Source organism: Gymnogyps californianus, chromosome 12, assembly GCF_018139145.2.
Source record: "Gymnogyps californianus isolate 813 chromosome 12, ASM1813914v2, whole genome shotgun sequence".
NCBI lineage: Eukaryota > Metazoa > Chordata > Aves > Accipitriformes > Cathartidae > Gymnogyps > Gymnogyps californianus.
In genome coordinates, this window is record NC_059482.1 from 1,957,149 (window position 1) to 2,239,539 (window position 282,391).

At 53.8% G+C, this 282,391-nt stretch overlaps 8 protein-coding genes across 13 annotated transcripts; 4 read left to right on the forward strand and 4 right to left on the reverse strand.

Annotated features, from left to right (window-relative positions):
• The first annotated feature begins 1,312 nt into the window (after positions 1–1,312).
• Positions 1,313–3,038, forward strand: SNAI3 (snail family transcriptional repressor 3). Its single transcript, XM_050904257.1, has 3 exons — positions 1,313–1,391; positions 2,100–2,477; positions 2,857–3,038. Exons 1-3 carry the CDS (start codon positions 1,313–1,315, stop codon positions 3,036–3,038), a joined length of 639 nt encoding a protein of 212 aa, XP_050760214.1.
• A 2,438-nt stretch (positions 3,039–5,476) lies between these two features.
• MVD (mevalonate diphosphate decarboxylase) lies at positions 5,477–8,629 on the forward strand. Its single transcript, XM_050904302.1, has 10 exons — positions 5,477–5,546; positions 6,066–6,136; positions 6,244–6,358; positions 6,446–6,592; positions 6,687–6,886; positions 7,066–7,140; positions 7,368–7,586; positions 7,688–7,803; positions 7,888–7,996; positions 8,360–8,629. The coding sequence occupies exons 1-10, from the start codon at positions 5,477–5,479 to the stop codon at positions 8,438–8,440; spliced, it is 1,203 nt and encodes a 400-aa protein (XP_050760259.1). The 3' UTR covers positions 8,441–8,629.
• A 720-nt stretch (positions 8,630–9,349) lies between these two features.
• Positions 9,350–12,044, forward strand: LOC127021322 (cytochrome b-245 light chain). The gene is made up of 6 exons (XM_050904309.1): positions 9,350–9,461; positions 10,352–10,421; positions 10,657–10,731; positions 10,998–11,081; positions 11,167–11,248; positions 11,343–12,044. The coding sequence occupies exons 1-6, from the start codon at positions 9,404–9,406 to the stop codon at positions 11,496–11,498; spliced, it is 525 nt and encodes a 174-aa protein (XP_050760266.1). The 5' UTR covers positions 9,350–9,403; the 3' UTR covers positions 11,499–12,044.
• Positions 12,045–13,511: 1,467 nt separating this feature from the next.
• IL17C (interleukin 17C) lies at positions 13,512–15,942 on the reverse strand. The gene is made up of 3 exons (XM_050904258.1): positions 15,895–15,942; positions 13,967–14,298; positions 13,512–13,761 (listed from the first exon to the last, which is right to left on the reverse strand). Exons 1-3 carry the CDS (start codon positions 15,940–15,942, stop codon positions 13,512–13,514), a joined length of 630 nt encoding a protein of 209 aa, XP_050760215.1.
• A 1,469-nt stretch (positions 15,943–17,411) lies between these two features.
• On the reverse strand, positions 17,412–67,582 carry ZC3H18 (zinc finger CCCH-type containing 18). Of its 6 annotated transcripts, none has more exons than XM_050904290.1 (20): positions 67,525–67,582; positions 66,743–66,826; positions 57,746–58,350; positions 54,293–54,377; positions 51,290–51,438; positions 50,861–50,953; positions 50,107–50,264; positions 48,443–48,475; positions 46,727–46,844; positions 45,242–45,540; positions 33,688–33,888; positions 32,504–32,629; positions 30,846–30,947; positions 28,944–29,087; positions 27,013–27,165; positions 24,765–24,919; positions 23,950–24,146; positions 22,677–22,773; positions 20,461–20,557; positions 17,412–18,299 (listed from the first exon to the last, which is right to left on the reverse strand). In XM_050904290.1, the coding sequence occupies exons 3-20, from the start codon at positions 58,334–58,336 to the stop codon at positions 18,101–18,103; spliced, it is 2,997 nt and encodes a 998-aa protein (XP_050760247.1). In that variant the 5' UTR covers positions 58,337–58,350; positions 66,743–66,826; positions 67,525–67,582; the 3' UTR covers positions 17,412–18,100. The 6 variants fall into 6 exon arrangements, with proteins under 6 accessions (XP_050760247.1, XP_050760246.1, XP_050760249.1 ...); XM_050904289.1 differs by having other exon boundaries at positions 24,759–24,919; XM_050904292.1 differs by having other exon boundaries at positions 24,759–24,883; positions 46,718–46,844.
• Positions 67,583–69,775: 2,193 nt separating this feature from the next.
• On the forward strand, positions 69,776–72,147 carry CIDEC (cell death inducing DFFA like effector c). The gene is made up of 6 exons (XM_050904306.1): positions 69,776–69,783; positions 70,628–70,700; positions 70,874–71,015; positions 71,134–71,283; positions 71,454–71,638; positions 71,766–72,147. The coding sequence occupies exons 2-6, from the start codon at positions 70,651–70,653 to the stop codon at positions 71,950–71,952; spliced, it is 714 nt and encodes a 237-aa protein (XP_050760263.1). The 5' UTR covers positions 69,776–69,783; positions 70,628–70,650; the 3' UTR covers positions 71,953–72,147.
• Positions 72,148–73,390: 1,243 nt separating this feature from the next.
• Positions 73,391–108,281, reverse strand: ZFPM1 (zinc finger protein, FOG family member 1). The gene is given in 13 exon segments (XM_050904017.1): positions 73,391–74,106; positions 74,109–74,204; positions 74,207–75,046; positions 75,049–76,194; positions 76,367–76,516; positions 76,665–76,760; positions 77,086–77,310; positions 77,442–77,654; positions 78,655–78,757; positions 81,152–81,285; positions 91,091–91,180; positions 93,123–93,254; positions 108,172–108,281. Coding segments are annotated over 13 exon segments (3,414 nt in total). The 5' UTR covers positions 108,212–108,281; the 3' UTR covers positions 73,391–73,957.
• Positions 108,282–115,506: 7,225 nt separating this feature from the next.
• ZNF469 (zinc finger protein 469) lies at positions 115,507–129,058 on the reverse strand. The gene is given in 3 exon segments (XM_050904248.1): positions 115,507–120,143; positions 120,146–128,629; positions 128,632–129,058. Coding segments are annotated over 3 exon segments (12,786 nt in total). The 3' UTR covers positions 115,507–116,268.
• Positions 129,059–282,391: the final 153,333 nt, after the last annotated feature.

Here is a 282,391-nt window from a genome sequence, read left to right on the forward strand (position 1 = left end):
GTATTTGTAGCAAACCATTTTTCTCAATAAAGGCAGTTTCATCCATGGGTGGCCTTCCTGTGCGGTCTCTGCCGTGGCTCTGGGGTGTGGGACGTGGCTGGGGGTGGGTGCCCCCCACCCTGGCTTATCTGGGCTGTTCCTTCCCCAAACACAGGCTTCATCTTTACAGCTTTGTCCCTGACTCGTCAACTCCTCCCGTTAACGGCAGTGGTGCCGCCGCGGGGTTTGGCAATGCCATTTCATCACCCCGGCCCTCCTCCCTGCCCTGGGCTCCCCCAGCCCTTATCATCTCCCCCAGCCCAAGCACTTCACAACCTGCTGTCCCAGTGCCGGGTGTTGCCAAACCTGCTGGGGGGGCTGGTGTGCTGCTGGGGGGATCCCCTGGCACCCCCTTCCAGCTGCGTGTGCCGCTGCCGGCAGCCGTGCCCCCTCCCTGGCAGCCGGGTCCTGGCACTCGGAGGGAGGACGCGGGGAGGACGCTTGGCACCACGTGCCGTCCCCAAAGCCCCGCTGGCCTTCTGCGGGTGTCCCTGGGCGGTGTCCTGGCTCCGAGCCCCCACAGGGCTGTCAGGGTTCCCCAGGGACACGGGTTGGCTCTGCGTGGCCGATCTCCAGCCTGGGTACGGGCTGCACCCGTGTCCCCCTCCTTGGGGGACCGATCCTGGGAGCAGCTGCCGGTGTCCCCTCAGAGGGGTACGGGGGTTCACCCTTGTCCCGGCGCTGGCCAGAGCATGGCTCCTGTCCCAGGGGCAGTAAAAGTCTTGGGATACAATGACCAGGGCTGATCACATTGGGGAACTGCCTTATCTGCTCCCCAGCCCTCCCCAAACAGCCCCTGCAAGGCTTTCCAGGGCCGGGAGGGCACCACAGCGGAGAGGACGGGCGTATGGCTGTGCAGCCCCACCGGTGGCTGCCTGTCCTCGTGGGGAGAAGGGGTTTTGGGGGTCCCCGTGAGCCGAGGTGCCTGCTCTGTCCTACCCTAGGTGGGTGTCAGGCTGGGTGATGCCGGGTGCGAGCCAGCCCGGCTGGGCAGGGGGATGCTACGGGCAGTGGGACCCCCATCTGCAGGGCGTGTGGGGTGGCGGTGCCGGGGGACAGGGCTGTCCCCAACGCTGTCCCTTGCACCTGCAGTGAGGCGTGCTGGCTGCCAAGGCCAGCCCTCAGGCGGCGGTTGGCCCCGGGGCTCCCCGGGGGCTGCCCATGCTAATGAGCCCCGGGGCCTTATCTGCTGGCACCCGCGGGGACACGGCACGGGGACACGGCACAGGGACACGGCCCTGCCTGGCCTGCCTGTCACCCTGCCTGTCCGGCCATGCCCCGCTCCTTCCTGGTGAAGAAGCCCTCCAGCACCCGCATCCCCAACTACGGCCAGCTCGACACCCGCGCTCGCGGTAAGGCTGCGCGGCTCTGCCTGCACCGGGGACCTCGGCACCCCTCCGGGACCCTCAGCTCCTGCTGCCACCCCATGCCCGGCGGTGGACAGGAGCTCCCTGGCTGGGCTTGGGGTGATGCCCTGTGCCACGATGCCGGGGGACTCGCTGGCTCCGTGCCCCCAGCTCTCAGCCCCCATCCCAGCTAGCTTGGCCAGCTGGGCAGAGATGCTGGTGATAGTGCCGGAGACGGGGGGAGAATTGGAGTCACCCGGGGGCTTCCCAGGGCTAGGCGTGCGGGACCCTCCCCTCCAAGTAACCCCATCCTCCTCACCCATATGGGGGTTCCTGTGCTGCCGGCGAGCAGGGGGAGAGGAGCAGGTCAGGGGGTGCTCGCCAGCATGGTGCCTGCCCCCCCCGGCCATGCTGCCCCAGGGGATGCCCAGATTTTGGGGTGCGTCCAGCCCCGAGGCGAGCCAGCACCCGGGCACAAGCTGGGCTGCAGCAGGCACTGGAGGTGTCTGTGACTCCCCTTTGGGGGGGGGCAAAGACTGGTTTTGCTCTGTTTTGCGGTGGGTGCATCGGTTCTGCCATGCGCAGGGGTGGGAGCAGAGGGGGGACCTGGTGCAGATGAGCCCTCACTGAGTATGTGACCCCCGGGGGGGGTTCCAGGGTGGGCAGCCCGGCTGCCATCCCTCCTCCCTTAACCCCCCCTCCCCGCTCCCGCAGAGCTTGACGGCTTGTGTGACTGCGGGGGGCTGCTCGCCCCCGGCCACCGCCAGCCCCCCGCGCCCCCCGCTCCTCCCCGCCTGCAGGACCACGGCCGCCTCCTCGCCCGCTTCTCCCTCCCGCTGCCCCCCGACACCAAGGCTCCCCCCGTCCCGACGAGCACCCGCAACCCGGGCACCCCACTGAAGGACACCCAGACCCTCAACCTGCCTCCGCGGCGGCGGAGCTTCAGCTGCCGGCACTGCGCCCGGGCGTACGCCAGCCTGGGTGCCCTGAAGATGCACATCCGCACCCACACCCTGCCCTGCCTCTGCTGCCTCTGCGGCAAAGCCTTCTCCCGGCCCTGGCTGCTTCAGGGCCACATCCGCACCCACACAGGTAAGGATGGGACCCCCGGCTGCTGCCGGTCCTGCTGACACCTCTGCTTTTTGGGGATGATGGGTGCAAAATCACCGTCCGTCCGGGCTCGGCATCGCTTGCTCTCTGGGAGGGACCTGCCTGGGGTGGGCACAGCCGGGGATCCCGGTGCTGGGGCTGGCTGGGGTGCCGGCACGCACGGTGAGTCCCGTGGGAGAGCCCACGGCAGGTCCCACTGTCATATCGCCCACCGGGAAGGCACCGACAAGTTTCGGTGACTCCTGGGAAGCACTCATGGGAGGCATGGGGAAAGGTGATGAGAGCGATGCAGGAGGGGACGGGGCATGGGGGGATCGGGGGGACCTTGGGGACGGGGGTGCCCTGACCGCAAGTCCCGTAGGGGAGAAGCCCTACGCTTGCCCCCACTGCAGCCGGGCCTTCGCCGACCGCTCCAACCTCCGCGCCCACCTCCAGACCCACTCGGACGTCAAGAAGTACCGGTGCCACGCCTGTGCCAGGACCTTCTCCCGCATGTCGCTGCTGGCCCGGCACGAGGAGGGGGGATGCTGCGGGGCGTCCTGAGCCCCCCACCATGCGCAGTCACCCTGGAGAGGGGCGTGAGCGAGCCCCACGCTGTGCCGTGCTGCACTGTGCCATGCCATGCCATGCCATGCCATGCTGCGCCGTGCCATGCTGCGCCATGCCATGCTGCACCGTGCCGTGCTGCACCGTGCCGTGCTGCACCGTGCTGTGCTGCACTGTGCTGTGCTGCATCATACTGTGCCATGCCATGCTGTGCTGCACCGTGCTGTGCCATACCGTGCCGTGCTGCACAGTGCCGTACTGCACCGTGCCATGCTGCCCAGTGCCATGCAATGTCATGCTGCACCATGCTGTGCCATGCCGGTGCAACACCCCAAGAAGGAACACGACAGCGTCAGACAGGACTACCTGGACTTTGCCAGCGCGTCACCGAAGCCTTGTGGCTGCTCACCGGTGGCTCTGGGGCCGGGGGACACGGTGCCTAGCCCGTTCCCCCACCGCTCTTGGGCACCGGGGAGGATTCTTACCCCTTACATCGCAGGAGCCATTAAAAGCGGAGCCGAGCACCGTGGGCGTGAGCAGAGCGAGTGTCCCTTATTGCTGCCGGGGCTGTCCCTGCTCAAGGGGCATCGTGTCCCACCAGCCCCGGGGCAGGATCTGGCCGGAGTCTGCTGCCAGCCGCGCCGTGTGTTGTGTAGAGCATCCTCCTCCCTCTCCTGCATCCCCGCAGCTCCCTGCCCGGAGAACGGGAGGGATGGAGCAGGGTCCCTGGCTGGCCTCATGCCCCAAAAAAGGGACCCGGTGGCCTTTTGGGCTCAGGGCTGCACGGCCCCGGTGCCGTGCTGGGGTCTGGTCTGGTCAAGTGGGACTGGGACGGCAGAGACGGTGGGGACAAGGACACCCCACAAGTGGCCCTGAGCATCCCTGCGGCACGGCGAGACTCAGGGTGATGACGGCGGGACCATCCCCGCCGCGGGGGTCCCGGCACCCTCCCCACGGCCCCGCGGTGACGGGGGACAGCCCTGTCTCCGCTGCTGTCACCCCAGGCGCTGGGGCAGGGTGGGGGGGGGGGGGGGACGACACGGTTTGGGTGGGTGCCGGAGGAAGCCGCCGCGTGCACCCCGTGCTATTTGCGGCTCTGCCCGGCTAAATCGGGCCCCGCACCTGTGCCGGCGGTGGGGGGAAAGAATCCCACACCCCAAAATAGCCGCGTGCCGGCCCCTCCCCTCCCGCCCATGGAAAATGCTTATAAATACCCGGGGGGGCACGGCCAGGGAGCCCCAGCCCCGCCACCAAGGGGGTCCCCAAAGCTCCCTGCTATGGGAGGGGGGGGAGGGATGCTGCTGCTCCCCTCATCCCCCTGGGTGTTTATTCAGGGTGGGATGGGACCCGTGCCCCCCCCCCGCCACCGCCACCACCGCCGGCAGTGACCCCGTGGGAGCGGGGCTGTGCCCACCGGCACCACGGTGTCACCCACGTGCCCGGCGTGTGCCCCCCGCCACCCCCGGGCACCTGGATTTGTGGGATATTTTCCACTGCAAGTGAGCGACCGGAGGATAAAAATACCCTGGGGGAGGACAGACGCGGCGGGGCCCGGCTGGGGGTGCCCGTGGGGGTGGGATGGGGCCACCCGGGGGTGGTGGGTGGTGGTGGGGGTGGCTCCCAGCCCCTGGCGTGCTGGGGGCACTGGGAGCACTGGGTGGGGGCACCGGGAGCACTGGAGGCTACTGGGGTCACTGCAAGCACTGTGAGGGGACTGGGAGCACTGAAGGGACGCCGAGGGCACTGGGAGCACTGGAGGGGCACTGGGATGTTGGGGGACTGGGCATACTGGGAGCACTGGGGGCTGGGAAGGCACTGGGAGCACTGGAGGCACTGGGATACTGGGGGCCCTGAAGGCTCTGGGAACACTGGGGGAGTACTGGGGTATTGGGAGCACGGGGGTGTGGGGGGTACAGGGGTTTTGGGAGCACTGGGGACACTGGGAGCACCGGAGGCGTACTGGGGACACTGGGGCAGTGCTGGGGGAACTGGGAGAACTGGTGCATTGGAGGTACTGGGCATATTGAGGGCACGGGGAGCACTGGGGTAACACTGGAGCACTGAGGTGTTGGGAGTAGAGGGGTGTTGGGGAGCACTGGGAGCACTGGCGGGGCACTGGGGGTACCGAGACCACCGGCTCGGCCCCGCCCCCGCCGGTCCGCAGCGGCGCATGCGCAGCTCCTTCCCGACTCGAAGATGGCGCCCCCGCATGCCCGTCCCAGCGCCGGCAGGGGGCGGGGAGGGGCGGGGCCTCTCCGTGGTCCGATCGCTGCCATTGGGTACCGAGTGCCGGGCGCTGCGGCGCCGACCAATGGCAGAGCGGGGACTCGCCACAGGCGACGGCCACGTGAGTGATGGGAGGGCGGGGCTTGAGGCCGCCCGCACCTTGCTGGGAGCGCCCCGGGAGCGGCGGCGGCGGCGGTAGCGGCAGCGCGATGGCGGAGGAGCGGGCGCTCGCCATGGTCACCTGCACGGCCCCCGTCAACATCGCCGTCATCAAGTACTGTGAGTACCGGCGCCCCGCGGGCGGGTGGCGGCTGTCCCTGGGGCCGGGACCCCTCCTCGGTCCTGGGGAGTCCCGGGGCGCGACGGGCCAGGCGGGGCGGAGACCCCCGGTGCGGGGCGGGCCGGTGGCGGGGACGCGTTTGGCACCTGCCTGGGGGTGGGAGCGAGCAAAGATGCTGTGCCGGGCCGTGCCGGGCCGTGCCGACCGTGCCAAGCTGTGCCAAGCCATGCCAAGCCATGCCATGCCATGCCATGCTACGTTGTGCCATGCCATGCTGTAGTGTGCCAAGCCAACCCATGACAAGCTGTGACATGCTGTGCTGTGCCACTCTGTGCCATGCCATGCCAGGTGATACTGTACCATGCCAAGCAGTGCCGTGCCGCGCCATGCTGTGCCGTGGCCGGGCTGTGCCATGCTGTGCTGTGCCAAGCCGACCTATGACAAGCTATGCTGAGCCATGCCGTGCCATGCGGTGCTGTGCCATGCCAAGCCGTGCTGTGCCGTGCCATCTCTTGCAGGGGGCAAGCGGGACAATGACCTGATTCTGCCCATCAACTCCTCCCTGAGCGTGACGCTGCACCAGGACCAGGTTGGTATGGGGTCAGGGTCAGGGTCAGGCCCCTCTACCCCCCCTCTGTCCCCCAGCCCGTGCACCGGGGGTGCTGAGCTCCACCCGCTCCTCCCTCTCCCCGGCAGCTGAAGACCACCACCACGGCTGCCGCCAGCCGGGACTTCACGGAGGACCGGCTATGGCTAAACGGGGAGGAGGCCGACGTGGGGCACCCCCGGCTGCAGGCCTGCCTGCGGGAAGGTGAGTGTCCCCCCACCCCGGCACCCCCAGGGGCCGGTCGGGGTGTCCCCCGTACCGACCCCCTGCCTGGCTCCTGTCCCCTCGCAGTACGGCGCCTGGCCCGTAAACGCCGGGGCGGCAGCGCCGAGGACGCGGCCCCGCTCAGCCTCTCCTACAAAATCCACATCGCCACCGAGAACAACTTCCCCACCGCCGCCGGCTTGGCGTCCTCCGCCGCCGGCTACGCCTGCCTGGGTGGGTGAGCGGGGATGTGGGGGGTGGCAGGGGGTGGTGGTGGTGGTGGTGGTATGTCCCCCCCCTCCTCCCCAACGCCGTCCCCTCCCCGCAGTGTCGGCGCTGGCGCGGCTGTACGGCGTGGAGGGCGAGCTGTCGGAGGTGGCGCGGCGTGGCTCGGGCAGCGCCTGCCGCAGCATGTTGGGGGGCTTCGTGCAGTGGCAGCGGGGCGAGCGGCCGGACGGCAGGGACAGCCTCGCTCACCAAGTGGCCCCCGAGACCCACTGGCCGGAGCTCAGGGTCCTCGTCCTGGTGGTGAGGGACTGGGGGGGACGGGGGGGGCATGGCTGTACCCACAACCCCCCCGGCTGGGTGGGATTTGCGGGGAGGGTGCTGAGAGCACCCCCAACTTCCCCAGGGCTCTGGGGATCCCCCTCGGTGGGTCTGGGGGCTCGGGGGGGGGTGTCACATCCCCACCATCTGTGCCCCCCCAGGTCAGTGGGGAGAAGAAGCAGGTGGGCAGCACGGCGGGGATGCAGACCAGCGTGGACACCAGCCCCTTGCTGAAGGTAGGGGGCAATGGGCCTGATCCTGCCCAGGGCAGCTGCCTGCCTCCTGCCTGCAGGCAGGGTTTGGGGTCCCGTTTCCCTCGGAGAGGGGCATTTCTCCATGCTGGAGGGCATGGAGGGAGGGTGGGGGGGGTTGCTCCTGTGGTGCCACCTGAGTGAAGCCCAAAGGGTGGCAGTGCCGTGGGTGTCGCTGAATTGGGGTGACCGTGATCCGCCTGCCGCGGCAGCACCGGGCAGAGGCGGTGGTGCCGGAACGCCTGGCCCTGATGATGCGGCACATCCGTGAGCGGGACTTCGAGGGCTTCGGGCAGCTCACCATGCGGGACAGCAACCAGTTCCACGCCACCTGCCTCGACACCTTCCCCCCCATCTTCTACCTCAACGACCTCTCCCGGCACATCATCGCCCTGGCACACCGCTTCAACGCCCACCACGGACGCACCAAGGTACCGGCTGGCCACGCCAGCCCTGGGGGGGCTCCCAGTTTGCTGTGGTGCCATGGTCCCTCACCAGGTCCCCGTGTCCCCCCCTCTCCATCCCACCACAGGTAGCCTACACCTTCGACGCCGGCCCCAATGCCGTCATCTTCACGCTGGCTGACACCGTGGCCGAGTTCGTGGAGGTGGTGAGGCGCAGCTTCCCCCCTGCCGCCAACGGGGACCAGTAAGGGCAATCCCATCTCTTACTGGGAGGGGGAGCGGGATGGCGGGGCGGGGGCTCGGGACTGAGCACTCGGCCGTGCCGCAGGTTCGTGCGGGGGCTGCCCGTCGGCTCGGCTTCGCTGCCGGAGGAGCTGCTCGCGGCCGTGGTGATGGAGCCGGTGCCGGGTGCTGTCCGGTACATCCTGCACACCAAGGTAGGGGGGCTATGGGGGGGCAGGGGGACCCATCTGCCTGGCCTCTGCGGCAAGGCTCTGGCCCCATCCCCGTCCCCACGGGGGTATGTGGGACCCCATCCCTGTCCCCATCCCCTGGGGGGGGATGTGGGACCCCATCCCCAGGGGTGTGCATGAGACCCCATCCCTGTCCCCAGGGGCGTGCAGGACCCCGTCCCTAGACATGTTCCCACTGGTGTGACCAAGGGGGTGGCTTTTTGGGGTCCATGGGGCCCAGAGCTGCCCTGAAGGGGGGGGGGGGGGGGTGGTGTCCCTGCAGAGAGTGGGGCTCCCTGGTGCCAGGATCTGACCCCCTCTGCCCCTAACCCATCTCCTGCCCCACAGCCCGGCCCCGGCCCCCAGCTCGTGGATGACCCCAGCCAGCACCTCCTGGGAGCGGATGGGCTGCCCCACCGCTGCGCCTGAGCCCCGGTGACACCGCCAGGGACAGCCGTGACATGGCGAGGGGGGGAAAACTCTGCCGGTGCCACCTGGGGGGGCTCGGTGTGCTGAGTCCAGCCCGGTGCAAAGCCGTCCCCAGCCCTGGGGCAGGATGTGACCCCCCCGGGGCTGGTTTTTACTCTTTTGTAAGGAAATAGAGGGTTTCTGGCTGCAGCGCTGTTTTGGGGTGTATGGGCTCCACGCGTGGTGCTGGGGTGGGGGGCATCGCCGGCTGCAAAGTGGGGGGCAGGAGACGGGGCCGGTCCCTCCTAACGGCTGTGCCTGGCCCTGCTGGGACTGATCCTGTCCCCCTGCACAGTCCCTGTCCCCCCACATGGCCCCTGTCCCCCTGTGTCCCTTGTGGGGCTGATCCTGTCCCCCCACATCACCCCCGTCACCCCACAAGGCCCCTATCCCTTGCACATCTCCTGTCCCCGCCACGTCCCTTGCAGGACTGATCCTGTCCCCCGTCCCTCAGATGTCCCTGCTGGGGCTGATCCTGTCCCCCTGCAACACCCTTGTCACCCCATATGGCCCCTGTCCCCCCCCTCATGTCCCTTGTGAGGCTGATCCTGTGTCCCCCCAACCATCCTCGTCACCCCAACATGTCCCCTTGTCCCCCTGTGTCCCTTGTGGGGCTGGTCCTGTCCCCACATGGCCCCTGTGCCCCGGTATGGCCCCGGGGGTTCCCCAGCCTGGTCCGGGGCCGGTGCTGTGTCCCCTTGGGGGGGCTTGAGCGGGTCCCCACGGGGGCGTGGCGTGTGGAATCAGGGCGTGGTCTAGGAGGAGGGGGCGTGACCTCGGGCGAAGGGGGCGGGGCGGGCGCTTGGTTACATTGTAGCGCCTCATCCGCCTTCCGGGTCGGGCCGAGCTGAACCGAACCGAACCGAATCGGGCCGAGCCGAGCCGAACCGAATCGGGCCGAGCCGAACCGAATCGGGCCGAGCCATGGGGCAGATCGAGTGGGCCATGTGGGCTAACGAGCAGGCGCTGGCGGCCGGGCTCAGTGAGTGCGAGGGGGTGGTGGGGGTGGTGGGGGGCGGCGGAGAGAGGGGGGGAGAGGGTCCGTGGGGTGCAGGGTCTGGGGCGCAGGCACGGGGGGTGCAGGGAATGTGGGTGCAAGAGGGCTGGGGGTGCAGGAGTAGGGGGTGCAGAGGAGGGGTGGGGGTGCAGTGGTTGGGGGAGTGATGGGGAACTGGGTGCTGCAGAGGGTCCCGAGCGCCCCCGCCCCGTGCAGGGACCCCCGGTCCGTTCCCCCGTCCCCCACCCCGGCTGTGGGTGTCCCCGCACCGGCCCGGTGCAGCCCGCGTCCCCCGGGCGCAGCCCGCGGCTGGAGGAAGTGAGCGCCCGGCGGCGGGCAGCCCCCTGGCCCGGATCCGGGGGGGGGGGGGGAGAGGGAACTTGGGGGGGGCTGAGCCCCGGGGGGGGCCCCGCAGAGGGACGGCAGCCCCGGGGGGCCCGGCCCCGCCGACCGGGGGGCGCTGGGGGCTTCCGGGGTGGTGCAAGCGGGAGGCGCCGGGGACGGCCGGGAAGTCCCGGTCCCGCTGGGGATGTGCAGGGCTAGAGCCTCCTCTCCCCCCTCGTCCCCCTCTCCCCAGGTTTCCTGCCCACGCAGGGCAGCCAGAGGGGAGCAAAGCTCGTGGGTGGAGGTGGCGTGTGGCCACGGGGCCAAAAAAATCCCCCCCCCAAGCCTGGAGCACCCCACTTCCCTTCCCTGAATCCAGGGGGTCCCGCACACAGCATCTCCCCGGCGCTCCACGTATCGGGATCCCCGGGGTCATAATCCCGAGTTTGGGGGGGCTGTACCCCGGGTTGGGGGTTTGTATCTCGGGTTGGGGGGGGGGGGGGGCTGTATCCCCAGGCAGGGACCCCGCCAGCCCCGCTCTGTCCCCACAGTCATGCTGACCGGCGGGATCGTGGCCGTGGCGGGGCAGTTCAAAGGCTGGTACTTCGCGGCGTACGCCATGTATCCTTGCGGAGAGGATGCCCGGGGCTGGTCTGCGGGGAAAACCTTGTCCCAATTCGGGTGGGAGGCATGGATAAGGGCGGGGGGGGGGACACACAGGAGACATCATCCTCCTCCCCAATCTGGGTCCAAATCACGCTTTCCCTGCCCCAAAGAGCCCTTTTTTTTGGGTGAGGGTTGTGTCTAGGGACTAATCCTGGCCCCGAGGACCCCTTTCCTTGACCCCCCCCTGCAGCGTGGCAGGCGTCTTGGTCTGCCTGCTCGAGTACCCCAGGAGCAAGCGGAAAAAGGGCTCCACCATGGAGAGGTGGTAAGTGGGGTGGGTGTGTGTCGGTGTCCCCCCCTCACCCCTGGGATTGGGGGTCCTGGTACCCCCGCCCCACACAGACACAGGGACATGGCACTGGGGTCGGGAGGGGTGGAGCGGGAGCAGGGCTGGATCCCATGGATGGGTTCCCTGGGGTGCCCCATGCAGGGACAGCGCAGAGATGGGGTTCCCTCGGGGCTGGGTGTCCCCCCCCTCCCGGGGAGGGAGGGGGGGGCAACCCTTCTGACCCCCCCAGCATTGCTCTGCAGTGGCCAGAAGTACCTGACGGCAGTGGTGAAGGTGTTTGGGCCCCTCACGAGGAATTACTACATCCGAGCCGTCCTGCATGCTGCGTAAGTGGGGTACGGGGTCGGAGTTGGGGTGCAGCCCCCCCGTCCCCCCCCCAGCTCCCCCCTGAACCCCCAGTCTCTCGCACAGCCTGGCCGTCCCCGCTGGTTTCCTCCTCTCCACCATCCTGGGCACCGTCTGCCTGGGCATCGCGAGCGGCATCTACCTGCTGGTGAGTGCAGAGCGGCTTTGGGGGGTTTTTTGGGGGGGCTGGGGCTCTGCCGGAGGAAGGGCCCCCCCCCCGACGACCCCCATGGCTTTTGCAGGCGGCGGTACGCGGGGAGGAGTGGAGACCCATCGAGCAGAAGCCCCGGGAGCGGCCGCACGTGGGGGACACCATCAAGCAGCCGCCCAGCAACCCCCCGCCCCGGCCCCCCGCCGATGCCCGCAAGAAGCAGCCGGCGGAGGTGGGGGGCAGGTGAACCCCATTCCCATCGAGGCTGAGTAACGAGGAGGGGGGGGCCCTCCTGCCGCTGCTGCACTGCTCGTGCTCCCGCTTCCCAGATGCACCCCGGCTCCTCAGGGGGAAACTGGGGTGCCTGGCTCCTGGGGATCCCCAAATCGCCAGGGATGCTCAGCTCCTCAGGGGGGTCCCCAGCTCCTGTGGACTCCCCAGCTCCTGGGGAGCCCCAAATCCCCAGCGATGCTTAGCTCCCTGAGGGGTCCCCAGCTCCCAGGGGCTCCTTAGCTCCTGTTGGATCCCCAAGGATGCTCAGCTCTCTGGGGGGTCCCCAGCTCCTGGGGATCCCCAAATCCCCTGAGGATGCTCAGCTCCCCGAAAGGTTCCCAGCTCCCCAAGGGATCCCCAGCTCCTGAGGATCCCCAAATCCCCAAGGATGCTCAGCTGCCTGAGGGGGACCCCAGCTCTCCAAGCAGTCCCCAGTTCCCTGGGAGATCCCCAAATCCCTGGGGGAGAACCCCAGCTCTCCAGGGGTTCCCCAACTCCCTGAGGGGTCCCCACGGGGATGGCGGGGGGGGGGGATCAGGCAGCTCTGCTCCCTGCACCGGCTCTCGCTGTTTTTCTGTCACTCCTGCGGTTGCTGTTGCAATAAAAGGTGGGAAAGGCGCCCGCTCCCCCTGCCTCCCGCTCCCCTGGGGGGGGCTGCGCCTGCTGGGGCTGGGTTTTGGGGGGGGTTTTAAGGACAAACAATCCGATTATGGGTAAACCCTGTGGTGCAGCTGAAGCTGGGGTTGGGGGCGTGCAGAGTGCGGCCGCTGCAGGGGCCGTGTCCCTGCTGCCGCGGGGGGGACAGGGAGATGTCCTCAGGGGGTGTGTGGTGGGGGGGTGGGTGGGAGGGGTGTGGGGGGCCCATGCTGCTGTGCTGTCCTCAAATCTTCTGTGGACCCCAACAGGGGGGTGATGCTGGGGGGACGGGCGCGGTGGCACATGGACCTGTACCGCAGCTGCACAGCCTGTCCCAGAGGAGCCCCCAAAGCCTGGGGTGACCCCCCACCACCACCCCTGGCAGGGAAGGGGGGGGGCATTTCTCTCCCCACTCCCACTCATGGGTGCTGGAGGGTGTCTGGGTGCTTGGGTGTGATGTGGGACCCCATGCACTGCTCAGTGGTGACAAATCCTTGTCCCTGCTGGGCATCAGCAGCTCCTCCGGGCCCCCCTCTGCCCCCCCCCGTGTAAACCCTGGTCCTGTGAGGGGTGCAGCCGCCCCAGGGCACCCATGGGTGCTGGCAGGGCATGTGGGGTGGCCCCAGCAGGTGGCGCTGGGCCCGTGGGATGTGGGTGCCCAGGGGCAGAGCCATGGGAAAGGTGTGGGTGGTGGGGTGCTGTGGGTGCCGGGGCTGGTCCCCCCCTGGGGCTGGAGGTGTAGGGCACCCCCCTGCCCTGCCACCCTCTCCATCACTTCCCAGTTTGTGCTGCCCTGCTGTACTGGGTGCCCTGGTGCTTTGCCCACTGTGCTGGGGCTGAGAGATGTCCCATGTCTGAGCATCGCCCCACGGGACATCCATGGATGTGCCCCATCCCCATCTGCCCCCCCTTTGCCCCCCGTGCCGACCTCCCCACCACCCTGGCCAGGAACAGAGCAAAGACCGTGCTGGGAGGGGGTGTCAGCCTTTATTTGCAGGCTGCACGGTGCCAGCATTAAATAGCACGTATAGAGGAGACAATAAATAGCTTTGCGGGGGAATAAATAACCAGCGAGCCCCCCCTCGACCCCCCGGGCAGTGTTTGCGGGGTCTGGCCGCAGGGCCTCGGGCACGGTGGGGTGATGCTGGACCCGGAGTCGCAGCCTTGGCAGGGGAGGGGGTGTGTGTCAGCAATAAATATGGGTTAAAAAAAGTCCCCCAGCAGCAAGGCTCATAAATAACTCATAAATAATAAGGGGGGGGCAAGTGGGTGCTCTAAAACAAGCACGGGTGGGGGTGGATGCGGTGACACGGTCACGTTACGGGGCTCCATGGGAGCTGGGGTGGGGGTCTCAGCGCCCGGTGCGGGGCAGGACGCAGGTGCAGCCCACCGGCACCCTGATGTAGTCCACCTCGAAGGTGACGAGGCCGGGGCCGGTGGGACGTGGGCATGGTTTGCGCCGCAGGACCATCATGGTCTGGTGGATGGCCACCGAGTTGAGCGACGTCGTCTCCCGACCCGTCTTGACGTCCACGCAGCCGCTGCAGAGGCACTCGGCGAAGGCCAGCTTGCGCGGGTAGCGGTTCTCATCCTCATCGATGCTGCCGGCGAGGGAAGGGGGGGGGCACAGTCAGTGAGCCCCTTCCCCTGTGCCCCCCCAAGTCACCCCATGTTGGGATCAACCCCTCCGGGCAGGCAACAGGGATGCCCCCGGGAAGCAGCAGGTGAGGGATGCTCAGGGAAACTGAGGCACGGCGCAGCAGCCAGCATGGCGTTGAGGGGGGGTCCTGGGTGGGGGACACTCACCGGTAGCGCCACGGGGAGATGGAGCGCTCGTTGGGCTCGCTGTGGAGGCCAGCGCGGAGCTGCAGCGCGGGGCAGGCACGCTCGCGGTGGCGGCGGTGGCGGCGGTGGCCAGCGGTGGCCTCCTGCAAGCGCTCCAGCTGCGGCACCAGCTGCACCGGCACGTAGTGGTCCCAGCGCAGGCTGCGGCCCAGGAGATGCGCGGGGGCTTCGCCGTCCCGCAGCTCGCCCGCGCTGTAGCAGTGGACGTGGGGGTGGTGCGGGGGGCTGCCGGGACGGCGCAGGCCGCGGCACAGGGCCAGGGCGCCCAGCAGCGCCAGGGCACCGAGCCAGCCCTGCACGAGAGCCCGGGTCAAAGGGAGAGACTTGCACCCAGCATGGCACCCTGCCCTGGCACCCATCCCCTGCCCTCCTGGGGATGCAGCCCGGTGCGGGGACCCGCAGCACCCCCCCTCCCAGGGGTCCCTTAGGGGTGAGCTCACAGCCCCCTCAACCCCAGGGGGCTTTGACAGGCAGAGCACCCAGCACACGTGTGCCTGCGCACCCCTCCTCAAAAGCATGAGCCTGCACCCACACATGCACCGGCACCCAGAGCATTAGCACACGTGTGTGCACACACACACAGAGTCCCAGCACACGTGTACGTACACCCCCACCCCTAAAGCAGTAGCACAAATATGTGCATGCATGTACACACACACACAGCACCAGCACACACATATACAGCTATACATACGCAGAGAATACCTGTACATATACACACGCACACATATGTACATCTATATACACCCACGCAGACACAGCGAATACCTGTATATGCACACAGACAGAGCGCCAGCACACATGCAGCTACGCACAAACACACACGCAGGATCAGCACAGGCGCCCGGAGTGCCAGCACATGTGCATGCACACGTAAAGATACCAGCACATGTGCGTAACACACACACACATGTACCAGTATGTATGTGTATGTGCGCACACACGTGCATATATACAAGCAGATCTATACACATACATGCCCCACACTACCCTCCCATGCACATACACACAGATGTGTGTGTGTGTCTGTACATGCACACACAAAGCGGTATCAGCCTGTGTGCAGCTACACACCCACACAGCGGTAACAGCACATATGCATACATGCACATGGACATATGCATATGTGCAAACACACACACATATTACCAGCACACATGCATACAACTGAACTACCCTTCCATGTGCACACAGACACACACGCCAGCCAGAAAGACACACGTCACCAGTGTATGTGCATCGAGCCGTGCACCTACAACACTGGCCAGCCCTTACACGTATAGAGCGCTATACTCCCCCACATACCAGCACACACGTATATACACATGTGCAAAACCAGCAGCACACACATGTCCACACGCACCGCCAGCCTGATGTGTACGGACACACGCATCACCAGCACGTGTGCATCTACACACGCACACAGAGCAGCACCCACCAGCCTTCACGTTTCCACCCCTCCAGCTGGGGAGCCCATATGCACACACACACGTGCACACGCACATATGTGTGCACCCACTCCCCCCACCCAATGCACATGGCACAACCCCCCCCAAAGCACCCCTTCCGCCCCGTGCACACACGCTCTCACCCCATCTTGGCTGCCAGCAGTCCCACCCCACGCCGCTCGCACCCCCCCCCATGCAGCTCACCCCCACCCACCCACCCACCCAGGCGCGGTGTTACCATCAGGTGGGCGTCAAAGGGTGCGGAAGCACGGTGAGGGTGGGTGGGTGGGTGGGGGGGGACACCCTTCCGAACTGCTACCCCGGGGATGCGGGCGGCCGAGTGGCAGCACCGCCGCCGCCGCCGCCTTTATATAGGGCTCGGGCAGGTGATGTATACACACACACACACACACACACACACACACATACATACACACACACCTGGAAACTCCAGCTCCGGCTGCCTTCCTCCTCCCCGCGGGCCGTCATACTTCCTTCTCAACCCAGCGTGTTCCAGCCCGGAAATCAACTCCTTGATATCCCCAAATTTGGGGGGTGGTGGTGGGGAAAACCGGGATGATGACGGATGGGGATGGACACGCATAAACTTCTAGGGAAGGTGGTGTCCATCAGTTTGGCTGCCCTGATGCGCTGGTGATGGGCGTAGACTGTGCGGTTCGAGTCGCGGGAGGGTTGGGGTGCTGGTGGACGGGCACCCAGGGCATCCTCTGGATGCCCTGGGTGCCCGTCCACCAGCACCCCAACCCTCCCGCGACCCACGGAGACAGGATCCCATAGCCCCGTTGCGTAAGCCCGACGGTGATCTCACCGTCACATTCCCCCCCCCGAGGGGTTGCCAGAAGAGAAATCCCCAATTAGGCAACCCTGGAAAAAGGGCTAAAGGCGCTGCGTCTATCCCATCTGATGCTTCCCGATCCAGCACCGACGACGGATGTCGGAGGCTTAAAGTCAGGATGATGGTGCTGAGCAGAGAAGGGAGGATGCGGTGGGACCGGAGGAGCTGGTTCGGGGATGAGGAGAGGGGTTTGTTGGGTTTATTTTTCCCCTTCTCTGTTCCATATCCCTGTTATCCTTCCAAAACCCCGTTATCCTTCAATGAGCCCCCTCCTATCCCATCCCGCTGGAAAACCGGGCTTGGGCTCACCGGGCTTGGGCTCACCGGCGCTCCCTGCTCAGCACCGAGGGGGCTCGCCTGGACCGCGGCACCCTGCCAGCACTGTACGTGCCACGCTGCACCACGGGCTCAGCACCTTTGGTGCGCAGGGAAAGGATTTAGGGTCAGGGCTCCAGCTGCCCAGTGGTCCCAGTATAGCAGGAAGCATGGTACTGGGGGGGAAAGCATGTGGGAAAGCAGCTGCACGACGAGGCACGGCCACGCTTTAGTCTTTTACCAGAAAGATGGGATTTGCACCGTTTTGGGGGTGACTTTATGGGGTGCCACGCACCCTGAGCAGGTAGGGACAAGGTACACAGAGCCTCCCCACAGCAGCGTGCAAGGGGGGAGCAGGGACCCCCAAAAGTCTGGATGAGCCCAGGGGCACCCCCAGATTACACCAGGTGAAGTCAGCTACGGCACAGGCTGCAGAGCCCCCCGCTAACACTTAATACCAGTGGGATACTGGTTTAATACTGGGTGCGAAGAGCAGGGTGGGGCTGCAGGCTTGGAGATCCGACGGCGCTGGGGGTTCACAGGGTGGGGGAAGCTCAGGGGCACCAGGCACCTGCAGCGAGGGATGCGGTGCTCCCCTGAGAGATGCAGCGGCTCTTCCAGCTCCACGGGGCCGCTTGTGCCAGCAGCGGAGTCAGTGCGGCCACAGGGTCATATATTATTCAAAATAAATAACACAGCTCAAAGCTTGGGGGTGGGGAGAGGACAGACCCCCCCAAGGCAAGGGAGAGGGAGGATAGGGGATGCAGAGAAGAGTAGAGAAAGGAAGAAGTGGTTATCAAAATACTTTATTTCAGGGAGATCCCTCAAAAAAAAAAAAAAAAAAGGGGAGGGGGGGAAGGAAAAAGGACCCTCCTTGTTAGACAGACATCCCCACAACACCTTCAGGGCTCCTTTTAAATCAACTAAAACAATCCGATGCTTAAAATAAAAGACAGGTCATTTTCCCAATCAGACTTTAGTCAAGAATATATATATATTTTTGTTCCTGGGGAGGGGAGGGCAGGGGGAGAAGGTGATGTTGCCAGCAGTTCACAGCAGTTTTCGGTTCTCTCGTTACACAGTATATAGAACTGCATTGCTGAAGACACTCAACACACAGCAGGGCTAACTAGGAGAATACAACTCAAGGCTAGCAAAGAGGAGAGGGCAGAGAGAAAGAGAGGAATAGTGAAGCATCCGACGGGGCTGGAGTCCTCTGTGCATAATTTACATGGAACCGGCGGCGGCAGAGCCAGGGGCTGGCCCCGCTCGCCCTTCGGGAGCCGGAGCGAGTCGTCACGGGCATCTCAGCTGACAAAACTTCAATATTTTTTTTTTTTGTGTGGTTTTTTTTTTTAAAAAGAATCGCAGCCAAAATAAGACAGAACTGCAAAATCCCAAAGTGGCCGCTTTTACACTATTTATAAAAACATGAACAGTCACTAAGGGGCAGAGCGGCGCTCCGCGCACGGCCCACTATACTTTCCCCGGGATTTTGGCCCGCTTGCGAGCGATGGCATCTTCCACCGCCTTGAGCTGCTTCAGGAGCTCCTCCCGTCGTGACAGGGTGCTGGATTTGCCCGCCTTGGCGCCCGTGGGGCCCGGCTCGGAGGCTTTGCCCGGTACGCTCGTGACTTTGCTGGAGCTCTTGGACTGAGGTGACAGCTGGCGTTTCCTGGCAGGGAGAGAGAGAGAGAGAGGAGAGGGTGGTGAGAGGGTGCTCGCCGGCAGCACCCCGTGCTGGAAACAAACCCCATCGGCATCTGCACCAGCAGAAAGCATCATTCTAAGCGCCGGTGGAAGAAAACAGGTTCAAGACGTGAGGCCTGGGGTTGGAAAACGGTCTGAAACAGTAAAAGATCAGCTGCTCCCGGGGGATCCTGAAATTTAAACTCGGTGCCACGGCCACCACGACAGCAACCCCCAAGGGCCGCGCTGGCTGTTCCGAGCAGCTTGCTGGGGGAAGAATACGTGCAAGGGAGCTCACGGTCATACAAGCAAAGAGGGGAGAGCATCACGGGTAAGTGCAGGACAGCCCTGGAGAACCCCCATGGTCTCAAATCCTGACAGCCCCTGCCCTGCGATGCCGCTGGGTCTCGCAGTGCGGGTCTGGCAGCTGCGGAGAGCTCGCAAACACCCAGCGCTGCACTCCGGTTCTGCTTTGCTGCAGTCCGAAGCCGTCGCTGCGAGAGCAAAGCAAAGCTGGGGGAATGCTCCCCTCCCCTGCACGTGGGGAGCCTGGCTGGCCCCGCATGAGGAGGACGGGGGCCACCCGGTCCCCATCGCTGGCAGCAGTGGCTTTTCCTGGATCGGGCTGTGACCGGGGCTGGAAGCAAGCGGCCTGTGGCTTTTCCCACCGCAGGCAACCGCTTCCCCTTACGGCGGGACAAGGATGACAGGACCGGGAAGCGGAGCGGCATCAATCACAAGCCTGCCGGGGTTTTGCAGTGCTGCTAGCTCGGTAACGAGCCGAAGGCGCAGTCCGAGCCTTGGCTAGCTCCTTCTAATGACTTGGACCATTTGGGAAAGCCTGCGCCACTGCTGCTGCCAGATGTCAGCAGTGGGAGTCACCATCCCCTCCGTTAACGCCGCTTGCAGCCTTCCGTACTACACTTAAGAGAAGCGGGGCTGTGCAAGTATGACCCAAACAACGCCAAGGAGTTCAAAAGAGGACACAGACTTATCGTTCGGCTGTCCTAGAGACACCCAGTGTGTCCTTAACTACCCTTGTGCCTGGGCATGGGGCACGTTGAACCCACCACGCGACACTGCCAACCCGAACAGCAGCAGGCAGAAGAGGGTCAAGAACCAAGGATGCGGTCAACACCACAAGCCTGGAAAGGCTGAGGTTCCTCTTCACTGCTAGGAAATAGGACCTCAGGGCCTGAAGGAGGACAGGGCTGTGGCATCAAGGGCTAGGTTTTGGTTTGGGAAGACTCTGACACACAGAAATTGAGGCTCGCTCGTGCCCCAGGCTGGGGAGAGGGGATGACATGAGTCCTGCCAGCCAAGGAACACAGGGGTGCGGGACAGGGCTCCGTCCGTTTGCTCACAGAGATCCTCGGAGAGATGACACTAGAGAAATGCAAAGCAGCGCCGGCTGGCTACGGGCAAGGAGGACCGAGGAAGCTTTAGGTGTGCTGCAGAAGGTGCTCCACAACCCTTTAGCCAAAGGGCCGTGAGCAGAGCACAGCCCAAGGCCCCTGGAGCCACACATCCAGTTCCGCAATGGGATATTCCCAGCAGAGCAGCGGGTGCAGACTGCCAAGAAATCGGACATGAGCTGGTCACCTGTCACCAGAGGGGACGGAAAGGCACAAAGCCCGGGCTAGTCACCTTTCACTCTTGTGCAGGGGCCACATTTTAACATCTCACAGCAGCAAAACGAGTAGCTGAGGGTATGCCAGGCTATGAAAGAAAGGGAATCGGGCACCCGAGCCAGGTGCCACAAGGAGCTCAGCAGCGGGCTGGAGGGGTTGTACTTTCTTTCTCATTAGCACTATGCAGCGCTAGCGAGAGGCAGAGGCACTGGCATGACTGAGCTTGCACCTAACCCAGTTGGCTCCTCTTGCTGGGACTGACCTCAAGAAAACCCCCAGGCTTCTGCTCGTTTCTGAGCTGGAACGGCTTAGCCGGTGGCTTCGGCGTGAACCCCTGAGCACCTCTGGCTCCTGCCCAGCGAGCTTCGCGTCCTTCCTCTCACTGTGCCTCCATGGCAACTGGAAACTACGGCCAGAGAGCCTCAGAGCTGCCCCGAGAGGAGGGACTGAACCGCTGGAGAACTGCGAGCCCCAGCCTGGCCCACAAGAGACCCATGAGAACAAGCGGGCACCGACCTGTCTGTCTGCGCAGGAGAAGGTTTCGGGTTCTGGCCCCTCTGTCGCTCTTGCTTGGGTGAAGAGAGTCTCCCGGTTGCCTTCCTGTCGCGAGAGCCTATCGGGAGAAGAAAAGGTGAGATGTTCTCGCTCATCGCCAAGGTACGGGTCGCTACCCTGCCTACCATACCATCTCAGCAGTGTACGGATGCTCTCTTGAGACCGACCAGATCACGCCAACCAAAGGCCAAGTCCAGCAGCAGCCAGAAAAAGGAACCTACGCTGTTGCGCACCCCGTCTTCACAGGGAGCAGAAAAGCTAGTCAAGGCTGTGCCCCATGGTCAGCTGTACAAAATATCACCCGCGGGGAGCCGCACCGGCCCTCTCCTCACCCTCCGGCTGCTGGAACAAGGCTCCTCCACTGCACTTTTAGGCCGTGCTTTGCTTGCAAACCTGCGGGGCAGGGCCAGCCCTTGAGGACTGAGTCAGTGCTCCATTATCCCCCGGCAGATCATCTGGTTTGTGCGCAATGGGTGTACAGCGGCACCCGAGCTGGCTCCGCGCTGGCCAGATAACAGGGTGTATTGGCTTAAAGAGTGCTGGGCGAGTGCAGCTCTGCTGCTTTCGGAGCCAGCTGGGGCCAATCCACGAGCAGCATCACCCCCGTGTTTGTTCAGCACGGACTGAACCGTCGTGCCCTGCCCGAACGGAGCTGCTGTGGGGACTTGTGGGTGGTAGGAAGCCCGCTGGGGTCCTGCAGCAGCATTGTCCAGTTTTGCTGCAGTGGGTTTCCCAACCGCTGCCATCCCAGCGTGCAGAGAGGCAACTATAGCTGCAGGTCTGATCACAGCAAGGTTACAGTCCAGGGAAGCGAGACTCAGGGCACAAACACCGACCAGCTTTGCGCCGGGACGCTGGAGCGCAAGCTGCACGTTGGAGAGTGCCTCTTGCTCCGTCCCAATTCGGTCAAGGGTACGCTCGCCACTGTGAGGTGAGGCTGAGTTGCCTTCAGGGCTTGTGACCCATTTGCTACTGCTTAAAAATGCTTTATAACGTATAGACAACAAATAAAGCATAGAATTACATCTACATCTGTGTATCTATAAAATCAGTACAGTTTGCTAGGGCGGCCCATTCATTTGTCTGCAGCTCAGCAGTAGTTGTGAACTAGATCCCAGTGAACTTCAACCTCACCCAGTCCCTTCCATGCTGCCTTTGCATGAGTCGAATGCAACCAGGCTATTAGCACAGAAATTTTTCCTGGCTGGCACCCAGAGTCAACAAGATACACCTACAGCCGAGACAACAGGGAAAACAACATCACGTGTCAGTGCTGGCTTGTACGTCAAAACCAGGCACCTCTGGCTGACGACTCCCCCCTGCTTTGTTTTTCAGCGGCGACAGCAGAAGCCGGAGCATGGCATTTAGGTCCCTCTCGATGCGGCTCACTAGCTCAGCTTTCCCGAGGTGCTCATACTGCTGCTGAGGATTCAGACACAGGAGAACACTTGGAAAGCCCATGTCTTTCTAAACATACCGGGCAGATCAGATTGTGTCACACAGAAGTGGGGAAATCATCTCATTTCGCAGGACGGGTGATCTAGCCAATTACTGCATCCATCCCGGAGCCTTGGCAGCCCGTGCTCCCTTTCTAAGCACTGCCACAAGCTTTTCTGTCAGGAGGACTAAGATCCATTGCGATGCGCTGAAATACAAGGCAGCGAAGACCCCGGGATACAGTAAGGAAAAACCCAATGGCTTCCACAGCCACGTCCAGTGACATTACTAGAGAAGAGGAGGCCGCTGTGGGATGGATGTGTACCTACAGCAGAGATGAGCACGCTGTGTCTTCAAAGCGAGGGCTTGCTTTTTTTTTTTTTGCAGTGGACTTAACACAGACATAGTGGAGCCAAGGTACTCGCAACGTGCGCCACAAGACAGCTAGGCAAGGCCGGGTTTGGCCTGCCCAGGGCTGACCTCACCTCGCTTACTTCACAAACCGGAGCGTCTCACCTCTACCGTGTTTTTGCAGCAGGACAGCCTAATACGCCCGCGTTATCTGGTGGCAATCGCACACTCTGAAGTTTTGGAAGGACACATGCCTGCAATTAACCTCTCCAGCAAGTGGACTCTTGCAGCAGAGACTTTCATGGGACATTTGTCGCTGAAGCACCGCCTCGAGCGGCAGAGCAGGAACCCAGCCAGGCCAGGAGTCCCTGGGATGGCTGATGCCTCACCTCTGTCAGGTGACAGGTTCGCCCGTTTGGCTGGAGGAGAGGTCGGCCTGTCTTTGTCTGCCGGCTCGTATCTCTTCCTGCTTCCTTTGTCAGCTCCCTGAAATAGAATTAAAACAGACAACAGAGCTGAGCAGCCACTTCCCTCTGGGGAGGGAAGCAGGCACAGATATTTCCTGTGACGGGTGCCCGTGATGTGCCGGCTGGCTCATGCGAGTGCGTCTCCTATTAAACTCTTTGTGCATACCAGTCCCAGCCATCACTGGCACCATGTAATTCCCCTACCACCGTAAGCAAACGGCAACCTCCTCCGGCACTGGGGCTAACGCTGTGCTATTTTCGTAATTGTCAGAAACGGGAAAACAGCAGCATTTTGTAGAGTTTTTTTTCAGCAGCACCAAGGATAGCAAATGTCAAGGAGGCATGTGGAGCCGTGCCTTCTTCCAGGATCCGACCATGCCAGCCGGTAGTTATGCGTAATTGCATACTCCTCCCCATGGAGCATGCTTCACAGACTTGATAAAGGCATCTCACGTCACAGCACAGGGAAGTAGAGAAAACTGCGGCCTCAGAGTGCAATGGGGAATTTGGACTGTCAGAAAAAAAAATTAACGCTTCAAAAACAGGAACCTACCCACGTGACTGGGGCCAACACCCTGCTCCGGCACAAAACCCCGCGAGGCCGAACTCTCCCACATGATCTGGATTGCAATCTCAGCCGAAGGCACCAAACTGGGGCATCGGGCTCAGTCGTAAAGGGGAAAGAGCCAGGCTCCCCGCGGGAAGCGTGGCTGGTGGCAGGCACCCCAGAAAGGCGAGGCAATTGCCACTTTTACCTCCTGACTCAGTTAATGACTCGTCAGCAGTTTGCTCCAGAGCGGGCAGTGGGAGGAGAGCTCGCTCGGAAGCGTGCGGGGAGCACGCTTTCAAGTGGGCAAGGTCCCAGCGCATGTGGCACTGCGCCGCGCACGCCTTCGCCTCCGTGCTCCGGCTGCAGCCTTCGAGAAAGCGGGGAAGAGCCCTTGAAGCTGCAGCAGGAATGTGCCCCAGGGGAGCCGCCAACACAGTCCCAAACTCAAGCCACCACAGGGTGTGTGCTGCCAGACTGGTTCTGTCTGCCGCCCTTCAATCCCAGCTGCAGACCTACCCGGCTGAGCTCATCCCGACAGCACGGAGCCTGGAGCTCCCCTTCCGCCAACCCCGAGCACCAGTATCCATCCCATCCGCTCCTCGGACCCCCTCCGTGCGGAGGGAATCGCATCCACCCACCTCTCACCTTATTCAAGAGCGTCAGTTTGATCTCTTTGTGAGCGCTGAAGCCCCCTTGCTGAGACTGGGGGGCTGAGGGCTGCTGGGTCTGGAGGAGCTGCTGCGATTTGCTCCCCTGGGTGGGCTTGGCTGATTTCAGGAGCTGAGCGGGCACATCCCGTTTCCGCTTCTCCTCTTTAGCGCTATCTTCTTTTTTTGACTTTCCTGTTGAAACCAGAGCGCAGATGCAGTGACTTGCGACCGATTCCTTTCGCCTGCCCTCCCTTTGGAGGGCAGGGCAAGAGGATGCTGCTCCAGGGACTGAAAAAGCCCACACCAGTTAGCACAGCACGTGGCCCCAAGGTTAAAAGATTCAGGAAACCAGAATTTCCGCAGAGAGGACGCTTAACATAAAAGACAAAGAACAAAAGGCTCTTGCTGCCAACTCTGCTACGGTCTAAAGAGAACAGAGGAAGAGCAACATGATACTGGAGTCGTCCACAAGAGTTAGCATCACCTCGCAAGGGTGAAAGAGAACAAGGTAAGAGAGGGGGCATCAGGCAGAACTCCCAAGCAGGAAAAGGCATCTTTACAGCCAGAGACACATGGATGGAAGGATGCGAATGTATATTTGCTCCACAGCCTCCCTTCTCCATGGTCTCACGCTCCTCAGGTGAAGCCTCTGGGCTCCCCTAGTCTACGCCAGCCACAAGCGTCGGCCTCTGCTGAACAATTTTCCTGGAGCCCATAGTACCACCAAGCAAGCTGTATGCAGATCTCCGCTCCCCCCTTCTTTTCCCAGGACCCCTTGGAGAAGAAAAATACCAAACCAGGTACCTCTACCTTTCTTCTGCTGCGCTGGGGTTGGGGATCGGGAGCTGGCTGAGGAAACAGGACTGGCCAAGTCCGCGTACATGTCTTCAGAGTCGGCGCTGCGTACAGAGCTGCTGCTAGAGGAGGCACTAGAGACAGAAGAAACGCTGCTCACGCTCAGGGACCTGGAAAGAGCCAACAGTCCGTTACAGTCACAAATGTAACGAGAACCAGGCAGCGATGAGACAGACACCTTTGTTTCAATTCCGCTGCATGGCTGGGATGTCAGAAAGCTGTTAAGGCAGGCAAGAACCAGGAAGAGACAAAGGCTGTGTCTCCTGGGGTGCAGATGACATGAAAAATCCCAAACGTGTTAGATGCAAGTCTAGAAAGTACTGTTTATTTATAAACAGGATTAAGGCAACATGTAAACAGGTCACTGTTTCCCCAGGTAAACAAAAAGTGAAAGCAGGGTGTGCGCTATCATGTACAGGTCAGTGTTATGGCTCACGTCAAGGATTCCCTGGCAATGTTTTTGTTGTTTGGCACACATTTATTTATTCATGGAGGCTTTAAAAGCCCTGAAATCCTACAGCCCACAGCTCCTGCCCAGCTCCCCAGGGTACAGGAGAGCCCAGTTGCCTGTTTGGAGGATGCCCATGCTGTCACGACTGATAATGACAGGGAAGATGCCTATAAGATGGCTATCTTCTAATAATGCCTTAAGATGGCTATCTCCTAATGAATTCACAACATTAAAAATGTCAGACAATCATTATATTCATTTAAGGAAGACTTTCTACTTCGAAATGTATCAGACAAAAATACAGGGCTACGCACCAGACTTCCCTTCAGGGGCACGCCACCACCGCAGCTTCGCTACTGAAGCGGCTCCAAAAATCCCAGCTAGCTGGGAGCCGGCTGGCATCGCAGCCGCCGCCACGCGGGACCAGGCGTACGCTAACTACATGAATATTTAGGCAGCCTCTCCAGCAGGTTCTGCAGGCCACTCCGACTTCTGCGCTCCAGCAACTGCCCTGCCAGCAAGGTCCAAGCTCACTTGCTGGAAGCAAGCAAGACTGAATGGGCTGCGGCAGCTTCAGCACAGACCAGCCCTGGAACGAGCTGCAAAGTCTCTACCCGCTGGCATCCTGACAGAGACGAGTTTTGAGAGGTCGCATGGACTGTTGCAACGGCGACTGGATGAGCCAGAAACTCTTTCTCCAGGAAAGCTCCTGGCTACAAGGTAGTGACAGCAAATCTGGTTTGGGCACACGCTGTATTTCCTATGTTTCCCCCTTTCCCACACACCTGTAAAAGCAGCAAGCACAGCCCCAGTGCCACACACGCAACAGCCGCGTTAAGTTTTTTCCATCTTCTCCTCTCAAGCCCCGTATGGCAGGGCAGCGCAGAGCCAGCGTGCCCGAGCGCTCTCTGAACCTCTCTTGCATCACCCCTGCCTGATCTGATGAATGCGACAAGCATGTAGTAAACAAGTTTGTATTTCCGTAAAATAATGCGGATGTTGAACCCTGGAGTTTCACAGAGTTCAGATATGTGAATTACGCTGGTCAGAGCCAAGTCCTACTTAATCCACTAGTTTTACACTACTGGTCTGCTTTTAAATCTGTATCACAGTGAAGCGTCAAGGCTGCCTGCGAGGTTTCAGGGATTCCTGTGTGTGAACAGATGCAAAAAACCCGAATGAAAGACTTGAAAGGGGTTTATTTCATGACTCTTTACTGGAGGGAGTTAGCCGTTTACAAATCCCGCAGACTAACAGCCATATAACTATTCACTTGGGGCTAAGCACAAAGGGAACTGGCCATGCAACTTTGCCAGCACAGTAAAAATATCATTAGCTGGGCCTTTTAGGTATTTTCTGACCTACCCTCCTGACAGGCCAAGCATCTTCCCTAAGGACATTCAGTAACCAGAGGTAGTAGAGGTTTAGAAGAGCAAAGCTCCGTAGCCTGAAACTGTTAACTTGTAAATAAATTCAGATGTGGGATCAGTCTGGCCATAAGGAGATGTTTTGGTCATAATTTAGGTAAAAATGGGCAGTTCGGCACACATGACATTATTTCCTTGAATAAGCACACGGGCGCTACCAATGTTGTACCACACACAAAAACCCAATCTTGTTTCATGTCCCAGTTACCTATAGCTTCTGATACTTGAAGCTAGAGAGAGCTTTTGCTGCAAGAAACCGCAACAGTTAAGCATAGTTATAATCTCCTCCTACTTCAACAAAGGTTATGAAGGGTCGAGGCTGTACCTGGATTTCCTGGACCCAGATGGGGAGTGGGAGACTGAGGCAGACGATGATCTGGAATGAGATCTGGAGAGAGACCGAGACAAGGACCTAGATCGGGAACTGGAACCACTGTAGCTGCTGGCACTGCCACTGATGCTGCCGCTGACAGTCCGCCTGCAAGACAGCAAATGACATCCTCACCTCACTGCGCTCCACCGTGAAACGGGGTTAGAAGAAACCGTTTCGGGGCAGTTTGAGCATGATGCCGTTGTCCTGTGTTGTATATAAGACTGGTGCTTTGCAAATGTAATTGTTTCAGATGTTCTTCTCAACTTTGCGTTCCCAGTCCCGAGGAAGCATCTGTTTTCTGAACAGTAGATGTTTTATGCAAGACTGAATAATGCTAATGAGAGCCAGGCAAAGAATGAGCTAAAGCACCTTAATCCTGTACTGATACCAGGAGCAAATGCTTCCTACAAAGAAAAATTGCTAACTGCATAACACAGTGGGACTACCTTGTATTTCAGGCTATACAAATAATCATACACATTTTTTGTGACTAACACACCAGTACTAACATAAATAGAGCTGTTTTGTCATTTGCACAGCAGGGAGAGCGTAGGACAGTGGGGTTTCTGTGGGTATAAGCATGAAAAAAAACGCAAGGCTGGAATAAAGAATAAGGGGAGGTGACTAAAGAAATCCAAGATTATTATTAACTAGTTAAAATGAAATGGAAACCAGAACTGATGGAGTTTCTAGGGAAAAGAAACTGTCGTGATCAGTTTCCACCTATGGAGACATAACTGCCCAGCCCAGGCCTTTTCTTTAGTTACTGGGAAGAATCAGGAGATGTAATCCCGTGCAAAATTAAGAATTGACTCGGCATGCTCCTGAAAACCTGCACGGAAAACAGACTTACAGCCATCTTCAAAACACGCTAATAAAAGCATCATCCAGTGATCCAAGAAGACCGTATATGCCTTACTGCAGGGATAAAACATTCTCAGTGCTCATAAGACAGACCTTTATATTAAATACATTTCTTACACATCAAGCTACTGCTTCCATAGACTAGGCACACAGGTATCATACTGCTATTTCAAAAAGTCTAATGTAAGAAGGATGCACGATGAATTTCAGCTGTGCTTAGCTGACTTGGTGTCCCTCCAAGAACAGGCGATGCTACCTGCATTTATCCTGTAACATTTTTTAAATACAATACAATGGATTAAGCCTGATAAACATATTTAAATACAGATAAACGCTCCTTGTTTGAAAACCATCAGAAGCCTCTCTCATTTCAAATGCAAAGGGAGGAGAAAAAGACAACAAGAACAATTAGAGGACAGACAGAAAACACTTGAAACATTCAGACTAGTCACACAGGACGAAGCCAGGAAGAGAAAGTAGAGCAGGGGAGCCAGCAAGCTGTGTACTGGGGAGTTTTTCCTCCTCTCCTCCAGCAGTACTGCTGGATGCTGATGAACCAGCTCCTGGGACCACACAGAAGAAATACTCCCTGCCTACTGGCACATCTTTAGAGTAAACAGGGCCCAAACCCATCACCACAAATCTTGACCCTCCAACACATCAGATCTGCTCTCCGGATGAAAACCTCCTTTGCTTCCTTGCTGTGCAGCCTCCACAACCAGCGGCTCCCAAACATGCCTTTTTTTTTTGCACTGCAGACCCCGCCTTTTGGCACATTTCATGGATTCCATGTACTTCATCCCCCAACCAGCCTTCAGAGGCAGGAGCCACTTGCTGTGGCAAGTCACGAGCATTCACCCCCAACTCCTTCCCTCTCTTCCCATTTCCTTCCTGCCCCAGGAAACAGATTTCTCCTTTTAACACCGAAGAGCCCTTGTAGTTGGTACTCCTGAGAGAAACCCAGGATTTGCTCGATCTTCCAGGATATCAAGCCTCACTCCACCCCACAGCTTTCTTACCTCCTGGGTGGAGTCCTTGTCTGACGTTCCTTCCTTCTTGCCTCTCGATTATCCCCTGGTTTGGCTGGCTCCGGTGCAGCTGTTGTAATTTTAGTGAGTGGCTGAGGGACTGGAAGGGCAGCTAGTTTCTTCACAGATTTTTCACTACAAAAATTAAAATGTTCACGTGCTTGATCAAATTCGGTAGATACAGACATTCTCAAAAGCAATGAAATGCATTCATGTTTGTTGTTGACTAAATATTACATAGATAAGATTACTGTAGCTACAGACACATGGCTATTTCACCAAAACACTCTCAAACAATACGGATTCCCCTAAAGTGATCTGTTTCCCATGTTCTAAATCAGGTCACCTTTTCCGAGACAAGTCACTATACAACAGCCAATTTTGGAGACATTCCACTTGTAAATTAACTAATGCAGTAGACTGTGTGGAATCGCTGTTTCTTATCCATTTGATTCTGTGCATTTCTATCCAAAACACATACACCTACTTAAAATCTGCCGGTCAGGCTTCAGAATCAAATGCACACAGTTTATGCAAAAATACTCTTTTTCAGTCCATCACACAGATCAGTGGGATGCAAAAGAGCCCGTGGGTGCAAACGTCCCTTGGACTCGTCCCTTGGCTCGCGTTACCCTGGAGAACATTTAACGGGTGACACCATCGCAGAGGACCGCTACGCAAGGTTTTTGTCACTTTATCTAGCACCCACTACGCGAGATGGGAATCGCTTTGGCTCTTCAGTGCTGCTCGCTTCTGGGCTCAGGGCACTCCAACCTCTGCTCAAATAGCTGGTTACTGCTCAACATCCCCAGCGCTGATGTCATGCCTACTATTAACTGGGGAGGAGGTGGCTCTCTGCATACAAAAATAGAGACTGTTAATTCCTCCTCTCGTGCTTAAGAATATCTGCCTTCATCCCCTGCAGAACACAGGATTACGTGCGTGCAATGTTACGCAGCGAAAACGATCCCCATGCTAGTGCAGGCTGTTGGCTGGTGTCGTGTGTTACCAAACCAGCACTGCATTGTGCGCTAGAAGGGTTGTAAAGACATCGCTGCAGGTGGAGAGTGTGTCCTTAAAGGGTTGAACCCTCTGAGTTGAGAAGAAAAAAAAAAAAAAAACAACCCGCAGGTCAATAAGGTACAAGAAGTGTGGCAAATGGGATTGTCCCATATTCGGGAGACTTCAGGGGGATTCCCATAGTGTAATTTATTTGCAGGTCACCTTCAAAGAGGTGATATCACTACAGTGTTGTGTCACCCTCCAACGTATCCACAATTTACTATGTATTACAGGAGTTTGTGAAATAGCAACTCCAACTATTTAAAAGAGCAGGAGCGCTGGCATAACCTGCCAAAAACAGTTTCACAGCTATAACACTGTTTTAATTTGTCTCCAATGTTAGAAGTAGATGGGGCTGAACCGTTTCTTTATTCTAAGGCTGTGCATTAACTAAAGCTACAGTAGAGGAATGAATGAAACTTTCTTATAGCTCCTGTGTAAACATATCTGCACATACAGAATGTTTAAATTGTAAATCATGCATGTGTTTAAACACTCATGTATACATGACGGGGGGCCTCGATGTGGTGGACTTGGTAGTGTTAGGTTAACTGTTGGACTCGATCTTAATGGTCTTTTCCAACCTAAATGATTCTGTGACTCTATATAATACTTAAGGATACCTGTGCAGTTTTACTTGGATTTAATAAGTGAAAGTGTCATCATTTAATTAAATATGCAAAGCCAAGCATTATTCTATGTGGGTCATATTTTGCATCTTCCATTTCTTCCTTAAACTGTCAACCAGGTCAGAAGGGTCTGACTCAGGGATTAGGCTACTGTTTGGAGCCTCTTCTGCGCTGCATTATCAAAATGGAGATGAAGCCTTACCCTTTACCAGGAGGTGGTAATAACTCCCCTTTAGCCTTCGCAAGCGGCTTGTGCGGTGACGGTGTTGGAGAAGGAGAAGGTGAAGATGAGAAGGACCGTGATCTAGAAAGGAAGGACACATCACTCAGCTCAGCCTCTGGGACCGCAGAAGGCTTCCCTGGCTTTCGGTGCATTTAGCCACCACTCCCTCCTTTGGCTAGCGACTGCATCCCAGGAACTAGTCCCCGTGGGTCTGAGCTTATCCTAGTTTTATATTTGGACTCTGTTCAATAAAACTAACTTCTGTCACCAGACCAGTGGTAAAAGTAGAAAACAAAAGGAAAAAATAGGGTCGGCTGCAAGAGGGGCACTCTGAGGTATTCCACACCAACACTTGAGGCTTTCTGCATACTCTCTGTATTCTCCTTAGGGAGAATAAGTTTACAGGAAAGTAAGTGGGATTTTGACTTGCAAGTTCAGCATGATTTGTTTCAATCTGCTTTATGTTCCTGTAACTCTTAGTGCAGTTTATCCTTTAAACAGCAGCAAAAAAAAAAAATCTTGGGAGAAAGACACAAAAAATACATCTAACTGGATATCTGTAATTTCTGGAACACAAGGAGAAAAATCAAGTGGAGTATATCAAAGTCAACAGATCAAAGGGCAAGAGCTGTTTCCTAAGATCAGGACTGACCAAAGAAGCAAGCCACTTACACAGCACACCAGATGCTGGCGTTCAAGTGATTCACCCCGCTGCCAAGACTGGAAGTACCCTTGTTGCAGCCTCGTTCTTCAGAAAGCCAGTCACCGAGGTGTCTGGCTTTCTGAAGAACAGTTAGGCACTTGGGTGTTCCTCACCCTCCTACCTTCAGAGAGAGGCATGCTAAAGGAACTGTGTCACCTATGCCTGGCATTGTCCTGCAAGGAACAGAGCCTGAAATGGGGTGGATGGCGGAAGGTCAGCCTGCTCCCCAGAAACACGTATGTGCTTGCGTCGAGATCAACTCCCACCTGAGCCTTTCCTAGGAGAAACCACCTCTCCAGAAGTGACACTGTGCACTCCCATCAACTGCGTGATCCACTCCGGGTATCTGTGTGATTTCAGCTCTGAAGAGGTGCCTATCTAGGGAGCCAGTTCTCCTACTGTGCATATTCCAGACTTGGGAAACTGTCTGCAGGGGCAAGGAAGTGGCAGAGTAATAAACATGCCTCTGTTTAATCAGCATGGGACACTGAATTGCTACTTTGAAGTGTCAGGACTATCACAAGACACAACTGCATGGACTGCTTTAATAAAGAAATGTGATTTGCCTCTTTAAATAGAAATTCCAGTGCAACAGAAAAGAGATGCCAGTAACTTCTTCCAATCATGAAATGCAAATGATGGTAACATTAATCTCAGCCAGGCTCCTACAACCGCTCAGCTACCACAGGCATGGGAAACAGCCCAGCCACAACAGCACGGTACTCGTGGGTGGGGGTGGCTGACATATCTGCTTCATTCAGCAACCAAACCAGCAGGCTGCCTTGCAGTCTATCGTATTTCCCTCACTCAGGAAAGTGGTTTGAATGTTTTATTTCAAGAGTTGGCTATTTGCTTTTAAGTAGCAGCAAAAGTAGCTGCTAGCAAGTGTTTGGAAAACAGTATACCATTACTTTCAAATCCAAGAAGCCATTACCTGGACCTGCTGCCTGAGAAAGAGCTGTGTCTTGAAGAGCGACTAGAGTAAGAGCTGTAAGATGATGATCTGGAACGAGATCGCGAGGAACCTGAACCAGAATAGGTGGATGAACGAGAAGAGGACCTGAAAGAAAAGTATTAAAATTCAGCGCCTCTCGAGAAGTCCTCTGAGACCAAGGTCTTGTTTCCAGCACACTCTTCCCAAGTTCTCAAACACTGCTCCAAAAACTACCTGCCGTCTCCTTGGTGACCTGTCAGGCCTACAGCCTCTCCTTGCTCCCCCCCCTTTTCTTTTAGAGAGGATCCCATTGTTGCTACCCCCTTTGCGCCCTTGAATAGGCCTCCCCTCCTTTAGCTAATGACTTTCCATCCCTTTTTGAGAACTCCTTCCACACAATTTTACGCCTTTTCACCAGACAATCCCCTGATAGGTTGGGTCACACAGGTATGAGAAAACAGAAAAATCTCAGGTGCAGTGATCCCAGCAAGAAAAGCTATCTACTTCAGGAGGGCTTTGGTTTTTAGATCCATATCTTCAATTCAGTGTGTTCCTCATTCCTCGCTGATACTTTTTCCCCCCCTTTCCAGGAGCTTCAAGTTCAAGCGTTTAAAGAAAATGGATCCAGCTTATGCCTCAACTCCCCTGGATTCAGGGGAGCTTCTTTCTGAAAAGTGTTTTTTATCTTGCACCCATTGGTTTCCGAGCACCACTGCAGCCCTCTAAGGCTCTGTCAAGCCTCCACAACCCCAGTTCTTCCCCAGTAGCATCAGCATGTTCTTCCTGGAGCGGGCTCACCTCATCCCCCCAGCACTCCTGGAGTGAAAAAGCTCCAATTTTTACAGCTTCCAGCTCCTTCTGCTCCTGTTAAGGTCAGTTTTCATCTAGGTGAGGTACTAATCATCTGGACTGCCTCCAAGTCTAATTTCCCTGAAGAGTGATTTTTCCAAGGACCTGTCTTTTCTTATTCTTCAACAGATCACATCACAGCATCCACAGTTATGTGCCCCCTTTGGCTTCCATCTTGCTACTTATATGCTGGTGTCCATAGCTGTTACCGAGCAGCAAGCCTCGAACTGCTTTCCCAAACATCTCAACATCTTCCACCGACAAGAAAGAGTCGTGTCACATTCCCTGAGACACTAACAAGGCTCGGATGCGACACGCTCTTCGCCTTCACTCACCTTGAAGAGCCAGAAGCAGACGCTGAAGAAGCAGAGGTTTTTCGGCGCCTACGCGCACGGCTGGGAGAGACGGAGACGCCGAGTTTCTTTTTGGGGGACTTGGATCGGCGCCAGGGATCCTTCCATTCATCTGCTCTCTTCGACTGAGTGGTGGTAATTGTGGTTGCCTCCTTCTCCTTCTTTGGTGGCTCAGGCTGACGGCTGGAAAACAGAGGAGTTAAGTAGCTGGGACTTTTTTATATAGTAAGGCTAACAGAAACACAGGGCCAGGAAAAGATCTCAGAAATTCATCCTTCATACCAGTACTAGCTCTTAGCCTCCACTGCAGGATATTCCGCATCATTTTGGGGTGACGAAGGGTTAGAACAGCTATCATTTTGTAAATCAGTGGCTGCAAGCCCTTCAAAACAGCAGTACCTGCAAGTTTTGTGAACTACTTTGTCGCACTGACCAAGCAGTGACCTGCCAGCTGATTTCAGCTTTGGCTTTTGGCCTCCAAGGAGCGGATGCAAGCACAGGGAGGGGAACGGGAAACCTGGTTCCTCCTATGCCTATGCCAAGTAGCTAGAGCAACCCAAACCTGGTAGGCAGCCCTCAGTGCAATGAAAATACTAAACAGAGCTAGACTAAGGACAGACTTGGAGCGTGCATCTGAAACGCCATCTCAATACAGAAAACTGCTGGAAACAACCAGCAGGCACTAAGAGAAGAGATTCAGCCTGAATTACTCTCCTACAGTTCCGTTGTCAGAACATCACGTGGGACTGTGTCACAAGCCTTTCCTCAGCCGAGACACATTGATCTGGTTTTACCCTTACGAAGGGGATGGTTACCTCATCAGCTGAGCATAAAGCAATTCATAATGGCTGTTTTATCACCGTATTCTCCTCTAGGTGCTTATAAACACTACCGAACATGTGCTCTCCTGTTGTTGATAACCATGAAGATGTGACGAGTCAGGCTAGATACCCTCCATCTCCTCGCTTCCCTTTTAAGGGCTCTACTTGCGTTTCCCCTTTTGCTTTGGTTCTCCGGGCTTCCGTTCCCCCCTACAACCCTCTGAAAATAATTCAGGGCTAACTTTTCAGCGTCTGCACCAGATAGTTCCTTAAGTACTCCAGAATGAGTTTCTTCAGGCCTAGACTTTATTACCTCTCTTATCTATGGCTGATTTAACTCAGGATTTCCCCTCGCCCTTACTCTAACCCGCACACAACTGTTCAATTACCTGCTTACAACCTTCTCCCTCGAGTTTAAGGCAAAGTTTGTGCTTGCTTCAAGGTTTACGAAGTCTGTTGCACTCATCAAATTACCAGTACAACGAGGCGTGTATTCCTTTTCTCAAAATAATGAACCCTCTCACTCTGAGAATTTGGGGGAGGAAAGGCACCTTCCATTGCTGGGTTCAGCCAGTACCACCCCATTAGTCACACGACTGAAGCAACCACTCCCCAGACAACTTCCTCTACCTTTTGAGATAAAAAAGCAACCTCCAAGTTTTCTAATAATTCTACGGACTGCGTTTCTTGCCACAACACTTTTTCAACAGACAAAAGGATAATTAAAGCTCTTCGTTAGCAGCCTGTTCTGCCCTTTGAAGGCTTCACTAGTCACTAAGTCTCATCTTCTCCTTGCTTGGCAGTATTAAAACACAGTCTCAACACAGTTAAAACTCCTACGGCCTCTCACCTCTTCCCTGACTCCAGAACTTGTATACGCTGACTTTAAAGTCCAGTGCAGCGTCCTACTCTTTCCCTATCTTTCCTGATATAACTACAGCAATTTTACAATTTGTCCCACATCTATCTTGGTATATACAGGATTTTATGGGAGGAGAAACTCTTCTTTCACGTTCACCTCTCCCACAAATCTCATCCCAGCTTCAGAAGAGGAGGCTTACGTATTAGCACACAAAATTGCTGACTGCCTAGTAAGAGAGTCCCAAGCAGAGTTATGGCTCAGCATTATTCACCAGCATCTTCATTTAGCATCATCACCCTTTCCAGGGCTGCTCTAACATACGCTATTTAACACAGCACATGTTATTTGCGGTGGGTTGGTGTAGTTTTCCATGTTATAGCCACAACTATATCTGAGTATCTAATCATAGAGGAAGACCATGACTCTGAATATGGGGTTGAGATAGACTGGATCTATTATTTATACTCTGATAACACTAAATAGTCGTAGCCGGGGTCAAGCTCTCATTCCAGCAGATGTAGTACAAACTCATTTTGAAGCCATCTTGACCTCTGGAGTATCTTCAAAGCAGCTAAATGCAAAGCAGGAAGAAAAAGAAGGCTGGGAACAGCCTACACACCTTGCATCAAGCAGCAGGCTAAACAGCAGCAGAAAGGAGGAGAACACCATGCGAGGGTGCTCGTGAATAACGCTAGACTACGTCCTGTTCTGATGTCCCTTCCCGAGGGACCGCAGTCTGCATGCTTTGGGAGATACAGGGGGAATATTCTGCTGGCACAGGCGGGCAGAGAGGCAGTATCCATCTCAAGACCTGGATAAAGCCTGCTGAGCAGCTTTTCATTGCGGTGTCCAAGGTGACAAATGTGAAAGCCAACAACTAATGAATGACCTTGCCCCCCCCCAGGCTCAACTCTCTCCTGCAACGGTTTTCAGAAAGAAAAGTCTCCTACAGAGTTTATTCTCTGTGTGTGTCTCAAAAAAAAAAAAAAAACCAACCCAACTGGCCCACATTTACGTCCAACAGCACCACATCCTGGGAACTGGACCTCAGCTCCAACCCCACGTGGGAACAACTTACGCTGAACTCCACAACTTGGGCGCGAGCTTGGAGCAAAGATGACTATGAAAGCAAATCTCATTACTTGCACCTATTACCTGGTTAGATGCAATTCTCTCTCAATGAAGTCACTTTCTGGAGGAAAGGTTTTTTCCCCAGGAAAACCACAACAGAAAGCCTCATTTCTGGATATGCTTTGGCTTTTTGACTCAGCAGTAAATATGTTACCATACTATAGCCAAGAAAGAAAGATGATGCTCGTGTCAGGACATTTTCAAAGGCTTTCCTCAAGAGCTACCTGCGTGCCCAACATGTAGCATCACCAAATAAACTTGTTCAACTTAATACGAGGGACTGGTATCTGATGCCACTTGGCTCATCTCCTTCAGTGGAATTCAGGAGTCAGAATTGAAAGTAAGCCGGAGCAACTGCCAAGATCCTCACGATCCGCCTTAGACTAACATCTCAATTACAGCCTGTACGAGTTTCACTGAAGAGACTATTAAAGGCTAGCAGCCCACAAAACAGTCGGTGTTTCAATCAAATTCACTCCTGCATACTGATACCGTGCAGTTGCTGCGATGAAAGCAGAGGAAGCCGTAAAGCTCGCAGCGGAAAGCCTGATGAGAAGAGGCAGCAGGCAACCGGCCTGTGGCTGCCAGCCCAGCCCAGCCCAGGCAGGAAGGGTGCCCAGAGCTACGCCGAACACGATAGCTGCTCCTGGTGCTGCTTTGCTGGGTGGGTTGAGCGATGTATTTGATCCTGAGAAGGGGGAGGCTTTCTCCTCACTTTCACTCTTACAACTGGGTAATTTTTCCCTTCCCGTCTTGTGCTAGATCTGGCACTTGTTGGAGCTCTATGTGCCAAAGCAACTCCTTCATTCAACAGGGAGAGGGGAAAAAAAAAAAAAAAAAAATAGAAGTAGTTTGCTGCTGGGTCAGCAAGTCCACCCAGCCCATGGCAGGGTCTCAACAACTGCAGGAGCTGACCCACAGCAAACAGAGGAGGGAAGGAGAGAAGAAGCCTGGCTGCTTTGGGGTGGTGAGCCATGAAATCAGGTCATGGCACTTTATATGTGTTCATCCTCAGCCCAGCACAGTTACCCAGGCTGGTGCAGTCCACGCTGCAGGCAAACCTAACGCTTTTCGGCACAGAGAGTGGCTGGCAAAAAAGTCATGCACTACCAAAGCACACACGTGAATCCCGGTCTCCTTTTTCACCAAATTCCAGTTTTTAAGAAACATTTCAAATATTTGAGAATTAACTCCCTAATTAGGTAAGCCCATGCCACAAGGTTTAAAAAAAAATTACAGAGGGAGTAAAAGCGACTGACAAGACAGACTGATCAAAAGCAGCTTAATTTCCTTCCAGAACCCCGAGGAGCAGCATCCTGCGTCACCAGGGCACGAGCAAGGTCTGCAGAGCTTAGCTATTTCCGAAGCCCATTTTAACCTTAAAATAACTAAATGCTTTATTTTCCAGAACGAACACGTTAATGCGTATTTGGCTGGAATTTAATTACAGCAATCAAGCGGAGAACTGAAGCTGAACGTGGCTTTGGCAATGAGAGGAGGAACAAAGGCAGCTCCAGCTGGCAATGCAAACCACAGCGTAGGTCAGCCAGCTCCCAACCGCACGCGCTCCGGCTCCCAAATAAACCCCGTCTGAAGCATGTCACTGAATTCGACAAGAATTTGGAGGGGGAAAAGCAGAGCCGCACGGCTCAAGTTTTCCTCCTCATGTATTATGCAAATGACACCAAAGCATTTCTAACCTTAAGAGGGGGAAATAAGCTTGCCGGGGAAAGCGCTTCCTTCCTTCCCCCTCCCCATGGGACACGGCTCCCACAGGTAACGCAAACCTTATCACCCACGGTCACCGGTGACGTCAGCCTCGCTCCAGGGCTACTGTTTTGGCCGGCAGTTACAGCTCAATTTTCTGAAAGAGGAAAGTCCACCGATGATTTAAAAGCTTTTTCGTTTCTTGCAGGAAAGCAAGCATTGCGTCAGCAGCACCGGCGCGAGTTTTCCTTTGGTGTCAGTGGAATTTTCCAGAGGAAGCGGACTCGAGGAACGACTGGAGCCATGTGCCAAGGCAGTTGTGAAGGGACCTGCAATTGCTGCAAAATAAACTCCAGCAGTGTGCACGCACACCGGAAGATTTTTTCCCCTCTCGGCAGAGTAAAGTCACTTGCGTGGCTGGGGAGGGACAACAGCTCCCGAAAGCCACCTACGTGCAGCTACGACGGGAAATGCTGAACCTTGGAGCCAGTGCTAACTGATCTTGGTGAAACATTAGCAAAGGATATGCTTTTCTCAAGACATTTTGATCTAAAGCAGAGTTATCAGTCGCTTTAAAAAAAAAAAAAAAAAGAACAGATTGCTTCAAAGCCTAATGGGGAGAGGCTTTGAAATTAAATAGTGGAGATACAATCTGAACCTACACTATGAAATCATCCCAGCAGGTAGATAAACATATCTGAGATGTGATCTACCCTAAGGGCTGAGCATTTGACGCCTTGAGAGCCTCCTCTAAATGAGAGGTACCCGCGTGCAGCGATTCTGCCCCAGTCTTTGCAATGTTTTAATAAAATCCAGTGTGGGAGATCTCTGCAGTAACTCCATCTCTGAAATGCCAAAGAAAAACACATTCCTTGAGATCCGCATCTGAGTCACTCAATGCCCTTCATCTTGATTTACAGTTACGAAACCCTTCGCCTTTTACTGTGGAAGCGGAGGCAGAACCTCAAGAACCATGAAGACTAACGAAAACTCCAGTCAACAGAAATGCTTTGTGGAGAACTTTGAAAAGTTTTGCTGATTTGGTTGGCGGAGGGATTTTATTATCGCTAACTTCCCAAATGAACTGGGAGCATAAATGAAAGCGAAGCTGTCTAACCAGGTTCCATTGCTCCGGCTGGAAGCTGCACCACAAAAAATGGGGATGCAAATAAGTTATTATAACGTTTATATCCGCAGTGTTACCATACAGGGCACTCGACTGAGTCCGAAGAACCGCAAAGCAGCACAGGGCATGTTCGGTATGCGGGAAGAAGGGAACTCCTCTCCCGAGCAGTGCTGCACGGTGTAGCACTGAAGGCAGCATGGCAGACCTGGTGTGTGCAGGAGGAAGAGGCCCAGCTCCAGCTGGAGCCGATAAACCTTGTTTCAGCCTGGGAAACCCAACGGCCTGGGGCCATTTGCTTCTCTTAACTCACTGCACTCCAAGAAGCCGCCCAGGGAAGGTGCAGACACCTGGAGAGTAAATCTATGCTTCCTGACAGAGGCTGCTTTTCCTCCCGTCAGTAACTTCTCATGGATGTAAGACTAATTCAGAGCGCTCCAGGGTCTTACCGATGCCTGGCTCGAAACCAGGAAGAGCACACAGTTGTCTATCCTGCCTGCTCTTCCTCCTGTGGCAGGACAAACAGGAACAAATGAAGGACTTCTTTTAAGACATTAAGCCGACGTTTCCACAGGGAAAACTAAGAGAAGACAAAATCCACCAGCCTACCACACCATCTTTATACAACAGGATGAGATGCTATTACTAAGCCCACCAAAACACCCAGCTCTATTTGAGCAACAGCTGCTTTTGTACAGAGCCCCTGCACTCAAAAACCAGGGAGCAGATCCAGCTGGCAGCATGGGGAGACCATCAGAAGCTGTCGGAAAAGATGACGACAACCCAGAACACTTAGAATTACAGATTCTTCCGAAAAACGAGTTCAGTCGGTTTGTGATCACACACATACACACAATCATGAATCACTCCATTTGCATTCCCTTACTTTTGCCACTCCTTTATCTAATCAACCTCATCCCAACACTTTCTAACTTGCAAGCCCTGGGTTAACCTGCACTCATTGATTTTAGACTCCAGGTTATCCTGCTCATTAATGTGCTCACCCCAGAGATTAACAACGATCTATTACAAAGTCAACTTGAACTAGCTTGAAAAAATAATGCAAGGGTGAGCTCTGCCGAGGGAACATATAACCTTTTGTCCCAGGGTCTGCAGCATTATACAGCATCTCACAATGGAGGGCTAGTGCCACCTCAACAGGAGCTGGAAAGAAGCACAATGCTCCTTGCTGGAAGGGTTTTACAATGGATTTATGATTTGCTACAGAATAGCTGCCCTTTCTGACATTGCTTTAAATTTTACAGTGTCCCTACTTGCAGGTGTTATTTTTATTTTTTAATGGCTGCATAAGTGCACTCCGTCGATAGTCTTTAGCCCAGCTAAAGAAAAATTCCTTCCAAAAAACCGTTGCGTGTGCAATAATCACAGGACGGTTCACCAGGACGCTGCTCCTTCCTGGCAGCTTCGGAGCCGCTGTCACCTCCTGTCCGGACTCTCAGACATCTCCAAGGACAACAGCCACCTCCTCCTCACCCCACTTGGCACCAGTGTCCCACAGATTTTGGGGTCCATATCATAGGCCCTGACCAAACTTGTCTGCATGGAAATAGCTTTTAGGTCAGACTGCAGGACAAGCTTCCTTGAGCACTGGAGATGGCAAGTTTCTCATCCAAAGGTTCATTTTGCCATGCTGCTTCTCACCTGGGCCCACAGCATCCCCCGCAGAGGAAACCCAAGTGGGAAAGGAAGCAATGCCCACCTCACAGACCCGCAGCACGGGATCGCTGCTTCTTCTTCCTCCTCGCTTGGCTGACAACCACCTAGTGCTACCCCAGCCAACGGGGCAGCGATACTGAGCCTGCTGCCCTTGCCAGCGGGTCCAACTCCTAAATGTCCCTCAGTGCTTTGGAAATAAAACCGCTAACAGGTCTCACGACACTATCCGCATTGCTTAATGTGCTCCTGAAACAATCAGATTCGCTTGGATGATGGCAGGATAAAGACCTGTGCAACAATAGAAGGATTAAAGCAAATTACTCTTTCTGTGTGTAGAGCCTTTGCTCACAGCTAAAGGCCAGCAGCCTGGGTAAGAACATCTTGCACTGCTCTAAGTCTCTGCAAATAAAATATTTCATGCCACTTTTTTATCCCTGAAACGCTTTGCACAAGAGTGAGCTACACTGGCAAGACAAAGATATAAAGCAGAAATTTTGCACTCAGCAAAATCAGTCACAGCCTAGGGCATCAGAACTCGTTCTGGAGACGGGGAGCACGAGGACAGAGAGCCAAGTTATCCCTGTAATTGATTATAAAGTGTCCTGGCTTGTTTAAGTGTTCGATGCCTGAGGAGAGAGGAGGAGGAGGAACAATTTTACTAGCATTGCAATCTCAGATTATAAACTTCTTGGAGTGCTTATCTTAAGCTTGGGAAAAAAAAAACCCAAAGCATAAAGCAGTAATTGCACACTCCTTCAAAAAAAGTCCAATCCACGTGTGACAATCCTACTTGAAGCCCAAGCACTGCAGCCTCTTCTTTTAAAAGGTTCAAGGAGAAACATTTGCCACTGAGTCCATTAGGGTTTACAATCTTTGTTTGTTGTTAAATTCTAATCCTCCTCATCTGTAGCAACCAGTGATGCCAGGAAGTCCTCTGGCTTCTCTGTGTTATTAGCCTTAACTGCTCCGCTGTTGTTTAGAGATCAGATTAAACCTTCCTGCTTTCAATATAATGGAAAGGGAATTTGTCTTCGTGTTCCTGGCTATTTGCTTTTTGAGTTTTCTTTCATCCCTTTCAACTCCACATTCTGTATGTCATACTTCCTTCCTCCAGCCTCTACTTGAGGGACCTTGTATGCTGATGGACAGACCGGCATCTACCTGTAATTACAGACATCCTCAGCTCTGCCTTTGGCAAAGCTCGTTGCCGGTTGCACAGCCTCTGTGGAGCAGTTTTCCAACCTCCCCAACTCATTATTAAGGGAAGAGCAGGGCCGCGTGGGCTCTGGCTGGAAGCGGCGCTGCCTTTGGTGCAGGAATGTTAACGGGCAGCTGCCTGCAGCCCGGCACGAGCCAGCCCCCATCGCCGCATGACGCCTGGGAAGGCCGGACTTGCCAAAAGCTGGGATCTAGCAATTAGGGAAAGCCCGGAGTCTATAAATAGGCCCGCAGGTGAGCGCTACGCCACTATCGTGCATGCTGCTGCCCAGGAAGCGCGAAGCAATCACAAGTATTTTACACGTCAGACTCGGGAGCTGTTTAATCCCAAGGTGCCAAACCTGACCCTCTGCAGCACGGCACAAAGGTATTTGGAGAAAAGGTGAGACGGCTCGAACCGCCACACTGCCATGAGGAAGTTTGGAGCCTGTCAAAAAGGTTATCTGGGACAAAACGGCACTGCCCAGAGCCAAGTCACACCGTAAGTGTGACGGAGGCTTCTGGGGAATGCAACGTAGGGAAACACAAACTGCTGCATGAGGGATGTCTTCTCCAAGGGAAGAGAAGTCGAATTATGCTTTCACTTTGTTAAAAAGCCTTTTCAAAACTTATTTCTGCAGTTTTATTTTCTCTGCAAACATCCATACACCTGTAAATGCTGTAGTAAGAGTGTTCACGTTGACACAGGTTTCAACAGTGGGAACTGAAGTCCTATTAAGACTACTTGTAGAGCTACCTTCAACAACATAGGGCTTTTGGGTTTTCTGGTAAGTACTCCCATTAATTCCACTCTCCTCTAAGAGGAGATACTGTGTGTAGGTGCTGACCTAAGATTTTTTGGGGAGATTTTAAAGCTGTCCGCTCAGTACTAGCTCCCCGTTCAACACAAAAATTACAAATGCTTCTTGCCACCAGCTTTTAAAGCCCCGCACAAATGAAGCCAAAAGCAAGCCCTGCTTGCTGTCCCTCTCTCCCAGCGCTCTGCCTGGCCCTACAGTCATCAGCGCTTGTGTTACAGGACAAGGCTGAGGACACTTCCAACAGTAGATTCTCTACGATCTGCTTCTAGAAAGAATAGCAGACTTAAAACAAAAAAAGTAAAGAGGCGTTATCAAGGACTATTTTTAATTTACCAAGACTTAAGAAGCCTGTTTTGGAGATCCAAGAGCCATCCACAGCTCCCTTAAGTGGTGCATATGTCAGAGAGGGGGCACGGGGGGGAAGCAGGGAACCTGTATCCACAAAGCATATAACATCACGAACGCTGTGAATCCCATCTCTCAGCTCACACAGATGGTTACACGGGGCGAGATGGATCTAAGATTGGCGAACACGGCCACCGTTCCTTCCCAGCAAACCCTGGGCAGCGCTAATAGCGAAAGCTCTCCCACAAAGCCCTCCTCCATGACCCAGCACGAGTGTCAAGGGAAGGCGCAACCAGCAGCCTCAGCCTTGCATGCAATGATCCTGGTCACGGTGACTGTTAATGACTAACAACCTGAGCTGCCAATCAGCTGATGTCACTTTCATCATCATTGTCATCATCTTCATCACATGGTTCTGGACAGCAAGATCTCTTCCATCATTAACCCAATGAGAGCACAAACCAACAGCAAATGTGGTAATTAAGGTGCACAAATTATGGCTGTAAGTGAAGATTATAATTAAATGTATTCCTATAACCACTCTGACACTGCTACTGCACCTAAGCGCTCACAAGACACCTTCAAACTGTTCTGAAACTGTGACTTCCTCTTGGAAAAAAGGGTCATCATCAAAAATCAGCTTTCCTTCTAGTAATGCAAATAAAAATTCCGGGTCAGATTCAAGACTAAACCCCGCTCCCACCTGAAACCACACAATTCCACGTGGCACCTCATTCCAGGCCTTCTTAGCCCTGATCTTCATTAAAATACACTCTTCCTCATGCTCACGATGTTTCACACCTTCCTCTAGCACTCGAGAAACACCACAGACATCAGGCAGAAGGAGAAGCTCCAACACGTCTTGGGAAACGCAGCTTCCCTGCACCCCTCTTTGCCCCAACATGCGCACACACACGCTTGTGTGTCCACATGTTCCTCGATGCGCCATCGGAAGACTCCATCTGCCACTAGTTTCCAAGACACTGACGCTGCTAATCAGCTTTCCTGGAGATGTCCTTCAGCAGGAAATTTGATACTTTTCTCTGATTCTGAACCAAAAGACGTGACATTAGAACTTCCCATAAGACAAGTTCTATATTCAGCTGTGATATTTATACACTGCTTTACAAATACGCCTAATACACAGTACGCCGGTAAGCCACGGTACTTAAATAATTGACAGAGAAACAAAATAGGATTCACTTTTGAAATTCTTAGACTTTTAGTCTGTCTGGTTCAATTTTCTCTTTCACACAGGTCAGAACCAGGACTTTCAGAAAAACTGGGTGGAGGCAAGAAACCTGACTCCACACTGAAATTCCATCGAAACATCTAGCAAAGACTCATTTCAAGGCATACAATCCCTTTGCCTTTTCTAGCCTCTTCTAGCAGTTTTACTTAATAAATCTCCAGATACTTTTGCTATCCACGAACTCCCAAACCAGCCCTGATTCTTGTCAAAGGACATTTGTCAAGGCCGCAAAGGGAGTCGCCACCATCCGCAGGACTCTCTCAGCACTGGGGAGTCAGTCAGTCTCCCAAGACGTACTCTAGCCTCAAGGGAACAGGGACAAGCTGAACATCTCCATACCTACAGGCCACAGGACAGAGGCTCTCCTCCTTTCAGAGTCAGGTTATGCACACTCGGTTCTTTCTTACTGATGTTTTAGCTCCACTTAGTGGTCAGCAAGGCTCATTTAAAGCTTTGCCTTCCTCTTGAAACTACCGCTTTACTCAAGAGTTGCGGACAATAGGGATCTTCTCCACTCTGATCAGCGTGAGCCTGGTTCGTGATCCACAGCTAAAACAACGTCAACTAAAACGTCAAGTCGGAATTCCAGCAAACGCTTACCTTGGTAGCAGCGGGGACCGGGGCTTTGGTTTTTCTTTCTCCTTTTCACGTTCCCTGTCCCTGTCCCGGTCTCGGTCCCTGTCCCGGTCCCTGTGCTGCCTATCTTTTTCATCTCTCTTCACTCGTTCTCTCTCGCGTTCCCACTCTTCTTTCCGCCGCTGGCGCTCCTTGTCGCGCTCCCGTTCCCTTTCTCGTTCTCGCTCCCGCTGGCGCCGCTCTCGCTCCCGTTCTCGCTCCCTCTCGCGTTCCCTTTCTCGTTGTCTGTTCTCTCTTTCCCTTTCCCGTTCTCGCTCTCTTTCCTTTAAAAAGAAAAGGGAAATCATCGTGACGCTGTGGTAACATCTCCTAACAAAGCAGGCAGCAAGGTTGCAAAGTCTTGGACCACAAGCAACTACATACACCCTCCCACGTTAGAGCAAAGTATTGAGATAAATAATCTGGAGCTTGCTGGCCATCACTGCTTGCTGAGCAGGCAGAAAGTGGAGAGGAACAAAACACTGCATCATATTCATCACCACTGTAATTTTAAAAAGGCAACAGTCAAAGATTAATTTGGCTTATTATGCTTATTAAATAAATGTATTGATATTTCTAAGTATTTACTCTCATTGCTAATCATGTTTATAACAAGCTAATTAACTTTACAAACAAGCACCATGAAAATAATTGATGGTGCATCATGTGCAACAATAGCGAGGACAGGCTCCTCTCTGTGCACTGCTTCTGTAGAACAGCACGGTCTTAGAGCAAAAGGAAAGCCACTTTTTAAAGGATGTGACGAATACCACTGAAAAGCTCCCCACTGAACAGGATTTATTATTTTTGCCACTACTCTCCAGGCACAAGAGTTTGCATGAGGGCAAAAGGAAGCAGAGGGAAAGGGTTCATAGCCATATTTTCATTGAGCTCTAGACCTTACAGTGGCGCAACACCAGCCAACTGCATCTGGGATTTAAGCAACTGGCTGGGTGCTTCCCTCGTCTGACTCGATCAACTAACGTGCAACTCCACCAGTGGTGGACAGTCATGCCGGAGCCTCCGTCTGTACACAAAGCGTGCCTGTCCAAATCTAATCCTTTCCGTCTGTCCCAATAACTAAAAAGCAAACTGTTCCTCAGTCCGGTTATTTCCTGGAAACTCCCTCCCTCTCCAACATTTCCAAGAATGGCTGCAGATGCGGCTGTAAGCGCTGCACAACTGCCTGCTACGCAGAGGAGCAGCCAGTGCACATGAAGAGGAATCATCTTCCCATCTCAGACGTGCCTCTGCCTTCATCATGCTGAAACAGAACATCCTCCCATCTCTGCACCTAGAGTGTGTTCTGTGCAGTAATTAAGTCAAGACTTAACTATCTGTAAGATGAAGCATCTTGAACATACATGAAAAGTCCCCTTTCAACCACTACACTGGAAACATGACACGCACCAGAAGTACCTGGAAGAAAGCTGAAAGGAAAAGTGCAGAAAGGGGTATTACCTTACTTACTCTGTAGTTACGGTATGGATCTGGGTCTGTATACTGAACCCTGAAATTCTCATACTGCCCACCACGCCAGAACCGTTCTATTTCATAGTCATAATAGGGATCTGTATAGGGATCAAGCCTACAATGAAAAACAGGGAAGGTTAGAAAGGGAAGTATCACCTTGTCGCCATACAGAAACACTACGTATTCTAGGTCAGGTCTTAGTCACAGCGCACTGGCAAGAAAAAACATGTTCAACGGCGTATGACCGTACAAAGTGGTTTATTCTCTACATATCCCAAACAGACAGTCTTTTTTAAGTGAAGCTTATCAGAGAAAAGCACAAACCTTTCTTGATAAACACAAAAAAAGAACGCTACGAACCAAATTCAGCCTTCAAATCAATGCGGTAAAAATGCAGAAACACTAATTGCTTTTTATAGCCACTTCAGACATATGCAAATGTAACGGAACATGTTTTGCCTCATCGATTTAGAGCTGCATTTTCTGTCCACGCACACAGAGCTAATCTCAAGCACCCCCACATCAGAAGTGGAACGGATGGTGATCTCCTAGTCCCCTGCCACCGGAGGTGATGGGTGCATCCCAGTGCCGCCAGCACAAGGCACGAGCTGTTGCTGAGCTTTCCACTGGGAGAAGCTAAGCTTCGGAGGCAGGCCAGCAACGCTCTGCCCCTATGCCTGGAATTACTCCATGCAATGAAGGTAACCGCATCTGCGGCTGATATTCTCCAGTGGAAAACAGGTACTGGCCCCCCCAGCAAACAAATGAACTGGCAAGCACGTGGCACACCCTGCTCAACTGCAAAACTGTAATTACTTTTGGGGAGGAAAAGGATTTATAACCCACCCTCCTTAAATCTGCAATGTTTCCTCCATTTGATGATTTCTAGTAACATTATTTCATGTTTTTAAGTCACATACTCAACAATATCCAATCCCTGCCAGCCACCTGGAGTGAAAATATCAGATCCGTTGTAAAGATGGGGAGGTGGGTACAGGAAACAAGAAACTTCCAGGGCCACAGAGGAGTCAGTGGCAGAACTAAGATTATAAACTAAGGGCTCCCAACTTCCAGATTATCCGTAATGAGACTCTGACTTGTGAGTAAGAGGAATAAAGGGCCCACTTTTGTGTTTTAAAAAGTGCCAAATAATCTAAAACAGGCTAAGACGTAAGTGCTGCCCTGCAAGTCAAGCAGCTACCTGTATTTCTTTCAGTGCTTTTAAATGGTTTAAGATTTCTATTTTTGCCTGAAACAATAAGCCAAGGGAAAGATTACCAGGGAATCCTGAATACGGATGCTTAATTCAGCAACAAACTCCTGATGCCAACCAGACAACAGTCTGGATTCAGTGACATCAGGTGTTCTAAGAGACACAAAAAATCTCAAGCTACACCTAAAAAGGAAACACTTTACTTTTTCACCCAGCCTCAAGTCCAAATCTCCCCATTCCCTTCCTGTAACTTTTGTGGACTTTTTATTCATTTAAACAAGCATCACTGCTCTGCATTTGGATAATTCAGTGCTTAAATCCTTAGGTGAATAATTGGTATCACCCAAAAAATCAAATACATCCATTCAGTTAATAAACCGCCCACCACACCTGATGGGACAGCGGTCTGTGGCCTAGGAAGTTTTTAGAAGTGCAATGGAGAAAGGAAAGGGAATATTTTCTTACAGTTGCAACAGTACTGGAATCAAAGACCTGCTTACCCATAGTTAATGTTTTCTTTGATGTCCACCTCCCTATAGTTTTTCAAAAAAGAAAAAGGGATTCATGAACTATTTAGACATCTTCATATGTCACAAGACAGTCCTGAAAGCATTTATTAACATCCCAGCTGCACCACCAGTGGTTAGTTTGCTGCAAGGTGTCAATCTGTGCAATAAGTGTGTGTGTGTGTGAGAAAAATCACCGTTTTCTAGAGTTTACAGCAGCAGCAGCTTCATAACTTTTGCCTTTACACACAATGAAGATATTTGAATGCCACAGTCTGGTAATACATAAAGGTGCTTGAATTTTCAGGAATTCCATTTGTTTGATTACTTCTATTTAACACTGGCTACACGCAATACATTTTTTCCTTGACTATATGAAAAAACAGAAAGTCCTGTACCTAACACAACAATTCTTACATCAGTGAGGCAGTGGCATAAAACAACTAGAACGCTGATGCTAGTTTTCATATACAATCATAAAATAAAGGTACTACACGGTCAACCCACAGAGCACTGGTGATAATGTCCCAGGGGCAACTGAAAGCCTTCTCAGAGGAAGAGAAGGCCAAGATACAGACCGATTTCTACACAGGAAAAAAATAATATAGGGCAACTGTTTTGTTACAGTCTGCAGGACTGAGTACATAGCTTCTTTTTTAAAATGGGGAAAGGAATTGCACTCCAGAGCAAATCAAAGACTATTGAACAAAAGCTTAACCTACTCCTTTTCAGAGTTTTTTTGCAATTCATTCATCCCAAAATAGACAGAACCAAGCCTTGCCAACATTTTCTCTGTGAGCGACTAGAAATAATCCATAATCTGTACATGTAGGAAGAAGAGAGGACGTACGAGCAAGAGAGAAACAGAGATTCACCTGTATTCCTGTAGAATACAAGCCCCTCTCTCAAAAATTCTTTTTCCATTCCATTTCTTAGCTCAAGAACTACTAAGCAAGTTTCCCAGAGCTGACTGATTCATCCTTGCACCTTCTTCTGCCTGCTCTCAGTCATGACAGGAGTGTGTCTGAGGTCTGTTTTACCTCCTTAAAAAAACCAATCACCTAAACACTTAAGTTTAGGGTGTTTGCTTTGGCCCAGGCTACGCCCTGGCAGCTAAGAGGTTTGCTTTCTGACCAGCGTCTTACTGCACAGTTTATCTGGGACTGGTCAAGATGTTTGTTAAGACCAACCGCTGTGCCAATGCCCTTGCAAATAAACACCCAGCTGGTCGAGACAGTACAGCTCCTCCCCTGAAGCTCTTGGACATGAAGCACACTCCAACTTTACAGCCCTAGCTCTAGCATTTTAAAACTCTCATGGGTTGGAATAAGAAAAACAAGAGGGAAAAAAGTCGGAAGAATGCACTGGCGTGAGGTAGACAACGCACAACTAGATAGTGTCCTTGAGGGACCAGTATGCCAACAACATTGAGGGCAGAAAGGTTTAAAGACGACTGTAAAGAAAGGTAGTGTTGAACTAGAGTGAGCAGAGGCAGCTTAAGTTTTTAATCGGTGTATATACTGCTTAATGGAAGTTGTTTCCATTTTCTGAGGTGAGCATTCCTCCAGCTTGGAGGAACAAGTTAACTGAAGACTGCCATGCCTCACTACATTTCCCACCCATCTATTCCATGTAGCAAAAACAAGACTGCATCTTACGCTGGATCTCTGACATCTCTGGTGATGCGGTAATTCCAGTCACGGAAAAACTCGTTTTCTTTGTCAAATTCACGCTCGTCTTCTCCAATAGTCACAGTGAACCTCTTCTCCTCAAAGTCAGGCTCCTGTTCTTTTCTCATAGTTGCCTTTTTTAATACCTGGCATAACATAAAAACATTGTAAAGAGAACATTTCTGAGGCACAGAGAAATTGCAGTATTAAAAATCCTTCACTTGGGAGAAACCTGCCCTTCAACTAAAGCACCCTTCTTCTGCCCAAGTCTCATGAACGTGCAGGACACTGGACTTTTCTAGACGTAGAAAGTGTAATTCACTATTCCATCAGCTCAGAACAGCAGCAGACAGGCAATAAGTTTCACACGCGCTGACCCCATTTTCTGCAATGATCAGACACATGGATCCTATACATGCTAGAGAAACAGATTTACTGAAGTAAGGGAAATTGGATCAGCTTAAAAAGTTTTGCTTTGTGGAGGGCTTGACTTCAGGGCCACAACTCCCCCTAGCTCATGTTAACAGAAATAACCAAACCTGGATGTCAGCTCCTCTTGACTGTCTAACAACTGTGATACACAACAAGACACAGTTAATAGGTTAAAAGGCAAAAGGCAGGCTCCTTAGAAAGAGCAAGACGCTACATGCTCCAAAATGAGCTTTTCTAGCATCCTGCTCCCGACGAAACAGGCCAGCGGATTTTGGAGACAGTCAGCACACCTCCCAAGGGTGGCATTTACCTCTTTAGCATGCCGGAGTCCTCTCTCCCAGGCACTTTCTGTTGGAGGGTCTGGAGGGGGTGGAGGTAAGATTTCATCAACGACTGGCCCTCCCTGTTAGAAAGGTGAGAAGAAGAAGGAGAGAGACACTTGACATGAGTTTTAAGTAGCAAACTAATGTTTTGTAAACAGTTACCACAGGGTACCTCCAGACACTCTGGAGATGAATCAGCAGGACATAAGCTGGGACACACATGGAAAATTATTCCCCTCTACTAGCAACTTCAAGACTACCTTTTAAAAAAAAAAAAAAAAAATCACATATCCAATCGATGTATTAAATTTTACTAAAGTGCTAGCTCAAAAAAAAAAAAAAATCTTCACTTATCCTAGAGCAGGAGACAAAAGCTATGTGCAGAAGCCATAAATTCACAGAAAAGATGTCCGTACCCAAGGGTTGGCTGGCATCAGTGGGTGAGGGCCGATAGGAGGAGCGCCATTTGGGGAGAAGGGCTCAGGCTTGGAGATCAAGGAGTAGTTTCCTTTGTCATTCACGCCAGGGTGAATAAATCGACAGTTCATGCCCCAAGTACAGTGACCTGTGGAAATACAGTTCTGTTAGACCCCTGTATGCCTACAGCAAGCATTTGTTCAGCCCCACAACTATTTAAAAACCATCAAGGAATAATGCTGTTTGAGACATATGATTTTTCTTCTCTCCAACTTTGTCGAGATTTACCTGTTTTCATACACATGGAAAGACAGTCGCCACCCCCCACCTTCCCCAAGAGGACAAATAGATCCAGTCACAGATCGATGAACGTACAAGAACCTTATTACAGTGGGGAGAAGGGAGGGATGGATGCACACACACCATTAAGCAAATGCAGTAATAAGCCTGTGAGCTCTTCAAGTCTTATTAACGACAAACACCTCAAGTTAGGAGCTCTACCTTTTATAGAAAACAACAAATATAAACTGACAGCAATGAAAGCATCACAGTGCCTTCAAAACAAACAGCTCTCTGGTGAGGCATGAAGTATATCAAAGCTTTTCTCTCCAACTGACTCCGCAGGCTTGCCAGCACAAAGCAGGAAAGGAGACATCGCTACGGAGGGCAGCAGATGAATCTGAAGCTGCTCATTAGCTTCCAGTACCATCCCCAAAGAGATGGTAACACTCAGGGGTCTCTAACAGGATACAAAGCTAATTCCCAACTTTAATTTAGCTTGCCTGAGAAACAACCCCCCCCCCCCCTTTTTTTTTTTTTCTTCTGGCAATCCACTCAACATCAGGCAAGACATTTTGCAGATTTCCCAGCAGACACTTGCACAACAAAGTCATCGCTAATTCTGTGCTAGCTCGGGCATTAGCACGTTGACTTTAGAGGCAATGGAGCAGTTAACACTGCTACGGCCCAAGGAGGAATCCCTGATCTTGGCTGGCAGGGCAACATGTCAGAAATTCACACCACACCTGGGTCCCTAGAAATGCTCCTCATCAAATCCCAGATTAACCACGAGCTGGTGTTCTTGGTCAGAGGTAACACTGGATGCTTTTGTACCGTCAAACATAACAAGAGCACAAATCCCTTCGCACAGCGGCTCAGGGAGTGTTGCATCCTTCCTCCATGCCTGAGCACTGGGTGTAGGGGCTGCCAGACACCTATGCAAACACTTACTATTCCTACTGAGGTGTCAAGGGGAGCGATTACCCTGACAAGTAAGGGGCCCTGCCACACACGTCAAGGTGGCTACACATCAAGCTACTTCACTGGAAGGCTTTGCAAGCTAGTCATTCATGCCACTGGACAGACGCAGCCACATCAGTGCTCCTCAGACACAGCAAGGACAAAAATCTGGATGTCTTCAAGGTCCCAGGTGAGCCGTGCCTGATCTCCCTGGTGGCAATAAAGCCTTTAAGGGGCGAGCAAGAGCGAGTGTCAACGTTATCTGAATCGACGCCAAATCAAAGAAAAACAACTGCGGCAGGAGATCCTGCAGTCTGAACTTTGACTCAGGCAAATATTTCCACGCTGCACGCAGGCGTATGTCACGCTAAGGATTCAGGAACAAATACCTCTCCTTGCTGAGGGATTTCCCTGTTCCACCATCACGACCGACACGTTCGTGTCTCAGCACAGGCAGAAAGTTTGATACCGGAAGACATTCAGGAAGCCAAGTAAGTGATATCTGATGGTCACGTCTCCGGAAACCCCCTAAGCAGTTCCCTACGTTGCCTACGCCACTGACGCACCGAGTAAGAGACTCCACCCTGTTCTCCACCCTGCTTTTAATTTCAGATTTTCACAACTTGTTTCAAGGGCGATTGTAAATAAAACCAAGTAAATGAGCAAACATAAAAGTGAGATGAAGCTGAAGGAAGTGGAAGAGAGCTATAATCAGTTTAAACAGGAAAACTTTTATAAAACCTACTTTCTACGCTAAAAAAAATTGCAGGATAGTCTAAGATAGCTGTTGCGCAGTTGCACAAACTTTGGGGAATGTCCTATTAAGAAGAATTACAAAAAAATATGATTGGCTAGATTTAAAAGTTTCAAGTCTTAGGTCTCATTCGCAGTAAAAAATACGTTTTATGACTTCCTACCCCCAATTCCTTCCAACTGAGGCTGACAATCCCAATCATATTTCAGAAACGTGGTATCTGATGCAGTGTGGAGCAATCTTCCAGCTTCAGCAAAAAGCTTCTGTTTACGTGAAGATTATTTTTCATTCCAGCTGACCATTTCCTCAGCCCAGTGGAAGCACTGGCCACCAGTACACCTCACCCTGTCAGGTGCAACGTCATCCCTCAAGCATGCCGTCTCGCTGGGGTTTCTGGGTTGCTTGTGAAAACAGCTATATGTGAACTGCCAACACGTGACACGACTACGCAGGCAACGCAGGAACCTGGTCAACAGACGTGTTTGCAGGGGCTGCAGCGGCTCGGCGGATGTCAACACGACGTCCTATCAATATTTCTTACCAGCGAACAGTATTTCTAGCCCTATTTTCGATTTTAAATTTCATCAAATGTCTTTTAATAACTGGGGAAGCGAGATGGATATGGGATTGCAAGAAACAACTACGTTTTGGCCAGGCATGAGCTTGGTAAGAAATAACGACTATTTGCCATTTTTGTTTTCCACGGAATAACCTCTAAGCAATTGCTGTTTGTTAAATCAGCCCAAGCAGTTTTATTCTATGCTGTTGTAAAAACACTAGCAAGTTTTCCTTTATTTGCTTCTACCAGGCTCACCATACTTAGCACAAGGCAATTTTTGCATATTGGCTCCATGTAAATTCAGCATCTGGCCACCAAGGAACAGAAAGGTGATACTGAGGACGCCTGGGGCAGAGTTTGTCATGTAGACAGCAGCTTAACGGGTACAAAACCAAACAAGAAAAATTACAGCGTCTTTGGTTTTCTTCCACCATTACAGCATGTCATTACCTTTCATGAAGAATCGGCAGGTGGGACGTGGCCTCACTTTTCTGTCGCTGGGGTCTTTAACTTCTCCTTCTTCTAAGTCATCATCCTGGAACAGACAGACAAGCTGACATTTCACGTGGTGCATTTTCTGCAGCGACTTGACATTTCACAATATGGTCAAATATCAGTCACTGAAAACACACCCTGGAGCAAAACACAAGAGAAAAGCAATATAAAGTTACCATAAATACCCCTGAGCATCTTCACAATGTACTGCTACAAACAGGAAGATGCATCAACTTCAGCGTTTCAAAGGTGACTGCAAAACCCTTGAGGCGTTACGGACATCTTGGTGCCACACCACAGACCAAGGTTTCAAGCTGCATCATTTTACCCGATAATGCTTCAAGGCTCAAAATCAACACTACAGTGGATTAAGATCTTATACCTCAGCTGAACGAGGCTGGCTGGGCACTTTTAGCTGGCACTACGTGCACGGCAGTTAGAGGCAGCTTCGAGGCAAATGAGCTAAATCGCGTTACCTTTCCTTCCCGCAGGCTAACAGCATGCACACCGACAGCTACCACGGCTCCACTGGCGTGGGATAATACCACTGCCCTTCAGAGCCTTGAAACTGGACTGTCCCCTGCTCAGCACTCACGTCATCCCTGTTTAGCTCAAGCCAATTCCTTCTGTTCATTGATTTAAAATACATAGCGGTATTCCTACATTAATGCAATAACCCAATACAGACATCACACACCTATACATCAAGTTCTGAAGGATGACTGCTATTACAATAACTAATTATAAAATGCTTCCCCACAACGCTGAGTGACAATCTCGCATACAAGCTTTTCAGGAAAAAAGTCATACATATTTCTTCTGGTTCCCTCCGGCAACAAGTTGATACTTTCCCTTCTACTCCTCAGCTCCACACAGGAGTTGTGAATCTGCTCAAACAAAACTCTACATCATCCCCAGGCACAGCAGCCCCAGGAAGAAATTCTGGGAGATGGAGGTTGCTTCAAAGATTAAGAACCACAGGGGATGAGCGTGAAGTAACAGTCATGAAACACCTCCAGAAGAAAGTTGTTGAAACTTTAAAGTGCCAGCCTTTGCCATTGTTCTCCAGGAAAAAAAAAAAAACAAACAAACAACCTTCCCTGGCTTCATTAGGCTGCATCTGAAAAGTCAAAAGGAGCTAAAAAGAGGTGGCAATGCAGAAGGCAAAGGCATACATGACTAGAGAGTTGTCAGAGGTATCTGGCAAGGAAATCAGTTATTTATCCTAAAAGGCACCCTGGCCTTCCCTCGGTCTGCCTCCATTTCACCGCCACAGAAGTTTTCAGCATATGAAACACATCTGAAGAGGGAGCATCTGGTGGAGGCCTTCCCTTTGCGTGGCAATCGCAGCGACCCTGTGGCAGCGACAGCAGTTGTCTACATGGAAAAGATTAAGTTATGTACTTTGATCAATTTAGCAGCTGGAAAGGAGGAAAAACCATCACTCGGCTGCAGATAAACAAAGGATGTACAGAGAGACGGGTTAACAGCCTCTTCTGCTGCATTCCTCTGAGGGCAATATAAGGAGAGCTCTCCTGAACAAGAGCAGATTTTGAAGACTACACATATATTCAAATTAAAATTTGCATTAATATTCCCCCCCCCCCCCAAGACAGAACTCTGAAAGCAGAATAAAATGCAGAGATTTAACAGTTTCCCCCAAAGCTGGGGATGGCATTCAACGATGCGTGAATGGTATAACCAGCTCAACTCTGCTTCTTTCAAAAGAACTGTGTGAAGTCTTTGCAAATGCTGTACTTGAACAAAAGGGGAAGTATTTATTTCTGTGAGGTCTCCTTGGAATCAGGCAGCTGGGAACCCTGTTATGAGCTAATGTATGAAAACCAGAGTACAGATTCATCTTGTGCTTTGTAAGGAGAGTGCTCCCAAGAATGCCTGAGACTCTAAAGGAAAGCATTCATATTTTAATCAAGAAGCAGGCACGGAGTCAGGACTCCAGGAATTTTTTTTCCCCCCCCTGCCTGGACTCTCCCACAACACGCTGAAATTCCTTCTAACTGAATCAGAAATACACAAAACTTTTGGAAAATACGTAAGTGTTTAACAAAATCACCTGCTAGAATGGGCACGAAGAAGAAAAATAACATCACCTTTTTTTAAGCAACAGAACTTGTCAAAGCACCATTAGAGTAAAAAACCATTAGAGTAAAAAATACACGATATACCACTCTTCAATAAAAAGGGAGGAGGGTCTCTCCAGCCAGCAAGGCTCGACAAGCTTCCTGACCACGTGGCCAGGTCAGCTACACAGCAATGGGGCCTGGAAGGCAACACCATCTCCCAAGTCTGGACCCTCCCCTCCTTGGCCGAGAAGCCCCACCAGTGACCCCATCCACAGTCCACTGCTTCCTTGGCTGGTCACCGGGATATTCTCACAACGCTGCCCCAATCTAGTCTAGCTGTGCAGAAGCACTTTTGGCATGGACAGCGAGGAACAGAGCCAGCCAGGTGCTCTGGACCGGCGACTTCTCTTTGCAGTACTTGAATCCGAATAGTGGGAGTGCAAAGTAAGGTGTCCACCAGACCAGGAACCCACAGAAGGGTTTCTACTCTACTGCTAGAATCGCTTTGTCCTGTTTTCTTCTGCCTGCAAGAGGGAAACTGGTATTAAGCTGCATTAAATACAACTGCTGTACTGCAGTGCTTCCTACCTAAAGGCAAACATGGATAAAGAGTGCTACTTGCCCTAATCACTAATGCAATTAAAACCAGTTTTCGATTTTTCTGAATAGCTGTGTTTGTTCTCAGCTGTGAAACAGTAGCTACTGGGACTGCACATCCCTGAACACATCACCCAAACCACGTGCAGGGGCTGCCTGGTTAGACACTTTCCTGAAAGCCCAGCACCTTCTGTTCCTCTTCCACGCACCCAGATGCTGCTAGAGCCCAACAAACAGCTCAGGGCCACAGGCTTCCCACACACGCCTGATGCCTCAAGCACACGGCAGCCACTCTACAGCACCAGCCTCTCAACCTAAACTGATGAGACAGCTTACGAACGCCTAATCCACGGCTAAGTAATTTGCTGTCGGCATGATTCAAAAGTCCTCTGAGAGCTGAGGAAGAATAGTTTCTTAAAGCACTGGAGTCCTTCCATATTCAATGGGAACAAAGCTTATTTGTGATGGCTCTGACAATAAGCGGCACAAAGCTTTTCTACAGTACGTGGCACTAGACATCTTAGCCACTGAGTTTAGGACTTGGTACACAGTACGGTCTTACCTCCAAAGAAAAAGTGTGCTACTTGCACACTGGGGACACAGCTAACACAGATATTCACGTCAAAGAAGAAGGAAGGCATGGCAGTCTAAGAGCCAAACAGTTCTGAAACGTGAGGACAGGTCCCTCCTGCAGGACTCTGCCCACCTCAGACCAGCTCCTACTTACATCAATTTCTCCATCATCAATTTCTCCATCATCTTCTTCCTTCTTCTTCTCCTTGAGGGGATCCTGGCCATCCTTTTCATCGTCACTTTTGCTGCTGGATTTTTTCTCATCTTCATGGGCATCATCTCCTTTCTCCTCTTCCTCATCATCCTCACCAGCAGCTTTCTCACCATCCTCCTCTGCAGCAGTAGCACTTGGTTCCTCAGGAACTTCCTCATCATAGTCCAACTCATGCTCATCTAGTTCACGGGTGACAGAGGACGCTTCATCACCAAGGTCATTTGTCCTGTCTTCCTCCTCTCCTTTGCGAGGCGGAGGGCTCTTCAGCTCCCCGCTCTGCTCGTTGTTGTCAGACTCCTGAGACTTGGTTTCGCTTAAGCGGTCCTCTTCATCTGAGTGGTTTTCCTCTTCACCATGACTCAGTCCCCTGGCTGCATCCTCCTCCTCCTCTCCCAGGACGCTGCCTTGCCCACCCTCTCCATCAAGTTCCCGGTCTGAACCACTCTCCTTCAGGACTTCGTCATCGGAAAGCTGCTGGTCCTCTTCATCAGGAGAGCAGGGGTTTCGCTCAGGGCTGTCGGAAACATCCATCAGTACCCAGCAGTCTGCAGAGAACAGAAAACAACACTTGTTACAGGGAAACAAGCTGGGAAATCAAGAAAGGCTCACCTTGCAGAATTTGTACTTTTGTATTTTACCTCCTAAAGAAGAAAAGGTTGCTTGAATTCATAAACATAGTTTATGATAGTACCTTCAAAAAGAAAATACGGAGTTTAAACTGCATAAAGAACTGATTCCAATATTGTCCCAGACTAGATAAGAGTGTGCTACCCTTCATGTACAACGATGGAGCTCGAGGTTGGAATTTCATCTACAAGCTCTAACAGGTGAGGCTGCACAAGCACTCCCACCAAATCACCATTAGAAATCCCAAGGTAGCCTCCTCACCCCAGGCACAATCAGCAGAGGCATTTCTTCTGTGAACACGCAAGTGAGCTTCAGAACACAGGACCAGGTTTTCAGGTGTGTTTTGTAACTATAAGCACGTGGCACCACAAATTGCATGGATTCCCGAAGAGGCACAGGAGCACGACTTAGTGATTCTGGAAAAACAGCCTATATATTTACAGTACTTGCTACACTGCATCCAGAATAGATAGGAAAGCAAGGACAGTATGCATTCATGAAAACTCTTGGATTTTTAATCAGGTTTAATTTAGACAGTGCATGTATTGTCATCTAATCTCCACCCGCTTTATACAGTAAAGATTCAGAATTCCTTCAAAGCAGCAGATCAACTTCATAACTGTCTGCATCATGCACTCTTGCTAGAAGCTCAGGATGAACATGTGCTTGGTATGAATAAGTTAAAAATTAGATGTCTGCTTAGAATAGGCATAATAAATGCAACAGAAAGGGACAAGATGTAAAGCAGGAAAAAAATCCAACCCATACTTCTATTTATTTTACTCCAGAAAACAAAAAAACCACAAATTACAGAAGAACTGTCTGACCCAAGGAACTGGTCGAGCTGTCTCTTGCTAGGAAGATTACCGGTTCACATCCAGACAAAAGCTCTTGGTGATTAAAAACTCTTCCCCTTCAGCTATGGTCTCTTGCTGCAGCATGTCCCTAGCCCTATAAACAATGATGGCAACTCCTTCCTCGCCCCCCTCAGCAATAACCAACAGTGCTTGGCTGCCTCAGAAGAGCCCAAGCTGAGAAAGATGTCTCGGCAGGTCTTCCAGCACCAAGGCGGCCAACGCTCAGAGACATAAAAGCACCCACTGCAGTTCTCTGGTTGTACCAGTGGAACAGTTCAACAGAGGCATCGGCTCCTCTCAAGGTGGCACCTTTCCAGGGGACTAAACTCACCGTTTCGGTATATGCCACCTCCTCCTCCAAACCCAAAGGTCTGTACAGGAACAGGCTTGGGCAGCCATCAGACAGAAATGAAAAGCTACAGACAAACCCAATGCTTACAGAAGCACAGTCAGGGCTAAAGAAAAGCCACGGGGTCACAAATCAACAGGACTTCTTCATCCTAATATGTATCACGTTTTACTTCAGCTGCTCCTAGCTACAGCCTCCCTGCAAGCACATTTACTGCTGGTGCAACAAAAACATGGCATAAATTACCAGATTTTTACCTGCTATTTTTAAGACCTTTGGAGCAGAAATGCTACAAAACCAAGACACTGGTAGCTCCTTTAAACACATCCAGCAATCCTTCCTGAAATAAAAGTTATTAACACTAAGCAGCTCTGCACTACTTAACCTTTTCCTGACGCAACCCATCACTTTTCTCTGTTACGCTCCTCTGACTGGTTCTGCATAGTAAAGATTGTTATTTACCATCAAAGAGCAAGGACAGGCAGAAGGCACACCAAGTCACAGCATTCAAACACACTGCCACGCACTGTAAACACGACCAAAGCAAATTCAAGCCTTCACAGCATCTGAAACCCAAAACATTTTGGTAATGACCGAATTGGCGATCTCAGTGCTGAAATACGGCAGGACGGTAAGCGCGGGGAACACGCAGCATCTCTTTGTGTGTTAAGAGCCCATGCCTGGAAATCAGGAAGGCATGACAACTTTGTTACCCATGCTACTCGTCTGCTTCTTCGTAAACTTTCCAGGACCAGGGCTGTTGTATTTATGTCTTGTACACTGCCAGATGTACTGTCATCACTGAGATAACATCTCTTGCCTTCACCCTAGTGAAGACATTATTAGCTGGTATTTGCAACAAACTCTCAAGATGAAAGTCACACTCGAGAAAATGCTGCTCGTTATACTATGGGAGGTCTGCAGAGAAGGAGCTAAAAAAAAAAAAAAAAAAATGAAAAACACTCCCAGAAGCAGTACGAGTCTATATGTTAGTACCTAACAACCATGCTCTACTTCAAGTCTTCAAAGCCCTGCACAGATATTAGCTAACTGATAAACGCAAGGATGATCTAAACATTCGACGGGGCCCCGAGCAGCAGAAGAGTCACATTTTGAGCTTCCTACTGGCTACTCTTGTTTCTTCACACATTTGAAGAAGTTGGCTCTTGCTCACAACCAAAGTTTTGATTTTACCGAAAAGTTAAAAGCCAAATTAAAAGACAGCAATTGCCTCCTGGTGATAGCGGCTCTGGGCAGTTAAACAGGATGTAACTTGAAACAAATTATACTCTTACTGAGTATATAAAGGTTGATGCTGAGTTCATAAATGCTTGCACGGATTGTTACTGGCTTTAAGAGTAAGTTTATGGCAGCGATTTTAATTGCCTAAGTGCCTGAGAAGTTACACTTTGCGTGCACATAGACCAACATAGTGTATTACATCTGAAAGGTCAGCCTTAAGAGGCCAGTAGAAATATAAAAGCTGTCAAGGGCAGATGTATTCAGGAAATTTGTTTTCTGATTTCTTGCAATGAGCAGCACCAAAGAAAAAGCGTTTAAGTGAACTAGATGCCTTTCTGCATTCGACGTCGAGACCTTCAGCGGGACGGGGGAAAACAAATACGAACGCGTTCTCACCACCAGCTAAGGTGATAAGTATGAAACATTCACCTCACCAGCAGCTATCAAAGCTATTATAAAAATCCAGTGCATCCTCCAGTTACAATAATTTCCTATTAATTTGCATCGGCAGAAATGATAAGAAACACAATAAATGACAGCCCAATGGAAAAGGGTTCACAAAATCCAGGCGATCTGTTTTTGGTGCGTATTTCCCTGGATTCCAGTAACAGCAAGTTTCCCTTCAGCAACAGGCCTTACGTCCTCCCTGGTGCCTCTATCTGCGCAGGCAGCGATGCAATGCACAGAAAGCACTTATAGTTCCTACACCGCCTCTTATACCAAATGATTTCGGTGAGAGCCACAGTTCAGCCAGTCTCCAAGGGCTGTCGCTCCAAGTTCACCAGTGGGCAAGAAAAGATACCCCAAAACCAACGAACCAGATTTTTTGCTTCAATCTTATGTGCAACTGCATGGAAATGCCCCAAGGCAAACCCATGATATGCAAAGGTAAAATCAGAAGAGGGAAAAAAAAATAAGGAGATGGAAATTAAAAGAAAACTGTCAGACTAATGATGGAACAGGACTACGTAGCATTTCTGCTGCATCAAGATACTGCTCTAGCAGCCATCCAAAAGTTAGGCTAGCCTCTCACTAACTCACTGCCACAGCAACTCCTCCTGCAACGGGGGAGATCAAGACGAAAGTGTCCTCCAGCTGTTCCTCAGCTCTGTGCAGCCCCAAGGCTCTGAGCCCAGGAGGAGACGGAGGGAAGAAGGTGCAGCATGCCAACAACAAGCTTAACGTGGCAGAAAGTGTGATCCGAGATGGGAGAATGCCTTATCACTGAGCTAGTCATTACTACTTGTAGTCACTTGTTTGTAGAAAAAAGAAATAACTGAACATTATGAAAGGCACAAGGACCATAGTAAGAATTTTGTGAAGTGCTAGAGTACTCGCTCTAGCCACTCAAGCTTCCTTTCAAGCTCCAATGGATTTATTCTTTGCATGGTAGCAAGTTTAACTCCAGTTTAAACTGCATGTCCCAAGCGCTGTCTCAGAATAATCTGCAGATCACAGTTTATCCCAAATCTCTGGAATCCTGCAAGGTTTGACGTGGGGTTTTGGGGGGGGGTGTTGTTTGGGGTTTTTTTTGTTTAATTGGGGTTTTTTTTTTGCTTTCCACTCTCCTTTAGTTACACACACAGACAAATACCAGAAAAACCTAAGAAAAATGACTACATGGAAGTATTTCAAATTGAGCAACACTGACATAAGTGGTAGAGCAGAAATCCACAGGCTTCATCCCTCATCATAAGCTTGGAAATTTTGTGCCTTAAAACCCAGCCAGTTTCTTACTGTCTCCAAAACCAGTTATAAAAGCAAAAAACTAACTTCTAACCTACAGATAAGATTGCTTGACTTGTAGCTTAGGATGATGGGGCAAGAACCAGGTATATAATAATACTTCTCACTTAGTGTTTTATCTTCAGAGGTACCTTTAAAATTACAGGCAGTTCAGGCAAAGCCACCTTTGGTCAAAGCTGCACAACCCCTTCTATTACAAAACTGACTTCATTTTCTCAAAGCGTGTCAAATTTTCGTTTTCTGCATGTCTGAAGCAGACTAGTTCAGCCCAGGTCACTAAGCATTTCAGACAAGGCTTACAAAACCCTCGCTCTGCCAGGCTAAGGAAGCCGGTATAGCCTTTCCATCGAGAGGCTTCGGAGCAAATGCAATAGTAGGGTGCACTTTCAGCCAAAAGCGTGTCTTTTACTGTCTCTAGAATCACTTGTGCATGCCTCATCGAGTTGAAAGCCCCTTAAAAGCAGCTCACACGTTCTCAGTGAAGAAACTGAGGATTTGGCAGCTAAACTTTCCAGCCGTCCCACCTGCAATAAGCACATGCCGTCCTCCCGGGCGTGAGCCAGATGGCACTTGCTGTCCCCACAGATAACACTCAGGTCGAGTAAGACTTTCCCTCCAGCTGCTCCTTTTGGGTCCTCATGCCCCCAGCCAGTCCCTGTTGGCTTGCAGTGCCCCTGCCAGCGCTGTGAGCCAGCAGTATTAGACACAGTCTACCAAAGATACAAAGTGAAGAAATCCCCCAAATAAGAGGCCTAGGGCTTTATCATCTTGTTTTCAGTAGCAGCACCTCTGCATCATGCTCAGCAACCCAAGCAGAACCCCACTGCACTCAGCTACAACTGGGAACACTTGGCAGTTTTTGCAAACCTAAGTTTGGCCCTTTGGGCACCGGGTATCTAGAAATGACGGAAAGCACTCTGAAGAGACACGCCTAGCATCATCTAGGAGCAGAATGGAAAAGGCTGGTGTCCTACGGGACATTCGGCTGCAACGACCTGCAGCTTTCTTCGGCACAAACCTGCCTTCTCTCCCTGCAGCCCCTCGCCGCTCTCCCTGTACGCGCACAGGCTGCTGGAAGAGGCACAGACAGCACGCTCGCTCAGCACGCAGCCCTGACTTGCCTCCACGGCGGCCGGTTCGCACACAGAGTCAGGTCTGGCAGAAAAGAGAAGCTTTCAGTTACACAACAGATATGCAACAGGAGGCAGTGCTGAAGTTTCATAGACTGAGCTCTGGAATTTTTCAAATTAGGGAATGAAGCATTAACTACTCCTTAACTTTGTCAGTGTTTCATGGCCTGCGTACGGTGGAACAGAGATGTTCTTTCCAAGCTAGGCATTCATGCGGCTGTCCTCACCTGCAAGGACTGGGATGCAACAATGAAGGGGCCCACCTTGTTCTCACTTAAGTCTCATAGCCTTACTGCAAAACATTTAAAATTACACAGATTTCCCCCTCCACCCCTCTCACACAGGTAAAAAGGCACTGTAATTTGAGGAGGTGTTAGGGAAATTTAAATTCATCTGCTTCAGCCATGTTATAATACATTTTTTTCCAAAGCTAAATGATATCCAAGACTTTTTTTAACTTAAAATACAGCACTGAGATTAAGAAGCCTTGACACAGCACTAAAGGCAGTAAGAGAAAAGCCCTTTGCTACTTAAGTTGCTTTTTAAAACTCAACTTCAATATTGCCAGGTAAACCCAAGATACATTTTAAATAATATTTTTAAGCTTACACTTTTGTTAGGTGATTTGCCCAAGGCAAGAGGTAGATGAATCAGAGCGCTGGAATTCTTAGCAGCAGGTCTGTTTTCAAGATCAAGCCCAACTTCTACTCTCTGTTAAATGAACAGCATCAAAAGGTACAAAACTAGAAGGAAGAAACGCCAACCAGGTTTTAGGCTGTGGTCACACGCATACCTTGGACACTACTCTAAGGCGGCGCAGCATTTCACTGACGCGCATTCTGGATCCGTGGCTCTTGACAGTGCCTATTGCTGGCAGGAGGCTCAAATTTAATCAAGGTTTCTTATTGCTCCACGCTGTGATGTTTTCAATTAGAACACAGGAAAAGTTTGAGCAGCATCTTCAATTAAGCCAACAAAGTTAAGCTTTGTGTACAACTAACTGTCTTGCTGCTGCAGGCAGCGTCTTGGGAGCAGATGAACTGGAACTAGTATGGAAAGGATGGCAGCTTACTCTAACCCACTGCAGCACCTATAGGATAAAGCTGTGAGTTAAGACGGGATTTGAAACAGCCACCAAGGAAAAAATACTCCTGGCAAGCATTATTTCTATTCATTAAATTCCTCTCTCCAAGGCTGAGCCTTTATATGGTGCCACAAAAAGCTTTTTCCAAGTGAACAAGGAATACACCTTGGATATAGTACGGGAATCAGTGGCTCAGACGGTTCCAGCACCTCCGGTAGCAGGAAGGCACCAGTACCCCCCAGGAAACTGGAGCTTGACAGAGCCATCAGCTTCAGTATTGAAATCCTACAAATTGTCAGTCCGATGGCGAGAACCAAGCGCATACCCAACTTCCGTAACCCCCCCAGCAGAGACCTCACAGCTCCTGGGGTGGTCACGGGACAGACACGAAGGAAAGAAGCAAGGAACCTCTTTGCTTCAGGCAGAAATCTTTGCGATAGAAAGGAGGAAAAAACACTTTCTAACAGCCAAACAGCTTGATGCAAAAAAATCAAAAAGTTTCCATTAATCAGATACATGAAAACCAGGGGTTAACGCAGAACAGAAAAGTTCTGGAGCACCATCTAACTCCAGCCACGAGGATGGGTGAAGAACGATGAGGAAGCTGAGGAGAATGAATGGGAAATAGCGCTGACAGGACAGGTGAGAAGAGAAACACAGCACAAAAAGATCGAGGGAACAAAGAACTGGAAAACAGAAGCAAAACAGAAATGAAAGGCAGGAACAACAATGGGGAAATATGGAAGAGCAGCAACAACAGGAAGAAAAGGAAATAAAATGCCTCGTGATCCAGGAAAGGAGCATCATGCAAAACTGAAAATACGTGTAGAACAAAAGCAAAGCACCCAGTTCTTTGCTTTGAATGAAACTACAGTCGTTAACAAGGTTAAATGACCAAAATACACACTTATCTGCCATCCTTAGAGAAGCACTGACTCTGAAGATGCCTAGCAAACTTCAATTACCTAGCAGCTGTCAGGAAAGCTTTTAATGCAGAAAACTGAGCTGCCTTTCAGCCTTAATTTAAGAGAACTGCTTGGTGACAGCCATTTTCAGTGAGCTGATTTTTAAAGAAGAGCTCAGAGAGCTCCAATCCGGAACGTTAACCACTGCTTTCTGTCAGGCAGACTTTGGGACCAAAACCTGAAGAGAAACGGCGCTGTAGGCAGCTGGAGTTTGTTATCACAGTGTAACTGATTTTCCTATTGCTGGAGCACACACGGCTCTTCCTGCAGCTCTCCGCTAGCAAATGCTATTTTGAATTATCGGCACCTCAGTCCCATGACAGAAAACAAATACGATTGTTCCTGTATTCTGCAGGATTTGTGAACAATCACACTCAAGAGTCTAACTTTGCTCAGAACGTTGGATCAGAAGTCTTGCAAAGAGTTGTCTTGATTAGACTGCGACCCTTTTCCTTAATCTAGGCAAACCTTAGGAAGGCCAGGAGAAAGAATTCACACCTTGGAGGTGCTGCTCTTGCTACAGCCAAAGCAGCACCGTTAACAGTTGTTTCAGAAGGGCTGAGCTACCGATGGCAGCAAAAAAAAAAAAATTATTAGCGTGGATGCCAAAAGGACAGCTCTGAGAAGAGACAACCCTGCCGAGACGACTCATGGAGGGAATTTAAACCATGTGCAGCAGCTACATGTTGTAGCACTTGCAAAGACAACGGCTGCTCTGAGCAGTGAGCGCCTCACAGCTCCTGCTGCGCTGGGCAGACAACACAAACCAGTGTTACATGGGTGCTGTACCCACCCACCCGTCGCAGAACGGACCCCCACGGGTGCTGTACCCACCCACCCGTCGCAGAACGGACCCCCACGTGCAGCTGGTGCTGCTGTGTGTTCCCGGCCCTTCTCCTTGCTCCGGCCCCCAGGTCCCCCCCCGTGTCTCCCTTACCTCACAGGGCCTCCTGCCAGGCTGAGGTCCTTCTGCTGTGCCCCCCGGACCAAGGCTGCTGGAGCTCTCCCTGTTCCCACCTGCCTGGGGAGGGAGGACAGTCAGAGCTGCCTGCACCCCTGGGGTCCGACCACCCCCCATGTTACCCTCCACAAGACAAGCTTTCCCCCCAGCACCCCTAGATGAGACTACCCCCTTCCGTAACACCCATCCAAAACTAAGGCTCCCCCCCAAGCTGGTGCTGCCCCCTTCCCCAGCATCCCCCCATCTAGCTGGGGCTGTCCCCCCTCAACATCCCCCCCCCAAAGCAAGGCTGCACCCCCACCAAACTGGGCGGCCCTCTCCAAATCCCCCCGCAAACTAAGGACTCCCCACCCCAAGTACCACCCCCCTCCCCATCCCAACACCCCCCTGAGCCTGCCCTCCCCCCCCCGGCCCCGTTCCAAACTAGGGCTGCCGCCCTCCCATCGCCTCCAACTGCCGCTTCCCTCCCCAGATCCCCCTTCCCAAACCGGCCCCCCCTTCCCCCGCCAGGCCGGCCCGCCCCCCCGCCCATTCCCAGCGAGAGCCGCCCCTCCCTTCCCAGCACCCCTCCACCCCCCCCACCCTGGGGGTGCTCCCGCTCCTCAGCATCTCCCGCCGGGGCTACCCCACACCTGAGGCCGCTCCGCCTCCCCCCCCCCCCCCGGTTCCGCCGGCGCCCGGGCCCGCCCCCCCCTCCTCCCCGGCGCTAGGCCGCAGCCGGCGCCCGCCGAGCGCGGCCGTAGGGGCAGCCAGCTCACCTGGGCGGGCGGGCGCGGCGGGCCGGGCCGGGCCGGGGCGGCGGGTGGGTCGGGCCGGGGCGGGGGGGGGGAGGCGCGGGGAAGGGAGGGGGGCGGCGAAGCGGCGGCTGCGGCGCGGGACGGGACGGGGCCTTTACTCGCGGCGGCGCAGGGCGGCCATGGCGTGACGTCATCCGGGCGCGACGGCCCTCGCGCCAGGGGGAGGGGAGGGGCGGGGCGCTGAGGGGCGGGGTGGGCGCCCTCCCCTCGCCACTCCTCTTCCCGCGCGCGCGCGCGCGCGCGGGAGCCACCGCCCCGGCCGCGCCTTAAAGGGGACGTGCACGGCGGGGGGTGTGCACGCGTGCGTGCACACACAGGGAGGTGTGCGCACACCGGCGTGCACAGACGTGCGTGGGTACACACACATGCATGTGCACGCAGGGAGGGGTGCACACATGAGGAGTGGCACGGGCATGCATGCACACATATGGAGGTACATGTATGCGCGCACGTGGAGGGGTACACGTGCACATGGGGATGCACGTCTGCATGCACACACGTGGAGATGCACATACATGCACATGCCATGCATACATGCATGAACATGGGCATAGGCATGCAAGCATGATGAGCTGTATGTACATGCACGCATGTGTGCACGTGGAGGTGTGCGTGCATGCACACACCTGGAGGGAATGCACATGCATGCACGCACAGGGGTAGAGCGTGCATGTACATGGGGATAGGCATGCACAGGGAGGTGCACAAACATGAATGCATGCATGTGGAGGAATACATACATGCATATGTGCACGCAGAGGGGTACGTGCATGTATGTGTGACTGTGGGTACAGACACGCATACCCACACGTGGAGCTATGCCTACAGGCAGGCGCGCTCACGGAGCTGCACATGGGAAATGCAGAGCTAGCCATGCCTGCACGCAGACCCATGGAGATGCGCACACGTGCACGCGCTCACGTTAACACGTGCCTCCATGCATGTGCACGTGCAGAAATACACGAACACACATGCACACACAGGGATGCACACATGAATGTACGTACATAGATGCAGAGGTACAGATACATGCAAATACACTTCTGGATATGGACATGCATGGAGAAAGACATATACACGCACACGTGGCGATACGCCTGCCCACATGGAGGAATATATACGTGCACGCAGAAGTGTGCTGCACGCATGCACACTCACACATGCACACAAACATGCCGGAGGCGACGGCTCATGACCATGGGGTGCAGACTTCCCGGGCAGCCCCGTACCTGGCTTTCACATCCCCAACCCAGCCTGGATGGCACTGCGGGCGCTGCTCCAGCTCTCCCCGATGCCAACAGGAGCAAGCGCCAGCGGCCGGAGCGTGGTTGGGGGTCCCTGCCGGCCTGCTCAGTGCCTCGTCCCTCCCTATTAACCGAAGTGTTAACGAGCTCCCCTCGTTATTGCTCCCCGCTGCCAGGCTGCCTGGGCTTCTCCCTCCGCAGGGGGCTGGTGCCCGTGCTGGGTGCATGCCCGCGGGGCTTTAGCTGTGCCCGCTCTCCTGGTCCTCCACCTGATCTATCCCAGGGCTGCTGGTTTTGCACGATCCCGATGCCTGCAGCTCCTTGCCCAGCCCGGGATGTGGCCCCAAACCCGGGGCTGCTCAGCACCTTCGTGGCCTGGCTGCCCCAGCCCCTGGCTCAGCATCCTTTGCAGCAGCCCTGAGCCCCAATGTCCCAGGTCACTGGCCCCCCAGGGTGCCCCACAGCAGCCCCCTCTGCTGCAGCTCGCCTGGGAGCCACGGACACTCCTTCCCCTCTGGCCAGCTGGGCTCCAGCCACGCTTTCCAACCCCAAAGCACCAAACGCCATACTCCTTGCCCCGACTGTCGCAACAGCCCCCGTGGGCCCCTCGCCCTTCCCAGCTCTCCAACCTGGGGCCAAATTCAGCCTGGGGAGGCGCAGGGGAGATGTCCCAGAGATGCAAAATGCCCAGGAGGCTGCTTACTGGGGGCACTGGGAGCTCGCTCGCTGGGGGAACTGGGAGGGAGCTCGCTGGGGGCAGCCCCTGGGATGCTGGAGGATGCGGCTCCTTCATCGCCCCACTGCAGCTGGCCCCGCCCCTTGCACTGGCCACACCCCTTGTGCCAGCAAGCCAGGAGGGGATTGGCTGAGGCAAGGAGGGGGTGGGGCTGTGTGGGCGGAGCCTTTGGTGACAGGTATATAAGGTGAGGTGGCGGTGAGTGGGGATGGTCCAGTGGGGTGGTGGTGGGTGCTGGAGGTGAGTGGGGATGGGGATGGGGATGGGGATGGGATGGGGATGGGATGGGGATGGGGATGGGGATGGGGATGGGGATGGGGATGGGGATGGGATGGGGATGGGGATGGGGATGGGGATGGGGATGGGGATGGGGATGGGATGGGGATGGGGATGGGGATGGGGATGGGATGGGGATGGGGATGGGGATGGGGATGGGGATGGGATGGGGATGGGATGGGGATGGGGATGGGGATGGGGATGGGGATGGGGATGCTCATGCTCATGCTCATGCTCATGCTCATGCTCATGCTCATGCTCATGCTCATGCTCATGCTCATGCTCATGCTCATGCTCATGCTCATGCTCATGCTCATGCTCATGCTCATGCTCATGCTCATGCTCATGCTCATGCTCCACAGGTCCCCCTCACCTCACCCCAGTAGGCTCCTGGCTGGAGATGTTCCCTGGAGCAACAGGGTTGGGGTTGCCACCATGGGCACCCCTGACTCCCCAAAGCCTTTGTTGTGTTGTCGTGTGTGTCCTGTCCCCCCCACCAAGGGGTCAGGGCAAGGGTGCAGCCCCGTGCCTCTGTCTCACCTTTGCTCCAGCGCTGACTCAGGGCCTCACGCGCCGCTTTGCGCAAGAGCCGCGCTGGCAGGCAGACTCTGCTCCGGTGGCCGCTGCCAGCCTGGCCCCGGCCAAAGGGCAGGGCACAGCCTCTGCGTAAAGGCAGCCGTGCCGGGGCGCTGGCTCACCGCCGTGCCGGAGCTGAGCACAGGAGGTGCCGGTGGGAAGGGGTCTCCTGGAGTGGAGAGGAGCTGGAGAGACCACTCCTGCCCAGGGCTGAATCCTTCCTCCCCGGCAGGCTGGACTGTGCTCCTTGCAAAGATGGATTACGCCAAGTCCCTGAGCCTGCGCCTGGCTGCCCCTGTCTCCAAGTAAGTGCTGGGGAGCCACCGTCCCTGGCGTGGGGGACATCGGAGCCCGCTCTGCTTCGGCACCTCTCAGCTCGCTGAGTAGATGTGCTGCTCCCCACTGAGACTTGGGGGCTCGCACTGCCTGGGGCTGGCGGTGGGTCTCAGGACACCCCAATCCCTCCATCCCTTCCCAGATGTGTCTCGGCAAGTGCCTCCATGACCCAGCAGCTGCTGTCGAGCCCGGCCCCGCGGCCCCGACCCTACCGCGTCTGCAACTGGGACCGCAGCCTGCGCAAGGGCATCATGGCACAGAGCCTCGCCGAGCTGCTGCGCCAGGTGAGCCGGGGTGGGCGGGCTGTCTGTCTGTCTGTCTGCCTGGGGACTGTCTGTCCACCCAGGTGGGTGGTGGGCTGGCCACCCCCCCCAGCCCCACTCACCCCCAGCACCCTTGCAGGCTCAGAGTGCCCTGCTCGCCCCGGGTCCCGTCTCGCTGGTGCTGGATGAGGACGGCACCGCGGTGGAGACGGAGGCTTTCTTCCGGACGCTGGAGGAGGGCACGGTGCTGATGGCCCTGAGCAAGGGGCAGACCTGGGCTGCCTCCAAGGTGAGTGCACCCCTTGGGGAGCAGGAGCCTGGTTTGTCCCATCTGCATCCCCCACTGGGATCAGTGGGGAGATGATGTGATGCTCGCTGGGCGGTACCCAAGATGCTGGGTGAGGTGGGATAGGAAGGGTGGGGGTACCACTGGGTAACCCTGGTCCTGTTCTCCCCTAGACGCCCGGCTACCAGCTGAGCCTGTCTCGCAAGCCCCCTCGGAGGATCGATGTCGCCTGCGTCACCTTCGACCTCTACAAGACCAACCCGCGGGACCTGGGCTGCCTCAATGTCAAAGCCACGCTCTACGGCACCTACAGCATGTCCTACGACCTGCGCTGCTACGGGGCCAAGCGGCTGATGAAGTGAGTGCTGGGAGGGGGGCTGGAGATGGCTCCGGGAGTGGGGATGCTGCAGTGGGGGACCAGCCCTGCTGCCCATACCCTCTGTGGGGTCCAAGGAGGGATGCTCACCCCCTTCCTCCCTGCCCAGGGAAGCCCTGCGCTGGACGCTCTTCACCATGCAGGCCACCGGCCACGTCCTGCTCGGCACCTCCTGCTACATGCAGCAGCTCCTGGATGCCACGGAGGAGCCGAAGGAGCCAGAGAGTAACCCAGCGCTGCAGAGCCTCCTGCCCTGCAGCCTCCCACCCCTGCCCCGCAGGAAGACGCTGCAGTGAGGGTTGGGTGCCGTCCCCCCCCTCCTCTGTCACCCACCCTCAATCCCTGGGGGTCCCAGCACCCCACTAGGTCAATGCCTGGGGGGAGGCTGCCCGGCACAGCCTCTCCTTGCATCCCGCTGGCTGAGTGTGGCCCGCTCTTCTCTGTAATATCTGCTACTCTGTAAATATATTTATTTAAGTAAAGCTCTGCTGACTTCAGCTGCATCTCATCTCATCTTTGCTGGGTGGGGGGCTTGGGGGGGGGGGTCAGCCACTTGCCCTACTTGGCACCCTGGGGCTGTGCTGGGCAGTGGTGCAAGAGCGTGCAAGGAAGGGACCTGTCACAAGCGCTCCCCAAGGGAGCTGCTGCCTTTGTCCTCCTCCCTGCCACCCCAGTGCCCTGGCTGGCACACTGGGCCTGGCCCCCACCCCCTGGCACAGAGCGGAGACCCCCTCCCGGCACTGCAGGCAAGCCACGAGGCAGGGATAGTGCAGAGGGGCTCCTTCACCCCAAACCCACTTGCCCATGGCAGCTGGCACAAAGCCTGTTCTTGCTCTGTTTAAAGGGACAAAAGATGCCCTTGCCCTGTGCTGCCGGTGGTCCGGCTGCTCGGGACCCAAACTGTGCCACTGGCACGGAGCCTTGGGGTGGGTGTTTTAGCCCCTGGGGTCCCCGGCCCCCTTGGCAGCCCCGTGCAGGGGGAGCTGCTGCAGCCCCAGCCTTGCACAACCCCGCGGGCTGGTGCTGCCCGGGCCATGCCCCATGGGGACTGCAACCGCCCTGCAGCTCCAGGGATCCCAGACTGGGAAACTGGGGTGACATGGGGTTACATCAACCTGGCAACCGAGGGACTGTCCCTGAGTGGGAGATGGGCAGCGCAGACTGGGTTCCTGATGGGCAAGCCCTGCCAGTCAGGGTGGGCAAGCTGGGATGGAGGGGACCTACTGCCCACCTGCACTGTACTGGGAAGCACTGGGGTGAGCTGCGGGGAGGTGAGAGAAGCCATGCTCTGGGGGCATGTAGGGGCATCCCCCCTGCAATTCACTGTAGGGGACACAGGACCTGAGCCATGCTCACCTAGGGACCCCACCACAGGGGTCTGGGTCTCCAGCATGGGAACAGCCAACGTGGCAGAGACCAGAGCTGGGCTGTGGGGGCTTCATTAGCCAGACAATTAACGAGCCATCAGCCTGCAGCCTGGACTGGCAGCTGCATCGCCCCGTGGCACAGATGTGTGACACCCGGGGTGAAGCAGGTGCCACCGAGGGGTGCCAGGGACAACATGGGGATGCCGTGCTCTGCCCTGCTATTGCAGGCTGTCCCTGCCACCCTATGGCTATACATACCCGATGTCCCCAGCCCTATGCCCCTGAGCCCATGGGGTGACGGTGGCCCCGCCAGCCCCCACAGCCTCCCCCCACCCGCAGGCAGGCGGCAGCCCGGCTTTATTAGACATATTTATTTCTGTACACACTTATACACACGGTTCCCAGGGTAGTTTCATCCTCGCCTTCAGTGCTGTCTTCTTGCAGGGTCTGGTCTGCGGCAGGGGGGCACCCACACGCTTCCTAGGGTGCCTGGGGCCAAGCCCAGCCACGCCGTGCCCCCTCCCCATCCCTGTAGTGTCTACTTGGGGGCAGAGCCCCCCCACAGCCCCCCAGCTGGGGCAGGGACATGCGCCTTCCCCCTGCCTCAGTTTCCCTGCAGCATCGGCCCCGGCTGCGGCAGGGGAAGAGGTAAGGGTGCCACACGCACTGTGGGCTGGGGGGGGGGGGCCGGCCCCCTCACCAGCACCTTGCTTCCCACCCCCGCAGGGTCCTTGGCCAGGGACCCCCAACCTGGGGCAAAGTTTGGGGACACTGGAGGGACCTCCGCATGCTGAAGCCACCCTGGCAAGAGCCTCCTGGGGGTCCTCCATCACCCTGACCCCTGCAAAGGGGGGGGGTGCTGGGCATCAGTTCCTGGTCCCCCAGCCCCTGCAGCCCCCCCACAAGCGGTGGTGGGGGGCAGTGGGGGGGGGCTTTACTTGACGTGCTCGGCAGCATGAGAGGAGCAATAATACTTCTTGTGGGCGATGAAGGTGGAGAGGCTGCTGAACTTGATGTTGCAGAGGCGACAGTACCTGTGGTTGCCGTTGGGCACGGGGCCGGGCACAGCCTTGGCCGGGGGGTCTGCACCCCCTGTCTGTGTAGGTGGGGGCGTGGGGGCTTACGGGTGGCTTCCCGCAGTCCCTCGGGGGCTCCGGGTGAAGCAGGGGGCCGGGGTGAGGCGGGGGCCGGGGGCTGCCGCTGCCGTCCCGACCCTCCTTGCCATTGAAGCTGTCCCGGCGAAGGCGAGGGACGGGCGGGCGGGGAGGCGATGCCGCGGGCAGCGGGGGCTCGGGCGTCCTGCCGGCACCGGGCACCGGGGCGTCGGGGAGCCCCTGCCCGGCTGCCGCCGGCTTGGCCACGAAGAGCCCATGGGCGTTACGGAAGTGCTCGAGGAGGTCGCCCTTGATGGCCCCATTGAGGGGACAGTAGGGACAGGCGGAGAGGGCTCCCTTCGCCCCTGGGGGTGGCAGGGGACCCTTGGGGTGACGCTGCAGCGAGTCCGACCCGGATGCACCGGGGTAGGGGATGCCGGGGCTCCCTGCCGGAGCCGCCCTCACCCGCACGCCTTCGGGATCCCCCTCGCCAGGGCTGCCGGGGCTGCGCCGGCCCTTGAGGGGGGTGGGCATGGCCCCCTTCATCTTCTGGAGGTGCTCAAGGGTGCGGGGCTGCAGCGGGGTGGCCGGGCACTGGTACTTCTTGTGGGCCAGGTAGCTGTCGAGGCTGTTGAAGCTGATGCGGCAGGCGGTGCATTCGTGGTAGTCGGCCAAAGGTAGCAGCGGTGCCGGCGCCGGTTCACCCTGCCGCCGCGGCTTCTTGCTCAGGTCGATGGGACCGTCGGCATCTGGACTGGAGCGGGGAGAAGGGGCAGCCCCCGGTGGGTCGGGGGCTGGCGGTGGGTCGGGGGCCGGCGAGGGTTCGGCGGGGCGGTGAGCGGCCCCGTGGATCTCGTAGAGCTTGCGGCGTTTGCGGGTGCGGAGGGGCTGGGGCAGGAAGGGGACTTTGGGGGCGCTGGGGCGGCGGAGGGGGGGTCATGGCGGGAGGCGCAGTAGAAACGCTTGTGCACCACGTAGGTCTCGTGGCGGCTGAAGCGGATGTTGCACGCCTCGCACAGCGTCTTGCTGGGGTCCTCGTCCCCCTCGTCCCCCGCCGAGCTGCCGGGGCTCTGGCTGTCCTCACTGCACCGCCCCGACCCCCCCTCCGCCTCGGGGGACCCCGCTTTGCTGCCCCCCTCTTCTGCCTTCACCTCCGGCGCGGCGGCCGGCGGCGTGGCATCTCGGCCGGTGTCCCCGTCCCCCACTGGCGTCCCCTGCCCGTCACCCGGCGGGGGGGACAGCAGCGTCCCCTGGGTGGGGGGACCCTTGGGCGCCCCGGGGGGGGCTTTGAGCTTGCGTGCCCCGGGGGGGCTGTCCTCGGAGAGATGCCGGCTGGAGCAGTAGAGGCGCTTGTGCACGTAGTAGTTGTTGATGTTGTTGAAGGTGATCTCGCACTCAAAGCACGTGGCACCCTTGGGGACCGGCGTGCCGGCGTAGATGGTGGGCGGCACCGTGCCGCCGTGGCCCTGCTTCAGCCGGCTGTGCACCAGCTCCGACATCTTCGCCAGGATCTCCGACGCCTGCGGCACCACCGCGGCTTCGTGGCCAAACACATACTGGGGTAGGAAGACCGTGCCGCCGGCTGTGCCCGTCCCCGGCTCGCTGGGCACTGGGCTGGAGCCCGGCGTGGGGCTGGCGAGCTCCGACTTGACCTTTGCCGAAGGCAGGCTGCGGGGGGATGAGGTCCGGGAGCAGGCGTCGGGGCTGCCACCCCCCTCCCCAGGGCCGCCGCTTTTTGGCACCTCCGCCTCGCTCACCGGGCTGCCAGCGGGCTCCTCCTTGATGTGGACAGCCTCGCTGGAGGAGGAGGAGGATGAGGAGGAGGAGGAGGAAGAGGAGGAGGATGATGATGATGGCCCTTCCCCGTTCTGTGGCTGGGCTGGCGGCGAGAGCTTGCCAGCCCTGGCGTCGGGGGGTGAGGCGGGCTGTGCCGGGGAAGGGACGACGTCGGGGCCGGGCGGTGGGGCGGGCAGGGGGCCATGCAGCACCACATGCTGCGGCAGCGCCGGCAGCCCCTCGGGCAGGAACGCCGGCAGGCTGCACTTCCGCAGGGGCGCGTTGTTCGTCTGGCTCAGCCCTGCCGAGGGGAGAGAGGCACCGGCGTTACCCGACATCCCTGGCACAGGGATGCTCGCCCCGTCCCCCGCCTCCCTCCCCGTGGCCGGAGCCTTTTGGGGACGCAGCCCTCGCAGGCTCTGCGTGGGGTGCTGGCACGTGTCCCCCCGTGGCTGCAGCCCCGCGGTACCCACCAGGGGCAATGGGTTTGGTGGCGGGCAGGGCTGGCCCCGGCGAGTACACCTCTCCCTTGGAGCCCGGCTGGCAGATCATGTGGTTGGTGACCAAGTGGCTGTAGAGGATGTCCCTCGTGGTGGAGATGAAGCCGCAGCTGTGGCAGACGCCTGCGGGGAACACGGCACGGGGCTGAGCGGGCAGGATGGCACCCGGCGGGGCAGGGGGAGACCTATGGCGGGGTCCCCATCCCCAGGCTGTGCTGGAGGGGATGGGACAGGGCTGTCCCCGTGGGGACGCCGGGCAGCGCTCACTCACCGTTCAGGGTGTCCGTGTGCACCTTCAGGTGACGCTCGCAGTTGGCTTTCGTGGTGAAGGCAGACAGGCAGATCAGGCAGACGAACGGCCGCTCTCCTGCAGGATGGATGGACAGGCAGATGCCTCAGTGCTAAGGGAAGGGGGACGGGGACCGTGGGGACACCCCAGGGGGCCATGCCGGCCAGGAGGGTGCCGGCTGCGGGAAGCAGGATGCCCCCTCCATCTTTACAGGGCTGGGATGGGAGAAGACCTACAAATGAGGTGCCTCAAACCGGTAACCCAACTGGGGGAGAACCTCATCTAACTGGTCACCATGCTGCAGCCCTGCAGCCTCCTTGCCCCTCCACCCAGCTGGCTCCTGGGGTCCTTGCACGTGTCCCCAGGAGCGTGCTGTGCCGTGCCGTGCCGTGCCATGCCGTACCGCTGTGGCTCCGCATGTGGATCTCCAGGGAGCTGGCGCTGGGGCAGCTCTTCTTGCACTGGGGGAAGGGGCAGACGCGTTCGTTGGGGTAGGTCTCCTTGGGCTTCTCCTCCAGGGCGGGCGAGCCGGCGCTCTGCCGGCTGGCACAGTAGTACATCAGGTGGGCTTGCAGGTTGCGCTCGCTCCGGTACCAGATCCCACAGTCCTTGCATGGGAAGACGTCCTCTGCGGAGAGGAAGGGACAAGGAAGGGTCATACATCACTTGCATGACGGGCTGGGGACCCCCGGTATGGTCCTGGCCCTGAGGGCTGCACCATGTCCCCCCTCCCCATGCTCTCTGTCCCCGGGGACTCACTGTTAACCACGGCGGTGGCCAGGATGGCGGCCATGCCGGCTTGCTGCGGCAGCAGCTGGATGTCCGAGCGCAGCGCGGCCGGGTACGGCGACTCGCCGGGCTCCGCTTTCACCGCGTGGTGGTTGGGGATGGCCGGTGGCTCCGCCACCACGAAGGCGCACACGGCCTCATCCTCTTGCAGGGCGCGTGTTGTCCGGCACCACAGGGCTTCGTCTAGTGGGGGGCACAAGGCGGGGGGGGCAGCGGTCAGCCATGACCCCCCCCTGGACCCCCATCCTGCTGCTGGGCTGCTGCCAGCTCGGCTCTGGGCCCCCTCTGTCCCCCTCTGCCCTTGTCCCCGCTCCCCCGGCAGGACCCGGTGCTTGCTCCTGGCCATGGCTGAGCCCCGGCCTGCCTGGAGATGGCGGTGTCTGCCCGCTCCTGAGCGCTGCCTGGCACGGCCCTGCCTGCCAGGAGCCTCCCGCTCGGCCTTGCACCAATGCTTGCACCCATGCTTGCAGTAAAGCTTGCACGGAGTCTTGCACCAATAAATGCGGTAACGCTTGCACTGAGTCTTGCACCCATGCGCGCAGTAACGCCTGCACCAATGTTTGTGCTCAGTCTTGCAGCAATGCTTGCACGGAGTCTTGCAGCAATGCTTGTGCTGAGTTTTGCACCAACGCTTGCACCAATGCTTGCAGTAATGCTCACACTGTCTTACACCAGTGCGTGCAGTAATGCTTGCACCAGTGTTTGTGCTGAGTCTTGCACCAACACTTACACCAATGCATGCGGCAATGCTTGCACTGAGTCTCGCACCAAAGCTTGCACTGCATCTTGCCCAAATTGCATGCAAGTAATACTTGCACTAACACTTGCACCAACATTTGCACCACTCACTGCATGCTGGGACCCTTCTCACATCCCCGGGGCAGCCAGACAGCCGGGGAGGGCTGGGACAGGGGACAAGCCCCAGGGACAGCCGGCGGTGGGTCACAGAGGAGGCGGAGGAGCAGATGCTGCCCCAGAAGATGTGGGGGGCCACGGGTGCTGGCTGGGGTGGGGAGGCTCCGGCAGCAGACTGGGGGCACGGCCGGTGCTGGGATGGATGGGGGACAGGGACCCATTCCTCCATGGCAGCACCCCTTCCCTCACCCAAGTGCCAGGGCAGCCATGCCTGGCCCCCCCCCGGACCCCCCCTCCGGGCGCGGGGACGCGTGGCACCGGTACCAACCCTTCCTGTAGATCACGGCGTTGGCGTCGGGCTCTCCAGGCACGAGGGGCAGCCGGGACAGCCAGCAGCTCTCGTCCCCCAGCACCAGCGTCACGGGTGGGCTCTGCCGAGGGCAGGGAGAGGGGGTGAGCACCGCTCCCCGAAACGGGCTGGGGTCAGGGTGGGGGGCTGGCAGCGGGGGGGGGGGTCGTGGTGCTCCCCGCTCAGCCCGCGCCCAGCTCTGCCTTCCTGCATCTCTAATGAATATTAATGAGCAGAAAGGGGGAGGGGGGGGAAATTAATCTGCCTGATCCTCTGATGGCTGCCGCGGTAACGATATGAAATCTAATTATTCGTCCCAATATTTCTAAACCCTCCAACTCAGCCTGACAGTCGCAGCCGGTTGAGGCCTTATCACCGCCAGGAGCCGAGTGCCGGCAGCGTGATAAACCCCACGCGCACGCGCGTGCAGGCGCTCGCACACGCGCGTGCACGCCCCATGGGTGCACACGCAGCGCCCGCATGCTGCTGCTGCTGCTGCTGCTGCTGCTGTGGGAACCCGCCTGCCCTTGCGGAGAGCGGGTGGGAAATGGGGCTGGGGGCTTAGGGACCCCCCTGTACGGGGATGTGGGGACGGGTGCTGCTGGCGGCACATGGGCTGAGCTCCCTTGGGGACCGCGGCGGCCCCTCCATGTCCCGCACCGTGGCCAGGAGGGAGAGGAGGGTCTCTGCGGAGCTTTTGCAGATGTGCTCCATGCATGGGGGGACCTGTGGGTACCCCCTGACAGAGGGAGGCCCCTGCGGTGTCCGGGCACCCTGCAGCACCCCAGGGTGCTCCCCGCACCCCAGGGCGCCCGCCCCAGCTCCCCTCAGCGGCCCCAGCCCCTGTGGCAAGCCCTTCCTTGTTCTCCCTGGAACAAAGAGGTCAGTGTCTCCACTCTGCACCGGCCCGATAACCATCGGAAATCCTATCTGCTCCGCATCCGCCCAGACGGTGTTGTCGGGGGTGGCCCTGCGCCCTTGCTGTCCCCCTTGTGGGCATCGCCCCGGGGCCGGGAGGTTGGGGGGGGACGCGGGGCAGGGATGGAGTTGGGGGACAGCCAGGGGTGAGCCAGCATGGAGGGCTCCACTGTCCCTTGGCACGCCTGGGGCTGGCACTGCCAGCAGGTTTGCACGCCCTCCCGAGCAAGGCTGGTTTTGGGGGAGCCCCATGGGACCAGCTGGGGGGAGGCAGACAGGCATCTTCCTCCTCCTCCTTCTCCTCCTCCTCTTCCTCCTCCTCCATCAATGCAGCAATGGGCATGCACGATTCTCCATGCCACAGAGGCATTAAAGCCACCCAGTGTTCCCAGTTCCCACTAAAACCCCCGGATGGGATAATCTCCTGCATGGAGATGGAGATCAGAGCCAGGCAGGATTTGGGGGACACCCCCTGCACCCCCCCCCCCCCGCCGCCAGCAACAAAGACGAAGGGACCCGAGGGCGACAGCCCGTATCAGGGATGGGGCTGCGATTCCTTCCTCGCTTCCCCGAGCAGAGATAGGGAGGGAGGCGAGCAGTGGAGGAGAGCAGGGCTGGGAATCATCAGCTGGGCTCGATAAGGGAGCTGCTGAAATGGGAGCAAAAATATTTAGACAATAAATGAAGTATCAGAAAAAAGCCGCGCATATCTTTAAGAAATCAATCATCCTGTACCGGGTGTCTGGACACACGGCGCCAACCGGGAGATAGGGAGCCAAACTGGGCAGATAAGGGTTAATCAAGGATTTAATTCGGCAAAGATAAACGGGCCTGAGCTAAAAAAAAAAAAGAAAAAAAAAGAAAAAAGAGCAAGAGAGAGAGGAGGAGGAGGAGGAGGAGGAGGAGGAGGAGGTGGGGATGGAGCCCGGGCGAGATTATCCGGCCTCGAAGATCCTGGGCTGGAGCTGCCCGTGTGCGGCTCGGGGGGGATGAGGGGGGAAGGATGTGGCCAGGATGTGAGGATCCAGCGCCTACAACACCCCCACGTGCACACCCATGCACACTCACGCACACACACGCCCCGACGCTCACCCCGGCGCAGCGTGCGGCCGATGGCCTGCTGCTGCTGCCACCGACAGCCCCCAGCCCCCCCGGGTGCCCTGCGCTGCCTCCTCTCCCGCCCCTTCCCCACGGGGTGCAGAGCTTTCCAGGCACAACCGGAGTCCCCTGGGAGCAAATTTGGGGTGGGAAACCCAGATCTCGTCTCCTCTGCGAGGACACACGTACCACCGAGCAGCCTGCTTGCCCGCAGCCATGTGCAGGAGGGGACACAAGGGGACAGCCAGCATCCTGTCCCCCTGCGATGCTCTGATCTCGGGGCGGTGGGCAGCGTATGGCAGGGAAACCTCCTGGGCACCCAAACTGGGTGATTCCCAGCGGGTTGGGAGCTCAGGCAGGGAAAATCCCTCGCAAACCGGCTCCTCTCCCCAATCAACTTGTTTCCTCGGGACTTTCCCCACCACTGTCCCCGGCAGCCCGCGGCAGCATTGCTCCTTACCGTCTCGCCGTGCCCCGGCGATGCCGGCTCGCTGTGGATGCTGCCCTGGAAGGGTCCCCAGGAGAAGCCCTCGGGGAGGCTCCTGCGGGTTCGCACCCGCTTCTCCCCCTCCTGCACGGCCAGATCCAGCTCATCTGCGGGGAGACGGGCAGAGCATCAGCGTGATGACCCCCGGCCTGCAGCAGCCCCAGGTCCCTGGGGACGTAGGCACCCACTTGGAGCTGAGAGCTGCTGGTGGGTGCCCCGGGGCTGTGTGTCCACGGTGGGTGGGTGGGATCCAGCCGCTTGCCGGGGGGTCCAGGCACGGCACGGGGGGGGGGGGGGGTCCGGGCACTGCACGGCAGCGGAGCGGAAGGAGCATTTCCCATCCCCGCACCCAAAGTCACAGCAGCTTCAGGGCTTAATGGCTTTGATTATCTGATAAGCCTCTGGTTTAATGGGTTAGATAACATGTTAATACGCTATGAAGGCTGCTCTAAAATGTTTTAACTGTGCCTTTGTCTTTCGGAGCGCAGATAAGATGGCAGGTAACCAATACGCAGATGGATGTGCGCCGGCTGCCCCTTGCTGCGCGGCGAGAAGGGGCCAGACGCTGCACCCCGAAAAACAAGATGCTCCCGGAGGACAGCGAGCCAAACACCGGGCCACCAGCGAGGCAGGGTGCCCAGGGCACCCGTCTGCAGCCGGGAAGGCTCCTAGCACCCCAGGGTGCTCCAGGGCAGAAGTGGGGTCCCCCCACCACCACGCCAGGGAAAAAAGCCCCCCCTAAAGCCACATGCCCGGAGCCCTGTCCTTCGAGGGCACCGTAGCAGATGCAGCCGGCGCCCGGGTCCCGTGGGCGGGGAGGAGGCTGCGCTCGTTTGAAGGCAAAATTGCTTTCAGAGCTGGGAGCGCGGGGAGGATAAAGAGATCCCATGGCTGCGGAGATTGAAATCTGATGTGTTTATTAGCCGGGCTGACATCTGGATCCTCTCGGCGCTGGGGTAAGTTAAGGTGAGCGACTGGAAGCGCTGGGTGGTGAGCATGGGTTGGCGGCGCCTGCGATGGCCCGGGTCCCACTGTCACCCGCAGGTCCCCTCCGTCCGCCGAGGAAGCCCTGTGCCGCCGGGGATGCGGCTCCGAGCGCATCCTCAGGGGAGCAGCTGGTGCCCCTCGGCAAAACCCGCCGCCCACCGGGAGGTGGGCTGGAGACGAGGTCTGCGAAGGCATCGAAGGTCCCCGAGGTCTTTGGGGTCACCAGGCTGGTCCCCGTGCTTAGGCATGCGCCACTCTCCATCCCTGTGCTGCAGCCTCCAGCATGTGCCGGCGAACGGAGAGATGCGCTCTGCCCGCAGCTCCTCTGCCCTGCCGGTGTGCAGGCAGGGCTGCCTGCCTTCCCCTTCCCGTGGCACCTCCTGCCCGCAGCGCCTTGGTGTCTTCGACCTGGGAGCCCTTAGCGCTGGCTTGGAGCTGGCACGCTCAGAAAGCCGCCCTGGCCGCGGGGATCCTGGCTCTGTGTTTCTAGCTGGGATTTCATCCCCAGCAAAGTGGTTTCGGGAGTGAGCACGGCGCTGGCTCTGCCCACCCCACATCCCCGGCATCCCCCCACTCTGCATCCCTGGCATCCCCCTGCTCGTGCCCCCACTGGCTCCATCTTGTGATAGGGAAGAGGAGGAGGGCAGAGGGCTGGCGCCTTTGAGGAGCCGATGGGATTCATCCCCTGGCACAAACCAATGCCAAGGAAGGGCAGCAGCAGCCGCTTGCCCACCTGATCCCTCCTGTGAAGGACCCAGGGGACAGGCAGGGAGCAGAGCTGCTGGGCAGGATGCGGCCATCAGTGGGACCTCAGGGCTGAGCCGGGCAGTCGCACCCTTGCACGGTGCACGTTGCTCCGCATTTCCAATGCCCAGCTCCTGGCTGACTCCTGACATGCTGCCGGGCTCCCTCCAGCCCGGTCCCACCGTCCCCAGGCCACCGGTCCTCACCCCTCCGGCTCCACGGAGGGGACAGCAAGTCCCCAAATCCCCAGGAAAGCCCCAACGGTGGTGGCTCCCCTCTGGCTTTGCCACCCCGTATACCCTGGCTGCTTTTGGGGAACGGAGCCCAACCGCCACCTCCCCCCTCTCCATGCCCCCCCCTTTTTTGCCCCCCCCCCCCCTTCCCCCCGTCTCACTGGTAATCAGCGGCGTTTGGGTCAGGAGACCATGTCTCCGAGATAAGAGCGTTCGCCTGACACTTCCCATGTCAGAGCACTTCATCTTCTGTGTATCAATCCCCAGCAGAGAAAACACGCAGGCGCTGATAAAGAGAAAACCGTTCCAGACAGGGGGACAAAAATAGTGTTGCCGGAGCCGGCCCCGCTCCCCGCCAGCACCCGATGGCCGTGGCACCGGCCAGCGGCCCGATCGACCAGTGTCACCCCAAAAATGGGGCAGTGGCGAAGCCCTGCCAGCGGTACTGAGCAGTTCTCCGTCTGGATGGGTGTCCCTGTGCCCGGCTGGGAATATTGCTGGAGCCTCTGCGGCACCCGGCTGCACCCACATTGATACAGCCAGAAAAAAGAGAAGGAAAAAGGGTGCTTTCCAAATTAAATATGTGGCATCGCTGTGCTTCCTCCCTGGCACAGGGGAAACGATGCCGAGCCGGGACGGGGCAAACTGGGAGATGCTGCGTGTTCACATTGTCTGCGCTTTGGGAACAAAGCCCAAAGCCAGCGAGCAAGCCGTGTCCCCAGGCGAGGACAACCACGCAGCGGGGAGCGAGCCCCATCCCTGCGCTCTGACGGCGCTGGATTTGGCCACATCACTCTGCCTGCAACCTGGGGAGGTTGGGAAGAGCTGGTGCCAGCCCATGGGGTGCCCTGGGTGACCCCCCAGCAGCCTCCTCGGCGAGCGGTGAGGAGCAAAGTCCATGGGTGCGGGCCCCCTCCCCGCGGGATCCCCCCCCTCCCGGCAGGTGAACACCACCCCGGGTATCTCATCTGGCCATCGGTCCCCGGCCAGGCGGTGCCCCACCGGCCCTGCCGTTATCGTAGGAGGGTTTATCTCCCAGATCATTAACCAAATTGGGCAGGGACCCGGCTGTTTGCTTTGGGTCGCAAAGAAAAGCAGCAGAAAGGAAGGAAGGAAGGAGGGGAAAAAGCCCCCGGCGAGCTGGGTGCACCTGCTCGGCGCAGCACCGATCCCGGGGCTCTGCCCGCTGCCGAAACACGGGGTGCCGGGGCTGCTCCCTGCCCCCTGTGGCCGACAGCGCCTGCTCACCCAGCGCTGCGCCTCGGCTTATCTCCCCATCGAGAGATTTCAAAGAAATAGGCTGAGCTGTGCCGGAGAGCAAAGATTAATCCTGTCATCACACCGTGGCCACGCATCAGGCGATCAATGGCTGAGAAGGCACGGCTGGCACCCGAGTCCCCGGGGATCTGGGGGTCCCGGGTGGGCATATGGGCAAGGACGAAGCCTGCGGGGTCGCACGGTGCCGGTGAGGCATCACCGTGCAACACGGCTGCATCTTCCTCCGGCACGGGGTGAACGTAGGATCGGGGTGTGAGGAAGATGAACTTCTGCAAGAGCCCATCTGCAAGGCAACCCACAGCATCCTTATGGCCGGGGAAATAAATAGCGCCGCCGGGCGAGGATGCACTGCCGGGCAAGGATGCACTGCCGGGAGCGGCACAGAGCTGGACCAGCTCCTGTGGCCGCCTGCGTTTGCTCCTGGATGCTCCGGAGGCGCAGCCGCATCCATGCACCCACATCTGCTTTCCTTGCGGGAGCAAGCCGGAGGGAAGGACAGAGGGGGCCTGGCCGGCCCCGGGCAAACCTGCCCATCCCATATCCCAAGCGCCTCCTGCATCCCCTTGCCCCAACTGCATCCGTGTGACTTTAATCAAATCCGAATGAACTGGCTCTGCCCCTCGGCGGGGATCCGGGCTCGGAGGTCCCCGCAGTGTTTGCAGCTGCCTGGATACTATCTGGATAAATACTGCTATCGGGGTGTCACGGGACCGCGTCCCAGCATCAGCCGCGCCACGCGCGCCGCTCCTATTAATACAGCGCTTTGCGCCCGGCTCCGGGGGCTGCCAGCCCTGAGGGGCCACAACGCCGGGTACGGCCCCCGCATGAGCCCCGGTGATGCAGAGCCTGGGAGAATGGGGATGAACTGGTCGTCTCTGCTCCCATCCCAGCACGTGCGGGATGTCCCCATGGCACAGGAACCCCCAAGGGGGAGGGAGGATGGATCCATCCACCCATCCATCCACCCATCCATCCACCCATCCATCCATCCATCCATCCATCCATCGGTACCCAAGCTCCCGTGGCTCTCCCGCTCCTGCCCAGGGAAAGCTGAGCTGGAGAAGCCCCGACTCCCCCGGCAGCCCCGGCCCGGCCCCGCCGCGCGCCCCAGCTGCTGTTTTTAGAAGCGGCGAGTGCGCGGCGGAAGGAATAAATCCTGACAACTCAACTAGTGAAATGATGTGATGGCACCGCTCCGATAAGATGGAGGGAGCCGATTGGGAAGAGTCTTAAGCTGTGAACACGCAGCATCTCCACTCTTCACCTCCGCTCACAAAGGGAAATCTCTCCAAAGGGGCTAAGGAGATTATCCCGGCTTTGCCGTCCCGGGTGCTCGAGTAATCAGGGCAGCCTTGGGGATGACAAAGGAGCGAGGAGGGTTTAAATTTGAGCCTTGCTGGGCTGCGCCTGCTTGGGCTCAGCCTGGGGTTGCTCTGGCCGAGCTGCCGCGGACCGAGTGGGGACAGTAGTGGGAGAGCTGGGCTGCTGCTGGCTCTGCCTCCCTGGCTTTGGGGTGCAGGGGGGCACCCCGCTGCCCCGGTGGGGCGGGAGCTGAGGGGAGATTTCTGCCTTTATCGCTCCTGCCCATCGCTTGCAATTTATTGATTTTTTTTTTTTTTTTTTTTTGACAGAGTACAAAAGCAAATCTTTATCGGGCTGAACCCTGCCCCTGGTTAATGGAGGAGCTGTGACCTACCCCGGAGAGCAGAGCGGGCACCTCCCGGCACCCAGGGGGGGCTGGGGAGGGGGCGAGGAGAGGGGGCGATGGCACCCAGGAGGTGAGGTTGCACCCCAAAAGGGCCGGGCACCCCGCTCGCCAGCTGTGGTGCACAGCTGGCAGGCGCTGGCAGCGGGGCGGGCACCGGCCGTGCCACGCGTCGCCCAGGGATCGCCCTTCCCTTACGCCCCACGTAAGCCGGGGTGCCCTGCCCCAGCAGGATGCGTCCCGATAAGCCTTCCCAGGACGTTTGCGTTCAGGGTGTTGCTGCGCCCTGCTGGGATGTGGCCCCGAGCAGGGGTTCCTGTCCCCAGGGGGTCCCCATCCCAAGGGGGTCCCCATCCTGGGAAATAAACGGGATCTGTGCCCGCAGGGATGGGGACAGGAATAAACATCGGGGATAACATCAGAAAGCGCTCAGGGAGGATGGGAAGGAGGAAAACTTCCCGGCTCCCCCAGGGCTGCCGGGGGTGGCCGGACCCTTGTGCCAGGGACCCCCTGTCCCTCTTCTGTCCCCGCTTGTGGGGCTGCTGGGACCCCCCAGCTCTGCCCAGGCTGGTGCCAGGCAGCGGGTAGGGGTGCACTGGGGTGGGGGGGCAGGAAGCCGGAGGTGGGGGGGGGAAGGAAGGGGAGCGAAGGGGCCCCCGGAGCCGATGCAGAGGGTAGATATCCCCTCCGGAAAAGGGGAGGGGACCACATGGGGGGGTCGCGGCCGCAGAGCCGGGTAGGGCCTGGCTGCAAAGGGGGGGGAGGTCCCCTGGGGGGGCAAGCACCCAGATGGAGGAGGGGGTGGGAGCTAAGCTTTGTACCAAGCCCCAAAACCCACCGGTCCTCAGATCCAGCCCAGGGCAGAGTGACAAGGCAGCAGCGATTGACAGCTGTCAGTCACCGTGAGCCTGGCAGCATCGCCCTCAGGGCTCTCACCCCAAGTATGCAAGACATTTTTCTCCTTCCCAAGGGAAAATGGAGGGGAGGATGGGGACAGAGGGGGGGACGCTGCCTGAACGTCTCAACAGCCCCCGGCGCTGCCTGATGCAGGGGTGTCCCTGCCAGGCTGTGGGAAAGGCCGGTCCGGGTGTCCCCCCACCCCAGCAGTGTCCCCAAACCAGCCTGAGCATCCTTCCACCCCAGCAGTGTCCCTGAACTGGTCTGAGCATCCTTCCACTCAGCAATGTCCCCAAACCAGTCTGAGCATCCCTTCACCCCACCAGTGTCCCCAAACCAGTCTGAGCATCCCTTCACCCCATCAGTGTCCCCAAACTGTCCTGAGCATCCCTCCACCCTGCAGTGTCCCCGGACAGAGGCTGAACTGAGGGCAGGGGTACAGACCCCAGCAGGGACAGGGTCCCCTTTGACGTCCCCAATCCAGGACAGGTGCCACCGTCCCTGCTGGGACCATCCTCAGCCTGACGCCAAACATCCCGCTGCCTTCGGTGCCGGCACATGGCTTTGCCGGACGCAAGCCAGGCAGCGGGGTTTCAGAGCCCTGGGGGGACCCCTCAACTCGGGGGTGGGGGCTACTGCCCCGAACCCCAACTTCTCCCCATCCCCCAGCAATCTAACACAAACACAACTATCTGCTGCTCAGCTCGGCTCCCAGCGATAAAAAGAAATAGCTGGAATAATTTTTCCCACCCACACATACCAGGGCGGAGGGGAAGGGGGAGCGATGGGGCAGATGCGGCGCGGGGCCGGCCATCCGGACGAATCGTCCCTCCTCGTCGTGCCCTGCTCGCCCCGATAATAAACCTTGAGGTTTGCAGACAAACTCCGGGCAGCCGGAGATTATTCAGGCAGGAGTCGCGGCGCAGATAAACACAACCGAAGGCGAGCGGGAGGCGAAGGGGAAGGGGGAGGCGGGGGGGAAAGGGGGAAAAAAAAGAAGTTTGCAGTTTTAATTAGATGCACCAAAAAAATAAGAAGTTGCTCTGTCCCATCCAGATACCCCGCATGCAGGACTGGTGGCAAGGATGGATTTGGGGTTCACGGCCGGTCCTGGGAGAGGTGGACCTGTGCCATGCTCTGTAATTAACCCAGAGCCATCGTTACCGCCTGGGAGCAATTAAATAAACCCCGAACAGATGAACTGGCAGCAGGGGACTGGGGGCTCAGCGAGGTGGAAATCTTGGTGGGGACCCACATAGAGAAGCCGACGTAGGAAACGGGGTGAGGAACCCCCTGGGAGCGACCGCTGCTCTTTCGGGGAAGGTGGTGGGAGATGGCCAGGGGGGACAAGGCAAAAGCTACCCCGGGTTTGGCCCCGTCTGCTCCATCCCTTCCCTATCGGTGGCCCGGCGGTGTCCCCACAGGGACAAAACCAAAAAGCTTCATCCCACCTTGCAGAAAGGCAAGCGCCGGCCAGGCTTCCCAGGGGCTGCAGCCTCCCGGCAGCTCCCGCTGGGGATGCTCCAGTGTCCCATAACGCGGTTGAGCAGCCTGTCCCTCAGCGGGGCTCTGCTCTCCTCCATTCCCCCGTCCCAACACCACGTTCGTGAAATTTGTTGGGAGCTTTTCACCTTATCCCTCTGGGAAAACTGGCCGGACTTGGTGAGGTTGGCTGGGCAGCGATGGGGCGGGAGGGGACAGCCCCGGGAGGGGAGCTGGAGGCTGCGGGTGCTCCCGAAAGTCTCCACTACCGGCCCCGCTCCAGAGCAAAAAAAAAAGGAGCGGGAAAGATGGAAACCTGGGGCATGGCAGAGAGCCGCTGGCAGGGCTGCAGGGAAGGGCTTGGCGGAATTTGGGGTGGTTTGGGGGAATTGGGGAGGATGCACATCCCCTCTCCGGACCCACCAGAGGAGCAAGTGGCTGGCACAAGTGGGCACAAAGCATGACCATGCTCCATCCTGGGATCCCGTCGGGAAACAGAACCGACTTGGGGTGTCCCAGCACCCCGGCCAAAGGGGCGGCACATCTGTAAAGGCTCCCAAGTCGAGGATTACAGCCTCCAGCTCCCGGGGATTTGCACATCAGCCGGGCGAGCGGCAGCCCCCTCCAGTGAACAAGGTCATGTCAAAGATAAAACAAAATACTCCTTCTCCCTCGCCGGCACGCGGGGCCAAGGAGCCCCGTGGCGAGGTCCCAGCACGCCGCGTCCCCGTGCTGCCGAGCCTCCGGCACGGCGGTGCACCCGGCGGGCAGCAATTCTGGAGACCCAGAGGGCAAAGCCATAGAGGGGGGGTTAGCCTCGTAGCCCCCCAAAAAAGGCCAGGGGAAGGTGAGACCCCGCAGGGCACGAACAAAGCCGCCCGGAGGAGCCCGCTTGCCCCCCCCCCCCCCGCCGCCGCACCGCATCTTCGCGGCTGCCATTGCTGACATACGGCGGATCCTGCCAGATAAAAAAGAAAATTCAGGCTGCTCAGAGTTTCCCTTTTCGCCAGCTCCATCCCTGATAAGTGCAGAGCCTGCAGAGCGCCTGATAGACGGGCTATCGCGGCGGTTGGTGCGAAAGGAACACCCTATCGCTGCAGCATCGCCGGACCGCCATCAACTCCCAGCCACACAGAAATTAATACCACTCCAATTACCAGAATAGAGATGGGCTGGGAGAAGGCGATAATAAAATCTCTTTTACATAAAGAATGCAAATAACCCGCTCCGGCGAGGGAAGAGGGGGGGAAGGGGAGGCATGGCCAGAGCCGAGGCTTCGTGGTCCCTTTTGGGGAGCCCGCGGTTGACGGTGCTGCCGGGATATGGGGCTGCGCGGTGCCGTGATGCCCGGGGTACGGGGACACCCATGGGTTTGGCATCGCGGCCCCCTCCTGCCCTGCACCGGGATGCCAGCGCAGGAGCGGGGAGCCCGGCATTGCCGGGGGCAAAGGGCCGGGGAGCAGATAAGGAGGAGCCGGGGGTGGCCTCGCAGCTCCTTCCTGCCCGGCACGCAGGAAGGGCCGGGATATCAGCGGGGCCGGCGAGAGCTTCCCCTCGGATGGGGCGGGAAGGGAGAGCGGGGCCATGGCTCCCCGCTGGGCCGTGGGGATTTTGGCAGCTGCAAGAGCACGTGCGCTGGCAGCCGGCATTTCCCAGGGCTTCTCCATCGCCCAGCCCACGCGGGAGGCTGGTGGCCTTGGGGACGCACTGGGAACCCCCCCCCCGTTGCATCCATCACTGAAGGGCGATCGCCGTCCTGCATCAGGGTCACCCCTTCCCATCACGCGCTGCTCCACGGGGCTGCTCCAAAACCAGATCCACTGGCATCGCCCAGCCGGGAGGTCCCCTGGGAGGAGCGGGGTGCGGGCAGGGGCTGGCAGCACGAACGGGGCCCGAAATATGGCACATCCACCCTTGGGGGGGGGTCTCAGCTTCCCCCGGTCCCGTCCCCATCCGCTTGCCGGGTGCCATCCCCAGCGGACAGGCGCCTGCCAACCCAATCTGCACGGCGGAGCCCCGACGGTAAACCCCATCGGCGGGTCGGTTTGGAGATAGCGGGGCGATAGGGCGCGGGGTACCCACACGGCACGCCTGGCCTCGCCGGGCTGCCAGGGTGCTGGCAGCCCCGGCACGGAGATGCCAAGAGGGAGATAGAGGGCTGTATTCGCTCCTTGGGGTTTTGATAACCATCGCGAAACCGCTCGAGCGTCGCTCTTGTGGTTGCCAGGATGTTTGCAAAGTGCCCTCATGAGCGCGGGGAGATGCAGGACGGGGTCTGAACCCTCCCTGCGCCGGGGACCGTGATGCCAGCCATGGTGCCGGCATCCTTGCCGCTCCTGGCTCGGTTTTTGCTGTCCCAACAGTGGCTTGGGGACGTGGAGGACCACAACCATCATCTCGTACCTCCTCTCCCAGCAGAAGTGCTGGTGTTTGCAGCCTGCTCAGCTCCCAGCGCTCCCAGTCCTCCTCATACTGGTTTTTGCAAGAGGAGGCGAATGCCTGGGGGCTGCTCTGGCTGCTCCAGCCCACGGTCCAGCCGGGAAGCTGGGATGGAGCAGGATGACTGGCCGCACACCGGGGACTCACCTGGCCCATTCCAGGCGTCTGGCTCCCGCGGGTTTTCTCCGGGACCCGGCTTCTCCGGCTCCTTCGGACTCTCTGGGGCGTCTCTGGACTCTGCAGCAGGAGAGGGAAGGCAGCAGGTCATGTGCGGGGAATTTCAGAGGCAGCATCCCACGGGGGTCGGGACCACCGGCCCGGCGACACCCCGGGGCCAGGATGCGCGCAGGGAAGGGGTTCACTCTCAAGGATGTGCATGGGGGGGTTCCCCTCAAAATCCCTGTGTCCAAAACCCCCCATTGCCCAGCCGTGGGGTCCCCTGCGCCCCACGGGATGACGCGTAAGGACAGCCAAGCCCACTCATGCATCCTCCCCAGGGATTTCCCGAGCCACCCCCGGGTGGGCACCCACCTCCCACCCCCAAAACCCAACCCCCGCATCTCTCCCATCCCACCGCGGGCCCCACGTCACCCGGTTCAGCCCCACTCCCATCATGGCTCTATTTGTGGCGTATTCATAGCAACTTGATAACAATTATTTTCTCCATTAACTGCTGCTGGAGATGCAGCTGATAAAGCCTATCTGCATATGACAGTGTGGAAGATTAGTGCCCAAAGTACATGTTTGCCTTGGCGTCCCGGGTGGATAACCAGCGCGGAGCCCAATCGATCGGCGCCAGAGCGAACACCCAGGGGTGACGTCACCGGCATTGGAGATTATTAATACAGGTGATAAGCGGAATGATTAACATCAAATAAATCAATCACCGGGTATAAAAGTCCTATTATTTTTGGCTATAAATCAAAGTGCCTGGCATATCGATTTTTATCCATCGCGCTGAAAGCTTTAGTGGCCGTTATTGCTGCACGGCGTTATCTCTGCTATCACCTTTTTATCGAGGCAGGCTAGTGCCAGGTGCAGCTCCGCGCCCGGGCTCCCGGCTCCCTCGCCCCCAGCCCGGCTCCCCCATCAGATAAGAGCCGCTCGCTTCTCCCTGCTGCCGAGCAAAGTTTGCCGGCGAACCCTCCCTGCCCCGGCTATCGGGGTGCCGGCGTGGATCCTCCCCCTTCCCTGGTGCATCACGGGTTGGCTCCCGTGGTTTTGGGGGACGCTTTGCTCCCTGGTTGCCGGTGGATGAAGGCAGCGGGCGCTTGCCGGGCACCGGCCGGCTCCATTAGCCGGCGCAGCCTTGCCCCACCACGGTTATCTTGAAGGGCACTGCAAACATTAACTGATTAGGATTTGCCCCCACCTCCACAGGAAGGAACTTAAAGGATATCTGGGGACTGTTTCAGCCCAGCCCTGAAACGCAGCCACCTCTGGGGTGGGGCACGGCATGGCGCGGCAGCAGGCAGGCGGTGGCGCGGGCAGGAAGCAGGCAGCAACGGCCCCGTCCCCCCCATCCCCATCCCTGGCGCTGCCGGTGCCAGCGCTTGCGGCCTCGGTGGCTGCTTTGTACCCTGGGGAGTCACTTTGCACCCCAGGGGGTCACTTTACATCCCTGGGGGGGGGGGTTACTTTGCACCCCCACATCCTCCGCTGCCACCGGCAGGGCTCAGCGCCGGGGCCGGTGAAAGGCGCTGAAACGGATACAGGGTGACGGTGCTCATTAGCAGCCATCTCGGCGAGCAACCCACCTCCAGTTTCCAGCAGCCCGGCTTGCGGGGCCCCCCCCCAGCACGACGCTGCCCCCGGCTAAGCCGAGATTGCTCCTGCCTGCGTTGGCCGCGGGGAGTCCCTCTGTGCCGGGGAGCATCCTCGCTCCTGGCCGGTTGCTCGCCATCATCCCCAGGGCCAGGCTGCCCTCACTATGTCCCGCCGCCGGCCGGAGGGTGCCCGGAGGGATGGAGCACCCAGGGAGACTGGGGGTCTCGCTTAACCAACAGCCCAACCCTCGACGGGTGAGCGGGATGCTTCGTTTGCTAATTAACACCATGCGCCAACAGCAGAGATGATGCCCAGGATGCCGGCGTGCCCAGCAGGTTGCTCCGGTGGCAGAGCCCGTCCCCATGGTGGGGGGACACCCCGGGCAGCCCCCTGCCATCGCGGCGAGGCTCACCTTCGCTGCCGGGGGGGCTGGAGGCGTCGCGCTCGGCAGAGCCCTCGCGGTCCGAGGCGGCCCCCTCCCTCTCCGAGGGGCTCTTCTCCCCCGCCGGGCCGTCCTCACCTTCCTCCATCGCTGCCAGGGAACCTGCCGAAACACAGAGGGGGTGGTTAGTGGGGGGAGAACCGGAGGGAAAAAACCCCAGTGGGTTTTTCCAGTTGGGAAATGCAGGATGCAAAGGGCCTTTTCCCTGACCCACCGCGGGCATGGGGCCCAGAGGAGATGCCCTGCAGCTCTGCACGCCACGGGAAGGGAAACCCCCTCCCCGGCCAGCCCTGCGGTCCAGCATCTCCTTGGGGTCCCTTGTCCCCTTGCAGAGGGGGGTTTATAGAGCCACCCGCCTTGTTCCGGGGTGTCCCCCGAGGGATGCCCAGTTCCCCCCCCCCTCCCCCCCCAGACATCGTGGGGAATGAGCCCCACACCTGCCCGGGAAGCGAGTTGGGTCCCCACGTACCACGGGCATACGTCTGCGGCACGGCGAGGTGCCCAGCCTGCTGCACCGCTCACCCGCGCTTCCCACCCAAAACTCCCCCCGGCACCTGCCCCGAATGGGGTGAGGGACCCCAGAGACTGTCCCCCACGGTCCCCAGCACCCCTTGTCTGACGGGGGACCCATGACACAGCCCCCCCCCCCCCATGCCCACAGCCCCGGACAAAGGGGGACGCTGCAGTGGGGACACAGGTGCAAACGGGGGTGCAAGCAGGATGCATGGAGGGTGCAAACGGGGTGTATGTGGGGGATACCCCAGCAGCCCCCCCCCAAACAGCCCTGCCGGCCCATGCTGCTGTTTCCATGACAACGCAGCATCCCCCCCCTGCCCCCATCTGCGCCAAAATCAAGACAGAAAGAAACAGCGGTGCACGCGGCTCCTGCCGCACGAAGCCGCGCCGGGGGCTGCCCGGTGCCCCATCCGGCACCGCCTCACCGAGCCCGGCACGCGGGCAGGGGGAACGGCGCGGTGACAAACCGTCTGCAGACCTCAGCTGCTCTCTGTGACTCCAGGCATGTATATTTACAGCAGGAGAACAAAGAGCCCATAATCTATACAAAGCAGACAACAATGAGCGTGAATAAAGAGGCTGCGGGAGAAGGGAAGGCAATTTATTCTAATTCTGCTAATTTCAGTTCCAGCACAATTAAAAAGGCTCTGATAATATTCAGAAACAATTGCCAGCTAACAAATCGTTTCTCTCGCTGTAAATGAAACATTGTTAGGCTAATTTCTTCTTTCACGCCTTCACGGCTCTTGGGCTTCTGATAAAGTTAACCCGACTCTCGCCTGCTCCATGGCTTGGCACCTCCAGCCTGGCTGGGGAGGGATGGACAGAACCAGGGCGGGATGGACGGGGCTGGGAAGGGATGGACGGGGCTGGGACAGCATGTGGCACCCACCCAGGGGTGCCCAGACCACCCGCATCCTACCCCGAAACACCAAGCCCCGGCTAGGAGGGAGACAGGGATGCCCCGTAAAATGCAATGGTATAAAACCTGGGGTTTGGGTACCGCAGCGTCACCGAGTGCCTAGGGGGATGATGGGTGGCCGGCAGCATCCCGGCACCATGTCACCGTGGTCCCCTGATGCATCCCCGCACCCAGCCTGTCCCATCGCAGCATCCTGCTCCCAGCGCGCCCGCCCATCCCCAGGGGATGCTCTGGCCCCGGCGCTCCCGGCTGCGTGGGTTAAATGAACTACTGGATAGCTTAAACAAAAATAAAAAAAAGAAAAAAAAAAAGGGAAAAAAAGGAAAAAAAAAAAAAGGGAGGGAGGGGGAGCACGGAGCAGGGAGCGGAGCGTCACTTCTGCGGGATTGCTGGAAGCCCTGCACAGTTATCACCGCACACAGCCTCCCTCGGCTTGCCTGATCTGTCTATTCTTCATTAAGCAAATACGCTGAAATGGAAATGAAAACATAATAGCTATTTGATTTTCGGTGAGATATTTTGCATATTGGTTCAGTGCTGATAGTGGAATTTCATCAACTCCCTTTTTTCATGCTTTAAAACTGAATTACTGAGGCTGGCTTTACAGAGAGGGGAAGAGCCAAAAAATGCTCCCTTCCAAGATACTCCGCTTCGACGATTAACTCTGCTCCCTCCCTCCTTCTCCCTCCTTTTTTTTTTTTGATAACAACGAAGGATTTCTTTTTCCCCCCCCCCCCTCTTCTTTTTTTTTAAAAAATTACAGCGATTGTAAAAACTTGCAGGAAGCGGAGGCGATGTGCCCATGTCACCCGTGCGCAGGCTGGGGATGCGGGGCCGGGAGGGCGCGAGGGTCGGTATTCCTGGGGTTTTTCCAGCATTAGGAAAACCCATCGTTACCCAGGTAATGATTTGATCATTTCACTCAAATTAAGGTTCTCCTGGCGCAGGAACAATAAACCTTGTCTTGATTCTTTGCGCTTAGCCGGAAAATGAAATAAAAGGAAAAATAATATAGAAAATAAAAAAGGAGGGGAGGCTTCTCCAGGCTGCCAAGAGCGAGACCCTGGACGCTCCGAAAGCCGGCACACAGACAAGAGCAAAGCGATAAGAGGCCTTGATAACAGATAGAAAATAGCAACAGCCCCAGACTTTCCCACCGGCTCTGGAGTGGGGAGGAGGAGGAGGAGGAGGAGGAGGAGGAGGAGGAGGAGGAGGAGGAGGAGGAGGAGTCCCCGTGGCAGAAAGCAGGTCCTGGACCGAAAACATGTGCAGGCTGGGGGCAACCTGCCTTCGCCGTCTGGCGTTCATCGGCACGCATCCAACTCCAAAAACTTACTATTTTTAAAAATAAAAAGGCCGGACAGGTGGTGAGCCCAAGGGAAGGCTCTGGGAGCCGGGGAGCGAGGGCGAGAGCCTGGATCCCGGCAGCCTCACACCCCAAATCTCATCTACAGGCACCTCAAAGCTCGTCGTGCAGCGAGTCCCCAGGGTGCTGGGCTCTGGGGTGTCACCCCCCCGGCGCCAGTGGGACCCAGGGGACGTCCCCAGCTCCACCAGGCTCGGCAGGACCACACGGGCAGCACGATGGAGGCTCTCTTCTTCATCCTTCCAGCTCCTCCTTATCCCCATGCTGGCCCGGAATCCATCTTCCAATTAAAAATAAACCAAAAAAAAAACCCCCCGAAAACCCCAAACAATAAACCCCAAAGCAGCTGGGTGAGGCTCCCCACCAGCACCGCCACGATGCTCATCCATCACGGCACGATCGAGACGCAGGGAATCCAGTTCAGGCATCGCCTCCTTGGGGCGGTGCCGCTGCCCCTAAACCTCCTTATTTTCCCCCAATTTTTGCAGCCGCGAGCAAAGGGCTGCAGAAGCGGGCACAGGGGCTGGTATTCCCTGGGGAAAGCCGCCCTCGGGGAGGGTCGCAGCCGCTCCTGATCCTTCCTTGCACCGGTGATTCGGTGGGGTTCGGCACAGCCCGGGGATTCCCCAGGGTCTCGTAGCAAGGTTGTGCCGTGTCCGCCCCGCAGCAAGCAACACCCAGAGAGCAACCTGGGCTGCAAATCCAAAAACCACCGGTATCTGATGGGACACCAGCCCGCCTCTTCTCACCCAATTTTTTCCCCGGTACATATTAATGTTTGCTTTTACCGACGACCTCAGGTGCCCCTGAGCCCGTTCCCCGGGGATTGGGGATGCCAAGCGCGGCGGCCGAGGGCAAACGAGGTTTCAGTGGCTGGGAAATGAAGCCGGTCCTCAAAGGTCATGTTATCCAGCGGGTTATTATTTTCCCTCCCCTTGGTTGATGCTGCGGGGATCCAGCATTAAATTACAATGCTCTCCAAAAACAGGGGTCCCGGTGGGTGAGACACACACCCCCCTTGCCCGGGACCCCCATTTTGGAGGAAAACGGACCTTTTTGAGCACAAATCAACCCTCTCCCCTATCAGCCCGCCTGCAGCATCCCAGGGCCGGGCTCCCCCCATGGATATCGGCACATTAAATATCAGCCCCGTGCACGGAGCCGATAGCGGTTGGGGCCAGCCCCCCCAGCCCCAGCGGTACCTATCTCTAATTCGGGGCCCTTCTCCATCGCCCCCAGATAAAACTCGCCCCGACCCTTCCCGCGGTGCCCTGTGTTAAAAGGGCAAGGAAAAAAAAATATATATGTTTGGGGAGCTGGTAGGTGGAGGGGGGATGTAGAATGTATTTATAATAATTTATTATTAAATTATGCCTAATTTACCCAGGAGGGGAATGACGGTGGCGGGGGATGCTACGATTGCTGGTGGGACGCTGCAATTGCTGGCAGGAGGAGATGCTGCGATTGTTTGGGGGGGGGGGATTTATAATAGTTTATAATTAAATTTATAAAGTATTTAGGTCGAATTTATCCAGGAGGGGAATGAAGGATAGTGGGGGATGGTGCGATCGCTTATGGGGCCTATTTATAATAATTTATTATTAAATTTATAAAGTATTTAGGCCTAATTTGGCCAGGAGGGGAATAAAGGTTAGTGGGGGAATAGAGGTGGTGGGGGATGCTGCGATTGCTCATGGGGGGTGTGGGTGCTGCAAATGCTCATGGTGGCTATTTATAATAATTTATTATTAAATTTATAATATGTTTAGGCCTAATTTATCTAGGAGGGGAATGAAGGATATTGGGGAATGAAGGTGGCGGGGAGTGCTGTGGTTTCTCATGGGGGTGGAGGATGCTGCAAGTGCTCACAGGGGGATGCTCCAGTTACTGATGGGGGGGGGGATGCTGATGTCCGCACCCCGCAGCATCCCGACCACCGCAAAAACGTATCCGGGCTGGCATCCCCATCCCGGTGATGCAAAACACCCCATCGATCCACCCGTGGGGTGCAACACCCCGAGCATCTCTCCCCGATCCGGGGCAGCGCTGCCCTGGATCGGGGAGCCCCCGGCCGCAACCGTCGGGGAAAAAAAGAGCCGTGGAGGGGGGGAAGAAGCATAGCCTGAGAAAAAGCAGCCCTGCTGATAGGGGAGAGATTGGTTTCAGCCGGAGCTGCTCCCCCTGCCAAGTCCATATCCTATCTGCGCGGGGTGCAGTTACTTAACATTCATCACCGCCTGAACTCTGTAACTTTATCAGCGGCCGAGCATGGCGCCATCGCCGAGCCCAGCCATTCCCGGCGCTCAGATAGGGCCGATAAACCGCTGATAGATTACAGGAGATTGTTTCACTTCAGGGGCCGCGATTACTAATACTAATAGCGAGAGAGCCCGCATCATATCAAACAGCAGCGGGGCGGGGGGTGGGTGGGTGGTGGGGGGGGTGGATGTGGAACGGGCCGCGGGGGGCACGGGAAAATAATGAGAAAGAAAATACAGGGACAATGACAATGAAGTGACTTTACGTTTCAGATGGGGTCGATAACGCCCTGATAGATTTTAAGAGAGGAGAGAGTCTAATAGAGCCGTCCCCGGCCCTGGCACATCAGATGGATGGGAGCAGATTGCTCCCTGAGAAGGGGATGCGATGCTTAAGGCGGTCCTGCCTTCCCGGCTGGCGGGGGAGCCGGGGCGAGGAGATGATGTTGAAAGCACAGGAGGGAAACTGAGGCAGCTGGTGGGGCCCCGCTGCAGCCAGTGGAGAGGGGCTGGTCCTTAGCAGGGGGACCTGGGGATTTCCTCCATCCCAATCCCTATCCAAGAGCAGTTTGAGATGTTTAACCCCTGCCAATTGGGGCAGGATTTGGGCAGCCCGGTGTGATCCTGCAGTTAGGGAGCAGCTGGATACCCCGATAATACGGAAGGAAACTCCATCCATGAAGATCAGGCTCCAAACGTCCATGACCGTGCAAGGCAGCACGGGCGTGCAAGGCTCATCGCCACCGCTGCTCCTGCACCAGGTGCCTTCACTGCTGCTGGCCAAAGGGAGCGTTTCTGGGTGAAAAAACCTCAATTCTGGTACTTTTTCTCCCACCTGGAATAAAGCCGTTCCAGTCGGGAATGGCTAGGGGCAGGGAGGGGATGCTCGCCTGGCGGCACGGCCCTCCGGAGCCCATCAATACCAGGTGACGGCGAGGCCAGAGGTCAAGCTCTTTGCTAATCTAGCGACAAATTACCCCGGAGATGCCACACCGGAGCCGTCCCCCTCCCCGTGGGAAGCGGTTTCAGGTCCCGCCGGGTCCATCCCGCTGCCAAAAGCTGCTGGGAAGGGAACGGGGACAAATTTCAGCCTCCACCCCGAGACTATCAGTCCATGATGGCACCAGGCGAGGACAAGGATGGAGGGATGGGGACGAGGATGACGGTGGATCATCCCGACCCATCACCAAAGATGCTCTGGTTGGGCTGTCCATGTGGCTCACAGCCCCCCAGTGTGCCCAGTGCCAGCTCCCAGTGCTGTCCTGGACCACTTCGGGGTCTCCAGCCAATGCTGCAGCAACAAGCAGGGGCTGGGGGGGCTCCAGGAGCAGAAAAGGACCCTAAGAGGGTACAACACGGAAGAAGCAGGGTGGGCTGCCGGCACCGAGCCTGGCAGATGAAGGTCACCAGGTGCCGCTGGGACAGCGCTGTCCCCAAAAACCCTACTGCTACAGCCCCCCTCCTCGCAGCCTTCGCCGGACCAGCACAAGCATCCACCGCAGCACAGCCCCTCCATCACCAGCACCTTCACCCGGCACCCCCAACCCTCCTCTTCCTCCAACTCCAAGCAGTGTGGCCGTTCATGCCCGGCTCCGCGGATGCCGAGTTTGCCTCCGTGCAAACGTGCGTGCCTGCGCTGCCTATTTTTTTTTTTTTTTAATTTTTTTTTTTTTTTTCCTGTTCTTGGCATTTTGGTGGAGCGAGATAAGAGTAAAAAACAACAGAGCTGCTCGGAGAGTGAAAAAGGGAGATAGATAACGCAGATACCGACTCCTACACAAAACAGTCCTGGCTTTATCACTGCTTTTTATCACAGTTCCTCTAAAAAAAATAAAGAGAGCAGCCCAACTGGAATGGGGCAGCACATTAAAAAATGAACTTTATACTGTTTGCTCTTTAGTTTTATATTTAGATGAAACAAACTTAGATTCTTGTGGTCGATACCTTTTCCAGTGCAAGGAAAGTCTGGAAGCCCCAGTTGCTCCAGTGGGGACGAGTGAGGAAACTCAAGTATAATCTTTAAGCCTGGATGCGCCAGCGGGATGAGGCCGGTCCCAAGGCATCCCACTGGACTGGGCAGCATCCCACTGGACCGGGCAGCATCCCGCAGCAGAACCAGTGAGGCTCAGGCTGGAGATGGGTGTAAAAAAGGCAGACGCTTCCTGAGCATCCCCGGGCCCCGCCAGCCGGCTGCCGGTCCCTGGGGACAGCCGGAGCCCACCCGAGATGCCGCAGCCGGCACTGGGACCCTGGCCACATGCCGCAGCCGACGAAGCCAAACATCCCCGCGATGCGAGCGAGTCCCCGGCCTCCGAGGACGGCATCTCCATCCCAGTGCGGGGACGCATCCGCACGTGCAATACGCCCCGTCCAGGTGGCTCCCAAAAATTCTTTGCCCACCGCGACCTCCCGTCCCCGAGGGCACCGCACAGGGCTCTGCCAACCCCCGGCACAGGCTGGGGAGGGCGTTTTGGAGCAGAAAAACCCCAACCCACAGGGCACGGCCAGAAAGAGGGAAGGGGGGAAAAAAAAAAAAAATAATAAAAATGGACTGGAGGTTTTTCCCTCCCCTCGCACTCCCTTCCCTACCTTCTTTTTGAAAAACATAATTTATCTGTGTATTATCAAGAAATCCAGACACTTTAATCAGTGAGCTATGAAGTCAGTATTTCCATTCTTATCTAGCGGAGGAGTGGAAATGGAGAGCAGATAGGCAGCTCCGAGCTGGTCCGTGGTGGGGAATGTTAATGGGAGGAGCGGCAGAGCCATTGGCTACCGAGCTGCCGCTATCGCTGCCATTATCGGGGCGTTATCAAGGCAACCATCGCAGCGCAGTAATGGGGCCAGTTCAACTTTCCGCATTATCATAGGAGCTGGAAGTAGCATGAGAGGCCTCGGCTGGGAGACAGAGAAGCGAGCGAGCGGCCAAACTTCCCGGCGAAGCAGGCGAGGAGGGGGGGGGGGAGCGAAAAGCAGCTTTTCCTCCCTGTAGTCCCCCGAGCTGGCGATGCACGAGGTGATGCTCTCCTGCTCGGACATCCTCCTGCGCGTTCCGGGTACCGACCCCGAGGCGCATCCCCCAAGCCCCGCGTACCCCGGGTACCAACCCCGCTGAGCATCCCCAAAGCCCCACGTACCGACCCTGCCGAGCATCCCCAAAGCCCCGGGCACCGACCCCGCCGCACGTCCCCAAAGCACGGGGCCACAACCCCCCGGCTCGCCAAGGACGAGAGAAAACAATGCATCTATATTTCATCAGATGAACAAATTAGAGGAGCACATTTCCTCCACGCGCTATCGAATGGGAGATGTCAAGAAAATATGTTGATGTGAGAAAGAGGAGATAAAGAATTATTTTGGAGGAAAAAAGCCGTGGAAGGCTCTTATCTGGAGTGACTCATAGGCACACACTCCTTAACCCCACTGCAGCCCAAGGTCAGCAGTTACATTCCTTTCGGCATTTCATCCCTTCCAAAAAAACATGTTGCTGCAGGAACAATGCGGAGCCTTTGCCGAGCAGCCGTCGGAAGAGGGAACTGTATTACCCCCGAAACACTTGAACTTTCCTGATAAAATAAGCAGCGGGACAGCAGCCTGGCCAAGCTGGAGCGTCCAAAAGCCCTGAGTCAGGCAACAAAAACAGTCATGGGACATGTCGCAGAAAAAAAAAAAAAAAAAGATATATTGGCCTCCTGCTCCCATTCCTGCTCTTCTCCAATAAGAAGATTTCCAAGAGCTCCAAGAGCTGACGACTTCTCCCTCCAGGAAGAAGAATCCATGCCCTCAGCGCAGCCATAGGACACACAGAGCCAGAGCGCGACGTGGGGCTGGCAGAGAGGCGTTTTCCACTTTTTCTTCTTAAATAAAGAAATCTCAAAAGCACAAGGTTTCTCTGCTCCTGCCGTCCCTCCCAGTTGCTCCGACCGGTGCTCGGGGCCGCTCACATCCCTCTTGCCGGGCAGCCTTGGGTCTCAGCGCTGGGCTGCGCTGCCGTGGAAGGTCTGGGTTGGTTTTCTCTCCGCAGCATCACCCCAGCCAGCGTTTTCCAAGGCAAATCGTAGGTATTTTGCAGTAGGATGGACAGCATGCATGGAAAACATCCTCTTCCCTTTGCCCAGAATGGGCATATTTGACCCCAAATCCACCAACGCCAAGCAGGGCACAGTGGCTCCGTCTCCGGGCTGTGCCAGCCCTGCTGCTCCCAGTTTGGGCAGCGTTGTCCCTTCCTTTCCCAGGGATGCGGGTGGCATCGACCCCACGGCCGGCACGGGGCCGGGAGCATCGCACAGCACAGGGTGCCCCACGGATGCTGCGGACGGTGGATGAGGACACGGTGATGCCGGAGGACTTGGTTCCCCGGTGACTTGATGCCACGTTGTCTTTGGGATGCTGCCATCGCTGGGTCCCCAGGGAGGGACGGGGCTGCCCCTTGCCAGGAACCGCGGATCACCTGCGCCGTGGCACTATCCCCTTGCGCAATCTGCTGCAACACCCGTGGGGAAAGGATTGCTTTTTTCCCAAGCCCCGATTGCCGAGCTGGCCGGCTCGCAACTTGGCGAAAGGGGAACCTGCAGCTTGCTAGGTGGCCTCGTGATTCACGAGGGAAAATAAGACCTTGCCCAACCGTGCATGTTCAGATCCAGAGCCGTAAATCCCAGCCGGAGGTGGTTTTCCCGCTCCGGCGTGGGATGTTGGGGACGGTCCCTGCAGCGTGGGCATCGCCGCAGCTCCGCGCCTGCTCGGGGTGCCCGGGGAAGGGGTGGCGCGGGGGTGTCCCCCCGGGGGTGCGGGAGGCGGAAGAGCGGCAGCAGACACAAACCAACCCAACCCCAGCGCCCACGGGCCCTGGAAGCAGCCGCCTGCCAAAGCCGCCGCAGACTCCCTCGCCGGCACGGCTGCCAGCACCGCCTTCCCGCCCCGCGGCCGCCGGCAGGGACGTGTGCCGGGGCTCTCGGCAGAACAGGTTTTGCCACGCTGCTGGGTGCCCCACGCATGGCTGTGGCCAGCCTGGATCCGGCACTTGGCCTCTGAGCATCCCACACGCATCCTCCCTGCCCGTTGCGGAGATGGGGATGGCCGGGAAGGGCTATCCTGGGGATACACCCCGAGCAGGGTCCCAAAAGGGGCTCGCAGGGTGCCCTGGCATCAAGGGAAGCGCTTGCATGGGACAGCCATGACGTGTCCCAGGGCTGGCAGAGCATGGGGCTGGTGGCACGAGGTGGCCCGGAGCCCCATAAATGGATATATTGCTCCGGAGAGAGGCCGAGGCGAGCTGTCCCCTTGGCCACCAGCCGCCAAGCACGGTGCCGATGCCTCTCCCAGATGCGGGGCCCACAGGGATGCTCACGCCTGGACCACTGGCCATGGAAGAAGAGAGAAACTTCTTCCAGCATCACCCACGGCTGGTCCAAACCCCGCACTAAGCAGGAGCGCGGCTTCCCTGCGGTGCTGCCGAATGACTGTCAGGAAACGGCCGGCGATGGCTGGGAGAGCTCACCACGGAGGGCTGCGGGCTCTGCCAGATGCGTCCCACCAGCACCACGGCATCGCCAGCCCAGCCTGGGTCACCCCCCCCCCACCCCATCCCACCTGCGGGGACCACGATGGGTCCTCACCTCTGGGAACCCCGGATGCCACCTACGGCGCATCCCAAGAGACCAGCAGCAGCTGGGATGGGCAGAGCCGCTGTGGGGGCAGATGTGCCATAAGGCTTTGCTGCCTGCACCCCTGCCAGCACCCAGGAGCCGTCACTTCGGGATGCCACTGAGTCAGGGCTGGCAAATGCCTCGGGGTGGGGGGCGGTTTGCACAAGAGGGGAGGCGTTGGCAGGCAGGCAGGCAAGCAGGCAGCGCCCGTGGGTGTAGCAGACATGTGGGACGTGGGGATGCCACCCTTGGGATGCCGGGAGCGGGGCACGGGGGCTGCAGTGCTGAGGCAGCCCCTGGGGAGGGGCAGAAAATACCGGTTTTGGGAGCGGAGCTGGGAGGCCCTGCCTGCACCCAGCTCATCCCTGGGGAGCAGGCAGCAAACCCTCCCCACCTCGCAGAGCAGCCCGGGGTAACGTGCCTCCCCAGAGGCCCCACCGCCCACCCCGGCCCGGAGCATCCCTTCCCCGGCAGGCGTGGATGGGGAAACTGAGGCACAGAGAGGCTGGCTGTGATGGAAAAGTGCAGCAGCATCAGAGCGACTGGGGGGGTGTGGGGTGTGCGGAAAGCAAGCGGAGGCAGTTAGTCACCTGCACGGACCGAAAGGAAAGGAGCGACTCAGCGAGCAAAGGGAGCGGGAGAGGAGCGGGCAGGAGGCGTGTCAGGAGCATCCCACGCCACCAGCTCACCACGCCGCCGCTAAAAATAGATGCTGGGTTGGCCACTGTCATCTTTACAAGAAATGCAATTTTCCAAGCACTCAGGACGGATGGCTCCCATGGTCCGGCCGGCACCACGACCCCCTGCCCGGCACCACAACCCCCTGCCCGGCACCACAACCCCCTGCCCGGCACCACCGCAGAGCCCACGCGGGACCGGGGAGCAGTCAAGCTTGCAAAAGAGGAAAGGGAAAAAAAAAAAAAAAACCAAAACAAAAAACCAACACCAACAAAACAAAAATCAACCCAACCCACCCCATCAAGAGGCGGCAGGTTTAACAGCGCAGATCACACTCGCTATCTATCTAACACCATCTAATAGCAATTAAAGAAAATCCACATGCAAAAATATGACAGTGCTTTCGCCACCGCCCCCCCCCCCAGCCCATGCGTTTGCTCCGCGGAGCAGAATGGGAGATAACGATCGAAAAAGAAAGTCAAAGCTCTCATCAAACTAATGCAACATCTGCAGCTGATAACAGGCGCTGGGGAGAGCTCGGCTTCTCAACCCAGCTTGTTTCGCAGAGCAGACGGGGTGGGGGAAACAAAACACCTTGAGAAATAAAAACACATATGCAGCTGCCCCCCCCCCCCCCCATCAGATAATTAAAGCGCTTGCGTTAATCACATTTGCAATGGAACAAACTGTTGGAGCCCTTTTGCCCCTCTTTGCTGTGTTTGTTGTTGTAGCGAATCCTGCTCCGGTCTGGTGGGGAGAGATAAGTGGTCCTTATCTCCCCTGGCAATCTCTATCAGGATGGAGATCGGGCCTCAGTGCTTATCGGGAGCTCAGATCTACTGTAGCTGAAAGCAGAATAGAAAGGGAAAAGGAAAAAAAAAAAAAGAAAGAAAAAACCCACAAACAGGCCCCTGCAACTAGTACAAAAATGTTCACTTCCAGTTAATTTCGGAGGAAAAAAAAAAATATCTATAGATATTAGAACAACAACAGAGGGAGAGGCACATCAGTAAGACGAGATCAATCTCCTGCTTATCAGCTTCCCCCATCGGAAGACCCGGCGCTGCAAGTGCACGCACAGGCAGCTGCCAGCAGCCTCGCTCATCAGCTGCGTGCCCGCGCTCCCATGTTTGAAGTTAATAAATATAACCGGCTATCTGGGTTGGAGATCAGCTCCTGCTCTCTATCAGCCCCTCACATCTATCTACCAGCAGAACAAAAGACAGAAGAGAAAAAAAAAAAAAAAAGAAAAAATAAAGAGGGAAAAAAACCCTCAACCCTATAGAGCGGCAGCAGCTGCAGGGAGGTTGCTGGTTTTACAGCCATGGATGGAGTGGGGGCGAAAAGCAACTGTCCCCCCCTGCCCCCTGGGGCAGGTACCCGCAAGATTAAATAAATAAATGCTCCGGGTGTTTTCTGCGCGATCGGAAGCCACCATCTAGATGCAATCGGCTTTCAAAGCCTCACCGCCGCACGCCACCGGGCAGAGCGGGTGCTCCCAGGGGGGGTCGGAGGGACCCCCCATTGCTGGTACCCCTGTCCCCCTCCATCGCTGCACCGCTCCAGCCCAAAATGCAAAGAAGAAGAAGAAGGTTAAAGCAGCTGGTTAAATATAGTCCGGTGTCTGATATTTGTCTTATCGCTCTTGGCGATCGCCCGCTCTCCCAGCGATCTCCCCTGCGAGCCTATCTGCGCATCGCATCGAGCTTTAAAAAAAAAAAAAAAAAAAAAAAAACAAAAAAACCAACAAAACCCAAAACCCAGAAGAGATGAAGCCAGGGTGAGAACATAGCGTCACCCAGGAAAATAAAATCAGCAGATACCAATCTGGAGGAGGTTTTTAATTCTCCAGCCGAGATGATAAAAAGGATAGACTTTGTGGAAACAGGTCCGGTCTGTACATGAGAGGAGTCTGGTTACCGGAGCCCTGATTCATGCATACCTTCCCTCGGCGCGGAGAGCCGTCGGAGGCAGCGGCAAGACGCTCTCGCCGCGCTCGCCGCCTCTAATGACTGTTTTCATGTTGACACATACAGGAAGGGTTCCAAGCTTTCAGCTTTTAATCAGTTTTGGCCATCGCCGGCGGCCTGAGATCAGCCTCCCACTTTATCATTTCTTCACATCTCTGCAGAAAAGCAGCAGAGGAAGGAGATACGAGCCGCCTTCGCCGGGCCAAGCTGCCACGGCCTCATCCAGCCCCATTTTTTTTCCCCCCACCGAGGTCCACGCCGGTGGGTGCTGGGACCAGGCGGGCATCCTGCCGTCGGCGCGTTCCCCCACGCACGCAGCTATCGCCCGCATCGGCGTCGTTATTTCGGCGGCTCCGACGCTACCGCTCGCTTCGCTCTTAACGCTCCCGGTTTAATGAGCTGGAGTTAGCCGGGGAAGGATCGCCAGGCAGCCGGGCTTTTTGCCGGAATAAAGCCGCAGAAGTTGGATAAAGCTAAAGGAGAAAACTATCACCAAAAAAAAAAAAAAAAAAAAAAAAAATAGGAGGCAGCTGGGACTATTTTTAACTGTACCCGGGTAAAAGTCTAGCTGAGCTTTATCACCAGAGCAATCACCCCAGGTAGGGAAACAGGTAGGTGCAACTCAGCCTTGCAATTATTTCAAGAGAAAGATAAAGCTAGATTATCACAGGGTGGCCAGCCTTCCCTATCCTCCCATCTCCCTCTTATCGCCAGCTTCCATCGACTCGAGGGGCAAAGAAAAAAAACCACGCACACACACACACACACACCAGAGAGGAACGGAGAAAAGCCAAGCTAAGCCCGTCACCAAAAAACTTCCAGCACTTTGCAGAATTTCTCAGCGCAGCCGGTACATCCCCGCCGGACCAAAACCAGATCCCGACCGATGGGTTGGATCATGGGGAGCACGACCCTCCGGAGACGGGAGACACGGATGGTGGCCAAAGTCCCGTGGGACCCCCACGGTGGTCCTTCCCACTCGCAGCCCGAGGTGTTATCACCCCATCCCTGCCCGGGCTGGGGTGCGAAGCGGGAGCGGGGGGGGGGCCACTGGGCAGGGCGAAGGATTGAGGCCAGCGCGGTCAGCAGGGACGATGGCACGCTGCGGCCGGTGGCACCGATGGCGAATGGGGCGTCCCCGTGCAGAAAAGGGGAGCCCCTGGCAGGGTGAGGGTGCTGCACTCGGGGTGAGGAGCTGCTGGCAGGGCTGGGGTGCCCCGGGGGCGGGGGGGGGGGGGGATTGGGGAGCCCCCCGCCCCGGCTCACGGCGCTGGATGGGAGGCAGGCGGAGGAGATAAGATCACAATTTCAGGCCGTCCCGACAGAGCGATGTTATCAGGACGAGACTTGCAGAACGGAATATTTTAAAACCTTATCGGGGCCCCCATCGGGAGCCGGTACCGGAGCCACCGCGCTGGCGAGGGGAGGAGAGGCGGCGGGGACGGAGACCAAAGCGGGCGGCCGGTAGCGGGAACGGGCACCCACTGCGGCCGTCCCGGGTGGGTACCGGGGGGGTGAGGGAGTACCGGGGGGGGGGAGGCCGCGCTCCGGCGGGGGTGCTGCCGCCGAGGAGGTGGTGCAAAAAAAATAAAGGGGGTGGAGGGTGGCAGTACAGAAGCGGGGAAGCTGGGCGGCAGCGGGGAGCGCCGGTACCGGTGACTCACGTTTGATCTGCCGGGGGTTGCTCTGTTTCCTCCTGGACATCGCTCGGCGGGGGGCGAGCCCGGCGCCCCGGTTAGCGGCTGGGGGGAGGGCGGCAGGTGGGGGGGGGTGGCGGCGGGCGGGCCCCCGGCTGCTCGCATGCCCGCCCGCCCGCCCGCGCTGCCGGGCCGGGGCCGGGGCCGGGGCCGGGCCGTACACGGCGGAGCGGAGCCGCCGCCGCCGCCGCCGCGGGATTTTCTCAATGGGGCGCCGCGGCGGATCAAACCCGCGGAACGTTCCACGGGGGCGGGGCCTGCCCCCGCCGCGCACCGCCGCGGCCGCCCATAGGCCGCCGCCCCCTCTCCCCCCCCCCCTCCCGCCCCGCCCACCGGATGGCGTAGCCGGCTGCCGCCGCGGCGCGGGGCGGGGCGGGGAGGGGAGGGGCGGGGCGCGGCGGCCGTGGGGAGGGCGGGGCGGGGGGCGGGGAAAGGGGCGGTGCTCCCTCGGGGAGGGGGGGGCGATCCGTCTCTCGGGGATCGGTGGCCGTCCTCGCTGGGGTCCCCAAAACCTCCCGCGTGTCCCCAGCCCCACTTTGGGGTCCCCACGCCCCCCGTGAGGCCCCCAGCCCCCTGCCTTAGGACTCTGACCCCCACCCCTTTGGGGTCCTACACCCCCCCCCCTTGAGGTCCCCAACCCCTCCTGCATGTCCCCAGCCCCCCCTTTGGGGTCCCAAGCCCCTCCTTTGTGGTCCCCAACCCACTCCTTTGGGACTCCAGCCCCCCCTTGGGGTCCCCAAGCCCCTCCTTTGGGACCCCACCCCTCCTTTAGGGTTCCTAAGTCCCTCCTGTGGGACCCCAACCCCTCCTTTGGTGTCCCCAAGCCCCCCTTTGGGGTCCCAATCGCCCTTTGCACCCTCACACCCTCTCTGGAAGGTCCTAAACTCCCACGGGGCCACCAATTCCCCCTTCTGGGACCTCAGTTCCCTCCATTGGGGTCCTAACCCACCCTTTGGAGGTGCTCAAAGCCTCCTGTGGGACCCTCAAACCCTCCTGTGGGGCCCCTCAAACCTTTCTGTGGGGTCCCCAGGGCTTCTCTTTGGGATCCCAATCCGCTCTTAAAATCCCACTCATTTGTAGATGGATGGTCCGAAAAGTCCCACTTGCGACTTCCAGGGTCACCGTGACCTCGGCTTGGGGTAGGGGGGACACCCCAGGGCGCACTGGGGACGACGGAGAGGTGCTGGGGTCCCCCTCGGCATCGTCCCAGCCACGCGAGCCTGTCCTCATTGCGAGCATGCAGCCAGGCAGCGATTTTGGGGCTAATTGTGGGGTAAACGGGAGCCGTTATATTTTGGGTCCGTGACGGGAAGATTCCTGCTGTGAAAAATAACCATTTCTGCCAAACTGGGTGCTTGGCTGCGGCCGACATCATCTCGGGAGGGGGTTTGCCGGCAGTGACGGCCGCTGCTCCCCAATTAGTGAAGCAATTTTTGGATCAGTGGGCGAGCAGGGGGCTGGTGAGCTGCGGGACATGGCACGGCACGGCACGGCACGGCACAGCGGCTTGGCCGTGTCCCCTCTCCATCTATCCCTGGACATGGGGTGTGCTTTTTTTTTTCTCCCCCCTCTCTTTTTCTTTTTTTGAAGGGTTTTTAATTAACTTCCTGTTCCAATGGTGGGATAATGAGTTTTAAGCAGCACATGATTCCAGTAAAGAGGTCAAGCCGGCAATGAGGATGTCAAAAGAAATTAAGTTAGGAATTAAGAAGAGTTCCAGGGGAGAAAAAAAAAAACACAAAACCCATCGAGGGAGGGAGATGCTGCTGAGGACAAGGCTTTGCTCTGCCCCCACTTGGCCGGCTGCCCCCCAGAATGATCCTGACGGTGTTTTTCACCTCGTTTGGCCCCGAATCGCAGCCTTCCTGGAGACCATCGCACCCCAGGGCAGGCAGCTCTGCTTCCAGAGCCTTCCCTTCCCCGCCGCGACTCACGTACGTGATGAAATCAAGCGCCCGCCCGCGACGGCTTTGCAGGGTCCGGCCCAAGGAGACTTGAGTGGCCTCTGCTTTGCATCACCCGTGATGGGTGCTGACTCCATCAGGGCCTGGGTGATGGGGAGCCGAGGCTCTGCTCTGCTGCTTTTTGGGGGGGTCTCCATCTTCCCCCCGGTATGGCCACGGGTGTTTTGGGGTTGGGGGCCAGCGCAGCACTGCAGACCCAGCCGGTTCCGCCGGCACATCCATGGCATCACCCGCTGACACCGCTCACAGCACCCATGTTATTTACCTGGCACGTTCGCTCACGCCGAGACAATTAGACAAACCGTTTAATTAAATGCAACACCATTAATTGTATGGACCTGCGGGGCTGGGGGTGAGCGGACACAAATAGGGCGTCCAAATTTCCTCTCCCCAGAATGGAGCAGGGGGATGTTGGCTATTCCCGGCTCTTTGTGCTAGAAGAAGCAGCGACAGCATCCCTCGAGGGGCCGAGGGGACAGACCCCGGTTGCTGTCACACCCTCGGGGGGCTGCATCTCACCCCTGCTGTAAGAAGCCAAAAAAGCCTCCACCGAGCCGGCGGGTGCCCAGCACCGGCGTGCAGCCCTGCCCCGGGGAGGGGAGCCCAGCTACGGGGAGGAAACAGGTTGCAGTCCTTCCCCTTGCACATTCCTTGCCAGTGTCCTTTTAATTAGCTTTTTGGCATCAGCCCAAAGCCTCTCAGATCCCCCCAGGCCTGAGAATTTGCAGTCGCATCAAACAACGCCGGGCCAAGGGCCGCATCCCCAGTGTGAGGATGTCCCTGAGCCCCGCATCTCCCTGCCCCATCACCCCGCACATCCCACCCTGCCGTGTGAGGGACCCATGGGTGCCCCTGCATGGGGACAACCGGCACAGTGCTGGTGACAGCGGCATGGCAGGGTGTTTATTTCTGCCCCCCCCCCCCATCCCGATCCCGTTGTGTTTGCAGAGAGATTGTTATAGGGTAACAGAATAAATAGCATGTTTTCCCGAGGAGTGAATTACACGCCTGCAGAGCAGAGATAATGCGCGAGCAGCCGTTTCCCCCATTGTGAGCGAGGTGACATCTTTTTATGGAGCTGTGTACATTTGTATTAGTGCCAATTAATCTGGGGTGATATTATTAGAGACGCAGGGAGAGGAGGTGTCGGCAGAGGAATGTAAATAGGAAAAGCTAAGGCGCTGCCTCGGCCATATTTCACGGGCGAGGGGCGGCTGGTGGCGATGCTGGGTGCTGCGCTGAGCACCCCGAGGGGGTCTGGGTGCCCATGGGATCATCGGCTGCCCCAGCCGGTGGCACCGTCCACTGGCACGGCTCTGCTGGGGCTGCAGAAACAGCTCTTTCCGGCTGCAAAAAGTCATGTTTTAGGGGTTTTGGTTTTTTTTTCTTTTGTCCCAAGAGGGAGGAATGGCATCTTGGTGCCCCTGCCTGCGGGCAGGCCAGGACCCGCGGGGCTGGGTGCTGGGTGCGCTGTGGGGGGGCCCTGCCACCTACCGGCAGGAGAACCTGGCCCTGGGTGCCACTTGTCACCTGCCTGCAGCTCAGCCCCAGGCAGCTGCCAGCAGCCCGAGGTCCTCTGCTGCTTGGGCACGGCTTGGGAATGGCTTGGGAATGGCTTGGGCACGGCTTGGGCACGGCTTGGGCACGGCTTGGGCACGTCCCTCCGCTGCTTGGGCACGGCTTGGGCATGTCCTGTGCAGAGATGCTGCTGCGGGGTTTCGGGGGTGGCAGCGCGAAGGTTTTTGGGTTAAAACAAATGATGCAAAATGATGCTGGATGCTACTGAAGCCTGGTGGGAATGCACGGATGAGCAGCCCCCACGCCCCAAATTCAAGGCTGGGATTTCTCAGTGCTTATTTTCCCCCCCCCCCCCATTGATTTCTTGCTATAGGGACGATGCTCTAACTCACAAAAGGACCGATCCCCCCAGCCCCGGGGGTCAGGCAGCGAAACTGGGCCGCAGCTCGAGGGGCATCGCTGCTGGCAGGACGGCAGCCCCCAGGCGGGTGCATCGCTCCTGCATTATGGCCCCGGCTCCCCCAGATCTGCCGTCCCCACACCCTGCAGCCGCCCGGGCTCGGGGTTTCCCCCGCCTGAAGGCAATTCAGCATCAGGGATGCAGGAACCCGCGGGCATGTGTGGTCCCTGTCATGCACGTACGGCCAGGGCGACGTGGGAGCCGGGGTTTAAATTCCTGCTGTGCAAGGAACAGCCAGATTTGACTCAAGAGCAAGGGGAAAAAAAAAAAAAAATCTTTAGCCCCTGTTAGCAGCGTGACAACCATGGTGGATCCCGTTATCCTCCAGGCTTTACGAGAGGCTTAAAGCACCTCCAGCTCAGAAACTTGGGTGTGCGGCTGAGAAGAAAGGCCGGCTGGATTTGGGGGGCTCTTGCAGAGCAAACAGCAACTTGAGGAAAATGTAGGGTGGTGGCAAGAAGCCAAGAAATCCCCTAAGGGGCTCCGTGCAACGCCAGGCACCCTCCGTTCAGACCCAGCCACCCTGCAACCCCCCCGGGGCTGGCTGCGGGGTCGTCCCCATCCGTGAAGGGTGTGGACGGGGCCGAGGATGGTGCAGACCAGCCGTGCATCCCGGTGCGGTGCAGCCCTGGGACCCCCGGCTGTGCCGGGTCCCATGGGTGCCCGCCCGCCCCGTGCCGCTGGCACCCGCCGAGCAGCGAGTTAATCTGCAGCTGGGAGAAGCTGCCCGGCTTTGCCTTCCTCGCTGGAATTACGTTGACGGGGGCCTGCAATCTTCCAAGTGACAAGCGCTGCCGGATAATGCAGGACTCAGCAAACCCGAGGGCTTTAGGGAGCTGATGGATGGGGGGGGGTCGCCCACTCAGCAGGCGCTGAGACCACGGGAGGGGGATGCAGGTGAGAGCAGGCAGAAGAGGGTGGGGGGGGAAAAAAACCCCCACTCTCTTAGAAGGGAAAGGGAAGGATTAAATATTTCAGCCTTCAGAGCTGCAGGGACGATGCTAGCATCTCCCCGGGGAGCAGCGTTCGGGAGGGAGCGGTACCGGAGGCGAGCATCGCTCGTGGTCTCTGCTGCAATAAGGTGGGTGCTGCTTTAGGATGGCGTCCCCACACCCTGCCCAGGGCCCCGGGGACGGGTCCCATCCCCTGCAGCAAACCCGTGGCTCCCAGGGGATTTCATTTCCAGGTGCCCATGTTATGAATCTGGAGGCGCAGGAGAGCTACAGTTAACAACCAGGCACGAAATACTCCCCTGCCCCGTAGGTTAGCTGCCCTGGTGAAATATAGTAGAGGGAAAACATAAAAGTCCCATTTCCAGCTCCATAATATTTCCTGCCAAAACAAAGTAAAATGTGCTGCCTTAAATTTTCTGCAAAATTCTTTTGAGGTTATTTTTTTCCCTAAATTAAGCCATACTAATTATTTTCAGCCACTTTATCTCCACTCTGCAACACACCAGGAGGGTGCAGGCGGCAAGCATTTTAAGCCTCCATAAACAAAAGAGTAGTTTGGAAAATAATTCTATCAATTAATCAAATTAATCCTGCAGTTTTAGTTACAAGCCCCAAGTGGCAAGGATTCTAGCCTGCGGTTAGGAGCTATCTCTCATTGACAGCGTTTAAATGTTATGATTGCAACAGTAATTAAAGAATATAATATGCCCGGCTTTGTGTCAGCCTCCTACCTTCAGACCTCAGCGCTGTGCCGGCAGAGGTCAGCTTGAGGACAAATTGGTGATGACCAAACTGGGCTGTCACCATCACCATGCCCATCACAAATTGGTGATGATCAAACTGGGCCATCACCATCACCATCACAAATTGGTGATGACCAAACTGGGCCATCACCATCACCATCACCAGCTGGTGATGACCAAAATGGGCCATCACCATCACCAACTGATGATGATCAAACTGGGCCATCACCATCACCATCACAAATTGGTGATGACCAGACTGGGCCATCACCATCACCATCACCAGCTGGTGATGACCAAACTGGGCCATCACCATCACCAATTGATGATGACGAGACTGGGCCATCACCATCACCAAGCTGGTGATGACCAAACTGGGCCATCACCATCACCAATTGATGATGACCAGACTGGGCCATCACCATCACCATCACCAATTGATGATGACCAAACTGGGCCATCACCATCATGCTGGGCTTTTTTTTCCCCTGGGGATAAGACACTCATGCCGTGAGCAGGGCCCGAGGAAGATTCAGTGGGGAAGAGGAGATGCACGAGCATCTTCACCATTGAGAAGCTCCACTGCTTTGCAAATGATTGCACGGTGATGGCAGTGGCACCAACGTCCTCCTGCAGCCGCTTTACAGAGGACACCACGAAGGCGTACAGAGCGTCCAACCGTCAATTAGAAATATCGTTGTTTGGTTAGAGATGTGCGCGGGAGGAGGGGACCATGGGGTACGGGACACAACCAGGGAGGAACAGCCCACAAACATCACGCAGACAGGGAATTTCTGTGAAAATATTGGAATATATTTGAAAAGATTAATCATGTATGATTTTACAGTACCACCCCATATTTTCATCTCATACTTTATTTAACAATATTAAAGAGGCACTTTAAAAGCACACATACAACATCATAAAACGGCGTTTCCTGCTCTCTCTCTGCTTCTCTGACAAAATATCAAAATAAAAACTTTTGACAGAACACATTGCACCCAAGGTAAATTACCTACAATATTTTTATACAATACAAAGAATTGTAAAGATACATATTAACAGAATAAAGCCTCTTTTTTTTCCTTTTAAATCTAAAACAAAACAAAAAATAATTGCAGGACAGACGCAAAGTACTCTGACTGTTCATATCACATCAGTGCATTACTTCACCTCCTTGACTTGGGAGTATTTCAATAGTATTTTTAATTATCTTCCATGTCCTCATTTGCACCTGAGATTTCTTTCCGGATTCAAAAGTTCGGTTGTATAACGTGCTCGTTTAACGTGACGTAACCTTTTCGACACTATGGAGTACCAGCATACAGGATTTTTTTTCCCTAAAGTTGGATTTTTTAAAATTTTTTTCCTGCTTCGTTTTCTTTTACAGGTAACGGCTACTTCCTAACGGTTCCCTTTTATTTTTCAATCAAGGAAGTCTGTATTCACATTACAAAAGAAGAATAGCACCAGTAACTGCATAGTAAAAAGCGGATACCTATATAGCCACTAACTCAATACAGTAAGATAGTTTAGAAGTGATACCGTTGAGGGCACTCGGACAGTACTGGTTCGGTGCGGTAAATTGGCACAGTTTTGTCGTTGCGCAACCCACCCCCCCCCCCAAACAAAAAGAAAACACACTCACGCGCACACACACACACACACAAAAAAAAACCCCTAAAAAATCAGAGTTTGTCACAAGTGTCAAGGTGCAGTTTGCTCGCGGTGGCGGCTCTCCTCCGGTTACATCGTCTACAGTGGTCAAAGAGCGGCAGCATCCTCTGAAGGGCTCCGACAGCCCCGGCAACCCCAGAGCTCGTTCGTTATTCTCTTGACGATGTAGAAACAAATTCGTAGGGATGGCTGTCAAAATATAGGACACTTGATTCTCTAATTTAATTTTTTTTTTTTTTAATTGTATCATCTCTTAGGCTAGCTCCCAATTAAATGAATTGTACGGGATTATTTGTGCAAAATCTTCAAAAAAAAAAATTTGCTTTCTACAGTGTACTGCACCTTATGAATAAGACGTCTACGGAATGAAGTTCATCTCTTCAAGTACTTTGTACAAAGATAACACAGACACAGACTCAAAAGGGTCTGAGATTTGCAAGTATCCTTATAACCTCAGCACTTCTGCAATAAAGCAATTGCTCTCGACGATTCAGTCTGCCCAAAGCGATTACAATTTCAGTTCATGAAAATCATCAGCAACATCAAAGTTCTAGCATTTGCATGATAAATCAGGTGAATTAAAGTAGATTAGTAGACACAAAGCAAACTATTTCACAGAGGCTGCAGTGCAAGTTCATTTAAGCTAGACAGAGAAATCATGCTACACAAACGAATTTAATGCTTTGATAATTTTTCCCTTGCAAACCCCATGAAAGCAGCTGAGGATCACCATAAGTCACTTCCATAAATTACTCTGAAGTATCTCTTCTTAAAGGAATTTTAAAGCTAGTTAATTTTTGCCCAAAGAGTTGGCTTAGCAGGTTGTTCTGGGACTCGGCGGTGCGGTAGCTGGCTGAACCAGCCGGCTTGGCACCCCGGGAAACGCGCGGGCTGTGCAAGGAGCCGCGCAGGGACGGCGCCGGCCCCTTGGCCAACACTTGGTGGAGGCTCTTCCCCAGAATGGCCTTCCTGCGTTTCACGTCCCCGTTGGCGTGACGGAGCTCCCCCTTCTTCTGGTTGTAAGTGTCCAGGACCATCTTCTTCAGCTGGGTGCCCGTTTTGGGCTTGGGTACCAGTTTGTTGCAGTGCGTCTCCCTCCTCCCGGGGGAGAGGGCAGAAGCTTCGGCGTTGCTCCAGCCGGCGCGTTTGAGCTCGCCGGTGCTCTCGCTCCTCCCCGGGCATGGAGTGCGGGCTTTTTTCTTTTTCCCATCTCCCTCCATGTTTTCCCGGGAGCCGGAGCTGCTCCGGTGGCTCAAGGACTTGTGCTCTTTCCTCCTCTTGGGGTGAAGCTTGCCGGCAGCTTTGCTTGGCTCCACGTGGCCGTGTCTCATGGTGTTGCTGGCCGCCTCGCCTCTGGGCTGGTGGCCAGTGGATTTGCTTGGGTTGCTGCCTTGGTCCTTGGTGTTAGCGCTACCGTCCTTAGCCTCAGGCACAGCTTTCTCCCTCCCTGAGATGAGTTGCTGACCCTCCTCGGCGCTGCCACCGGGGCTGCCCGTGCCGGGAGCAGCCTCACTGCCGGGCTGGCTCCCCGCGGTCTTCTTCTGCGGGACCGAATCTTTGGCAGCCCTATTCAGTGTGGGTGATGCCGTCTTGTCCTTCAGGGGCAGGGGGTGGTGGGCAGCTTCTGGAGACATGGCCTTAGATGCACCGTCCCAAGAAGAGGCGTCGCTGGCACTGGAGTTGCCCCACCTGTGGCTCTCCTTGGCTGGTAGAGCCTCTGCCTGCAGGGAAGGAAGCTCTGAGACCTTCTTGGCGAGTTGGAGAAATGGGATCCCATCCATGGCGTCGCTGGCTGCACTGGGATTTTCCAGGACACCTGCTATATATTCGTCTTTGTTGCCTACGCTTGTTCTTTTATGGGCATCGGCATAGCCACGTTTCTCGGTCAGGTGTGGAGGAGAGAGTTTTTGGTCTGTGGTCTGGTTGCAAGCCAACCCAGCAAGGTCAATGGTAAACTCGGGTGAGTCCAAGAAAGGAAGTGGTTTCCCATCAAACTCTCCTTTCTCCAGCTCCTCGATAGACAGGGCAGCGATATGGCCGAGCTCCGGGCTGCTCGCCGCCGCCCGCGGCAAAGACGGGGAGAGGCAGGGTGGCGGAGGCAGGGTGTCAAACTGGGATTTCTCCATCTCCGCCAGGAGGTCGGAGAAGTCGCCCACCAGGTCTTCAGTTTTCACGGAGGGTTGGGGTGCTCCCGGGTCACCAGGTGCTGTAGGGAAGGCGTCAGTGGGAGCTTGTTGGCTGGGGCTTGCAGCTTCTACCAGCTGAAGGTCACTAGTGTGGTCCAGGTGGACTGGCGAGCTGCGCGGGAGTGAGCTGCCATGGTGAGCAACCTTCCTCTTCTTGCTTGGCGGCATGCCCTCCCGGAGAGAGCCGTCCTCTTTCACCTTCTCCCTGCCCTCCCTGCAGGCAACGCCAGGCCTCATGACCCCTCTGAATTTGAAAGTCTTGTTGCTTCCCGCCAGGTGCTTCTCCATGTGCCGGTCGTACTGCTCTTTCTTGGAGAAGGTGTAGTTGCACATGCTGCAGATGAAGGACTTCTTGATAACGTGCATGACGTCTGCGCAGAGCTCGCAGGCGTACAGGGTGGTGTGCTTGATCTCCTGCTCCTCCACTATGCCATGCTCCTGGCTGAGGTGGTTTCGAAGCTCTTTGGTCTCCTGGTAGAACATTGGACACTTGTGGCACAAGTAAATCTTCTGTAAACTGTGCACGACTAAGTGCCGCTGGAGCTTGAAGGGTTTGGGAAACTGTTTGCCACAGTGATGACAGTCCCTGGAAGGATCCTTGCAGTCTGGGTGCATGGGGACAGATTTTGGGGTGCCTTCGCTTTTTGCCACGTGCTCTGGAGATGGACTGGCAGATGCTTTAGAGGAGCTGGGTGCAGGTGGCTTCACCTTGACGTTGCTTTCCAAGGGGTCTTTCATCGCCTTGGCCTCCTGCTCGAGGGGCAGCTCCTTGGGGCTCTTGCTCTCTCTGCTAACCGCATGCTTGCTGCTGGGGTCGGCGTGCCGGGAAGACCTGCCGGGCTTCCGATACATGATGGTGTTGAGGAAGTGGGTGACAGCGGCATTGTCCTCGCTGAAGCAGGCTGGCAGGCCCATCACGGACTTCTGCGCTTGCCCCTTGCGAGCGAACTGGGTGGCGTGCTCCCGGAGATGCTCGTTGTACATCCAGACGTCGGAGATCTCCTTCAGGCACATCCCGCAAGCCCACAGACCGGCTTTATTTTTGGCATGCTTCTCCTTCAGATGGTCCCTCAGCTGCTCCCGGGAGCTGAATTTGCGCTGGACACACATGTAGCAGGTAGGCGGAGGGGAAGGGTTATGGGAGAGCTTGTGGAAGTCCAGCTCCCCTAACGTCAGGAACCACTGGAAGCAGACTTTGCATTTGTACTGCTTGTCTTTGGTCTTGATGGTTATCTCACTGCGGTTTTTCCCCAGTTTCCCATCTTCTAGTTTACTTCTGTGCTTGCTGTGCTGGCCCGGCTTCAGCTTGAAACTCACAGCATTGTCCTCCCCATGGCCAGGAAGATCTTCACAAGTGCCGAAGAAGCACACGTCTCTCATTTTCAGCTTTGCGTTCAGCATCTCGATGTCGATGGTATGAAAGTCGTGAGAGTCTGAATCTTCGTTAGCCTTGCCATCGTAGGGCTCCTCCGCCAGGTCGGGGGGCTCGGAGCTCACTTCTCTGAGCGAGTGCTCATCCTCAAGGTCCATCAGAGGCTCAAACATGTCCTTGGCAGAGAGGCTTTCTCCCTCCTTCTCCAGACTCCCCCAGATGTTCAAGCTGGGGACGTTGTCCACTTGGCTGTTTTGGCACAAGAAGGTTAACATGTTGTCTTCCAGGTCAATGTCCTCCTTCCCTTGGTCGGTCTTCTCACGGTCCGACCTCGGCGCGATGCTTTTAGATCCGCTGGGAGCAGCATCTCCGCTCTTCGCCTTGCTGCTGTGACACATGTTTAGCATTAAGGCATCGTCAACAGAGATGGTTTCGTATTCGCAAGGGTCCTCCCTGGTGACACAGAAAGAGCTGGTTTCGCTGAGGTCAGAAGATAATCGGATCGTGAAGAGGTCGATGGCGCCTGCTGGCTGGAGGTTCACCTCGGTGACGGGCTTGGGTTTCTTGCTGCGCTTCCCATACACCCGTGTGCACTTTCTCCGGACAAACTGGTCGTCCCGGGGAAACAGCTGGGAGAATGTGGAGTCATCGTCAAACAAGCTCTGGAGGTCCGAGACGGCCACGCTCTCCACGCAATGCTCTCTGCCCGGTGGCGCGTCTGTCTTCGCCCATCGCTTCGGCTCTGCAGAAGGAGGGCTGGTCCCCGGCGTGGTCTGCAGAGCACCCTGCCCAGGAACCTTTTGGGTGGTTTCCGAATCACATGTCTCCAGTGGCAGACCCCCTTCGGCAGGAGCCGTGGCACCCTGTGGGGCACCGCTCCGGTTCCCAGCGCCGCTGCCTGCCACAGGACTGTCTCCTGTCTCAGCATCCATCTCCTCTGTGCCATCAGCACCACGATGCTGCTCTTTGCCTACCTTGCCCAATCCCTTCTCCACTTGCTTCGCAAACCCACTAACCCATTTTTTGCAAGCCTGAGTGTCTTCCGCTCCATTTGGATCTTCCACCTCCCGGGACAGGCTACCATGCCCGTTACTGACTCCTTGCTGACCATGTCCTTTGAAGACACCATCCTGTCGCCCAGGTCCTCTGCAAGCTGAGCTGCACAAGGGGACTGTTTAGCTTTTGGAGAGTCCTGGGTTGAGTTGGACCAATTTTGCTCCTCTGTGGAGATGCAACCACCCGGCTCACGCAAGCCCTCCATCATCCTGGGCAGACTGGAGCTGAGGACAGCGAGGGGAGGACCTGCATTCTCCAGCTCACACGGACCATCAGGCTCATTTCTGCTGGGAAATACCCTTGCTTTCCTTCGTCTCACTTTCCTGTTTAGCTTCTTTACAGAATTGCCGTTCACCTCTCCAGGATCTTTGCTTTGGCTCCTTCTGCCCTTTTCTCCTTTCCTGGCTTGCCGTCCCGAGTCCAGCTTCCCAGCCGCTGCCTCGCCTGCTCCCCTCGTCTCCGAGCGCGGTCCCTTTGCCTTCGTCTCCCTCTGCAGAACACGTGTGCAGTGCAGCTCCTGGGACATCTTGAAGGAGATCACGCTGAGGTCGCTGAGTACTCTGCTGACCACCTCTTGCATCTGGGCGCTGGGTTCTTTCTCCAGGTCTGGGCATATTTTCTTGGGGACGTGTTCAACGTTGGTGGTCGGCATCTGTGAGCTGCAGGTTTTGTCTTTGACCGAAGTCTTCAGGCTCCTCCTGGGCGCCTTTTGGGCTGCTTTCGATGTCTTGTCTGCAGGAATCAAAGTGGACCTGGGAGTCTTGCTGGGCTGTGGTATGCCACCGTTCTTCACCTGGTGCTTGACAGCTTTGTGCCTGGTCAGGCCAGGCTTGGACCGGAAAGTGGCTGAACAAATGTCGCAGGTCACCGGGAGCCCATTTGGCTTCTTTTCTTTGTGAAGTTCATTTTGGGAAGGGTTTGGAGTACTGTCAGGCGTGTTGCCCTCTCCTTGGCCCTTACTGTTTAACACACAACTCCCAGCTTCTCCAGCCCCATGGCTTTTGGGTTTCTCCCCTTTTAAACTCTTTCCTCCGCTCTCTGTGGTTTTGGAAAGACCAAGTCTCACCTCTGCTGCCTCTGAAAACTCATGGCCATTTAATTCAGCAGGACCAAGATCTCCAACCCTTGTAAGACCTCTGCTGACAGCAGCTGGCACCTGCTGAACAACAAAACCATTGGACAAAGCCTCTGGTTCACCTGGATGCTTATTTCCATCGTCAGAGCAGCTTTCAAGCTTGTTCTCTTGATTCAGGTCTACCTCTCTTTCTCTGATCGGCAGAAGATCCGTTGTGGGCTGGGTTGGGTAATCTTGGGTTTCTGGAGGAATGGAGTTAACGACCGTATCTGTGATGGTGCACGCTTGGTTTTCTTTAAAATGAGAACTTGACAGCACAGCACCGGCGCTTTCGGGTACCTCTTTCCCAACACCCTTTTGGTTGAAAGGCGGCGAGCAGGGAAGAGAGCACTCCTTCCCGTGCGCTTTCTGGGGACCGTCCATCTCCAAGGCAGACCCCACCAGACCATCAGCGTGCAGCAGAGTGCAGGGTCTCACCATCCCTTCTCTTTCAGGCGGTCTGTAGCTACCCAGAACGCCGTCGGGGAGGTGACGGTGATCGTCCTCAACTGCTTCCATCAGCACAGCCCCGCAGTGATGCAGTGAGAGAGGAAAGGTGGGTGCCCTTTTCCACGTCCCTTGCTCTACCGGGCTGACAGTGGGGTGATGGATGCGATGGCTGTTGGCGTCAGGAGGACACCTCTTCATGATGAATGAACTCGATGCGTTAAGCAGGGACGTGCCGTATTTCTTCTCATCCGAGAGCTGAGTGCCGAAGCTGGGGACCTCTCCTCCCTCGGCCCCACCGCTTTGCAAGCGTTTGGAGTGAGAAAAATTGGTCGGCAAGGGCAGGCTGGCCGGAGATTCGCCCATGTAATGACAGCCATTGAGGGACTTCTTCTTGCCATTTCCTTCTCTGGGAACCTTTGTGCTGACTGCGCCAGCTTTTGTCTCTGGCACCAAGCGGTGATCCTGGTGGAGACCCTCCTCGGAGGGACCAGGGGGGCTGGTGGGGCTCGTGGAAGCGCTGCACAGGGGCTGTGCCCCCTGCCCCGCTTGATTCCTTTCCAGCCTCTCTGCTGCTGCACTGCCCAGCGTTTCTTTCTCAAGCAAACTATGGCTTAAATGGGATTGCTCATGTTTTTTAAATGCCAAGGTCGCTTTGTTTTTATCTTGCTCCTGCTCTTCCATGAGCTGATCAGCTTTCTTTCCTTGCCCTGGCAGTGGGGTCACCGCTGTGTTTTTGAGTGGCGAGAGGTCATTACGCTCTTGGGAAACACCATCTGCACGGATATTAATGTCATTAGGCTCCGCATGTTCATTTGCTAAGTGCTGCAGCTCCGTTACATTATTTTGCACCTCCGGCTTCGCAAACGTGGATTGTTTTGCATGGTAAGAGTCCATTGCACCGAATGACTCCAGCTGCTCGCATCCGCTGGAGAAAAGCGCAGCCTCTTTCGCTGGGGCAGCAATATTTTCCGCGTTGCCTCCAATGGGGATGTTCCTCTCCCCTTGGGCAGGGCAGTATGTCCGATTTTCCCCTTCCAAGGCGCCGCTGCTCTCCTCTTTCTGCTCCGGCTGGACGCGGGCGGTGGCAGAGGGGTGGCTGGGAGCAAGCAGCATGGGGAAGCATGGCATCAACAACTCCTCCTCGTTGCTCTTCACTGTTCGGGCAACGAAGAGCTGAAGCTGCTGCAGAGGGTTGGCAGCCGTCTCCTGGGATGCCAACGTCTGTCGGGAGCTGCAGTCGCTCTCCTTGGGCAGACTCAGCATATCGAACAGCAGCACTTTTTGCTTGCTGGCTTTGTCACCGGGTCCGGGGGCTGGATAGGTGGTGGGGCTCTTCCTCTCCTCCGTTTCTTCCATCAACACCGACCCACCACCATCCCCTTTGAAGTCCATGGCGCTTTTCGCCATTTTGGGTGACTCGGGCTTGCTTAAGGGTCTTTCTTCTGTGTCTGGGACCTCTTTGATGTGAGGCGAAAAGGCGAGATCCAAGGCTGGGGTGGGACCTTGCTGAAAGCCAAATTCAAGTTTACGGTTCGGAAGATGTGCATCAAACTTCTCCAGCTCTGCAGCATCAGCGAAGCTTTCATCTGCTTTCCCCGGCACAGGGAAGCTCTCGGCACTGTGCTGGCATGGCAGGGATGGCAGAGGATCTTTGGTCGCTTCTACTGCCTCCAGGGTCTTGGGGAACACAGAGTCGGTGACAATAGGAGGGCTTTTTGTTACGGGGTCTGCGTAGATGGGAGTCTCTGTTTGGTCTGGCATACGTGAGCCAGGTAGACTTTTGGAGGAAGACCCATTTTCCATCTTTCCAGGGTCACTTTCCTCAGCAGCTGCAGCTCCCCGGAGCTGCTCGCTGCTGTCTTTGGAGCAGAAACGGTCCACGGCGAGCGGGGCTGGTGTGCACATCCCTGCCTCCAGCGTGCCCAGCTCCACCGGGCAGGGCCAGGGCTCCCTGGGTCTCTCGTAATCCCCACAGGCGCTCGTGATAGCCGGCTTCTCGCCTCCCAGCCTCTCCCTGACGCAGAGGCTTGAACTGCCCAGCTCGTCTGCCAAAAACAGTCCTTTCTCATGGCCCGTCTCTTCCTCGACCGGCAGCGGTGGGAACTGCTCGGCTGCCTGTCCTCGCAGATGGGCAGCAACGTGTTGCTCGGGTTTCTGAAGGGCGACGGATGCCTCGTTATCCAGCTTGCTGGTTTGCAGTTGACTTTCCAGCTCTGTGACTAGTCGCTTGATCTCCAGCTCATCGTCTGATACGTTGTTCATAAAAGTCACGTTATAATCCGTTATCCGGTCTGGCAGCGGCAGGGAGAGTTGGCTGGTGGGGACAGGTCCTTCCTCGGAGAATTTCTTGGCTAGTGGCTTCTCCACTGAAAGGCTGTGGAACTGAGTCATGTCTTCTGGCAGCATCGGAGCCACCTCCTCCATGAGGGACCAGTCTTTCTCTGGCATGAACGGTGGATACGGTTGCTCGAACTGCAGCGGTTTGCTGGGGGGATTGCCAGGACAGGTGAACGTTGTCACATAACCATCCTTGCTCGCAGAAACGCTCTCGTACAGCGGCGGATCAAACTCGGTGACGGGAAGGTCTCCAAATATTGAAGAGGAATCAAAGCTGAGAGGGGAGGAGACCTTGCCCTGCGGTGTGTCTGCAGTGTAAGGGGAGATGCTGGCGTGCTTCTGCTCGAAGGAGCTGGCATTGATGTCTTCCCGGCATAAGTACATGTCATCCATGTGCAAGGAGCCCAAGGCTGGAGACTTTGAGAAGAGGTTGTCACTGTAGTGACCAGGAAGGCCTTTGGGATCGAAAAATGCGTTGTCGCTGCTGACGTACGGATCAGGCGCCTTGGCAGTGAGCATCATCCCCACTGCATCCCCCTCGTACGGGGCAACCGGCGTGGGATAGTCCTTCCGACCGTCACAGAGCCCGTGTGCCTTCAAGTATTTGATGCCCGCTTCCGAGTAGGCAGCACTCACATTGCCAGGACTAGCTTCGTTACCGCCGTGGGATGAGGCAATTAGCTCTTCTGCATGGTACTTCAGCCCATCACTCGTGAAAGGGGCAAACTGATGCCTCTGGTTGACCATGGTCAGCTCGGGTGAGTCCTGAGCCTTCAGGGTGGGTTCTCCAGCCTCACCTGTGTGCTTTGCTGCTCCTTTGGGCTCTTCTGCACCCTCCTGAGAGGAAAGCCCGATGGGGCTCCTGCCCGAGGCGGCCGTGCTGGGCAGCTGCCTTTCCTGGGGCTCCTCCTTTGCACAGTCCATCGCAGCAACATCTGGTTTGGTACTCGGACATGTCCTGGAGCCTGCTAGCAAAGGTTTGGCTGAGCCAAACCGCCTGCTCCCCCTGGGAAAGTCCTCTTTGCTCTTCTGGCTCTTCTTTCGGCTCCTGTCCTCGGGAAGGCTGAGCGGAGTCCTTGGGGCGCGTGCCGGGCTGCCCGAGCGCCTCCTCCTCTGCATGCCTCCCTTCTCCCTGCCCGAGCCTGCCCCATCAGCGTGGGGTGGGCTGGTGCCCATCTCACTGGGCACGCTACCGCTGTGGTTGCTGCTGGTGGACGACTGGCTGCTCCGCCTTCGGACTCTGGCGGCACAACCCTCTTTCTCGGCATCCTCCTGGCTCGGGACCCCACCGTGCTCCTGTGCCTCCCTTTTCTGACCGTCTCTTTTCTGGCTGTAGCTCCAGGCTGGGTCTTTCTCTTTGACTCTCTCACTTCTTCCTGGGCGTTTCTTGCTAAAGCTGTATTTGGTCCTCCCGATGAATCCTGTGCCACGCTTCTTCCTCCCCCGGAGCTTGCTGCACTCTGCCCCATCATCATCTGAGTCAGAGACGTAGTCATACTCCCGAAACCTGCCCTCCTTGGTGGCTGGCATCAGCCTCTCGCTGACCTGGGGGAACTGTGCCTGCTTGCTGCTCTTCACCTGCAGTTTGTGGAGCTTGTTCTTCTGCTGCACGATCTTGTGAATGAGCTCTTTGCTCCACGTCCCACTGCGGGGCTTCCGCTTCTTCATGTCCTTCATGGAGAACCGGGGTGGCTTGGAGCTCTTGGTGGCAATGCCTGGCCCCACCTCACTCTTCATCGGAGGCTCCTGGCTGAGCTTCCTGGGATGCTTCTGGCTGGAAGTGGACTTGGAGGAGGTGGTGGCTGGTGGGATGCTGTTCTTCCTGCCTGCCCGCAGCCTGGCCGTCCTCTGCGCTCCCGCTGCCCCGGGATCCGGCTCCTGGGCTGCCAACCTCCGCGCCGCCCTCCCCTTGTCAAGGTGCTGCTTTCCTGCCCCTCTCTTCGCCTGCTCCCCACCTGCGTGGCCATCTTCATAAAAACAGCCAGCCTTGGGCTGGCCCGCTGTCTTCTCCTCCTCTGCTGCCTGCTTTGATTTGCTCTCCGAGGCCAGGGCTTCCTTCACTTTGTGGGACATCCCACCGCCGGCCGCCTTCATGCCCGTCAGCTCCTCGTCGGCAAACACGTCTATGAAGCTGCTGTCGATCTCCGGGTTATCTGACTGGTACCCCAGGCCGTTGAGGGCTTCGGTGATCAGGCTGTCCAACTTGGCGTCGTCGATGTCCAGGTCCGAGGCGGTGAGCGGCAGCGAGCTAGCGGCGAGGCCGTTGAAGAGGCCGCCCTTCAGAGCATCTTCCTTGCCCTCGCTTTTGCTTTCTCCATCCAGCAAGAAGTCATCGCTCTTGTTTAACGCCAACAAATGCGCCTGGGGGTCTGGAGAGAGCCCGAGGCTGGGGGGCTTGGGGGGCTCCGGGGGGAGCGCCTTCCGCCCCTCAGCTGTCCGGGGAGCATCCTTGCCCTCTCCTTGGGGAGCGGGATGGGAGGTGCAGAACTGGCGGTGCTGCAGGAAGGAGGAGAGGTTGCTGTAGTTCTGGTCGCACTGCTTGCAGGTCAGGAGCACGTCCAGCTGGTCCAGGCTGGCGCTGCTGAGCGAGCTGGCCAGCAAGTGATGGGAGGAGTACGGCGGCGGAGGCTGCTCCCCGTCCAGCCCATCTGAGCATCCTTTGGCCACCTCCACGCCGGGTTTGTGGAACGGGCTCGCCGGGGCGCATTTCAGGAGGTTGTCGTCTTTCAGGGCATCAGGAGGGAAGTGGAAGGACTTGACAGAGTCCGGGGGGTGGTAATGAAGCGAGCTGGAGCTCAGGACGTCGGAGGGGTGGAAGGTTTTGTTGCCGTCCTTGGGATGACAGGGGTGCTGGAAGAAGGGAGAGGGGGTCAGTGCTCCAGACATCTGGCTGTCCTCGAAGCCGGGGTTGAGCGGGCTGCTGGACATGGGGGAGAGTGACGAGCAGGTGCTGCTGCAGGTGGGGTTGGGGACAGGGGACGGCAGCGGGGACTCACAAGGGGAGGCAGCCACCAAGGCTGATGGCGGCAGGACCAGCGCTGAGCCCGATGAGCTCCTTGAGGGAGGAGGAGGAGGACCTGCTTGACCCATGCTGTAGAAGAGGGCTTTGCTTCTTGAGTCGCAGGCAGAAGACCCTAGCTCCTTCCCACTTTCGAAAGAGAAAGCGCCCGTCGAGTTGGGGTCTCCCCTCTGGACCCCGAGGCTCTCTCCTGACAAGAGCTTTTTGCCCTGATACCCCGGAGAGTTACTTACGGGGGGCCCTTTCTGGGCTTTCCCGCTCCCCTGCCACTCCGACGTGCCCAGGGGGAAGGGGAGCTTCTGGCTGGTGATCTGTCTCGACAGCTCTAGCCTGTTTTGACCGGGCATTGCAGAAGTGAGGTGTATTTGCTGCCAAGGCATCCTGGCATTTTTCTGCCTGTGCTGCCTCTGCTCGGGGCCAGACTGGCACTCGAATGAGAACTGGTTTCCAACAGGGTTTGAATAAGGTGCTGAATTCTGGTCCATGGGAGAAAACGCCTTAGTGGCACCTTCCCAAGCTTGCACAAGCCTGTGGTGGGTAGGTGCCGTAGTGGGAATGCTTGTCTCGAAAGGCACGGATCCTGCACTGGCGCTGCCCGCGGGGGAACTGCAATAGGCTTTGCTCTGAAAGTGCACTTGGGAGAGAGAGTTTGGTGGCATGTTCCTTCTCAGAGGGCTGCTCTGGACCAGCAGCCGCGGGCTGGGGACACTGTCTTTCGCTGAGGCTTGCCTCTTACCGACTGGCTTTGGCATACTAGGCGAGTGTAAACTAGACGGAAAAACAGCTTGGTTTTCTTGGAAAGTGCTTGGGTTTTGGTCGATAGCACCAGACGACGAGAGAGCACCATTGGCGTCGGCGGGATGCTCGCTCCTGCCCTTGCAGCACGGCAGCGGGCCGTGGTGCGGGGTCGGTGGCGGCGGCGGCGGGTGCAGGAACGGCGGCGGCGGCGGCGGCGGTGCGGGCAAGCCGTACAGCCTGCCCTCGGGGGACACGCTCTCGTAGGAGCCGCCACTCAGCGCCTCCTCTTGCCACTCTCTGGGGGATGAGTGGAAGGCGAAGGCGCCGTGAGCCAGCTGGCCGGCGGCGAGCCCCACTTCCAGGTACTCCTGGCTCCCCGCATCGCTGCGGTACGGCTCCTTCCCCGAGTCGTGCAGCAGCTGGAAGGGGTACTGGCACGGCAAAGCCCCCAGACCGTGGGTGCCGGCTTTGCCGCCCTCGGGGAAAGAGCTGGGCTTCTGCACCGAGATCCCGTAGCTAGCACCGGCAAAGCTCTTCTCCGGGGAAGGCCAGGAGTCGGTCCTGTTCGCCTGAAACTCTAAATAATGTAGCTGCCCATTGGTGCCGGGGCTCTTGAGGGGGATGCCGGCGGCGAGGGGCTGCCCTTTGGGGCCGTGGGGGGGAGCGGGCTGTGAGGTATAGTTGGCGGAGGTACGGCCGGTGGCGGCATCGGGGAAGCAGCGGCCGAAGCCGAGGTCTTCTTGCCGGAGCTCAGCCTCGCGCTGGGGGATGCTGGGCACGTGGAAGCGGTAGCTGCCGGCCACGGGGCCGCGATTCGCCTCTGGCTTCTTCGGGGGGTCACTTTCTGCTGGGGGTAGGCGATGCCGATGGTGGGGTTCGGCCGGGCGCCGGCGATGCTGAGCCGGTAGAGCTGATGGTGGCCCCGCTCGCCCTTCCCCGAACGCCGGCTGCGCTCGCGGGCTCGACCCTTCCCCGGGGGGGACTGGGGGCTGCCCTTAACCTCTCCCCAGGCGCCGTCGTTGCCAAACTTGGGTTTGCGGTGGAGGGATTTGAAGTCGATCTTCCCCGCTTGCTGTGGCCGGATCACGGCTTCCCGCTGGCTGTGGGGCTCCTTGTCCTTGGGGCCGGGGAAGGGGGACGTCCCCTCCCCGCCGAGCGCCCTCCCATCCTTCTCCCCGCAGCCTTCAAAGCCAAAGTCCTTGTCGGGGTCTTTGGGGCCGGCCTCAGTATCGCCGATGGTGTAAACATGCTGGGTCTCGCCAGTCATGATACCGAGGGGTGGGGAAAGGCTAGAAAGCCCCGTTTTCCCGTCCCGCTGCGAGCTGCCGTCCCTCCGTCACGGGCATGGTCCTCCGCTGATGGGCACCGGGGCGGCGAGAGGGGCAGCGGCTCCCCGGGGCCGGGGCGGCGCGGGGTCCCGAGCGCCGGCGGGGCTCTGCCGCATCGTTTCAGACCTGAAGAAGAGAAAAGAGAGAAAGGGCGGCCATCAGCCGGGGAGGGGGCCAGGGGAGATATTTTGGCCCCTTTTCTTGGCGCTGCGGTGGGGAGGGAGATGGAGGAAGGGGCAGCGCAACCCTCCCGAGCAGCCCCGGGGCGAAGCCCTCCAGCTTTTGGCTCTTCAAAGGATGCTCGGAGCATTTCACCTTTGGCAAAAGCTGCTGAGGGAGGCACTTTTTTCCTCCCGGGGAAGCTATTTCTGGGTTACTTCTTAGCAACATAAGCAGAAAAAGATGACAGAAGAGCTCCACCTACGGATTAGCGGGAAGGGCTGTCGGGCCAGGCTGGGAGAGGCGTCCTGGGAAGGGCTTTCTGTCCCTGTGTCCCTGTGTCCCTGTGTCCCCGTGTCCCCGTGTCCTCCTGTCCCCGTGTCCCAGCTCCCGCGGCCGGAGGGATGATGAGGTCGGGGTGTGCAGCAAAAGGCTTTTGCTCCACCACGATTCCTCCCGCAACGCATCCCTTCGACCTCGCTGCCCCTCCACCAAACCATTGCTCTGAAATCCCCGGAGAAAGGACTTGAGCTTCTGCTGCCTCTGCCTTAACTTTAACACCACCCGCAAATCGCCCTCGCAATTTTAGACACTGGTAAGTAGGGGAAAGCATAAAAACTAAGTCCCGAATCTACCAGCTGATTTTATGATATAAGACCTCAGGGCATTAGACATGAAGCACAAGTCAAGCGCAGCCCTTTAAAAGGTACCACCAGGATTTTAGCCCCAGACACAGGTTATATTAAAAAGAAGAGAAAACCCCTGTTTTAAAGAGTCTCTTTTAAAAAGTCTGTTGGAAACAGAAAGGGTTTCTTTCTCCTCGCTCACTAGAAATGCCTCTTTACTGTCTGCTGCAGGGGGCAAAGGCATGATACTGCTGGGAGCTGGGGAGGGAGCGACCTGGCTGCAAAGAAGCGTGAAATTCAGCTTATGAGTCTTCTCCTGGCTGTAATTGTTACAGCCCCCAGCCCCATTTGGGGTCCACCCCACGCTGCACAGCCTTGCCGACCCTGCCCAGCAGCGATCTGAGCGGAAAATGAGAATTTCTGCAAGAAAAGGGGAGCGACTTGCATCTATTCGGGGTCTCGGCAGCATGCACGGGTCGTCTCTCAGTTCACATTTGATGCTTTGCATGCACACAGCAGCCGGGGTGAGCACCCAGCGCTCCGCGATGCTGCTACAGCACATATGCATTAATAATATTATAGTGTATAGATAGAGATAGCAGAGGCACCGCTGCATCCCCACCGCTCCTTCTGCAAAGACGCTGCAAGACCTTGCAGGGAGGGGAAGGCAATGCAGCGGGGAGAGCCCAGGGGGGCTCCCCGGGAAGGCAATGCAGTGGGGACAGCCCGGGGGGGTCCCCGGGGTCCCCTCTCTGATTCAAGCTGCCAGGCTCGAATTCCTCCACAATTTCACACCCTGCTAAGTGAAACGAATCCCGGGCTGATACGGCCGGACCCTATCGTGCTCGCCCCCCCTGTGCCGGCCAAAGCTCACACGCGGCCCTTTGGCACGCAAGGGTTTTGCTTGCAAAACAATGCGCCACTTATGCCGCTTCCAGCCACAACTGCGAGGCCTGTTTGCTGCTGTTTAAATTTGCAAAGGCTCCTTGCCAAGATAAAATACCCAAGGCCAGCGCTCGCTACGTTATCACAGTCGTGCTCTTTCAGCCACATAAAGGAGCCCTTTTTATTTTTTTGAAGGAAAGGCTCATTTATGTATCCGTAAAGCTGCAGGATTTGCATGGCAAGGGCTGGGGTTTGCTGGTGCATTAGTGCTGAGCGCCAGGAGAAACAAACCCCGTGCTCCTGGCGCTGGCAGAGCGATGGAGATGGGGAGAGCAGAACCGGTGGCACGCAGGACTGTCCCGCTGATGAAGGGGATTCATGTGCCGTGCCGGGATGCCCGGTGGTGGTGGCGGAGCCTGGGCAGGAGATGGGCACGAATTTATCCCATCCAAATGATAGACGGCGCATGGGGATAAGGGCAAGGTATAAATTAGGGCTTCGTTCCCCCAACACCCCGATGCTTGTCCCTGCGCTGGGGCTGGGGGTTCCCCCGTCCCTACGGGGGGGTCCCTCCGGCTGGCTGCGGTGACGGTGCATCGCCGTCTACGAGCCCAGCGGCGGGGCGCGATGGCACGGCAGCCCCGGGAGCAGCAAAGCTGGGGCCTCTCGGTGAGGCTCAGCCAGCGCTGCTCCCGATGGGGCGTTCGATAAGGAGGGCTGGGCGTGTTGATTTAAAGCGATATTCCCCAGGCAGCTGCCTGCATCCATCACCGGAGGGTTTACGGATCCAGCCCAAACATAGTTCAGCCCTTGCGGGATGGGAAACCCAGAATAAAATGAAAATAGGGACCATTTCATCTTTTTTTTTTTTTTTTTTACAGGCTCTCAGCCTGCTCCTTAGCCTGCCCCCGGGACCAGGCTCCTCTTTGGGTTACCGCTGGCATCGCTTCTTGGGTTTTTATGTTTTAGCTCCTGGAAGAGGAGGTGGAAAGGGATGGGATGGGGGCAAAGGAAGGTTATGCTTTAAAAAAAGCGTGTGATATTTATTACCAGGCTGCCTGGCCGTAGGGAGAGCGATCCCCACCTGCAATTGCGTGCCTTGCCGGGTGCTCAGCCCTTTCGCCCATCCCTGGAGCATCCTCCCACGCTGGGGCCGACATGGGGCCACCCACAGCCTCCTGCACCCCCGCTGCGGCTCGGGGACGCAGGGACAAGCTGAGCAGCGATGGCAGGAGCCTGACTGGCAAGGCAGAGCCCAGCCTGCCGTTCCGTGGGGCAGGTCCCATCCTGCCAGGAGCCTCGACATGCCAGACGGGTTGTGATTCACCACCCTGGCTCTCCGGCACCCGGAGCCAAGCGGCTCGACTCCTCACACCCTGAGAGCCAGCGGTGCTCGAGGGGCAGAGCCGAGGGTCCCCTGGGGCTGCCCGTGCTTCCCGAGCACCTCAGCGCTTCCCAATCCCCTTAGCACTTATTCCTGCAGGGCTGGCCCAGCACGGACATCCCGGGGGGACTGTGTCACCCCCAGCCCTGATAACATCTCCTTCCCAAGAGAGAAGAGCTGTGAATCCCACCAGCAGGATGCTGAAGCTTTGCATCTCAGCCAAGACACCGTACAGGGACCACACCACGAAGACTGAGGTGACCACCACGTCCCCACCGCGGGCAGGGCAGCAGCCGGTGAAGCATCTCCCTGGGGCTCAGCCCCGCTCCGGCAGAAACAAAATGGTTGTTGAACAGCAAGAAACCCCCAACCCAACACCCAACAAGAAAACCCCACCAGCTGCTGAAGCAAAGGAGGAAAAGAGGGCTGAAACAGCGGCGTTGCCTGCGGAGAGGTAGGTTCAGCCTCGCTGCCCAGCCCCTGCCCGGGCTCAGCTGAGCATCGCTCTGGTTGGAAGGGAAAATTCCTTCCCCGTGGCAGGGAGCGGAGGGATGGCCTCGCCGGGGGACTCGGGAGAGCTGGGTTCAGCGCTTGGCTCGGCCTCTCCCTTGCATGACCTTGGGTAAGTCGGTTAATCACGGTGACTCAGCCCTCCATCTGTAAATCAGGCCCGATAATGCTTCCCCTCGCCTATCTGCTCTTTGTATCGTCTATTGAGATTAGCAAGGCAGGGACTGTTCTTGCTATTTGTATGTACAGTGCCCGGTCCAGCGAAGCCCTGATGGGGCTGGGAGACGTGCAGGGCTGGGTGTAAGGGACTCCGGTCAGGGTGGGGGTCCCGGGGCCGTGGCTGCGGTTGGGGTTTGGCACGGGCGAGCTTGCAGGCTGCTCCTGCAAGGTGAATAAACAACCATCCCGGGATGGGGCTGCTGTTATCTGGGTGGGTATCGCGGCTGGAGGCACTGCGGTTTCGGCAACGGCGGCTCAGGGACGGGCGTGGGAGTGGGTGGAAGGAAAAAAAAAATCAAGATGCCGGCTGGGTGGCATCACCCAGGCAAATGCCCTTTGCTGCAGCTGGCGGGAGGGATATGGGTGGGGGGCATGTGGGGGTCCCACAAAGAAACCCCCTGGCTCTACGGGCTTTCACCGGCTCCACGAAATGCAGGGGTGACTCTGAACACGCTTTGGATTTTTGTCCCCAAAAAGGGGCATTTAACCACTGCCTAAAGGATTTAAATCTTACCCAGGCGGGTCGATCTGACCCAGCACGACTTTGGCTGGGGCTGTGAAAAATCCCTTCCCCTTGTGCACTGGCCCCTTCTCAAAGCCCAGCGCCTCTTTAAACTTTCTGCCTCTCACGGCTGGGCTGCTGCGGGGCCAGAAAAGCAGCCGGGGAGGTCCCCGAGCATCCCTGCAGCCGCGATTTGGGGGGGCCAGGGGCATCCCTCAAGCCTGTCCAGGATGAGGAGGAGAGCGTCTGGCTCCCAAAAATAGTATCCGACCCTGCGCCGTCAGCTGGCCCGTACCTTGGCACCCTCCGCCGCTCAGCTACTGCCGGGACTCACTTTCACCTCCCATGAAATATGAATTTCTTGGCTGCAAAGGAAAGAGAAAAATATGTCAGGAATCTGTGTTTGGCTTGGCTGCCGGCACCGCGGCGCGCAGGGAGCGCTCGGCCGCCAAAAGGAGGGGTTTCCACCCCAAAATGCCCCGTCACGGCCACCCCCAACCAGGTCCTCGCAGGCGGGTGACTTTAGCTGGGTGTGCAGTCATAGGGTGCCGTGGGAGAGAGGAAACTGAGGCATGGATGGAGATGGGGTCCTGCCTCCCCCTCCCCTGCCTCCCAGCTCCATCCCCTGCATCCCAGCTCCATCCCCTGCATCCCAGCCAGCGCTTCCACCCGTTGGGGTCCTGCAGACCCAACGCCTTGCAGGGGCTCATTGTAACCGTGGTCAGGATATGGCCCCGGGAGGCAGGAAACAGCCTCGCCGGTGTGAGGAGGAGGAGGAGGAGGAGGAGGAAGGGGAGACTGAGGACGGCCAAAGCCCAAACCACAGCCCCGGGCGCGCTGAGGGCACCGGCCAGCCTCCGGCAGGTGCTGAGAGCAGCCACGGGGCAGCTGCCAACCTGGCCTGATCCTGCACCCTGCACCCAGCGACGAGCCCAGGTCCCCCCCCCCACGCCATCCCCGACCCTCAGTGCCCCCCAGCTGGGTGCTGGCGTGCCGGTCCCCACGATGCCCAGCCCCGAGCGGGCAGGCGGTGGAGGAGAAGCCCAGCTCCTGCCCGTCTCCATCCCGTACGGCGCCGGATCAGGCCACGCTCCTGAAACAGCACTCGCCTACATTACACCTTGGGAGTGAGTTGGGAAAAAGGCGCTTTTTCCCAAGTTTGGGAAAAGGCGGGGATTTTAAGGGATCGCTGTTACCTCCCTGCCAGCCCCAGGTCCAGCCTGGAATTAAACCACGTTTGTTGCTCCCCAAGAGCGCATGGGTCATATCCAGACACATCGAACCCTGTTCTGACATTAACCCATTTCCTGGTCAAATAAAGCGAAAAGCAGGATGAGGGCTCTGGTTCCTGCCCGGGCACGATGCAGCGGGTGGGAGCATCTCACCAGGAGGGATGTGACACTTCCCGTGCCAGCTCTGGTCCCTGCTTGTCCCCGAGGAGGGAGGCTGGGACTGGGATTCAGGGCTGGTCCCATGCCCGGGATCTGCCCAGGACCAAAGGGGCAGGTTTGGGGATGGACAGAGGCTTTTTCTGAGAAAGGCTGGGAGGAGGCTGGAGCATCCCTTGGGCAGAAACCGCAGCGGGAAGGAGCTGAGCCCTGGTGCCGACAGCTTGAAAAGGACTTTGTAAGAGGGGCTGGGAAAGATGCTGGGGGTGCGCGTGCGCGCACACACACACACACACACACACATACACACACACACACGGTCCTGGATGGTCTGGCCTGGCTGTGGCGGGGCAAGAGGTTGTTTCCAGCAGATTTTTCTGGCCCGAGGAGAAGTTGGAAGGTTGTTCAGAAAGTTTGTTCCTTGCTCACGATGGTCCAAAATTGATTTTCTGGATCCGAACAGCTTTGAATTTCCAAGCTGGTGAGAATCCAACTTTCGCTCGGGATCCAGATTTTGCAAACAGTCCTAACCCTTCCTCGGCTTACAATGCAGAACAGTGGTGGAGGAGGGCAGATCCCTGGGCGGGCACAGCCGAGCCTGGCAGCTCCCCGGGGCACCCCGCGAGATGTGGGGGTGTTGCAAGCCGGCATCTTGGCGTTGTGCCCCAGGGTCCCTCCCGAATCTTCGTGCTGCCCGACCCGGAGGTGCTGCGAGAGGAGGCTGCATGTCTGGCAGAGGGGATGATGCCCCACGGGACACGGCACAGAGGAGGTGGCTGGGACAGCGGGGAGAGGAGAAGACATGAGGTACGGCTCAGCGCCGGCTGGAGGTCACCCCAATCCGATGTCTGCGTGAAAAGGGACGGATGGATCAGGGCGACCTGGCAAAGCAAATCCCGTAATTCCCTGGCTGGGCGGTCACGGGAGCTGGGTGTCAATCAGCTACGGCCGCTCGCTCCGGTCCCATTCCCAGCCATGGCCAACAGCATCTGAGTCTTTTCCAAAGGAAATAAGATGGCTGGTGATAGAGAGCGGCGAGGCTCTCCCGAAGTTTAGCTCAGCTTCTTCTTGCCCATCGCAGAGCGGGAAAGGCAGCCGGGATGTGTCGAGCGGGGCCGGGAGCTGCCAGGTTGGAGCTACCCCAGGGAAATCTGGGCTGGGGCCACTCATCCTCGAAGGGGGAGCGATGGCAGAGCCAGGACCTGCAGTGCCGGGGCTGCGGGCAAGGTCAGGGTCAGCTCCCAAACTCCCCGCCAAAGCAAGGGGCTGGCCTGGTTCTGGTGTGCGTTGGCATGGGCGAGCAGAGCCCTTCAAAGCATCTGCTTCCCTAAAAAACCAGAGGCATCAGACATCTGAGACCTCCTCCCCTCCTGCTCGCCGAGCCCCGAGACTGCGGCGGGTTTAATCTCCCCCAGGAATCAGCAGAGGGGCTTGGCCTGACAGCAACATCTTTGTAGGGTTGAAATAAAGAATGACTTATTTTGACATTTATTTAAGAAATATTAATCTTTCATTTTCCTTCTAAATGCTCCTGTTTGCTAAGGAACTATCTGTTACCTAAGTGCTCCGATAAATCTTCTAAGGTAAAATTACATGTTAGATGCTGCCAGAAGGGTACATTTAAGAATACTTCCTAAATTATCAACTGCATTAATCTTAATTACTTCGGTAAAAGTAGAGTCTGGCATTAGGGTGAACTAAATTGAACGGGTGTTTGTTTGTCTTTATCATATCACATATTTGAGATCATTTAACAGAACGCAGATAAAAGGCGTGCGAGGTACAGAGCAGCTGCCTAATGAAAATGATGGCTCCGGATGACAAAGAGCAGGCGGGAGGGGACCGCAGGAACCCCTGGGGTCCCCGCCGCGGCAGGACCTGCCAGGGGCAGGGTGGTACACGGGCAGAGGAGCACGGCAAAAAACAATAACATAAAATAAAATAAAAAAAAAATCAAAATTAACTCCTTAGACACCATTTTTGAGTGATAAAAGCAGAAGACTGGAAGGATCGGTGTCCCACCGGGTGCCAGGAGAGGCGAAGGGCTCTGGGTACCAGCACATCCCACATCACCCCGTGGGTGCTCTGGCAACCGGCCCGCATCCTGCTGGGGTGCAAACAGACAGAGTGGGATGCACCACAGCCCATCCTCAAGTTTTTGCTGAAATTTGGCTGTTGTTCTGCTTATTTGGAGAACGGCGGCGTGCCTGAGTGGGCCCGGGCCCTCGCTTCGAGATGAGCGCATCGCTCAGTATTTTAAGGCACAGAAATGAAATTAAGCGTGGGATTAAGTGCTCCCTTTCACTGGGGCCTTGGAGAGGTATTAAATATTGCTGCGATGAAATCTCACCATCTCCCCTGGTCTGCGTGACCCAGGCAGATTCGTTATCAAAGCGGAGTGAATTTGCATAAGCCAAAAGGGAGGATTTTCCTCTCTCTTGCTTGCTTTTGTTTTAAATGTAACAAAAATTTGTCCATCGACACCCCCGTGCACGGGATGCTGAAGGGAAGCTGGTGGAGGAAGGGGAGAAATGATTCTGCACGCTGACGGAGATGCAGATAAAGGATGGATTTGGGGGAAGGGGAGCCCAGCGGCAACACCTTGACCATCTCCAGCCCTGGCTGACCCCCTCGGGCATCACCAGGGCAGGGCACGCCGGTGTCCCGCATCACCGTATCCCCCTCACCCCACTTTCCCGGGATAGGGCCCCCGCTCCGCATTTCCCTCCTAGCCTTCCATGACCTCAAAAAAAGGAAGAAAAAAGCAAAGGCAATGACACCATTCCCAGGCCAATATCACGTTTCCTTCCTCCCGGCGGAGCCTGGGTCTGCTCCAAGCTGCTTTCCCCTCCGCTCCCGGCCCTGGTCAAATGGGGACAGGAAACCCGAGAGCAATGAGCACATCACCGGTATTTTCACCCAAGCCTCATTTAGCTCGTCGTCCTTTTGGCATCCTTTTCCTCCCCTTTGCTCGGTGACACGGCTGCCGGAGCGGCTGCTGGGGGATGGAGAAGGGGAGGGGGGTCACGGCAGATCAGAATCTGCCCCACGTTCATTTGGCCAGTTCTGCCTTTGGGCAGACACACGCACGCAGGCACGCACATATCGCCGAGTGAAATTAATTGGCTCATTGCAATTAACGCAGTCACAGGCTTCAATTGGGGTCGGCTGGATGCACGTCGGCGAGCGCACGAATCCAGCCCTCACCCATCAGGGTGCTGTGAGCCCCCCCATCGAGGGGCGAGTGACCGAGGAAGGCCGCTTTCCCGCAGGTCTCACCCTGCTGATGACAGTGATCCCCAGTGACACCAGTCTGGCCGAGCCCCAGCAGACAGACTGACGGACCGCCACCTTCCCGGCGGAGGCTGGTCTCTGCGAGAGCAGCGAAATCCCATTATTCCTCCCCAAGCTGCTCCGGCTTAAAGGGTGCAACGGCCCCAGAGACCCACGCAGAGCCGGGTTTCAGGCAGACGGAGAGAGCGGCATTGCACGCCGGGGCTTAGACGGACCACGGGCAGCACGAGGACCACGGGCGGCACGAGGAGCAGCACGGCACCGGCCAGCAGCCCCAGCACGGATGCTCTGAGCGCACCCACCAAACTGGTTCAGGTGATCTTGTCACCCCTCGCCCCCAGCTTCTCCCAGAGCTCAGGCAGGAGGGATGACCCGCAGTGGGAGTCCTCCCAAGCCCATCCCTGGTGACACAGACCCCTCAGCCCTTGCAACCCACTTGGCAGCATCCCGGGGAGTCCCACCCATCCCCGGTGGTACCCGACGGCTGCGGTGGCCACCCGGGCGCGGAGAGCAGAGATGCTCCCGTCCAGCCTGAACTAGTTACTGCAGGATCTGATAGGAGGAGACTGCTGCTAGATTTGGGGGCTTTTAAGCTGTCAACTTTCCTATAATGATTAGCAATGTTTTAAATAAGCTCTCTTCTGAAATTTGCTTCTGAGAGACAAGATTAATGAGCATTTCCTTTGGGGATTTATTGCACTGTTAATTATTCTCTTCCAGAAATTTGGTTCAGAATATTATCAGCTTTTTTTTTTTTCAATTAAAAGTGATTATAATTTGCTCTGTATAAAAGAAAAGTGGATTTAAAAAAAAAAAAATTATAATATCCCCCCTTCCTGATTAAGTATAATAGTCAAGTGATGGAGATAAAAGTAGCCAGTGGCTCTGGCAGGCCACGCCGTGCAGACACGAACTTGGCGTCCCCCCCCGCAGCAGCTCCATCCCTGGTGGGGTCCAGCTCTCGGGATAACGGGATGCATAGAGGCCGACATGCAATTTATGGAGATTTCCTGCAGAGGGAAGCAAAGGTGTCTGCAAGCAGCCGCCCGGCGCGGTGCCAGCTTTGGACAGGGGGTTCAGGGAGGAGAAGGTTGGGGATGGTGACACCCAGCGATGCTGCTCCAGCAGCCACCTTCTCCCAAAGAATGTTTGGCTGCAATTTCAGGGCTTGCGGTAGAGGCCAAGGGATGCTCCGCGGGAGACCGATCCCTGTCGGATCGTACGGCGGGAAGGCGTTAGTAGCAATGGTGGTTTCTCTTTTCACTGAAAAAAATGCCTTTTTGCACCAGGAAAGCTGCGGGGTTTGAAGCGGGATCTGAGCAGGGACAGCCCTGGAGAAGGGGCTCAGGTCCCCGAAACGCAGCCCGGGCCAGGCACCAGCGCCTCGCCGGTTCACAGGCTGTTTGCCCTCCCCAGCAGACATTCCTCGTGTGTCTCCCAAATGCAAAACATTCAGAAAATGCTCCGAATACAAATGCTTGCTTGGTGGGGGACGGATCCGATTACACCCAGGGCACAGGGGGGAGCAGCCCCACGCACGGCTTTTCTGGAAAACACCCTGTGGACTGCACAAGACCCCGAGACCACGTCCACTGCAAGGTTGGCTTTAACCCCAGACTGTCCTTGCAAAAGCCCTGCTGCTTGGCTTGGCTAGTAGAAAGCAAACGAGATGTTGCACTAAATGCAAAGGCTGGTTGGGAGATGCCCTGTACCGGCACGTCTCTCGCCGGCACAGGCAGATTTGGCGGGTCCTCGGTGGAGTTGTGGCCGGGGTGACCTGTGGGTGCTGTCCCATCCGTGTCCCCTGGCACACAGACCTCCGGCGGTGATGGGATGCTCCGGGCTATGTGGACGTGGTTTGGGTGCCACCTGCCTCGAGGAGCCAAGGCGCTTGTGTTGATGTCTCGGAAGGGCTTCACGCGGCAAGCTGGGATCACGTACCCATGCCCAGACGCCCGGGTGAGGGGCATATCACAGATCGAGTGGGATCACAGGGGCGTGCAGCCCGGCCTCTGCAAGCATGGTGTGCATTGCCCATCTCCCAGCGCACCTTCCCTCTGCCAACCCAAACACGCCGGCCTAGGGTGCTGGGACCTCTGACTGCAACGCCGTGGGTATCCTCCCGCATCCTGCCCCTATGAGCTGGCACCACTGGCTTGCATCATCCCTGATCTCACGCACGCACCGGTGACGTCCCTGTAAAACCCCTGCCACTTTCAGGAGCGATGCCGGCTCCGTCCCCTCCCGCGGGAGCCCCGGCGCTTGCAGCCGGCATCGTGCAGCCATCCTCGGCTGCCTGCGACTTGCAGCTACGGCGCAGACACTGCTGCAAAACTCCCATGGCTGCATCCCTCCCTGACGATGCTGGAGAGCGGGGACCCCACCAGCCCCCGCAGCAAGAGAGGATTTTAATGCCATTCCCTTAATTTACTGCCTATTTACTCCTTTCCGTAAGTGACGTCCTCTGCTTGGCCACAGAAAAACCAACCGGGAGCAGGTCCTTGCTGCCCAGCCCTCGGTTTATGTCTGCTCCAGGGCATTTCCCCATTGCTCGGCCAGCAGCATGCGTCAGCGTCTTGCCATCCTCCCCATGCCGAAGGGGAAGCAGATGGCTCATGGGCCAGGGGGAAGGGAATCGCATCCTAGAGAGCAGGGAAGGCAGCTCGGGAATTTTGGGGTTTCCCCTCCTTTAGGCTCCCTCTCCCACTCATGGGGCTGGGATGCACCCGTGGGTACCGCATCACCACAGGGAGCTGCACCCACGTGAGGCAGGAGCGGGGCTGTTGCGATTTTGACGGAGAACGACCCGGTTTGCCTTTCTCCGGCTGGGGCTGCTGTCTGAAGCCAAGCTTGCCATCGCCTCCAGCATCTTGCATGGCATTTCCCTGGGATTCACGGCCCTTGGGAGGCAGGAGGGATGTGCCATATGGGAAATCGCAGCGCGGGGTCGGCGGTTTAGGAAAGGGCTCGGTGCTCAGACTCCAGCATCACCGGAGCTCCTCGCCAGGACGGTCCCTGAGCTCTGTCATGTCTGAGCTACAAAACGCACCGGCTGCCCCAGTGTCAGGGCATAGGCACGGTGAGAAAATTGCATTTCGGGCAGCGGAACCCCGAAAAATGAGCTGCCCTGGTGCAGCCCCCTCCCACCCCGGCTGGCTGCGGACGCCGGCGCTGAGAGATGCTCTCTGTTCTCAACGGGAGCAGAAACGCTCGGGGCCAAGAAAAACGCGTGGAGCTATAAAAAGGCTGGTGAACAGAGGGACATTCATGGTGAACTTCAATCGGCCGCTTCGTAAAGATGCTGGTCGCAGTCAGGCGGGTTACACGGCCCCGGCAGCTCCAGCCGGGGAGCAGCGGACGGCTGCCAGCCACGGGCAGCACCCGGGGCGGCGAGCAGCTCGGTCCTCCTCTGCCTGCCAACGTGATGGGGACGTGTCAAAGCATCAGTGATACAAAAGTGGGACGGATTTGCACGCCCCGCTAGTGCATCCCTGGTTTGTGGGGTGAGGAGGAGCTGGACCAAAATCCAGCCGCCTTTTCCGTCATCTCTCCCGGGTGCCTGGTCCCCTCCAGCCCCTCTCCGGGAGGGTGATGGCAGCCCGTGGTCACGGAGACCTTCCCGCGCCATGAAATATCAAAGCTGGGCGGCCGCTCGGGTCAGGTTTGTTTGCAGGTGCTGAACATGAGTCCGGCACATGCCTGAAACTTCAAAGGGCAAGTAATGAAAAGCATTTTGCCGATGGGTTTCCAGACACACGCAGCCCTTCCCGCTGGTCCGGCTGCTGGGTGGCAGATGTGGGGACACATCCCTGTGCCCCAGCCACGGCAGGAGAGGGCACCAGCCAGGCGATACCAAGGTGGAGAAAATCCACCGAGAGGCTCCGTCCTATTTCTTCTGCTTTTTTTTTTTCTTCTTTTCTTTTTCACCAGGCACCATCCGTGAGCGAGCGCTGTTGAATAACGCCAATATTCATTGCCCAGACAAGCCCAGGCTCTGTTTGCTCGGGAGGCACGTTTTCTCCAGAGACACGCCGAGCGACAAAATCCCCTTCCTCACGCCGGTGTATTTTTCTTTCATCAGTCGAAAAAATTAGCAGAGGATATTTCAGAGGGCTGAAGAATTGCATCCTGCAAATATTTTCCTTTTGCTGGTGCCGCATGGGGTGGAAAAGCACGCGGGGTCCAAGCCCATCCCTGCTGTGCCGGACTGGGTACCGGTCCGGGACAACATCCCTGCTTGATGTGTGCTTGCAAGATGCAAAGCGAAGATTGGGAATTTCCCTTCTGCTTCGGGATATGGTTTTCAGGCAGAGCAGGGAGATTTTAAGACGTTGTCACAGGGAGACCAGGTCTGAGGAAAGGATGCTGCTGCCCTTCCCGCAGGGAAAACGCAGATGCAGCCGCTCCCGGGGCTGAATCCCAGCGGTGAGGTGATGCTGCAAGCAAAAAGTGGCTGGAAAGCACAGAAATGGGGTGGGGATCTGGCCGTTGCCCCCGGCTCGGGGTGGGCAGCATCGCCGGGGACCGGGCTCCACGCTTTCCCGTGCGTCTCATCCCTTTCCTCATCTTCGGCCACTGAAGGAGGAATGAAAAAGAACAACACCCCCCCCAACCACCGTGACCCTCTGGGAGTCTGCAAAAAAATGTGTATTTTTATATCCTGGCTGGACAACCGAATTCTTCCAAACAGTGACAATTTAAAAAAAAAAAATCTTGCTTCTGAAAAATGGGTGAAACCCACTCATTAGTGGTTTCTCATTAGTGGGACCCCAGTGGCGGGCAGATGGGGGTAGGAGAGGGCGGGGGGTCGGGGCATCACTCCCCGTCTGACGGGCCACGCTCATCCCGGGATTATTTTTCCTCCCCACAGAAAGCATCCCAGACGATACCTAATCCGATGGACACCGGAAACTATTTATTTCCCTCAGCTATTTAGCAACGACCGAACCAGTCCTAATGCAATATTACTAAACCCCGCATACTTTTACAGTGAATTCACAGACCGAGAGGTTTTCTTTTTTTTTTTTTCCTTCACCTGGAGATTTAATGCTGCCGGGAGCGGGCAGGAGATATTTGCAGGGGGAAGCCGGGTGGGATATTCATGCCGGCGTGGGGATGGGGCTGTGGAGCAAATAACTTCGTGCATCTCTCATCTGTCCCGCTCCTTTTCCTTGGTTTTCCAGCAAAACGTTGCAACTAATAATTTTCGCACATGGTGCAAGCGCTGCCGTAAAGTGGCTGCTTATTTCATTAACAGCCGCCGGCTGCTATCGGGTTTAGGGAAAGGGGGTGTTGGAGAAGGGCCGCCCGCACCCCGTGGGGTATCGCTTTACCCCGCCGCTTCCTGCCCAGGTGAACCCACACAAACCCGCCTGTGTGATGGAAAACATTCGGGACCCGAGACACGTTTCCAACCGAAAACACAGGCTGCGATTCAGCTTCCCTCCCCTGCCTTCCAAGCCATCCTCCTTTTAACACAGAAAGTGGCATTTATCTCGGGATTCCTCAAACCCACAGTATAAAACAAATATATATATATATAAAAAAAATTAAATATAGGTCTGGGAGTCTGCCTGCGCCCCGCTGGCCATCGCTGTGCCCACGCTGCCCATCTCCTCGGGGCAGGCGGCGCTGCCTGCAAGGCACCTGCCCCCCCCGGGGCAGTGGGTGCCCCTCGTGTGCGTGGGGATGCTGGGGGGATGCTCCCAAAACAAACCACCCCGCGCAAGCAACCCTACAATAACAAGCCGGCGCCGGGATCAGCCAGAGGGAAATGGGTTCACCGTCCTGGGTCCTCCCGAAAAAGAGCCGAGCTGGGGAGATGGAGACACGGCGAGAGGACAACTCCCTCGCGCCTGCGTCTGCTCCCAGTACGTCCCAGCATCCTGACACCCAGCCTGCCTTCCCCCAAGCCACCCTTTAATCTTCCTCGCCGCGTGTTTCTAAACTGAGAGTTACAATGATCGACCAAAGCAAGACTTTGGGTTGGTTTTTTTTTTTTTTTAAAACTCCTTTGCAAAAACACATTATAAAGAGGAAAATGTGCTGCCTGCCTCTGCCCCAGGACAGGGCCAGCAAGCACGGCGGGGGCTGCAGGGGAGGCGAGGACTTTGCCTGTCGTGCCTCACCAGGGCCAAGCCCCGGCACAGCTTGGGGGTTCCTGTTCCCTTTCATCGGATGCCAGGTTTCAGCCCAGGATTTATACGGTCAAATCCAAAATCCCTGGAAGGCAGGGCTTGGCGCGGTGGGAACACAGATGCTGCCTTTACCCTGCTGCTGTAATTATGCCACCAAACTTAGAAAGCAGCGGAAGAGCCGTATGTAGCGCTACAATTAGGAGGCTGTTTAATTGCAGTGCAACTGCGTATTGTTTTCCTCTCCCTGACTCCAGTCGCCAACAACCAGCTGAGCATCAGGAGCCACATTGCAAACCCAGGCACGCCGGCTCCCCGGCGCTCCCCGCTCATGCATCCTCTGAGCATCACTGTCGCGGTGATGCACGTGGCCGGACAGCTCTGGGGACAACAGGCTTGGCACCCCAAAGGTGACCCATCACACGCGTACGGCCCCCTTGGGTCAAGAGCAGCGGGTAGACCTGGCTGGAGCATCCAACCGGGGCAGGAGCCACCAAAATACCTATCTGCTTGATGAAAGATGTTTTCTTTGAGCAACAGACGTTGTTCTCCTCTCTCTGGGACTCCGCTTCTCCTGCCCAAGGCATGCTGGCTGGCCTTAGGAGCAGCCAGGAATGATTTCTCCCTGTCAGCCCAGAGATTAAAATGGATATATGCGTGGGAACCAGCAGCAGCAATGGAGACGACATGGGAGAGCAGCTGATTTATATCTCGTTGCCCCTGCAAACGCTGCGCATAAATCTGCTGCTTTTCAAGGCAAAGCGTGAATGAGAATAGCTCCGCTCGACTTCGCTTTATCTCCTGGCTGCGTGACTCATCCTCAGAGCGTCGAGTTGGGCTTCCTACGGAAAAGTGACGGATGTTCACGGCCAGCGGCCTGGCTTTACATCGAGGGTTTCACAGCGCCCGGCAGGAACGGTGCCACCGCCAACTCCATCGTTGTATATGAAGAAAATGAAGGTCCATGAGAAAAAACCCAGTTGTTCCCAGTCTGACACAGGCAGGTGCACATCGGTTTGGGCAGAGCCAATTCGGGTCCCCTGCTCTTGCCCACAGACGTTGCCACATCCCCGGGGTTTAAGCTGGAGCAAAGCCCCCCGAGATGCTCACCAGCCTCCGAGGCTGCGAGAAGCTTCCATGGATTTATCCAGGCACGGCACCAGGAGGAGGGATGCACGGGGAGACCCGGAGCACATCCCCGGTGTCGGCAGCCCGGCTGGGGCTAGGCGATCCCAACAGAGGTGGAAAACACGAGCAGGACCTGGCATCTTCTGCAGGACGGCTCTAGGTTGACGGCACTGCCGAAAGGAGGGATGATAATACTCAAATATTGGGTTTAAAGCATTCTGAAAGTGGGAGCAGATCTGGGGAGAAAGATGGGGGGAGTTTTGTGTTCCCACCAGGGCTGGGGTCTCCTCCAAGCCTCTCCTCAGCCATTCTCGGGCAAGGCCCTTTAAAATGAACAGGCACGACGACTTAACTCTCGCATTTCACCACTTGAATCCTAAAAGCATATATAATGTTTAGCAGCTGGCAAACAGGGCTGGGCATCCTCCCGTTGCAAAGGCAGAGACGCTCAACGCACCCAACGCTGTGAGTCCTCTGCTCCCCACGCCGCGGCGGAGGCACGGGCTTTGCCGGAGGAGCCGGACATATCTCCTGCACCGTGCAGGAAGGCAGCTCCTCTTGTTTTCACAGCTGATGTCAGGTCTGGAGAGGCTGCCGCGGAGCTACGCTGGGGAGGAAATGCGGCAGAGGGTCGGCCGGCAGCTGTGGCCGCCGCTGCCTGCTTGTCTCGGACCTGCGCCGATGGGGAGGCTCCTGGATCTGCAGCCCAGAGGGGTGCAGAGGAGGTTTTCCAGGGATGAGCTGCTGCTCCAAAGCCCTGCTGAGCTCTGCGTGCTCGGGAGCGCGGGAGGAACGGCAGCACGGCTGGGTGATGCTCTGGCATGGTATCAACATGGAAAGCCACTGATGTCTTGCAAAGCGCCTCGGAAGCTGCCTGCAGGATCGCTCGCTGGAAGGCACTGGGGGAGCGTAGAGGACCGGCCAGACCCTGGTCTCATCCCCGTGATGTCCTCAGTCCTCCTTCCCCTGGGCTGTGTTGCATGTGCAGCCTGCGAGGGAGGTTACTCGGAGGTGGGGATGGAGAGCACGCGGCGGGGAGCCTGGGTGCAGCCGGCAGCGTGGACACGGTGAGAGCTGCGTGGACAGCCATGAAGGGAGAGATGTCCCAGCAAAGCCCAGGGATGTGCAACCACCCTGGGCCCTGGTGGCAGCAAGGACGCTGCTCGGGGAAAAAAACCTGGCTCCAGAGAAAGGCCAGAGAGCCCCTTCCCTTCCTTCCTTTACTGATCTGCTCTCAATAAAGTAATCAGCAAAAGGAAATATATATATATATATATATATAAGCAGACTGTCTGGGAGTCCCTTCATTGCACCCTGCTGTTGAACGCTTCCCAGAAGGCTGCGGAGAGCTCGGCCGAGCCCAACACACGCCTGTCCCCAGCAGCCAGTGTCACGGTGCAACTGCCATCGGCTTGTCCCTCTCTGCAAAAACAACAGGCAAAGAAAGAGCACTTTTGTTTCTTCCTCCTCTATTGACACAGCTGGGAGGGCTGGAGCCGGGGGAGGTTCCTCCTCCGGAGGGCCAAGAGCCTCCGCACACTCGCTTTGCAGCTCAGGCGGCGCTGGAAGAGGCAAAGCTCCTTCGCCCACCTCACACGGGCGAAGCCAGAGCATCCCTTGGCCCATGCTGGGGCCCCGAGCGAGGTGGCAATGGGGAAAGACATCACCCCAGCTGCTCCTGGTGGGTCCCCTCGGAGCTGGCAGCCCCGGGAAGGATCATTCCTGGGATGACGGTGATGTGCAACCCCAAAGCTGCGGCTGCCGGCGCCGTGCTGTACAAACCGAGTCCAGCCGAGCCGCCGATCGCTCCTCCAGCACCCATCCGCATCCAAGCCAGGGATGCTCCTATAATCCCGGGGGATTTGCACCGGGGGCCGTGCCATGCCGAGCTCCCCGCATGCACAAGCCGCTGGCCTTTGCTTTCCCCTGCCCCGTGGCATCTTCCCGGCTCAGTTGGACATGGCACGATGCCGGCACAGACGGACCCAGCGGCCAAGCCGCCGTGTGCCCGCAGGCGAGCCCGGCTCCTTGGCCAGCCCTGTGCCGCTCTGCTTTTAACATGAAGGCACCAACCCCTCCTCCTCTCCCTTCCATTTCTGTTGAAGAATTTACTGTGCTGGCTTTCACAGATGTCCAGTGCAGCTATTTTATTGCCATTTATTCTAAGCTCCCCAATCAGCACCGTAACGACATGGGGAAGAGATTAATTAATAAACCGTGGAGAGGAGCGATATGTTTCCCCGTAAATAGACCCTTAGGTGTTGCTGTGTGCGTGTTCGCAAAGTGCTACAATTAGCTGGGATTTCGGGAGGAATCCGGTTCAATCTCTTAGGGCAGAACGTGCCCTCCAAGCCAAACTCGGGGCCTCATCCAGCCGACATTTAAGAGTATGAAGCATCCTGCTTCACCGCCCCCCGCCAGCATCACCTCCAAGCATCCCTCTCCCGGGATTTTGCCATTGACTTGCAGGGATTCAGGGCCGAATCCGGCTGCCCAGCCATTGCATGGTCGGTGGGTTTGCTCCTCTTTGCCTCTGGCCTCCAAGGCAAGAGACAAATGCAAAGCATTCCTTTATCTCCCTGCCTCTACCAAACGACAGGCAAAGCAATAAAATGCATTTTTTTATAGAGCTGTAAATTTAATTTCCTTTTAAACCATTTGCTTCCACTTATAAGTCAATGGAAATCCTGCGCTGCTGGCAAAGCTGCAGCATCCCTGTCCTGCCATCAATGTATAGAAGCAGAGGGCTGCAGTTTTTGGATGAGCTTAAAAGTTGATGGAAGGGAAGATGGGGTGGGGGAAGAGAGGAAAATTCTTAGGGCATTAAGGGCCTATTTTCCATTTTCCTCATGAACCTTCCTCAAGGGAAGAGCTTGAGCTGCTTTATGGGGGCACAATTAAAGCCGTCTCTCTCTGCAGGACAAAAGTTCAGCCCCAGACTTTGCTGCGAAGCCGAGGACACTGGTTGTGAGGGGGAGAAAAATAATGATTTTCCAGCCTGAAAAACCGCACGAGGCTTTAGATTTGGTGCTAAGAAGCAAGAAGAAGCGGCGTGGGCTCATGCACATGTCCAGCATCCTTACATCATCGGGAAACCAGAGGGAATTTTCCCCGGTGAGCGAGGCAGCTGCGCCGGGATCACCTGCCCTCGGCACGGGACATCGACCTCGGCACGAAGCGGTGGGCGGTGGGCGTTGGGTTGATCCTCCGGAGCGGACCCTTCCTTCGAGCAGGACCTCGATCGGGGCAGAGCCCCGCTCCTCCTGGGAGCTCCTCGTTAGTGTGGCCCTTGATGGGGCTGATGGGAAGCAAACGAACGGCTGCTATGGCGTGATGGCCCCCGGCGAGGGATGCACGGTGGCCCTGGAAGTCTGAGGCACCCGTCACTCGCTCGGCTGTGGGTCTACCACGCCAGGGACCCGGATCTAGACCACTTTTCTCCTCTGAACCCCCTGCAGCCTTTGCACAGGAGGCGTTTGCAGACTGCGCCCGCAGCAACTGCTGTCCTGGGAAGGAGCGGACCGACGGACAGTGCTTGGTGCTGTACAAAGGTGCCTGACCCACGCGCCTCACCTCAAGGCTGTGAGCATCCTCCACTAGTGCCTGGAGCTGGCACCAAGCCGTGGGCATGCTCTGAGCACCCATTTTGTGTCTCCTGTCCAAAGAGGGTGGCCGCGTCCCCATCACCTACCTGGCACCTGAGGACTCCTCTGTCCTACTTGGGCTTCTTATGAGCTCTGGACATGCAGAGCTCCCCGGTGTAGCAAATCCCAAAGGCTGGAGAGGCCATTCCCGATTGTCCTAGGCAGATCCTCCTGTGCTCGTGCTTGTCCTGTGCCACTCGAAGGCGGCAGGCTGCTTACCGGGTGCTGGATCTGCGGGAGAAGGGAGCAACCCGGCCCAGAGGGGAACAACTGCGTGGGGATGCTGGAGATGGGCTCCAAGCCACCGCTGCAGGGACATCATCCTGCCACCCCGGGGTATCCAGTCCAAAGTACGGAGCTCTTTGGGAGAAGCTCTGATGGAGAAGGTGTTCCAGAAAGCCAGCGCAGGGATTTTGGAAGAGCCCCCCGGCCCGGCTGGGAGGGGGATGCTGCGGTGGCGTTCGCAGGGGGCTCCCACCAAACCTCCATGGTTGCTGGCCCTGCCGCAGCCAGCACCCCTGAAGGGACAGCAAGGGGAAAGCAAGCACCCGCGCGTGCTGCCGTCCCTCCTGCCTGCAGCCTGCCCTCCTCGCCACCAGTGCTGCCAGGCCCTGCCGGGCTGGGGAGGGCTGGGTGCTCTGGCTGCCAAAACCGGAGAGGCGCCGCATGCCGAGGGATGCAGGCCACTTTCTCCCTGCCTTACAGCCTATTGATCTTTGAGCTGTATTTTTATCCTGCTTTTTTAATTGAGTGATGAGGATAAAAAGGCTCAAGAGAGATCCATGGGGACCACTGCTGTCTCTGCCCACTGCCTGTACCAGACTTCATGTCCAAGTCCTCCTCTCCAGCCCATCACATCCCCCAGGGATGCTCACCAGGCTGGCACGGGCTCTCTGGCTTCGGGGTACCTGCCCAAGACGCAGCGCCCTCCTCGCTCCACGCTGGGGGAAAAGCTGCTTGCAAACACCTTCAAATCCTTCCTCCCTGCCCTCCGAACCTGCATCATTTCAGCTAATATTCAGGTTGTTTTGGGGGACAGAGACCCCCCTCCTGCTCTGTGCCTGTGCAGCACCCCAGCACGACATGCCCTGGACCATCAAAAAATATAAGGGTATCAACAAGCAATAACAGTTACACTTTAAGCCCAGCTTAAGGCATTGCACAAATCAAGCTCAATTCATCCCCACATCCCTGGAAGTGGCTGCGTGACCCATGCCTCGTGGGTGCTGCTTGTTAGCGACGTGGGACTTGTTTGCAAACTGAACCCAGCCCGTCCACGTCTCCGTTAATCCGCTACAAGTGAGCAGAGCTCCCAGCGCCGGCTGCTCGAGGCCGCTCCCATCCCGGAGTCATTTGCTGCTGCTTTGGGAAAGCTTCGTGCTGTTGCTTCCCGCTGGATCCACGGCACCTCCGAAACAAGATATGAGGGTGCCTTTTCGGGATGAAATTTTGGGAAGGCAGCCACGGGAGCAAAGCAGAAAGGAGTTTTAAAACGACCCAGACGAGCGCAACCCTGAAAACATCATCCCATGCAGCTCCTCTGGAATCAGGACGTGACCCGTTTCCACCGCCCCAGGTCACAGCGGCGAGGCCAGATGTTCAAAACAGCAGCAGAGCACCCAAATCTTACCCAGGCCACAGTCCTGGGCTCCTTGAAACATTACATCTCCCCGAGCAGGCTGCGAGCTATGATCTCGTCTCTTCTGCAAGCTCCCAACCCGGGGTGCGAGTGGTCCCAGCTGAGCCCTTGGACATCCCTCAGTGGCCACGGTCCTCGGATCTGAAGTCGGGGTGATCCGTACCAAAGCTGCACCCGGTGCCGAAGGTTTAAAACCCCCAGAAGTTTAAAGCGCGACGTGAAGCCCACTTCAAAGAGCTGCAGCTTCCTACTTGATAACATCAGGAGTCTGGATCAAAGGCTCTGTCCTAAGAAGTCCAGCAAGGGAAGGGAAAATAAAATCGCTTCCTCTAGAGCATTCCTCGCTGCTGAAAATCAGCTGCTGGTTTAGGAAAATGAGACCATCGTGTTAAAATTATAGATGATGCCGGAGCGTGCTTCTCTAATGGCTTTACAGGGTTCAGAAGTGGTTTGCTAGCAGAGGGAAGGGGTGGCAGCGGGTCTCTGGTGCTGTTTGAACCCGGTCTTACACATCAGGGTACATCCAGCTCAGCCCCGTGCGGGGACGTGGCTCCCGGCTTCTCCCATCCCGAAGGGGACAGGAGCAAAGGGGAAGGCTGCAAGCACAGCCCGGGATGGAGCAGGCAGCTGGGGACAGAGGGGCACTCAGCCACACATGGGGACCCACGACCCAGCACGAGATGTCCCTGGTAGGTCTCGGGTTTGGGAGCATCCCATGCCCCTGGTGCCTCTCGGCAGCTGGAGGCAGATATTCCTCTTTTTAAGGCTGCTTCCGTGCCAGCTACAGGCACGGCCGTGGGCTTTGCAATCCTCCCTGCTTTTAAGTGTTCCCAGTTGGCCGGTCCCTGCTGGGTTTGATATCAGCGCTCTGGTATGCTGGCGCTGGGATCTGGACTTTGCTGGAAGCCACCCCGGAGAACAGCCTCATCTCGTCCTCCAGCTCCGATAATAAGGTGAGAGCGAGCAAACCTCACCCGGCTGGGAGTTCCTCGCACCACGCAAGGCTGGGCTCTCCGGGCTGGGGAATGCCCGAAAGCCACCGCCACGTGCGGATGGAGAACAAGCTGTCACCCCGGGATGTCCTCGTCCCTGCTCGCCCGGCGCCAGCCCTGCAGGACAACGCAGCGTGCAGGGAACCCTGCCCATGGCTCCTCCAAAAGCACTCGGTCCTGCGCGGCTGCTGAGGGAAAGGGGCATGGTGCTGCCTCCTCTGCGGCTCTCACGCGGCCAGCCTGGCATTTCCTAATGCATTTTGCAGGACAGTGACCGTCTCGGCCCGCTGGGAATCTCAGAGTCCCAAGAAACAGCAGCAAAATGGCCACATGCAATAAAAAGCCAAAGTCAACCAACACAAGAACAAGCCCCGGGCAGCGCTGGTGCCCTGAGCTGACTCCGGGCAGAGTTCTTCCTCCTGGCTTTGCAAATGCCATCGCTGAGAGTCAGGGTAAAAGCAGACCACCTGTTTCATAAAGCCGGCTCTGACCGCACCACCTTGAAACAAACCCATTTCACCCGCCAGCAAAACCCCAAAGACCCTGCAAAAGCCTGCGAACGCTCCGAGCCCTGTGCCGTGCCGGTGGGCTTTGCACCGGCCGGATAGAGCAGACCCCATGGCACCAGCAACCGTGCGCAACTCCGGAGGTGTTTGGGATGCTCAGACCCACCCTGTGCCACCCGATGCTGCCAAGAGCATGGAGAAAGGGCGCTGGGGAGAAATGGGGGGGCAGATGTACCACAAAAGCACGTGCCATGCCTACATACCATCAATCATTGCCGAAATCCCTCCGGCAAACCCATCCTTTCCTCTGCCCTAACGTTCTGGGATGCATTTGCCAGATCCCCATCCCGAGCGCAGGCAGGGGCTGCAGCAGAGCCCGGACCCCGGGTGGGCTACGGCTCCTCCTCACCCTCCTGCCCCTCATTTCGCATCCCACAGCACGCGGGGACAGCAGATCCTTTCTCTGCCCTCCACCTCCGCAATGATTAGTGCCTTTCAGGAACGGGGTTTTTTTTTGTTGGGTTTTTTTTTTTCTGGCTAGCCGGCCCCAGATGAATAGCTCTGGGCAGAAGCGAGGAGACAGCATCCCCTCTATTCCACCCTTCATATGAAAACCAGATGCCACAAGTACGGTTACAAATCAAAGCTGACAGGGGGACGAGAGGTTTACTTAGGAATTGAGAGAGGGCACGAAACCTTTCGAAGGGGGCTACCGTGCAGCCTCCTGATGCACAAACCCCGAACTGCGCCAACCCTGCCTCCGCCCCGCGCCAGGGAGCCTGAAAAATGCCGATAATCATCCCCTTTCGCGTTATTCATGCTTTCCATTGGCTTTTCTAGAAACGATAACTGGATAAGGAGTTGTTACCTGGGGAGCCTTTTCTGCTTGTTAGTTTTAACTCATCGCTGCTTGCATTTATACAGCGGGGTTGGGACGGCGCGGGGCACGGTCGAGCCTAGAAGAAAAGCCTTGCTCAGAGGGCGATGCAGTGGCAGCATCCTGACGGGTACCGCGCTCTAATGAACTGTCAGCTTGCGGAGGGAGAGCTGATGAAACAGCCGGGCTAATGTTTAGTGACAGCCACGATTTACTAATCCATCCGAGAAATAAATAGGAGCCACGTGGAATAAAAGCGGAGTTCAAGCCCAGCCCTCGTCGGGGCATTCGCAATGAAATAAAACGTCAGGTTTTATAAATGAACTTTTCATGTCAGTCCCTGGCGAGGCCCGGGAGGAAGCGGGGGGCAGCTGCCTGGGGAATCGCTTCGAAAGCTGCAAAGTCAGGAGGCTGGTGCTGGACGCGGCCGAGGCCGCGGTGGGGTGGGACCAGGGCTGGGAAGAGCAGCAGGGAGATGATCTCCAGCCTGCCCAGCCAAAGGACCGTACCGTCGGGATGTGCATCTCCCACGTCTGCAGCATGCATCGGGGCGTGCATCTCCCATGCCTGCAGCATGCATCGGGGTGTGCATCTCTCACGTCTGCAGCATGCATCGGGGCGTGCATCTCCCATGCCTGCAGCATGCATCGGGGTGTGCATCTCTCACGTCTGCAGCATGCATCGGGATGTGCATCTCTCACATCTGCAGCATGCATCGGGATGTGCATCTCCCACGTCTGCAGCATGCATCGGGATGTGCATCTCCCATGCCTGCAGCATGCATCGGGGTGTGCATCTCCCATGCCTGCAGCATGCATCGGGGTGTGCATCTCCCACGTCTGCAGCATGCATCGGGGTGTGCATCTCCCATGCCTGCAGCATGCATCGGGGTGTGCATCTCCCACGCCTGCAGCATGCATCGGGGTGTGCATCTCCCACACCTGCAGCATGCATCGGGGTGTGCATCTCCCACACCTGCAGCATGCATCGGGGTGTGCACCTCTCACATCTGTAGCATGCATTGGGATGTGCATCTCCCACACCTGCAGCATGCATCGGGACATGCATCTCCCATGCCTGCAGCATGCATTGGGATGTGCATCTCTCACGTCTGCAGCATGCATCGGGATGTGCATCTCCCATGCCTGCAGCATGCATCGGGGTGTGCATCTCCCACGTCTGCAGCATGCATCAGGATGTGCATCTCCCATGCCTGCAGCATGCATTGGGGTGTGCATCTCCCACGTCTGCAGCATGCATCGGGACGTGCATCTCTCACGCCTGCAGCATGCATCGCGATGTGCATCTCCCACATCTGCAGCATGCATCGGGGTGTGCAGCTCCCATTTAACCCCGGAGCTGCAGAGAGAAAGTCCCAGCTTAGACCTGTCATGGGTGAACAGTGCTAAGACCTCGATTTCCGACGCTGACTAATGCTCAGATGTGCTATTCCTGCCCTCAAGGGTTTATCCAGCCCCACCGAGAAGCCATCCTGGCCGGGATGCAGGGCTGCATTGAAATATTCTCTGCAAGCCAAGCCCTCACGTTGCTGGTGCCACCGTCTCGGGGCTGCTCGTGCAAAGCGTGGTGGCTTTTGACGCCGCAAAATTTCCCGGCTCACTCCTCCTGCGAGCCAGGGCTGCCGGCAGCAGCACCCTGACAGCCGTGGGAGGGATGTTATATTGCAAAATCCGTCGGGATGCAGACCGGATCCGCGCCGTGTGAGCCCTGTAACCGTCCCAAGGACCTTGCCGTGAACCCGGGGTTGTGACTCTCCCCGGCCGACATTCCCATCCGGGGAGCTCCGTCTGTCCGGCTTGTGCATTTCCCAGGAAGGATTTCTCTCTATTGGAAAAAGCGATTTTTTCAGAGCAACCTGCCTCTGCCTCCCGACAGCCCCCGCTGCCGTCACAGCCCAGGAAACATTTCAGCTCGGGTAGTTGAAAGGATTGCTGCAAACAGTTGGCAGCAAAGATCGCTCGGACTGTGCAAGTGCTTTGGGATGAAAAGTATGTGATAAATTAAGATTACTACTCTTCCCTCTGATCAGCCAGTCACTGGTTTCCAGCGCGGCGCTGGCCAGAAAAGTCTCACCGAGGGATTCTGGCCTCGCCCCGAGAGCTTGCGGTTGAATGAAAGCAGATATTTTACACCAGCGTCCAGAGTCTGCTTTGGGCTCTCGAAGTGACAGAGAATTCACCACAGCTTTCGTAATCTCTTCCAAAATTAATTATCCCCGCTTCTCAAAACCTTCCTGCTTGAATTGCTCAGCCTGCAGCTCCGGCGGCGGAGCCAGCGATGCCGCAGCGTGTGCGATGGGAGAGCCTCTGCCACCAGGTACCTTCCCTCTGGGTGGTATTTCGGGCTGTAATCAATCCCCTTTTAGCCTGCTCTTCAACAAGCTGAACAGATTGAACTGGATTCTCCTATTTTTTGCACTAAGTCTGGACTTAAAGCTCGTCCCTAAGCTCTCGGCAGCATCGCGCCCTGCTCCCGTGGCAGCACTGTGACAAGCCCCGGGCTCATTGCTCCGGCTCACGTGCTTCGCTGTTGGAGATTTGCTGCAGGTTACTGCTGCGCCAACCTGCATAGCACCTGCAGGCATCCGCAGCATCGCTTTACGCTGCTTCCAAATTAAAAAAAATAATCCTGAAGAGTGAAAAGCAGCGAGCTGAAGGAAAGGATCCCTCCAGGGTGCTCTGGGAAACACCCACCTTGCTCGCAATTCCTTGCTTGCAATTCCTTGCTTGCAATTCCTTGCTTGCAATTGCCTTGCTCGCAATTCCTTGCTCGCAATTCCTTGCTCGCGATTGCCTTGCTCGCGATTGCCTTGCTCGCAATTCCTTGCTTGCAATTCCTTGCTCGCAATTCCTTGCTCGCAATTGCCTTGCTTGCAATTCCTTGCTCGCAATTGCCTTGCTTGCAATTCCTTGCTCATTCCTTGCTTGCAATTGCTTGCTTGCAATTGCCTTCCTCGCAATTCCTCATCTGAGAGCACTCACAGCCCACCTGACACGGGACCCCTTGCGTTTATATAGTGCTCGAGAGCCTTATCAGACCAGCGTGCCAGGCTCAGCCGAACCTTCAACACCTCCCCACCAGCCGGACTTGCAAACTCCTCAAAAATTATATCAAAGTCAACTTGGCACAAAAAACCTGCTGATTTCTTGCAAAATTCAGAACAGCCGATAGCCAAAGGCAGGCAGAGGCTGGCAGGAAAGGGGCTTCGGACTTCCAGCGCGGCAGCGAGCAGGGACCTGGCACCGCTCCCCGGCACGAAGCATCGCTGCCGGAGCAGCCGGGGAACGCGAGGTCGGGATCACAGCTCACCTGCTCTCGCCCTGAGCAGGTTTCAAGGCGACGAAAAGCCAGGGCTTAACCCCAACGCTCACAGTGACAGCTAGCGAAGGTTTTCATCAAAACCTTTACCTCCTCGGGAGGAGATTCTCCAGCTGCGGTGTGTGCGGGCAAAACAGGGCTTGAATTAAATATAAATAATACGGCAGATGCAAAACGTGGTGATGAGCTCTGCAAGGCCATGACGGGTTGCTGCCTCTCATTATGCCTGGGCCCCCAGCGTGTGCTGAGCTGATGGAAAAGCAACACGGACGAGATCTGCCAGGCGCCGTACGTGCACCCACCGTGCTGCCCCGCCGCCGGCCGGGGCAGCCGGTCCCCCCCCTGCTGCGGCATGATAAATGGCAATGAAATGCTTCCCCGGCCCGGAGGGAGAAGAGGCCACCGAAACACGTTCAGAAGGACTTTATATGAAATAAAACACTGGTCTTAGTGGAATGCTATTGGGAAGCACACCACTTGCTGCATTGCTAAAGCTGGGGGGAGAATATTAGGGAAAAAGGATTTATTACCCCAAAATGCAGGTGGGAGCCGCCGGAGCTATTCAGTGATCAGTGTCAGCTGAGAAGATGGACAAAAAAAAAGCCCAAATTTTCCATTTCAAGAGCAACGCTCCACCACTAAATGTAGGGGTTTTTTTAAATTTCCAGGAGAATGCCAATGGGATGGATGAAACGGAGACGCTGCACACACAGATACTGGTGCTGGTTCCTCCGCCGGTAGCATCTCGTGCCGTGCCGGGCTGTGCTGCCCATCTCATCCCCCTCCCTGCACCCTTCGGAAAGAGCCAGCACCACAGGGTCGCACCACCGAGGATGGGCTCTGCGGCACGTCCCGGCGGCACAACGCCACAGCGTTGGGCGGTTTTGCCGGGGAGATGTGGGAATCCTCCCTGTCACCATCTCCCTCCCGCGCCTCTGAATGCCGGCCAAGGAAAACACCATTGTGTTGGGAGCAGACAAGGAGCTGGTGCCAGCGAGGTCCGAACAGCCGGCTCATTGTGTCCCTCCGGCTGCCGGCTTAGCTTGGGGTTAGGTCAGCCGAAGTGTGCAGCTTTTCACTTCGAGCCTTCATTAATGTATAGAGGAAATGAGAAACATTACACGGTAGGGCTGGTTCGCATGGAAGGCAAACGTGGAGAAGGAAAACAATCCTCCTTCCCCGACACGATGCTCCAGCAGCGAGCGATGGCCCATAAACGGGAGCAGGGCTGCTGCGAAACGTGGGGATCAGCAGGATGGGAGCGATGCCACGGCTGCCGGTCTCGCCTGCAGCCAGTCCAGCTCCTTCCAGCCCATCCCCTCCATCCCGCATCCCGTCCCCCAGGTCACCAGGATGCACAGGCAAGGTTTGGGGGTCCTCCCCGCCCAGTGTGCTCCTTCCCCTCCCCTTTATTAATCCATTTGCTGAAGAACAGGCGTCCCACACCGGGGCAACTAACCCAGCCCTTCTGGTGTGTCCCCCGGGGGCTTTTCCAGCTTCGGAGGGGTGGAAAGGGAGACCCGAGGTGCGGGCTGGGACACTGGGACCGAAGGCGGAGGGGACGATTGCAGATGGGCTCGCCTTTCAGCTTCATCTCGTGAATCACCTGAGATGAGGTTGTTTTTGTTCAGCTGCTCGGGGCTGTGTGAACTCCCCGAAACCTCCTCCAACAGCTTCGGAAGCTTTGCCAGCCCAAGCTGCCTCTTGGGTATTTCCTGCAGGTTTTACAAGGTCTTTTAGAGAGATAAGAGCGAGTGCATCCTTGGCATCCTCCATCCTCCATCTCTCTCCTGTCAGATTAGACACCAGGTTTTTAGTGAAACCCACGGTCGGGAGGTTTGAAGCACCCACCTCTCCCTGCTTCCACTCTCGGAGCAGCGTGGACTCTCTGGCGGCTGCTCCGAGGTGCCCGAATCCCTGCTCTGGGTGGGAGCAGCTTGTCCTTGCATCCAGCCAGCCTCGTCCAGGCAAACACCTCCCAGCCCTGCTCGCTCTGCTCTGTTCAGCATCCTTTTCCCATGCCCCCGGGCAGCCGTGACAGCCCCAGCCCCTCCGCACGGATGCCTGTGCCGGCTTCTCCCATTCCCCCCGTTCCCATTGCCCCGGCTGCGTTAGGTGTGGGCACAGGGAGCCCGGCGTTTTCACACACGTGTGAAGCACCGCACGTGCCACCGGCAGGCTGTCGATAAGCAGCGTCGCTCTCTCTGGTCCAAGAACTTCCCGGGCCCTTGTTTTGGTTTCAGCAAAGATAAAATGTCAACATTTTTAGGCACAGAGGGACGGCCGGATAGCCTGACCTGTCAACATCTAGAATGGAAAACATGCTCGTCAAGTACTTGGGATGAGGTTCTAATTACTCCCCACATACCAGCCTGCATAAATACAGCGGAGTGGTCCAAGAAAAGCACGCTTCCGACACGAAGAGCTTTTCCTGGAGTTACACGCAGTCTCCTTTGCCCTGGGAGCTGGGTTTCATCTCCAGTAGGTAGCAATTTGCTGCTGCTGGGTTTGCAGGGCTTTATGGAGAAGCCCCAGCTCAGGCGGCGTTTCTCCGCAGAGGAAAGGAGCAGCACCCTCCGTGGTGATGGGAATGGTGATGCTGAGGGACACAACCCGGGTGGGAGCATCTGAACGGTGCTGGTGTGGCCCTGCGGGCCTTGGGGACATCGGCCCCACCGATCGCAAAGCACTGGAGGATGCTGCGGGATGCTGACGTCTCACCAGATCTCATCCTCCCTGACTTTGCTTCTGGGAAAGCCGAAGGGGGAAAAGATCTGATGCCTTGTTTCATGGCACAGGTCAAACTCCCTCATCTTCATCAACAGCTTCCAGGCTCCCACGTGCCCATCAGGCATCGCAGGCAAAGAGATGCTACCCCAGGAAAATGCAACAAATTTGCTTGAAGCAAATCCTCAGCTCCCGGCCGCAGGTCCTGGCTCCTCAGAGACACGGTTTCTGCTTCCTCGCAGTAAGAAACCCCCTCTTTAAAACTTCCACCTTGACTTTGGACAACCTGCCCTCTCTGGGCTGCCTCCAGGCTCCGGGGAGGCACTCTCTGCCTAAATCCCTGGCAGCAGCGGTCCCATGGGAAGGGCCCTGCCTGCATCGCTGCCAAGGGAGGTCGGGGCAGGGACGAGGATGCTCCGAGCCAGGGCACGGCAGTGCTGCTGGGTGGATTTGTGTTTATCTCAGTTAATCACTGTGAGAACTGGGCTCTCTTTGCTACAGACCTCCTCTTTCCCACTCTGTATATTATGATTTCCTTGTCGCCGACGGGCGAGGGAGAAAATAAACTCAGGCGACACTTAGAAAAAAGTTCAAGGGAGCAAAACTCCTTGTTTTAGAGTAAAAAGACCCTAAACCACAGCTGGCCCAGCCATCAGCTCTGAGGAGACTTGACCACGAGCAGGACCAAGGTTGGGCTGAAGGGCCAGGAGACTCCTCGGAAGCCAGAAGAGTCCTAGCAGAGACTGGGATGGGGTGGGAGGACACCTGGATCTGAGCCAGCGCTGCTTCAGTTTCCCCTCCAGCCTTTTCCCTGCCATGGATATTCCAGTTATAACTTCCCAGATGATAAACCGCTGCCTCCCGAATGGCACGTAAGGCCACGAGGGTGTCAGCTCAGGTGGGCACCTCCACGCCGTTCCCAAACACCCTCCACAGGGCTTGGCCTGGCAGCTTCAGCCTTGCCGTCTCCCAGTTTGCCATGCCCATGAAGAAAAACCCAAGAGAAGGAAAGCAGAGCTGCAGCTTCACGCAACACACGGACCTTCTTCGGGAGGGTCTCGGGGGGAGCGGCAGCAGTCGCAGGCAGCAGTCGCAGGCAGCAGCCGAGCAGGCAGCGGCGCTGGCTGGGCTGTTTGAAGCCTCACGTGGGGGACCTGCCCTCTGCAATCCATTTAGCACTTGGCACCGCTCAGAGGGCTATTTTTAAAAGGTATGCAACTGTCCCAGAAACCCAACTTTGAAGTGTGGTTCAAGGCTTTGTTGTTGTGAAAAGAAAGGGCTTTTTTACGTTTGTAATTAAATGCAAACACAAGTGAGTTATTGGACCGGAGCCGGCCAAGGCAGGTCAGCTCTGCTCTATCCGTCGGGGTTGGATGATGTCCCGCTCCGGTTTCACAGCACTCCTGATAGACCGCCGGCCTTCTCTTCGCTCTGTAAAATGCTGTGGTTTGCTGTCAATTAGAAAAATTGTTTCCTGGCCGCTGATAAGTACCAGGAGAGCGCAGGGTTCCTTCCCATCCTCTGCAGCCCAGTGCTGGCGTATGAAGATCATTCGCCCAGGCTGGGTGGGACGGGCAGGGGACTCGGTTAAAGGCAGTGCCAGTGGTGATCCCCCGGCAGCGGTCGCCGCGGGCCCCGGGCAGGAGGGGAGGTTGCTCTGAACCCCCCTTGCATCCTCTCCATGTGCATCCTTGCTCCCAGCCTGCCTCCTCCTCTTCCTCTGAAGAGCCCAGGATTTTCAGGGTCCATGCTTTCGGCCAGCTTTCTGCATCTGCCGGGGGTAGGTGATGCCCAATCCAGGGAGACCCTAAAACTGCCGGGAGAGGCGATACCAGCCAGCCGGTGCCAAATGAACCCGGCAGCATTGCCCAAACACCTCCAGGCTGGCAGGAGATGTCTACGGGAGCGGTTTGCATCTCTTGCCTGCGCGGTTTCAGATGTGGCAGGCAGAACCAGGAGGCTGCTTGAGCTTATCAGCCCCCCACGGCTGTACGGGACCGGAGAGCAGCCTTTCCTCCTTGCAGGGCTACCGAGTGTCTCCAACTCTGAGTCTGCAGCCAGTCCTTCATCCAGGGAGTCCCGACTGCAACGGCACGGTCCAGCTAAGAAGAAACATTAACGCACGGTGCAACGCCGGGAGGAACGCGGGGGTCCCCTTACACCTCCCTCCCAGGGAGGTATTTTGGAGGTGTTGCTGAGCGGAAGCCCTGGGCCAGCACCCGGTGTTATTGCAGCCTGGTTTTAACCTGGGCTGGGGCGGGAGGGTGCTAATTAAACATGACAGCTTGACAGGAAGGGGCGTTAAATAATTCCTGCCACCTCGTTTGTCTGGGCAGCTCCGTGCGGCCACGGGGAGGGGGCAGGCGGTTCCCCTTAATTAAAAAGCAGCAGATCCAAACCAAAAATAGATCAGGCCCTTTTTTTAAGGGGACACTGATGGTCGCCTGCGGCTGCATTTTTCACATGCCTTCTGAAGGAGATCTCTATCGATGCGCGGGGAGGATGAGCTGGTTTGGGTCCTGCAGTTCGCCATGCATTGCACCTGGGGACACGACCGTGCCCAGCTCCTTCCCGTGGGCTCCAGCAGCCCGTCCCATGCACGGGGCACTGGGGCAGAGCTGGTGGGTAATCCAGGGATGGAAAAGACCTCGCCGGAGGGCAAAGCCAATAGAGGGGAAGGGAGTCAGTGCCAGGCGGATTTGAGAGCGCTGCCTGGAAGGCAGGTGGGCAGGCAGCAAGGGTTGGCACGGGGGAAGCCGGGCTTGCAAGGAGGCCAAAACGCAGTGCAAATACCTGCCTGCCGCCCTGCCAGCACCCGGCACTCGTGTGCCGTGCTCCCGACCCCTGTGTGCCGTGCTCCCGACCCCGCTCCCCGCCAGGTCAGGAATGGGTGACCATTAAACGTGTTTAAAACCAAAGATTAAAAAAATAGATTAAAACCCAAAAGAAAACAGAGGGGACAGCATGAGCACTGGTCCTTCCCTGCTGGATTTCGTTCCTACGTTTGCAGGACCCCGGAGGAACGAGGGATGTGCGTCCTCACAGAGCAAAATGCATGCTCCTGCATCCTGCTGCGCGGTGGAGAGGGCTGATGGCAGCGACCCTGCGAGCATGGGAACGGTGAGAAAGGGTCAGGCCTCAGGCCATTCTGTCCGTCCCCATGTCTCTGAGAGCGTCCCATAGCGAAGGATGGGGGGACAGCCCCAAGCGGGACCCTGCCCGTGGGAATGCTGGCTCTGGTCATCATTAACTACAGCCCTAAAGCTCCAGGTTGAATATTCCCTTCTGAACCGGAGTAGTGATAAATCTGGATGGTTTTCTTAGGTATAAATGCCCTGTCCTTTTCCGAGATACGTCAAGTTCTTGGTTTCAGCCTCTTCCACCAGTGGCTTTGTCCACAGGCTCTTTGCTCCAAGGTCTTTGAGGGCTATAAATAAGCAGAGACGCTGGATCCCAGTACCCACGGGTGATGCTCCAAAGGGAGACCCCGGCTCTCGCACGCCTGATGGGTGTTACCCTGGAAAACTCACGCCACACGTGCAGGCGGGTGGGAGTGCCCCGGCTGCCCGGGGTGCAGAGGGGCAGTCCGCATGAGACCCAGATCTTCCCTCCCAGCCGTCCCGCCATCCTGCACGGGCCGGCTTTCCCTGAATCCTGGCTCACGTTCACCAAACCTGGGGTTGGCCATTGCTTCTTCCAGCTCCTCTGGGATGCGGAGAGCCCGTGACAGGGGTGGCACAGGGATTCCTGGTGTCATGGGGGATGCTGCTAAATGGCTTGCGGACCATTGCCCTTCGCTGGGCTGCGGTGTGGGTGTTAAGGCTTCCAAACAAGCAGCACCTCGGCAATGATTGCCGTAGGGGCTCCGGCCAGCCGGCAGCTGGGATTCGTAGGGGACCAGGCAAACCCCAAACAACTCCGTGGTGTCTCCCGGGGCACACGGCTGCGATGCGGTTTCCTCCGCGCAGCGCACAGCGCATCAGTCTTCGCTTTGTTTGCAATAACAGAAAGGCGAAGGCAGGCTCAGGCTTCCCGGGAAGCCACATCCCCGCGAGTGGGTGTTAAACAACGAGGAATACCATCAGCTGTCCCTTCCGTGAGTCATCCAGCTTCCCTTCCCCAGCCCTCTGCCCTTCGGCAGGAAGGAGAGGAGAGTCCCTTACCATGCCGGAGCGGGAATTTAAACAGGGAAATCCTTTCACTTGATCCCAAGCGGATGATGGAGAGACCGAGGCTGGCACAAATATGTTGGCAAGCCAAGACCATACCCCCTGCAAGTTATTCCTTAGAAGCCCGACTCGGATTTCGCTTACGCGCGTGTAAATGAGACCTAACCCAACGGGGCCGATGCTGTTGCTCCCCGTACGTCGGCGGATCTGGGTTGAGGAATTAAAAGCTGGATTGCAGCCTGAGGTGAGCTTCTGCAAAATGAATGCCCAGCAGTCAGGCGCAGATACCTTCAGGGGTTGATTCCCAGCTACATTAAGGCCCCTTTATGCTCCTCTAGCCATGTAAAGAGGTCTCTAAGTGAGTGTAAATTAAATTTAAGTTACTTTTGCTTCCTTTTTAAGGCCCCTTTATGCTTCCAATGAGGGGTAAAGGAGCCTTAGTGTGACTGTGAGGCGGGCAGGCTTCCCTGCCAGGCGCAGGCAGGTGAGAGCCCCTCCTGTGCTGCCTGCACTCGCCCGTAAAGCAGGCTCAGCGGCTTTATGGGGTGCCGGCTCCAGCCACGTCGGCGCGGGGTGTGATGGGGGCCGACATCCCGGGGACAGCAGGTCTCTGGGCAAAGGCACGGCAGGTCAGCAGGAACCACATCAAGACATCCCACATCCACGCATGGCCAAGGGCCCTTTTCCAAGGACGGGAGCGACTGGGACGTGGATTTTAAATTCCCGGGCGATTTTTTCCCCATACAGGTGAAGGTATTTCCCCACGTACCCTGGCCAAGTTACAACACAGGTAACTCTATTCTGCGGAGAGCATTTTCCCTGCACCAGCCTGTTAGGATGTCTTTCCCCAAAGCTGTTGGCTGCTGGTGGTGTGCAGCCAGTTCTTGCATTTATCCCAAAATATGACTGTATTTTTATGGTGCCAAAAGCAATTCCACCATTACTGCTTGTACAACATTTGCTGACCGCAAGAGCGGTGCGGTAGGGTATGGGGTGGTACAGGAAAGGTGTGATGTGCTGCGATGCCGGCACCTCACCGCAAGCTAACCGCATCCTCAGCCTCTCCTCCCAGCCACGAGGACTGCTGATACAGCCTGACCTTCTGCACAACCCCAGAAGCTGCCCTTCCACCGCCGTCCCGTGAGTCACCCACTAACAACGATGACAAACGTGCTCAACTCGCCCCAAGCTCCGTCTGTCCCCAGGGCTTCTCTCCATCGGCGCACCTTGAGCAGGCGAACCCCCAGCCTGGCGAGGTCCCAGCTGGAGGAATCGCCTCTCCCAACCGCTCGGGTGCCAAAAACCTCCCTCCTTATGGGGTTGCCGGTTCGTTTTGCGCTGTCAGGCCCGGCTTCCCAAAGCCACTCGGCCCCGAAGGAGTTAACGGAGCAGAGCGCGACTCAGATTCCTCCACCTAACCCTCCAAAGTCCCCGTATAACCAGACTTGGCACTTTGAGAAAGCTCCACAAATCCAGAGGCTAAAACGCGCTGCCTTCCGTTCGTCAAGAGAAGGCAAGTCCCAGCTAATTGAGGAAACAGCCTTCCCCCAGCCCCCTTCCAGGCTGCTTATTTATTTAGGGGCTTTTTTTTTTCCTCCTCTTTTTCCTCCTCTCTTTTTTTTTTTTGGTTCTTCCCAGAGCAAACATCAGGAAAAGAAAGTGCAAATTAATTTGGCGGGGCACGGCTGCAATTTATGATGCTCCCCAGCTGGCGAGGGCTGTTAACCCCATCGGTGCTCGGCGTGGGTGGGTGCGGACACCCCGTTTACCCCCGGGGCGCAGCATCCTCCCGGTCCCCCCCGTGTCCCGCGGGGAAGCTTCCCCATCCGCCACTGCCCCGTTCCTCCGCTCCCCACGCAGGGAGAAGGGAACGGGAGCAGGAAGGCAAAGGGAAACGGTAGCAGATGACTTTTTTTTTCCCCTAAATCTCAGGGTTTTTCCCTTGTCTTCCTGCTGCTGAAGGTTTCGCGAGCGTACAGTAGTTTTTGGGGTATTTTTTTTTTTTTTTTTTTTTTAACTCCCTCTGACTACTGCACACAATTCAAAGGAAATCTGGGAAACCAAATTCTCAGCTCTCCAAAGCAGCAAATGGAAAGTCACTTAAAGGGACTTCTGCCTTAAAGCGGCAGCAGCGCTTTTCTTCGGCGGCGAAGAAAAGGGGTTAACCCCCCCCCCCAAAAAAAATAATAATTAAAACCCAAAGCAACACAACCGGGCTCAGCCCTCCGCACCGCCGTGCGGGGACGGGGCAGCGGGCTCGGGCCACCCCAGGTGACAGCTCGTTCGCGACCCCCGCTCCTCTGGTCCCCGGTCCCCGCCGAGGTGTCGTGTGTCCCCCCCCCCCCCCCCCGGGGCCGGCGGGAGCGCTCCCGGGGGGATACACATCCCGGGAGTGGGGTAGAGGGGGAAGCAAACGGGTGGGGAGATGCCAGCAGCCCACGGTGTCCCTGCGTGTCCGCGACCCTCTGCCACGCACACGATACTCGCGGGGGGGGGGGGAGCTACGTAAATCCACCCGGGAGGCAGCAAGCACCGGCAGAAGGGTTAAGGGGGGGGGGGGGGGAAGGAGGAGAAGGAGGAAAGGAAGGACCGACATCAAAGGCAACTTCTCTGCTCAGCAGATGAGCAGATCTATCCTCACTTCATATTTTTTGCAGCTGAAGTCGGGGTGGGGAGCTGAATTAACTCTTTATCTCCCGGGGGGTCACCCCGCCGGGGCAGAGGCGACACTTTGCCGGGAGAGGTGGGATCATCGCAGCCGATGACAGGAGAAAAGCGGAGCCCGGTTCTTCAGGGGTGTGTGTGTGTGTGTGAGTGTGTGTGTGTATGTGTGTGTTACCGGGAGCAGCCCCCAGCCCGGGGGGAGGTCCTGGCATCGCCAGCTACAAACCGGGGGCAGCTTTAGCCTTGGGGAGGGGGGGGAAAGGGACGGCACTGATTTTTTCTTTTAAAGTTCCGGGATGACACAAATAGCCCAAATACTTTGCAGCAAAGGAGCATCATTTTTTAACTCTGACAAACCTCGTTGAGTCATTGAATGAGCGAGGAAGGGGAAGGGGGGAGAAAAGTTGTGTTAAAGGGACTTTGCAGAGCAAAAAAGCAGGAGCCTTCAGCAAGGCGGATCACCGAGGCGAACAAACCCTAGGAAATCACTGGAGCGGAGGTATTAAACCCCCAACACTGACATGTGGCAAACAGCACATTCTCCTTTCCCCCCTCGCCCTTCGACCAAACAAAAATAATATTTACATGACATCAGGGAGCAAGCCTTAAATGACAAAAGGGTGTTTACTCACCTCATTATAAGTCGGCCGGAGGGGAAGGCTGCATTCTCCTTGGCGAGGGCTGAAAAATTAAAAAGTCGGGAAATTAAGAGCTGCCGTCTGGCCCTGTGCAGTTCCTCCGTAATCTGTGTATAAAAAGAGAAGTCTTCATTACTGACCACAGGCACGGAGCTGCGCTGCTCACGCCCCCTCCGCGCCGCACCAGCCAGTAGCACACAGAAGTTGGGCTACGGGAGAAGGAGACAAGCTGAGCGGAGACTATAATGATTTATCTGCACCTCTGGTAAGGCGGGGGGGGGGGGGGGGGGGGGGGGGAGGAAAAAGAAAAAGAAAAAAAAAAAGGGATAGAAAGGAAAAAAAAAAAAAAAAAAGACGCTTCGCTCCAAATATGACACGGGAGGAAAAGTGAGTCTTGTAGTTGTAGAAGGGTGACAGACACGAGGATGTGCCAAGTCCCTAAGGACAAAAAACCCACACACCTCTTTAATCAGCCCTTTAGCCAAAGCCTTAATTAAAAAAGCTGCTACAAAATATCAGATAATGGATTGCATTTTCAGGCCTCTCTGGAAAACCAGCTCATATGGCAATGTTTCTAAACTCCTGCCAGAGCAGGGAAAGCTGCCAGTTTTAGGTTACAATATCAAAGGCACGCATCCTCCGCACCAGCAGCCCGCTCCCAGTTACACCGGAGTAAATCCCGAGCCACCTCGCCGCCTTCGAGGCAGCTGGGGCTGATTTGCAGCAGAGCAGGATCAGGCCCTGCCCTGGCAAACTGCTGGGCTGCTCCTGCCTGCAGCACCGCCGGTGGAGGGAGAATTTGGCCTCTTTTTCCCCCAATCTGTGATCAGGTCTGCTCATGTCTTGTGGTAAAAAAACCCAAAAGAACAACAAAAAAAGCAACATTCTCCCAATTTGTAAGGATAAAAGGCCGAGAGGATTATCTGCTTTGCTCTCCTCTGACAGCAGCCGGTGTAATATTTGAAACCTCGCTCTGAGGTCAATACGACTTTCCATAGCACGAGACCGACTGACATTTTTCACGTTGCAATGATTATTCCTGGAGCTCCGTAAGCGTAGAGAATGAGCCGTCATCTAATCTCGGCAATCAAGTGGAATTGCAATAAAACCCCTGGACTGGATGCCATCCAAGCAGCTCCGAACGGAGCAGCCCCTGGAAGAGCACATCCTTATTTACAGCAACGTCTGCAAATTGCCTTTGAAACGTCAATCTGGCTTTTGTGGACTGCAATAGCGGGGCTACACCAACTTTTGACATTGTTTGCAATAAAGCCCGCGCGGTTTTGAATTACTCATATTTAACGTCTTTTCCTTTCTCTCTTTTTTGTTTGTTGGGTTTTTTTTTTTTCAGCCCCAGAAGCCAGCAAACATTTCTTGGCATCACTGGGTTACGACTGTGCCCTGCGCCGCTGTTTCGCGCGGCATGGACAACCTCCCATCCATGGTTTTGCTCTCATGACGTCCAATACCCTATGGAAACATGGTATATAATAATACCCGCCAGTTTGGATCAAAAGCTCTCCAAAGGCCTGTGCAATTTCAGCAAAGGCCTATTTTGATGAAAACCAGAACTAAGGGGCTGAAAAATGCTGCTTTTGCCCAGCTTGACTCCAGCCTGTCCCACCGAGCCTGAACCCAGCTCCACATGGGTGAACCAGTCCAGGCTGATGGTGCTGCCCAGTGCTGCCCGCTCGCACCCACCATCCTGGCTCCCCCCATCACCCTCCCAGCGCCGCCAAGGCTTCGGCACGGGCTCGGCTTTTGCTTTTTGAAGCTAAGCGTATGCATGGCTTTTTGCAGCAGATCTTTCCCTGGGGAAAACACCCCAAACTATCCTCTGAATAGCAGGTCACTTCCATGCATCCACAGTGTGCGGTATTCCAGCAAGAAGGGTACCCGGGCGCCAGCCTGTAGCATCCATTTGGCAAATATCACCGCGAAACATTACCTGCAGTCCCCAACAGAGCACGCACATCCAGGAGGAGGGATGAAGGAGGAAAAAGGCTCGTTTTAGCTAATGAGGTAAGTCCAGAGGAACTTCCCCGAAGCCAAGGGAGCTACTACGGACTGAACCCAGTCTAACAGCGAGCTGGCTCTGGATCCCCGTCAGGGACTTTTTTGGAAGACTCATTCACAGGGCAAAACAATGAATTTTAAAATACATGCTGTATTCATAGCTTTGTTTTGAACCCACTAACATGAAACCACTTATATAATTGTCACAGAGCAAACATCTCATTATGCACAATAAAAGAAAAATTTCGTTTCGTCGTGTGTCCCCCCCCTCCCGTTCTGTGCTTTTTGCCTTGGCCAAGACATTTCTCATGTAACACAAATCAAACCCAGGTGCATCTTTCTGCATGAAGCACTTCACTAATAAACGTTGCTTAAAATACATATATGACTGCATTAAAATAAAACCCAGCCCATCATTTGGAGGACTCAGAATTCCCTTTCAGACCCAGGAATAGTGCTTTTTCCCCCAGGTGGTGATGACCCCATCAGCATTTGACGCATTAGACGTCAGGATCGAAGTGCCCTGTTCTTCCTCACACTGGATTTCTTCTGAGATATCTAACTCACATCCAAATTTCCTAGAAATCAGGTGGCCTTGAAACTGTTCTCATCTTACACAAGAAAATGATGTTTTCAACCAAGTACAGCTGGCCGCATGCTTATTTTTAATGGCACCAGATTATAAGTATATATTAATTGTACGTTATTCATAGTGTTAGTTCATATAGAAGATTTTTCCCCTGCTTTCCTCCCTTTTAGCCAAAGGTTTTCAGCATCTTGCTGTTGCAGGCCAGGCAATTTGCAGGACCACTGCCGTGACCTGCTGCGACGAGCCGGGTCAGGATCCGGCTTCGTAGCTCCTCCGCTCCAAAAGGCCGTTCCTTACCACGCCAGCCTCCTTGCAAGCGCGTACCCTGCGTTCGCACGAACGACGAGGTGAAAACAGACTTTGGTCTGACTGTAGCACGCGTCAAGGATGTCTGATCCCGATCTGAATCCACAACTCCGATCTGCACAGCTTGGGTGCGCGCGGGCTGGCCGAGCGCTTGCATGAGGTGGTCCCAAGGAAGGTGCTGAGGACCCAACCTCAGAGACAAGCCAGATGCCGATTCACGGCTGGGAACGTTGCAGGCAGCATCGCTCATCTTTGCCGTCTGCTTGTTCTTTATTTCAGGCTCCTCGAAACCACAATCCAAGCGACTACAGGCTAGAAATCAGAGACCGAGGTAAGGGAGATTGTCCCGACGCCAACCCCATCGGGAGTGCCAATGCAAAACCACGCTGCAAACCCGGCTGCGAGGACTCACGGGACATTTTGGAACGGTGGCTCCAGACTGGGCAATCCAGCCAGGTAGCAGCGAAGCGCACGGGCTGCTCGATGGGAAGAGGAGGTTGAGCAGCCGAGCATGCTTTTGCTTTCGAGTCCAATGGGGTTTGCAAGGCAGATTTCAAACCCACAGCAGTTACCGTCGTCGTTAAAAGCGTGTTTGCGGGGACACGCTGTCTATGGGACAGAAGGAGCCAACGCCGTTCCCACCACATCTGGGTTTGCAGGAGACAAGCCAAGCCATGGGGAACATCTACGGGGTCCTGGGCACCAGAAGGAGTCACCACCACCGCTAGCGAAGAGACGGCACCTCTCCAACCCCCTTTTCTACCTGGGTGCTCATCACCTGGGGTCCCCACCACAACCCCTCAAACTTGCACCCTTCCACGGAGAGAGGACAACCGCCGGCATTAGATGAAGGGAAAGAGTGATGCAACGGCAGCAGCACCGTGAGACACGGGGACGGCACCCCCGAAGAGCCTGGCTGGCCTCAAAGGGCTTCCATCAAACACGGTGAATCACCCAGGACTCTGCGCTACTTGTGAAGCCTCCAAGAATGGCAATTAAATCAGTGAAACTTAAATTCACCGCAGATGAGTCCCCACTACTAAGAGAATAATTGCAAAAGGCCAAAAACCAAATAAGGTTCAACATCGCTGCGGACAAGAGATGGTCAACGCGAAGCTAACATTTTGCTATAAATTTCTGTTGAAAAGCCTGTCCCTTTCCCATCGAAAAACTCGTCGAAAGTTAATTTCCTTCACCAGCTCATCCACAAAAACGGCAGCTCAGTAAGAGAGCCGGGCCAGGGCCGCGGGCTGATCTCATCTGGAGGGTGGCAGAGGGGGCGGCGAAAGCCGCGGCTGCTCCCCGGTGCCTTGCTCTTCCTTCCCAAAGCAAATTCCCTCATCGTAACCCTTCTGTGACCCTCCGCGTCCCAGCACGGATTTCCTAGAAACTCATTTTCTCGCTCTCCTCTAATCTTGCTCTGGTAAAGGCTTGCTGAATAGCTTGACTCCCAAAAGAAAAGCTGACATCAACCAAAACTGCTCTCTGCCTAGGCAGACCCGCTCCCCTCCATCCCACCTCTGCGATGGGTTTCTTCTGTCCATCTCCCTTTTTATAAAAGATTTGAACTGGCTGTTAAGACTGGGGTCAACATCCCCTGCTCTTCGCACGCTCACACGGCACGGAGGGCAAGGCTAGTGCAAGGACAGCCAAGTCCATACGGCTTCAGCTAGGGTACTTAAGACGCACATATATATACTATGCTGCAGTCCTGATGTGCATCCCCGGAGCGCTGCCGTGGCTTGGATGCAGCCAAATAAGCACCAGAAGATCCCAAAGCATCTTCTGAGGAGTCCCCAGGGTGAGCAGGGCCTGTCCTGCCTGCACCTCCCCTGCCAGCTTGCAGAAAGTGCTGCAAACTCAGCGCTGTGATGGGTGGCAACGGGGTCTGCTCAGGGAAACTGAGGCACGGGGAAGTCGGGGCAGCGCTTAAGAGTGGCTTTTATAGTAGCACTTCAGAAAAAAAGCCCCAAACCCCAAAGATTTTGGGTTTCTGGCTCTGCAGACCTCACGGCAAACGGCAGGAGCGTGCGCGGGGCAGGTATTTGCACAGCCCTTATGCTAATAGGGCTGTAGCATCTCTTCCCAGCCCTTCGCAGCCATTCAATCTGGGAATCCTGCTAATGAAAGGAAAACAGAGAGGAGCTGCGGAGCAGAGGCCCAGGGTGTGGTAACTCTAGAAGGCAGCAGAGGAGGGATGAATGAAACCTTTCACTGTGGTCCAGAGGAGCCAGTGGCACACAGGCTTGAGGAATTCAAGAGTTCTGCACACCAAAGCGGGCGGCGAAGACGTTTCGTGGGACGTGGAGACACAACTTTCCTTTAATTAGCGGGCCGGGAGGACGATGGAGGAGCTGCAAGAGGGGGGACGCGCCGTGCTGGATGCAGACACCCCACGGGGGGAAAATAATATGCGTATCAGCAGTTAGAAAAGGGACGAAGGAGGCTGGCTTCCCAAACGCTGAAAAGCTGTCCTTATTTTTTCCTGTAATTATGTCTCTAAGGGATCACTAACATTTACATTTTTGTACGAGCTGTACAGTTTATTCACAGCCCTGCTCAGCAAAAGGCTCCGCTAATAAATAGGCTTATTGATGCTTGCACTTCTATACATTATGCTACATCCACGCTCAGACAACCGGCCTATTTTACCCTGCTCTATATTGTGAACAAATTATTCTCCTCTCCGGCGTGGTGCGCTCCCACCCAGCCACGCGCCCCGCGCGCCCCCAGCTGAGCCATGAATGGCCGCAGTGTACAGAGCCGCTTGCTCCCCTGCCTCTCAAAACACTTGCAGAGGGAGCTGGGGGGGGGGGGAAAAGCCAAAAAAGAAAAAGGACGGGGTATAAAGATTCCTTCACACACTCTGCCCGGGATTATTTCTCCTCCCCACCCTCCTCCAGCCCCTTTTCCCACTCCAAAAATAAATATATAAGGAAAAAAGCAGAGGAAATGATTCCTTAATGCTTCTGCACAAAAATCCTGCGGCCTCGCTCCCCGTTGTCTTCCTCCTGCGGCCAGAACAAACTCTTTTCTCCTGCCCCTCATCGGGGGAGATTACTACGGGGAAATGTTTTCCCTCCCACACTCTCAGCTGGCTTGAAATTATTTATATGAGACTTATCTGGAAGCTTCTCCCCAGCCCGAGCAGCGCTGGGTACGTCCAGGCCACGGGCGAAAGCCTGGGCGAGGTTGGCAGTAGCTGTAACCTGCTCTCAATACGCTCTGCGGCATGCATGAAATGAGTTGGGGAGGTCTCAGTCCTCTCCAGCGTGGCCCGTGTCCACGCCGTGAAACCACCCCATGCTCCGGAGGGTTTGGGGAGCGGGGCCATCCCTGGCTCATCCCTGCGCTGCACCCATCCCGCCAGCTGTGAATCCAGGAATTAGCCCAGTGCACTCCTTCATTTTTACGACTTTTTCTTAGAGCCAACATCTTTTTTTGACCTTTTTTTCCTCCTGCCCTGTGCATCCCTGCCCGCAGCCGCCGAGGCTGCCCGGGCACAGGGAAGCACCCCGGCACGAGCAGCACGCTGCACCGCAACAACCCACGCCCCAGCAAAGAGCTTTCCTTGCCCCAAATCCTTCTCCAAGGGGGAGAAAAGCATTTCTGGCAGACATCAGGATCAGGATCGCTCCCGGCATCCCTGCTCGCAGCCGAGGACCGCTTCGACGGCAAATAGTACCCCTCTGTGCCTCCGGCACGCAGCGCCACGGACACATAGATGGCATTATATTTAGCTGGCCCCAGATCTCGGGCATAATATTTTTTTTAGCAGTGGACTAAATATTTTTAACATATGCAAACATGCATGACTGAGGCAGCTACAGAGCTGGGGAGTTGGGATGCTGACGGCCTTCCAGGGCAGAACAATGTCACCTTTCTACTCCCCGGCACTGCCTGTCCCCGAGATGACGACCGTGCAGCTTGAAAGGGATGGGGAGAAGGGGGCAAAGAAAAATGTGGAAGCTTTTCAGGGTGAATTTTGCAACGGTATCGCAGCGAAAGGGTCCGAATTCCTCCGAGGCGGAGAGCCGGGGATGCACAGAGCAGCGGTCTGTCTCTCGGGCAAACATACCTGCGTGCGCGCCCGGCTTGGCTGAAAGGAAACGTTTCCAGCTTTAAGCAAACAGAAAGGTGCCGGGTCAAATAAGTGGAGCAGAAAGTTCTGCCGTAGGTAAATAGGTCACTGTCAGCCCTGGGTTGAGCAGCGCAGCCGGGAATGTGCCAGCCATCCTGGGTACGTACCCCAGCACTCCCACCCTTGCTTTACAGATGGGGAAACTGAGGCACGAGTCTCCCAGGAGCCATGTGTGTTTGGCTGCAGGAGGGAGAAGGGATGCTGCGCTGCTACCTAACCCAGTGCTGATGCCCTGGACCCACGGGCCAGCTCTGGATAAATGAATTTGGGTTAACGGCCTGTGTTTGTGCTGCAACTTTGCTCTGTCCATCTGTCCCCCTGCCACCCCTGTGCTCCCCACACGCCACCTGGAAGGTCAGTGAAGCCGCAGGCACCGGCGCAGGGGCTTGGTGATGGAGCGGCTGCAGGAACAGGGCGAGGAATCCTAAACCGAGCCTTCATCCTGCACCGCGAGCAGCACCTTCGCCAGCTCAGCCCAGCGCCGGGCTGCACGAGATGTGCAGAAATCCCCCAGTTTTGTCGCTTAACTCGGTTTTTTTTTTTTGCACCATCGCTGCGGCAGGTGATCGGGTGCCAGCAAAGCGGGGTGGGAGCAGGGAAACTGAGGCAGGGAGAGGAAAGGGGAGTGGGTCCATGGCCCGGCAAGGAGCTGGGGCTGGTGGCCAGTGTCCTGCCACACTGTGTGGCAAACTGCAGAGCCTCTCCTGTGCTTCCCTGCACGCTGTGACCATCAGGCCAGGTCCCCTCACTGGTACTGGCTTCAGGAGGCTTTGTGCAAGCCCACCCCTTGGGCTTCAGCAGCTTTTGAACGGCAAAGGAGGCTCACAAGGAACACGACGGGGTTTTTCCAGGGAGGAGAGGGGCTGTGGGGATGGGGCTTTGCCCCATGGCAGCCCTCCCGGCCCCACTGGGCACCCTCCCCACGCCGTCACTCCCTCACATGCATTTCTGGCTCCTTATCTCAAAGCATCTCAGCCATTTCTCCCTGCTAAACATCTGCAGCTCCCACATACAAGACGCTCATCTCAGCAGCGCATTATTGCTTCCAGGGGGCCAGACGTGGACAGGAGGCACGTGCCGTCCCCCTGCCGGGCTTCGCATCCGCTTCTTTCCCTGCAAACAGGCACATTTACACTGCAAAATAGTGGCGGGTTGTTGAAAGCCGGATCCAGAATACCTCTGTCGACCAACAACATCCATCAAAATCTCCCCTGCATCTGGGACGGGGCTGATATCACCCTGCCTGGGCGCAGGGTTGGGGTACACGAACCATCCCTGTTTCCGATGGCTGCGAGCATAAGCTCAGCCCAGCGCGTGGAAGCGCGCGATGAGGAAGCTATAGGGGAGTGTCGCTTCCAAAAGCAAGGGCCAGATTAAATAGGAGCGTATTCCTGCTGCTCCTTCCAAGTCACCGGACATTTGGAGCAGCTCGTGGTGACTGAAGGCACCAACCCAGGACAGTCCCAGGACCAGAACAACAGTTTTGTAGCCCAGACGGGTGATGTCCCCCCAAGAGCTGGTGAAGGCAAAGGGGGAACCCCAAGGTTAGATCAGCTTGAAGTGTCACAGGCTCAACGCAGAAGCATTACACGGGGTCTTGGCTCAGCGCACACATTGCTCTTTACCCTACAGAAACAACACAAGGTCAAACTGGGACCTTTATTTCTTATATTTCTGCTCACAAAAGTGTGTTTGCACCCAGAGCTGCCCCGCTGCCTTCGGCTGGGCGGGGGGAGATGCCCTTAGAGCAGCAGAAAACCCGGCACTGCCAAAGCCCCACCGGCATCGGCACGGGGCCGGGATTCGGCTGCTGGGTGGCACCGGCTCTCTGCAGCTGGGAGCAGATCGGCCAACGTGAGTATTTTGCTGCTTGGCCGTGCTGGCACGGCTGCGACGTGCGGACTAGGCTCGGGACGCGTAGGAACGTCTGCTTTAAAGCTTCCTTTTTAACTCTAATAAAAACAACCAAAGCTTGCCTTGCCTCTTCTCCTGCTGAGCCAAAAACCTGCAACCTTGTGCCCAGGGGGGAGAAACGGAGCAAAACCTGGCAATGGACAGGAGTGAAACGTCGCCCGGAGGAACTGGTGGCACTGGCTGAGTCGGCAGGGACCGCTGCGGGGTGGCACCAGGCTGGCACAGGTCCCGCAGCCCTGCCTTGCCCGCTGCCAGCTCTGCAGCTCTGCCCCAGGGCTGCCCCCCGTTCCCCCCAGCGCCGAGCCGCGGGCAGGCTCCTATTTGATTTGGAAAGACGTGCGATGCCTGCTAGAAGCGCGATGTTCCCTCTCCGATGCAATCCGGGAGGCAAGTGCCAGCACGGTGCCTGGGGAGCAGCTGAGGCGGCCGGTGCGTCCTCCCATTCCCGGCTCCCGGGCTGCCACCCCCTTCCCTGCATAAACACATGGCTTTTCCAGGGCTCCGGCACTGTTTTGACCTTGCAGATGTGAAACTCGAGGGCTCAATTTTCTGGCTATTTAGATAGAGAAAGATTGTGATTATGCCAAAATAGGCATCTTAGAGGCGGCTGCGTGTTGCTAAACCCTTTCCTGTACCTTTTGGGATGAACAGAGGCTGCAGAGCATCCAGCCAGGATGGAGCTCAGCCAGACCCAGGCTCCCCGCTCCCTTCTCCATCCCACCAGCATCAGCCCTCGCGCACATCACGAGCGGCTGCCGGGATGCAGGATCCTGGGCCAGAGGTAGGACGTGAGCTATCTGCCTCCAGCACCGCAGTAGGAGCACCGCTGCTGCCGGCGTGACCCCAGCAAAGAGCAGGGAGGCAGAGGGCTGCGCCTCCGGGCAAGGGGAGCGGTGCAGAAAGCAGAGCTATAAACCCTGCCCTTGGGTTGAAGGGGTGCGAGAGCCTGGGTGGCTGCAGGGGCGGCTGCGGGCATCGGCAGGAGGAGGATCCACGTTTCCTGCGGGTTTAGCATTGATGGCGGCCACGGCAGAGCTGTCCCTGCTGCGGCATTTCCATTTGTGCAATGGAATTCCTGAGGTGGACCTCTGTTTCAGGGCGTCCTCTGAAAAGAAGAGCTGGGAACGATCCAGGAGTCAGGCAGCACCCTCCACAGGGCACAGCCGCAGGGTGTCCCGGAGCCTGGCACCCAGCTCCTGCCACCACGGGTGGTCACCTGCCCAGAGGGTGTCACCACATCTGCTTCTCCCGGTTCTCCTTGCTCTTTCATGGACCGTGCTTGATACTGCAACAGGACTGAGTAATTTTCATTTTCCATTTGCAATCAACTGAGTTAGTCTTGGATTTTCCAGTTTCTTCATTTCAAAACGAAACTTCTGGGTGTTACCTGCAAAGGCAGGAGAACTGCTGAGCCCGTTCCTGCCTCCCAGCTGGCCACAAACCCGGCTGGAGTTTCATCCTTTTTCTTTTCTTTTTTTGCATTTTGAATTGAACAAGAATAACGGAGGAGGGAACACCACTACCTTCTTCTTCTACCCATCTTTGACCCGGACATCCCCCAGTCCTGCAGGCATCATCCCAGAGTTACCGCGCTGTGTCTGGATGAACACACGCCTGCTTGAGCCCTGCCATGGCCGGTGCAGAGCTGGCAGTGGTGATGCACTGCGGACCTGGGGACGTGGGACCGATCCTGGCATCGGGGCACCACGTCTTGTCCTGCTGCATCCTCCAACATCAATGCAGCCATAAGCTTTCCCAAATTTCTCCTAATGCCATTCGGGCTTTCCCCCTGCACGCCTCTCCATCCCGACGCCCTTTCACACCAAGCGGCGCAGACCCTCTTTAAAGTCTTATTATGGACGCAGCAGTTCAGCCTGAATTTTGCTCGAGCACCTGGATGAAAAGAAGCTTTTCACAGAGTTTCAAGCCGCATGTGCGTTAAAAAAAAAATAACAAAAAGACAAGGAGGAGGACAAGGTTGCTGCCCCAGTCTGCAGCCACCGCTCCCAGCGCCAGGTCCTCTCTCTGCTCGACACAGAGGGCTGCAGTCTCACCCCGAGGTGCGCTGGCAGCTCCCCTGCGTGTCGAGATGAAAGGACACCTCACAATCGCTGCTTAATGCCGGATAAGTGTTTTTCCTCAAAATTATGGGAGAGGAAATTCAATATTTTTTTAGGACTTGGCTTTGCATAATAACGACCGGCGCGGCGAGAACAATTCGGTATTCACGCTCAACACAAACAAGCACCTTCCAATAACCTCACACCTCCGACTCCAGCCCAGCCACGGGTCAGGCACTGACCTCTTCCCAACCGTCACCCACGGTGCCGCGCTGCCAGCACACGCTCCCGAGGCCACCCGTCTCCCGTGGAGGGCAGAAGGGTGACAGCGTTGTGTTGTGTCCACCTTCAGCCACAGATGCCCCTTGAGATGCTTCACAAGGCTGGGAGATGCAGGATGCAGAAATATATATATATATATATTTTAATGCAGCATGGGGTTTGGGGAAAGAAAGAAGATATCCTCAGGGAAGAGGAGAAAGGTCTTCGTGGTGGGAAGAGGAAAGGGCACGGCAGGAGTATGGTAGCTTTGCCCAGAAATGCCCAATTTCTGCTGGCACACAGACCCTGCAGAAATGTAGGGAGAGCCATCTGGAGCATGATTATGGCCAACGCTCCTGAGAGGTTTCAAAACCACAGAGAACAAACCTAAGTCGTGTCAAACGAACGATGACAAGGTTGCTTCAGCCACACAAAAACCACTCGGGAAGCTGAAGGTGGAGACTGGAGTCCTGCAGCCCCACATCGCACCAGACCCCACTTTTGGGCATCTCTCCCCAAACATGTCTCACCACGTCCATGCCCTTGCATAAGCCCAACCTCCTCATGTCCTCCACCATCGTGGCACCCAGCCTGGGTCATTCTGGACCAGCCCCAGAGGCTGAGATCCTTTTTACACGTGTTTCTGAAGAGGAGCAGGATAGTCCAGCATCTCCCCACCTCCCGGAGCAGAAGGGCCTCCATCACTCGGCAGCTGGACCCACGGCGACGTTAGCTCCCCGCTGAGGGCAGCCAAGGCACAGAGTGTTATTTACATTTTGATAAACACTGACACATCTTTTGGAGCAGAAAACAGCTTTTGAAATACACAGCAAAGGGGAAAACGAGCAGCGAGTTGACCAACCGAAACTTTCAGGGAGAAAATCTGCTCAACGGAGCGTAGGTAAGGGACTGGAGTCCACGTCCCTGATCTCATTTCTTCCTTCACCAAATCCTGGTTCTTCTTGTCACCATCTTTTGCCATTTATTCCCTCTGCTCCCCTGCAGCCCTTTCTGAGCAGCTGCCCTTTGCTAGTAAACAGCCCACAGCCCCAGGGTCAGCTTTCCCAGCACTAAAAGCCCACTTATTTCTGTTTGTCTTGACAAAACAGTAGCAGATTTGTGCTATAAATCCCCATTAATGGAACAATCTACGTTGGCTTGTTCCCATTAGCGCTTTCCAAACGAGAAGAGGTTTGTGTGCGTGCACACGCGTGTGAGTGTGTGCACACATCTCCCTCCTGCAAACAGCAGCTAGGGCTTTCGATTCAACATCTTCCCATTAAATGTCAATACTCATAAGCAGAATCTAAATATTTCAAATCCTGACAAATTTAAACATACAAATGTCTTGTTGAGTCATTTCCTAGAAGGCTTATTTCAAACAAAAGCCTGACACTTAATCCATGCGCACGCTATTCATGGAAACGGGGGGAGCACAGGAGCATTTGTCCAAAGCATATGAATAGCCCTTATGCGTTGTACAGGCACGAAATAGCTTTTAGCATCGAGGTGGAGGAGGATAAACCCAACATGATGAATCCTCAGTCTATTGCCAGATATCCTAAATATCCACCGAAAATCAATGAAATCCACCAAAACCAATGCAGCGAGATGCGTAAGCCCAGTGCCCTGACACTCAGCCCTAGCTCTTGCTCCAGCCGGCCCAAACCCTCAGCCTGCATCTTCAAGGCACCTTCCCGAATAGAGACTTTTCCAGCAGAAGCAACTGGTTTTGGGGAACAGACCCTGCATTTCAGAGCAGACTGACTCCAATGCGATGCAGTGTGCACCTTGGCTTAATTCAACTGCCTGCCCAGCCAGTCCCTGGGGGGTATTTTGGAAAGACGAAGCCCTCAAAGGCGTTATGCTCAAGGGAGAGCGAGAAGCAGGGTGAACCCCTCAACAGCAGCTCAGCCCCGCTTGCTCCAGCTCTCTGCATTTTCTAGCTGCCATCGCAGAGCGGATCTTCCAACAGCCTCCCAGGGGGATGCAGCAGCTACACCGCCTGCAAGGCAGTGCACGGATACGCTCAGCTCCCGACGGCTTGCAGGCCACCCCAAACACACGCAGCTCTGCGATGTCCTGGTCTCACTGACTTAGCCTTGCCCGTGTCAGGTTCCGGCGTCCTATTTAAACCTCTTGATGTGGATGAGGGGGGAAAAAAAAGCACATTAAGAGCCTGGCAGCGAAGGGCTCCAGGGAAAGCATGCACGGGTGCATGTAAAAGCAGGAGGTCCAACAGTCCGCAGCAGCAAAGGTGGTACGGGCACAGCAGCTCACTCTGCACTGCCCCACGGGCTGGGGAGCTCCTCTGCTCCAGCACAAAACCAGTACTTACTCCCCTCTCTCCATCCCCTCCCTGTCCTGGCTTCGGCTGTGCAGCCTGTGCGTGCTGCAGGCGGGACCACCGCTGCAGGGCTGCCCGATGGGGTCGCATCCTGATGGGATGTATCCTGATGGGATGTATCCTGATGGGGGGGCTGCCCGCTGGGGGTGCATCCTGATGGGTTGCATCTCGACGGGATGTATCCTGATGGGTTGCATCCCGATGGGGTGCATCCTGCTGGGGTGCACCCTGGTGGGATTTATCCTGCCGGGATTTATCCTGCTGTATGTTCGCCTGTGGCAAACAGGTGGCGATGTTGTACTCCAGGACTTCAGCTTCCAGCCCCAAAAAGCCGGCTGCTGTCAGAAATCCGTGCTCGGAGTCTCCCTGGCCCGTGTGCCCCCCAGGAGCCCTTAGAGAACCAACGAGAGAGGTGCCATGATGCACCCCAGCTTTCTCCTTCACTTTAAAATAAACACAAGCCAAAGCCTCTCTTTCCATTCTTTTTTAATCAAGGCAAGGGATAAAAAGTCCATCCTTTGCAAGCGCATTTTTTCCCTCGAGCTTTGGAGTGAAGAAGAAAATTGGGCTCGCAAGGGGAGCGGAGAGGATGCTTTGGGGAAGGTGCATCATCCCGTGGTTGCGGGCACAGGAGCTGCAGTTAGGAAGCACTGACCTGGGCCATCGCAAAGGTATGTCTCAAGCAGAGGGAAAAATTCCTGCAGCAAAGCAAGAGATCCGCCTTGCAAGATGACTTCCATCCACAGCAGGTACCTGCAACTGCCCGGGCTGGAGCATGAGGTCTGCAGGGACCTGTGTGCACCCAAGGCACCGGAGCAGCGGGGAAGATAACCGGGCTGTGGGGTTATCTTGCTTGTACCTGCTGCTCGCAGGCGCAGCCCCCCAGAGCCAGCGGCCTGGAGTCTTGCAGGAGACTGGCAAGACAGCACCTCGCCGGAGCAATTCCTCATCTCGGAGGGAACCAAGCGCCTGCGGTGTGCTGGATGCTGTACGCTCAGGGATTGCTTCGTGCGTGTCCCCAAGGGATGCAGCACAGGGACCGGGGGCACAGAGGGGACCAGGGCCATGGGAGTGGAGGTGGCAGATGCTGGTGCAGTAGCCCGTGGCCACAGCCTGCCCCATGCCCCCGGCCACGTGCCCTCCGGAGCACCTGGAGCGATGCCACCCAACACCACCACGAAAGCAGAAGCCGCCAAGGGCTTTGCATCGCTGCATCCTGCTTTTCCAGAGAAGGAAAATTGGAAGTGACTGGAGTCCTTCTCTGAACCGAGTCCCTGTCCCTGCGCTGGAGCCTGTCTCTCACACTCCTCATCCTTCGAAAGGAAAGGTGGAAGCTCAGGGAGAAGCTCCTTCGAGCCTTGCCCTTGCCATGCCGCTGGGCAGGAGATGCCCACGCTCTAGGACGTGTTGAGCGAGTCGCAGAGCAGTGCCACGTTCCCGCAGACTGATGCCATTTCTTAGCAAAGCCCTCGCGGCGCTCGGCACTGCAGCCAGCCGGGCTCGTGGGTCACCGGCGATGCCAAATGATGGAGAGCAAGGGGAGAAGGGTTCCAGATGGTACCAGGATGAAGGGCTCCATCCTCTTAACAAGTGCTGCCTGTGCAAAAAAAGGTGAGTGCGCTCTGGAGGTGACAGCCACAAATTCAGAGGGATTCTCAGCAGGTCTTGGGGCAGTGGAGGCTGGAAACGCGAGGGAGCATCCACAGGCACGGCGAAGAGCGGCAAGATGAAAAATGATGGTGATTTGCAGGTGAAGAAAGCAATTCCCAGGGCGAGGTGAGATGGGCTCTGTGCTGTAGGATGTGTTTAAAAGCAGGTTGGGAAAAGCAGCTGCATTTCTCTTCTTAGAGGGATTTCCCTGAGTTTCTGCCTGTCTTCAGTGCCTCTCTTGCAAGGATCTGTGTTTTGCTGGCTAACCCACAATACACAGCCCCAAAAGACCCATCTTGCAGAGGGGACAGGAGTCATCTAAGGTCACAGCCAAACCGCTGCAGATCTCAGGAGCCAGGTCCCCTCTACCAACCCCAAATCCCATCCTCACCTTTTCACAGTGACCAGCGTCGCTGAAAAGTCAGAGTCTGCAACACAGCCCATGGGACGGCAAAACAGCCCTAGCAATGACTGCCTGGCTCAAACACATGCACTTTTCCTCGCAGCAAGACTTACCATCCCCAAACCCTGACAGATTATGGGAGCACAACTTGCCAAGAGAGCCGGGGAACGCCTCTGCAGACGAGCTCGGACAGACAGACGTCTGCCCATGGAGACAGGCTGCCTATACAGTTATTTATACAGTGCCAGACAGCGACAGCTCAGAGCCGAAACAAATCTACCTGCACGTGTAAAATGCCTTTGCTGGAGCGATGGCTTCCAGCCCTTCCACCAGCAGCACGGCCATCCCGGGAAAGCTGCCTTGGAAACAGTGCACTGGATAAAACCACTGTTTATTTCAGAGGTTTGCAGAGTAAATGTTAGCTTTGTGCTCGCTTGGTATTCCCTTGAACCTCAGTGGCGGGACAGGCACCTCCAAAAGTGATTCCTGGTCTCCCACCTTTGGATGGAACCTGGGCATCTCCCCAGGACCACTCAGCCAGCCCCTGCGGGGGGATTTCCCTGAAATATTCCCTGCGCAATTCAGATCTTGAGGATCTGCATAAAAACCCAACATGAAACACCGCTGGGATAACACCCTCCCTTCATCAGCTGAATTTCCCTCTCTCTTAGCTGGCGCGTGGTCAAGGCTTGATGACCTGACCTGCAACGAGCTGCACCGGGGTGAAAGCTGCAGCCCAAAACGCACAGAGAAATAGCACACGACATCTGAAACATCCCGTAATTAAGCATCAAAAAAAACCACCCCAGCCTTAAGGACAGAAACCCGTAAATCCCAGCTTCTTGCTCAGGCTATCTAGCAGCCAGAGAAATACACTTTATTTGAAACAGTCATAAATATTCGGGGATGTCTAATCTCCAAGGGCCGGCAGATTTGATGTGTGGATGCTGTCATCTAGGAACGAGCGGGGAGCAGCAGACATGCACTACTGACTCACACAGCAGAGATGCTGGGAATCAGCTGCAGTTCCCCTGTTTTCATAATCTCACATATTTTATTTGCTTAAGGTTGTTGGTAACTGTTGCTTAGTAGTGGGCCACTGGCCCTTTAACACCTTTCTCCTCCAAGGACAGCCAGCCAAAGTGGACGGTGGAGGATCCAAGGGTGTTTAAAGCCCATGGGACCTGTGGGCAGCTCCTGCTAGCTGACTTTCGGGTCCCTGAGTGATACGGTCCCCAAAAATCAGCAGCAAAAATCAGAACAGCACAACTAGTTACTAGCACATTTGCACTGCGTGCACAACCAGCCGGTTACAGTGCAACTCGAGCTGAAACGGGGCTTGGGAGACTGACAAAATCCACGTCCTTGGTGGGGACGAGGTGCGTTCCAGGTTCAGAAGCATGCTCCCGTCTCCCTTTGAAGGCAGCTGGAGCCAGCCCGACGGCCAGGCTTTGCCACCCGCAGCTGGCATGGCTGCATCTGGACCTGGCGCTGAGCGTGGAGCTCAAATCCTACCCACAAAAAAAAAAAAAAAAAAAGAGGAATTGGCAATTTTAGCTTTTTTTCTTGGGCAGCTCGGTAGAGCCGCAAGCCCTGCCGGCAGCCGGCTGGGAGGGCGCACAAGGTGAATCTCCGTCTCATCTTTTTAAATGATTTGGGGTGTATTAAGGAAAGGTCACCCCGAGCGCTCGGAGCAGCAAGTCGGGCTGGGGAGGCTGCGCAGGAGCAGGTTGCAGTGCCCAGGAGACCTCGCCAAGGGTCACCTGGCCTTGTCCACCTCTACCCGCGCCCAAGGTCCTTCCATGGGTCCCCCGCTTGCACCCACCGCAGGCAGGACACAAGACACTGGGGATGGGGAGCCAGGCGAGGGAGTGAAGAAAGGAGACAATCCTCCCTGAATTTTCTGTTATTTAATTAAAGGCGCGCTTGCCACAGAAAAAAAGAAGCCGGTGCGACGTCCCAAGGTGCAGCAGGGATGCAGAGCTGGGCCCGTCGCGAGGAGCTCGCCGAGATGCCGCCCCGGTGTGCAATGCACGTGGATGAAGGTGCATTTCCCACGTGCAGAGAGCTCCTGCAAAGGGAAAAACCTCCCGGGAAGGCGATCCCGTGGGCACGGCGGGGGGGGCACTGCCCAGGGATGGGGCTTGGCAGGGGTCTGCTTCGGGCTGGGGTGCAGCTGAACAGAGAGATGTCGCTTTTAGAGTAACTCCCAGTAAGATTTTCTAGCTATAACGGGATACGAGGAAACTGGACGCTTCTGATGTAGGATTAAAACGGTAATCGTGTTGCCAATCTCGCTGGGAGTCCCTAGGCCCCAAAAATTCAGTTAATGTTGATATAATGTTAACCTCCATATGGATAAAATCAAGAGATTTTTTTTTTTTAAGGACGTATTATTTGCAATGAGGAGCAGGGTATTACAGGAGTTCACAGAAACCTAGAAGCTGGGTGTCTGTCTTCCTCGAAATACACTCTCAGTGTCACAAGCTTGGACGCTTCTGCAATAGGAAAATTAAAACTACCGTGAGGCAGAAAATGCAGAATTTGGGGACAGACCTGAAGACAGGCTGAGGGTCTGCACGAGCGCTAAGCTCGATGCAGTAGTTGAGTCGTCAGCTCATTTCTAACCACTGTAAAGCGATATACGCTCATCTTAGCCCAGGAACTCATCATCTTGAACGGGTTAATGACATCTGGTTAGGAGCAAAACCTCTTCTGCATATTTTTCTTTCATTTACGATAAACAAAAATGCATGTTTTCATGGTGTGACTTTTTGTAAATTAAACAGCACTGTCGAGTCATCAGCTCCAGCGTGGATTTGTCTGCATAAGAGTTACTGGGTTTAGCCTTAAGGCAATTGCTTAACTAAAACTTTACTCTGTCCTAAGTTTCTAAATTATTCCAAAAAAGCCATTTTTTACAGAAAAGGTAGGACCTGAGCCTGTGAGCCGCTGATGCTAACTTGCACAGGCTCTAAGAGCAAGGATGATAAAACCTTGACACAGTTTCTTTGCAAAGCCCCAGAAGAGGAGAACAATATTTTTTTAATGCTATTAAAACTCCCCACGTATTTTTCAAAGGGGGACTAGAGAGTAAGGACTAAAGGCAGCTGGGTTCTGCTTTACTCGCCGTTCCCGAGAGCAGCTTTCCTGCCCTGCTCTCCCGGGAGGTCCGTACCTGGGTGCAGGGGCCGGGCAGGGCTCGCCGGGGCATCACCATCCCCGGACACCACTCAGCAAACTTTCCGGCTGCAGAGCGAGCACGAAACACCGCCGTGTTTCCAGAAACGTCCCCTTTACCCCACCCCCAGCACTTCCACAACCCAACCACCGGCGATACAGAGAAACCCAAGGGATTTTCCAAGAGAATGCCCTCACCTTTCCCGCAGAGCCGGGAGCTGTCCTTTGCTGTCTTTCTAGTCTCTCACTGCACTACCTCCAGTCTTCCCGCAGCTCCCGCGGAGCTGGAAATATCATTAAGCTCCAGTGAAGCACAAAAAAAAAAAAAAAAAAAAAAAAAAAAAAAAATCCCAGGGAAAGCGTTGCAATATCCAAAGGGAGGGGAGTGAAGCCAGCAGGACGGCCGAGTCCCGGGTCCCTGCGAGCTCCGCTCCACCTGCACGCGCCTTGTTGGGATCCGGTGATACCCGTCCGGCGTGGAGCAGGCATGAATAGTTCTCTGGTGTCTGCTGATGACTTCACTTCATTAGCATGCTCCTGATAGTTCTCTCTGACTGTCTTTTTTACTGACTTTAAGGCTCTGCTAATCAAAATACTGTAGTGTTTAACTATTTCCTGACCCCAGGGCTTTGAAAGACGAAGCTCCGCGGGGCAACAAAACCTGAACGGGAGCAGAAACGCGAGCCACGGCGTGCACCGGCCCCAGCCTCCATCCGAGAGCAATTCGTGCTGTTGGAGTTTGCAGGTCACGGCTCCGCGCGCGCGTTCCGCTTTTATCTACTTAAGGGGGGCGAAATGCTCCTCTGCTGTGCCGGACCTTTTAGCGTGGGCAGATGCAAAGAGGAAAGCGCCTCTTCCACCTCCGGGGATGAGATTTCCCCCCCGCCCCCCTAATTGTTTTATTTAAAGACAGCTCAGGCAGAGGGTGAAGCAGTTCATGCACTTATTAACCTGTGACACCGCATCAAATGTCGCTTCAAGATGGGGTGGTGGGACCCAGCCGGGTCCCAGGCGATGTCACCCTCCAGAATTGCCACCGCTGCCTTCACCTTCTTGCTCCCGTGCTTCGGGGGCAGAGCTGACTTTCAGCGGGGAAGAAAAGCTGCATAACCCCTGGGTTAGAAAAGGGGAAAGCAAGGCACACAAAAATAAAGCAGCTCCGCTGAGAGCACGCTTGGAGCGTGTGGCAGGGACGAGGACTCTGCTCAGGGCTCCCAGGTGCCAGCCTCCTGCTTTCTCCTTCGGGTTTCTAGCTGCTTTGCAGTCCATGTCAGGTTTTACTTTAACAAAGAAAAAACAGGAGTGGATTTTGCAACAGTGGGATAGGGAAAAAAAAAAAAAATAAAAAAAAAAGAGAAACTGCATGAAGTGTATGTGCAGTTTTCCCTGGGTGTGTGCGCCGGTACCTGGTTGCACGTACCCAAGCATCGTACCCGTGATCACGGGCGACGGTGTTTCGGTGCACACGCACGCGTGCCCATCAGCGTTTGCACACAGACGCATGCCCGTGTTCGCCCCGTGCAGTGCTGGTGCAGGCGGGCGCTGTGTCCCGGCACGCGTAGATGCCACGGCGAAGCACGCCCGGCCGTGCTGGCGTGCGGTTGTGCACACGCGTGTGCACCCAGGCGGGGTGGGAACACCGGGTTTAACCATTTGGGTCCCTGCTCTGAGCACCAGCCCTATCCCCAGGAAAAAAGCCATGCCTGCACTCTTACCCAATTAACACCCTTTCGTTATAACTGAGAAAACTGGCCCCAAAAAGCTGTTAACAAAGGCCTGCTGTGGGGTTTGGGAACCACGTCCGAAGCTGCCGTAGCAGGAGCAGCTGTGGGGTCCGTCGGGCTGGAGGCCTGATTCATACCCAGCAAAATGAGGTCAGGAGCAGATGAGTCTCCGAACATTCATTTCTTCGCACAGGAGGTGACCCACATTTTTTACTCCTGATTCACAGCTCAGCTGCAGACACGGCTATCTTTAGCCCCAGAGAGAGACGCAGAGAGGCCGAGGGCCCCTCTGCAAAAGTCGTAAGGTCCAGGCTTCAGAGGGCTATGATTTTTTATGATTATATATATACCTTCCCCTGCTTTCTACGGCGTCTCTCGGAGGAGAGCGGGACAAGCTCCAAGCGCAGGTTTGATGCACTAACCAGAAGGAGAAGTCCTGCACAGGCTGCAGGAGGATGGGGGTTTCCCCAGGATGCACCCACTGGGTGCCCACCTAAGTGGAGCCCATTGCAACCCCATGTCGGGACCCACTAGAAATGGGGCCAGCTGCTGAGGGTCAGGACATTGGGAGAGGGGGGATTTCCAAAACAAGCTCGCTGATGGTGATACACGGGTTGATGGGACCAAGGAGCTGCCAGCACCCATCAATGGCCCCTGAGATGGGCGCCGGTCTTTGTCCGGTCATCGTGGCCCCCCCGCCAGAAGATGGGCGCTCTCTTTATGCTGATAAGGGCAGAAGATGCCAAACAAATCTGTTCTCTGCTCCAGCTGGTCCCAGCGAAACTCCCAGGCACTTTCCCGTGCCGTGGAAGAATCTCTTGCGGTCGCGGCCGTATCCAGCACCCAGAGCACAGTTGCACAAACGATAACATTTTAGCAATGTTTATCCTTCTCCTTCAGGGCGGGATTTTTTTTTTTTATCTGTTTTCAGAGCCCTAAAGCACATGTTTACTTTCACGATGAGTAAAGCCTCCAGCGCTGGTGCGGGGGAGCCTCCAGCGCTGGTGTGAGGTTAAGCATGTGCTTAAAGGGCTTGGACTTTTTTTTTTTTTTTTTAAAGCAAGGCCACAACGGAGCAAAAAACCCATCCCTGGGACTGTTACATGACAGCAACGTACATAAACAAGAGGGTTGCTCCCTGCAACCACCACCACCCTTCTTGGGCAGAGCCTTGGAGAGAGAAATGGACTTTATAGCTGGCCCTAAATGGCCCCGATTCAGACCTGCAACCTGTCGCCTGAAGACGTTATCGATATCCAGAGTCAGTACCCAGCTTTGTGCCTTTTTGGCCAGACGCTGGCACAAATTGCCTGTGTAAATACACCGACCTTCTCACAGACCAAGTAGTCTCCAGGAGAACCGAGTCAGGAACCTGAACAGGGTTTGCTGGACCCTCAAAATCACGTCAAGCTGTGCTCGGAAAAGATTAAGGAGCTAGGACAGATCTCCCGGCATCCCGAGATCCTCTTTTACTGCCAAGCAGCAAACGGCCACTGGTGACACCTTATTTCATCCTACCAGGGCGGATGGGAGGGTGTTTGCTCACCAGCTTTTGCTGCAGGTGGGAACATCCCATCAGGGACCATGCTGGCAGTCTCCCTTACAGCTTGCAAACCCACAAATATCCCTCTCTCGCAGCAGCGAGGGCTCTGCTGAAATCACTACATCAGATATATCTCCACCATAACCTCAATTTCTCTCTTGGGTTTGGGTGGCCTCCCTTTGAAAGCACGTAGCTCCCAACAATTCCTTTTCCTAAAGTCAAGAAACAGCGATTTAAAAGCCGTAAACCCCAAGCGACGTTGCTTAAACCAGCGGTGTCAGATCGTAACCAGGGGGAGAAAGCCCATGCACGCATCCAGCTCGCACCTGTAGTGTAACCACAAAAAAATTTTGCAGGTCTGGTGTTTGTTCGAGAGCTAACGTGGATTAGCAGAGAGAGTGAATTTAAAGCCCAGCAACTATTCCTGACTTGTTCCGTGCATTGACACCGATCACACAAAGCTGACGCCCCGCCAGGTCCCCAGATCAGGCAGGTTGGGATGGGTGGGTGCTCTCCGTCCATCCCTCCCTTCCCCTCCTGGCTATACCATGGAATACGACTCAACTATTTCATAACAAACACAAGTTGGGTAAAACCAAGGGGGGAAAAAAAAAAAGCAGCAGCAGCACATGCTTTCTTAAATAATAAACATATAAAAATGTTAATTAAATCATGCTTTTCAATGGAGAATGATGGGAAAATACTTTCACACAATGCTGAAATCAACACGGCTTGCTTTTTTTTTTATGCCTCCTTGCAGCCAAAGAGATGCAAAGACCAAGCGAGATGTGGGGTGCACACCACGCAAGCACTGCAAATCGAAGAGAGCCACTTTCTTCGGCAGGAAAGCATTTACTACGCTAACGGAGGATGCCAAATGACTTAACGTGCCGCGAACGTCGCTCTAAATGAGTCTGCGGTAAACAGAGATATGAGACCCAGATGTTTGATACTGGCCTCTAATTTTGTGCGTCCACAACCTCCCGGTTGTGCTTGCAAACGGCAGTGGGGAAGTGGAAAGCTTTGGGGCCCCCCACCTGGGAGCATCGCCCCTCCAGAGGGGGCACGGGTGAAAACTCAGCCTTGCAATTTGGGGCAAATAGCTCCACAAACCAGCAAGGAGACACCTGGGAGGGTGAAGGGCTTCTGCAGTGTCTGGTTGTTCCCTCGCAGATGCATGAGCTCAAGCAGTTCGGGGCAGCGGGGGGAAGTCTGCAGGGGCTGAAATCCTTTTCAGCAATAGCAGGGTCTTGGTGCACATCCGTCCCTTTCAGTAACAAACCTCATTTGTCCTTCCTCAGGGATGCTGCACTGCTTTAAGGACAACTGTCTTCCTGGGTCCCCGCACGAGGTGAGCCCACCTTGCAGAGGGGTCTGCTCGGTCTCGTCTCTGCTTCTGCATACCCCCGTCTGCCCCAGAGCTCTGCAACGGTGCCAGCACCAGCAATGAAAAGAGGGGCTTGTGCCACGTGAAAATTTACGGAATACATCCTGCCCGGCTGCAGGAGACATTGCACAGCTTGTTTTCCTTATGTCTCCTTTCAGATCCTGGAGACCACGGCTTCAAACCAGTTGGCTGCAGAGGAGCTATGAGCCCTCTGCTCGTCTTTGCCCAAAGCTGGGAACTGAAGGATCCTGGGTCCCTCCTGGACACAACATCTGCCCCAGCAAGACCAATGCCCTATTTCCGAAGCAAGCAGATGGAGAGGGGCAGGCACGGGAGGGCAGAAGCAAACAAATTCCTCTGCAGCCGCTTGCCACTTGTAATGACTTTATGGTCTAGTCATTCCTCCAGCTCTCCTTTCTGTGGCATTACTCATGCTGTTGCAAGCTTCTGTGGAGAGTTTGGTGTCAGGCTTCCCCGGTTGCCTTCCTTAGTGTCATGCATGACCAAAATATCCTACCTCCTCCTCTAGAAGAACCCACTAATAGTTGACGTGCTTCTCCTACAGCCTCCGCAAAGATCAAGTGTGGATGCTTGGTGACTATCAAGCCTCGCCCACCCCACCAGGTCTTTACCAGCTATAAAACGCTGTGTTTAAACACCTAAAACTATGTGTTTTATAGCTGGTAAAGACCTGGTGGGGTGGGGGAGGCTTGGTAGGCTTTGTGTGGCTCCTTGTTGGCTCTCCAGCAGCTCTGCCCTTCCTAAAGTGCTTCTGGTGGCAATACGCCAGGGACACCCACAGAGTGTGCAGCCACGGGGCGGGCTCGGTTATCGGTGGTAAGCTCCTCGCTAGCTGCTGGCTGGCACTGCATCGATTCAGGCTTTGCTATTTAAAGTCTTGAGCATTCGTGGAAAAAAACCCCAGAGCGAGTGAAATGGCGAGGGAGATGGAGGTACACAACAGCAAGAGGGGCAGAAACAGCATGTCTGGCATCGCTAATGGGCTCTAACACTTTCAACAGCCCCGTTGCGCTGATTTCTTGGGATTCTCTGAATGCCTCCTCGGTGCTTACCGAGAGAACAGCCCTCGCTGAGCCAGCCCAAAAAGCAACAGGCGACTCCTTTGAAACCTGCTTATGAAGTTGCCGAACAATAGACTAGCAAGATCCCATGGACGGGCTCCAGCCTGCACCAAAGGCAGAACGGTGATGAAAAGCCAAAGGAGAAGGGCTGGGGAAGCAACGGGCTTCCTAGAAACCCAACAGCCACTGTGCACATGGCTTCTGTAGTGAGGAGGAGGCATTTAGTGGCCTCTGTGTTGTGGGGAGATGCTTTGGGATGGTATTGAAGCGGCCTGAGTCAGACAAAAGCATTTTGACAATAACGTTCTGAGGCCAGAAATTAATTCTGAACAAAAAGTTGGAACTCGCCCAGCAGGGATAATACGGCATGTGTAAGAGCTCGCTGACTCCCAGCTGTTTGGAGAAAGCCATCCTTGCCACCATCCCCAGAGCTTTTCCTCCACCCTCTTGTAGAAAGTTCATCCCAGTTCTCATCCTCTCAACCCCACCAACCGATGCTGTCATTCCAGAGCAGAAAGAGTCTGGCTCTGCTGCCTCCACCCCTCGTCTGTTCTTCCTACGCTTTGAGTGAGGGCAAGATCCTCCTACACAATGCCATGGCGAGCTCTTGCAACGCAGAGCTGCCTTCAAGAGCATGGCTACAGCAATCCCAGTGATTTGTGGGGACGGAGCCAGAGCCTCGAACAAGGACAGGAAGCCCGTTACTCAGACGCTGAGCTTTGCTTCTGCAAGAAAACCCCCGCTGAAATGCACCAAGAGTTCAAACGCTCATCTGAGCAGAGACGTGCTCCTCCAGCCACGTGGTGTGGCTAGAGAAGAGTGGCTTGGAGCATCACACCGCGCGCTCCCACGTACCCCAGGACCTCCGTCCCAAAGACAGGAGCTCCAGAGGCCAGACCTGACCTCAGATGCACGGTCCTCCCGTCCAGCCTCCTCCTCCCCGTCTCTAGAGAGACCTTCTTGAGGAACATTTCTGGCAGCAACTCCCTTCTCACCATACGTGACAGAGCCCTGATAAGGGGGTGCAGCCCCAGTTGCTGACCCCAGCTTCAGACCAGCGTGATCCACCGAGCGGTGGGTCTCCCAGGCAGCCCCACTGTGCTTCCAAAACAAGCCTCCCTGTGAAACGCTTGATAGCCAGCATGTGTCTCCAGCTATAATGCGGGCACGAGCCAGAAAAACCGTCAACATCAAAGCCTAGATCCATACATCCAGTAACTCAGGACAGTAGGGGGGAAGAAACGGCCCCCAAAATCGGGCAGAAAACTGTCAAGCTGCATTCTTGGGAGCAGAGTTTTGTTGACACCATTTCTGCCAAGGGGAGAGGGACGAGTGAACGAGCAGAGGCCACCGAGACAGTACAGAGGGTCACCAGGAAAAATGCAGATGCCATAAACAGCAGCCGTGCAAGCAAAGGACACGATGGGAAACGCTTCCAAACTGCTTCAGAAGCGAAGAGGCAGAGCTTCGCTCCAGATGAAAGTAAACAAGCCCCACGAAGGGACGGATCCAGCCCCTTCTCATAATCCTGCCGCTGCCCCGAGCATCCCCAAATGCCTCACTGCGGGCCGAGAAAAGAAAGCAACTGAACCGAGAAGCAGCCAGAGCGAGTCACCTTTCCCAGCCCCCGCGATATGCGTGTATTTCAGCAGTCACAGAACAATTTTCTTCAGATATTCATCACCCTTTGGAAGCTGGAAAATCCTTTTTTCCCCCCTCCCATGTCAGGGTTTGTTTTCCCCCATCACCTAAGACAGCAGCTTGTTGCCATAGGGTTGCTGCTGAAGGTTGCCTGGAAGTTCACCAGTCTGTGATGGGGGAACGCTTAGAAAAGCTACGTATTTTGTTTTGCACAATATAGTTATATATTTGATTTTTGTTTTGGTTTTTTTTTTTTTAATTGGCTTGATGAGCTGAAAAGCTGTGGGAAAAACCTGTTTCAGGATGAGCACGGTACCTCATCCAGACCAAATCCATCTCAATTATTGTGGTGTTTTGGCCTTTTCAAAGGAAACCGAGGGTGCTCCCATTCCCAAAAGGGAATTTGAAATGTTTTTAAATGTTCCAGGTATTTTAGGATGCATTTCCCTTCAGTCCCCGAGGTCAGCAGGGCAGGGAAGCGGGGCAGAAGCCCGCTGCTCTGTCCCTTCCTTTCCCCTTTTACAAAAACTTTTGCCCAAAATTTCCCTTCCATTTGCACTGCTTTGTTAAGGGACAGGCTGGATTTCTCAGGACTCTCGTCTTTCCCTTTGTTTTCTTTCCCAGGGATTTCTCCATCGGCTACCTCCCCTCTCTTAGCTCCTGGTGTTCGGGCACAATAATATCCTCCAGGCAGCTGGAGAGACCTGATCTTAAAAAAATAACATAGGGAGCACCTCCATTTTCATCGCTGGCCTCTAGGATCCATTTTCTTTGAAGTAAAAGGGACCCCGAAGCCACCCAGACCCAGCTTTGCAAAGCACTTAAGCCCAGCCATAACACTAAATGGGTACAAATTGCCTCCCGGAGTCACCAGAGCCAGCGATGGGCTTAGAGCACCGTGGGCGCCGGAGCAAGGCTCCAGCATCAATCCTTTGGGAAAAGCCACCTCTTCTGGCTCCTACATCCCAGCGAAGACCTGCACAGCATCAACAACCGTTGCAACTCTTTATAAGCACGATGCCCTGGGAAATAAACTGTCCTCCCCGGCTGGAAAATGCCACCATGCAGGTAGGTGCTGCGGAGCTGGCTCTGGCCAAGGCATCATTCCCGCATCTCAGCGCATCGCTGATAGACCCTGGATGGGCTCAGGCCTTGGAGAAAAGCCACCTCTGAGCATTTTCAAAACCCAAGAGCTGTGCTAGCCTTCCCCGTCCTCTTTTTCTGGCAGCTTTTTAATGAATACTCCTGTTAAAAACAAAGGAAATTACATTAAAAAGGAGCGTGTTAAAATAGCTTTAAGGGCCTGACTTTAACTGACACCTACAGTTACAACACGTTTTGCCAGAGCGTGAATCATGCACAGATTATCGGCCAACATGGGTGATTTCCATTATGCAGCCTGGAGTAGTTCAAGTCTGCTGGGCTGTTTGTACAGAGCTTGGCACAATCCGCTTGGCTCTTCTCCCACTGGTGGTATAATTCCATTTAAAAGCCTTCGACTATTGTAGCCCTCCAAAGCAACAGAAACCAAGGGAGGGGGGAAAGGGGGAGGGGGAAAAAAAAAAAAAAAAGCATTTTTTGTGGCTGGCCTGAGCTGTAAAATAGAAATCTTCCAGCATAAAGTGGAGAAAATGCATCTTTCGAAGACATGTGTCTTCACTTGCCAACCGTAGCAGGGAGACGGGTTTATTTATTGGCTTATTAACCACTAAGACAAAAGGAATTTGATAATTTCTTAAGTGGCATCTTGGCCCATGGAGTTTAGGAGCCTTCAGATTCATTTGGACCCCCCGCAGAAGTCGCTTTTCCCTCCACAGATGATCCCAAAAAGCTGCTCTCCTCCAAGTATACCCAAACTTTCCAGGTCTTCTCCTTGCTCCGGCGCTCGCCCACATCCATACTTCTCAAGCAGATCCTCCCCGCCTTCCTGCCAGCTTGGACCGAGCTCGCGGGAGAAAGCCGGCCAAAAAAAGCCATTTCTGGGATATTTTTTAAAGGTTTGGTTTGGAATTTTTGCTCCTTTTTGACACATACAACAGCAACACTGCCAAGGGAAAACTCGCTGCTTGAGAACAGTGCTAGGTCAGAACATTTGATTTCTAATAAAAACGTAGTTATTTTCCAATTTTACAAAGGAAATGAAAATTTAAAGTTTGGTCAGATGAGGCGTTTTCACTTACAAATCCCACCTCACCTGGCCTCAAGGGAAAGCCCCGTCGGGTTTTGTGGGGTGGGAGATGGGGGTCCGTTCTCTCGCGTGAAAAGAGGACACCTCCCACCACGCAGGCCAAAGTTCCTATAAAAAAATGCCAGGTTTAGATGGGCTCTGGGTCCTCTCAGAAGCTGGGGCCAATTTTGCATCCTCTGCTGCCTGGTTATTTTATTCCTAATAAATATTCCTCCCCTCCCAAGCCCTCCTCCCTTGCAAGAAGCCACATGCCATGAGGACCTGGCTGGGCTCAGGGACCCACAGACCTAAAGTGACTCCTCAGGCTTACGAGGCAGCAGCCAAATCCCAGGGCACTGCCCCAATTTGCTTTATTTTTTCCAGATATAAAGATGATTTGAACCACGCAAAGACGAGACGTTCATCCCTCCCCAGCATCCGACCGCTGCCGGATTGTCATCTCGTTTGGGACGCTGCTGCTGTCGGCCACATCTCTGCGCGGGCATCGACCGCAGGCAGCTGGAAAATCCCACGCCCCGCTTCCCCAGGGGCAAAACAGTCCCAGTCACCACCAGAAATACCACCTGGGAAATATTTGGAAAAAAATATTTGTCTGCTAGGACACATGCCTGCCCCATCTGTGCACCAGGCAAGGGTTTCTGCGCTTCCTAGGATGAAGCGGAGAGGCAGAGCGTGCTCCGGGCACGCAGCCCGGAAAGCCAACGTCGGCTCTTCATCAGCACGCGGGTGAAAAACTGCAAAGGCTGAGCCGAAAGGGCAGGTACCTCCGCGGAGCTTGCGAGCGTCTGTCAGCGGTGGCTGGCTGCCAAACCCCTCCTTTTTAGTCTGCTACCGCTGAGTTTTGTAACAGCCCGCGGCTCCGCGGTTTCACGTGAGCATCTTCTGCCTCGACCATTGTTTCCAGTCCCACCTGCTCCAGCTTCCTCCCCTGCCCCGAAGGCTTCGGCAACGAGTCGCGGCATGTGGGATTTTTTTTTTTTTAGCAGCCTGACATACGCCAAACCTGAGAAAGGAGCTTGATAAACCCAAGGTCAGGAAGGAATTTTAACTCAGCTTAATTGCTAGGAGGCAGTTCAGATCCGTAACGTACCTAGACGGGCAATACAAAGAAGCGAGACAGATCGTGTGGGAGCAGATCGGTAAAAGCTACAGAAAATATAAAGGGATTAGCGTGATTTTTTTGTTCGGCTTTTTTTGGAAATCACATGTTCTGCCAGGCTTTCTTGGAGGCAAACATTTTTGTACTGCAGCCAGCCTTGCCAGCCTCAAGTATGTAAAAGTCCTGAGTCAGATTTCGAAAGGCAAAGTGATACTGACTTAAAAATAATTAGACTAAAAAAAAATTACTTGATTTTCTATTCTAACCTCTATCCTCGCTCTTACAACATTTTTTTTGGGTTTCCAGTTATATCATTTCTATTTTAAATGAACCCGCGAACCTCCGTGAATCCTCTGCCTCCGGCAGCTGGGGCTTCGAGGGACCCAGCGAGTATCGCAGGATTCGGGGTACCACTGCCAAGGTTGGGGGAGCTGCATTTCTGCTGTGGGGGCTGCTTTCTGCGCTTATTCCTCTGCTCTGTCCCTCTCCCCATCCTGGATCTGGATCCGGACACTGGTGGGGATGAGCTGCAGCGCCCGGCACTGCCACTCCGGTGCTGTACCTGCGGCTGGAGGGGAATCCTCCTCCGGGGCGGTCCAGCCAGCACCTATCGCAACCGCGGCCTCCGTGCCAAAGCCTACAATCAGGAATAAATCCCTTTCCTTGCTTTCGGCTGCTGGATCTAGCGCTTTGGCCAGAAATCTGGCCGGCGGGTTCGAGCCCGTCGTGCCTCGGCCGCCGCCTCTCGCGCTGCCCTCCCTTCCAAGAAAAATGGAAACAGGAGACGAAGGAACTTTCCTACGCTGCATCCAGCTTTGCCCGCTGCCAGATTATCATCATGATATTATATTAACGTGCAAATCATGATTGCTCACAATAAAAAACATAAAAAGAACAGAACGTGCGCGCCAGCGAGAAGCAAAGCAGAAAGCGCATAAGCTCCAGCTCAGCCTTTGGCAGGACCTGCTGCAACGGCAAAGCGCAGACAAATCGGGACGGTGTCACCGAAAGGGTCCGGCTCAGCCCCGCACAAGATTTGCCCCCCAGAAAACATTTTTAGCAGCCAAGAGCCCCCTCTTCTCCATTGCCTTGTGCCGTGCTTTGCCCGAAGGGGCTCCCTGAGCTCCGTACGGGATGCATCGTGCCGGGTATCTGCGCACTGGGCTCATCAGGGCTTTGTCCCAGCGACACGGGCCAGAAGGGAGATGTGAGATGGGTTTATTTGATTTGATTTGGGGGGATCAGGAACAAGTTGAATCAGATTTATTTTTTTTTTTCCTTCCAAAGACACAATAATCTCCAAACTGATCCCCCTTAAAAAGCAACGGAAGCCTCAGGAGGCAGGATTTCCACCCATAAACTGTTCATTTAAAGTGCTTATAGGTTCAATCCTCTGACTTCTAGGTTTCTGCATGAAAAAATCTGAAAGCAGCAAATGCTGTATCACCACTCGTGTTTATGCAGGGCTTCCTACCCTCTCACAATCCCAAAGCTCGAGACACTGATGCTGCTTTACAAACCCTTGACTGCCCAGACCCACGCGAACACACCGCCGACGTTATTAAAGGAACGTTAAAGTTGCAAAAGCAAAGTTAGGAAATTCCAGAATTGCCGTTTCCTGGGCAACCTCAAAAAGCCTCTTTGTGTCTTTGCATTTCCATACCTGCTCTTTCTGCCGGCCCCCTCCCTCTCTCCCCCTGCAGCAAGCCCGCTCTCGCCCGTGCATGCCCCGGCGGCGGGCTCCCCCCAGCCTCCCCCCTGCCCAGCGCTCCCCGGTCGGTTCGGGAGGCAGCTGGTACCCCAGATGGATGAATTCTTTGAGGTAGGGAGCACCGGGGATGCCGGACCCCGGTGGGAGGATGAAGGGGATCGCCGGAGCGCGGCGGCTGCCTCCCAGCCTTGCCGTCCCTCGGCGTGCCGACAGTCGCAAAGGAGCACAGGCGTGCACGCTGTGCAGCGGCGGAGTCCCCGCTGATGTAAAATGAAGATGCCGGGTGGATTTCTGTGGTTTGGAGGAGCAGTGAAACCGAAATCAGGTCCCAAGCTGAGATTGCAGCTATTTTCCAGAGCTATTTTCAAGCAGTATCAGTTCCACTCTGAAACACGACGGCTCTCCGCAAATACCCCCACCCACAACTCGCCAAAAATGCCAGCTTATCTCCTGAAAGCATCGGCACGGTGTCAGCACGTGTGGATACACACAGGCTGGGGAGGAACAGAACGGACAAGACTGGCTGAGAATTCAGATAAAAGGAGGAACAAAACCCCATCAGGACTGTTTTGGGCAAAGCAGTGTTGCAGATCCTGTCCCTAAACTGATATTTCTTTTTTTCCATCCGTCACATCACCGTTGAACCTGAGGAGCTGGTACCGGAAAAGACTTGGGAAGCCAAAGAGAAAAGCAAAGAAATTGCTTTCAGGATCCACCTCAGGATCTTAGAGAAGACTAAAAGCAAAGCGTGGCCTGTGCACGCCACGACACGGCCTGGGCACATCAGCCTTGGCTCCTGATGTCCCCAGGAAGGTTGCGTGTATTGGTGTGCATGTCAAAACATCCATACGCCCTTAGATATGTGCAATAAACTCCGCAACGCAGAGGGCCCGCTTCCTTCAGCTCCGCAAGCGACAGCCTAAGCGAGCTCTAGGAAAATCAAAACAAGGTAATTAAGAGCAGATTTGGCCCTCAGCACTTTTTGTATACAAAACGTTTTGGAAACAAATTAAACCACCATCCAAGGCAATGCCGTTACGCATTCAGAATGCCACGAATGTACTGGCGAGCGCCTCTGCCTGAGGACGGGGAAAGCATCAATAACCCCAAACCGGGCGTGATGGAGCTGCCACGTCTGACATCCCCAACGTCTCGCAACCAGCCTTCCGAGGCAGGCGCTGGATTTACGAGGTGTCAGAGAGAGGAGGGGATGTCACTCGCAAAGGATCTTCCGTTTCACCCCCCCAGGAACCACGCTGTATGTTTTTAACCAAGCTCCAGCTGAAGGGAAACCTGGCTTTTTGCTGGTGGGGAACTGGGCTGGGCTGGGAGGAACAAGTCACATCAGCACGCTGCTACTGGGGAGAAAGCAATGCTGCGGCGAGGCTCCAAGGCAGAGCTGCCGGACCATAGTTTTATGCCTCTTACAGATGCCAGAGCTTCTCAAACTACAAAATATTCTGATATGTTAGAAGAGGGACAGGCAGCGGAAACCTCTTCTGCAGGAGCGGCCTGCGAGCCGGAGCAACCTCGGGACCGCGCTGGGGCACTACTGGCTTTTTAGCCACCCTCACGTTTGCTCGTGTTTTCATTTAAGCGATGGAAACAGAAGAATGTTCCTTTCCTGAAAAGCTTAGCAAAGCTGCCCTCAAACGGGAGGCAGCAAAAGCTGAAGCTGCAGGATGGGAGTTGGGGAAAGCACCATCGAGGGGCAGAAAACAAGGAGCCGCTGACCCAGAAGGATGGGGAGAGCAGGTTCAGCCCCACGCTGGTGCTTTGTGAGGGCTTCCGACGCCGGGTTTTGCAAAAACCAAGCCATCTGGATGGAAGACAATATATTTTTATGCCGTGATGCATGTCAAATGCATGGAAAACATCTCACCTACGCGCTGGTACAAGACATCCAGAAAGGAGGAGCAGCCTCCAGCCACCATCCTCGACTCATCCGCATCCCTCCAAGCAGCCTGCAGCAACGCCCTGGGTCAGTCAGCAGCTCATTTCCCCCCATTTATGATGAGGAAACGGCTTCTTAGCTCCTTCATTCCCCTACAAAGGCTTTGCCGGTGTTTTTTGCGCTCCTTGGCAGCCCGTCTGCGGGATGTGCCCGCCTGCTCAGGTAGCAAATCCCTGCGGAGGTCGTGGTGGCCTCAGGTGGGACCAAATTTATCCTGCTGGTGACTGTGACTGCATCCCAGCAGCATCCCAGCGGAGGTGGATGGAGTGGTACCCCAAAAACCCGGCCGGGGTGATGGGCAACCACAGGGCTGTAAAGAGGAGTAACGAAATACAAGTGAAAGCGCTGCTTGGCCAGGACGCGTAAATAGGAGAAACAGAAAACGAAGACGAGGTGGCAGAAAGAGCGGGGCCGCATACAGAGGTAATTATTGAAAATGAAGCATTGCAAAGAGGATACTTCCAAAAAGCCTCTTTATTTGTCCTCTAAGATTTTGGCATCCCATCTTTCTGAAGCGGTCTGACACCCCAAAACTGCCCCGGACCCGCGTAAGAAGTGTTTCTTGGAGTTGGAGCCGCTCGTGCTCTCTTTCCACTTTTAAAGCCTCTACAAATATTCAGATTTGATATAAAAATATAGGCAAAGTAGGTGGTGGGGTGACAGGAAACAGAAATGCCCCACTCTTTCTCTCCGATTAATAAATTAAAGCCCAACTGGGCTGAACTTTGCCTGGCCGTGTATTTTATTACTAATTCAAATTATTTATTGACCTCTTGAGACGGTCCCAATCATGGCGTAAAGAGACTCAGCCGTAGCCACATCCCAACACCTCCACCATGTACCTGAGCAAAGCGTTTGCTTCAGCTCGCGTCTCCAGACCGTAACAGATAAAAATAATCAAATGGCAGGAAATTAAAGATGCACAGTATTTGTGACCACTTCTACGCCACAGCTGTCACCTTTTGCTTTTTACTCAGCAAAACCAGACAGAAACCATTTTCTCTGCCTGCTTATTCTTGGTCAACCCTTTGAAATTCAGACCTTCTTGGGAGGAGACCCAGTAAAGGCTGACCTTTCTTGAAACACTCGTAAACCTTGCCTAATTTTTCCTTTTGCCTTAATGTTCTGTGTTTTTATTGGGACCCGAATGTAGAGTTATTCTCCCTTTTTATTTATTTTCCTCCCCTTTTTATTTTCCTCCCCTTTTCATTTCCCTCCCCTTTTTTTGCCACTGAATCTGACAGCGAACATCCCGGAGGAGGGGGAAGTTTTCCCCCCTTTCTGGTAGCAAATTCTTTATGTTTCATTTTAGCCTTTTGTGGCTTCAAAGAAACAGCTTGAACTCCAGAAAGGGTCCGGATTGGCCAAGGAAATATGAAACATCGTAATATTTCTAATGGTAGAAGAATTTTTAAAAGGTTACATAGTGGAAAAACAAAATATGAAAACCTTGTGGAAGCAAGGAGGTTCCTCGAATGCTCCTGCCAGCCCCCCTGCTACTGCAAAAAAGGGCAAAAGAGGGGGGGAGAATGTCAAAAATCCCCCTTAAAAGCAAAATTCACCAAACAGAAGGAAAAGCATTTTAAATCTTGCAAAGCAGAAAACGCTCCAAAATGGTAAAAAGCTTTTCTCAACGTTTTTCCCATAGCTGACCTATTCTAATCATCATTTTCACTCTCTTTTTCTGGCACGCCAGCCCAAAGCCACTGTGTGCATTTCCCTAAAGCTGCCTATGGACTTTCAAAACCTATTTTAATGGAAATGAAGCAGTAATGGAAACATTTCGATTTCCTATTAGCTTTCCTAAAGCCTTTTTACTACAAACCCCTAAACTTTGGGCTTAAGCCACGCCGGCAGATGCATCTCTTCAATTCCATTTGCTGTTGGTTTGCAGGGCTGGCCTGACCCAAGCCCTGAGCGTGATGCTTCTTCGGGTTGGCAGAAGAATCCAGCTCCCCATCACCGCTGGGTCCTGCAAGCCTCAGCGGGCAGGCATTCGCTTTGGGTACAGGCAACGGCATTTCAGGGAATAGTTTATTTATGCAGAATAAAATAACGCCAGCAAGAAGTCAAAGTATCGACCCTGCCCATCACGAGGAGCTTGAACCACCGAGCAATTTGGACCGGCGTTTTTGGGCACATCATTCCTAAACAGCTCTAATGGAAACCAGGCACCGGTTTATTCGCTTCTCCCTCTGGCTTATCAAATGAGGTAGATGTTGCCACTTCATTCCCCTGCCAAGAAAAGCTCCCTTTCTTTCTCTTTTGTTTTCAGCTGTTCTTTCGCTTGAAGAATGAGGTGGTTTATGAGGATTTTCTTCACAGAGGGAAAAAAAATGCTCCAAACTATCAGCCCGTGCAGGCAGAGAATAAGCTGATTTTTCAACACTTCAAAATTATGTCATAAAGGCCCAGGAAGAGGCTTTGGCGAATACATAAACACAGAATCCAATAGAAGTCACAGGGTGATTAACTAAAACCAGTGTTTCCAGAGAAATAATATCTACACAAACAGCCACATACTTTGTTTAGCTAAATGAGTAACAGCGCTTCAGCCGCTGCCAAGTGTCTTTTTTTTTTAAACAAAAAAAAAACCCCAAAACCCAAGATTTGAGAAAGATTGGCTCTTTTATATAAAATGTAGTGTCAGAAGCAAAAGCCGTACCCCACGGGCTTGACCTTGAGAAGTTTTGCCTTTATGGGATATATTATTGCCACTCGGTTTGGGGGTCTGTGCCCATGAGCTGTGGATGAGCTCAGTGATAAACGTCCTCCCGTGCCCGGGAGCAGGCAGCTGCCCGTTCTGCCTGCACGGCTTGCCTGAGCTGCCCTGGGCTGCACGCCGAAGGAAGCGCTGATTCGGGATGGGAAGCTAAGAGACGTGGTCCAAAGCTCACTTCTGGTAGGAGGGCACGGAAGGAAGGGGAAGCTCCTCGTTACGAGCCCGTTAATCATCAGCGTGGTCCCGCTGGATGAGCGCCAGGACGGAGATATTTGCTACCTGCTTCTCCAGCCACAGGCAGCGCTGAAACATCAGCATCTCCTGCATCGCGCGCGTCTCCGACACCAACCGATTGCTTCGTGCGAGGCACCGTGCTTGGCTCGGCCGCGGAGGTGAGAGGAGGGTGCAAAAATTGCTGATTTTTCCCAGGTCAGCAGGTCCAAACCAGACTTTAAGCAACACAATACAGCAAAAATATTACCCTGCCTCTCCCAGGGCAAGATTAACCCTTTGCAAACATCGGCCTGAGCCCTCGCAGCTGCCTGGAAAGGGATGGCGGGTGCATCGCACGCCCTTCCCATGGGGATCCCCCCTAAGGGAAGCAATCGAGGGACGAGCCTGGCAGCACGGGGCAGCCGGGGGCACTGCCGTGTCCTCCCTATTTTACCCTCCAGCTCTCCTCACCCACGCTCGCATCTGCTTTTGCTCCTTTCCTGGGTGCTGGCTCCCTGCAGCATGGCAGCACCCAGGACTTTGGCCCCAGGGGCAGCGTCATACACAAGCCACCCACCTCCGAAAGCGATGCTCCCCCCTCTATCACCTCCTCCCCCCGTAAGATGCTCGCGCTGGCTTCCAGCAGCATCTCCCCCACGGAGCAGAGCCGTTGTGGTGGGCTACGGACGGAGAGGCAGCCCCACGGCACTGCCAGCTCGGAGCCCCGCTGGCGACGACTGCGATGTTGAACTAGAGCAGTTTGTTTAAAAGAGGGGGGGGGAAATAAAATAAACCAAAAAAAAAAATCCCTCCCTTCTCATAATTGGAGGCGCAGCCCCTGGATTGTGCAATCGCATAAAACTCAGAGCGAACGCTGGGCCCTGGAGGAAAGTTTCCTATGGAAAGATGTATAGTGCCGAGGGGCTGGAAAGGCTCCCGCTGCCCGGGCGCACGCAGCAGCCCAACGAGGGGCTGTAACCAGACCTCGCCGGCTACGTGAATGGCTTTAGCAGGGCACTTTCCTTCGTACAGCGTGTGCCTTCGGCCCCGAGTTGCCATGGTAAAGGGTGAATCTTTGAAGTAAATAGTCTGTGCAGTGACGTCCCAGGTCAGGTTATAGACTTGCATCATCTGATTTGCATTTTATTCCCGTTTCCCCCTCCCTGCCACCTCTTCTTTTAAGTCGAGATGAGCACAAAAATCCTCACGGCAAGGACCCCGCGTATGGCTCTGCAGCACCAGCTGAGACTTCAGTTACAAAGTTTTCCTGGAACAAAAGCAACGCAGAAATGGGAAAGAAAGGCAGGCATACCAGATCAGAAGTTAGAAAATAGGCTTTTAGCTTCAGCAGCCTCAGGATTCATAACCTAAACCCTCACCCGGGAGAATACTCGAGCGCTTAGCTGAAGTTAAGCAGATGCTTAAGCTCACTCCTATCCTTAAATATGTAAACTCATCACATGAGTCATTGCACTGACTTCACGGACACGGGGGAGTCGCAGAGGGGGCTGGTGGCTGAGGAAGGTGCGGGGCAGTTTCTGGATGGGACAGAAACTTCCCTGGCCAGGCAGTTCAGGCAAGCAGCGCCACGAGCAGATTTTGGGCATGGCACGTGTGGCCCAGCTCCAAAGCTCAGCACCTTGAATCCATAACCTATCCTTCAATAGCAGCCGCAAACCAACCGCAAATGATACTTGAACAAAACTTGTCCAGAAATAAATGCATTAGTAGGTTTGCCCGCTCTTATCACTCAAGGTAACCACAAGTAGATGTGCGTCTTACTTCCCTGCCAGCTTTCCTCCCTGGAGCTGGGGGTGCAAAACAGGGGGACGGGAATAAGTGTTTGTGCACAAGGTGGAGGATTCGCAGGCTTGAAACCACCCCCATGAAAGCTTGCACAGACGCAGCGGGGACTGTGCAAGAGAAAAGGCAGAAGCTTCCCTCAAAAGATCTTGAGAGGCAGGAAAGCTCTGGAGGAAACGCGCCCGCTGCTAGTAACGCAGAGGTGTGGAAATACGAAGCAATTAAGACAAACGGCAACTGTGAAACCAGAGTCTTCTGGACCGTGAGAGGTTGCTTACAACAAATAAATAAACCCAGAGCCTGATTGCAAAGACAGATATTCACGGGAGCCGCTTCTGCACCGAGACCCGGAGCCTTTCTGCAGCCAGAGATCGCTCCGTGCCTTGCGAACCCCCAGCCCTTTGCAAACCTCCTCCCCTGCGGAGCACGGCAGCCACCGCCGGGAGACGCGGCGCGGCCTCGGCATGCGGTCCTTTTAATTAAAAGGTTGTCATCAGATAGACAGCAAATAAACGAAGCCACAACAATGATGAAAGCAAATAACCTGATGGAGTGGAAGGAGGGGAAGAGGCGTGAGCGGCGCGGGCTGCGGCGCGTACGAATATCTCGTTAGCGCAGCTGCAATTAGTAGCTGCTCTGGTTTGATTGTACAACACCCTTAATCACAGTACAGCAGGCAATCCCCTGCGCTTTCCCTTCTGGCACACACTTCTTCCTCCTTAAATTAGCTGCGTGGAAACAGCTCATTAATGCACACATAAGCAAAGCCTGCTTAGGCCAGAAATAATTAGGTGCTATCTGTTTCGCCTATGTTGTTCTGGCTTTGGACATCTCAAAGACTCAGACCTGAGCTCCAGAAGATCTCCTGGGACTATGGAAATCTTCTGCAACCACCACGTATGGAGGAACCCTTTGAGCACGCTCAGGAATTTGCCGTTGATCTGAGAAGTTTGCGGGGAAAAAGAACATATTTTAGCAGAGCAGGAGGCTGCGGTACGACAGAAAGGTGAAATGTTTTGCTGAGAGCTCACATCACGCACCGGGCAGCCGAGAAGCCAAAAACTCAATGCAACCCTTGGAGGGTTCTCGGGGGGCTGATGGGGAGCTGGGGTTAGAGGAAGCCCTCGGCTGCAGCAGTCCCCAGGACCTGGCTCTTGCACGAGGAATTGCCGTGTCCGGGGGCTGCCGGCTCCGCCGTGGCTGATACTGCTGGAACCAGCCACTTGCTTAAAGATAAGCAGAGTTTCAGGTGCGTTATGGAAAACCAGAGCTAAAGCTCATGATGAGAAGCGGTATCAAAGACTGATTAAGCAGAAAGGAGGAAGAGGTTTAAAATAAGAGGCATTATTTAGATTAGAGCAGGTACTATACCTAGATTAGATTCAAAATGAACAGAACTGTTCAAGCAGCAAAATCCTTAACGGAAAGATCTGCATAGGATAATAGAGTGTAAAAATGTAACACGCGCAGGCAAATTCCTAGTAACTTCCTAGATTCAGTCAAGGGAATATTGGGATTACTTATCGTTTTGGCAGAAAAATAATCCCTAGGATAATGGCAGAAAGGCTTTGAAGGTATAAGCCAAGCAAATGGGCTGGCTGAAGCCACGCGCTAGATAGATGTGCAGATAAGCTGGGGTAGATATTATCTTTTCAGCACTAGCTATGAGAAATATCTGTCTGTGCTCTTCACTTTCTAACAAACTTAATTGCTTCATGATGAACCAATGGCATTTCCACTTCCATATGCTTTTGATATTACTTAATAAACTTAATTAGAAAGCAGCCATGCTATTGGAAAAATAACATTTCAGAGGGTTCCCTTCTCCCTGGTTAGGAACAGGCCACGTTACATAACTGGATTTCTTTGCTGCTCCGTATTACCACAATTGGGTTAAATTCCACTATTCATTTTTACAATACAAGGTAAAGCTAATAACCGTAATCATTTTGCAAGTAGGTAATAAAATGCCCGTCTGCCCAAGCTTGCAGGTAATGCCTTAAAAGATATTGGGTATTATTAAAAGAGGATGTCCTGAGTCTGTGGCTCTTCCTACACAACTTACGAGTTAAAGCCACGAACATTAAAGCCTGCGTGCAGGAGGAAGAAAAAGGAAAAAAACTCAGGGTAACCTGCGAAGGGGTGAGCGACATTACCCGTAGGGATGCCGAGACAAAACCTGCTCAGATAAATTCTTCTGGGGAGGAGACGGCAGTCAGGAGGAGACCCTTCCTTGAGGTCACTCCAAACTGAGCGGACCAAACGCCGGGGTGCGTTTCTCTTCCGACCTGCCTTGCGTCCCCCCGTCCCGCAGAGCTCGGCTGCTCAGCATCTGCGTCCTCCACGTGCTCCGGTGACGGGCACGTGCGCCCTTCCAGACGATTGGAACAGAAAGCAAAACCATCTGTACCGGTTTGAGGGAGGACGAAAACAACTAATATACATTTCAGTCTTAATGTAAGGCACATTGCTGGTATTAGGGTGAGGGCTTGCCTGCAGATAAATCCTGTCATCCGACCGGGATGAGCCTGCACCATGTGATGCACGGAAGCAGTAAAGCTCGCTCGCTGGTTCGGCATCCACGGCACGTTGTGCAAGCTTGCACAGGGAATTACTGGAACAACAGGATCTCTCTAGGCTACTACTGTTGTTGCTACTTCAACAGCTGAGGTACCCTGCTCCTTGTGAGCTGTGTCCCCACAGGGATCCGCTCGTACGCTGTAGTACGCAACCTTCACACCATCATGCTCTGGTCCTTCCTCCTCTTCTTCCCTGCAATGGACTCAGAGGTTTCCCCTTTTTGAACTTACGGGACGTTATCCGATGGACTGTATTTCTTTAGGCACAACCGACCTCCTTAGGTTTGCAAATTACACTCTAGGAGAAAGAAGCCGGCGTGTTCAACCAGCCATTAAGGGTTTGTTCTCTTTTGAAATTATTTGTTTCAACAGACAGAAAACTGGACCAGCTTTAGCAGCTCCTCCCCGATTTGGAGGTATTTCAGAGGCAATATAAATTTCAAGGCTTTTCTACAATGTGTAAGAGGAGTACACAAGCCTACAAGATTTGAAGGTGAGTCTCTCACCTCAGCCAGGATCTTTCCATCTGCAATGGGAAGTCATCGCACATGAGCAATGGGATAGTAGGAATGGCCTCTGGGCTACAAACGGAAGACAACCACAAGTGGAGCAGAGATGAGATTGGTTTTCAATCCTCAACCGATTTTTAAGACTAAAGATTTTCCTCTGTCTTTGCTTTTGTACAACACATTATCAAGCTTATTACAATACTCCATGAAAAATGTGATTAGCTTACAAGAAATGTGATGACCTTGTGATGGTTTTGGGAGCCTATGTACTGCCTGCGAATTCTGTTTGGTCACTGAGGACATTTTATGACTGAAAACTTCTTGAATGTGGAGCTTATCTGTTTTTCCCATTGCCTTTTTCCACCGATGAGCCTCTGGAAGCTCAGCAGCCAGAAACACAGGTACCGTTTAGGCAAACCGTTTTTTAAATCTGAATTCCAATGCTGAAATAATGAAGCAACAGACCTGGTGAGATGCCTGGATCATACGCTGGGGCTGAGCAAGAATCATCTGGAAAAGGATGGGAAGATTATGAAAGAGAACATCTCTCAGCGGTCGTTTCTGGAAACCAGCCGCAAAAGCAAGAAGGGCTCTGCGTGCTGGAGGAGAGCTCAGGTGCATCAAAGCAGGAGGGAGGATATGGGATTATTTAGAGGGCTTGGATTTGCGTTCAAAGACCTTTCAAGAGGCATTAAAGAAAAAGAGGGAGGAAAACATACTTGGGCATTTATTATTTTGTCTAAATCTACATGTTTCTTGGGTTAGCTAAAATAAAATGCTGGGGTTTCTTTGGAATCACTGGTCTCCTCCAAGGCAAAGCTGGCACTGGGACAGTACCTTCTCCGATCACACTGTACAGACTCTGTGCTCACTGCAGAGCACCCGAGTGACCTTGGGTGAATCCCTTAATCCATTTCCATTCTTGGAGCCGAGTCTGCCACAGACCAGATGCTCATAGCCATGGCTCTGCTCTCTTTGGGCAACTCTTGGACCTACTACAGCACAGCAACGACTAGCAGAGCTGAGAGGAGGAAGATGGGGGTTAAGGATAAGTGATACTACGCACAATTTGGGGGTCATTGTAATACCTGGCTACAACATGAGCAATCAAAGGCAGCCTTTAACTCTGATTTTTCTGGCAGTCAAGTAATAACTACAATGTTGTTTTAATGTAACATCGAGTATTTAACTTGAGATTGCTGGCATGCTCGCACAAGGATATGACTGGGAGACAGGATGCACTAATATTTGCCAGTGAGACAGAACAGAAGACAAGAGATAAAGAACAGGATTACGCACAGCATACTACATACTCACACAATAAAGAGCATTATTTCATTGCTCTTGGGACCGTCGTGCAAACTAATTAAAATGGTATTTCAGCATATTGAATTAATGACTCCACTGAGGGCAAGAAAGATCTTATCAACAGGCGTTTTGAAACCTCATTTGCTTTAAAAAATGTACCAGATTGGTAATAATCTCAACAGCGAACTGGCAGAGTCAAGTAGAAACACTCGTTTTGTCAAGGTTTGCGTGGGGATGAACGCCGCTGCTTTGTAGCCCTGCAGATGCCATCGGCCCGGCGCGGGGCACGGCAGGACGAGCACTGAGCATCACTCTGCACTCTGTGCACAGATATTGCTCTCTTCGTGGGAACTCTTACCTTCTCTTTAGCTTAAGGAAAGGATTTCTGGCTGAAAAGAAAGGCTGCAAGGAGTGGGGTATTTTGCCCAGTTTGCCTCTCCTGAGGGAGATGCCGCATTGTCTCCTTGCAGCCACGTAAAATGTCACTTTTTTACCCACTTCAGTTCCTAGACTGGAGATGCTTCGTGTACGATTGACGGGGGCCTCCTACATCATCTGCTAATGCTGAAAACTGTGTCAGATAGTCCTCTTCACAGACACAACCAAGCTCCAGCCCAGAACCAGCCAGGGTTTTGCCCCCACTACTCCCACGAGAAGGACACGCGTGATTCATGGCCACATACTATGCCAAATTATGGATTGGTGTGTCTGAAGAATAAAAAGAGAAATAAAATGCCTTGGCTTCCCTCCCCGCTCCTCCCCAGGCTCCCGGCAGCCTGGATCAGACCCTTGCGTGGTGCAGCCCACCATAGGCGACGACATGGGCTTCACCGCCTACGTGGTCCTCACGCAGCCCAGGGTCTGCAGGGCGAGCGCTGTCTCTACTCAGACATATCGCTGCCCCATCGCGGCCATAAAGTCTTTCCCATGGTCCTGAAGTCAAGTCTCAGAGCAAGAATCAGTGCAAAACCAACAAAGTCCTAGAAAGCGTGAACAGATGCCAAAAAGATAGATGGGAAAAACTTGCATTGCCAAGTGCCAGAGAAGACAATGAGACATAACAAAGCTCTTTGTTTGGGAGAGGGTTTTCTTTAGGGAAGAGGGGAGAAGACTGGAGGGGGAGTGGGGGGAATAATAGTCCATCCCACACCCAACCCAACAGTCCAATAATTGTATTGAAGCCAAAAATTTTTCGTATCCAACCATCACTTTTTGGTGCCAGAGAACTCCCTGTCCAGATAAGGTCCCTGAGATCGGTCTAGCCAGCTTTCCTGATTTTCTATAAACCCCACCACCCTTTGGTTCAGCAGATGTATAGCAGAGCTGGCAGCAGGAGCATGCGAGGTTCATCGTGCACACGCGGCTCACGTGCACGACGACCCCGTTCGGGTCCGATGGGGACTGGGACGGGCGCAGAGGATCAGCTGGAGGCTGAGCATTTGCATTGCAAGAGAGGACTGGCCATAGGGAAAAGGCAATGTGTCCTGGGGAGGAGCAGAAAAGTGGGATGAGATGTCATCTCACCCAATGTCTGAGAAATTAGAGCTGAACCGTGCAGCTGCTGCATGCGGGTGTCACCGCAAGGACGTCAGCCCAGTCAATCATCCCCCAGGTACTCAGAGATCCCAACCGGCAGTGACACGAAAGCCTCTGCCGGCTTTCGGCAGCTGATTCAGAGCAACTGGGAGCTTAACCGGGAGCCTGACGGTGTTGCAGCAGGGCTTCCATAAACCAGTGCAGGCATCTGGGCGTTTTAAAGCAGCCCTGTGTCCTTTCCAGACGGCTGTTGCACATCAAGAAAACACCCATTACCGCTTGGAAGGATTCAGGTTACGCAAAGGTCTCTTTTTAAAAGGTGCCGGAGTGTATGCAAACCTTTGGCCTCTGCTTGCAAAGGAGTTGATACACCTATAAAGGCAAACACGTGAAAACCAGAGTACACGGCTTTCCCACGGTGACCTTTCAGATCTCCCACCCCGGGGTCTCAAGGCACATGGCTCGCCTGGGCTCGGTCTAACGGTGCAGCACGCCTGCCTGCAGCAAGCTCCGACCTTCCCCGCCGGCCCCGCGGAGCTGCAACACCTTGACCTTGGCCAGCGAGGAGAGAAAGCGGCCGCAGGGGCACCCAGGCGAGCACCCGCTGTCCCTCGGAGAGGGATTCAGGATGTGTTAAATCCTCTGCCGAGCATCAGCTTGGTAGCCACAGCAGAACAAAGGTCAAGATGTGCTCCGGGGTAATCTGAGGCAGAGGATGAGGACTTGCAGTCATAAAACCGCCTCCTCAGCAGGCTGCTGATGCAACTCCCCATTGATACCTGTTTTAGGACATGCCCGGTGCCTTTCTATGGCTATTAAGGGGGTGATTAGCACAGGCTTAGGTGTCTGAGCTTTAGATACCTAAGGTAAGGCAGGTGAATCCACGCTTCATCTGCTAAGGAGTTACCACTTGGGAGCAAAGACAAGCTGAGCCAGAAAACTCCCTGCTGTGACAGCGAGGAAAAAAAAAAAAGCCCCTCGAGTGCATTGACCTCCCAGTGAACTGCGCAGGGAGGAAAAATAACCTGTCAGTTCGGAGTAGCTGCTATCTCGCCCGTCATCGCCGTTACCTGTGACGGCGGGCACAGCGCTGTCCTGGGGACTGAAGCGCTTTCCTCTCCCCAGCCAGGCTGGGTTTGAAGGGAGCAGCTATCCGCATCGTCACCGGCACTGGGTCCCCGGGGATGGGAGGATGGGGGGCTCCCAGGTAGGGGAGAGCTACACCAGGGACCCCAAAAAGGAGCGGGGATTCTGCAAAGCAACAACCACAAATGCTGGTATTTGAGGTGGTTATAGCAGCCGTTCATGAGCAGCCTTTTTTCCAGCCAGCATTTGCCAACAGCCAAGACAGTCTCCAACACAACGCTATTTAACACTGAGGCCACCGCTGCCATCGTGCTGACTCACAGAATTCACGGACAAGGCTCCTTGTAGGCTTAAAAACCCCTTAATTTAAATGGACTGTTGATTACGGTCTGCCACTTCGGTAAAGGGTGTTAGCGGAGATCTCAGCCTGCAGCTGACAGCCCAGCCTTGCAGCGAGGACCCTCCTAGGACCTGCATCTCCTCCCTGCTTGGGTGGGGAGCTTGGAGACCACCAGTGCTCGCCCCGTCATCGTGGTGTTAGGCTTTTCGACAGCAGACCTTGAGAATGAATGTCCAGCAGCATACAGCAAATCCCAGGCAGAAAATTACAAACATCAACATTTTTAATGCTGTTTCCCATCCAGGAACAGAGAACAGCACGGCGCGTGCTGGGAACTGGGCCCAGGGAAGGGAAGAAGCCCATGTGCAGCAGAGATGGCTCTCGCTTAATGGTTATTTGAATTTTTAAAATCTCCCTCCCTTATCAGCAGCTTGGTGTCCGGATTCTGAGAAAGCCCGAGTATGTTTCCTGGCTTGCTCTTACAGTTTCCCGCTGCTCTGTTTTTGGAGAGAAAATGCCACGGTAAAGAGGTAAAGCAAAGCGCTTGAGCTTACTCGCAGCACGCGAACCGGGGCTTTTGTAAAAGCCCTTTCTGAAACACCTCGCTCTGCTGACTCAGGGACCCCTGGTTAAGTCCCGAGATGCCCACAGCAAGCCTTGCTGAGAAACGGCAGCAGGAGAAGGGCCGACACACTGCCAGAAACGCTTTGGGACGTCAACAGTGTGTGTTTTGCAGCCTTTGGATGCAAAGGGGCTTTGCAAGGCACTCCGTTGCCCCGGCCTTTGGGAAGCCCAACGCCACAAAAGGGGACATGCGGCTCCTTTACCCCCCCGAGCAGCAGCCGAGCTCTGTGCAGGCCAAGTCAGCTGCCTTTAAAAAAAGAGCATCTTCTCCCTTCAAGACCATAAAACCTGTGGTCAATATTATCCAGTTTTCCCTACCTGACTCGCTCTTGCGTTGGCATCTTCTGTTGCTAGAACAAGCCCTGAGACAACTAAAATAACATGGTCAGAGCTGCCCTATCGTGCTCCCTGGACGGATGGACCTGGACCTCAACACACATAAATGTGTTCAACCTCCCGGTGTCTGCTCCTCGCTCACTGCAACTCACCTACCCCAAAGCAAAGCAGCATGAGCCTGCTGACATCTCCGAGTGCCCTCCAAAGAAAAAAAAAAAAGGCAGCTTTATCATAGTTTCTATGGTGAAAAGTGCAAAGCAAATGATTTCAGCACCAAAAGGCTTCCCTGCACCGGGCAGCAAGACACAAGCTGCTGGAAGAGCTTAACCCCACGGGTTGGGGGGCAACGCGGCTCCAACGTGCCCCGGCCACCCGAGCCCCGCCATTGCCACAGCAACCCGCCCTGTTTGCATCGCCCACGCTGTTATTTCGGGGCTGTTCTCCGGCCTGCCAAGGGCAGTGCTTCGGTTGCTACGATAACAGGGATCTGTTTTCCACGCGTCCCCGTTCGCACCTGATGCTGAAGGAGTTTGACCTTTCCTTCCCTCCCCTCCGACAGCTCATTACAGTCAGCAGGAGATGGCAAGGAGAATAAAGCCCGACGGCGGCGCGTGCTCCAGCAGAAGGAATTGGAGCCCAGCTTGAAAACACAGCTAATAAACTTGAAAGCCTGAGCCTATCTGAAGCCAGTTCCTCGATTTTTACGATAACCCAAAGCGTCGTTTGAGAAAAGCACAGCCTCTCCGCAGCCGGGGCCAGGGCTCGGGGCAGAAGCATCTTCCTTCAACAGTGCCGGGCAGAAGTGCCATTTACACCTCCATTTACACCTCCAAACCCACCAGTTGGACCAGTTTGCTTCGAGCCATCAGATATTTCTGCTCCAAAACCAGGCCGTGCCCTTGCGATGATAAATAATCATCTAACTAGAGGCTGCTGAATCCCATCAGGATCAAGTGCGTTTTCCTAGCATCTTTTATCCTCCCCGTTTGTCCGACTGAACTTTGTGTGTCCCCCATAGCGGTAGGAATTTCCTGCTTCCTGAGACAGCAGTAAATACTTAAAGATGCTAAATGAGCCGCTGTGCTTTTACTCATATTTTGGAGAACGGGTCCTCGGTTTCTGCAAGAGCCGCCCCGCGCTGCCCATCGCCCACGGCACCTCTCCCAGCCCGCCCTCGGTCCTCACCCCGGCGCGGTGCGTTTTTAAGTGAAGTCCTGGCAACAAGCTACCAGCGTTTTTCTGGTACCAGCAAATATCGCCATGTTGGAGAGAATTCCCAATTCAGCAGGATTTCATGGAGCTTGAGAACAAAATCGTTTTTTTCTTTCTTTTTTTTTTTTTTTAAATAGAAATCTTTCTCCCTGTTGCTGCTCTACTTCTAATTCTTAATTGGACGAGGCAGGTTCTTTCCTATTTCCAATAGGGCTGCGCAAAATTATGAGATCCATTAGCTTTGCAAAGAAAAAAAGCCTTCGCAAATGATTTTCAAATTCTTCCCTGGAACACATGTGCTCTGTGGCAGGGTAATTTTGTTTAGGGTAATTCACTTGCACTAATTTCCTGTAAGTCTTGCAAGATATATGACTATATTTTTTGGTTATTTTCCACATATATTCAGCACTAATTTCCCTTGGAGCAATATTTACGTGCAAAATATCCCCAGAGATAGGGGAGGTTTTTTTGTTTGCAGGAACAGTGGAAATGCCCGGTGGATCAGATCACCGGCTCGTTCAATTCAGCGTTCATCGGAGCTAGCAGGGAGCTGTTATTCCAAAATACATAGATACTGCCTCAAACACAGTCCCAACTTTCCCCAAGGTCCTGAGCTCTTGGAATGGTAGTTCTAATTAGCCTGGGTGACTTCATTTCAGTAAATTGCTCATAACTGAAAAATGCTGTTTCTGTAAACTGCAAGCTATTGGTGAGCAGGTTGAATGGTGAACATTAGGAGTTCGGGGGGATATTTAAGATATATGCTCGAAAGGAAGAAAATTCGACGAGGAGGCAGACGCTCAGTGCCCAGGAAAGAAGAGGCTTGCCCGGAGATGCAGAGGCGGGAGCAGAAAAGCTTCAGCCGCCGAACTCAAAAGAAACCTGTGCCCTGGGAGGGGGTATCCCTTAATTCAAATCCTCGCTCCTGGCCTCGAAAAGCTCAGCCGTCTCCCCACGACAGAGGCAGCAGGGCTGGAGACAGATGCTGGGAGAGATGCAGCCCGGCGCAGGAGCATCTCCTCCCCTGCACTGCCTTTCCATCACGCAGAGGGCCTTTGCGCGCTTCCACATCGCTTTTCTTTGAAAACACGGATGCTTTTCCTCAATATAACCTCGGTTTCAGGTCGACGGAAGGCAAATATCTCCCCTTCGCTTTTTTTTGGTTCAGCTGCTGATCTACAAATCCGAGCTGGCCACCGAGCCCCCGTTATAATTTGCTTTCACCTCCAGGTGGAGCGTTTCGGTTGCTGTTGCCGGGCTGAGCCCCGCTCTCCCTCCCAGCTACGCAGCCGCCCGCCGCGGGGCCTCAACTGGACACCACACCGCAAAAGGGGGGGAAAAAAACCCCACCACCCCCCCCAAAACCCACTCATGCACAAATCCCCAACGCCACCGCACGCTTTGAGTCATCGTTTGCTAAAGACAGCCGGACGGCGGCCGTGCGGTCCCTTGCCTCGGTGCAAGGGATGACCCCCGCCTCGGCGCACGTGCAAGGAGACCCACCACCACCATCTCTTGATGGTGGCAGCAAGGGTGTTCTGCAAAGGACTGGATTTTGGGGATGTCCCAAGCAGATGATGCGATGAAGGGGATGCAGGTCTCGAGCACCTTCCCCGTGGCAGCGTCGGCTCCCCCGGCAGCAGAAAGTTTCGGTTTTGCTGGAGAAAGCGTCTTGTTCCAGGGTGGATTTTCACGCTCCGAGAGGCAGAACTGGAAAGCCGGTCGCAAGCCAGGAAGGAAAAATTGCAAAACAGGAATGGGGAGGAGGGGAGACCTGGATCAAAAACCACCCTCCTCACTTACAGGAAAGACAACTGGGAGAAAGCATGGTGTGGAAATGAACTTCCCAAAATAAAGGGAATTTAATGCTAACCAAAACACCAAGACACAGATGAACTTAATCATACTGAAGTGAGTGAAGGTCATTAAATAAACAGCAAAAGTCAAAGTGTTGAGATTGGGAATATATTTAGCTATCAGCTCTTAGGGAGAAAAAATAAACATCGGGAATTGCACAGCAAAAAGTTATCTGAAGCACTGAGACAAAGAGAAAAAAACAAATACAAGTCTTTGCTGACACATAACGTACATAATGGCTCTTTCAGAAGGACGTGGGCAGAGTCAGGAGCTGGTTAGGAAGGTAACGCTGCAATGGCAGGGGGATTTCCAAGGCACTTTATATGCATTTGCCTTCTCTGATTTCTTATTCTTCTGCACCATAGTCCCAGCACCACCATAAAAAATGTTAACGTTGACTGTGGTTGGTATAACTATCAACGGCCACGGGCTGCTCCTCGGCTGCTGGCTGACCCTTGCGTTTCATCTCCCATTATTGCAATCAGTTTCCCTAATTGCAAAGCGCGGTGGCTTGGGCGCACGGGTATCCTTGTCAACCATTTGCAACTCCGCGGTATAAAACGGCATATAAATTTTTATACTACTCCTCCAGTTTTCCTTTCTATCAGCTTGGCAAGAGTCCGCATTTTTTAAACAGATGATCCCGGGTTCAGTTCTCGCTAATGAGTTTCACGTTCGTTTCGCCGCTGCAAGGAAACCCGTACAAAAAGCGCGTGCACAACTTTTCAGCCTCTGCGTAAATCCGATGTCCTGGAAACCAGTTGCGAGCGTTTGCACAGAGGGATCCTCACGCCGGGCTTGATGGGGGTGGTTGTTATTTGCGGCGCTCACCTGGCAGTCCTCTGCCTGCAAAGGTGTCCGTGAAACTTGTGGGACTCATAAAATGGGAATTGGCTGGTGAGTCATCCGGAGCTTTTTGACCTTGAATCACTCTTCAGTCTCCTGGATGGGGAGTTTCACTGATTTTAATAAGACATGTGCTGAATAAAGCACTTGAGCCAATCTTTTCTGTCACACCTGCGCTACAGAAACATCTTTGCAAAGCGGGTAAGCAGAAGAGTAATTTTCCTGATATGAACAAGCAAGGGCCCTTTACGCATCCAAACACGGTGTTTCGCGGGGGGGACGGATGCAGAATTGCTGCGGAGCCCCTGTAGGAAGGATTGTTCGTGGAGCGATCACTTGGAAACGCAAGGGAATAAATCATCCTCCCTGAATCGCGAGCCTATACTGAAGAGATACCTGGACTGCAAATGCACACGCTCAGCAAGAAGAAATAAATAAAAATCAGAGCAAAAAATCACAGGTAAAATCACCCCAAGAGTCAACGGGGATGTGCATTTGACTCCTGTAGCTGCTTTTAGAAGTACTAACTTGAGCTCTTAATGCCAGCAAAACCTCTGCTGGGCCCTCTAGATTTTCCTGAGTCATTAGACGGTCAGGAAAACAGCAGGCCACTGGACGCTTGTCAAACTCCGTAGAAGAAAGCGATAAAGCCATTTATTCTATACAGGAATCAAAACCAGTGCATACAAATTTCCACTCCCAAAAACATTTCGATGATTAGCTTTGATTAATGGTGCTGCCAGAGGATCATTCATCAGTATTAACTAACAACATCTTTTTCCACATTATTTCCAACTCCCTAGAAGCTGGAAAGTGAAATATATTTCTCTTTTATGACATTCTTTTTACCCTGTTCCCATCTGCGTACTGGTTTTGTGTTTTTTTTAGGGTTGCCCACAAGACCTGCTCAAATACAAGAGGGTCGGTGAAAACCTTTGCAGAGCACACGCTGGTCCTCCGTTAACAGGCTGTGGGCATCTCTCTTCCATTTGTTATTGTAGGGTTGCTTAGGAGCACCCCTTACGGGAAGGCTGCTCAGTGTTGTTGAGTTTCTAGAGTGATTTTTTTCCCATTTTTTTTTCCTGCAGGAGAGAACTGCCATAAAGTCCTGAATTTGGAAACCAGGCCATCGCAGCTGGCGATGCTGGTTTTGCAAAGATACAGCATAAGAAAAAATGAGGTCGGATTTCGGGTTGCAACAGCATCTTACCACCGCTGAAGACAAAGGGAGGGCAGAAAGCATGTCCCACGCACGTGAGACCTTGAGCTCTGGGCCCTCCCGGAGCATCCAGGAAAACATGGGAACAAAGCACGGTGTCACACACGCACATACAACCTCCATGGCCAAGACTTCCATGCTGCCCCAGGTATTCCCCGCTTCCCGAACGCGGGATTCGAGTGCTGGCTTTCACAAGCTGAACATTTTGGGTTTGTACAGAGGAATTATTTTGGAAGGTGCGGTATAATTGTGGCTCACCCTGTAAGGAGCTTCACGTCGCAAGAACATATACGTATGTAAATAGGGAAGGGATGGTGCAACCTTTATGGCTGCAGGAATTGGAGCAGCAAGAGGTGCCTGGGGTATCTTCAAGCAAACAAAACCTCACAAGCAAAGTCCTGCCCCTAGTCCCTGGGCACGAGAGCACAGCAGCGAAAACATTCTGCACTATGTTCGGTGATTTACCAATTCAGGAGAAATAAGAGGCTATTTCCTTACCGTTGCTTGACCGGGTCCACACTCCAGCAGGCAGCAGCACTGTCTAGGATGGCCTCGGCGTTAAGCCGTGCTCCCTCTCCTGCTCCAGTCCCAGCCGCTCACCTGCTGCCAGACACCTTTGGGAAGACAAAAAACCCATTAAGAGATTTTGTTAGCAAACAGAAAGGTCTGTGTTACTGCTCCTCTGTTTTCTCACCAATCACTTTATCGGGGGATATTAGCAATAAAAACAGCAACTAGGCAAAGCACCTAAGAAATTTTAGAAGAAAAAGCTGAAAGGCAGAGCAAACATCACTTGTGGTAGTGATGCTAATGTCTGCCCTCCAGGTATGGGACTGGGAAGGACTTTCCATCAAGCTACACATCTTCCTCCAGCTGGGGTGATGCTGTGGATGGAGTTAGGGCCCCTTGTAGCCCGCAAAACTTTGGTTCTTTCCCCAAACACCTTCCAGTCTTTCTAGTTATCAGCCAGCCCCTCGGGAGAAGCGGTTCCTCCAGGCTTGGGGAGATGAAGTGGTGGGGACCCAAACCGCTCCTCTCCAACGCCATCTTCCCGGTGCTAAATTTGGGCATTTCCAGGAGATCAGAGGAGGCATCAAAAAACCTCAGGGAAAGGCGGGACTGTCCCCCTGCTTCCTCCTCTTCCCCTGTTCCTCTCCAAACCCAAGCGGTGGAGCAACCAGAGACCAGCTTGATGCACCTCCTGTGGCAGGGTGTCCCCTGTCCCCAGCCTCCCCCATGGCAGACCTGCCCACGACGATGGGCAGAGGGGCTCCCGCTGCAGCCTGCCATGGGTCAGCTTTCCACTGAGCCGCAGAGAGCAACCATCATTCTTCTGACAGCTCGGGGGGTGTTTCCAGACCGCTGGACTCGCTTTCTGTCACTGCGGATAGGAAAAAATCTCCAGTCATCCAAAAATGGATTCCAGGGGGCCCTCCAGGTAATTCTTAAACCTTGAGACAGGCCTGGAGAGCGATTGTTCCCCTCCTAATCCCCTAAAAACATCCACGGGAATGGCAAGCTGGCTTCCCCCACATGTCTACCCCTTCCCCTGGAGCCCCGTCTCTCGCTGTTTGGAGTCGGACAGACAAAGGCTGCCTCGAATCTCAGCTTTCCCCAGAGTTTAGTTTCAGGTCAACGAGCCGATGAAGAATAATTGCGCCGAAGGAATGGCACATGCCATCGTCATGATGTGATGCAGCTAGAAGGGCTTTCCCCAGCTGATGCTGGCTCCTGGGCCACATTATTCCTGAACTGCCTGGATGCTGCCCCATCCTGGAAATGCCAGGACCTCATCCAGGCACTGGAAGCCCCCAGAGATATGCTCAACTGGTGACCCTTCACTCCTTTATTCCACCGATATGCGTTTATATTTATGTGTTAACATAATACATAATACATTTATAATGTTAATAAACACACTCTATTGTGTTTATATTTATTTATGCTTTGCAGTAAGCTAGTATTAATGCAGGTGTCTCAATTATGTAGCAGGTAGATAGAGATTGCAATGGTAAGAAAAATAAAACTAATAATTGCCCACTCTGTCAGCATCCACACATACCTGCTCCAGGCAGGCTCATATATGCTTCAGGGGCAATTTTCAGCACAAACATACACCGGCCCTTCCCAAAAATGAGCTGCCGGACAAAACCATCTCCTGCCAGGCCACCTCCGCTTTCCTTTTGGCCACTGGGCAGTATTCTCCACCGAGGTACACACACACGTACACCCTCCCACGATACCCTCCGTCTCTTACTGACAAAAACTGCCAAAAACAAACCAAAAAGGCGGCGGCGCACGTGAACCAGAGGGATTGCGACAGATGGGCAAAACTAGAAACGGCTCTATGTGTGTGTGCTTTTTTTTTTTTTTGGCTAGGAAACGCTAGAAAATGAGGCCTCCTGTATCCAAACGGCCGCGTTTTGCTTCAAGTGTTTCTCATTTTTAAAGCCTGTCTGCAGTTGGGTATATAGCGCTCTATAAACATTTCATTGAGCCCGCAGCGCGAGCCCTTTCCTTCGAGTTCATCCTTCGGCGCTTCCTTTTCGCTCTTCAACGATGCTCAAGTAGGAGCTGCCTGGGGCTGACCCTGAGCTGTCAAACCTCCGTGCAGCGCAGGCCGGGGAGGTAGAAGTGATGACAACAGCTAAGGAGATCACGTAGTTATAATTTCTAGAGTTAGGATCATCACGATGCATGTTTTTGTCCGCAGAGAGGCTGGAAACCAAACTGTAAAAGATTTTTTTCTTCTTCCCCCCTCCTTTTCCAATCATCAGCTCACTTGAATAATGGGAAGGGAGCATGATATCCTACCACCTCCTACCAAAAACGGATAAGGCAGCATTTCTAAGGACTACCGTGTTGAAAATGAGGATCACAAGATACAAGGAAAGAGAAACTGGGCATCAGCCCTCCTCGGGCATCTCCTTAACTCTACAGATAACTTGCTGGAACAAGTGCAAGTGCCACTCGAAACGTCCCTTTTCCCAGTGCATCTGTTTAATGTTCACAGAGGAGGAGCAAGGGTTAGCGGATTAAGGTTTCTCCTCCAAAAGCCTTTTTGGTGACCACCACCCAAGTCCCACTGGCGCTGCTGGGGGTCCCCAACTTTAACATGGTGGTTTCTGTGCAGAATATTTCTCGCTCCTTTTCCTCCATCCCTTAAAGACTTTGCTCTTCGTTCACATTAAGATCACGTGTGCTCCTCCCAGCCTCTCTCTAGGACTGGATCAGGCCTTTGGTAGGTGTAAGCCGGCGCAAAGGATCCTGCCCAGTTTGTTTGCACCCAATCCCAAGGAAAAAAAGTAGGTCCTACATGAATGAAGAAAAGGAAAGGAGGCGAGAAAGCATGACTCCAGCAGTTTTCATGGCATTTGGCAGGGCTGGAAATAGTGATGGCAATAATTGCCCATAGCCTCCCGAAAACTGCTTGTCACAGATTTTCCGAACGCTGAAAAATACAGAGATATGTATTTGTAAGTAACCACCAGACTCAATCAGCTCATCTTGACCAAATACTCCACAATGACATTATTCCACAATGGCATAATCCTTAGAGAAAAACCACAGCATTCTTGGACCCCAAACAGAAACTCGACACATGTAATACCTAATACTAGAGTGTACTTTATACCCTGTTTTCCTATGAGTCATTTTCCATCCCACTGTCTGTTGAAAAATGCTTTTTTGTTTATTTATTAAAGATTCCCTCAATGGCTTTATTGATGACAGAAGGAGGGAGCGAACGAGGCAGAGATTCGGCATCCCGGAGACCTGCCACCAAATCTGGCCTAACTAAAGCCATCTGCTCGGGACAGGAGCCGCAGCCACCGGATCTGCTGCCAAAATCAGATTTTAAAGGGACAGTGCTAGAGCGGGCGGGATGCAGACCGGGCTTTGCATTTTAAAACAAAGTCGTGTTACAAAAAAGAAAACAGAGACATGCTTTTTAATTTACTGGGAGGGACATGGGATGGAAGGACGAAGTTGGTTTGTTTTGTTTTGACTGTCAAAGCCCAATTTTCTTGGCACAAATGGAAACACCCCCAGGCATGTCTGGAAGAACCCGTGCTGGGCAGCTTTTCAGCCAGCGCAAGAAAATGGGCAAACGAAACCATGTACCAACCCAAAAAAGCGAAACTGGCTGGTCTAGCTCAATAGTCTGAAGCAAAGGCTCGATTCAGCCCTCGCCTGAGCTAGCGTCCGCACAGTGGGACTCTCTTAAAGCCAGCAAGAGGCAGCTCAGGATCAGCCCCGCGGGTGCAAGGCGAAAGAATGATAAACCACCCATTTATTCAATAAATACATTTAATTGTGCTGTTTGATCAATCTTCATAATCTCAACAGCTCAAGCCTGAGCCGTGGGAGTTTATTTTCCAATTTAATCTTGGCAAGACCCATTTAAACACTATAAAGTGAGTAGCAGCATCTTGCGGGGATGTTGCAGGGAGCTGAAGGGCACTGGATGGAGTCAGGGCTGCCGTGAGCTCGTACAAAGCTGGGTGAACGCAGAGGGGGTACCCCAGCGCTGACAGCAACAGCTCCAATCTTCAATAGGTGTTTAACCACCTAAACCTCTTCATTTTGAGTTAGGGCACTCAGCTCCGCTTCCCCAATCTGTTTTGGTGGCAAGCTAGCAGGTCACTTGATAAATGGAAGGCTGACCTTTCCTTCTCCTCCAAAAAAGAGCTCCAAGTCTTTGCTTACAGGTTATGCTGGGTTTTTGCTGGATGTCAGGACTTTCTAAAGGGAAAGAAGAAGAAAGGCCTGCAGGCAGGGGTCCGGGGCATGCTCCAGCTCTGGTTAGCCAAATCCAGCCGATGGCTATGGAGAGGGACCCATCCTAGCTTGCTCCATCACGCTTGAGCTACACAAGACTGACAGTCACCAGCTCACCGGCTAAACAGCCCAAATACCAGAGATCACCGAACAACACAACCCGTCTGTGCTAATAACTGATGAAACAAGGAACAACGTGTTCGTGGTCTGCAGGAGATCAGATTAACCGATGGTTGTGATCCATGCAATAGGCTCCATGAATCAAAGGACCCGCAGCAGATACGCTCGCCTCCCGATGACGACTTTGCCACCGCCGTGAAGGAGCACATTGTGTGGAACTCTCGGCATATGGTGGGACTTGCTGTTCACATTAAAACTAATAATCACAGATCTAAAATGATAACATTAGGAATACCCTTGCTTCAAATAGAGGTTCTGTCTTCCCCAGCTTCAGCCAAATACAAAGAATAAACTCAAATATATGCATTTATATACATGTATCATAAATACATGACACAAGCAAGACAGCCAAGTCAGCTCTCCCGACCTATCTGCGGTGCTGACAGGAGATCCCTAGTGCAAATGTTACACATTTGCCTTATGTTCATTCTTAAACAAAACGAGCAGAGGTCAAAACTAAGTTCCCGTAGGAGGGCACATTTGCTGTCCAGATGGTAGCAAAATATGAAGGCCTTTTCTGTGAGCAGAATGGACAAATAGACACTCTGCAGCCCTAGCGTCATCCTGACCTTCACGCTGTACAGTACACATATGCTTTTTCCCTTGGGCTTATGCATCAGAGATGGAGTTTGGGACTAGCAAAGCAGAGTGCAGGGAGGGTACTTTGTTCATAAGGCACCTGGTCTTGGTATTGCACCAAGCTCAACAAAGCTCACCCTATAGCTCAAGCGGCTTCACAAAGTCCTGGTGCAAAGTTCAACCTTGGGATGAACAGCCTGTCTGCAGCACACAGGGCTTCATTTCCAACGTTTGTCACAACCCTAAAGTGACTCAAGAGTAGTCTCTAAAAATAGGAGAAAGTCTGTTGAGGGAAGAAGAGAAAATAGACCCAAGGCTGGGATCAACATCAATTTAACGATATTTCTCAGGACAACTGGGTTAACTTGCTGGTTTCTAAAAAGCACACACAAAAAATTCTCATCCATTTGTCTCTCTTGGGAAGAAGCACCAGGGCTCAAGTGGAACAGGTTGCCTTCAACAGCAACAGCTTCCCACCGCTTAGCAAGATGCTTTAACTGGGGATTTCTGTTACAGCGGTGTTGCACAGAGACTAGAGAGCTTGTGAAGAGCTGCAAAAGGAGGATCAGTGATCTAGGGAACAGCGCTGCAGTGACTTTCACCTTTTACCATTGGCTCTACAGTCATGCCTAAGTCATACCTGGCCATGCAGGAGAAGACAAGGAGAGGCAGAGCTCTCTGAGCCTCCATCCTGCCATCAGCCAGTGGTTTCGTGACCGTGCTCCAGGTCCCACAACGAGGAAGACGCACATTGCTGCTTCATCCACACCGCAGAGCAGAACTCCCTTGTGGAAAGCGCTGTGCGAAATCTCAAAGAGAAAAAAAAACAACCAACAGGCCCATGGCCCAGAGTCAAAGCGCCTGGGTCTTACGGTTCTGGAAGCAATACTACAGACTAAAAGCTGCATCGATTCCCAGTTGTTTCTGGTTTGTTTTCTTGGCCTAATTTCTTTCAGGCTGTCAATAGCTACATGTCCTCCGCAGAGGCAAGCATAAATCTAGTCTAATCCTGACTTATCCTAGAGCAAAGAAACATCCTTATTGTTATTCTACCCAGGAACGCATGCATTTTTATTGGCCTGAGAAGTGCGATCAATACCCTCGGAGCAAAGGTACTGCCCACCTGCCACCTCCTCTTTTTCTATCCCACAAAGAGATCAAGCTTCTTACAACCTGTTTTTTCCTAGGTTGAACTACCAGGTAAGAATGAAGATCTCCAACGGCAGGAGGATCTGTGCTCTTCAGCCGCAGCTTTTGTGACTCACTCCAAAGGCTGAAGCTAATGCAATGTGAAAACTATTACCCAATCGCAGAGGAAAGCTAATTCTCCAGGACAGTCTGAAACATGCAAATATAACCATGATCTTTGCCATTTGCAACACAATGGAAAATTGCTAATAAAAGTTCCTATTGTGTCGGGGATGTAATACTAACCGCATGGTATTTCTCTCTCCCTCCCTTCCCCTTTGCAGCCAGGCAGCTAAAAATGGCTTAAAACTTCCCAGCTCAAATGCTCAAGGTCAAACAGTGATGCTGAAGCACCACAATGAAAGGTCTGAAGACTGTCTACTGCACAGCCCGCTGCTCCCTTCCAGGCTCCGGGGATGCAGTGCTCCCGCTCCACGCTCGAAGCCCAGGAGCACCGCCCGCGATTCCGGCTTGAGGGTGGACCTCCTTGAAGCGCAGGAGGCTGTAGGACCCCCCTCTAGCTCCCAGTTAATGCCACCCCACGCTCTCAGCACCATGCCATGGGGTAAGCCCGGCCTCCCCCATCCCCAACATCTCCAAAACACCACGCCAGCACCACCCTTCCCACCCTGCCACTGAGCCGCTGCTCACATCGCCTCTGTCCCATGCAATGTGATAAGAGACCTTTCCCCATCCTCATGGCTGTGAAGGCACCTTGCTTTGGACACAGTTCTCCCTCCTCCTTCCCCTAAAGGGAAAACGTATGCGCACACATATGCCGCATTGATGTCTGCCTACACCCTTGTCCCAGCCCCAGGAAAGGAAGCCCAGACACAAGAATTAAAAATTGGGCCAGTAGTTTCAAGGCTAGGTGCCTAGAGCGGGGCTCCTTCATCCATCTTTCGGCACAGAGACAAACGACCCGATTGCTTTACAACCCGTGCGAGCACCTGCAGCGCCCGGCAGCCTCCTCCTTAAACGGGGTCGGCGTTTGCAGGGATGCCAAAGGAGGGATTGAAAACCCGACTCCAGGCTCCCTGCTTTGAGGGCTGTGAGTTTTCCTGAGGGTCTTTCCGACACCCTTCCCTCCTGCCCAGGCTTTTAGGCTCAAGCAATGAAGTGGCAGCAGCAGGACAGGGATCAAGCAGGCGAGAAGAGGCAAGTGCAGCTCACACCTCTGCCCTGCTTCCTTGGACGGGCACTTGCCTCTCCCACTTTGTGCTTTTCCCCAGAGCATCCTTTCTCCTGCCAACCCTTCGTGCCCAGAGCATCAGCACCTCTGTTTTGCCCCAGCCTCTCCTCCGGCCCTTCCGCGGGAGGAAAGTCTAGGACTAAACTGTGGCGCACACGAGATGCAAAACGCAACGCAGAACCTCAGATCTTGACAGGCTGCAGGAAAAACACCCGTTACAGGGCAATTGGGGGCAATTAAGAGATTTCAGCTGAAACCAGTGGCTTCAGTGTTTCACCGAGGCAGCCAAATGGCTTTATTTCTGTATATTTGTTAATAACCTCATTATTTACAGGACCCATGTGCTCTCTATTACCTTCCATATTCCAATATTGAAGGGACATCTGAGGCTAGTTAGCCTGTTTGTAACGGGTCCATCTTCAGCTTTTTGGTATTTCCTGGTTGGCACGTGACCAAATCAACACACTCCTCTTTCCACTTAAAAAAGAGTCCCTCCAAGGAACTGCACTAAGCAATTACCTCGTTCAGCAATTCCTAATGCACAAGCTGCCTTGGGACTTTGTAGGTTTTAGGAAAAAAAACCCCAAACTGAAAAATAACAACAAAACGTAAACCCTCTTTGATTCCTGTAGTTGTCCACTGGTGAGTGCAGGCAAGGAAAATAGTTTGGGGATTGGGAACATTTCAAATGAGGAGGTATTTCAGGGTTTTGTTCTGTTTGGGGGTGGTGGTGGTGTTGATTTTTAGGAGGATCGGAGAGTTAGCTGCAGATGTCAGCTGTACATCTGCAAGGAGAGGACACGCTGCCAGCACCTGAACCTCTTCCACTCGCTTTTCCCCTTCAACTTGCAGCTGACAGAGGCTTAGATGGAAGAAGCCACATGAAGCAGTAGCATCCTTTCCTGGATGCTGAAGGCATCTGCTCCAGCTGATTTAAGAAGCAGCAGTCGGAAAACCAAGTGATCTTCGCATCTCTCCTGTGCCTCATCAGTATTACCACTCTACGAGGTGCAGGTTTGCTTTCCCTGCCGGCATTCTTACATTTCATGGTGCTCGTGCTTAGCAAATCTTTGCTTACGGCATGTTTCTTTTGCCGTGGGAATCTCAACCTGGGTTCAACGTCTGGTACTTTCAAGGAGATGAAGTTTGGGGAGGGTTTCCAAGCTGTTGGGTTCAGGCAGAGCAAGTGACTCACTGATGGCGTCAGCACGAGTTGGTGACCCATCTTCAGCCCCAAACAGGCACCCTCAGCTTGGCTTCCTTATGCCCACCCCCACCCAGCACAAAACCTGGGCAGCAAATGCGCTCCCTTCCTGACTTCACCATCCCCTGAAGCTGGTCCCACGGAGCAGCCCACCCTACCATCAACCAACCAAATGGAAATCCTTTGAACGCAATATGGACAGCTTAGGAGACTTATTTCTGCAAACCACGTTATGGGACCAACATGCTGATTTCTCTTCTAAATACATGCCCACGCGCACCCACGTGAATAAGAGATACGTTTCTGGACAGTTTGTGTACCACAATTATCACCAAACCTAGCAGCGTGTAGTGAGTCAAATCAAATTCTTCTCCAGGGCAGCCAAAGACGGTCACAGCCGGGATCCAGAGGTTGACATGCCACATCTAAAACTCCCTGTTAGAAGAGAGCCTGCCCTGTCCCCTTGAGAGATGAAACCATGCTTGTTGCTTCCTGCAGGGAGAGGCATGCCGTCGGGATGCACGGGTGGCAGGGCCTGCCAGGAACGCTTAGCTGCTCTTATCACACTTGGAGTAGAGGGAATTGAGGGGACAAGTCCCAGGCAGCTGTGATGGGCATCTGCAGAGATGCTAATGCAGATCGCACCCTTCCTCCGCCCCACCACGGGCTCCCAAGAGCCGCTAAAAGCCATGCAAACCTGATCCTGACAAGCCTGCCTCTATCCTTCCCAGAAGCCACCTTCAACATCGTGACCTTACACGTCATGGAGGTTATGACTGCCAGCAAGGATCCAACTTAGCACGTGCCCGTCAGCTGGAAGCGGTGGGGACCATCACAAGCTGCAGCTCGTGACCACCTTCACTGCTGCCAGATCCCGCCAGCACAGCTAGATAGGCAGATTTGCTGGCATTTCTAACTTCTCTGAGGTTCACGGGTGGCCCAGAATATGACAAAACATTGAGCTGTTAGCAAAGCAAAGAGATTTGGGCTGGAGTTCCTGGGTAAAACTGCCAGATGTGTCACTTCTTCTCAGAGCTGAATTGGCAGATCATCGCCGCTGGGGAAAAAGCTGGAGGGGAAGGAAAGGAAATCAAACAATTTCCCAAGTCACCTGTTTTCTTTATGCCAGCGCTGCCAGCTTCATACCGAAAAGTGCAGCCTGCAGATTTAACTCGTGCTAAATGGGATCCCTCCTCCTCTCCTCCATTCATTCCCCCACTCCCTCTGCATCCCTTGACTTGAGCCATTCCTAAGCATTTCACGCCTAATTATTTATTATCCCTAATGAACGCTCATCATGCATCCACCCCTCTCCTCATCTGTAGCTGGTTTTAATCGGGCAGCTCCGTCCTCAGCGGCGAGGAGTTGTGCAATCTCTCGCACACATCTGCCACCAGCCCTGCTCCACCTCGACTGCTATTTATTTTAATCCCATATAATGAGTCTTGAGGACTTTCTCTGGTCTGTCTATTCAGGGAGAAGTGTCAGACGCTGCAGAGGGAGAGAGGGACCTCTCCGAGATAATGTTCCAGGCTGATGCTTAATCAACATGATGGCCTCATTAACAGCACAACCCAGATAACGCAATCCTTGCAGTGCTGGCATTCCTCCTTGCTGAGCAGGCGCATAATAAATCAACAAGAGATTTGGTGGGAAAGAAAAGCCCTGCTCTGTTCCCATGTGCTCTGCTGGTACAGCTTTCCGTCCCAAAGGCCCCAAAACTTCTGCTGGGATGGAGTAACCGGAGATAATCACCGTCTCCTGCAAACACTTCCCTGCCTCCCAGCGCATGGGTCCCCAGCTGGACCCCTCGGGCTCCTACCGACGGTGAAGGCAGCAGTATGACCCTGCAATGGGCAGCTGGAATCTCTGGCCATCGGCAGAGATGCTACAATCTATTCTCCCCAAGTAAAATCAGCCCCTGAAATCCCCCCAACATCAGTCGGCTGCTTCAGAAAGCCGTGCTTGACTTTCCCTTTCCATTGCTCGGAGCCTCAAATGTGATATGGGGGCAAGGGAGGTTTTGGCCCATTTTTTTCTCCTTCTTGGGTCTCTTTTTGCCTGCCTGTGATCGTAATGTGAGCTCCTGCCTGGCAGGAGGCAGACAAATAAACAGGGCTGCACCGCTCGCAACCCAGCCTGAAACCACAGTGTCCTCGCCCCAGAGAAGTGCTCCTTGTGAAGCCGGCTCGGCGTGTGAGCCGCGCTCCCAGGAGCACATCCATTCACTCGAAAGCCTAAATGGAAACCCTTTGAAAACGGTGGGAACAAAAAGGGCATAGATGGGTCCTCGGTCCTGCAGAATGGAGCTCTGCCTGGCAGCCACCCATCCCACAGGGAAAAAAAAATATCCCACAATGTCTGTTTATTTTCCATTCATCCTTTCTAGGTAGCCTGTGCTGCATGCTCGCCTTGTGAAGGAGCAAGAAAATTAATTCAGGCACATTAGGGACAACTTTCCTCATCCCAGAAATGCTCGCAGACTCCTGATGCTGCTGGCATCTGCTGAGGGTAAGAGATGAAGAACTGACCCAAGGCAGAGAACTGTCTTCTCCTCGTAGCCCCAGGTCTCCTGGAAATATCACAGGGAGGATTATAGCTTGCGAGTATCCCAGCAGAGGTTCAAGGGAGAGGGGAAGGCCAAGAAGCAATTCAACAGCACAGCAAGTTTTCATTAAGACTGACTTCAGATTTGGCTTTCATACACTTCTCAGATCCAGGCTGCTTCGCATAAAAGGACAGTTTTTACCCCAGCGAACATCATGGTTTAGATTTACATCAAGGCTTTTGGTTTGAGTCTGTTTTGCCTGCTGTGGGAATTTATGGGTAACTCATTTTTCCTTGGGAGCTCTGGAGATGATGGAGCCCTTTTCCAAAAAAGCCTACCGCATGCTTGTTGGGATCTCACCTTGCACTTGGCAGCTGGAGGAATTTGACTGCATCTACCTGACATCCGGAAAAAATCCGTGTGGTTTGGATGCAGAGGAGCAGTCGAGAATTTTGAAAGAGGAGGACACAAAGAGTCCCACAGACAGAAACCACTAACATTCAAACAAGCTCATGTCAAATGCCTTGGTGCTGCTCTCATGTTCCCCAGCACAAGACTCTTGTTGAGACTCTTGATCTATTTGAAGGCAGGCAGTGGCTCAGGCAGACCAGCCAACGCGGCTCCCTCAGCAGACCTACTGGTTCACAGCTCTATAATCGGAGACAGGCCTGAACAAAGCCCCCGATCAGAGAACATCTAAATCCAGTGGAGGCAGGAAACTTCAAAATCCAAACCCAACCCCCAGTTTTCGGAGAGATCTTGAACTTTTTAATGGGGCTGATGTACAAATCCACTTATGGATTTTTGAGGTGTTTGAAATTTGAACCGAATGCCACTTCAGGGCTTGGGCCCATCTCTCCAGTTCATTTTTCAGCTCCTCTTTTACTTGAGAAGCAGTAGTCTCCCTTCTGACTTCAGTGTACTTATTTTTCCATTTATCCCAGAATAACAGAATTTCTTCTCCAAGGGTTACCCTGCGGGGTACCAGTACCTTGTAGAGCACATCTTGCCAACTTGAAATGAAAATCTTCACAGCAGCTCCACTGCAAATGCTAAATGTGGTTTGCAGCTCTGCCTGAAAACAGGCAGACAGTGACTTAGGCAGATCTCCTGGAAACTCGGGTCCTGACTGTCAGTGAGCTTCACCTCCATTTCCTCTGGGACTCTGGGACCTTCGTCATTCCAAAGGCCTTTTAAAACGTCATCACTTCAGGAGAGGCAAGTCGGCGCTTGAGCCAGGGCTGGCCTGCTGGGTGACGGAGAGATGAGACTAAAGCTTTGAACTTTGAACAGTCTGGAAAGCCGGGAGAAGCCAGAGCAGGAGCTTACATCACCCTATCTCAGAGGCAAGCAAGCACGGATTCTCCCCAAGCCTGTGCGTTGTAGCCACTGTCGGACGGTTACGGGAAGCCAGGATGATGAACGTATGAGTCATTGCGGCTAGATGCTCTCCTGGGAGGAAGGAGCAAGAGTTTCCTCGCAAGAAGTAGCTTTTTTCCACTGTAAATCTTCTAAGCACAGTGATGAGTCTGAAAGGTCACTGGGGCTTGGCACTGGTTTGGCAACTGAGAGCCAGATGGCTTTGATGGGAAAGGGGATAACACTGTCTCCTCCTGAGTGCTTCTCTGCTAACAGGCTTTACCTACAGCTTGTCTGGTTCACTATGGACCAGCTTTCTTCACCTCCTGGCTGCTCTAAGGTAGGCAGCGGTCAAACATAGGCTTTTGCAGGGCTGGAAATCCTGGTCCTACCTAAGGGAAGAGGGACTTTGTCTTTGGCTTCAACAAGGGAAGGATTTTCAACTAAGATTCCTATTTGTATTTTGAGGGGCGATCTCTTGTGAAAAGTGACCTAAATCTGCATGTATTCTGAGGGTCCTAAGCGGACCCAGAGCTTTTAAATTTCCAGTGAAGGTCCCGAACACATATACCATCAGCTCTTCACCTCCATTCAGATCTCAGCTTTGCCATTCAAATCAATGGGGTTCCTGATAAGAGTCAGTTCCTTCCACACATAATTGTTATTCACTGAAGTCCCTTTTCTTGGATTTGGGAGAGGAGCGTCAACATTAAAGGGCACGTAGATAGGAAACCCTTCATCTGGAAATGTGGAGAAGAAGATTTGCAGTGCTCCGTGATGGAGCTGACACTGCTCTGGCAGAAGCGGTACCCAAGAGGAAAGCACTCAAACACTGGAGGCTTGAGCATCCTCAGGAGTGCTCTGGAGGGTGGGAGATAAAACCCTGCGAAAGCAGCTGTGCGCAGCTTTAGCCCATCCAAGACTGACCTCTTCAGAAAGGCTCGTGGTACCACAGTCAGAGGAAAAGCCAGTTAAAAGCAAAGAGGTTGTCAGAAGAAGGGTGAGAAGAAAAGCAGGATGATGAAGATGACAAAAAAACCCTCTGTGCAATTGTCCCTCAGCATTTCTACAACACTAATTAAAAGACATAGGAACAACCTGACACCGAGTGTAATAATGGCTTTCCAAGGGCCATCTAGCTCAGTATTTCGTCACTACAAGTGACCAAAAGCAGATGCTTAGGGAAGGGTTTAAGTATACAACAAACATGCTGTGATTTTTTTCCCAGAATATTCCCCCAGCCTCAAAAAAAAATGCAGCTCAGGGATTTCCTGAGCTGAAGGAGGTGTCGTCTTTGTACTAAACAGGACTCAGGGGATTTCCCTTCTACAAACCTCTCCATTGTCCCTCGGTTAATAACAAAAGAAGAGAAAGAAACATTGCAAACTATATTGATGATTAGGTGTCAGCCTACGCAGGGAAAGGAATCTAAATTAGTTCACCTGCACCTGAAGGCCAGGTCACAGAAAGCCCCATTTCTTCCTTTGACAACAAAATCTTGGTTCATTAACAAAAGTTTTTCCGTAAAATCTTTCCCCTGACTTAATGGGACTGCTCTAACGTCCTTGGAAGGATTATTTCAACACTACAGGCTGAATCAGTTGGTTCATTAAGCAGCAAAGGTTGGGAAAATCCACATGGGATTTCTTCGTTGAACATTGTTATTGCTTCTACAAAATGTCTCCCTTGATTTTTCAACCAGCTGCAAGCGAGTTTTTGCTTTTAAAGCAAATGAATCAGGGACCCATCAGCACCCATACACATCTGTGTGGAAGTGTTAACGGGCCTTTCGGGGTGAACCTTAGAGCTGGAGAATGGTATTTAAAGGCATTCGACTAGGAGGGACGGTGGGGGAGATAAGTCCTTCCTCATCACACAGCTGGAAGTGGCTGCAGCTGTACATTTCACCCCTCCACAAAACCACTTTTATAAGGAATTTGCCATTTGCTCTGCGTTGCTCCCAGTGACACGCAACTTGGGCAAACGCAGAATCTCATGCACAAAGTAATGACCCTTTCGCACATCCCTCCCTGGATGGCATCCAAAGAATGCTGCTAGAGCTTTCTGCTCCGCTGGAGAAATCGCTGAGTGTATTCAGCAGGACATGTCTGGGCAGAAGACTTGGCCTAGAGGACCTGCCTTAGCCTAATTTCGGAATCAGGAATTTCTGCCTGGCTTAAGCAAAGTTAATTTTCTTTGCCACTCTTGGGAATCATTACAGACAATTCATGACTCTGAGATTTTTTTTTTTTTCTTACTATGTCTCCCTTTCACTGCCTTGACACTGCTTTGTGTTATTTTTCTTGCACATCTTGGCCATGTACTAACATACCAGAAATCTAAACTCCAGACGAGTTGCAACATCTTCCTTGCGTATCACAAATACAAGACTCCAATCTGTGGTGGGAAAGAGACACTATCATGGGATGCACATCCAACTCACTTCAGTACCCGCTGGCTGTTGGTTTTTTGGTTTTTTTTTTGAGATTCTATCAAAATTGAGCATGAAAGGATCAAGGAAAAAATGACACAGCCTAGCAGCTCCTGGCTGGTGGTCCACGTATCACCAGTATCATGGAAAACAGCTGAAAGAGAAATACATATACAGTTGCAGTCCTGCTCCTGCAAACAGAGCAAACACAGCATAGGGGAAAAAAAAAAGCTAAATCAAATACCAAACGAGCATTCCAAATTTAGCTTCATTTTCGGTGATTCTCAAACACAACCACTTGCATGGGCACTGCCTTCTGGCAATTGCTACTAGACAAATCAAAAAATCTTGGATTTTTTTTTTTTAAATGATGTAACAGTCCTTCAACTAAAAAGTTTGAGAAAGACAGATCTGGTCCCCCGCCTCAAGGCAGGCTGAACTCTGCATCCTGGCGTGTCTGAGGGCTGTCTGCCTGAATTATTCCTGAAGTCTGAAGACAGGCAACGCAGGAGATGCAACTGGGTCCAGAACTGGTGTTTCTGATCTCCCAGCCAGTATTACCTGAGCAAGCCTGAGCAAGCAACACCACAAAGGCAGAAAAAAACCACCAGTTTTCAGCTCTGCTTTAGCAATATGGAAAAGGGTAATTTCTCTGGGAGATATTTCCCAGTTTACTTCTATGCAGACCCACATTCATGAGGCACCTCCAGATACTGCAATGATACCACCGGGCATGAAAAACTTTTTTTTTCCCTGGAAAACAGCAGAAAGAACAGAAGTGACTGGAGGAGAGTGTCCGCCCTGACTCTGGTTTCCACCCAAATCCTTTAAAACAAGCCAGGGCTGCAGCACCGAGGCCTTCGAGGACATCGTGGTGTATGTTGAAGAACGCGTAACCAAAAAGAGGGATGGGAAGAGGATTTTGGAAAAAGGAGGAGCGCGGCACCGAGTCAACACAGTGGCAGGGCCAACAAAGAGGAGGGGAAAAAGCTCTTAATCCCACAAAACTGCCAAATTCCTCATTTCCATGGCAAATACAAATACATCACGCCATCTCTGTGCCTTAGCTTTGTGGCCCATAAGCCCAGGACTTCCACATAGCATCGGACTACCTAATTGACTTTTAAATCATTAGCAGCGCACCAAATTAGTGTCAGGGCCTCCTGCATCCTTGGGCTGCTGGCTTGTTTTTGTAGCCCATATCCCAGAGAGGAGGCCCTGCTCATTGTTAATGAGGCATTTCAGCACCTACTCAGGATCGTTATTGGTCTCTAATGAGGACAAAGGTGTTTGTGGTATTTGACCACTTGCCTAATTAGTTTATAGCAAAAATGCTCCCTGCTGAGTAGGAGATTTATGAGCTTGAGTTTGTCCTGGAGAGCAGTACTGGGAAGGGAGCTGATGGCTGCAAACACTCTTGGTTTCTCAAAGCACAGCTCCCGCCTACCCACTGGTGAGACATCAAAAAACCAAGCAGGGAGCTTCTGGGGAGCGGTACTGCCCCACAGGGCACAGCTTGCTGCCCCAAGACTCACCCACCTGGGTCTTCCCCCTGTGCATCTCTGGCAACAGCAGCAGGGACGAAGGTTCGCCTTGCAAGCGCCGGAGTTCAACCACTCCAAAGAGCCTTGGGGGAGGTAGTTTTCCCCGTGACACATCCAGCAAAACAGGGTCAACTGCTAATGTGAAACATCTTCCGACTCAGTCCTTGGCTTGCGGACCCCTTGGCAGCCATGGCCCGCCCTACCAAACGGCTGCTCCGTGGGCAGGAACCTCTGGCTATCACTGGACACCCCTTGCTGGCGTTGAGCCACAGGCAAGGATGAACTCCTGCCCCTGCGTTTGGAGGAGCACGTTCTTGCTGCTAGGTATGGGCGTTGGGGTGCTGACACCACAAGTTGTACCACTGCGGATGGAGATGATGGAGACAACGTGGCCAGGTCTTCATTCTCCTCCCCGAAGCCACGTTTGGGTGATCTTCAAACTGGTTTTGCTTCAGTTCAGCCTCATGACTCTGCGCGATGTCCCTGGCAACGCCAGGAGGGTGTCATTTGAGGTGGGAACAAACTCAGTTTGACCTGGGCTCACATCGCTCCTCACCACCGACAACCAGCGTCACCGTACACGAAGGATGATTCCATATCCTCAATTTTGGTTGTTTTAGAGAGCACGTTGGGTTTCAGTGCTAATGGGAGAACAATTGCGGCAGAGCTTCAGAAACTCCTCACATTAAACACTTCAGAAAAAGCATCAGAAATTCTGAGCTTTCACTAAATTGCATCTGAAACCTTTGGGACTGGAAATCCCCGATGCAACTGCAGTACCAAGAGAAGAGCTACTATTTGTTGACAACCTCTTGAAATCATACACTCAAAAACGTCCAGTGACTGGAAATCATTTCCCTCAAAATTTTCAGCTAATTAAAAAATGTTATAAATGCATCTTGGATTGCTAAAAATGGTTTGCTTTGCTTTCAACTATTAGATTTTCATATACATCTTTGAGTAAGATTTAGGAGAATTTCCAATGAAGAAGCGGTTTCAACCACCATAAGAATGCCTCCCTTACAAAATCCAAACGCCTTAACATCTAAAAAATGTGATCTAAATGAAAAAAAGAAACAAACCCAGCATGTACACGCAATCAGCTTCATACACATCCAGGTCCTCTGCGCCGGATGAAAAGAACATTTAACACAAAACACGTTGCAGCAGCTCAGCTTTGCCACGGCCGAGCTGGCGACCCTGGGACTCAGCCCAGGAGCTGCCCCCACGCCCGGCCCTGTGCTCCCCAAGACGCTTGGCTCCCCAAGGCCAGGCGCTGGCTCTGAGACACAAACCCTCTTCCAACGACCTCTTTTCTGTTTGCCTCAGCAGGAAGAGTTGTTTGTTTGGTTTTTTAAGTCGCAGCAAATAGCTTAACGCAAAGCAGGAGCAAACAAGCAACAGGGCTCGCCAGACGCGTAGCATCTTTCCTGCCTTTGCGCCTGCAGCTGTACCGGTTCCCTTTGCATTTTTTGTTCCTGCGAGTGTTTGGGTTGAGTTCATAAATCATTTCTGACAGTCCCAGCTGGTAACTGTGACGCCAGCCCATGTAGGGGCTGCGGAAACTGGGATCACTGCTGCTAGGATAAGGCTTAGCTTGACTGGGATAGCAACATCCCCCCCCCAACAGCCTGGTGCCTCCTTTCCCCTGGTTTCCCACTCCTCTTCTCCCAAAGGACACTTGCTATTACAGGGGCACACGGTGTCAGCAAACCCCCGGCTCTTCTCCAAAATCCTCACCGTACAGAAACAATCAATGCTAATCCTCAGCCCCATTTTTCTCTGTTTTTCCCCAATATCCATTCTCTAGTCCCTGGTAGGCACCCATGTGGGTTGTCCAAAGGTTGCTCACAGCAGTGGCTCCCAGCGCATCCCCCATTCCGCCCCGGTGCGCCCTGCTCCTGCCCCAGCGCCGTGCGTTTGTCAGCAGCATCGGCTTACGGTGGTTGTGCAATAGCTCGAGGACAACAAGTGGAAAAATCACACTTGCGAGCAGGAGGTAACGAGATGCAATTCTGTCTGTACAGGACAATAAATCACCTCTTAGACTTTCCTAGCCTTAAAATATGTGAAGCAGAGAGCAAGGATGTGGCCGACGAAGGAAGACTGGAAGGACTGAGGTTGCTTTTGCCAGAAGGAAAAGATGACAGCTGAAGAAAGATGCAATAGCAGTCTTCAGATCTGTGACAAAGAGGAAAGGAATTAAATATGCTCCACATCCACTGTGCATAAGACAAGACATGCTTGAAGATATTCACCACCACAGCCTAAACAATGAATCACGCTTTGCAGACTGTCACATTCCTGAAAAGTCTCAATAAACGCACATTTTGGACAACAACAAAGTAAAACCAAGAGAAGCGTGCTCATTTCCCCATCACCCAGGGCCAACACATCTCACCAAAGCTTCTCAGCACCCTCAGGGGCTTTTTAGCTATAATTGTTTTATTCTTTAGCTGGAGATCATTTGGCGTTTATTAATAGCCCAAACAAGATGATACAACAGTGTAGTAGAGGAGAAGAAAACAAAATATCATCTTTGTCTGAAAATTTAGGGGGGGTTGGCAAGGAGGGAGAACTGATTGAGTCCAGTGAGTGGTACATGCCGGAGTCAGCCTGGTGCCAGCAAGCTGCCACTCGACAGGGACACTGAGCCATCAGCTCTGCTGCTGGCCTGTTTCGTGATGATCTCGGTCAAGCTTGTTCACCGCTCTCTGCCTCACCTCTCCCCACCTGCAAAATGGGCGCAAGGCTACTGCACATCTATGCAATGCATAGGGACATGAGCGTTACGCACGGAGAAATATGACATAAAAACCATTCAGCGTTACTCTGTTTTCAGTTTAACCCACATGGAGGACGGCCTCTTCTTTCTGATTCCTGATATGTCGAGTCCTAGGAGAAAGCCTAGTCAAGTCACTTAAATGGCGAGGAGCTCAGCATCTCTCTCCTACTGGGCTTTCAATTTAAAAAGCATTACACAGATGTAATTGGATTCAATTGCTACTACACATGCCATCTGGGGCTGCAGCCACCGAGTAATATTCAATATCAAAAAGATTGTGTTTGGCACAGCCCCTAATGAGGGCAGCTGCAGCACACCCCAGCCAAGAAACTGTCAAAAAATCACAATCAAAAATAATTATGTAAAAAAAAAAAAAAAAAAGAAAAGAAAAAGTATAATTGCCGCAAAAACAAACGGGCGATACGTTTACCTCATACGCCCACAGAGAACAAGCTGGATGTTTAATACGGTCTGCTTTAAATCAGGAAGACAATAACCGATCGCGGGGGAAAGCAACGCAGAGCAGCTGCTGACAGGCGAGGCCCAAAGGTGCAAATTCGACACATGCTTTGCCTCCGCCACTGAAGAGATACAGACCATTGCAACAGCCATGCTGGCAGCCCTTGCGCTTACAAAGGGTGCATCTTTGCCGCGCCGTCACCCGCCCTGCGGCGACAACACTCCACTGCCGTGACATCTCAGCAGCTTCCGCTGGCGCTCCAGAAAATCTCCTCCAGAGGAGACCTACCCCTGTTTTAATCACCATGGGGAAGCACCACAAACATGCACCATCAGCACGTGCTAAAGAGGAGCACTTTCTCCAAAAGAGGAAAACTTTCTCCAGAAAGTCTGGAGTTGTCTGCACAAAACACCTGCTGTTGGCTCCTCTTCATTTCCAGCTGCTGAATAATCGCTCCAACTTCTGCTATGTTTATCTCACACATTCTCCTAATTTTCTCTTGCCAGGTAAGAGCTTGCTGCGGCTTCCCCAGGAAAATCTTCAATGCCAATGCATCGAGGAATGCAAGCCGTGACCTCTCGCTGAAGCACGCTCGTCGTCATCTCGTCGAATGAGATTGGGTGGAGATGACAGCTTTCTTTTTAGAGTTTTGAAATAAAGCACGTTAAAAATCCAGCAGTAAAGTCATTTAATAACTGAAGCAAATCTGAACTAAGCTCCAGATTCACGCTGGCATTACATGCTTCCTCTCCAACCCTTTTTCCTGCAGAAACCCCTTCAGAAATGTGGGTCGGGTTTCAGCCTTTCTGTTGAGGTTACCAGCACGTTGACCAGTTACATCACTCATGACAGCAGGTTTTGCTGAGTGGGCGTCTTTTCCGCCATGTCGGCGACTGAGATCCACCGCCCTCGTTTCCATAAGTTACCAAACCCTCATCAGCCATCAGGGCAATTAGGTCACGGGCTGGACGCTAACCGTGAAAGGCTCCATATAGCGCATTACCAACCTCCCGAGCTGCTCCATGTTCCCCGAACCTGGGTATTAAATTCTCTCCTCTACATCATTTTGTGGTTTGTGGTGCTCTCAGAGGAGCCCAGCTGAGCTATAACAGCCCCGTCTGTAATCAAACAAGGGGGGAGCAGATAAAGCTATGACTTTTTGGAGGCAGCTCCGGAGAGCACGGATGGACCCAGGGAACAGCATCTCCCTCCGAGCCCCGCCTGCATCGCCTCTTCGTTACCGTGCAGTCACTTCTTGTTGGAGGCTTCCTGAGACACGGGCGTTTCTATTGCGCACCACTGTACTCGTGCTCAGATAAATTACACGCTGTGATTTTAAAGTCAGTAAATAAAAATGCAGAATGGACATGATCCGGGTGCAGAATAAAGCGTGCATTCAGTCACAAGGATCTTCATTAACGCACGCTCTGGTGTTCTACAGCGGGGGGCAAAGTGCACACAGGGTAAGATATGCGCCTTTACGGACCAAAACCTTGGCTACATATTCTTGTTATCAATTCTAAATTTGCAATCAAAGCATCCTAACATCCTGCTGGCAATGTATAATTTAGAGGTAGGAGTCTCTGCTCTCTTTGCTACAGTCATAACTTCCACTGACCACAGGGAAAGCTGTGTGGCATTATACAGAGGAAAGAAGAGAACTAGGAAATTAGTTTGAGTTCTCCACTGCTTTGAAAGTCAAATGCTGTTTTTGTTTTCAGGGGCTCCGAAGGTAAATATTCAGGATGGGCCCAAACCACAACATTCAGCTCCAAATCCGAATTTTTCCAAAGTTCAGGGGTACGAGGATCCAAGGTTTTGGTTCAGCAGTGAAGTCTGGCCTTCAGTTTCTCTCAAGTTCAGGGACGTGTGGATCAAAGTAGAGTTTCTGGTCCATCTCTAGGAAGTATCATACCTGCCTGGAGCAAACCGAACCTGACGCAATGAGCCACGCACCAAAATCTTCATGCAGGAGAGAGGCATGAGACACATGCTGGGTACCCCCATAGCCAAGGGGAACCCTAGGAAGAGTTCACCAGGGGTTGAAGAGGTCCAGAGAGGTAAGGAGTTGACCTGGGACTTGGAATCCCTCCTCCGTTACCAAATTGCTAAGCAAGATATTATTTTTTTTTTTCTTTGCCACATCTCTGCTCTCTGTCCGTCAAATGGCGGCAGCATCTCCCAGCCTGAGAAGAGTGTCATGAAGGTAAATAAATAAAAGAGACTGAAGTGCCCGGATACTTGTGCACTGCAGCAGCCGCAGCTCATCACATGAAGAGCTGAAGATGTTAGAACAAGTAGCACTCTACTTACTTGATCTTTTTATCCCCCCTCATTTCCATTTCCTTATAATGGCTCAAAAGCGAACCGGACCATGATGTTTCCCATACTTTGTCTAAACTTAGAGAAGAAAAAACATAAACATTCAAGCAACATCTACTGAGCCATTTTACTAATTGGCAAATGAGGCGAAAAAAACCCTCCACCATACTTTCCCCATATGTTCATGAGCACATCAAGTGTTTATGATTCCAACCACAACGTTGCATTAACTGTGTTCCTCACAAGATCGCTGTGCATAGCTGGAAATCACAATCCTGTCCTTAGACTGAGAAAGGAGACAAAACAAAGACAATTTAAATAATAAAGAATTAATAACAGCGTCTAGCACTAATGAGCACTTCCATAACATTTTACATCTCCCAAGTTTTATGCAAATTAATTATTCCCATAAACAACATAAATGTCACACGATGCACAACTCCAAAAGGATGGCGGGCAATCCTGAAGCATAAGGAATAACTTCGCAAACCCTTTGTCACCCCAGTCTGCCCACTCTCCCCTGGAGAAGATGGCAGCCATCAGGGAGGAGACTCAAAGCTCGCCCCACCCGTGTACATCAAAGCAGCCAGGAGCATCAGGGCCACAAGAGATTCATCCAAAGAGACAGACCGGTGCCAACGCCCCGTCATGACAAAAGGGAACTCTAATTGCATCTGAAATAGGGGTTTTAACAGCTAAAGCCGGATCCATAAATAAACCAAGATTAGGGATCGCAATTTATTTTGCTTTGTATAATAATATCCAGACCCAACCGTAAGAGGGAAATTCTGCACCGCATTAGCATCCTGCGCAGGGCCGGCAGCGCTCAGCTCTGGCTGCAGCGCGAGGATGCGCAGATGCTGTGCTCCTTGCAGAAACACCAGCCTGCTGCTGCCTGCACTGGCACCGCGCTGACGGCACCGCTCTGCCGGGGAGCATCCAGCCGGGCGATGGTCACCGTCCCAGCACGGATATCGGCTGTGCCCACAAACGGTCCTACACCAGCCAAAACAGCAGCAATGAATGGAAAAGCGCCTCGAACCAACTTTACGTGACCCCAGAGGTAGTAAAATAAGGACGTGGAAAGGTTTCCAAGCAGAAGCGCACACGCAGCAACCTTTACAGTGAGACAGACGCCCTTCCTGCACGCACGCTCGGCTTTCAGAGCTTGCACAGAGGGGCTCCGGCTCCTGTCAGGAGCACCCGTGTGAAGGGCTCACGCACTGCAAGGGGCTACGTTATCTCATCTATGATAGTTCCTACAAGTAGGGAAGTTCACCTGGATCTCCACGCACATTCTGAAGCACTTCAGAAGTGCCTTTTTTTTCAGAGTTGCTGAACGGCCAAAAATTTTGGTAAAGTCATTGCGGGTACTCACCACCTCCAAAAATCACTTACCCATCCAAAGGCCTAATTCAGCAAACACGCGACAAGCATTAAAGCACTCGAGTAGATCCATTGAGGTGGCTTGGACTCGTATGCTGTATTTCAAATCAGCCACTTGCAGATAGCCCAGAGAAAAACTCTCTCTGCTCCCCAGACTCCCTCCACCAAGTCAGGCCCATGGGGTCCCAAAAGCTAAACTGAAACCTCATCCACAAGTTTTGGCAAAAGCCAGGTCAATCCCCTCGTCTGCCTGTCTCGAAGCCAACGATCACAAGGATGATTATTTAATATTTATAGTATGGCGGTACCCAGAAGCTCCAGCGCGGAGCAGGACTCCATCCTGCTGCGCTCTGTGCAAACACAACTCTTTGAAGGCAATAACTGCCTCTGCTCTGAGATGCTACAGGAGCTGCATCAGAGGCTTCCCAGGCGCTCTGTAAAACCAGACAAAAGCTATAAAAACCGTGCTGCAGGGAAGAACCGGGAAATGGAGAATGTGATAAAAGGAATTTCTCCATCTATAACCATCACAATGCCATAGGGTTGTTTAAAACAGGGAACAGAGACTGTTTTCTTTGTGGAAATCCTATGTTTATTATTAGTTATGCCTCTGAGTATAAATAAATACGTAATGGATCGCATATTGGTTAATTCCCTTCATTGTGCACTTAATTGCTTCCTTGTTTGCTTTATACTTTCCACTCTGCTATATCCTCATATTTCAGCATCAACTCATCCCTTCCACGTTTGTTTATTGTGTCTACATTTCCAGAAACTGAAAGGTCAAGAGAAAATATGATTTGTTATGGAACTTCCTAATACTAACATAGCTTTAACATACAGTACAGCTCCCCGCCCCTCCCTTGGCACGCAGATTAGCAGCTGAGCCCGGCTTCCCTCCTAACTCAGGCACCCACCAGCCTGAACGCCAGGCAAACCCAACTCGGTTCCAGCAAGGAGGCAGCTTTCCTGAAACGTCCTCCCCTCTTCTCTTTCCCGGACAGGAGGCTTGTGTTCAAGCCCTCAGCTCACGTCCCTGAAGAGGACATTCTCCTAACCCACAGGACAGATGCTCCTTGGGCAGGGATGCTGCCAAAGCAGACGGCGCGCTGCCAGCACCCCCTCACCCTGGTTTTGTGGGGCCGCCCTTGGCCGAGAAATGAGTCGTCAGCCCTTTTGGCACCATCTGATGATGCTTCCCAGCAGGACTGGTGGTTTTTGCTACGTGGATGCCCCCATGCGCGAGTTGAAGCCCAGATCACCGCGTGCTCCAGAGCACAGCGAGCACCCTAAGGAGACCCGCAGGGCAGGCGTGCTCGGCCAGGGTGTTTCTGGACCTGGGGCAGTGACGTGGTTTTGAATGATGAAGGTGTCACCTAGCACTGACAGCCTCTAAATCTGCTCCCCAACCCTCGGCGGGGCATAACCCGCATCCTGGCTGCGCACATCTCATCACGGAAACCTCTGCGACCCTCCTTTGAATACACCGTGATCTTTGCTTCCAAAATGAGAGGGAGGAAGCTGCGATCCTCGCCGCGCGCACCTTAACGCTGGAGTCTTCACAGGCAGCTCCGGACACGTGGGAAGGGGTTTCCATTTGCATTTGTTTCATGGGCAAAGCGTTGCGTTTGCTTCGCAGCAGAGACATGGGTGGGAAGTGTGCGCTCAAGATGAGAGCATATTTCGAAGGTGAATGCATGAGGGAAGTCATTCTGAGTTCATTATTGGAAGTACAGAGAAACACACACTTTTTCCAAACAAATATTAGATCAAGATGACGTTTGTGCGCAGCGTACAGATGCACCAGCTGCGGGCAGGAAGAAATGCGTCCCGTAGGATACAGCTGTACAAGTAGGTGTGTTGTGGAGGGTTTCCGTGTTCCCCTAAAGCATCCGGGAGCAGGCAGACCCGGAGGCACCGGTGGGACCGCACAGGGGGATGCCTGGAATTGCATGGAGGCGATTCCACCCTCTAGGAACGAGATGCCGGGAGTTGCAGAGACCGGGTCGAACACAAACAAACTTAATGCGGTGGAGAGAAAGGAGAAAGAGGAGCTTTGTCCGAATACCCCGCAACTCTCCCTTTGCACCACGCTCCCAGCGAGCAAACTTCATCCTTCCTACAGGGCTGTCATCCTTCTCCCAGCAAAAAGACGACCCGTAGATGCTTGCTTGGGCAAGAGGAAGGCATTATTGCTCTCAGGACCAGCAGTCGGTCCTGTTGCAGAGGCGAATCAGGCCATGTGCAATGTTTTCCAACCCTGTCACCACTGCCAGCCCCCGACTAGCATCGGGTTTTATTTATTTTTTTTTTTCCAAACATGTCCTCAGACTATAAAGCTGCCCAGAGTTTCCAATAGGCAACTGCCTGTTAGGACTCCCAGCCTCAGTCCGGTTAGTCCTTGCACTTCTCAAAAAAAGGGCCGATTTTTGGTAAGCAACCAGAAGCTTAAAATTCCTAACTCAACCTTATTAGAGGTAAGGAGAAAAATATGCAGGGACGTGAAGCAAATTCCTGTCTAATTCCTCGGGAGACCCAATCAATGGAAGACTTCTCCTCTCTGTTTATTTTCTTCCCAGCAGAAGTCCCAGTCTGTCCTCTTCCTCTTCCAAAAAACAGATCGCACTCCACACCCAGGAGCCGTGACATCAGAGGATATTTTAGGAAGGCAAATTTGTCCCCAACCCAGGCTTGGTCTCGTTCCCTTTCCCTCGCACAACCCCAGCCCAACCCCACAGCTTGCTGCAGAGGAAAGTCAAAGCTGGCTACTGGATGCCAAACCTGGAGGTAAAGTGGGAATTTAAAAAAGAAGGAATTGTCTTTTCCAGTAATTTCCCTCAGAAGAAATAATATGCTTGGCTTGTCTCTATGTTGATACAAGGGTGACTCATTAATCCAACAATGTGAGACTGTTTTAAGGTTAATGGCAGGCATCTAGAACTGGCATCGTGTCAGTTGGCAGCTTCCGAACTCAGCTAAAAAATGCACTTTTATCGCTGTAATATATCCGGAATGCAGCCGTACCTAAAGATTTCATTCTCAGACTCATTTTTTAAGGCTATTGTCAGAGTCCATTTGCTCCTGGCTCCAAGCTTTGCTTGAAAATTACCCTTGCAAACCACACTTGTGCCCACCCTTCGTGTCTTTGCGGTATATTAGAGCCTAATCGCACCTCTGCGTGTTCTCATTTTACCCAGGTTTGGTCTAACCCGAAACTCTGCGGATGACTACGGACTTGGTCAGCTCGCTGCAAGAGTTCGGCGCAGGCAGGAGTTTTATAACTCTCTCAACACCCATTCGGCACCATCCCTTAGAGCATATCTGGGAGCACGCTCCAAAATGTCTACTGACTTCCACCTGAGAGCTGAAAAAAGCTGCTCTCCCTAAAGCTTACTAGTTTTTCAAGGAGACCTCCAACAAAAACAACCGATAGTGGTATTTCTGCTATGAAAGGAAAAAAAAAAAAAAGGGAGCTAAAATAACTACTTCCACCCTTCCTACATCATGAAATGAAGGGGGGAAAAAAAGCAAGAATATTCTCTCCTTGCACGTCACCTCTGAATTTTCCTTTAACTTTTAAAAGATGTTTGCTTGGTTGGTTACAGCCATCCTGTGGACAAATGCCTACATCCTTACTCATAAACTGCTCAGGCAGAATTCCCAGGGAAAACAGAGGGCCAAGTCTTAAACCGCTTCATCCAGTCCTACCAAAGCAGGGCTCCGCTAGCCAGGGACACGCAGAGAGCTGGAAACTTAGCCTCCTCAAAGACAGTTAGGCTGCCTTAAACAGAGGAGAACGGGAAAAATCTATTTTTCCGCATCAAAAGCCTCTCCTCCCTTCTAAGAGGGACGCTGGGGACTCTGAAACGCTCTCCCGCAGCGCCGCAGACAGGCAGAAGGGTGATGCAAGCTCTATGGTCTGAGCACCAGTGCGGCCATACCAGGACCCAAGACCCATCCAACGCAGGATTCGTTTCCAACAGTGGCTAAGAGCCATGGGAAGAGTATAAAAACCAGAAGCATGAAGTGATACTCCCCCATTATACTCTATCAGCCTCCAGCTTTTTTGCATCACCGAGATATACCATGCCAGGTACTCTGTCTTTGTAGTTATTAGCCCTTGGCTCGTGCTCCTGCCACGGTCCCTATGGGGCAAGTTCTCTGCTGGGCTTCCAAATCCCATAACCGCGTGTAGCTTCGAGGCACAGCATAACCACGCTTGCAAAAGTGGCCTGAGAAGTTTAGTATTAGTCAGGTTAGGCCTCATTAAACATCTGCTTAGCGTTTGTAGGACCATGCCTCAATGCTTAGGGTCGTTTTTTTCCAAAGATAATGATCCTTTTTCCATCAGATTCCTAGCGATAGCACAATACATCATTCTAACCATGGGCAAAGCTCTCAAAATGCAAACCTGCTGCTGCAACTCTTTCAGAAATGTGCATAATAATCAGTCCTATAATACCAAACTTACACACCTATAAGCACAACAGACAACTCCCAGAGATTCAGGATTAGAAAACACATCTGCTGTTAGGCTTTTGAAAAACTGGCCTCCATTTATTAGGTACATGGAAGTTACAAAATGTAAATAAGCCCAATAAGTTATCTCTGCTTTCCCTCTTATGGAATCTTTATTTGTCTTGAGGAACAGACCACATCATATTCCTGAACTTGTCACGCTGTGACGTTTGTTCATGTGCCATAAGCCTTCCTCTTCCTTTCCTGTACCTGCACCTATTTTACTGAACCCCCATAAAAAAGGTCACACGTTAACAGCCCATCTCCACAGTTCTCCACCCACCCATGGCAGCCCGAGGACCCTGTCGCAGACTCCCACCCTCGCAAGAAATGTCTACTGCAGACAAAGCACAACCCTCGCTTTCCAAAGTGAAGTAATTATGACAGAGAAAATGGAGAAAGACATTGGGAAGAGCCCGGAATTGCTGCCTCTCCAAGGGGTCACAGTCTGAGAAGGGACATCGTTGCATCTGAGAAGGGACATCGTCGCATGCCCACTCACCCACGCTTTGTGCTTTCCCTTGCAAGGAGATGGTGGTCTCTCTCCACACCATGTAGCAAGAGTGGAAGCCAGGAAGGTGTCCTGGTTTCGGCTAGGATAGAGTTAATTTTCTTCCTAGTAGCTGGTATAGTGCTGTGTTTTGGATTTAGTAGGAAAATAACGTTGATAACACACTGATGTTTTTAATTGTTGCTAAGTAGCGTTTATCCTAAGTCAAGGATTTTTCAGCTTCTCATGCCCAGCCAGCAAGAAGGCTGGAGGGGCACAAGAAGCTGGGAGGGGACACAGCCAGGACAGCTGACCCAAACTGGCCAGAGGGGTATTCCATACCATATGACATCATGCCCAGTATATAAACTGGGGGGAGTTAACTGGGAGGGGGGATCGCGGCTCGGGAACTAACTGGGCATCGGTCAACGAGTGGTGAGCAATTGCATTGTGCACCACTTGCTTTGTATAGTTTAATTCTTTTAGTATTGCTGTTGTCATATTATTATTATTATCATTGTTTTTCATTCCTTTCTGTCCTATTAAACTGTCTTTATCTCAACTCACGAGGTTTTTTTTTTCCCTGATTCTCTCCCCCATCCCAGGGGTGGGGGGCAGTGAGCGAGCGGCTGCGTGGTGCTTAGCTGCCGGCCGGGGTTAAACCACGACAGAAGGTACCACCGGCATAGCTGGGTCCCTTCCTAAAGGATGGCAAAAGCCCATGTGTAGGAGAGGGTGCCAAGGAGGCAGAGGGGGCCTCCAAACCACAGCAGGAAAGGTTGGGGCTATCAGAGCCTAACACTTGCTCCTGGCTGGGCAACATGCACCTCAATATGTTCCATACTTGAGGCTCCACCATCCTCCCTCCCCCTTTTCTCTGCTTCAATATCTAAAACACTGATGCTCAACCAGAACTCTTGGGCCCATCTGCAATAAAATCAAGCATTAACAACTACGCAGCTACTCCAAAGTGGATAATGGCATCAGAACGACTAAAGGTACAACCACGTGGGGAAGAATGGGATAATGCCAGTCACACCTCCATCGTATGTTTAATCATGTAAGAGCAGACCATTTACTGCTGCAGTTCATGCGGTGAAGCATGTAAGAACAGTACATACCCACGCTCTCCATCGGTTGTCACGTTGAAGAGACCGCATTAGCAACCTGACAATGGGGCCACATGTTTTCAAATCCCACCCCGGTGGGCATCTGTCCATCCTCGGCCAGGCGTGATGGCTACTGTCACTTATTAAACGCATGACCCATTCGGAAGGGAACAGCACCGACTTTCACGGGCAGAGCCACACTGAGTTGTGAACACCTCACCTCTCCCTGCTGTCATTTTGCTGCGGGCAAAAGGGCACTTCAGATTTGCGGTAGTATTAAAATTAGGAAGGAATAGGGTTCTGCTCCAGAAGCCTTTTTTAGGCTGCTGCAGCCCCGAGCCTTCGGAGCCGGCGGGAGCAGAGCTGGCTGACGGCAGCAGAGGGCAGTGGTTGATTCACGCTGGCCAATTTGTCACACTGTCATGATGAAAACACAGACGCATGTTCCGAATAACTCTCCCCATAAACGACAGACCTGGACAGTCTTAGCTGAAAGGTTGAGTCTGGGAAGTCTAAGACAGCAGGCAGAACTAAAGGAGAGTGCAGACACCATGCCTTCCTTCAGGGCCCACTATGGCAACGATGCAAAACCGAGTAAGCAACAGTGATCACCCACCCCTCCCGCCGAGGCAGAGATCGCTGCTGGGAGGTTTCTCCCTTTTTGTTAAGGTGCCTACCCTGGGGACAGTGCTTCAGTCCAGGCAAAAAACAAACCAAACAAACAAAAAAAAAAAAACAAAAACCCCACACTCAGCTCCAGTAACAAGACATTTTTTTATGTGCTTCAAAAGTGTTTTTTTTGAAAACCAGAAACAATTTTCAAGTAAAACAAACATTTTCTGTTTTATTCACACATCCTGGCCAGTGACAGCCCTGATCTCCTTTGCAATTGCTCTTAACAAATCTTAATTAGGGTAGGAGATCCAGAAGCTTCAAACCCATCCGAGCATCTTTCATTCAGAGGGAGGGAATCCAGGCAAAAAGCCTCACCAGAAATGGTCTGCTCCTCCTAAAGCACACCGACATTTCCCCTTAGCCATCCTCCTCCTCTTGCGCATACAAGGCTGAGATTATACAGCCATTTCCCTCTCGTTTTATGAATGGCTTTTATTTTTTAATGCAATTTGTCCCTAGGCCAGAGAGTCCTAAGAGGAACAGAAGTAGAAAAGGGACAATTAAAGGCTTTTTAACAGCTCTGGAAAGCCAGGCCACCGACTATGCTAATCGCTAACAGCTTTCATTACTGTTCCCCTCCTTTCATTTCGCTGCACGTGAAGTTGGTGTACGTAAAGCAAAGAGCTGACCGTTAAGGCAGAGGCAGGCTGAGGAGGACCAGCTGCTCGGCCGGGTGTCCCACACCGCCCTGCCAGAGCAACGCGCTCCAGATCCATCATCACCCTCGTGCTCCTCCAGCCCAGAGGCTCGCATCCACGCTGCCCGATTCTCGGCAAAGCCCAGACCTCCCACATCCACCCATCCGGCCACGTGTGGTTTCCTCCAGCTTCACCCACCGTGCGCTCTCCTCTTCCAGCCCTGCGTTTCCCCATGCTCACAAGCCCTCACCCAGCCGTCCTCCAGCCCAACGCGTGCTCCTCTGCGTGTCACCCTGACATTGGAAGTTTTGGCTCCTAAGCAGACATCTCAGCCTTGGCCTGTGGCACCCAGCAGATGAAGAACAGCTGTAAAACACTTCAGCCCAGACAACAAACCATTTTCTAGCATTTAAAAGGTCAGGAAGTAAATCCATCTTATTGCGTGGTGCACGGCATTTTGTCACGATGCAAGGCCAGACCCTTCCACCGCTGGCGTTTCCACAGCGTTACAGGAACGCTTCCGAGCAGGACATCGCTCTTGAGGGATGCTCGAGACCTTTTGGCGGATGTTAACCCAAGTACCACACACCCTACGTTCTCAGAGTTCATTTCAGTGTGCGCGAAGGCTTTCCCTTTCACAATTTGGCCCCTTTCCCCGCTGGCTGCGTGCCTGTAGCTGGCAGTTCAAGCATCCCAGCAGATCCATAAATAATTCAACAGCTTGCTAAAAAAAGTGATCAATCATGTTTATGGTTCTGAAACATGCAGAGAACGTAGGCAGAGTCAGAGACCCAGAGTACCAGGAATAAGTCAGGAGAAGTCAGAGGGGGATATCGTAAGGCAAAGCATCAGAGAAGCCAGCTGCAATAGGACTGAAGGAGGGGGGAAAAAATGCTTTGACTTTTAATTAAATCTTCAACAAAACAAAAGGAAAAAAAAAAACCCAAACCTTTTCCATTTCCAGACAAGAATATTTTAAGGCCCTAAACAGCCATGTGAGAAGTTCCAGCTAGAGTAAGCCTTTTTACACATCTTCCAGTAGCATATGCTTTAAAAATCACACGAGAGGAAAGCATGCATTTCTTTGGCTATTCGTGCCTATTTATTTCCCGGCTCTAGGAGCAAAGTATGCCACAGAGACAAATTTCATCCATCCTTATGGCTACTGCTCCTCTGCTGATATGCAAATACCAGCATTCATTCATGCTCTTTTTGAAGTTTATTAGCCCATTTTCCACATTGCTGTTATTTTAGTAACACCATCCGAACCAGAAATCGTAACTCCACATCCTGTACTCTGCAGATATTGGTGTAAAATTAAAAGACTATTTTCTTCTACAGAGATCTCCAAAATCTTTCTGGCAGGGAGAATGTCTGACAACTGACTGGGCTCCAGCCCATGCTGCTGAGCGCTGTTTTCTTTTCAGTTTTCATTTCTTTGGCTGTTGTGCTAGATGTAGTGAAAAGAGACAGACTCTTATTTACGTATCTCACATATATGTAAAAGCAGGGTCTTATGTTAGCAGGAGGAGCATGCCAGCATTCCAGACCCCACTGGTCATGCACGCTGGAGACGTCCTCCCCGAGTATCGATAGCAGAATGACACGCTGCCCATATTTTCTGCAGTGTTTTCACTCTAGAAAGAGGACCACACCAAAATCCTGGGGCAGAGTCAAATGCTCATTTTCCTCCTCATTCAGCGAGAAACGCGGGACGTGGAGATGAACTTAGAGCTGAAACAGGCTGTTGCCTTCAGCTGCCCATCCACCCGCAGCCCTGAGCAGCAGGGTTTGGAGCAGGATCGTGGGGTCAGGCTTAGGTGCCGTATGCACCTACCTCCAACTTTCTGCAGTCTCCCATCACTGGATTAAATGACATCAAAGAGGAGGATAAAGGCAACAAAGGACTTTGGGACAGAAAAGATCGCCTTATTTTTAATTGTTGCAAGTGCAGGTATGTTCACGGTGAGGTATCAAATACAGTTTTCGATGGCTGGAGCAGCAGAATGCCTGCTGCTCTGTTGGGGAGGCTATGTTAGACCTTAAGAAAAATCTCCCTGTAATAAAACATGGCATCAAAACTCCTAGCAGAGGTTTTGAATGCTGAAGTACCTAATACAACCCCACCGCTCACCTACACTGCAAATCAGAGACGGTCCTCGGTCCTTTTCCTTCCTGTCCTCATGGTACTGCTCTCCTCGTGGCTATGGAGTAAGAGAAGAGGTCCAAAGCAAGAAGAAGACTGGGAACATCCCGAGTTATTTATGCAAAACCTCTTCCCTCTAAAGCAAACAATCCTAATGCAAAGTAAAAATAGCAAGGAAGAGTGCAGCTGCTTGCAAACACCAGGGCTTACTGCTTTTCATGGAAGCAGGCAGACAGCCAAGAGGAGCAGGACCAGCGCTGTGGACATCTTGGATTACTGGCCCAAGGAAAGAGACATCCTGATAGGTTTCCTAAACATTGCAGAACGCTGAATTACCCTATTGACACTGCATGTCCCGTGTCATTTATCTTTCAATGATGCACTCAGATCCAGCTTTTTACAAAGCCATGGGCGCATGCATGTTTTCAAAAGCTTTGTAAACACAGTGACAACTTCCAGAAGACCAGCTGGAGAGGACACCTCCCTTCCCAGCCCTCCGTCCTGGCGCGCTCCCCACGGAGCGGGACGCTGCCCGCAGGACTCCAGCTCTCCCTGCCTGCTCCTGGGCCCGGGAAGGCAGACTGCTCCTGCCTTTGCTTCCCACCTTCCTCCTTGCACACAGTTTCACTCCCTCCCTCCCACAGAGATACAGGTCTTGAGAGGAGTCTTTCAAAGCATAAACTCCTTGTGCCTGGCTGTAAAACAGGTAGAAATTGTTCCCCAAAAAACTTGCCACTTTTTTTCCACTCCTTGTTCCACCTTTCTCGCTTGATGCCTGCAACAAGCCTTTCTGATTCAACTCCACCATGCCCCACCGAAGCTCACAGAAGCATGGCCTGCAGCTACAAGCAATAATAAAGACATTTCCTGGTTTAATCACAGATCTGATAAACGGCACAGCAAGACTCCGCTTACAGCCACCGACTGCCCAAGATGCACAGCTTTACATGGGTGCATTGACAGAAAAGATTTACACGAAGATGCAAGTGCTTTTGAGCGCACTAGTTTGCCATGTCCTCAAATGTCACCCTGTAGCCAGCACGATCCAGCAGCAAGGATCTGCTAGATTTGCATCCGACCAGGGACACATCGGTGCTCCATGATGGTATTTCATGGGACACTGGGTCAGCTAAGATCCCAGAGTTAGCTCACAGCCAAAAAAAACCAACCAACCTACAGGTATCTGTGCAAACAGAAAACCTCAGCCTTCGTTATCGGCACTAGAAAGATAAATACAAAGAAGGCAAAACGAGGAAGAGGAAATCAGGTGCCCGTTGTGCAGCCCTCTGCGGACTTCATGCATCATCTTCCTTAGGCTCTTCAGACTGAAGGCTTTTGGGGAACTGCTTTACTACCTATGGAGGTTTTCCACATTGCCAGAAAGAGATGTATAGGATCAGAGGAATGCTCCTACCCATGGAAGAATTGCTACAGAAGCACACTGACATCCCAGGGCAAGGACCACAATGGTACCCTTGGGGTGAAACCTATAACAACAACATGCCCTTATCCCACCAAGGAACAGGACTGGCTTATAGGTCCGGCAAAAACAAATGAAAAGAAGAAAAGGAAGGAAGGAGAGGAAAACCAGCTGTGCTGGTGGAGACACAGTGGCTGCACCCAGCGCCTTGTGCCTGGGAGGTGCGTGTCGGGTCGAAGCAACAAAAGCACATAGCAGGAGATGGTGTCAAACCCATCTGCAATGTGTCTTCCTGGCCGTGAGGAGGGTGCCGGCTGCAAGCCTTTGAGTGAAAAGCTGTTTCCAAGATGTAATTGCCTCTGGCACCTTCTGTGGGACAGATGGGCGTTTCGAGGGTGCCTGTAATTCAATTGCCTCCAAAGGATGAAAGAGGCTTTTTTCCTCTTTAAAAAAAAAAAGAAAAGAAGGAAGGGGAAAAAAAAAAGGAGAGAAAAGCAGAAAAGCATCCAGGTAACAGCTTCCTTTGGGAACAGAGTCCTCCAAAATGTAGGTGGTAGGACAAATACGTTTCTGGAGAAGCTATATTGAGGACTTGGCCATGGTGAGCTTCCATCCAAAACATGCCTTATTGCTGTTGGGCTAGGAGGCTAATTGCAAGTCCAAAGAAAAGAAAAAAAAACTCAATGGAACTGAGCTTTAAAAGACAGTAACTTCCAAATGCTATTTGGACACTGGCAAACACATGCTCCATTTCTAACTTGAGAAGAGAAAACAAACATGCCACTACTGGGAACACACTGGAGGTCTTTAGCTGGGATATGGAGAGGAAGCTCCCTCGCTGGCCCACACAAACACACACACAAGCTCACGCAGTTGGATCGGTCGCTCAGAAGAGAAGAGGAGGAAATATGAAGCACTTCTGGAGGCAGACACTAGCCTCGTGTCTCCGCTGACCTGCCCCGTCACATAGCCCGCAGCTATTCCAAGGCACAGGAATTGCCATCCAGGAGAGCCAGCGAGCAGGTCCCCCTGCCAAGGAGGAGCTGCAGCACCTCTGCAAGCTGAACATCATCATCACGGGGCAAGGTATTTGCATCATACTTTGTGCGTCTGCTGCCTAGATGGTAGCAAGCATCCAAGAAACATCACACGTCAGGTATTGCTGAGGAAGCTACACTTCACCTACCCACAGTATAAACGAGGGACTAGGGATATTTAACGTGTGTTACAAACCCATGAAGTGCTCAGAAAACCCCACCACAGCCTGAGATGAGCAGAGTGGAGGAGGAGACTAGTGAATCGGACCTGCTTTCTTTTAGCCTGGTTTGAGAAAACCAAAAGGTAGGAGAACTTACAGCAAGCCTGGATTTCTGCAAGGACGTAAGGGACCAGCATTGCCACCCATTCCGCCTTGAGCAACGTCCAATATGTTTCCCGCTCTGTGCTAACCATCAGCCAGAGGTTGAGCTTTGCAGAAAACCTCTTCCATCCTTCCTGCCATCCCTGCCAGGTCCCACCGCGGCATCCCTCTCTGCAAAGGGCATAACTGGACCATCCTGATAGCGGCACTCAGCACCCTTTGGTCTCTCCTGAGGGTGGGTTTTGGGTGAAGAACAGCGGGTTGGGGGCCGGACTCAAAGGTGGTATATCGGGCAACAGCTCCCCCAAAAGGGTTTACACATCCTTAACCCATCAGCAGGATTTGGTAGGAGGCTGACCGCCTCTGCTGACCGCCTGCATGTAATTAGACCTGCGAGTGCACCTCTGGCAGGTCATTTTATTTCCCTCCTCCTCATATGTTTTTTATAGCCCACTGGCAAAGCGTTTGACAGCTTCACAACCTTGCACGTATTCAGCTGTGGGAGGAAGGGCAAAGCTGGCGTCTCTATTTCACAGCAGGGGCAGAGGAAAAGGAGGAAAGTCGCTGGGGAAACACAGGCCAAAACAGAAAATGGACTTGGATCCCCCTAAATCTAAAAAGCCACTCTGCTAAAACAAGCGATAATCTCCCTCGTGATGGCCAGCTACCACGACCAGCAATTAAACATCTCCAGTTTGTTGTTTGCAAGGCTCTGGCACAGAGGAAGCCATGGAAAATGTTGTGCAGTGGTGGTGGTGGTATCTCTGTAGCCCACGGTATGCAGGCTGGGGTATGGCTCTCCACACACGCACCAGTGGTCACCAGTGCCTTGACTCTGTCAACAGTCATTCCTCCCAAGCCCAATTTCATCTTTGGCTGTTCTCAGCGGTTTGGGTTTCTTTTCCACAAGCATTGCAACACAACTGATAACATCGCTGCTGCTTTGCCGGGCACCCAACGTGGGGCCTTTGTGAAGGCTCCTCGAGCAAATTTGCACCTGTGAACACACACAGGGATGCTGCATGGTGCCAACAGAGAAAAAAAAAGGAAAAAGTAGAATTTATGGATGCTTTACTCCTCTAAGATGGTCGGTTCCCAGAATATCCTTAAAGGAAAAAACTTTCTTTACTTCTCGACAATAGCAGATCTGGAAAGCCAGTGCCTGCCTCTGATAAGCAAACAGGCAACTCATCTGCTGCAAAGGGGATGGGGAGCAAGGTAAAAGAAGGAAGAAGCAGACCCTTGAGAGTCAGCAGCATCAGAGACTTCTTCTGAGGACAGGAGTGGGTGGGAACCCTGTATCCTCGCCTCTGCCATGCTCCCTGGGCCACGCACAGCCCTCCACGACTTCACTGCAGAGCATGAGCGTCTTCACTTGCCCTTTCCATGTAGCTCTGTGTGGAGACACCACCCTTGGCACCTTTGCCCCTACCACCTCTCCAGAGGATGGACATGATGAGCCGTGGCTGTTTTGTCAAATTTGGTCACCTGAAGGTGACACTGAAAGGTGAGATTCCAAACAAAACCAGAGAGCACTTCCAGGCAGCTGCCATGCTTACGCAGAGATGGAAAGGCAGGATTTACAGGTTGGGGGGGCAGAATAAATTAAGAAACAGCAATTAAGCGTTGCCACGCGCAGCATGCATGCTCTGAGACGTGTGATGGAGAGCAGCAATTCCCTCCTTGCCCACCGCCTCTCAGCAACAGCGCCGGGTCCAGCGCCCGTGTACAGGACACTTCCCACTCGCCTGCTCAAGGGGAACACAGATCTGAGGCTGCTATACTAAAATAAAATAAAATAGTAGATGACTGACCGATCCTGCCTATAATACAAATGACTTGCTAGAGACAAGCAAAAGATTTTATTTCCTAAAAACATTCACAGCCATCCTAGGAAGGGTAATTCCCATTCGTCAACTTGAGTTTTTCCTGGCAGTACCTTCTAATCTCTTGGCACTGGTTTGCAAGTTAAAGCAAACAGATGTGTACACTTGCAAATCTAACTCCTGCACGCAAGTCAGGTGTGAGAGCTGATCAAAAGCTCCCTCACAAATGTCAGGACTGAATTTGATGACAAATTAAGTTTTGATTAATTCTTTTAAGTGATCCATTTCCCCAGAAGATTATCAACCATTCATCAAAAATTTGGGAACAAATTTGTCTAGGTGTTGCTCTGTTGCATTTTGTTCTCTCCAGAATTCAAATCCAAGTTTTCCCTTGGGCAAAACCCTTTTTCTTTCAGCTCCAGCACGGCGTCATCTGTATATGCCATCACTAAACTGTGCTCTGTGAAGTTAGAGGGATCATAACCAATCTAACAGAATCAGCAGCATAAAGCTGAATATTTTTTTTTAAATCACCTCTTTTCCCTGAGCACTCCCACAAACGTTTTCTATTAACCTCATGACGTCATATCCACCTTAAGAGCAAAGCTTGTATGTGATATAATGTGTTGTTTCAGTGACTGCCAGGTACCCCGTGAGAACTTTCCACCTTCTCCCACCGAGCGCCGGCCCCGTGGCAGCGATCCCGCTAAACCCAGCCGTAGCCTGACGGATGAGGCGAGGAGGACGGGTCTAGACCAGCCGTCTAGATGCGTGTCCCCGCCGCTGGCCATGGCAGCAGAGCCCAGCACCAGCTGATTTACAAGACCAGCTACCTGGTGTTCCCCGTGTTGCCCCACTGCCTCCGCTCCCCGAGCTGGCACGGGGCAGCATCGCTCTGCCCGGTCGTGCTCATGCACCGATGAGGATATCAGGCTCCAAGTTTCCCTCCTCGCAGCACCTCTGGTACAAGCTATGGGATCAAGACTACATCAGGTGTGGATGTTTGGAGGTGCCACGTGGCACACTGTCATCCCTCCACGTGGACTGGCTGGGACATAGCGCTCCGTAACGTCCTGCCTTCCAACGACACCCAGGATCACGGACACGCCACAGCGTGTGCACAAAACCCTTCTCCTCACTGACTTTACTATTTTCTCCTCCTTACAACCCAGCCAAGCACAGTTCTCTGTGGCGGGGGAGGAGGGTGTTGTGTAAAGCCCGCAGCCCCAGGGGAGCCTTTGAATTTCCTATCAGCAGCCAAGTCCTTCGGACAAGCTTCTCCACACGCAAAGCTGCTAGGACAACCAAGGGCGTTTGTCAGCAGGATTTCCCTCCCTGTAATTTGAAGCAGGCGGGTGCTTAGAGAGGCTACAGCCTGCCTTCCTACAGTAAAAATCCCCTCCTAACTCTCTAACAACTGGCCAACTTGTTAACACCCAGGTACACGGGGGTTATGCAAGCAGTCACATATTCAGGCGCTACAAAATAGTTGCTAAACCACGGACAAAAAACCCAGAAGAGACAACCAGAGAGTTTGGGAGAGCAGGGGGTGAGCTGCTGCCAGTCCTGCAGTTTCCCATCTCCTGGGTCCCTCCTCCCGAGGCCATCGGCAGTGTGAAACGGGAGCCAGATACCGTGCCTGGAAGGAGGATCCTCTCGTCCTCCTGCTCCAAGAAGTGATGCTTTAAAGTAAGCGCCAAGTAGGCTGCAAACCTGTCTGGGCAGCTGAAGAGCCCCAGGCAGAGCTCCTGGTTTCTAGCTGTCACCATCAGCTACAGTTCATCACCGCTGATGCAGTCCCGGGTCGGAGGCGCAGACTCACAGGGTCAGTGGCAATTCTGGCAGGAGATGCCTTCATTTGTGCACAGGTTTCTTCGGTACATAGCGGGGGACCGTGTTTGGATCTGTGCCACGCAAATGTTGCCTTGTTGCAAAAACAACGAGCTCAAAAATGGCTCCTTGATCCCACAGCTTGATGGCCTTCGTCTCCGGGCTATGGAAACCCCTTCTTCAGAAATATTTGGAAGGGGCAACCCTCCAAGACATAGCTTTTGGATTGTCTGTGTGTAAAATGCTAGACCTCTATCTTCTATCCCATAATCCAAACAAACAGCTGTTTTACCCAAGATATTTTCTTTTCTTCGCTTAAAAAAACCCACAACCTGTTAAACTGGTGATTTTGCATCACCTGATCTGTCAAGCAGCAAGGTGCCCAACACTTTGGACCTCAATTTATCTTTCTACTTTATTCAGAACCATCGAGGGGAAACTGGATGGTACAAAAGTTGAACCTAAAAAGCAACGGGATCACTTCAGAAATACCAACAAACAGTAATTTCCCTTCTCCCCAAGGTTCACATCCTCTACAGATCCATCTCGTGGAGGCTTCAGAGCCAGAGGGGCAGCAGCGAAAAAATGGAAGAGCAAGACAGGTCTGTATTTCAAACATACTTACCTTCCATTGAACAAATCTGGATGCCTGTGAGAAGATACAAGTTTTTGCCTGAACGGGGACTTCAGGATTTGGCCAACGTTGCTTTTTTGAGAATACCAGAGGAATTGAGTCTTTAGGAAAGCTGGGCAGTTCCCCGCTTAAATCAGTTATCACTGCAACCCAGAAACAGCTGAGACATGCAAGTCAAGTCACAACTGACATCCTAATGACTCAATGCTCAACTAAAAAAAAAAAAAAAAAAGTCAGCTAAGTTTTACCAGGCCAGGTGATGGAAATAGTTTAGTCAACTTAAAAGGAAAAACAAAAAAAATCTGCTGATCAGCTACAAGCCTGCGTAGGCAGCGTCGTACATCCCGACACCAGAAAGGAAGGTAAGGTTGGAAAAATGAATCTAGAAGGCCCAGAGACCAAATGTATTTATAGGATAAACCTATGCCTTGCTGATAGGGGAGGAATGCATTCATAGTCATCATATTTTTATAGGCAGGGACTCGTATAAGGCGGAATCAAAGAAATCTACAGAGATAATTTTCCTTCCCTTTACTATTATTTAGAATACTGAAAAACAGATAACAACACTTACCTGCTGGCATATAGAAGAATGACTGCAGTTTTATAACATTTTTGCCAGTGCTGTTACAGCCTAGAAACATTTCTCTACTAAAAAGATCAGGGGAGCCATCAAATATTTCGTGTGGGATACATTGCAAAGGCAGCACCCCTGGAAGGACCAGCATGTGGAAGATCCTCCTGTAACATTCAAATTACTCCTGCCTTTCTTCTGAAAGATATGGACAATCAGCTGTGACCACCAAACCATCACTGGTTGAAGGTACACCAGCTCCACGTGTGCCCAACACCAGCGGGCACAGACCTGAGGGTGCATTTAAAGCTGTCATCTGCTGTCAGCCAGGACAGGAGCACCCCAGAAACCCAGCTGGGGGTCCCAGCTCTACTGCATGCTTTCTACGTGCCAGGGGAAGTCAGATGATTAAAGCATTTCAACGCAGCGAGGTGTTTTTGAAAACCCATCAGTTGTCTGGCTGCACTTCCCCGTGCCTTTTGAAACTGGTGCACCGGCTCCTCCGCGCTTCATCCCCCAGGAACGGGGGAAACGTGCGCTCCGGTGAAGGAAGGACACGCCACTGGAAACGGCTCTAAAACCTCCGATGATGCTCAGATGCTGCCAAAACGGAGCCACTTCCATTACTCGCGGCCGGCGAGAGCCAGGAGGGCTGTCACCTCTCCCTGGCTCTGCTCCTATCCGAGACAAGCCGCTTCCCTCCGCCTGCTCCCCTCCACGGTGCCCGCCTTCCTGTTCAAGGCTGCGATCGCTCTCGTCCTTCGCGCAGAGAGGCTCCGAGGTGCCGCCGACATGCACAAAGCGGGTGAGAGCGATCCCGTGGTCAGAGCCCGGGAACAGCCAAATTACGAGCCGGGAGCCCCTCAACACAGGACCGCAATAGCATCAGGTATCAGAGTGTCTGCAATACAGGAGGACCCTTGGCATTCAGCCGGGCGTTCATCATATGCCCTATGGATACTTATAAGTATGTAATCACCCAGAGTTTTAGCGAGGGCAGGGCAGAGGTCCATGAGGCAATTTTCCAAGTGGTTATGCTGTCTGGATGGGAGGCAATCAGAAATCCCTCGGAGATTTGCAAGAATGCTCACAGGGCTCCTAAGATTTATTGCATGCACGCAACGCAACTGAGATGCTTAAAACGAAACATTCTTTGTGTGATTATCCAAAGAAGGTAGAAGGGAGAATATTAATTACAGGAAGAGGCTACGTTCTGCTTTTATTCCAGTAAAAGTGAAATCCAGGCAACTGATTTACTTCATTTTTCCTCTCTTCTTTGGAAGCACAAATAACGCACGGTTTGGCTGGACGTGAACTGCAGCCTCTGAACACCCCCCAAAGCTCAAGGTGAGGAACGACTCTCTGATCGCATCTGCCCTGACGCTCTGCGATAGCACCAGCTGGGAAAACATCACTTTGCCTGCTCGGAGCATGGGACCCTACGCGCAGCATTGTTCAGAGGGACATCTCATGGAAGCTACCGGGAGAGAGAAAATCTCCCCATCTGATGGGGACACAGAGCAGTGCAGAGCTGAGCACGCACCCCCAGGACACGGGAATGCTTTCTACCAGGGCTCTGCTGCCTGCAAACAGCCTCCGATCCCTGCCACCCGTGCCCAGGGTTGCAATCCTAACCCAGCCCTCGCCTACCGCAGGGTGAGGATAAATTCAGCCCTATGCTGAACACTCCTACTCTCATCCCTACCCCAGGCTGCCCCTCCAAAGCCAACGGCATCGCTGCATCTCCACTCTCTGCAACAGATGCTCAGCAGAGTTGATGTAGGGCTCATCTTGAGCTGTGCTAACAGATGAGCGCCAGTGTCCTGTGCAGGATGGCTGAGCCTCCTGGCAGCCAGGACAGTGAGTTTTAGAGCCCAGTTTCTTAATCTTTTATTTACAACCCAACTCAATTATCGGCAGCACAAAAAACCTCCAGTCCCCCTTGACAGGAGCTGGTGGTGCCCCTGCTCTGAACAGCCTCTGCTCAGCGCCTGCCCATCGCCTGCCCCTTTCAAAGCATCCTCACCAGACGCTCCTCCTCCTCCTCCTCCCAGGTGGGAAAGTCTTTTCAAATCTGCCAGCTAGAAACCTCTGGGCTGATTCTCAGCCTTTGCATGACTTTGTGATGGGACCAGTTGCTTTTTAAGGTGTTTAAAGAGCTGTGTGCTCTGTCACGCCCTGCCATCAAGCACAATGTGGCACTGGGGTTCAGCTCGTACTGGAGGACCATGGGGAAAGCAGATATGACAGACTGCACTAGGAACCCATTCAGAGGCAGACCACCTCATCAGATCCCAAAATCTAGCTTCTTCTGGCCATCATAGCAAACTCGCAGAAGTGGGAACGCTAGGACTTGCACTTCCCAACCTGTGCCAGATCCATCCCATAGGGACTCGGGAAGAGTTTGGCATAAGTAGTCTAAAATGTTGCAAGAGGCTATGGAAGAGACGATGACTTTGCCGGGAGAGCGGGTATGTCCTGGCTGCTGCCGGCTGTGGCTGTCTAGCCAGCATCTCCCTCTCCCAGGCCTTACTGCCTCACCCCACATATTTCAAATTCTTTTAAAGGTCTTGACTACTGAGCCAGTTTTCTGAGATGCTGGGAATCTCCATCAACACCAAGTCAGGAAGAACCACAAACGGGTCATACCTTAAAAACCCAAACCAGACTTGCTCCTAAAGCATTCCTCCAGCATGAGCACAGATTAGCCTCAGACAGAATCAACAGGACAGAGAGGTGTCGAGAAAAACAGGGCACAGACAAAAAGCAACGTGACTTGCAGCGAACAGGGTCGCACCGTGGAGCCACTAGCAGACTCAGGAATGACCTTCCCACGTCCCTTTGCTGGGTGACTCCTTGTGCTCTTTGCCAGCGCACAACAAAGCATGCATGCAAAGGAAGGAGATCTGAAGAATGCAGCAACAGCTTATTTGTGCTTCTGCTCGACTGCAGCTGGATGTTGCTCAGAGGCAAAGTTGATGGGGACTTGATTTATTTATTGGATGATGTACGCAATTCAAAAATATGGCACTGAACCCAGAGTTCTGCGGAGTCTGTTTAAAGGCGAACATAAATCAAAAAGCGGGGCGGAAAACCCAAGATCCACGCGAGCTCTTCCTGCACGCCACCTCCACCTGGTACCTTTTCATTTGCCCCAAACTCATCAAGAGCCGCGGCTGTCCCACTTTGCAAGCTGCTCCTGCCTCGAGCTGCTGCTGGAGCTCAGCCCCACACGTCCTTCCCACGCGCTGACGGACTCCACCTCCTGCAGCACTTGCACAACCCCGTGTTCACACAACGCTACGTATGAAACTCAGCCTGACTCATCCCCCACAGCAATTGCAACCATCAAGGAAAAAGGTAGCCAATACACTCGGTCTTTTTTGGGTTTTTTTTTGCTTTTTTCCCCTAAGGATAATTTCCCACATTGGCTTTTGGCTCCCGCGCACGGTGCGGGAGTGGTGGGTTCTGCTTAGGCTCATCCCATCGGGTGCATTAGACCAGGGGAAGGAAAAGCCACTTCAGAGGCTTTACTGCTGACGTCTATTTATACTTTACATCAACAAATCTCTTCATTTTTAATAACATTGTCATCTCACCTATGCAAAATATGTATTAAAATTAAAAGCCATAAAGTTCGAGTCTGTCACTGTAGGTTAAATAAACATCACTTCAATTTGCCATTAGTCCTACAGCAAATGCTCAAATTGTTCACATTATTCAGCCAACCCATTTTTTATTAAAAAAAAAAGAGAACCTACAGCTGAATAATACAATTCATGCTCAGAATATGCAACTATGCCACGAGCTCTCCTCACTCGCAAGGGATGACACAGAAAATTGCATGCCTTGCCCAACAAATCCGTGCTGCCGAATTATAAGCAACTTGGACACAACATCTAACCTGCTGCGGCGGGTCTTTCACCTGGAGAGGGGTGTCTTGGTTCTGGCTATCTGCCAGTTTGTTGCTAAGAAATATAAGCAACCCAGAGCCCCAAAACTAAGTTTATCCTAGCTGGTCAGAAGATACAATCCTACAAAACAATCATACGACTGGATCGGGGTCTGAAGCAGGTGAAGGATGTGCTAGAAGATACAGTTCACCTTTCCCCCTCAGCTATGCAAACTGATCGTCATCCCCTGATGTTTTTGTTGGCTGCACAAGGTTATTAAGAACAACAGGCACGTGAGAGCACCTTGCCACACCGCCACAGGCACTCACCTGTATAATTCAGACTCAGCTGCCTCTCTTCTGAAACAACCATCACATTAGTGATGATGATCTGGGGACAGGATTATGGCAGCGTTATGTGGAAAGGGCAGTAGGAAGTTTAGAAGATTAAATATCTTTTAAGTGCAAGACGCACATACGGCAGAAGCCTTTCCAAGGGAAAACACTACTTCCAACTGCTTACCTATGATGGAGGGGAGAGTCCCTCTCCTCCTGCCAAGGCTGAAATTTAAGACTAATCACGCATTAAGCTACAGAAGGAAATTCTTTGTCCCTGCGATGTTTAAATCTGTGTGAACCTACAGTGGTTCCACAACAGCATAAAAGCAAGTCCCGTCCATTATTTCCTTCCAGAGAAAGCCCAAAGCAGCAAGTCAAGTCTTGCTCCCCATAAACATGCTGGAAACATAATAAATATTATTAAATTCCATTAGACACTACAAACTTGAAAGCCTTGTCTGGGGGAGGGGGTAATTTCTGACATAGGGATGACTGATTACCAGTAGAGTTAGGAATGTGACGCTTGCTTAAGAGAAGTAGAATACACGTATTTAAGTTTTCCTCCTCACCAGGAAACTGCAACGCATGTGGCTCTGTCTCGGCGCGATAACTGTGGTGACAATGAGCTACTGAACAAGGGCTCCTCAGTGGTAAGGTAATAAGTAGGTCCTGACCTACGCTGCTCACAGCTAAGCAGACATCACCACAACATGACCGATGAGCCCTGGCAATTGTACATCTCCAAAAAGCGGAGCAGAAAAAAAACGCACACAAAAATACACCATGCACGGTGATGCTAACGTGCCAAAGGACCTTGCTTTGTGTCACTCCTGTGCTTGACTGTGCTGAAAAACATCTGTGTGTGCAAGCACAGGGGCAGGTTTTAATACTTGCTTGGCTATCTTTTAGTGCTTTCGCACGATTGCCTGGATCCTCAGGCAGAGATCGCTGGAAAAACTCCACAGACAGCAAAGATAACATCAGGAGTGGAGCGCCAAGTTATGCCCAAGAAGGGGGTGTTGGGGGATCGCAATCCCTGCCGTTCCCTGTGCCATGGCACACACCTTGCTCTGCATCCTCTGCTACGTGTTGTTCTTATCTTGCTCCTTCTTGGCCGGTTCTCCCCGACAGCAGTGCCGAAAGCACAAATCCCTCTCCGAGGATGAAGCTGGTGAAGTTCCATAACTGAACATGACACCAGGACTCCCACGCACTCTCTGGAGACCAGTCGAGCCCAGCCCTTCCAGCCCAGCCACTTCCATGCGCCGCTTCCACGAGTCTAAGGTTTCTAAGAACTAGCCCCAGATGCTTGGAAGCTCAGGATGCAGCTAAAACAGCTCGTGTGGCCTTTAGCCTGGAAGGGCTGAGAAGGACAGGAGAAACCAAGCTGGGGTCATTTAACATCAAGCCCACGAGTCTCCCACTTCAGCCGAGCTTGGGGAACGCAGCTGCGGGGAAGCAACACGGGGGTTAACACCCCTTCCCTGCTCTGCAGTGAAGCTCTGGGAAGGGAGCTACAAACGTGGAAAGCCTGGTGGTGTGGGCTGTGAAAGCCATCTCCTGCGGCCAGAGGTTAGAGCCAGGGACAAATTCGCTAACTCAGGTCCTGCGTTCTACTTGGCCAAGGATCTGCTGTGCATCCTTGGTCAACAGTGCTCTGTCTCATCCGAGGAACAGCAGTAATGGAGATGAAAGATACTGCATGCATGCAAAGAACTTATTAGTAGCTCGGCTCACAAGTTGGCAGGAAGAAACGCAGGTCCTGCCCTGGGTAGGGCAGAGGGTAGGCGCGTACAGCTTGCTCTGTGTATTTTTTTTGGTCTGTAATCACATTCTGCTGTCATTAATACTGTACATCCAATCTGAGGCTTTCCTGATGTTTGGAGCCCAGCCACAGCCTCCTCGTTGTGTACACGAGGCTTTCCCCGCTGTTCTCGATGGCTCAGCAAACTGAGCTGCCTGTCCTGGCAGCATTTTATTCTCTGGGGAAAGCGATTCATCTGGTATTAAATTGCAAACTAAAAAACTAGTCGTATTTGCAGGTTTGGTTGTTGGGATGCTAAATGGAGGCTGCTACAAAGGCTTCTAGAGAGATGTTTGCAAAGAAAAGGAGAAAGGATGGGGTGTTGAGGCAAGCAAGAGCACGTTACAACAGAGCCAGGTGGAGGTGAGGTGCAAACCACGTGCTCGTGACCTGCCTTTACATAAGTTTTAAGCATGAGTTCTCAAACAGAGAGCACAGCAAGCATCATCTAAGTGAGCTATATCAGGAGCTTTCTGCTTTCCCTGGACTATAACTGACTGTCCTGGTTTCAGCTGGGATAGAGTTAATTTTATTCTTAGTAGCCAGTACAGTGCTGTGTTTTGGATTGAGTGTGAGAATAATGTTGATAACACGCTGATGTTTTAGTTGTTGCTAAGTAGCGCTTATCCTAAGTTAAGGACTTTTCAGTTTCCCATGCTCTGCCAGCAAGCAGGTGGGCAAGAAACTGGGAGGGAGCAGAGCCGGGGCAGCTGACCTGAACTAGCCAAAGGGCTATTCCATACCATGGGATGTCATGCCCAGTATGTAAACTGGGGGGAGTTAGCCAGGAGGAGTGGATGGCTGCTGGGGCATCGTCATCAGGTGGTGAGCAATTGCATTGTGCATCACTTGTCTTTTCTTGGGTTTTATTTCTCTCTTTTTTTTTTTGTTATATTCCTTTTTATTACTATTATTATTATATTTTTATTGTTACAGTTAGTATTATATTTTATTTTACTTTAGTTGTTAAACCGCTCTTATCTAAACCCACAAGTTTTACTTCCCCCCCCCCCCCCCCATCCTCCTCCCCATCCCACTGGGAGAAGTGCGCGGCTGCGTGGTGCTTAGTTGCTGGCTGGGGTTAAACCACGACACTGAACCAAACACAGGTACGTGCCATTGCTCCTGCTCCCAAGCTGGGTGACACATTCACCATTTCAGAGCACAGAGCTCACTCGCAAACACAGAAATACCCACATTCATTGACAGTATCTTTGACTACGTGAATAAATCCATTCCCATACAAACACCTGAGGAGACAAGCACAAAATATTGTTGGAACTAAAACAGTTCTTAAAACCACATGTGAACGGTCCCTGCTGCAGTACATCCCCGGCAGCTCCATCACACGGACCTTTGGAGTCGTTTTTCCCGTGGTCCGGCAGGATAAGCTCCTCCAAGAGCCCCGTTGCCCTTTTGCAGTGGTAGTTAGGGATGAAGCTTCCCCAAACACATGTCAGCCCAGCTATTTTTATTCTTTTAATGGGCACCAGAAAATCGATTGGGTGAAGAGATCTGAGAGACAAACACCTCTCAGGTATCCTAAGCTGTGGCACATTTGTCATCATAGACAAATATACCAAGGTTAAAGGCACCGCGAGAGCCACACAGAGCTTTGCGGAAGATCTGAACACCTCCAGTGCAGGAGCACAAAAGAGCAGAAGGTAGAGATGGAGAAATGAAACGACCCAGAAACAGAGGTTTTTCTGGGTTCTCTTCCAGGAACAAGACTAGGGACACATGTATACATTTTTTTTCCAAATTAACATATCTAGACTTTGATTAAACTCATCCCAGGTAATCACAGCATTTCAGCTACCATCTCTCTCGAAAAGTGCAGCAATCTTTCTTTCTAGCTTTTCTCCACTGGCCCAGGAGCAGGTTGCTGTTAGCTTGTCCTGGGCTACGTCAGCAGAGGCTAAAAATAATTATCCTTAAAGGAAATCCAAACACTGCAATCTCCTCTTTCACTCACTACCTAATTAATAGTTTCCAGGTCACCCTGGCTTTCTGAGAACATCTGTTTGTTTTCACTACATTCAAGGAAAGTCAAAGCTAGCCTGAAAGGGGAATATGAAAGCGCCTTTAACGTTCGCACAATCTCCCTTCCACAGACGTATCCGGATGTTGGGGCCTTTGAGTAAAAAAGTGCATCCACAAAGGCAGATTCATGACTACAGACCTACAGCGCATGCGTCCGTAGTTCAGAGACAGCTATCGATCGCCGCAGTCACTAGGAACAGGGAGATTACCCGCAGGTGCTTGTAGGAGTACTTTTGCAAAAACATAGAAATAAATGCAATGATGTAAAAAGACACTGTGCTGGTTTTGGCCGGGACAGAGTTAATTTTCTTCACAGTAGCTGGTATGGGGCTGTGTTTTGGATTTGTGCTGAAAACAGTGTTGATAACACAGGGATGTTTTCATTATTGCTGAGCAGTGCTTACACAGAGTCAAGGCCTTTTCTGCTTCTCATCCCACCCCACCAGCGAGTAGGCTGGGGGTGCACGAGAAGCTGGGAGAGGACACAGCCGGGACAGCTGACCCCAACTGACCAAGGGATATTCCATACCATAGGACGTCATGCTGAGCACCTAAAGCTGGGGGAAGAAGAAGGAGCCGGGGCGACGTTTGGAGTGACAGCGTTTGTCTTCCCAAGTAACCATCACATGTGATGGAGCCCTGCTTTCCTGGAGATGGCTGAGCACCTGCCTGCCCATGGGAAGCGGTGAATGAATTCCTTGTTTTGCTTTGCTTGTGCGTGCGGCTTTTGCTTTACCTATTGAACTGTCTTTATCTCAACCCATGAGTTTTCTCACTTTTACTCTTCTGATTCTCTCTCCCCCATCCCACTGGGGGGGAGTGAGCGAGCAGCTGCGTGGGGCTTAGTTGCCGGCTGCGGCTAAACCACGACAGACAGCAATGAGTTAAAGTCTTTGGTAGCATCATATGAGGAAGTTGCACTCGGGCACATTTTTAGCATTTGGTTTCTACACATGGGTGAGACTTGACTCAACACATGCATACGCAGGAAAGGTCCTTTCTTTTTGTTTAAGTGAAGTTTGCACATATCCAGTCCTTACATTTATGGCAGGACAGGGCACGCTCATCTTGCTTTGTACGGACGTGACAAGAGGCAGAACACCGGTGGCTCCAAGTTTGCCACGCAGGCTGGTGGCATTGCTCCTACGCAGAAACACTGCTGTGACGCAGCATCCCAGCTTCCCTCTGCTCCCGATCTGCATAAAACAATATGCAAAGCTAGGAGATAGAACAGCAGCAAGAATATCGGAGGTACATGGCAAGAAAGAGACACTGGAACAGGACAACTGATGTGCCGTTAATAAAGATGGAAAATCATGGACAAACCGCTCCAGACAGCAAAGGCTGGAGAAGCAAGGAGGAGTCAACAGCATGAGGATGAGCAGAAGGAAGCACAGGGAAATACAGCCCCCAAAGGGAGTTTCTAAACGAAGAGCAATGGGTAATAAAAATGAATGGCGGCAGGGAAAGAGCTGGAAGATGGAGGAGATATGAGTGTTCTGGCTTTCCACACATCCAGGGACAGAACCTGGCACCAGGAGCTCCCCCAGAGTCTGTCAGCACCTTCAACCCAGTCATCACTTCACAGTACAGCCCTGATGCAACTCCCAAGCTGTAACACAAACAACACGGCTCTGCGGCTCAGATCCCAGCTCATCCCCAACCATGGCCAAGGATGTGCATTCCTGCGCACTGTGCGCCAGAAGGCAATGCACTGGCTGGGTTGGGAGGTGCTGACAGAAATTAAGCAATCACTCATCAATCTTCGTTGTCAGAGCACTGTTCCACCCAAGAACACCAAGTCCTTGGGTGACAGGCACTGGAGGGACCTTTAGTAGCTTCTCAAGTGACATCAGCCGTGCAAGTGCTCACAGACAAGCAGAAATGACAGAGCTTTGTGTGCCCCACCGCACCTTGCACCCGCATGGTCCGGGGAGGATGGGTTTGCCCGCTTTCTCTCTGCATCGGGGTAAAGCCAGCATCGCAGTTCAGTCCGTTACTGGCACCCACTTGGGCTACGTCATTCCCTCCTCCCTGCAGAAACTTTTTCAAGCAACAGGAGCAAACAGACAAAACCAAGACACAAAGCCAACTGTGCAGCTTTGCTGTTTCTCCAGAGCTGTTGACCTCTGCTTGTAAGTCAACACATGGGCCACCCCATCTTTCCCTACCCCACAGTTCCCCCCTGCACTGGGATGGTGGAGGAGTTGCAAGAATAGACCTAGGGTTGCAAGAATAATCCTGCTTAAGCTCCGAGGTCCTGGGATGTGATAGTGGAAGGGTAGGTGCATCTCAGGAGTAATTAGTAGGGTACCCTCCACAGGGCTGACCATTAGTTTTAATGTCATTCTCTTTTTACTTTGTTAAGTAGACAGCACAACCAAGACTTGTATTTAACCTCTTTTATCCTCAGTTCTATGCTTTAACATCACCCCCTAGACACCCCAGTGCCTGGCTCTGATTTTTCTGCCCCGCTGCTCAAGACATGGAAAAACAAGCGCGGTATCACACAGAGCAGTGTCACTGGTATTTGCTCCATTTCAAGAGAAGCTATATTTAAAAGCCAAACCCAATGTGCCATTCTGTTTACCGTGGGCAGATGGAATAACACGCGGCGCCTGGAGCTGCCCAGGCTGTGGGACAGCACGCGTGGTGGATGCCCAGAGGCAGGCTTCTACGATGGATGCTGTGAACTGCAGTGCAACTTGGACACTAGTTAGCTACATGGACATTTACTTGGCTGGACTCATTTTCCACAGATTTTCTCAAGTATTGGATGGTAACATTAATCAACAATGCAGCAAACCACCAAAGTCGTGAAACCTTCATTTAACAGTTTTCCCTAGCACTGGTGAGACCACAGCCGAGCCTTATGCTTTCAATTCCAGACCAGCACATACAGTCAGGATCAGTGTCACGGAGCAAGAGCCCTTGCATCCTAACCACGCTGCCCGAACCGCAGCAGGGATCCTCTTCAGCCACAAGAAATACTTCATCTCGGAAAATAAGGAAATCTTGTGGACACATTTGAACAGCTTAAACTGTTGTCCTAAAGTGAAACGAGTTGTATGGTTCCCAAAAGCACATCCTGACCTTAATACACTCACTGCTGGCTCGCACCACAGTTAATTGAGATCTGAATCTGCCCTTCTTGCATTTTAAGAGCATCTAACCTCTGTGCACTCCAGTCAAGAGCAAAGTGACCGTGGACCTCAATTAGCAAAGGACGGGGTCTTGTCCGGGGGCGACTGCTCTTGAGAACAGGCACAAGGGAACGAGCATCCGGGAAGTGCCACTTCCCAAGATCAAAGCATTAATTAAATACTAATTCATTCTCATGATGAGAAGCTATGGCTGAGAAAGCACCCAGGATGTGAAGATTGGCACTGCGACTCACAATCAGGCAAATAATACAATGAGATTCATTGGCTTATTCAAGGGGTGAAAGGAGGTTATATTTTCATTAGGAGTGAAAAGCTTCTGATTTGTTTTCCCCCCTCAGCAAAGGAAAACCAAAAATAATCCTTTAAGTTCAGGTCAACCAAAATGCATGACCAATCCCTTTGTTTTGGTTTGGTAGTCTGGATAATTTTTCCCTTTTGCAAAAAGGATTACAATGCAGGCAAGTTATTAAGTGAAACGTTACTCCAAAATGGAAGAACATGAATATTTAGTTCCGAAAATGTTGAAATAAAACATAGCTGCCCTTTACAAAAAGATTAGCTACTAGTGCCAATTCAGTAAATAGTTTCAGTCAACCCCAAAATTGCATTTCTCGGCAAATAAACTATTCATCCTGAAAAAGGTTGCCCAGATCTGTGCAGACTCCAAAAACAAAGCGCTCCACTATTTAAGCTCAGAGCAAATCTCCATCACCGCAACCATGCTAATGACTTGGATCCTCTCCGAACGTTCCCAAGCCATTACGTGGAAACATATTTTTAAGAACTTTTATCAAAGCGATTTGTTGGTGCTAAGTTTTGTTCTTAGGAGGAAAACAAGAGAAGTAATAGTATTTTCCTCCTTTATTCAGGAAAAAAAGGGAGGTGGGAGATGGGAATTTTGCCAGGCACCCATACCAGGCACTTAAACAGGTTAAATGATCCATGTAAGCAGAGATACCGGTTCTGAAAACGCACGACCCCATTACCTGGCTGTTAATATTTCTGTATTGTCCTCCGCTTTGCCAGCCCATTTTGTGGGCTTTTGTAGTGGAAAGAATTGAGGGATTTTTATAGCGGTGGCTTCACAGAAACAAGCCCCAGTAGATGCTAATGGCACAACCGTAGTCCCACTTGGGTTTGGTTTGTTATGGGTTTTTTAATAGTGCTGACAGAAAAATCCTTTCATCTTCTGGGAAAACAGCAAATGGCCTCTAATAAAAGAGCAAACCCATGACCCTGCCAATTAAAGTCCTCCAAACCAGGCACCTCAGCTCCCTGCAAGTCGAGACTTTTCCTCTGTTCCCAGCACCGCTTCTGCTCCGGCAGAGTCCAAGAAGGAGGAACGAGCACCCCAAATCCACTTACTACATAGCAAAATAAACACGCACATCCATACCTGGCAGAGACCTGCTTCTACACGAAGGCAGATCTCAAGAGATGACACATGTAGACATCAGCAATAACAGGAACTAGTCTTGAGCCTTCATGAGGAATAACATCCTGTCGTGGTTTAACCCCAGCCGGCAGCTAAGCACCACGCAGCCGCTTGCTCACTGCCCCCCCACCCCTGGGATGGGGGAGAGAATCAGGAAAAAAACTCGTGAGTTGAGATAAAGACAGTTTAATAGGACAGAAAGGAATGAAAAACAATGATAATGATAATAATAATAATATGACAATAGCAATACTAAAAGAATTAAACTATACAAAGTAAGTGGTGCACAATGCAATTGCTCACCACTCGTTGACCGATGCCCAGTTAGTTCCCGAGCCGCGATCCCCCCTCCCAGTTAACTCCCCCCAGTTTATATACTGGGCATGATGTCATATGGTATGGAATAGCTCTTTGGCCAATTTGGGTCAGCTGTCCTGATGGTGTCCCCTCCCAGCTTCTTGTGCCCCTCCAGCCTTCTTGCTGCCTGGGCACGAGAAGCTGAAAAATCCTTGACTTAGTATAAACACTACTTAGCAACAACTAAAAACATCGGTGTGTTATCAACATTCTTTTCCTACTAAATCCAAAACACAGCACTATACCAGCTACTAGGAAGAAAATTAACTCTGTCCTAGCCGAAACCAGGACACATCCAAAAATTAAAGCCAGCAGAAGAAGTAGAACTCCAAGTTCATGCCACCCAAAGATGGACTTGACCTGCATGGATCCAGCAAGCTTTTTAATGAAAATACTGCCCAGAAGAAACACAAGAAACAAAATACTCACCCAAACCCCCTAAAGTTTGAAAAACTAATGACTGAACAGGAGCTGAAAAAGTTTATACCTGAGGCTTAGGTCTACTGTCTACCAAGGAAACTAGACTAAATATTACCGTTCCAGATGGGAAAATCTGCATAGTGAAACTTAAATCACATATACAGCCAGCTCATGACTGAGGCAGCAAGAACCACACTCTATTTGAGCAGCCACACAAATCTTCCATTTAACCTAGTTTAGCCATCCGAGCTAAATTATCTGTGCACATCTCTGTACAGAGAGGACTGAGAGATGGCAGAAGACAAGACTTCTGTTTTGCCAGTGCCCCAGCCCTCCAGTGAAAAGTTTTCTCAAGAGTCTAATGCTGCTGTTTGCTTTATTAAAAATGTCTTGTCCCTAAGGAAAGATCCCCACACCGCACTGCCCAAGCTCTTTAGACCTCCTCTCTATCCTTTTTCCCCCCCCCTTTTCCCTCCCCCAAGACTCTCCTACTCTTGATCACTAGCATCAGCTTTCCCAACAAACTAAGAGGGCTGAGGTTGGAACAAAAATAGCCATCATTTGACATCACATTCCCCAACAATGTGTCTTGGTAATCAGGACAAATCCAGTCTCAGCTCCTGGCAAAGCTCCTCCTGGAAGAAGATGACCTCTCAGACTAGGTCAGCGTGAGATGGGAGTTCACTTGCTCCTCAAAACAGAAATGTAAAAAAAAAAAAAGATACCTAGGGTCTTATTCTGTTCGCATTTGAAACTGGCTCCACACTGGGGAAATCCAGCTGATTTCCTTGGAGTTGCTCACAGTTTACATCACCACGAGCACGAGAAGAGTCGGGCCATTCACTGTGCGTGCTTCACAGCGCTGGCTCGAGGCCATAATGAGCTGATCTCAATCTACATTTTCATTAAGCTTGTGGGTGGTTCAGAGAGAGGGTTTTATTGGGCTCAGAGACAATAGGGTGCAGCTGTGAAGTTTGCATCCGGATCTGAACTTGCAAAGAGTTCAAATCCAGGGTTTTGGGTCAGATCCATCTCAAGCATTAATTTTCTAGATATCAAAATACCACCCTTGGGACTTGGAAAAGCAAGGCCAATTCTGGCGTACAACAGTGTAACAGCCTTGCCCTCCATGGAGTCTGTCCTGATTTACACTAGAGAGAGATCAAAATTCATGCCAGGGCAGCAGGGAAATTGTGCTTTACGTTCATTGCCACGATTCCAGTGGACACAGTAACATCTGCTTGCTCCAAACCAGGAAAATATCCTAATGTGCTTCCCATCCATTGGTTATTATTGCCAGAAGAACTCTTAAGTGCATTTTGAGCTACTATTTTTGTTTTGGGAAGATATGCACAGCTCCTCTGCTTTCACATCCAAATGGTCTTTTTCATCCTCCTCCCCTTCTCCCTGGCAGCTGCTCGTGCTGCATCTGCGCCGGTTGTGTGAACCGTGCGAGCGGTGTGTTTTTATAGCTGGGAACTGGCAGTCGGTGTCCTGGTACCTGCTGTGCTCTGGCTGCTGCTTCGCCGCAGCTCCGTGCGGGTTTTAACCAAAGCTTCTCAGGACTCCAATCATTTCACGCTCTACGGAGGTTCATGCTTTCGGGGAGGGTATGACAAAAGCTTCAGAGTCAGGGATTGAAAAGAAGGAAGGGAGAAAATGCAACCTCAAGCTTAGATACAACTTGGCATTGAGCGTACCTTGGCCAAACTAAAGGGCGTACGAGCTGGGGATAGCTTTCCAGTGACGCCCCATGGCGAGGCCACAGGGGTAACCCAAGCCCAGGAAAGCTTGTAAGGACTGCAGGAGCTTTGATCCAACTCCCAAAGCGATCGAGATACGCAGTTGCCACGAGCCTTTGGATTCAAAGGAGAGGGAGTTACTGCAGGAACAAGCCCAAGGCTGCTCTGCAACAACTGCCCATGCTCATACCGTCAGCCCTTTGCAAAAGGGAGGTAAGTGGAACGAGCATTAAAAGAGGTTTAAGCGGCTCCAGGCCTCTCGTGTTTGCCGTGAGCAAAGCTGGACAGTCACCAACAAGCAAGTGACGGACAGTAACTGGTCACCTTGCCAGACCAGATTTTCAAAGGCTTTAGGCACAGTAAGATGCAGGGCAGCTCCTAGCAGCCGTCCCAGCAGATTTTTCTGGGACTCAGATGTCTATCCCAATAATTTTCTTTTTCTCAAATCACGGTAGGTGCACATCAGCATCCTCAAACACTAAGAATACTTTTGAAAATCAGCAATAAGACAACACTTAAACCTCTAATTTACCCCTACCAGAGAAGCAGGTCAGACAATCCTGATTCTCTCCATTCACAAAGCTTTTGCAAGTCTGAGGCAGCGGGCGCAACTCCATGCCCTGCTTCCCGTCCTGCCGCCTTCCCAGCTGCCGTGGCTCCCAGGTGGAGCCAAGCATCACCCGTGGGGCCATCAGCTCTTTTGGGAAAGGACTCCCAGGTCACAAATCTGGGTCACTTAGGAGAACTTCAGTATCTGCTAACTGAAAAGCTTATTTTTAAGTGAAACACTGGCGCCTCCTCCTCTTAATATAACATCTCAAAAAATTGTCTGCTTCAGATTTAGACCCTTTGAGAACGTATAACTCCGATAACTAGGAGCATTCAGGTTTTGGTTACTGAAAAGCCAAAAGTTAAAAGAAAAATCTCAGATCAGAAGCCTGCCAGTTGGTCAATATTTGAGACAGAGCTATGAAAGGCAGCTGCAAAAGCTCCACTGAGCTAAGTGAAACTGGTCTCTTCTCAGGAAGTTATAAGCAAAAAACCCGCTTCTTTTCCTGTAAGTGTACCAGCTTTAAAGTACAGCTTCTCACCTAGCAGCAGAGTGTATGGATTCAGTCATTTCCAAAGAAGAGCTTTGTTTGAGTATGATTAGACCAGGATTTTCACTTCAAGATATACTAGTGAATATCTAGAAAATACACAAGCCCCTCTCATAAGCAAGACAATGAGATTTTGGGAGGGGGGCTTACCACAGGGGGTTTCAGCCTGCCTGGCTTTTCCAGACCTCTGCAGAGGCTGACGGATGCTACAAGTGGACCGCTCCCCGTGAAGGAGAAAAGGGAGTTCCAACACACCGCCCTATGGAAAGCCTGACCTGAAAACTTCATGTTATAGAAATCCAGGAGGCAGGCAGAGGCCTGCAAGGAGTACAGACAGTTTGCATCTTATCCTGAGGACGAAGGACCAAGAAGCATCGGAGCCACCAGCATCCCTGTATGGCCGGCACGTTGGACTTAAGAAACGCATTTAAAATTAACGACTACTTGTACAAAACCACTAAGTTCACATTCAGCATTGAAGCATCTGTTATCTTTGAAAGAAACCTCCCAGCAGAAGCACAGGACGATTGCTGACATCAATCCCACCATCCATCTTTCTCGCGTGGTGGGATTAGCAACACTAACGACCACCTCTCAGCATGTGTCAGCTCTCGCTGCACCCCAGCAGCGCGCCCTGGCTCGGTGACACCTCCAGGTGCTGGCAGGGAGCTTCAGCACCATGGCTGCGAGGGGAATTTGGCCCAGTATGTTTAAGTACATTCAGTTTAAAAGGTCAGGTTGAGAACTGCTTGCACGCTCTTTACGTCTGGAAATAAGAGGTAAGTGCAGCCATTAAGCATGGCTAAAATACATCTTAGTAAGAGATTCTTGGAAAGTCTCATAGTCTCAAGTGTCTTCACCTTTGGCCAAGAGCAAAGAAAGACTCGCTCCCACTTAGTCCATCTCAATCACAAACAGAGGGCCTTCTACAGCTGCATAAAACTGATGCTGGTGGGAATTAATACACACAAAAATTCCTACGGAAAGCCAGTCCATCCCCTCCTTACTTCAGGGAAAACACTGGTTTTTTATTTTTTTTTTATTTATGCTTTTTTTTTTTTTTTTTTAAACTGCCAGATACAGGTTCAGGAGTCAGGGAAGCAGCGGCATCGCTGCCCCCACCACCGAGCTAGCAGGCGACCAGAGACGAATCCCTGCCTGCACCTCCAACTCCTCTTCAGCCTGAGCAGCATCAGCAATCGGAACCGGCTCTTCCTCCCCTTGGCACATCGCTGAGGACAGCGGCACACCAGTTGCTATAAGCATTTCTTCTGCTGCCTGATTACCACTGTTTAATCAGGTATCAGAAAAATATGAAAATATGCCAGACGAGACTACACACCTTGTCTATGCCACATAATGCCCCTGTGATTTCTGATCAAATTACTTGGGAACTGTATAATAGACAGTGATGTACAGAAAATTTTTGTTAATCAATTATCCTGACAACTTAAAAGACAGAAAAATGTACATTCACCAAATGGATTACATTACCATTACATTTCTATTAAAGTCAGATTTGTTTTACATGACACTTGCTAGCAAGGATAGCAAAGGGACATTTCAAAGCAAAGAAACCTCCACAGAGCCCAAGAATAGGAGAATCCAAAGCATTTCTCCACACATCTAACAAAAAAAAAAGCAAACAACAACCTACAGACCTCACTGCCCCAGGATCTCACAGAGGCCAAGAGGTAGTGGGATTCAAAAGGATTACGTATAAATACGTAAAGCAAGAATATTGGGAGTTCTAATATGAAATACCGAGAAAAACCCTGGAGTTTGAAAGAGCTGTACAGCCCCCTCTTGCTCTAGAGCTTTTGGTCAAATTTAACTCCCAAGGGTCAAGCCCAAATCCCTCCTCCAGCAGGTCACCCCACCTCCGCTTCCCCTGGAGCATGCGGTCCCAGAGGCAGCACCGGTTGGGTGGGCTGATGGCCGAGAGCAGGGTCAGGGCTCTAAAGGCGCTGGGTGGAAAGCCTCAAGCTCCGCCAGCCCGCCGCAGGTTTGTACAGCCCGTGGGTCCTGAAGGAGAAATAAACGACAGAAATAAAAAGAGAAAAGTTGCCCAAGTGGAAAGAGCAGAACCAAACTGGGCAGGAATTCCTTCCTCTCATTCATCTTTAAGGAACAGCGGCTGGCAGGCCCGGCTAGCCCAAAGCTGCCCACTTCAACCCCGATGACCCTGGCAATCTCCCTCTCCGGCCACAAACCTTAAATCCCATCACGGGGGGTGTCACGCCAGCTTTAAGAGCTGGAGCAAGAAGCAGAGCCAGCTACAAGACAGCAGCGGCTCCAGCAGAGTCCCAGGTAGGCAGAAGTTAAGAGCACACACCTGGCGCCGAGCCAGCCCAGCCCAGCCAACATCTGGCTTTGCTTTATACTTTCTGCTGATGCTATGCACGAGGATACGGAGGCACCCACATCTTCCTCCGCATTTATCTCCTCTCAGGATCCTCGCTGCAGCCCCTTGCTTTCAGCTGTTGTGCTTTATTTGGTTTGCGCTAAAAAGTGTTCTTTTAATTAAACAGTCATTTTTCTGGGTATGTTTCTGATTGTATCATATTTAAACCAGACCCCTGAGTCCAGATCTACATTTCTGACACAAAACAGAAAGCTCTCCATAGAACAGTTTCCCAAACCTTAATTACTTTTCTTTACGTTATTGCTTTTCTGCTTTAGAGGCCAATACAGGGTCTTGGGACAGAGAGCATGAAGTTGCAGTCTTGAAATCGCCCACAAAGCGAGGACAACGGCAATACCAGGTTCCCACCCTATCATTTGGGCAGGTGCTGTTAAGAAACCACTGGCATCTCATATCTAGTTTAGTCCCTGACTCTCGTGCTAGGGTGATAAACCGGGCTGCTCAGACTTACAATGTGGAGAAACGCTTACATCCTGTGCAGTAACTGCACAGAAACCCTCTGTTCTTCCTCCCATTGCTCGTGTTTTTACTGTTAGGTTACCATCTCCCCTTGAATATTCGAGCCGATGCAGAACTTTTCCAGGACGGATAGCAGGTGCAGAGTTAGGGGATTTTACAGTCCGAGTTTTGGAAACCCTAGCTGCAAAATGCATCAGACTGGAGCGTGCTGCTTTGCTTGCCTCAAGGTGTTTCCAGAAGAAAGAGCCAAGCAAAAGGTAAGGAGGCACCACGGCCGCCTTACAGCAGCCGCGCAGTGGAAGCCAGCCCTGCAATGCAATTAAACAGCCGACCTTCCAAGGCCGTCGTTAATTGTCTGCAGGCAAAGGGAAGCGCTGTCCGGTGAAGGAAGTTGGAAGGATCAGTGAAAAGCTCAGGGAGTTCAGCAGGCTGCTGATGAGCAGATTATGTTACTGTTAGTTCTTAGACTTCCTTCCATAGGGACACTTACATATATTGAAGCCTGCACGAAAGGCTTCAGCTCTTCAGACTAGCCAGCAGTTAAAACCATAGATCTAAAACTTAGGACAACGGATAGAAAGGCAGATGCAAAGTCCCATTCAGCATCACTGAATTTGGGCTAATAAATCCTTCTTGGAGTTTCCAGGAACTCAGTGCATCTCGATTGCATACTGGTGCTTTTCTTTCCAATACACATTGTCAACACAATGACATAAGCTAGCGAATACATCCCAATACGTGCCCCTCTTGTCCAGCTCTTCGTTTCACTTGACTCACCATAAACACGCAACTCCCACTCTTTTGACTTCCACTGTCATTAATCTTTCTTCTTGGGAAAGTTTCAGCGATCAGTTAGTCTAAACCTACAGCAATGAAGTCATGCTCGCGGAGCTGTCGGGGGAACTGACTCAGAGGGATAGTGACTCACCCGCCTGAGGCAAACTTGCAGATCTCCATACGCTCATTCCTGGATCCAGCCGGTCCGGTGGGCTGTTTTAAGACATTGGCCACTAAAATGTTTCGGAGAGAGAGTTTAGCACAGATGCATCGGGAATGCTGGAGATTTAAGCAGTGTTGCAAGACCGTGAACGTGGTGCACGTGAACGTGAGCGCACACGTAGGTGAACACCGATCTCCATGCTCGCAGCTCTCTGCCAACGTGCTTCAAGAGGAGAGGTGAGGATACGAGCTGTGTCTTCGCAGCAATCTGGGAAGACTTCGCTTTTGCTCCTATTCCCATGCTTCTGTCACAGACTGAGGCTAAAGTTAGGAGGAAACCTAGACCAGAGGGGAGCTTCCAGAACTGCTCTTTGGCAGAGCTACCCGGGAGCAGACGCACAGTAAGGACAGTTTTGTTTGGCAACTTGCTTGTAGGAATATATACACATATATATATTTTAATACCTTTGGCAAATAAAGGATCGTAAAAAGAAAAGTTGGTTGGCCTTCCTGGCTGGGCAAAGAACATACTTTAGGTTAAAAAATAGACTCTGAATTGAACAGGATGAAGCAAGTAAAAAAAAGTTTTCTCTGCCTCTGAACCTGCCTTATGTATTGCTGATGCCACAAATCAGTGTCAGGGTGAGAGCGGGTTACTCATGGAAAGCGGTTGATCAGCGAAACATAAGCGTGCCACACCTTTAGAGAAACATATTAGAGACTAATATCTTTTCAATCAGGTCCAAAACCCGTATTTATTAATCTGCCCTCATGATCTGGAATGAATTTCATCCAGCATAAATCAGTAGGCTGACAATGCAAATGAGGCAAAAGAGCAACCACATGTTTCACTGTGGAGTTGTTCTCTTTTTCCCTTTTCATTGCCTGATACTAATCCCAAAACCTGCAGACCTTCCCTCACCCCCAGCTTCTCACTAGCCTTGGGATCCTATCAGCGCCTTGACAATTAATGTGAATTCCTTTCATATGGAGAAGGAAACTGCTCAATGCAGGTCTTCTCTGAAGCACTAAGACAACTCCTAAATGTTGCCTTAAAACATACATGTTTTATGTGCCTGCCTAAAAAGCCTATTTCAGCATGATCGATGCATAAAATAAGTTACAGACTGTTAAAATGGTGTCACTTCTGTGTAAAATGCCCATAAAGGTAATTGGCCTGTCCCTTACATCGTGTAAATTGCTTCAAGAGTGCTCCAGGAGGCCAGTGCTTGGCCAATGCAAAAGCAGTCCAAGAAAGAAAAGCAAATTGCATGCGTAAAGGACGTTTATGGACAAGATCTTAGCAGAAAAAGTCTCCAAGCACATGGCCATCTAGGGGAACTAAGTTATGGTGGGCTCCACCAAGCCAGCCTGCACTTTTGGGGATGTGACACTTGGACCCAATGCTGCAAGCGGTGAAAGCCCATTAAATTTCCACGAGAACAGGACTGGTGCTGCAGGCCTGGTCCAAAGCACGATGAGTTACTGGGAACGTATCCACTGATGACACTGGGCTTTACACCAGCCACTGCGTAGGATCTGGAAAGATACTTAGGAGATTCCTATTCTTAGGCACCCATGTGCTCTTTGGCACCCTGTGAGGGGCCCACCTGCGTTTTTTTGTTGAGCAATAATACTTCAGAAATCCAGTCCTAAACACATAAATTAATAATGAAGTCGTTAGCACACAGAACTATGCCCTAATGGTGTTTTGCAGAGATTCCCACAGAAGTTACTAGAACGCTATCATTTATACCGACGTTTATCTTGCAAAATAGCCGTATGTGAAAAGGCATTTGCTAACTGAACAACACATCTGCGCATTAATACAGTGGCATTGCAAACATTTCCAGGTTTCAATACTGGTGAAAAAGTGCGTGCAAATGACACCAAAATTTGCCTTTCTATCAGCATTTGCACATTGTTGGTGTATGTTATTGCACAACCCAGACTCTCCATCCAAGGGCAGTCACCAAGGGCAGAGACAGGTGAAGCAATGCCTGTTCATTACTATTTCCATATCATAAAATAAATGCATACAATGTTTTACAGCGTGTAAAACATACTACCTGAACCACAAAAATCTCTGCCTCGGGGATCTTAAAATATTAAAAAAAACATGCTTAGGTACAGCTGCTGGCGAGACAGAGGAGTGTAGAGGTGCTTTAACTGCTGCGTCAAGGCATAGCTGGAAAGCAAGCTGCAGTGGGCAGCGGGGCTTGATCCTGAAGGCAACTCCAGACAGATGTGGAGCAGATCAACCCTAAGTTAAACCACCTCTACTGAGAAAAAAATACAGGTAGAAGGACCGCAAAAAATACAGGTGGAGTACCGAAGTCCTAGCTGAATGCTCCGGCCACTAACCACATAGACACAAGCTCAAGAGAAAAGTGGACAAGTCAAGAGAAGCAGTGCCTAGATAAGGGAGAGATCTTAGCCTTCAAGCTCTCCTTTGGACATTGGCACATCAGAGGGCAAAGGATCTCTGCCAGCCAGCCGAATCTTATTTATTTGCAAGTTGTCAAATCCACGCAGTCAGAAAATAATGGTGTTTTGGCATTTTGAGCTAAATTTTATCATGAAATTCCAAAGGAAGATTAAGTTGTGTTAAGAAAAGTTTGTTTTTCTTATTTTTTTTTTAATTCCTCAAATAGAAACCATATTAAAATTATACATATACAGAGTATTTCAGAGTTTCCCCATCCTAACTACCAGCAGCACCACCAAAACAGAAAAAAAATTAAAAAAAAATAAATCACAAAACAGCAGAACTGTTTTCAGTGAAATACAGATTATTTACCAATCGCTTCCCTAATCTTTTTCCCAAGGCTGGGAAGCCCATCCTGTGAAACAGCATTGCCTTCCTCAGGTATGGTGAAGTATCTATAAACCTTTATAAACTCGACCTTTAAAGTCAGAGGATTCCTGCAGTATGTGAATGGCTACAGGGTTAGGCAGTTTATACTTAGTTTTTTATTTTCACGTTTTACTGGTCATAGGCGGGAGAGCTCTGCATAGGCTCCTCTCAGCCTTTCCCTGTCCCCTCATCCATCCTTGGCAGATACGGCCAAAACCAGATCCGAGATGCTTCCAGTCCATGGGGAAATGCTGAGCGCTCACAGCACCATCCTCGGAGTCTCAAAAGTCTTGGCGTGGGGGGTCCGGC

Coding starts and splice junctions, on each gene's coding strand:
- SNAI3 (XM_050904257.1), top strand. CDS start 1,313: ATGCCCCGCTCCTTCCTGGTGAAGAAGCCCTCCAGCACCCGCATCCCC. Junction 1,392..2,099: donor GCTCGACACCCGCGCTCGCG/GTAAGGCTGCGC, acceptor CCGCTCCCGCAG/AGCTTGACGGCTTGTGTGAC. Junction 2,478..2,856: donor CCACATCCGCACCCACACAG/GTAAGGATGGGA, acceptor CAAGTCCCGTAG/GGGAGAAGCCCTACGCTTGC.
- MVD (XM_050904302.1), top strand. CDS start 5,477: ATGGCGGAGGAGCGGGCGCTCGCCATGGTCACCTGCACGGCCCCCGTC. Junction 6,593..6,686: donor CGCCGGCTACGCCTGCCTGG/GTGGGTGAGCGG, acceptor CCCTCCCCGCAG/TGTCGGCGCTGGCGCGGCTG. Junction 7,997..8,359: donor GGTACATCCTGCACACCAAG/GTAGGGGGGCTA, acceptor CCTGCCCCACAG/CCCGGCCCCGGCCCCCAGCT.
- LOC127021322 (XM_050904309.1), top strand. CDS start 9,404: ATGGGGCAGATCGAGTGGGCCATGTGGGCTAACGAGCAGGCGCTGGCG. Junction 9,462..10,351: donor GGCGCTGGCGGCCGGGCTCA/GTGAGTGCGAGG, acceptor CTGTCCCCACAG/TCATGCTGACCGGCGGGATC. Junction 10,732..10,997: donor GGCTCCACCATGGAGAGGTG/GTAAGTGGGGTG, acceptor ATTGCTCTGCAG/TGGCCAGAAGTACCTGACGG.
- IL17C (XM_050904258.1), bottom strand. CDS start 15,942: ATGACGGCCCGCGGGGAGGAGGAAGGCAGCCGGAGCTGGAGTTTCCAG. Junction 14,299..15,894: donor GCCGGAGCTGGAGTTTCCAG/GTGTGTGTGTAT, acceptor GCTCTCGTGCAG/GGCTGGCTCGGTGCCCTGGC. Junction 13,762..13,966: donor ATCTCCCCGTGGCGCTACCG/GTGAGTGTCCCC, acceptor CCTCGCCGGCAG/CATCGATGAGGATGAGAACC.
- ZC3H18 (XM_050904286.1), bottom strand. CDS start 58,336: ATGGATGTTTCCGACAGCCCTGAGCGAAACCCCTGCTCTCCTGATGAA. Junction 51,439..54,292: donor CTGCCGATTCTTCATGAAAG/GTAATGACATGC, acceptor GTATTTCCACAG/GTCACTGTACTTGGGGCATG. Junction 20,558..22,676: donor GAACCTGTCACCTGACAGAG/GTGAGGCATCAG, acceptor TTCTCCCGATAG/GCTCTCGCGACAGGAAGGCA.
- CIDEC (XM_050904306.1), top strand. CDS start 70,651: ATGGATTACGCCAAGTCCCTGAGCCTGCGCCTGGCTGCCCCTGTCTCC. Junction 70,701..70,873: donor CTGGCTGCCCCTGTCTCCAA/GTAAGTGCTGGG, acceptor ATCCCTTCCCAG/ATGTGTCTCGGCAAGTGCCT. Junction 71,284..71,453: donor AGACCTGGGCTGCCTCCAAG/GTGAGTGCACCC, acceptor GTTCTCCCCTAG/ACGCCCGGCTACCAGCTGAG.